Source organism: Antennarius striatus, chromosome 13 (genome assembly GCF_040054535.1).
Source record: "Antennarius striatus isolate MH-2024 chromosome 13, ASM4005453v1, whole genome shotgun sequence".
In the NCBI taxonomy this organism is placed as follows: Eukaryota; Metazoa; Chordata; class Actinopteri; order Lophiiformes; family Antennariidae; genus Antennarius; species Antennarius striatus.
This window is the reverse complement of record NC_090788.1, coordinates 2,728,466-2,946,314: the sequence shown is the minus strand read 5'-3', so window position 1 is coordinate 2,946,314 and position 217,849 is coordinate 2,728,466. Positions and strand designations below refer to the sequence as shown.

Genomic DNA, 217,849 nt, shown 5'->3' with positions numbered 1-217,849 from the left:
TTGAGACTTTACAGACTTTTATGTTCTCTAGTTTTTTGCATCACCAGAGGAAAGTTTGTGGCTGTAAATTTATGTAAATAGCAATTTTTCATTTATCATCATCATTATCATCATCATCATCCCCTTCAAACGTCATTCTGAGTGTCATAGCGACGTAGAAACCTTCACATGACATGCACGACGTTTAACATGAGAATATTTTTAGCAGACATGCTTTTGTCTGTTATCTGATACCACACGTTTCATCGATGGCGGGGGCGACGACACATCAGCAACATCTCGTTGTGTTCCGGAAGAATATTCCGTCGTGCAAGCTGACATTTATGCTCCCATAAATATTACAGCTTTGCAGATTAGATGGGATGAAATTCATACATAAATGATTTCGCCCGATGGTCGGAGCACACGTCTGACTTCGTAGCCAGACAGCAAATAATGCCGAGGTCAGGTGGAACTATCCGCCACGCCGCCTGCAAATGCAGAGCGGGGAGAAATTCCTCCCGACTGAAACGTCTTGGAGATGATTTTTGGAGGATTTTCTGCACAAACGCAGTAAAAACTAAGAAAGAGGCAGGAGCTCATCGCACAGGATGGTGCGTTCTCAGGCCTCACATCAACGCTAAAATGGAAGCCAGCAGGAGAGAGAGAGGTAGAGGGAGGGGAGGGGGGCGCCAAGGGTCAGAGGTGACCATCATCTGAGGGGGGCTGATGGTCTGCAGCAGATCATTCAACATGTTTGACCAATCAGCACCATTACTTTCTAAAGTCTCTATTTCATCTGTTTTTCGTTGAACTGAAGTCTCATCGCTTCCAAAATAAAGTGTATTTTGGTTGCCGTGCCGACACTTGAGATGTTGGCGCCGGATTGAGAAATCAATGAAAGCTCAATTCAATTAGAGGACAGTGTAATTCTTGGTGGTGGTGGTGGTGGGGGCGGGGGGTTGGTCTAAATGAATTTCCTCACAAGCTCAGATGATTTTTTTTTTTCCTTTTAATTATTCATTTGAAAAATTAAATCTCAACACATTTTCTTCCTAAAAAAAAAAAAAAAACCCCCAAAATACGACTGTCATTCAAAATTCTAACTTATGATTTATGTTCATTCCAAACCAACAAGCGGGGGTCTGGGTTCTGACTCCAGCCTGTATTCACACAGTTTTTTACGCCTGTTTTAAAAATGGAAAGTGCAGATTTTTTGAAGAAGGCTTTCAGGGAAATCTCATTTCCTTTAAAAATACAGTGGTGCTCTGGGAATTTTTAGATTCATCCAGGCATGGATCACAGAGTGCTTCATTACCTTTGAGCTGCGTGCCGCGCAGGCTTACCCGGGGATAAAGAAAAAGGCACTCCCTTAATCTGGCAATAATCCACCGTTTTACTAAGGGAAGGGAAGATGAGGGCTAAATTATAAAAAAAAAACAAAAAAAAACCCCGACCATCACTGCACTTTAGAATAATATCTAAGCGTAAGAACATAAGTGACTGTCTGGAGGAAGTTTGGGTCAAAGTTGGAAATCAAAGCTGTGACGTGACTCAGCTGGTGTTGCCCTGGGCGACGTGTCGATGCCCTGTTTATTTTACCTCCTCCTGGACCATAAATACATGCAGTATTTATTATTAACGCATCAATAAATGCACGATTTTACCAAACTGAGATTTATTCACGTCAGCCTTTATAATTATATTTATATGGTTTTTATAGAGGAGACGCCGGAGAGGACAAATTTAGGTTTTGTTGGTTTCATGGAATGAGAGGAAAGTGAAATAAAATGCACAATAACACAAGAATAATAAGTTTGCAAGCGTGCAACGTTCTGTATCAATAAAGATTTGATTGTTGAATTGATGAAAAAAGGAGGATAAATCGGTGTAAAGGGACATTTCAGGTTAACATGTATGTAGCTCTGCCAACCAGAACCCCCCCTTCCCCCCCATTGTCTCCATCCTGTGTCGGCATGGAGGAGGTGTATGTATGTGTGTGTGTGTGTGTGTGTGTGTGTGTGTTGGGGGGTATCGGCCCCACACAGTGGATCTTTGTGAAACACTGCCCATGCAGCCACACTGAATGGACTCTTTTTACAGTTGTGTAAACCTGGGGGGCGTCTCCGGCACAGAGACCACACCCCTCTGACCCCCGACCCTCACCTCTAACCTTTGCTGGATTGGGTCGGGAGGTGTGTTTTTTTTCTCTCTCTCTCTCTCTCTTCGCCATGTGCTCCAAAAATTCTCCTTTTAATCATCAACCTCTTAAATTACAAGTGATGTTTGAAAAAGTTTGACTGGAAACTGATAAAAATAATTTAAAAAAACAAGGCAGGGGGTAGTTTTGAAGATAAAAAAGGTAAAAACTAATCTGACCCTTGAATGACCAATCTCTCACTGTTTACCAAGTTACGGGTTTGCCCACTTCCAGCCTGACTGTGTGACCTCACGGAATGGACAAACCTGCTCAGGTTAATGGCTGGAATGGCTTTGTTGACCTAGGTGTTTTATTTATGGGCCACCTGTTTACTTCTCCATTCCAAGCCTTGAGCTGCACCCTCAGAGGACAAACTACAACCGCTTAAAACAATCCTCGGGATCAATATTACTCTTGTCTTCGGCGGTCAAAGAATGGCATCCCAGCAAACCGGGCCTGTGTGGTCAGTTTCAGGTGAGGCATACCTGACCCCGGGCTCTGCAAATCATTTCTTAATGAAGCGATGACAGATAGACGGGTTGAAAGGATGGAATTAACAACATGAAGAAGGGTTGGAAATGCTTTTCTCTTGAGAGCTTTGACAGTTATATTTATGTTTAATACACCGACTGATCGATTTCTGATCCGATCCTCTGATGTAAAGATTTTAGATTTTAGGTAAAGATATAGAAAACATTCATTCTCAAATTAGTCTATAAAAAGGTTAGAAGAGAGGACTTCTTTACAGTTGTTTATTCAGATTAAATGATGTCTTAAGGGGCAATTAAGATGATTGATGTTCAAAGTTTACGCATGTACATAACTTATATACGTATGTTAATATAAGTCAATGCTGATTTGTGCTTCCCACAAGCCCCGCCCTCTACCGTTCTTCCTGTTTACGTGAACTTTCACACTCTTAAGGTCAAAAATGGACCAGATTTTCTTGTTCTTTTTTTTTTTTGAGCAGGCAAATTAATAAAAAAATACAGTAATCCCTCTCTTGTTCGAGCTTCAAGATGCACGGCTTCACTACATCGCGGATTTTTAAGCAGGTAGTCATGTGATACCGTACACGCATGCTATTGGATGACAGCATAAGAGTGTGGGAAAAAATAATGCAGATATACGGTGGTTTAACATCAATATGGGGAGGGTTCATAAACGTTTAAATTACCGTAGATAATAAAAAAATAGTTTTTTGCGAAATCGCGGAAATTCGTTTTTTTCCTGGAACGCATTAACCGCGATTAACGAAGTATTACTGTAATATCTTTACTCCTTTAACCCGCATAAAGGAAATATGACTGACTCTTACGAGTAGCTACGCCGCTAATAAACAGCTGTTGAGTAATTTGTGTGAGACAAACTTTCGAGGAAGTCGATTTTAACCGGATGATTCATCTGAAGCGTTCGGTTTGTGTTTTTACTGCTCAGAGGAGGTTATCCAGAAGAGAACAAGAACAACAGAACAAGAATAAAAGCTTAATAAGAGACGACGCCGGCAGGAGGCCGCAGAAAATATCCTTTGTGGAGAGGATCTGTGTAAATCCATGAATATGCAAGCACACAGCCTGTTCATCTCTTTTCAATCGATTTGTCTCATTCGCTGAATTAACACTGACAGGAGTAATTGTTTCCAAAAATGGAGCTACGGTTTAATGACTGCTTCAACATCATCTCTCATTTCCTATTTAATTGTCAGGTCTGTAATAGAAGGTAGGGTGGGGTGGGGGTGGGGGGGGTCTGGCTCAAACCCACCCAGACAAACACAAAACCCCGCATGGACTTTGGCGGGGTAATTTTCTCATCAATTATTAACACGTTTAAACCCATTTACACTCTTCACCGGGTGTGAGCCCATCTCCTTGGATGAAGGAATCACGACAGTGGAGTGGCGATCTGACACCCCCCCCCGCCCCCCAACCAGGTTACCATCTGACAGGAGATCAACCCCCGACCCTCTAGCGCCTCAGGTTGCCCTCATCCATTGTACAGTGAGGTTGGATGTAGAAGCATTGACCAAATGGATCTGACTGTCCAGCGAGGGTCTCCTCGGGGGGGGAATCTTGTTCTGCAGCGTTCACATTCCTCCAGGCGCGTGGGAAATATGTGGACTTTTTAACGACGCGGCGCGGAAAAGACTTAAATTAACTTTATTTAAACATTTACATTCACCGACTGACCCTTTACCATTCCATTTCGGACTAGCAGAAAAAAAATAAAACGAAAGAAAAACAACCCCTTGTTGTTGTTGTTGTTGTTGTTGTTGTTGTTAATAATTTGATTGATTAAAAAGTAGCTTTAATGAATGTAATAACGTAATAACGTGGTGATTGTAGATGCATTACGGCCATATTCTTTGGAGAGATCAACCAAACGCATCCCTTTTTCAGGCTTTTCTATCATCTCTTGATTTGTTTGTACGGACAAAAAAACTATTTTCTTCTTTTCCTTTCCTCTTTTCTTCGTAACTTTCTCGGGGTCCATAGTGAATACTCTAAAAGTTAATATATTTACGTAAAACTATCAGACGACCTCAGGGGTCGAGTGCCGAATGCTGAAGACACTCGATAAACACCGTTCTAGCTCCACACAGAGGTGGAGTGGCATCCCTCTTAGCCAATGGGATGCCAGGATGCTAGGTAGTAGCCAATGGCAGAGCAGCTATGAGAATGTTGCGTTCAGGAACCTGTGGGAGATTCGACTATCAGCCGATACTGTGTTTTTACATTACGTAAATCGAAATTTCTTTTGTAAGTAGAGGCAATATTTTCCTGCTGAGAAATTTCGTAAGTAGAAAATTTCGTAAGTAGAGACATTCGTAAGTATATCACTGTACGCTTAAGCTGTCCCCACCCCCCATTGCGTCATAAATCCCGTTGCGTGACGTTGTTCGCACACACCGAACGAAACAGGTACACGGGAGAAAAGGTTCAATAACATTATGTTCTAGCTCGAACGTGCTGATTATCTGCAACAAGCAGGCCTGATATTTTAGATAACTATTAAAAAAATGATTCATGTCAACATTTTTCCAGCCAAACCAGCCGAGAGCCTCGCGCTTTTAGCAGCAGATCTAACAAACCGGTTCCTTCAGGGTTGGTTGCAGCAATGCTGCTGCGTTGGCTTCTTCATACACCTTGTGTCGTATTCTGACAGGTATTTCTATGTCAGGAATGTGCCTAAGCTGTACGGATTTCATTTTCGCCTGGCTGTGAGGCACAAGCTGATCTGTTCACATTCCATAAGCGACGTGTCTTTAGTTTAAATTACTTTAAACCTTCAATAACAGCTTTCCTTATCACAGAATAGACCTAAATATAGAGATACTACACCGTTATGCGTCCTATTGAGCTGTAGCACCTGCAAATGTTGAATCAAGAACATTTCATAATTCAAACCACAGTGTCAACTTTGCATTCACATTAGTCTTCATTTGGAAATTAATCTCCCAGCTATTCAGGAGTAATTATAGTATATCAATGTTTTCATATCAATTACACTTGTTTGAGTAAGGCAAACGTTACCAGTCCCCGGTGTGGCATCCAGCTGGAATATCGTCCTGTTTTTTCCCCTTTAAATCAGCAGACTAACTGGTTTAAACAGCACGTACACTTATTTGTTGTTCTCTAATGAAGCTTGAGAAAAAGTTAGACGAGTCAATATTTGTCGCATCCATTGAGTCTACAGTCGCTCTCCGTCCAGGACATTTGTTGAATACCAGAGAGAAGTAAAAGGGCGTATTTAAAGGAAAACTATTTCACACGCAACCTCTTCAATTTCTTCCCCGTGTCATGGTGTGAATTTGTTTGTCTACCTGTGTTCAATTGCCCTCAGTTTGATTCTCTCCATCCTGTCTTGAAGGGCTGCTTAATAGCCTCTTTCCTTTCAGAGGAGATTGCATGGACATCTTGGAAGGGCCAAAAAGCCCAGAGATAGACTAGTTTAGTAGGAAGTGTGCGCACTTAAATTAATCTCACATCACTGTAATGAGTATAGGAAGAACTCAATGGTGAAATGGTGGGTGAAGAAGTAAATGTGGAAAGACAGGCAGTAAAAAGAAAAACAGGGGGTAGGAGAAAAGACTGAAGATTCAAATGAGGATCAAGTGGTTGGGGAAATGTTGGTAGCACCACCAAACATTCAGAAAAACATACAGGTACCCAACTCGCAGAAACTTCCAACTTAAGTAGGGGGCGCTGATGAGGCAGTCGGTTAGATTGTTGTTTAAGTCGTTGGGATGCTGCTTTAAGATTGTCATTTGGTGATCAATCCTCTTTTAAATTTCCATTAAATTGATTTAAAAAATTGATACTGATGATTTCAACGAGATTCGTGAAATTTGGCTAAAATTGTTTTTCCTGCAAGAAAAACAAAAAGGAAATGAATGTCTTCGTTTCACCTTCTGAAACATAATCAATGCTACATTTACACTAACAAAAATATAAAAACAACAACATATTTTTGTCTCGAAATAGGTACAAACAATTATTTTAGCCATTTAGCTCTGTTGGCTCCCATACGTTTAGGCCTGAGATGAGAGCGCCCTCTAGGTGAACTGCAGCCAAGCGATAACATCCAATTAGAGCTGTGGAGACACAAACAAGAAAAAGAGACCAAAGAGAATTGAAAAGAATTTTATGAAAAGAAAATAATGAAGACCTTAACAAACCAACATGATGTTTGGACCAGTGTGCGCTCCTTCCTTCTCCTGCTGCCCACTCATTCCCACTCAAGGCCACTTTCAAACCCTGTGGCAAAAGAGACTGGAAGCCTTTCCTTCCTCTTGGACGCTGCATAGCGAGGTGACCCAGTTAACACAGACACTGAAATCCTTTTAAATCTGGGAAATCCACAGCTCCCTTTCAGGTTGTATTAAAGGAAAAAAAAAAAAAAAGAGTCACAATCATGTGGTCAGTGTTACAATAATGGATTTGCTTGCTGGTGTCCCTTTTTTTTTTTTTAATGAATAAAACGTGGTATCATCGGCGCGCTTAGCGATAGTTGAAAGTGTGTTTTTGAATATCTAAATGCATTTTAATATCAATCAATACTCAAGTTTTCCACCAGATCAACATGGAGGACAAAAGCAGCTTCATGCCCCCCCCCCCCCCTCCCCCAGTCTGGGTTTCATTCTGTAAGGTAACAGTTGATTAATTTAGATGACTAAAAAAAAAACTCCCCAGGACTTTCCTCATCCGACTCATTTTTTAGTTTGGCTTGTTTTTGCATTTACATTCCTCAACTTCATATTATTATTATCATTATTATTATTATTTCTTTTGTGAATTCCAAATGAAAGACATGCAAACAAAAAAAATTCTAAATCTCATTCCCTTTGTGCAGAGCTGAGGCGACTGTGCTCTGGTGTCCATAGTGCTGAACCACTGGACCGATGGCAAACGACACAGTAATCACCTAACAGTGTTCCCGGTGTTCCTGGGAAATAGAAGCCCTGCTCACCACAGGGAAGCTCCTCACAGCTAATCCTGTAGCACATCTCTCTACCCTCCATCTTCTCTCCTCCACCTTGGTTTGCTAAATCTGCGCAGGAATCATTTAGACCAACCCTCATTAATTTATCTTCTAACTCAATTTGACTAGAAACCACTTCTTTGAAGTCCAATTACCCTCCTCCTATATATTATTTAAGAATCACAGACAGTCTGTGAATGGGATTAAAGTCTCAACAACTCGTCAACTATTTGTGGCTGGTTTTTCACTAGTTGGTCACTGTCATTGCTAATTATTGTTTGCACCAATTAGGAGTCTTCTGTAGGAACAAACACGAGTAATCAAATTATCTGTCGGGTTGTGAATGCATCACGAGGTCAGATGGGTCAGATTCTTTTCCCGACATCAACATATTCTTAAAAAACTACTTGTTTGTTATTTGAAGCATGAAGACGGGTGAACAGGATTATTATTAGAAGATATGTGGTAATTAAGTCTGTCAGGAAGTCGATGGTGTTTAGACTCTTCAGGGAGATTGTGATCCAAACACTGGTGGCGGCGACGGCGGCTGATGACGCTGTTGAGACTATTGAGGCGCATGACGCTCAAGTGGAAGGCGTTTGAATAAAAAGATGAAATGTTTCAAGAAGAATCATATCAACAAAGACGTGGTGATAATGGATAGTTTCAATCAGCGGATGACCTTCTGCCTATTCATCCTCTTTAGCATCATCGTAACTTATATAACAGACACACCACAGAATTAGCTAACAGTCTAGCGCTGGATCAGAAGCTGTGACCTCTGGTTTGGAAACAAACCCACCTGATTGGGTCAGTTTACTTTTCACGATTGAACCTTTACTGCTTCATCCCACGTGATTTAACTCCGTCAGGCGGTTTTCCATCTTTTTCTTTCCTGATCGCAGCTCGTGAACGATTTTCTAACGTTAACTCTCTTCTCTCCTCCTGCACACACTGGGACGTGATTCGAGAACAAAAAGTTTTGTTTTTTTTACGCGTTACTAACCATGACACACCGTTAAATCACAACCAGGATGAATCTAGTTGGGGTTTTGTTTTTTTTTTGTTCGGATCAGATCAGTTTTGTTTGACTCATTTCACCCCCCATCCCCCCCCATCATTAAGACTCCACTTTGTTCAACGCCGATAAAATAAAGTCAACGGCGAGGGTGTAAACGTGAATCTGGCTTTCCTATATCGCTCGATGTTAGAGGTGTACATGGGCTATAAAATAGAGCAGCAACAACACGACAGAGATATGAGGAGTCTGTTTATTTGCTTCTCCTCAAGGCTGCGTCTTACACAAGCATAAAGAGTCCATCTCAGACCTGAAGGTAGCAACAGGGCTTGACCCCCCCTCACCCCCCCCATTGAAAGAGCTGACATGTCCTTAAAGAAAAGAAAGAGATGAAAGGAGGATGGAGGTCAGAAGAGCAGTTGCACAATGAAGTGGAGGAAGAGGATGATGATGATGATGATGTTGATGATGGAATGGACCTCCAGCATCTAAGTCGGCGACAGTGGAGATAAAAAAAAAATGAGATGGTTGGCAACGGCAACAGAGCGAGTCACCGACCAACTCTTATTTTTCTTGTGAAAATAACTAGAGAAATGCTCCAGGTGACAGTTTAGCAGTTACATCCCAGACAGTGACCGCAACCAGAGTGTCTTCTGGGTAATTGTTAAGGAGCTACAGTTTTCTTTAACACATGAGGTCCAGTCTGATAACCGTAAAGGACAGCGACAAATATGAATGGGTCAAGAACATTTTCAATGAATTCAGTTAATTTATACATTAAATAGAAAACCAATTTGAACAGCAAACAGTTCTGCTGACAATTAATCACTAAACTTTCCTTTTTTGAAATTTTTTTTGGGAAGAAAGAAAAAACTAACAGGACAATGCATCAAGACCATTTGTTGTCTTGTTTTTTTGTCTGTTTTTTGTTTTTCCTTTCTATCCACACTTGTCTCGATGATCCATCTCCCCCCCCCCGTGGAGCTATTTGGATATTTTGTAGATTCATTAAAGCAAAAAAAAAAAAAAGCAAAAAAAAAGAAAATCATCGTCTTTGTTTAATCCTTTTTCATCCTGATGCTGGGAGGAGGAGGAGGAGGAGAGTCATCTAAGGATAAAATAAAGAAGCAGATAAACCGACTCACACCTTGTCAAGCCGGACGCCGATGCGCAGAAGGAGGGAGGACAATAATTGCAGTCGTTTCATGTGTTGGGTACCTGTTGTGTCAAGTGCTCTTCATCACCCCTCATCAGTTGTGAGTCGGAGCAGCGGAGTGGGCAACAATAGGCTTCTGCCAGCTGCAGCCACAAGCTGTGAGAGAAAGCCATTCACGTTGGGGGCAGTTTTTTGTTCCGCTTAAGAACTAAAGTGGGAAGTTATTTCTTTGAAGAAACCCCCTTCTGAAGAGCCGCTGATCAAAAAACCAAAGGTTCTGTAATTTGCTGGAGCTGCTGGAGGATTCTTCTCTGAAAGCTCCGGCGAACTGAGAGAATGGCCGGACAGGACAGGAAGTAGTTTCTGTTTTCTTGTGGGTAAATACACTAAATCACGACATATTTACACGCATGATGTTTACATGATCTGGGGTAGAAGCTTATCTGACAGCTATTTAAATAATAAGAGGTAAATGGAGAAGGCCGGACACGCCCACTCGATCATTGGCTTCTCTTGATTTTCTTTAAATCTGTAAATCTTTGGTTGAATGGATGTTTTTGTGACACATCAAATTTAACAAAATAAACCATTTTTAAATACATTTGTTATTTTAAAAATCAAATTATATTATTATTAATTTTAATAATAATATGTGATATGATAATTTTCAAAATTGATATTCAACATTAAAATTTCAAAAAAGTCAATATATACAATCAAGAGCTCAATAAGGGGGGGAACTAAGGGGGTTTGGGATCAGCAGTGAACCTCTGAAGCAGCGTCGTTATAAACAGACCTTTTAAACAACTGTAACCATCCATCATGTCAAAAAAAAGGCCAAACTGGATAAAAACAGACTTAAGACCGTCGTTAGTTTGAGACGGGAAGGTCAGAAAGATATCAAGAATTGTGAATTTATCTTCAGGCGCAGTCGTAAAAATCAGAAAAGGCCATGATGAAACCGACTGTCATGAGGACCGTCGAATGAGAGAAAGACAAGCAACCACTGATTTATCAGCTATATTTGTTTAAGAAGGAGAAAAGACAGACTTTTAATATCAATAAGATACTGATGGATCCATTCTCTTCATGTCTTGAGGCCTCCTTGTGATCTAAATGACAAAAAAAGACAAACTCACAAATGAAGAGAAACAAGAGATTTAAATGCTCTGTTTGCTGGAACCAATCCACAAATAATAATAAAATATGAAAATAATCAAAAGCTTCGTCCGTCATGTGCCTGAAACATCTGAGCGAACACTGAATGAAACGTTCGGGTCAGAGCAGTTTCTTCTGGAGACAGATCAGATCAAAACCACCGTGACTCCGTGCAGCTGAACGTTTCCACGAGGAAGCCAGAGAAAGAAACTCGTGTGAAGAAAACATTTTTTGGCATGTTTGCCACAACAGGAAGTATGAATGTGTGCATGTGTGTGTGTGTGTGTGTGTGTGTGTGTGTGCTATGATGTAACACTGATGTGATTTAAAGGTTGGCAAGCAGCGATGAAGCACAGTGTTCTGGATAGGAATGCACGGCTGGCCGGTTCTTTGCTGAGGCGAAAGCAGGAGAGGAGCTGCCTGGAAATTAAAAAAAATGTAAAAAAAATGCTGAAACGTGGCTCTGGTGAAATATATTTTTAAAAAAAAAAAACAACAACAACAAAAGAAAGCCAAATATTCCTCAGCAAAAAAGAACAGAAAGAGAATGTGCTGCGTAAAGCATGCAAACATCAGTTTTTGTACATGTCAATACAATCTGCTATCTAATCTCTACCAGGCTGACCTCCGTTAGAAACACTCATTCAGTTTTCATGAATGCGTCCAACTGTTTGCACCAGAATAGAATACTGCACATATTTAACATTCTGATTTGGCATCTGACTTGCTTCTTTTGTCAAATCTCCTATTTTTCTTGAACATTCTGCAAAACCAAAGTTATAATAACACAATTGAATGTGTTTTTAAACTTTTCCAAACCACCTCGAATGCCAGGATCTGGATTTTTATTTTTTTGGTCTTTATTTAGTTCCCTTCCACACCAGTGGTTCCATTAAATTTTAGCTGACATTAGGGAATTTAAAAAAAATCATATACTTGTGAAGTGTTACCTTTAAAACCTTTGCAAGAAATGACTCCTATAGTTACTGGCACCCTGTGCCGGGACAGGAATGCATTCAAGACGAGGCTGGAAACGTCAGGAAGTCTCTGACTTTATCAAGTCAGAAAGGAAATGTTGTGAAACAGAAGCGACTCATGACACCCCCCGAGCCCCAAAGGATCTCTAAGTCTTAATGCACTGAGAGATATCATCCTGTTAAGTTCTCTCTTTCTCTTTGCTTCCCTGTTGGACTTCATTTCAGCAACGTCACCGTGACTTTAATCTAATTACCAGAAAGAAAGGTCAAACGATCCGATCGGTTTAAAAATAGGCCGAAGGCGCAAAAAAAGAAAAATCTTCCATAATAACGCAATAAACTAAAATGTGGAATAAAAAAAAAGCATCAAAATGACTCTGAATTATCACAACAGCAACTTTTAGAATGATAAAAATGTTCCTGATCGGAGCGGCTTATGGATTAAGTCATGATCACACACCTTCTCGTGTCTGACTGCTGAGGCGTTCGTCCTACACGAGGCTGTGTGTGTGTGTGTGTGTGTGTGTGTGTGTGTGTGTGTGTGTGTGTGTGTCTGCAGAAGTAAATGTGTTTCCAGACAAGTCGTAGCTACAAGGTTAGGCTTTTCTGCTCCAGCTATCTGTGTATAGGATCAATTCCAGACCACAGTGGGTCACACTGGACCATTGTTACGGTGTGGGGGGAGGGCTGTCCTCCCCCCCACACCCTCCTTGAAAAGGACCCTAATCTTGTGTGTGCAAACTTTAGTGGTGCAGTAGATGAGGTCTGAATAGGGTGTGTGATCATTTCCATTCGGTTCAGGAGTTCTGGGCTCGTTTTGACGCACATAAATGTTTCAGTGGAGGTCTGAGAACTTCAGTGTGTTCAGAAAGTATATATAACTAAAGACTTTCTGGCTGAAAAGCAAATTAATATCAGTGGAAGTGATTCGGCGCTGTGGAATTATTCATTTGAGAATGCTGAATTATTGATGCGCAAACAGATGATTGTGCAATTTGCTTCTTATGAATAACATCACACGGCGTTTTATGAGCCGCTGTGCTTCATGTGTGAAAGTCACAAACTAAAACTAGTATGTGTGATAGAGTGTGTGTGTGTGTGTGTGTTAGTGTGTGTGTGTGTGTGTGTTTAGTTCCCCTTTCCTGATAGCAACATTTCTGTTCAAGTCTGCCACCTTTTGGAGAAAAGGGATCATGATTCTGGATCAATAAAGACTTTTCTGTTCAGCTCCAGTTGAGTTCAAGAACTGGTTTTTCCAGACTCAATCTGTGAGGAATCCATAAATTATTTACTTAATACTTAAATATTACATTCTTGTAGATACTCTGATGAGCCTCTAGTCATTTAAAGTATGCTTAAATATTACATGTAGATGTCAGAAATAAAAATGACAGGTTTAAGCCTCTCTAAATTAAGAATATGCCTCCCTCTAGTGGTCAAAGATAAAAACTGCACGACAATTTAAAATCACGTCACCCAACAGTCAACCCCTTTTACTACCATAATAATAGATGGGTTATAAAAACGCCTGGCCTTTGTTATCTTTTTTTTTTTGTCAGTAATTGTGTCAAAAAATGCTATAGGTGTAAATTAAGTATTTACTATTCCTATGTATTTAAGTTCGGTGCAGAAAATTAAATACATTGTATTAAATAAACTGAAGAGATATTTTTTTGCAGAGTGAAAATGCAATATAAAAGTTTAGCTTCAGCATCATTTTTGCTATTCTTAACCCAAGGCTGAAGGAGGAAAGCTGCATAATAAAGCCAAAGGAAGTTTTATAGCATCCCTATAGATCCAGGAAAGAACCAGTCAGTCATATTTGACAGGAATAGCTGCGTTCTTCTTCTGTGCCATAATTCAGCGTGATCTGTTTTGTACTGTTGTCTTAGCGTCATCTAAATCTGCAGAGCACACACAGAGCCTCTGTTTGAACTGTTGGATACACAGACATTCTGGGCACAAAATTGACTTTTTAAAGTAAATACTTACCTTCCTGTTTGCTCTCAGAGTGTATGAGCGTGAAATTCTGAACGGCAAAACTGCTTCATACGTTATATTTGTATTTGTTCAACTAATTATTAATAAATGAAGAAAATATTTAATGTTTGTTTTTTATTATACAGCTTTTTTTTGGTATTATTTTACCTGAATTCTAATGAATAAAATTTTGAAAATGACAATTAAAGTTTTTTTTTTTTAAATTTAAGGAAAAACTAACTTTTCCAGGTTATTTTTTTTTATTTATTGAGCACAAGAATTCCTGTTTTCCTTTGCTGGTATTTACATGATGATTTACGACCAGCTGAAGGAGAAGCAGCTTCTGACTGAATGTAAAGGAATCAGTGGAGTTTTAGTCTGCTGTGAGATACTGTATATTTTTTTTAACTCTGGAAAAAAAGAATCATGTTTTTGCCTGCTTGAAAAATCATAAAATCTACTCTGTCTTTTATCTCGCCATCAGTCTCGCACCTTTGAGACATCTGAATGAAGGGGAGTCGAACACCAATGGAGCAGGCGGAATGAGTAGAAATAATTTTCTAGTAAAGTTGCTTTAAACGTTGGACAAAAAAAGCTCACATGCTTGCGTTTGTGTATTTTCACACTGTATTTCAGCAGAAACAGTACAATTTGCCTTCTCCCCACCTTTTTTTTTTTTTTTTACATTACATTTCAGAGCTGTGTAAAGCACAAAGAGCTTTCACAATGAAGCCAAAAGAAAAAAAAAAAAAAGGTTGAGAAACAGGACAAGTTACAAAACACTTGAAAAAAAAAATCAATACAATACACAAAGCAATTTTTTTTTTCCAGATCAAATGCTGTGATATCTTCTCTTTCTAATAGATTTTACATTTCTTCCCCAACACTTGACAAGTTTTAGCTGTTTTAAGAGAATTTGGAACCTGAGCAAAGTTTCATTGCGTCTTTTCCGATGTGAAAATCTGTTCCATCCCAGCGTCAATGCAGTTCTCATGTAAAAGGTTCATTCTGATTTATTACAGCTCGGCTCTTGTTCAGCTAACGCTGTGCTAACCAAGTTAAATGGCGGGAGAGACTCTTATCTGAACAACAACGGACTCCCAGGGGTTCCTTTTTTTTTAGTGTTTGGGGTTAAAGTTTTGGCAAGATCTAAAATAAACCAGAAGTAGCCTCGAACACGTACGGCGTAAGAAACCAATGAGAATGTATGTGACACAACTCGAGCAAAATATTACAAACATGAGATCTTTCAGATGAATGTGATAAGTTCAGCAGAAGGGGTGGGGGTGGGGGGCGGAACACATGTTATCATTTTCCTGGTCCAAGGCACTGTGACTGTCCAGTTCGCAGCCATCTTCTGCAAGTTGGGAATTCTGTTGCTACATCTGCTCACAAGCTATTTGCTCAATTCTATTACAAAGAACACAACGGATTCACACATTCACAGTGTACTAGCTTGCAGTCTAAATAAGAAGGGACACTGTACAAATAGGGGACGTAAGACTTTCCAAGGGGAATTATGGCTTGAGAAAACACATTAAAGAAACCCTTGAATAACAGACAAACTTCCTTCACGGTTTGCTGGAATGCGGCCACATCCCATCCTCGTTCAGTTTTTTGCTGAAAAAAAAAAAAACCCCGGACAACTGAAAGGCTTGACTTGAGTGTGTACATTCATTAAAGGACAGACATGTTGAGATCTAATAAAATCTAGCTGGCACTGGTTTCAACAGGAAGTCGTCCGGTTGGGGTTTCCTGTTCGCTTTAAAGGGCTGGACACTTTTTTTTTTGGTAGTTTAACTCGTTGGTTATATTACCAAAAACAAACTGATATTTGGTACCAGTCATCTCCAGCTCTGTAACCATAACCCATTGGCATCATCTTCACCAAGAGTGTAAAGATTGGGGCAACCCAACTGGGGCAATCCAACAGTTTTGCCAAGATAGTGAAAGTTTGATTTTAGATCTCCGATTTTGGTACCAAATCTTAGCTAATGCTAAAACTTTCTATGACAGGACAGCGGCTGGTTAGAAAGGAAGCTGGAATTGATGACTTGCCTACAGCTATTGGTAAGATCTTGGCAGTGGTTTTGTGGTTTGCAAATTGATTCACACCCATAACGACAATTCTTTTCCAGCAAAGGCTTAAGGTTATATTTTTTGTCACATTTTCTTCTCTTTAAAAAGCCCAGACAGATCAGATTCCGGGTAAACCAATGGGTCAAACTGTCCAGGAGGAGTAAATAGCATAGTCCTTTAAAGTCTAATTACCGAAGTTAATCTTATCCAGATATAATTTCCAGACTTTTTCCAGGAAACCTTCAACAAAGTGAAACTTCAGCAAAGAACTTTGTGATATAGTGGAAAAACAGTAACTGAAGATTGGCTGAGACAAGTTCTGGTAGATTTGAGTCAGACTTAAAACCAAACCTAAGCTAACAAACTCATCTGAAATGCTTTAAAGCAACATAAAAAAAAAGGTGTGTGTTGGTGAAAGAGAAAAGTGCCGCCTCCTTCAAGGCGTGACTCTTTTTATTATTGGCCTAGCTTCCATTATTCATGTCCAGTAGCATCTGATCCAGCTCATATATTCACTGTTCACCACAGAAAGACTGAAAACAGTGTTTACCATCGGCAGGTAATATTCATAGAATTAAGAAACAAAAAACATGTGTGACATTCCAAAAACAATAAGGCAGCATTTTACTTCTGGAATGGAAAATATTGAAAACTGGATTTTAATCTTAAGTGTGACCTTTTTTTCTTTTAGTACTCAAATCCAACCCTGTCTCCTTACAATACACAATTCATTATAAAGAAAGAAACTTAAAGATATCAAATAATATGTTTATAAGAAAAGGTGGACATTTTTAATGAAGGCGTTTGCAGAGAAACCAAAGTTTCATTATTTTATCGCTCTGTTTATATAACTTTAGCGGATTCATCGTTAGAAACTGAAGTAGAAAGAGTATGAATGAAGTGTGGATGTAAATGAGTGTGTATCCTGACTGCTAAACCAATGAAACATACTTTAAGGTACAAAAATATACTGAAACAGAACAAAAACACACCATTTACTAAAATATGTGTAGGTTATTCTAGGGAGACAGGGTTGAATCCTACTGAGCTTTCATTGTATTCTCTGGTGTCTTCATTTCATAGCGTAGTCTAAATGATTTCTGGACCAGAAACTTCATGGAGACAAAATTTACTCCATTAAAAAACAAAACAAAAAGAAAACAAAATTTATCTAAAGAGAAACAAATGACAGCAAAATGTACAGAAATACAGTAACTTTGCAAAACAGGCATGCTAATGTTCTAACCTCTAACCCTGGAAACATTACAAAAAGCTAAATAGGCATAACTTCTGCACATTATTTAAACACAACAAAATATCAACAAAAGGAAAAGACCCACAATCCATCACCTCATTGACCACCGTACTGCGTAAAGAATAGTAGCATTGGTAATTGTCCCAGTCTGGTGCGTGTGGCCAGTAAAGCTACAGTCCAACTGCGGTTACCTAGGGAACAATGGTATAGATTCTGTCTTGTTTTTGCCTGTAGATTTATTTTCATATTAAACACAAGAGACGGCGGACTAAAAGTATGAGTTTGTCTTCTTCTGCGTGATGAATTCCCAACACAATCTGACGTAAAAAGAACTAAGGCATGGTGTGTGTGTGTGTGTTTTTTTGTGTGTTTTTTTTTTTTATTTTCCAGGTAAATGGGGTGGTGTGTGACAATTCTTTGAGGTTTCAGTGACTGTGACCCCCATCCCCCTACCCCTGCCATCCCATTTGAACCTTTAAAAACCCCTCACCCTGGGCTATACCTCCCCACCCAACCCCCTTTTTCTCTCCCATCACTTTCGGGGGGCGGGGCGAGGAAATTACGCTTTACTTTCGTTGCCATTCATCTGGGGAGCCTCGTTGGGGACCGTCTTCACCTCATCCGTGGCGTTTTTCACCTCCGTCTCGCCTTTGGTGTTATCATCCGTCAGCGTCTTACCGCTTTGAGGAGCAGAAGAGAAACCAGGAGAGAGAGAAGAAGACAAGGAGTCAGTTTACAGGAAAACACCGAGTCTTTTTCTCATATAGCTAAACTGTCTGATCCAAATGGGCCTTTTTTTTGTGTCATTATCCAAAGAAAGGAGGAACAAAAAAACAAAAAAAAAGAGGAAAAAAACATGAAAGATGCTTAGAGGGAATTTGTTTTCGGTGGTGGAACTGAATGCGTTTCACACATAATGGGATCAAGCTCGCTATCCTGGGCAGACATCAAATAGGAGTGCACGGATGTCACAGCTATTTTCCAGGAACAATGAATGCTGATGCGGAATGAGACAGGGAAGGTACAGTAGACACAATGCATGATGGGATGGAAAGACTGAGGCATAACCCTGCAACACAACCTACGATACACAAGCGGATTACATGCTGTCTGGACTGAAACAAGACAAGGGGAAGAGACTTTAAAGCCGCGTTTTGCTCCACTCCAACATTTTTTGGCGTTTGCACCTTTTTTTGGGGGGGGGGTATTATTTCCAGGGATGTGTTTTTTTAAAAAATGTGCTGCTTCAGAGAGGTGTCAGGTAGTCATCTCTCCTCTTTACCCCGGAGAACAAATCCAATCAATACACTTCTTTCTCTCTCTGGATGACAAATATATGTAGTCGCCGGCGAAGAAATAAGAGATGCCTCACGTCGAAAATCTATAACCAGGCCAAGATCGTCCAGAAAACTGAAGCACATGGTTCTATAGTAGATATAAAAATGCTGGTTCCTAACCTGCATTAGGAAGGTAGGGGCAAAAGCTTCTAGAATAAATGTTAAACTCAAGGCCCGGGGGCCAAATGTGGCCCACCACGTCTTTTAATGTGGCCCCTGAGTTACATTTCAGAGCAAGACACAAACGTATTTTTTTTCTGTGCAACTTTATTGAAAAAGTAATAAATTCAGACTTACTTAACATTAATCACTAGTTAGATTTATTTTACATTGTATTGAGTTACATTTACTTACATTTATTAGTTACATCTGGCCTTTTGAGGACAGACATTTAGAAAAAAATGACACAAGCTACTATTCCTTTACATTTATGTTAGTTTTTTTTTTTAATCAACATCATGTAAACAAATATGAGTGTGAGAGATCTGTGCGGGGTGTAGATGTATTTGTAGCAGGGACAAATGTACATCTCTACTCAAGAAAAATGAGTTCAGAGGGCGAACACGCCACTCAGAAATCCAATAAAGCCGACACATTTAGCATCGGCAGCTGGAGAAGAATCACTACATAGATCAGACGGAGAGCTGCTCTCTGTTCCTGTCACGGAGTTATGAAGAAAAATCCATCCCATGACAAGTTTCGTTCTATCAAGGTGATGTTGAGCTGACATGAGCTCCCCGCTTCCCAACTAGCGATCACTCTCCATACTTCATCGCTGACACCGTCTTCCTGCCATCGGAAGGAGCAAAAGCAGGAGATAAAAGAGGAGGAGGAGGACTGATTGTCAGCGAGCCTCTATAATTCGTCTTCTGCCGGAGCTTCCTCATCATCACCATCATCATCATCTGAGCTGGAACATCTGCAAACTCCAAGGGCCAAAAACCTCCAAATAACCCCCCCTTCAAAAGCGCGACTGAAATAACATCCGACGGGAATTAAAAAGGAAACACAACAGCTTCCTCCAGCTTCTGAGAAACTTTTCGCTGGCCTTCCACACCCGTAATCTGTTATCAAAATGATGCGGAGGACAAAAAATAAAATAAAATGATGAAGCGGTGCAACGGGAGGTCATTTGGTGACAACTTTTTAATTTACTCAAACAAGCTCGTTCACTCCTGCACCACTGTGTGTGTGTGTGGGGGGGGGGGACGGAGACGGAGAGTTCTTCCCCATAAAATGATAGATCTCTAGTCTTTCACAGCAAATGAGAATCTTTGAAGCTTATTTTTTCCTCACCGCTAAGACAAACTTCCTCTTCTTACATTCATGTGGTTGTTTTTATTTTTTATTTTTTACTATATTAAGGGTGTAATAAGCAATTCTGGAGAAAGATAGTTCCTCATCGAGTCTCATTCCCAGGCTGTCAAACTCGGATGTTTTTGAATTTGTGACTCGACTGAATATCTGGAAATGAGACACAACAATTTTTTCTCCCAAGCGACTGTTGATGGAAGATATTACGCTCATTTAAATTATCAGTCAGCGCAGACTGTGAGCACATTGTGTGTGTGTGTGTGTGTGTGTGTGTGTGTGTGTGGGGAATTGCTAGTAATATGTGAATTGGCGTGTGATGTCATAACCTTGAGGGTGATTTGAATAGTTTTTTTTATCATTTCTATCAGTTACAAAAACAATGTACTTGTAAAAGTCATTTTGGGAACGCCGCAGCCGGAACGATAGGGCAAAAAAAAAAAAAGCAAAAAAAAAAAGCAAAAATAAAAAGCAATGACATATTTTTTAAGCGCCAAGAAAAAAAATAAAAAAATAAAAATACTGCCATCCAAATGTTCTACCTACCTTCAATTTCATTTTTGCTTTCATGTTTGTTGACTGATTTGAGCGATTATGTTAATCACCAAAATTTGACATGCTGCAAATCCTTATTTCTGGAACATGTAAGTATACAGAATTTATGGAAATGGTTGTCACGACTACGGAAATTCATTCTAACAATGTTCAACGCATACTTTATCTATGTTAGAGCTCTTATTATGAAGTCCAATCCCAGTTCTTCTTGTGAAAACTGCCCCTTTACAACTGAACACCAAGGGGTAGGGGTGGAATCTTTATCTTATGTCATCATTGGGTAATTAAAGTAGTAATAGTTTTATACCCTGGATCAAATGCCTAGTCCAAGGGGAGGATTGTGATTGGGTAAAAAAAGGAAAGTGCTACTCAGACTACTCATGTAAGTATTTACTGATGGATCTAGAATGTGAAAAAGGCTAAAAAGGGGTGTTAGAAACAAACAAAAAAAAGCTTCATAACAATGAGGTAACTGAATTGCAAAGAAGCTGCATGACTGGAGGAAAGGCGGTTGCATCGAGTGGACAAAACAGGTGGAGGATGGAGGTGGCGGCGGTGGCGGATGGATGAACACAACCCTGCACTGGTGGCATCCCACAAGATTACATTACCGTGTCTTTTTTTTAATCCATACAGCCAATATTTGTCATCCTTAGAGAAAAAAATTCCACCCTTAAAAGTTCTTACGCTAAAACATCCGACTCGTTTTTGAAGAACATTTCAGGGAGGTATTTCCCAGAATGCACTTGTTTCCACAGTTCTTTTCTTTGACATTTTTTTTTCCCCCACCAGGAATTTGTCAGATACTTCCGATAAAAGGGCGGCTGCTTGTGAAAAATAAAAGGTGAGTTATTCGGCCTTTGAAAACTGGGGCACGTCTGCAATCACAGCTGCGCACCCCTCTCTTCAAAACTGGAACATGGTCTCTGGCTGCATTCCATTTAGGGATAATGAGGCTATTGTTAGGGGAGACATTCATATCTCTGCTTCTGAATTTCTCCAACAATAAAGTTATATATTGAACGCCGCTGCCAAAAGCCAGAGCCAACGCTTTTTTTTAGAAGATACATCATCAAAAAAATCAACTGAGAAGCAGCTGCGCTACGAAGCGCCGATGAAAGCCAGACTGACTGATACACGTCGCTGATATTTTTACCCTTAGCTCTTCTTGCAATGTAATGAAGTCGAGAAACTTTTCTGATCTCTGCGTGACTGAAACGGAAACAAAAATGTCTGCTTTTTAGGTTTTTTTTGGGGGGTCTACAAGATGTAGACAAGAACATCAGGGGAGGAGATTTCCTTTTAAAACGGCACATTTAAAGGATGCTACCAGAGCAGAAGTTGGGTTTTTTTCGAGGAATGGCTGATGGGGGTGGGTTGGGGGGGGTGTTCATACTCATTTTGGGTCGGTGCGGTCGAGTCTGTGCTCATGGCATTGGGGGCGTCCGTGGCCGGGCCGTCTACTTGTAAGTCCTTACTCTGGGCGGTGTCACAATGACTCTGTGGCCCATCGGGTTTACCGGAGGGTGGGCCAACTGGATCTGAGGGTGTTGGGTCGGACGAGGGGGGGAGGCTCAGGTCAACCAGGGGCCCAACATCCGGTTTGGTGTTAGTTTTAAGGGAACCAGGCTGAGGAGTGGGGTTGTTTTGGGGGGAGGACTGGTCAGGGGTGGCGGCGCCGGTGGTTAGCATGGTGTTGTCGCTAGCAGGACTGCTCTGTGCCGTGCTAAAGCTCTCAGCGATTGAGTTAGTGGCGGTGGAGGGGAACAGGTTTACCACCGGGGGGGTGGCGTCTGTAGCAGCAGGCCTGTTCAGTAAGGGAGGGGGGGGGGGGGGGAGACAGAGCCAAAAAGGTGAGGAAAAGAAAGGAAAAACGATGAGTGGAGTATAGAGGGAGGGGGCAGGTCAGGGCATAAAGGAGGCAGAGTGAGCGCTGCTGGGAGGAAAGTAAAATCTGTGCATCCACATGTTTGGAACAGAATATCTCTGAAGGGGTTAGCAAAAAATAACCTGACAACAGAATACACAAATGATGTCGGGACTGAAATACTGACGCTTTAATTGTGACTTTGTGTTTGCAGCACATCTTACCTCGGACTACCAGGGGTGTCAAACTCATTTTCACCACATCAGCATAACGGCTGTCCTCAAAGGGCCAGATGTGACTAATAAACGTAACTCAATGTAACGTAAAATAGATGTAATTAATCCTTAATGTTAAATACATCTGAATTTATGACTTATTCAAGTTACAAAAATTAGTTGCAGAGAAAAACAGTTTGCTGGTTTCTCTGTTATATAATTTCTTTTAATTTTTCAGGTTATTAAACCCACAGAACTCCATCAATCAAACCATCAATGAATAAAGAAAAATGACATCAAACACCACTTAGGAAATTAACTTTGTTCAAAATGTTTTTGTTGATATTATTATGGGCTTAATTACAGTATTTTCCACACTATAAGGCGTACATTAAAAACCTTTAATTTTCTCAAAAACTGTCGGTGCACCTTATCATCCAGTGCACCTTATATATGAAAGGTTTTAAAATAGGCCACTTATTGAATGTGCGCCTTATAGTGCAGAAAATACTGTACTGCATTGTGGGAAATGTAGTTTTGGTCAAAGCACACTTTTGACCTATTTATTTTGAGACACTCTGACCTTTTATTCTCTCGCGGGCCACATTAAATGATGTGGAGGGCCACATGTGGCCCCCGGGCCTTGAGTTTGACGCATGTGTACTAGACAATGCTTAGAACTGTTTTAGTCCTATACTCACTCAGGTTCTGTCAAAGGCGTGGTCTCATTGGGCTCAATGGGGCCCCCTCCCTGGTTTGGGGTGTTTTCTTCTTCTGTTCTCACCTCAACAATGGGCTCCTTAGACTCATCCTTCCTGTGGTCAGAGGAGCCAGAGACGTTTATGAAGCTTACTATCCATTAATATTGTAAAAAGATTACGGCTCAGGATGCGTGAGACGATCCCTGTAACGTCTAACAGGAAAGTCCCTCTAAAGGAACGTTCTGGTGATTGGCAGCCGTGTGAAATATGGCGGGTAATTAGCTAAAAACATGTAAAACAGCGGTGCAGTCCTTTGAGCCGTGGAACACAGTCAATTCTTTAATTCCAACATTTGATCGTCCTCCGCCGGCATCCATCTGCAGGCTCTGATAGCAGGTTTCCCCCTGGGGGGGGGGGGGAAGCATCACACTGCTCTCTCATTACGCCGAGCTTTAAAGATTTCACTTTGCTGGGGAGTGACAACGTTCCTGCCAAATAACTCTGAACGCATCGCCATTCATTTTCAATAAGTCCGTTTCATGTCAGCAGTTTAGTTGAAATATTTACTGGTTGGGCTTTTGTGGTGAAATTCTTTGACGAGAGACGGTTCGACATATTGAACAAAAGTTTTGATCAGAGGCTAACAAGCGATAACTGAATCTCAACATGAGTCAGTGTTTGATACTGTTGACAGAACAAAGCCAAACTCTCACAATTTCAGCCAGCGAATTTGTAACACGTCGGTAATTACGACAGATTTATAACCAGAACTTCAGGTAAAAGTTTTTCGTTTTAAAGCAGCTGCTATCAAAGGTTTTGGGAAACTTTATTTTCTCCAAATTCCTGATAAGTTTCCACAAGTAAATGTTGGTATTATGCATTTCTGCAAACCTCAGATGTGCTAGTTTAAAAAAAAAAAACGGGAAACGAGCATGAAACCGGTTTCTGAGGCCACTTCCACCAACATACTGGATCATTTTAGGGATGGGACATTTTGAGACTGTTTTGAAAAAGCAGATATTCACACCAGGAGATTTTCTGGGCATGTTTGTGGCATCGAAACAAGAGATTTTAAGGCAAAATGTCAACTTAATACTCAGTTTAGTCGTTTTTTTCGAAAACCACTTCCAAAACAATGAGCTTAAAGGTGCTAAAACGGATGATGAAGAGCGGATATTTCATATTAAAGTAATCAGTTCCTGTTTTTAATGGTAAAATATTGATTATAAAGCTCTTGGCTTACGTGAACGCTGCGTTGCCCTCCTCCATGTCCTTACTCTTGGCTCCAGGCCCGGCCTTCCCACAGAAGTTCACCGCGATGCACATCAGGAGTCCACACTTGTTGAGGAAGAAGCAGGTGACGTCCACGGCCACCAAGAGCAGGAAGAACACTACAACCAGGATGCCAACGATGGCTCCGGTGCTCAGGCCCGAGTCACCTGTAAGGCAAGGAGAGGGGATACGCAAGCACAACAGGCGAGAAAAGACAGAAGGAGAAGAGGAGTTAGGAGAGAGGAAAGGGTTCAAGATGAAGGAAAGGGGGCAGAAGGAAAGTTAGAAAAGAGAGAGGGAGAGAAATGTTGAGGAATGCAGTCAAGCTTTTATTAATACACCGACTCAAGTTCATCAAGTTCAGCCTCGTGACCTTAAAGGTGTGGAAGCTTTCAGAGGCAACCGGAGGTGAGAAAAGCTGGACGTTACGTCCTGAAACACCAACCCTTAGTTGTGTTTTCACAACAGCAGCGTTCCATTTAGTGTTGAGGATCGCGTTTGACTCGCTGGTGGTGTAACAGGTAAATCCCACCAACCTGATCTCCAGAAGTTCAGAGGTTCCATGTTCATTTATTTTATAGGAGGTGGTGAAAGGTGTAGTCTATACCAACCTAAATATAGTAGAGCAGGCTAATAGTCTGCAATAACAACCATTAAGATTGTCACAAGTCTGTCAGCAGTCGACCAAAGTTGAACGTTAGGAGTATAATGTCCTGGATGATTAGATAGTTTGATGATTAAACCATTTTTTTGACTTGTTTGTTCGAAAGATTGATAATAATATTAAAGATATTTAACATTTTTAATGGTCGGAATATCTTCAGACTTCCAACTTGATCATCACACAAAACGTTTTTTAATTCTAAAGAACTCTAGTCTTGACGATTTCGGTCCAGTGGGACACCAAAATTAAGTTGGTAAATGTCAAGTATAAAAAAAAAAAAGTGTGAGCTGATAAAACAGGTTATTTTCTCCCACGTTATTCCCCCACAAACAAGTTTTGTCATTTTACAGGCAGGACGGAATAAACAGGATTTAGTCCGGGGCGGGTCCGGGTATCCAGTCTTACATTTCCAGAACGGATTCCTCAGCTCTCATGATTCATTATGGTACCTGATGACATTTCTACTCCGTCTAAACTAAATAAACAGAGGCCAGGTTTCCTCCTGTGTATGCACACAAATGTATTAACATAATCTATAAGATCTCAATGACCTCATTTATTTAATCTACAGTTTATAGGAGGTTGTTGTTTTTTTAATTAACAAACTGCCAAAGGTTGAAAACGAGCTAAAACTGAAAAATCTGCATTCATTCAATGACTATTTACTTATGATTACTTTGGGTTCCAATGCTAAATGCATTCCCTCTGTTGATTGGTTATCACATCGTGTGCATTGGAGCATATTTGCATAAAGATGCCACTAGTTTAATTAAACCCACGCTGCGCTAATTAGCAACGGGTAGCATGTGGTTTAGTGTCGTATCCACCTTAAAAACATCCCTTTGTGTTTCACTATTTGTGTACAGCCTCTACTTCGCCCTGTATGATCATTACCCAACATGAATTGACTGAATTAATTAAAGATATAGACTCAAAACAGTCTTTTTTTTAATGAGTGTTTATTGTCAGAACACCAGGCTACGCTCTGAACCCAACGGAGCAAAAATATGAATTTAAATTAAAGTGTCTTACAGTTTGGCGAGGCTCTGCTTGAAGGCAGGGAAGATGGGAGCGACCTTATCCTCGGGCTTATCCCGAGGACAGAGAGCGGTTTGGATTTGGAGCGCCAGCTACCGGTTTATGGATACTGATAATATCCACATCCCTGAGGACCGGTGACAAGGAGCATGAAATACACACAGCCCATAATGCCTTTTACAACTTTGTACCACTGGAACCTACAGAATGAAGCCATATGCGTTATGGCCTCGCTGTAGCTCAGAGGACATTGTAAAAGCCGAGTAAAAATGAATTAAAAAGACATCAGGAATAGTAATTTACCCCCTGAATGCCGTTCACACTTTGTTGTTAGGAGCAAAAGACAAAATGCAGACGATGTACTGTCTCATTAATGTATCTCCTGTAGCGATAACAGACTTTGCTCTAAACCGTCCGACCATAAACATCAGGATTTACTGTTAGTTCTTCCAAATTTACGTGCCGGGGAGTCCGGGGCGACCATTCTGCACAGCCCACCGACTAAAACAAGACAAATTGGGAGCCAGATTGCAATGTGGGGTTTTTATACCACCGCTTGGTGGCAATTTACATCGCAAAGATAACCAGCAGTAGAATAATCTACCAAAAAACACCCCTAACCTATATCTTCTTTGTTAAACATTGTATTTTATTTATTTTAATTATTTTTATTTACTCATCCTGCATCAACAACGATCCAGTTAACTATGGCTGACAGACCCAACCAATCAAATCTAAATGACATTTAGACTTTTAGCATTTCTCTGGTTTACAGTAAGAATAAACACACCTCATAATTTCTCTCATGATGTTTTATTATGAGGACTAAAATATCTTTTGCATTATTTATATTATGCAAATACTTTCCACCCAGTTTGGATGTTAGTTTTACCACTTCTGTTTACCATCTCTAAATGTTACAGACAACCGCTGCCCTGAACACAACACTGGAAAAAAATAAATAAAATAAATACATACACACACACACACACATATATATATATATATATATATATATATATATAATGAAATAAATTGATGCGATTTGCACGAGCCCTGTCCCGTTCACAGATGTAGACTTTGAGTACACTTAAAAATAGACATCTTTAAGGATCCTGCAGACGTTCAGGCCTTCAGTGAAACACCATATGCAGACAGCTGGCGTGGCGTGATTGATAACGCTTTTTAAAATGATTTTTTTTCACGCCTCTCAAACATGTTACGTTTGTATTTACTGCAGTCGCATCCCCCCTCGTAAATTTTCAAGCGGGAGCGTGGCCCGTGGTCAGTCTAGACATTTCATTTATTTCCACTGTCTCCTTGGCCTCGGAATACAGAATCCTATTTTATATATATATATTTTTTCCTCCTATGGCTGCCATCAAAAAGCAGCCGGAGCGCTCCGCCGCTCTGTGTACTTACAGGTGAATACAGTGATCCAGACAACACCTGTTTTTCCTCTACCCGTTGCTTCATTTGCATTTTAACAGGCACAATAAATCACGCGGCGTGTATTCACTGCTGCGGGGAGTTTTTGTCGCCGGGCGCTCTCTACTGAGGGAGAAAGCAGAAATCTACATGTCAGGGTGGACTACACAAACATTTCTCTTTTCAGGCTTGTCAGGTACAGTAGTGAGCCGGTTCCCCCCAGAAGACTGCTGATAACAGACTGCGAGCGATAAGCCTCAATTCCACTGGAAACCACACATTTTTTGGAGAAAATGAATAATTGGTCACTGTCCAGCATGAACAATCTGCCAGATTGATGTCCCAGCACACGGATGAGAAACCCACACATTGCCAGTTAATTTACATGTTATTATAGGACTGGGAGGTGCATTCAAAAGCTGTCTCCTCATTTAAACAGAATGCAAACAGAATTTTCTATCTCACCTCTCAAACTGCACCTCTGTATGCTTTTACTGCTTGTCAACAAGAAGTGTGGTTATGTTTAAATGCATTTGTTTATTAGACTGCAGAAGTACGACATTACAGAGAGCGAGAAATCAAATTGAATGGCGCGGAATATTGTGGAGGACAAAACGTAGCGTTGGGTTCATTTTCTCGACAGAGATGGGTTCGACTGAGCTGTAAAACCGGCCAATTATGCTCAACTTGAGCGGTCGTGATGGCAACGCCGCCAAGCCTCTGCAATAACATCTGCATTTTCTCCAGCACATCTAGCTGCAGCGTTTAGCGGGTCGGGACATCGCCCAGTTCACCGCCAACTGGGCGCTTTTGATCACAAGTGCAGAGATTACACAAGCACGACTAATAGCTATGTCATTGGGTCTTTGAGGATTCAGGAACTCTGCACTATCTGCACTAAGGACAGACTATAATAATGCTGCAATCTGTTAATCTGCACATTGTGTCTCCAATTGATGTGTTCCACACTATAAGGCGCGCCTACAGGCAAAACTCGGTTTCCGACCACAATTCGTTCTGGAAGGCTGTTCGAATAGCAATGTGTTTGAATTCCAAACACATTTTTCCCATTACAAATACCGGTAATGTAAGTGGTTTTAATCCGTTCCAAGACGCTAGAAAACTACCTTTTTTCAACATAATATGTTATTTCATAATGTCATTTATACATAAAATTGTATAGTAATGAAACATATCAAAGAAATGTAAAAGAAAAAAGCAAACATGAGAAAAGAAAAAAGATAAAAACATCAACGTAATCATGTTAGCCTAAGGTACGAGTTACCGTCGTCTTTTGGACACAGGTTTACGGCACCGTAACTTGTACTGTAGGCTATGGAACGCAAATTAAGTGAAAAATTATTGAATACAGTAAACTAAAATAAAAAGCACATTACCGTCAAGTTTTCTCTCGACTTTTCTCGGCGTTTGTTTTATGTTCGACTTCCAAATTTTGTTCGACTTCTAACACAAAAAAAAATCTGAATTTTTTGGTCGAATTCTGATTTTTTCGATGTCTAAAGCGTTCGAAAACCAAGGCTTGCTTGTATTTTTTATATATAAGGCGCACTGGATTATAAGGCGCCCTGTCGTTTTTTGAGACAAATGCTTTAAGGTGCGTCTTATAGTGCGAAAAACCACAAAGCCAGGAAACATTTCGTACCATGCATCATAACTGATTTACTGATTTGGTTAGACTTCAACGTCAAGAGAAACCATCTTCTTTTCTACTTTAACTTGTGGATTTAACTTGATGACCAGACTTTGAGATTATCACTTCACTTTAGAGAGAGATGTGGAACACTTTACAGCATCTGGGAAAACACCTGTTTGAAAGAGAGTGATAAACATGAATTGTAAATAGACTCCTAAATGTCCGGTTACATTTTTCTCCGTGTTAATCCGTATTTCTACTTTCCTAACTTTGCCATAATGAGCAATCATTCTTTTTGTATCCAGCTTCCATCTGCCACCGGTCTCTCTCTGGGAGATGCTTTGTTGGTTTTTGGCTTCATAAAGTTCCTCCAGTGACTTCTATGTTTGCTTCCTCCATCTGAGCTCTGCCACAGTGTGGCACTGCACCACCGTTCAAAACACCAAGTCCACAATCTGCTTTCCTATTTCCCGGAATGAGGAGGAAGAACGATGCAGGAGAACTCCCACCGACTGATGAGGACATCCGGACACTCTTCATGCAGGAAGGTGTGAGTAAGGATGAGATCGGAATTGCTCCCAACCCAGATTGGTGTTCCCGGAGAGGCGACAGGCAGGGAGAACTGACGCGTAATGTTGTCTTGTTTATGTGAGGTAAGGTTGGGAGGAGGAAGAAAACCTGACAAATGTCGCGTCGTGTGAATCCCTTCAGTCACAGATTGATTTTATCGAACGTAACGCGACATATTTTGTAAACCGAGGAAGGATTCGTGGATAAAAGACGAGTTTGGTTGAACATTAGATCTTGAATGGAACTTATTTCCTCCAGGGAAAGCAAAAAAAAAAAAAATCTGTGTACATGCATTGTATGTAATTCTCGGACTCAAATGAGGATTCTGACGAGCCAAAAAATGAAAATCGCTCAGCACCAATTGGCGCTAACTGTTTACTCGCTCAGCGTTGATGAACAGCAGAAGGGACCCCCCAAAAAAGTGATGAAGAACACCTCAAGGGTGCTGTGGGCGCCTGTTACCCTCGTGACAGGCTTTAGGGTGAGATTAAACGCCAGAGCCAGCGAAGGAATGCAAGTCTTCTTTTAAGATCGGAGCCCAGATGCTTGATTTTTTTGGAAGGAAAACTACCGATCATGCATTTTTTTTAGCCAATCGGCCTTCGGCTTATCCATCCATCTTCATGCAGAAGCATCACCCCATGAAATTCTTTTTAAAAATTTTTTTTTTTTAGGTTTACAAAGTCAACGCAAGGGCGTTTGATGTTTGCACCTCCATCCAAAGCGACGACAGACGAGCTTCTTGAGCTGAATTCGCCCTCGCCCCTCGAAGCCCCTCCACAGGTGAAAAAAAGAAAAAGCCATTGGGCGCTGAAGTGCTCTTTGCTTCAGATTGACACGGCTTCAGAAAGAACCTCGTCAGCTTCTGTTTTTTTCCAAATGGGAAGTCAAGTATGTCGAGTGCATATGCTTTGTTCCAACACTTACAACCCACGAGAACGGCTCTGACGGGCGGCTGACAGCAAAAAGCACTTTCCCCCCATTTTTTAAAAAACGCTCAATGATTTTTCTACTTCCTGTAGCTCCAACGCCGAGAAAAATCTCCAGCTTAGGATGGGAACTCAGAGAAAACAATCACCATTCATGTGTCTGATTATTGAAAATGTATCAATGCTTTATTGTCACACATCGAATTGTTGATCATGGCCGGAGGTGATTCTGGACTGTTCTTTTTAAACGCAAACACCTTTTTTCCCCTCTCATGATGGGTTTAGTGTGGAACACCCGTTTGAACAAATGGAAACCGTACAGAGGCCTCAGTTTGATCAAATGTCTGAAAATGTTGAGTTCATCCTGGAAAATAGGAATTATGACTGTCAGTCGATAAAAAAGGCGGAACCATCACGTCGATGAACGCCTAACTGTCAAATTGGTACGTTGGTTTATTCGGGTATTGATCAAGCAGGGGATTTTAACATAGATGAGCTGCTTCACGTGTTCCAATCCCACAATCCAGTTCTTCAAACCTATTTCTATATTATATTTGGTGGAAAAAATTAAGGCTTAAGTTATGAGCGGTAGTTGTAGCTTTAAAAGACGGTAACAGAATAAAATGAACGTAAGTGACGCGCTAATATCATCTGGCTAACAAACACGAAAACGTATTTGTTAACCTTCAAAGCGCCCACTTTTCATAGAGTTCAAAAATATCTGTAGATGATTTTTTAGTTATAAAATAACATTATCGTACTTTTAATAAAAAGCTGTCGACATTTTAGATTTGAAATGAGGAATACGGAAATAAGAAATCCTACGTGCAAAAAAAAAAAATGTAAAAAAAAAACAAAAAACAGCGAGGTAGCTCGAAATTAGATTCTAGTTTATTGTTTCACAAAAAAAACAATGATGTTAATCTTATTTCTATTAGAGCCTGTATACTGTTTGCCATTTGTTCATTTTGTGTTCACAATGCATATTGTATTGTCCCCAATCGGACTGAAACCGGGCTAATCCATCTACATCTGGGTTTAACAGTCTCCTGCGCTGTAGCGCAGCAGCGGATGTAGAATACAGACGTTTTGTTAAAGCTCCAGAGGGAAAAAGGGCTGAAACAGATTCACAATCCAGGCCCAGAATAGTCGGCACCCCGTCACACATCTTAATACGTTTAGTCGTAAAAGCTTAACAAAGCTTTTACTTCCATGGAAGAAAAAAACAAACAAACAAACAATTTATTTCAACCCTACAATGGTTACATGGAAATACACGGATATGTACTTACAAAAAAAAAAAATCTCTTAGAATAGAATAATTTCACATTATTGAAAATGAAATTTTTAGTGTTTAACATCTTGCATTTATGTATTTTAGACATTTCTCAGCTTTCAGATAAAAAGAGAACATGAACTGAAACCCAAACCCCAAAAAAAAAAAAAAAAAAAAGAAAGAAAAAACATCTGATTTCTTGAGGGTCAGTTTGAAAAGATTATGTACATGTCATCACAAAACATTAATATTTTTTTTCTGCACAACCAAACGTCCATTCCTGACAAGGCGGTTACATAATGATGCAGTTGATAGTGAGCATATGTCGAACAGGTGTCTTAAAAAAAATAAAGATAAAAAAAAAAAAAAGCAATAACCATCTGACCAAAAACCAGTTCTGCCAATGTCTTCTTTCCCTGTTTTTACTATGGCAGGACATTTCAAGCTTTCGTCCGATAAACAGAAAGTAGGCACAGCATGTGACTCTTCGGTTAACACATTCATAATGCTCGATTGGGGGGGAGGTTGAAAGCACATTCATCAATACCGGATCAGCTTTCGTGCAGTGTTCATGCTTTTTTTGCGACGTTTTGCGGTTGAGCGTTGTCGTCGTTAAATTTCAAGATAAAAGCTGTCGAAAATTGTTTGTTTCCGGTTATGCAACTTTTAGACGCCGTCGGTTTTTAGATCGCACCTCTAGAGATCGCATGTGAAGGCATTATGAATGTGTTTTGTCTGCACCCCCTCCTCCAAAAAACCCTTCTTAAAATTGCGCTCTTTCTTCATCTGTTCATACACAACATTAAAAAACGGATGAAAACAAAAAAAAGATCGAAATCCTCAACTTTTTTTTTTGTGTTTTTTTTTTGAGAATGACACAAGCAATGTGCACCCTGTAATAATGTCATGAAACCAAAATGTCTTGACTCTTCATCATCATCTTTTTTTTTTTTTTTTTTTTTTTAAATCTTGTATGGGACTGCACAAGGGTCAAAAAGGCATAGAAAGCAAAAGGAGAATCTGGGCCCCCAAAAAAAGAAAAAAGAAAAAAAAAAAGATTTTTCCGACTCAGACCGTCCTCTTTCCCCGTTGAACAAAATCAGTTTATGAGAGCCAGACCATGGCCAGCACGGACAGCAGGAGAGCCGCCAGACTGTACGTCACACATTGGCAACCGAGGGTGGCTGAGGTTATTGACCAGCCACAAGATGACAAATAAATATTTTTTAAAATTTTTTTGAGAAGATAATCACACGCAGTAAAAAGTATGGCAAGAAAAAAAAAATCATAATAAAAGCAAAAAAAACAGAGAAAGAAAGTTGTGTGCATGGTATGTCATGGTAGGTCCATAGGTGCCCAAGGAGAGATCACACACATGGAGAAGAGGAAGAGGACACGGACAAAAGGGAGCAAGGAGAGGAAGAGGGAAGAGAGGGAGAGACAGAAAAATAAGGTCAGAAATACAGAAATACGTGTCTGGAAGGTTATTAGACTGAACTGAGGGGTAAAAAAAAAAAAAAAAAAAAAGGAAACCTAAGCTAGAGGGTTAGCGCGTTAGTCGCACGGCAAGTGACTCATGGATCGATGGCAGGCAAAGGGTGGAGGAGGGTTGATGGAGGGATGGCAACAGAAAAGGGGAGACGTTGACGAGGGCAATGCAGGTTCTGGTGCAGATTAGTGTTGCAGGTTGGGACACGTGGGGGCAACACGGGTGCCAGAACACAATCAGGCTATTTGCGTTTAGCTTTCTGCTGACGCGTAAACGTGGTCTGAGAGCGTCGTTAATTCACCCATTAGGTTGTTAATGGAGCAACGTTGGACAGAAACGCCGCCTCTAGATTTGGTTACGTGTTTCTTTGGAGGCCGTGTTTGGATCGGCAAAAAATAAAGTCGATATCCAATCAGCAGCTGATGCGAGGTAACGCCGTGCACGAGAAGCATCGCCGCATTTAATAATATCAAAAACGACATAATAAAATAATTAATTTAAAATTCTACCAGGGAATATAGTAATCCCTTGTTACTCTCGGTTATTGCGTTCCAGGACCTCCCGTGAAAAACAAAATTCCACGATAGAGCGAGAAACTATTTATTTGATTATTAACGGTCATTTAAACGTTTATGAACCACCTTCTATCTGTGTTACCTTTTCCCACACTCTTATAGCGTGTTTAAAGCACTTTTGTATTAAAAAGAAAAATGTTTTATTTAATACACGGACGTGCGCTGGGTTTCCCCGAGTCTCGGAACGCAGCGGCACACTTCTGGTTGCTGTCAGCCAATAGCAAGCACATACGGTGTCACGTGACTACCTCCTTAAAAAGCTGTGATTTAGTGAAGCCGTGCATCTTGAAGCGCATATAAGCGAGGGATTACTGTATTCACCTTTTGGCATCATTGGTGTCTTAAATTAGGAGTATTTCCTGTTTTCAACTTCACGGATGCACCGATTTCTTTATGATTCTGATCAAACTGGGATCGGGGCGGCATTGGATTTATTTCAGAAATAATATGCTAATCCTAACTGAACTTTTTTTTTTTTCCCCCAGATGTACGTATTGCAGGGTCGACAAAAATCATTGGACATACTGTATATGGTGATTTCTTTCTGTTTAAGTAAAATTCAAGCTTCTACGTTGATCGACTTGTCTTATTCTCTGCTAACGGGGCGATGATTTGTTTTGGTGTGAACGTGGAGGCGAGAGCCGGGCAGCATTCATACCTCTCCAGCTACCTTCACACCAATGGTAATGGCGGGTGGTGGTGGTGGGGGATGGCCCGTACAAAAGACCACATTCAAAACCAGAAGATGTGACACGGTTGGATGAGGCAGGGCAGGGGGGGGTCGAAGTTATCATCTCAATGCTATCAGAACTGCAAACGTTAATAGGTTTTGGTGTGAGCTTTAGTCGGTAGTTTCTGCTCCATTCTTTTTATTATTAGCTGGGGGAGATTTGGATGGATCAGGCGTCGCTTTTTTCTGTTTGTATTCAAACTTCATTCTGACCCGCGATTTAAAAAAAAAAGTTTTTGGCTTGAGAATTATTTGGATTAATTTGACGGCGCCGCACCTCCCCTCCTTCAGCTGGGCAGCATTTTGCCTCCTGTGAACTCTCGGCATGTTAATGTTACCCAGCTGCACATGCAGAGAGAGAGAACAGAAACTCCCCCCAGCCAAATTCTACACGGGTTTCTAAAGCAACATGTGCAACAAATCCTTTTTTCGGATTCCTCTCATTCCGTCCATGCGTTCCAATCACCTTGATAAATGTTTGCATTTTTATGATTGACTGCTTTCTGAGCATATGTTTAAAAAAAAATAAAAAAAAAGTAAAACAAATGTAAAGTGGATCGAACCTGCCCTTCATAATTTGCCAATTTCGCTGTATTTAAGAAGCAGCTGCTTTATGCTGACGTTACAAAAATGGAATTATAAGCAGATGTGGCTGCTAAAAATAAACCTCCAGAAATTCCCCACATACCTCGGAGCGAAGCAGGAAAAAAAAACAGCAGCTTGGAAGAAGCACCAAGCATCACAAACAACTGGAAATTAAAAGGTGGGGTGTGTGTGGGAGGGGGGACTGACTTGGATGAAGCCCCATGCAAACTTCTGCTCTGGCAGCGTTACTAGTGATCCAAACCTTCCACTGCTATATGGCTGGTGCCCAGAAAGAACATAAAGTAGTAAAATTGCCGGTTTTCTTTATGGGCCATGCATCGGTAGCTGTTTGGAGGGACTCCGGGTAAAAAGATCGGAACAAAATTAATCCAGTTGGAAGTGGCACCATGCAAAGACAGTAAAAAAGGGCTGCATCCCCACATATTCAGGACAAAACACTTCCTGTTTCAGATCGATCGCGAACCCCCTGAGCCGAGGACGTCGATAAAAAAGGATAAAAGAATGAAAATTAAAAAAAACAACAACGAAAAGTAGGAAGAAGATGAGAAATATTTCAAGTTTGAGTTTGTTTTTCTCTGCAGGAATAAAATAGAAAAAAATAAAAAAATCTTTACCACCACCTGCGTGTTCACTGATGAGGAGGTGGCGAAGGATAATGTCCCTCTAATTGGTCTGTCTACATCGGCAGAAGGGGGATAATTATTTAGTTAGTCTGAAGGGTAGAGCTGCTGTCATTCGACATTTTTCTTTTTGTCAGCAGATCCAAACCCAAATTGTCTCTACAGACAAAATTTTCTACTTGCGAAACGCCTCAACAGGAAAATATTGCCTCTACTTGCGAAAGAAATTTCGACTTATGAAAGGTAAAAATACAGTATGCTCCCACAGGTTCCTGAACGCAACATTCTTATAGCTACTCTGCCATTGGCTATTACCGAGCATCCTGGCATCCCATTGGCTAAGAGGGGCCTCTGTGTGTAGCTAGATAGGTGTCTTGGAACGGATTAGGGTATTTGCATGGAAAACGCGTCTCTACTTACGTAATTTTCTACTTACGTAATTTCTTCTAGAACCAATTAATTTCGTAAGTAGAGGTACCGCTGTACAACAGTTTCTCACTGGAGTATTAATGCATAGAAGGATTACGAGTAATTCCACCATTTCCATTAATGTGTTTCCTGATACTGAAGCCTCATCATTGATTCATAACACTCTTGGCAGGAATATATTGCATCTACACCACAGCTAAAGGCCGTAATATTCCTCTGAAGGCGTGAGATAGTGGTTTAGCATTGTGAATTCCATTCATCAAAAACGCTCGTTGCTTCTATGAGGTCTCATCTCCCGATAAAATCCGACGTGCGAAGACGCTCATTCATCTGCTTCTAATCAAGTTTGCGTTTGTCGAAGGAGATGCTCTGATGCTCGGTCGACGCTTCCAATGAAAAACATTTGAAGCAATAAGGCTGTGGGTTTTTTTTTTTTTGAGGGAAATGAAGAGGAGAAACAAACCAAAAAAAAAAGTGGGGCTGGAAAACAGTAAAAATATATTTAAAAAAAAAAAAAAAAGAGGAAGAAGCTCGACTTGTTTTATGGCTCAGGTATGATTTTGATGGGGGAGGCAGCCCAAGTTTTAAAAACAGCAGCACACACGTGAAACAACAGCAGGACAAAAGGCCGACCGTGACCACAAGGGGTGGGAAAAAAAACCCCAAACACTTTCTGTGGGTCTGACTAATACCTGGATCGACTTTAGAGCTCACTGAGCAGTTTGCTGGAGCTTGTTGAGACCAGAGAGTTGTAAACGTAGGAGTGGAAAAAACCCCCAAAAAACTCATGAGGATCCAAAGGCGGCGCTGACCTGACAAAAACCTCGATGACGTGAAGTGAGAGCGACGTTTTTTTTTTTAAATGCAAAATAAGGTGGTGGGATACACAACAGATAAAACATCTCCAAAAAAAGAAGGGATTAGTCGGAGGAGATGGAAACCAGAAACAGAACGGTGGACAGTAAGAGAATGAAAGTTAAACCTTTTATCTGTTATTAACACCTCGTCTGCATTCCAGGTCGACGCTCACTTCACTTCCTGTCGGCTTTTGGAACTAAAACAATCCATCCCATGGTTTAAACAGGAAGTCAGACCACACTGCAGGTTAGAGTCTTTCTGGTCACGGCGGGGGCCTTTGTTCACTGCTGTTGTGTCTGTGTGGGTGCTGGGTGTGGAGGGGGGGTGGGATGGTGGCAGCGGTACCTGGGACGGTGGTGGGTTCCGTGGCCGTTCTGACGGAGAGGGTGCCGGGCTCCGACTTGCCCTGCTGGTTCTCGGCCACCACGTGAACCTCGTACTCCGTGTTCCAGTCCAGGCCGTTCAGGACCACGTACTCGCTGGAACTGGGGAGGCGGATCTCTGGTTTCCAGTCAGATACACCCCTCTGAGAAAAGAATGCAATGTGGGGGGTGGGGGGGGTAGAGAGTCAAAGTCGTTCAGCTCTGAAGGGAAAGGTTATTTCGGATTCCCTGAAAACTGTCCAACCCTTCAGGTGGTCGCTGAGCAGAGGAGGGGGGGGGGGGTTTCTAGCACAGATAAAAGGTCCAGGAAGTTATTTCTCTTCACGCCTTTTTGAAACATAATAAAAGAACATCTGACTTTTTTTTTTTTGGTTTTTATTGTTCATAACTGTAGCTGTTATCATGTTTCTGAGATGAGAGTTTTTAGGAACTTCCAGAACCCTTAACAAAACATTGATGGACAGATAACACGAGCCAACGAGTTAACGTCATTAGCTGAATTAGCTCAGTTATCTTAAAAAAGAAGAAAAAAAAAAAAAAAGGGTTCTATATGTTCATATTAACTATGTCCTGGTTACCTTCAAGAGACTGTTTATCTAATCATTATCTTCATTTATTTATCACAGGGGTGTTAAACTCATTTTCACTGAGGGCCACATCAGCATCACAGCTGACCTCAAAGGGTCAGATGTAACTAATAAATGTAACTCAATGTAACTCAATGTAATGTAAAAAAACAAAAAACTAAAATAAAAGTAACTACTCCTTAATGTTAAATAACTCTGATTGTATTAATAATCCAAATTGCAAACATTACAGTTACACAGAAAAAGTATATTTGCTTGTTTCTCTGTTCTAACATAAATCCTTTTAATTTGTCAGCTTATTAAACCCACAGAAGTCCATCAATCAAGGATCAAACTATCCAAGAGAATAACGAAAAATAACATCACACACAAGTTAGAACATTACTTTTATTCAAACGGTTTTTTTCAGAGTTAAAATGGGCTGAATTACTGCATTGTGGGAAATGTAGTTTTTACTGCTCTCAGGGGCCACATTAAATGATGTGGAGGGCCACATCTGGCCTTGAGTTTGACACATGTAATTTATAATTTTCAGCCACTTACCAGCAATACGGGTGTGTGTGTGTGTGTGTGTGTGTGTGTGTGTGTGTGTGTGTGTGGGGGGGGGGTTATGGTGGCGCCAATCCCAGCTGGCTACCGAAGAGAGGCGGGGTGTACCCTGGACAAGTCGCCAGCTCGATTACAAAGCTATGCTAACATTCGCTTCTACGGTCAAGTTACATTGACCAATTCACCTATTCTTGGTTGATTTGATTGATTGATTGATTGATTGGATTGATTGATTGCCCCTGGGAGGTTGTTAGGGCACAATGTTTTTATTTTCTAGCTAACTCTTTAAAACCAAGTTGTACCAAAGTATCCATCATACTCACAGCCTTGTATCTGATCAGGTAGTGTATAATGGGGGAACCGCCGTCATCCTGCTTGATCCAGTTGACCTTAATGGTATTGCCCACATGGGGGCCCTTCACCTCAACCTTGGGGGCGCTGGGTTCCCCTGCACGGGACAAATCATCCAGTCAATGAAGGTCATGTGAAGTCAATGTGAACAAAAGGAAAACAGCTAATATTTCAGGATGTGTGTGTGTGTGTGTGTGTGTGTGTAGGGTGCTAACATGTGCATTAAAATAAGTGTGTGCTGAGTGTGACTGGTGGGACAGAGCGTTAACAGGACGAGTGACAGAGCCGCCTCAGGATGCTCTTTAGCGTCGTCGTTATTCGCTGTTTGCTGGCAGCCGTCCGCCGGACGCGTCGCTCTACTGCCTTTAATAACATATACATCGTCATATGGGAGGGTGTGTGTGTGTGTGTGTGTGTGTGTGTGGGGTGGGGGTGTGATCTTTTCTCTAAATGCTAAGAGCCACGAGGAGGATGAGCCTCGCATCCCAAAACTGATTATCCACCTGGATCGGCTACTTCCTGGATAGCAACAGATTTAGCAGGTACAGATGTCAGCATTCATGGTGCCAGAGCCAACTTTGATCGCTTCACACAACCACTGTCAGCGGTTAATTAAATGAAAATGCATTTTAAAGGCACTTTGTTCCTTGATCCTATGCAGATCTAGCAGCGTTCCACTAGATCGGAGAGAGAGAGAGAGAAAGCATGCCGGACGCTGGAAGTAAATCAGACAGTGTCGGTTAGAAACACGGTGGAAGGGTCAGCGTCGGTGCATTCAGGGTTATTCATGAACGTCAGTCAGTTAGCAAACTGGTTTTCTGAGGAATAGAACAGAGGAAGAAACAGAACCAGAAATCTGTCCATGCAGGGCGAGAAATGTCGGACACCGCGACACTTAGGCAGCAGGAGGAGCTGGATCAGTTACTGAGAGCATGCTGGTGGAGAAAAGAAGCTGCGGTGTCATTGTGTGCGTTTGTTCTTGCACTAGACAATTTTTAAAAAAATATCTGACATTGAAAGATGAATATTAAGTGAGGGAATAAACTTTTTCACCTCAGGTTATGAGTCAATCTGGCCCTAAACATGCAAAAGAGAAAGTTCCCAGCTTTGTTTTTGAAATTCTAACTTTGTTGCGCAAAATGCAATAATTTATATCACTTCTTTATATAATTAAATAGGAAATAAATGTAAAAAGACACGGACACATGCAGACAGGACTGACATTTTTTGGTTCAGAAACAGCAGAACAGGAAGGATCGGGGCGTCACCAGGAAATAAACTTGCATGCTGCAGTAATGCAGTGGGTTGCTGCGAATCAGGGAACCGGTGTCAGCTAAACGACATAATTTATCAAGAAGATGCAGGTGTGTATGAGGAGTAAAATTAATCAGCACATACGTGTGATTATCTAATTAAATTCGATCAGTCGCGTTTGGCGTGTTCTATCAGCAGACGCAGGTAAATGAATAAATGCTCAGGTTAATGCTCTATAGGAGAAAATGGGTTCAGTGATGGGTTAAAAAACATGTTGATGATGTCAGTCAGAGTTGAACTACATGTAAAAGAACACAGCTTGGAATTTCTAATTAATTTACGTATAATTTCCAGCTGATAATATGTGATCTTTACCTGGGATTAATCCGGATACGAACAAATGCAGTAAATGCGATGTTTGTTGTTTTCTATTAACTCACTATAAAATTAATCTAAATGTCTGAAGTCTGAAGATGAATGAAATGGAGAGGTCATGCACTTGTGTTAAATGTTTTCTACACTTCTTTTCACGTCTACGCTAAAGTGAAAATGCTCTAATCTCCTACCTAATCTAATCTAATCTAAGATTCCGTCTAAATGAGCTCGTCTGATCGCAAACTAAACAGAAAAAAAAAAATTACCTTCTGTTGGCCAGCGGAGACGACATCATCAGCACCATGCAAGAGCCACATGACAAAGTCACATGATGTGCACGCACATGATTTGTCGATAGGAAAACATAAGGGGAGGAAGGATGGGTTTGGGGGGGTGGGGGGTGGGAGAGGTTGGAGGGGGGGGGGCACATGGGAAACATACAAAACATTTGAAATGATGAAAAACAGAATAAACCAATGAACAGGAATGATGCATACAAAATAACACGAGGATAACAAAAAGAAGGCACACAAACAACCAGGAGAAACACGTAAATAGACAAACCCAGTTAAACCCACCCCCCCCCCCATGAATTATGAAGCAGACAGTTTTGTTGTTTTTGAAAGCACGTCGAGTCAGTATCAATAAATAAACTTGATATTGAATTTAAGATCATGATTTAAGGCTAAATGTCTGTCATGAATCTCCTCAGGCATCCAAATTGCTTTATTTTTTACATTTAATATGGAGACATTAATTAGTTTTCAAACCCTGTCTGCATTGACTGCTGTTAAATTAATAAGAGGAAAACAGGAAACAATGCCAGCTTAATACGAGAGACAACACAGCAGAAGTGTTAAAGGATGAAACACTGGGAGAAATAAATACTGCATCTGGTAAAAAAACAGGTTTATTTGAATGATGCAAAGGCAGGAAAAGTCGAGTCGTCGCATAAATATTAAGCAGTTCATCAGAGGTGAATCTAAAGTAACGTCCAGGCTGTCGTCTCACAAAGGCGTTAAAAGGCGAATTCAGAGGGAGAAATTTGGTTAGAAACATTTCTCATACAGTACATCAGGACCTTAATTAAAACGAAGCATCGAAAGACATTCAGCGATTACTCCATTGACCGCCGAGCAAACCCACGCGGCTTGTTTGTTTGCGCGCCGCAACGTCGGTCCCTCAAATGTCGCTTTAAAATTTATGTAAAAAACTCAAATGAGAGCAAAGAGCTTTGGAATCAAGTCGCACAAAGGTGCAATCACTTTGCACAAAAATAATGATGCAGTAGCGACGGGGGTTGGCAAGCGTTGCTAATTAGCATCAGGCGGTAGCCTCATCTGTTACCTGAGAGGAAGAGTTCTGCAGAGAATCTCTAAACAGGCCCAGTAGGCACGACTCAGTCTATTTCCTGCACAGACAGAAATCTCCTAAAGTATGTGGAATGCTCTGTCATGCGTGACAGATGAGTCGATACTGTCTGAGCTGATTGGACGCGACGATGAGGAACACCGAACAACTGTCAAGACCAATCAGATTGGCCGGTGACTGAATGGTTTCCATAAGAACTACAGCAGAAGTACAACCGAGAAGCAAAGTTAGGTTCTGTAGGGAGAAGCAACGATGCCCACCGATCATTTAGTGAAAAAATAGAGGAAAAAATAGCATCGTGCAGAGAGCAGTAGCAAACTTGCACATTATACATATTTAAATGGAGAGTTTAGCTCTGCTTTGTTGGGCGAAGGAAGTATTCGGACTCATAATCGAGTTCTGGATCTACCGGGATCTGCTTTCACACGTTAAAGGTCAAAGCAAACTTTCACAACTTCCTTGTTTGGGACCAGACTTTCCAACTTTTCAGTTTGATCTTTCCAGTTTGAGTGGCGGGTGTGAAACCTCTGAACAAAAACACGGTTTCAATCAAAAACTTGGGTCTCTCAAGGTGCCCCGGATCAAAAACGGAAGCACGATTTGGGTTGTTTCCTGCACTTTTTTCTTCTTGGGGGATGATTAAAACTTTCAGACCAATCACGGGACGTAAGAAAAGGGTCAGTTCCTCAGGTGGATTTGAACCCAGGACCAAAAACAACATTGTAGTCCACTGGTTAAAACGCTAACCATCGTTGTTAGTAGAAATGTCAGTTCAAGACTGTTAGCACCACTAGTTAGCCAAACTCATTCAGCTGGTTTGCTCTTCCCTACAGTGGGGAAGGGTTTATTAGCTCCCACACCAATCTGAAGTCAGGCAGGCACCGACATACTCACTAGAGGTCACACTGGTAGCGGCGATAGTGGGCGGGATAGTGGTTGGGACCTCTGATGAAACTGAAAGATGGTGAAAACACGGTGAGAGCAGCTGGTCCTCTCAACAGGAGACTGTCGTCGGGGTCAGTTTTGTTTTTGGTACCGCACCGAGAGATTCCTCCGGAACGTTCTAACGCAACAGTGACTCATTTTTGTTTCTCAGTATCTGTTATCGCCTCCATGGCGCCGTCCAAAAACAACGGACATCTCATTGGTTTGAGGTAGCGGGACACGTGTATTTCTCAACAGACGTCCTGAAGAGTCGAGTTCTCAGGAGGTCAAAACGTGCAAAACGAGCATTGATTTTGAAGATGAGGAGAAAATGACCGCAAGAGCAAAACACAAGCTAAGTTGTTAGCTAGCATTAGATGTATGGGCCAATCCTGATGTCGGTCAGATGTCACATGATCACAAATCCTGCACCGATAATAGTCACGGACTCAAACTATGTAGAATTAGACACTTGTTTAGTATCATATTAAACCCATGATTAATAGCTGCCTGGTTTAGCTGATTTTTTCCGTTTGGTACAATCAGCAGAAAAATATCAATGCTCTTATTTTTTCAGGCTTGACTATTATTATGCATTTTAAAGGATTATCAGTCAGCGACACCTTCCCCAACTGCATGCTGGGACACCAAGCACATTACCCCCCTCGCTCTGGCCAACTTACAACATCTACCTGTTTTATTCCGTATTGATTTTAAAATTTCTACTCATCATTTTTACAGCTTTAAATGGCCTTGGCCCAAATTATATTAAAGATTTATCGGGGCCTTGTGTCCCTGGGATTTCTCCCAAGATCTGTGGCTGCAAATCTGCTGGTTATTTCAAGATCCCAGCTTGTGAATAAAAGCTTTCTGCAGTCCGAGTCCTCGGAGTGTGAAACGATGTTTAATGAAATCATTCGGGCTGCAATTTTTAAAAGACGCTAACAGAAAACTTTCTTTAATAGGAAAGCATTAATGAAGTATCTGTTATAAATTAATTGGTTGCTACCATTCTGGTATTAACATTTAACATTTTACAGTCAAGATGTTTTGTCATTTTCTGTGAAGCGCTTCGTAACCAAGGTTTATAAAAAGAATTCTCATAAATGACTCTTGTTACCTTCAGCTGGAGATTACAAAAGCTGACACGAGTGTACAGGTTTTTATTCGCTGATGACAGCCTACAGTGAGTGAGTTTCTTTATTTTGTGATTCAGAAAACAAACCAATCACTGGAAAAACATTTTCTGAGCAGCTGTAAATGTATCATTTACTCAAATAAAAGCTGCACCTCAACAGAAACCAGCAGCGTTTTTAGAACGACCTCCGAGTCAATGGCCGATGAAAACTTCAAAATGAAAGCATGTGCTTTTTTTTGGGGGGTGGGGGGGAAATGACGGCCTGAATACTCATTTTTTTCACGTGAGCCTCCTTGATTTTTACATCATATTAGTATTCATTTCAGTAATATGATATGACATTTCTTCAGCTATTGATTCATTAGAATAGGGCAAAAAACTTGATACCACAGAGTCTATGATGTAAAGAAGTGAAGAGGAAGGGATACTAAAGAAGAAGAGCTGTAAAAAGTACAATAATGTATAGATAGAGAACTTTTCTTTCAACGGAGGACATGCGTTGAAGAAGCCCTTGAAAACAAGTTCATTCCTTTCATGGACCTTATCCATCTCAAATAGAACCTATTTATTCTTGACGTGATTTTTTTTTTTTTTTTTTTAAATAGCAATATTCTGAGAGAGCGGTGGAAATAAAGCAAAAGAATGCAGTGGAGATGGAAACAGTACAAAGGAAAATAAGGCAGAAGAGAGAGAGATAGAGAGAAATAAGACTTACTTGTGGAAGAATACCCTGAGAAGTCCGATGGAATACAGAACAGATGGAAAACCAGGATGAGAAAGCATTGAAACAAAGAAAGAGGTTGAAATGAAAAAAAATTTGAACAATGAAAGAGGGCAGCTCTGTAACGGTAACCCGCCGCCACAGTCTGCTGCGTCTTACGTCTTTCTTCCTTCGCTTTGTTCCGTAGATATATTTCACTTTTAAATTCAAATTCTCAAATAGAACACTGGGTTTTTCTGGATGACACTTTCCCACGAAAGACTAAATGAGCTCGCGTTTTTTTTTTTTTTTTTTTTAATCTGACTCCTTTATGTTACGTGTTTGTTTGTTTTTTGTCGAGTTAAAATCTAAAATACACTTCAGACGTCGGCAGAAACACCAAAAGACGAAGCAGGTGGGAGATTCTCTGAAGTTTCAGGGGGAAAATGTGGATGGAGGAAGTGGAGGCGTGGTCTTAGAAGGATTAGGGGGAGGAGCCACAGGTGGAGGCGGGACATGAGGGGCGTGGCTCTAACTAAAACAAACAAAAGGTGAACAGAAAAACCATCAGTCTGGGATGGATGGACAGAAAAGATGGTTACCGATTATATTGATAATAGACTTTTATTGTGTGAACAACTTGGTTAAAGCCTTTTTTTTTGCATCTACATTGATCTCATGAAAAAAAGTAATTCAGAACCAGGTTGATACTTTTATCCGTCAAACATAACGAAACATTGATGGGATGATGGGATGTCTCAATTGTTTCCGGGAAAGCCAGATTTGGAATGTGTAATTATTTTCTGTTATATAATTGAATAAATGCTAATCAGTTCTCTAATGATGCGTAAATAGACAACAACAAAAAGAGACACAACTGACGACAAGTTGTTACACTCTGATTGGCTGTGACAGGTGTTATGCACCTGCTCATTACCGTAGTACGGTTTGCAGACGCCGCCGGATGTTTTTTTGATGCAGCTGTGATTTGACGGTTTGAGCGTTTTTTTTGTTTTTGTCTTGTTTTTTCGAGAAAAGGAAATGTGCGAGAACACCGCCGGTGACAGAAACATCCAGCAAATTGCCGCCAATGTCAAATGGGACGCCGTCGAATCTTCCCTCATCGGACCGACAGACGGGCCATCTCTCCTCTCTTTCCCTCTCTCCATTCGCTAAACAAACCGTCTTCGTCGGGCCTCGACCTCTGCCTGCAGTTTTAAAAATGTGCGCCATCACGAACTATAAATACGGCGTCGACGCGCTGCATCGAAGAATAAATCAGCCTTGAGAAAGCAGGAGTATTTCTCAGAACGCTCTCGCTAAATCACCTGAATAGCGAGCTAAAAGGACAGTTCTGCGAGGAATCGGAAGAGGAGGACGCGCGATCCGCAAACATTCATGAGGAGAAGGAGCGCCTTAGCGACGAAGGACACACAGGTTACACTCAGAGTTAATTGAGTCGGATTGTAAAGCTGCAGAATTGTGGGATGTTCCACCCCTGGCTGGAAAAAGACTGTTATGGGAATAAAGGAGCTCTCCTTTATTATGAGGGGGAAGAATCTGGGCTCAGCTCTACAGGCGTTAGAGGGATCAGGTTCTAAGCAGCGAGGTCAGAGAAAAACGCTGACAACCAAGGACACAAACAGGAAGGGGCGGGACTTACGGACTGGCTCGGTCTTGAAGGTTTTGACCGAGGTGCTCTCGCTTTCGCCTTTGCCGTTGATGGCGGACATCTTGACCTCGTAGTTGGTCTCCGGTTTCAGGCCGACGATGGTGATCTTTTCCAAGGCTGCGGAAGGAGAGCGTGTCTTAGAAATGTGCTTTTTAGTTTTGTTTTGTTTTTAAATTGTGTAAAAATTGTGAATTTATATCATCTTGGAAAATAGATTGAATCGTCAATCAATTATAAAAGACACGTGAACGTCTCCGATCGTTTTCTCTGGATGAGCACGCGATTGAAACGCTCCACACGACTCGGCTGTTCTGACCGATCCCTCGTTTTCCTCCCGATTCAGATAACAGCATAAATCATTTGCTATCACAAGATAATCATTAAAAAAAAAAAGCAAACTTAGCAATTTCGGGCTTCTGTATTTAAGCAAACTGCTGACGCAGCATTTGTTTTCCATGGAGGGCTCCATCTCCAGCCGACTGAAGTCACTGAAACAGAAAGGGACGGCCCTCGTGACGGACATAATCCTGCTGTGGCGTCGGATCGCCGGCGCTTTTTTGGCTCAATTTCTCTTTATTTCATTTAAACTGCTAAAATTAAATCCACTCCTTTTTCGGACTATCCGTGCATCCAAAAGTAAGAAAAATTGGATTAAGCAAAAGTGTTGCAGAAGGTGTGACATTTGGTACAGAAATAAAGTTATTATGGAAGTCTGGAGCTTTTAATCTCTTAATATAATTACTTATTTCTTGCTTTTAAGCACTGACAAAACATTTAAACTTTTTTCTCCACTTCTTAGAAAAATGTACTTTTTTTTTTCTCCCTAGACAATTATATTTGCATATTAGCAAGGCACCAATCAAGATTCGCCCACAAATGCACACACGTGTTTCAGCCGTTGACATAAAATCATATCTCACTGCGTAATACAAAGAACAGTAATTTCATGGTTCAGAACAAATGTAGAGCCCCGTGCAAAACAGCTCAGAAATGTATTTCGATTACAGACTTTCAGAGAAATTTCCAAAGTGTTTCCCATTAATGTCTTGATGAGAAAGACTCGGAATGAACCGTGCAGAAGTGGCTGCTCGGGGGCAACTGTGCCACTGCAGCTATAAGCGAGCATAAGGCCAAATTAATTCACGACTGGGGTTTTTTTTAAGCGGGAAAATCAGTAAAAACCGATGTCATCGGCGAAACCAATCATGTTCAGATGAGCCCGGAGTAATTTAGCCCTGATTACCGCACGGGCTTCCTGAAAAGGTTATCCCCTACAAATCACAACAATGACTTCAAACTCAACTGTTTTTAGTGGGTGTTAATCACCGCGGCTACAGTCAGGTGTTCACCGCGGCGTCGAGGGGGCCGCCGACGTTTAGCAAATTGATCGCAGGAGGTATTAAAGCCCCCCCCCCCCCAAAAAAAAGATTACGGTTACAGATTTCTTCCCAATCAAACACAACACCAGCAGCTGAAATTGTATTTATGATCTCATCCAACTAAATAAGGTGCACAATCCACACTAATGGCACTAATTATAATTTTAACCATCATAAACAAAGTTGGCTTTATTTACCGTACGGTTCAGGCTATGGGGTCACAACCTATTCGCTATTCTAGCTAGACTAATTTTGTTTAGTGCAAATTGTTTTAATCATTTTAATGTATTGTGTTTTCGAGCTCCTTGCCTGTTTATTATGAATCATGAATTAATGTTATCCTTCTTATTTACTTACTATTTTTTCACAGAGTTAAAAACAACTCTATGCACAACTTCCTGCTGAAATAGTCCCCAACAAGGCCTCTGCTAGTCGTTTCTGCCTTGTTTGCATCTTTGCTGAAAGCTACAATCCCAGTTTACTATTTTAAAAAGTATTTTGAGACATAAAGAGAGAAAAGTATTCATTTTTGACCCATTTTTGAATGGGTGAGAATGAATGGGAAGGTTTTCATTGCCAGTCGTGGTACGGAAGTGCTTTTCATGGGATGCGTTGACAATAACGGCAAATACAAATTCACGCTGGGGACCAAACACAAAAGGAACGCAGCCATTACCCCCGCACCTATGGAAAGATGGGGTCTTCGTCACATATTCACGCTACACTCAACAGAAAATCCTTAATGGTTTCCATGCAGCCGTGCTTTGACTTCTTGCATCCCCAGACGGATGCTGTTTACACGCAGAACCCACATCGATGATGGGTGTGGTGTGCTAGCAGTACTGCTACCAAACATATGATGGCAGAGCTGGTTCACAACACCGGCAGAGACGCCTGAAACTGTTTCCACATATTTCATCCTCCCCCATCAGTAACAATGCACCTCCTTCCTCCTTGACATTCTGGTTTTTTTTGTTATTTAAAAAAAAAAACGGATTAATAAATCAAACGGAACAAAATGAATCTTTTTGTTACGGCTTTACGTCACCGGGGTGTGGATGACGTGCTTGATTGAGATATTTTTAACGTTTCCCCCGTTGATGTGTGGGGGCGTAGGCCTTTCTGACAGGTGGCTCCCCAGTTGCCTTCAGAGGTATCGATGATGTGTCCCGTGTGGCAGACGGGACAAAAACTGGGTGATGTGGGGGGATATTATCTCAGGCCTGTCAGCGTTTGAGCGGTGCTCCACCTCTCCTCCTGGCATCAGGCATCAACTGGCACGTCTGGATTAACCATTAATGCTGACTGAAGTGTTTGCAGCAGAGTCGCTCCGTATCTGCTTTTTGTGTAGCGACGATGTCAACGAAGAGATCGTAAACTAACACAAGCTGCACGCTTTTAAGTGTCTTTTAACTGATTTAGTGATTTTTTTTTTCATGGATTATTAACCACACTGTATTTGCTATGTAAGTGTTTTATCACAATGATACAGATTCCCTTGATACTTACAAGTTTATGGGTAAGAAACACTTACATTTAGGTGACAATTAAATCTGCACAAGCGACACTGAAGTGTAGCTGATGCAGGCGATTCATTTTAAATTGCCAGAAGACAGAGCTTGAGGAGAGATTCTAAAAATACCCCAAAACACCCACTTCCATGGGATTCATGCGGGCAAGAGCAGACAAAAACAATTCAACGGAAATGGAATTCTGAGATGCCGACGTTGTTCTGGAGAGACGTGTGACTCACCGTCTTCGGCTTTGTACTCCACGGACCTCCAGTTCCTCTCGGGCAAACGCCATTCCACTTTATATCTGATGACGGGCGCTCCTCCCGTGGACTCGGGTTCTCTGAAGTGAACCTCTGCTGTGCTGGAGAAAGGCAACACCAGCCACATCTGTGGAGATTCAGGCACATCTGCAACAGACAGAGACACAGGGATGGACGTGGTCTTCCTCAAACCTTCGCCAAACAGCAAGCATGGATGGAAAAGTATGGAGGATGCTACGTCCGACGGTCTATTCTCACACAATGAGCACATATCTCACTTTTATCTGCACCATCTCTAATTTGTCTCTTTCTAAAAGTCTTACCACGACGCCGTTTGATCCACGATCGTAGATCCCGATCTTTGCTCACCCAATGGGGGAGTGGGGTGGGGAAAGGAGACTGAGGTCGGCGGCTTCCTCTACGCAAATTTACAACACTATCAAAAAGGCCTCCAAAAAGGAACTTCATGAATAAATAAAATTAATTTACTTAACTTACATCTTGTCCCCATGTAAGCTCAACATGATCGAATTGATGCACCATATGGAATCCTCCTGTTAATGCTTTACGGTTTCTTTATATATGGATCTCATCTCGTGTCCTCGCCTCACCCAGCTCAAACTTCCTCGCCTACATATGGAAGTAAATCTCCGGGTTGCTTTTATTGCGCCCAAAAAACCTGAAATACAGCCTCCGGAGCCTCCTGCATAAGAAAAGACGAGTAATTTACAGTCTCTACGACGCAGGCTAGAAAGACTATATGTGTGATTAAGCACATTGTCTGCGTGCTTTGGCAGGGAGATAATTACATTAAAAGCATTAGAGGGGCTGATGTTGTTGGCTCGTATTGATCCGGTCCCTGGAGCACTGATTGATAACCCTCTGGTCCAGATCAGACCCTTTCATATCCGCGGCAACGAGTGACTGAAGATCTGCAGAGACGGTTTCCCCATCTGTTCGAGTGGACTTTGATTCACAAAGACAGGCTGGCTAGAGCTAGAGTCACCCTGGATAATTTAGCGCTCTTCTATCAGCACCATATGCTATTTCTTTTTTATCTTTCGCAAGGAGGAGGACGGCTTAAACGGCGGCGGTCAATTTGTCTGGTCTGTAGGGTTCATCCACCATACGGTACGCTCACGGTCTCTGCAGGGCGTTCAATCGACCTTCACCTCACGTCGCATCCATTGTGCTGAAACTTTAATTTGCAGTCGTGACATTTACAAAGCAACACCGGACACCGATCCGATTTATGCAAGTCTGCAAAAAGAGAAGCGGGCGGAAAAATGAAGACTATATCGACTCTAGGTGCCCTCAATGGCGTGTAATGCAGGTGTTTTATACTGGAGGCCAAGTTATGCCATTGATATAGTAATGTGAAAAATATTACATATATAGATATTTCAAGGGTTCTTTTTTGCAAGTGTGGCAGACAATATTGAACACGATGGCAGCGGTGTGCAAGGCTTTCCTTAGACGGGGTGCTGAGCTGCTTTCTCCACGACTATTAAAGCTAATCTGAAACAGGTGGTACTTAAAGGCAACATCACTTCCTTTATGCGAGCAGTTAAGACACGTCTTTTGTCAGATAGAAGCGGCTTCCTGATGCGCTTTTAGGAAAAAATCCTAAGTGACGTCTCATATCTTTCATTGTAAGTAGCAACAGAACACAGAAGTGGTTATAATAGGGCGATCTATGTTCGTGAAACCTTGCCGTGATCACCGTGCCCCCCCCCCCCCCCCCAACAAACCTGCTTCGATGAGGAGGAACTCTCTGGACTCTTTGCCCATCATGTTGGCTGCTGTACAATTGTAGCTGCCAAAGTCAGTCTGGGAATCGGGAGTCACCTGGGAAACGATGAGAAACAACACACTCATGTGATGAAAACAGGAAGTAGAAATACACCACAGAAGGACCTAATTATATACATTGTTAGTTATTTAATCAGAGCTAATCACAATTCATTTAGAGAGGGGTCGTTATGCAGATGCACAGATATCTACTTCAGGAACTAATCACTACACACTACTTCATTAACATACCCAGCTCTCAGTACTCAGTAATTTGTCTACTATTATCATCCCTGATGTAGGATTTGCTATGAAAAGTACTTGTTGGATACTCATTATTCAGGACACTCACTGGAAATGGAAATTATTTCTTTTGTTTCTGATTTCATTTTAAAATTACCATCCTGTTTTTCATTTCGAGCAATTAAACCCGCAAATGGAAACGAATACACGAGGAATCAACTAAAACATTAAGAGAACCCAGGTATGAACAACAGGCAGACCTCCAGGTAGCTGATGGTTCCCGTGTTGTAGATCTTGATGTTGGTGGAGTTGGCGGAGGGCAGCTCCAGTCCGTCCCTGAACCACACCACCGACGCCCCGGGGTGAGCTTGAACCTCACAGGTGATGTTGGTGGGGTTCCCCTCCCATGTGTACCAAACCACTGCACCTCGCACCTTTGGAGCATCTACAGCAACCAAAGGAGAGAAAATATTGTTAAAATCCCAACAGAGTCTGTTCAGAATACAAAAAAAAAACCAGCATGGGAGGCAGAAAACGGCAATAAATAAAAGTTTTCATGTTCATTGCTCGATTACAAATTACAACTAGTATTAATATTATTATAGTCAAACCCTGAACATCCCTGTCTGAACTCATCTACAGCGCTGAAGCAGCCACACTGGGTTTTGTGCTGCAGGAGAAAAATCATTGGTGAGATTTCTCTCCCTTTCCTGAAGCTCTTTTTCTCCGTAAATCTTATCACCACTGCCAGTAAGATACTTCATTTAGACATCCTTGTACCCCGAAAAAAAAAAAATGGAATTCAGAACATTGCTGAAGGCAGCCAGAGTGATGGCAATGCTGACTGTACCTGGAATCCAAACAGGAAGATATAAGTGTGTTATAATAGCAGTGTTTTGTTGCTCCTATACATTCAGGGTGTTCTATGATAGCAATTTAAATTCTTAAGTCTACCCCACGCCGTCTTTATGGGGCATCAAACTGCCACTTTTTTGCCCCAGTGACTTGTAAGAAGAGGAACTGTGTTTTATTTTGCGACGCACCGGCACAGAAATTACAAAAGCTTTAATGTCCCACATGGCTGAGCAGCATTATCGCACCGAGAGTCTTACAGGTGTTCCGTCGTGAGTTAGCAAGAACACTGAGCAAACTTCTGTCTGGCTGTGCTGTGGAGTCGGGGTGTGTAACAGGAGATGAGTCTTCCTTTCATTACATCCAGCTCACGTCCCTCAGCACTGCTCCAGCGGAGTGGGCTTCCTCAGTGCTGAGAAATGTTGCGACCCCCCCCTCTCCACGACCCCAGCCAAGGTTTTTACTTCTGACCCCCAGGATCCTTGAGCGCTTCGCCACCCCCCACCCCCACCCCCCTGGAATTGATGTGCGAGGATGAGTCGATAGATGCTTCATCGCCCGCAGCTCTGATTGGTTTTGCTCTTTCTTTCAAGTACGACTTTTTTTTTTATCCTTTGCTGGCTCACGGCGGCGTCCCTGAACTACTCGTTTGATTCCAGGAGGGGTCTTCCAGCCCTGTGGGGGGCGATGTTATCAATACCTTTGATGACATTCGAATTAAAATGGCATGGTTGTAATTGCCTAGATCATTAAAGATAAGTACAGACACAGGAGAGGGAAGGACGGATGGTTTTCTTAGAATAAAAATATCATTAAATAAAAATACAACGGGGTTTAAAGATAGCAGGACTTAGAAATAGATGCTAGCATGTCTAACTGCAGAGCCAGCAGGACGGATGAGACTACATCTGTCCAGGAAACGACCCTCTTGGAGCTCAAGCGCCGTTTTCTTTCAGACGTTTGCATTAAACACACCTCAGGCTGCTGACACAAACGGAGCCCCAACAGAAAAATATTTTTACACGTTTTCCGTCGGTCCTGCAGCGGCAAACAGAGACACACTCAGTCCGGCTAATGGGATCACGCTGTGCAGCAGATAGGAAGTTCCATGCCTAGATAACGTCGTCATTGTTGGGGGTGGGCGGACGGCGATAGAGAGGACACAGAGTGAAAGCTGTGTTCAAGACAAAGCACCTTCTCTTATCGATAATTGCTTGGTAACAGCGAATCAGCAACCTGATTACTCACTGATTAGTCTGGCTAACTGCGAGCGCTAACACAACTCTATCAACGCCGTGTTGTGATTATATCTGGAGCAAATTGCTGGTGCATCGAGAGCGTGGAATATTAATCCAATTAAGACCGACTTTATTTACAGTATGTGGGAACAGATTTTAAAGATGTTGAAATGAGATAAAGGACAATTTGGCATCCGTTATTCACACACGCGTCTTTTTTTTTTAAAAGCGGGTGTTGGGATACTGATGGAGAAACGCATGGCGAAACACAGCTGAGCTGGCTTAAGGTTCTCTTTTGAAGTTTCTTTTTTTTGTCTCTGCGCTCCATCACATCAAAGTAGAAGGAAAAATGTGACGATGGAGTGGAGGAACTGAACTTCAGCTTGAATTTGAGGGGGTGTGTGGATACTATGTTGGAATTGTAGCTCTTACTAGCCTGATAATGTTGACCCTCTAGACGTGAATATAACCTGGTAACCGTGGCTTTTTCCTACAGATTGTAGACTAGATGAGCGTTGTTCAAATCCAACTATAATCTAAAAAAAAAATTAGCATCTCTTTCTCTCTCTGTCTCTCTTACTTTAGCCTTAAGATGCTTTGTAATTAGGCAGTTGCACAAGACAAAGTAACATCAAGACTCGGCAGCCACTGAACCTCAAGGCTGTGTCAGAACCGAGACCTCTGTTTCCATGGTAACAAATCGAAATGGTGCCACTGACCCAGCAAACTCTGCTCTCTCTCTCTCTCTCTCTCTCTCTCTCTCTCTCTCTCTCTCTCAACCTTATATTGGCAGCAACACAATGACTGCTGGGAAACAGTTCGGACAATTTCTTTACGGCATTGGGTTCTTATTGGATTTAGGAATTTAGCATTTTGAACAGTTTGGTTCAATAATAGAGTTCAATAATAGTACAGTTAAGGGTGATTATTTCACAAATGAGTTTCACTGTAGAGACCATCGTTTGCGTCGCATTCCAGGGGAAAGTATCTTCGGGACTAATTTCAGAAGAGCTGGAGGAAAATATAAATTGATATTTTCACCTGTGACAGCTGGCAATTCAATGCACCTGAGAGTGGAAACGCTGCTGTTGTCACTTTGCAACTTGCAATATAGAACTGCAATCAGTAGGTGTTAACTTCATCAGCAAGTTTTCCCCTACGACTCTAATGAGAAATTAGTGATAAGGGAATGCTTATAGGGCAAAAGCTTTCATGTATTTAGGATTTCTTGAGAATTTTGAGGATTTTCTGCACACGTTGCTGTCAATCAATCAATCAATCAATCAGTCAAAAATCAGTATCGCCAATTTGCAATCATGAGGAGCAATCTCTCTCTGAGTAAAGGGCAAGTTCTGATCTTTCCTTGACTGGAACGACGTGATCTCTTACACTTATTATCGCATTGCAAGTGCTATTGATTTTCCTGCCTGCAGGTAAAAAGCATCAGCAAATGAACAAACCCTTGAAAAGTTCTCAGGGTGCTGAGAAAAACTAATCGGACGAAACCATTACCTTAACGGCGACGGGCCCGTTGAACTATCGTCTAGGGAAGAAAAGCTTTTGCACTTTTTACATTTGGAACAAAATACTTGTGGAATGTTGTGGACATCATAGATTGACGATTTGTCATGGTCCCTAGGGTGTCATTTTACAATCCACAATTGATCACTAACATTTTGACTCAAGATTAGTAGCTGTGAGACATTTCGTTTGACGGCGGAGGAGTTGATAGGAGTGGCTGGAGCAGCTGTTCCACATCAGGACAACACAACACGACACAAGACAGATGTATTTTATGCGTCTTACAAAAGTCTCTTTGAAAAGGAATCATTTCAGGGTTTAGACCCTGGAACTAAACTCCTTCCTTCAGCCGAGCATCAATTCATTTGTTTGACAGTAATTCTTTGACATATGGTGGTCCATAATATGTCTATTAGTGACACTGTTGAAATATGTTCATATGAAAAGTATTAGTTAACATCTGGCAGTGATATCTAAAAGCTGTGAGAAAGGAATAGAGTCAAACTGGGTTTACACAATGCTAACAATGGAGCTTGAAGGCAAAGCTATCGAGTTACTGCATTCCAACCGTCGCCGATGGTCAAGATCTCCTGGCAGAGACTGAAACCCAACGGACGGAACTAGTTTCCATCGTAGGGTAACAGAAAGGATGACAATGTCGGACATCTAGAGGGAGATCGGTCAGACTCATTGACCCACGGACTCAGTCAAGGTATTATATTACCAGTGGACAGCGAACAAGAGTCACATCATGTCATGAACAGCATGAGTGATTTCCAGTCTACGCTAGGCTACATTTTTACAAGGAGATACTCGGCTCAGCTGTAAAAGCTGAGCTCCACTGACATCATTGCAGATATTCTTTTACAGATAAAGCAATGAAAGACAAATTTCATTTCATCTTTGCGATGTGAAAGCAGCACAAGGCATTCCACCTGCAGGGACTTGCCCAAGGCAAGAGTTAAAGTTAATTGACTTTATAAATCAGTACTTCTCTGATGGTTCTAGGTGGACAGAAAACATCCTGATGGTCTATGGACCAGGCTATCACTTCTGATCTGTTCCCAACAGAAGTCTTCTATCTCCATAAGTAATGGATGAGGTAAATCAAACCAGTAAAAACACAACGATGGAGGTTTAAATTAGAAAAAAAATATCTCTTTAATGATATTCTGCCAACACAGGACATTCGATGGGCTGCAAGTCGACCTGCAGGTGACGTTAGCTCAGCTTTTTTCCTAGATAACTACAAATCTTTATGTTTCCTGTTCAGTAAAATGATTCACTTTAAAATGACTTGAAACAGAAAGTAGAAAAAAGAAGAGTACTTACAGCGGACCTCCAGGAATATGAACTGGTTGTCCTGACCGATGGAGTTGGTGGCGGTGCAGAGATACTGGCCGGCGTAGGTGAACTGGACATTTTTCAGGGTTAGAGACGAAACCCGGGCGTGGCTGCGCACCACGATATTTCTATCCATGTTCTAAAACGAAGAAGAGAAAGCGATAATTCTCACACAAAATCATCATTTCTTAAAATGAATGCACTGTTGCAATGAATGCGCTATTCCGTCCAGATTGCATGTTTAGTAGGAGTTGTGAATTCACACTGAGAGCGTCTAGAGAAAAGTAAGGAAAGCAGAGGTGTTGGGGGTCGTGTATCTAGTTTGTTTGTAATAAAACAAGAAAAAATAGAACATGAACTTGGAGCTGAACTCAAATTCCACTAACATTGATTGACAGCTAACCTACAGTACATAAATCCTAGGGCAGGGAAAAAGACTAGAAGACGGTGTCTTTAATTTTTCATGATAAAGCGAAATCTAAGGTGTAATTCCACATTTCCTTAAGTGGCAGAGACAGGCTGGGGGGAAGATGGCGATTGATGAAAAGAACACATTTGGAATTTGTTTACAAGCCTTATCCTCAACAGCGTGGAAGTAACTAAGATTAAAGTTCCAGGTCAGGACAAATGTGATTGCATCTGCAGTGAAATTCAGGTCGCCAAAGTACACAGAGCAATCTTAAAATCATTAAAACGTCAATGTGAAATAAGCTTTATATCTCTCACATATGCAGCGTAACAGCAAGTCTAACCCTGCACCAGCCTGGAAGCCGGCGCCCGCAATAAACTGCAGACTCCTACAGAATGTCGATTAATGCCCCCGCATTTAGCAGTCTAGTTGCAAGTTTACAGTCTGCCTAATTGTAGGCGGAGCGGTGTAATTGCAGTTGAGACAAATAGCTTGTTAAACCTCTTTATTTCCCTTCGCAGATTGCCTTTATTGGCCCTGCCTGCTTAGCCCAACCCGCAACGTCGACACCGAGGGGTCGCCGCGGACACCTGGAAACAGGTGTGAGCCCGTCAGCGTCGTGACCTCGCTTGCATTTTTAACGATGCGCCGCAACCTGTTTGTGTGCATGCAAGCAAACACAAAGACGAGGGCAGAGGACACGGCGCTCCGTGTTCTGCTGCTGTTCTTTGTTCACCCTTAGATTTATATTCGCATCCTGGACCCCTCCCGATTTGCATATGTAGTACTTTCCCCAGCTAGGAAATAAAATCTTCCCACAGAGATATATGCTTTAAAATATGCTACAGAAGGTAGCGGTATAAAAAAATAAAAACCCAAGACATCAATAATGAAGTGGGAGCTACGCGGGACACCCTGTAAAGCCTCTGAATGTTAAAAACACAGCAACAGCTCCTCCTGCTCCAGGCGCCGAACGGTGGGAAACCAACGGGGGGATGTACGTCTTCCTTCAAGCTGTCATGAGTTTCTATTAATATTTCAGAAACTTTAGGTGCTTCTGCGTTTAAGGTTTATAAATGATTTAATAACATCTGTTGTATTAACATGATGACACGTCTGTGGCAGGAACAAATCGTTTATTGAAGGTTTGCAGGAGCGTCCTGTGATATATGGAAAGGGCAGCGTCAGTCTTCTCCTCTGGGAGGTGGGAGAGGGGGGGGAAACAGGAAGTAGTCACCATTGACATGCGGATAGGAACACATGAAGAGCTAAATTTACATTTCTGCTGTTGAAAGAAAGGGACGTCCTTCAGATATTCATTTAATTTCGCAAATGTTGGCGGACCAAGATCGACCTCGACAAAAAAACCGTCCTGTCATATGCGAAACGACCTTCCCTCAACTACATTAGTACATTTTCCTTTTGCATCAGATATAAAATTTATTCTATATTTTCAGAAATTAAAAATAAAAACCGAAGGTATTTTCTCTGTGTAATCATTTTAGCCATTCTTTTTAAAGATTACAGGAGAGCGCCCTCTAGGTGAACTGCAGGAACAACGGTTCTCTAAACAAAGTTGGCACACAATTTGTTTTAATTAATTTGGAATGTTCATTTCACAAATAATTTGTTGAATTAATTTTCCGAGTCGTTTTTACATTCTTCATCCTCTCTTTTGATTCGGTTACGGGGGATGGGGTGGGGGTGGGGAGGGGTCTGATGCTGCGTTACGTAACCCCGTCAAACGCCTGTGTTTCTGCTGTTGTAAAGAGACCTTGGCTGCTCAGGCTTCGACTATCACTGACGCACTGGAACAAAGCCTCTTCACTCCAGATGAGCTGCCTCTACATTTCAGCCTCCGCAGCCCCACCGACTCTATTAAAAGATAAAGACGCGCTAATGTCAGACTGGATTTCTGTAAATACAGAAATGTGACTGGGAGCTCCGCTTTATGGCGGCATCACAAATACTTCTATCACCATGTTTTGCTTTTAAGCTTGGAGGCCTGCATCGCTGCGGCGTTTCCAATAACGCTGAAACATCCCGAAGCTCGTTAGTCTTTTTTTTTTGGTTCGGAGTAGGAAGTTCATTAAAAAATAATCAACGGTGGGAACAACTGTTGTTTTCTTTTTTTTTTTATTGTGCTGCTTGGTTTATATGATGAGAGGAAGCGTGCGTGGGTTGGACAACACCTGATGGAGCCGACAACATCCGCCGATTTCATGTTAATTGTGAGATTGGTCTCCAAGTGAGAGTTTTTCATCCTTATTTTTTTTTTTTTAGCATTTTTCTGTAGCTAAAAACTTCTGGTACACCTTTTTCTTTTTCTACCTGAAGACTCTGTTCGCCTGACGACTATAAACGAGCATTCATTCGTGCAACACGCCGTCTTCATCGCTCTTCCGTCGCCCTGATTGATACGTACGCCGAAGTAAAACTTGTCCGCCGCTCTTGTGATGCGACACCACGTCCGCCTGACCAATCAAGGCTGACAGCATCACCAGGGGTTTTTTTCCTCACATTCAATCAGCAAATTCTGTGAGAACAAAACTCACGCTTACGTGATGAAAGCACATCGTAAATGCATTTACCGACGGAGCGACGTCTTTAAATAGACAACGCTAGTTGGGATAAAGCCGCTCGACGTTCCACTCATCTCTAATCCCCCCCCCCCCCCCGGATGCTGTCTTCAGCTGTTAGCCTGTTTGTCATCCGTCTAGTTCGTCACACGTTTACCTTAATGCACGTTTGTCGTGACCTTTCCTCACTTCATCAGCTCGACACGATTGCTTTGATTGCCTTTTTCAACACCGCTAACAACAAGGTCTCTAAGCAACGGTTAACGGTGCTGATGGTGTCAGTTTCCCTTCTCAAGTGCGTTTTTATTGACTTAAAGACAATATACTTAACAGCGGCTTGTGATTCATGTATTCACGCTGTCTTTTTTCTTAGCAGCCTGTGATTTTTTTGCCCATCACGGAATCGGCCGCCGTTGATTAGAATCGGTTCCGGTGTAGGGCGAGACGTACTCAGAAGACAGGTTAGTTGGCCGTCGTCTCCAGTCAGATAATGATATCAGGATGAAAATACCGGCTTTAACACGTCTCACCTTGTCACAACTTTGGAGAGCTAAAAGGTTATTCATGATGCATCAAACGTGTCCCTCAAGTGGAAGAAGATAGAAGGAAGGGAAACCTACAGGACGATCCGCCATCAGTATCTGGGTTCCCTACATGTAGCGCCGCACATGGTGTAAAAATAGCTATAATGGGATAATTCATCAAATGTGTCAGTGAAAAAAAATAAAAAAAGACTCAATGCACATAAAGACCATAATGTGATAACAACTATGCTGCAGCTGCAGCCTTAAATCACACAGCCTGAAACCAGGTGAGCGTTCAGAGATGGAATTCAACACTGGTCACAAGCTGGGAAGTCAAACACACGCCAAATATATTCTGCAGATTTAAAATCTTAAATTGTTGCACGCAGTCCGGAATTCTGGATTATCGTGTGTGTGTGTGTGTGTTTTCCTAATTCAATGCTAAAACCTTTTTTATTTGGAGTTCATTGTGTGTTTTTCCAACGCAAATGTAGACTAAAATACAATTTTTTGTGGTAGAGAATAATGTTTTCTACTTCTTTTGTCAGTTCAATCTCAGACAGGAGTTGGTGGCGGTTTGGAGATTTGAACCAAACGCTACAGAAGGGGAAACTCATGAGATGCCATGAAGTCGATGTCTGACTGAAGCTAAAGTAATGCGTTGTATTAAAAAAAAACAAAAAAAACATGCAGGTTTTAATATTTTAATATATCCTGGTTTAATATTCAAGGCTGCAACAATTCAAACCACTCTCTTAAGAATTAGTGATGGTGAGTTAGCGCCGTGGCTAGCACTCAAGCCAAAGCAGGAAGTTGTTTCATCACCTGCCAGGCGGTACAGTAGGAGAAAACAGCATGCACAAAGAACCGAACACCCACTTTCAGATTCTGTGACTGCGTCTAAGACGCCACATGGAACTCGTCGACAGAAATACACGAGTAAATAAGGCAGGGCTAAATGCATACTGGAACTAAATGGTTTAAATGTACTGTACTACGCGTCTAATCGTCTACATATTTAGTGCAGGTCTAAATGTAGTGAGTGTTAAATGGAGGCACTTGTTTGGTGATAAAAAAATAAAAAAGGGGGTGGTCTACTCCGCAGGTTGTGGGTGAGGGATGGGGGGTGGTATCACCTCTAGAGTTAGGCTATCAGATTTTTAGTAGCAATACCTCATATTTGTCTGGTCGCGTCCAAGAAGCCTAGAAAGGACAGAAGGAGGCAAAGACAAACAACACAAGTGGCGCAAAGTGAGATTTCAAAAAAACACATATTTTCATGCCTGAGGGGCCACAGCAGGGATTTTTTTTCTCCTCATTGGGTCACAAAACGTGAACATTTTCACAAGATGTACCAGAAGGCGTTACTCCAATTTTCCAAGGGAGTTTGTGATTTAGATCAACTTGTATTGATCAGGAAATCGACTCGTTAATAAGGTGGACACTTGAGATACTGGAGAGCTGGGTAATCCATCATAACTAACACTGCCTCTGCTTTGGATTCACACTGGTTGTGTTAAAATGAGTCCACCGTGCAACGGTGATGTAACGCTGACGCAAACAAGTGTTGACGACGCTCGACGCAAACCGTGATCGATTACGCCGCCTCGCTTTTCATACCTTTAATATGTGAACTAACGCTCGTCCAAAAGGGAGGAACGTTTCAACACCAGCAGAGTTCTGCAGGAATGAATGCATGACTTAAAGATCGGGGAGGCTTACAGATGTATTAACACTTGTTTTGCTCTCAGTGAGAGAAATATATGTGTGCATAAGAAAAGCAACCAGAGATGGGATTTATTATTTATTGTCTCGCTGGAGAAGGTCAATTGAGTTTTCTAGCAAGTGGTGTTTGGTAATTAAACACAGAGCGCAGAGCGATATCAGAATCTGTAAGTTCAAGCTCCTTAACGCCGATAACAGGACGCCACAAGGCGGCTAGGATCTCAGGTTTGGTAGCTCATCTGTTGTTTTTTTCTTAAAAATTGGTCAAAATGCCAAATTATAACATATTTTTCTGAAGCACGGCAGCTTCTCGCTTGGGTTTCTTCATTAACGTGTTGTAATAAGGGAGAATACGTTTGCACACTGAGGAAAACGGGCCACTGAAACTAATTATGAGGAAGCTATAAGCAGCATCCGGGGACCTTTTTCTAATCAGAGGCTTTCCCATCACGGCCGTCTGTGTTTTGATTAAAGATTTCGTTTGCAGGACACGACCCCGGCCGGCACGCACCACTTATCGTCTGTTAATGTACAAACACATATTTTCTAATTTCACGGTTTGAAAAATATGCTCAATGTATTAGAGATTGAAAACCTTTTTTTTTTTTTTTGCCGGATGATACCAGACGGTCATTTTTGCATCATTTTGGAAAATAAAAAATATGTCAAGGAGGACAGACGGTGACGAACAGGAAAATCGACCGACGATGGAGGGAAATTAGAGACAGCTACAAACAAATGGTCGGCTGGGATTTCCTGATTAAAGCGGCGTTAAATCGACATTGATCTGACGGTGATAGATCGGGACAAGTGGGACGATGACAGGGCCGTGACCGGGCGGGAAGACAAGCGTTGACGACTACTGGGAGAGGAAACAGGCGAGTCTCGTCTTGCAGGTGGATGATAAGATTCACAAATGCGCCGTGAGCACGCCGCCGCTGATTGGCAGCCGCAAATGGCACAGCTAATGGGGAAAAAGCTACGAGTCACAACTGATAATCCTCCAGAGTAATTGGGGAGGGAAGAGTCAGTCAGACGATGATGATGATGATGATGGGTGGAGGATGGCCGGAGGGCGGTGATGTGAGAGACATCATGACGTTGTTCAAATCAGAGTGTGAATCCATTATTTATAATTCTGGGAAATGTAGTTTTTGGAAATGTTTTTTTTTCTTCCTGGCATTGGAGTGAAATCGAGACGCTCCAAAGGTAGAATTAGTTGTTTTGTTGCTACAGCAGAGTCTTGTGAAAATTCTTCTAAATTTCTTTCACTGAAATTCAACTGATTATCTTATTTCCCGGTGTTGTTTTTCAGCTTTCTCTGCATCACATGCACAATTTAAAACCAAGAATCTATATTATTAATTTAATATATTAAATTAATATTATTAATTATTGGTAATACTTAATAATAATAATAATAATAATAATATTATTATTATTATTATTATTATTATTATTATTATTAATAATAATAATAATAATAATAATAATAATAAATTTCCCTTCAGGGATCAAACCAGTATATAAAATTAAAAAAAAAAAAAAATTACGGTGAAAAGCAGCCAAACTCGGTTTCCATCATCCCATCAGAAAAGTTTTCAAAGTGCAGTTTTTGGCTTAACTGCATCGAAGACAGACTCAAAAACAAGAAAATCAGTCACGCTCCTAGAAAAGAATGTGGTTTGGGTTCATCGAGTCTCTCGTCAGCCCTAATAAGACAAACAAACGCTTCCCTTTCAGAGAAACGTCTTTAAATCAGCGTAATTGGTTGTTGGCAGCTCTCCTAAAAAAGGAATCTAGAAGCAAAGGGAGGTCAGCTTCAAAGATGGTGATATTATCAGACGTTGACAGGAGTAGGAGTTGAAATCACTTAAATGATGTTTATCCCAACCGCTCGGTGTCTCAGAGCCACGACATCTGCGGGGAATCTCTCATTAGCTCCCAGGCTCCATTAAACATGGTCGTTTACCTGATATATGAGATACTGTAAGTTTTATTGGACATTAGGGAGAACGCATTGCCTCGGTGATCCGAGATCATTAACGGTGATTGGCCACTCGTTCTGGTCTAACATTTGGATTCCTAGGAGAAATCCTGGTGTCGCAAAAAAGCAAAAAGCTAGAATTCGTGCAATGCAGGGTTTGGTTTTGGTGAAAGTTTCCAGTCCGGTTTATGCAGAGATGACGAAAATATAATTGTTAGGTTAGATTACATTTACTTTAATGATCCCAAACTGGGAAATTCACAAATAATAGGCTGAAAATAAAAGAAGGGGTAATAAATTCAAGGATTTCATAAAAATCCACATATCCTATTTTCAAATAATCATAATGATCATTTAAATTCATTTAAAAAAAGCAAACCCCAAACTGAGTCAATTAAGGCAAACAAAAAGAACAAGAAGAATCTGATCGAACATTTGGAAATAATAAAAAAAAAAAAAATTTCCTGCCTCAGGATGATGCAACAACAAAGGTTGTTTAACCCTAATATATATTTATCATCTCACTTATGCAAATATCACCAGAAATATTAAAAATTAGGAGTATTCCTGTTTAAAAAACCGCAGCATCCTGCTCATCTAATGCTTTTTTATTTTATTTTTTTGGGAGGGGGGGAGGGGGGGTTTGGTTCTTTGCTGACGATAATAAAAATATAGGAAAACACCAGCTTTATTCATTTTAACAACGTCCCTGGAGACGCTCCAGAGTGCCTTAACCTTGTTGTGTTTAGTTTGAAGCCGACGTTTCAAAGCAGCAGACTTGATTTTTTTTTGTGGTTAAAAAACGCTCTGCCTGACAGCTTCGAGACAGAATTCATCTGGCGAGCTGAACGCAGCTGGACGGACCGGCGTAGACAAGCAGGCCAACAAACCCCCCCCCCCCCCCCAAAAAAAATGATATAATCCAGCATATCTGCGTCCTTCGGGACAGAAAAGACAGTTGCTTTCACTGCACTGACAAGAATAGTGCACCTTACATGTATACATCACCTGTATTACCCACACAGAGAGCTTATGTTAACCGTGGAGTTGGTGGTGGGGGTGCTTTTGTTCTGTCGATTGTACCTTGAGAGACCTTTTGTCCACAATAATGGCTGCATTATTGTAAACGGTTACATTAGAGTTGGATGAAATCAGAAAGAACACAAAGACCTCTCAGCAACACTCAGGTGCTCGAGATGCATGGAGGTATTATGTCCTGCTGAACGCTAAAAAAGGTGACCTCGTGTAGCAACCTGCTTCAATTAGAAGTCCCTATGCGGCGCATAATAAGTGATTCAAAATGCAACGCAGAGAGAGACCTATTCAATGGCCCATAATGTCCCGTTATTACTGCTTCAACTATTCATTTTTGTTTTTCCACCAATTCAGTTTCTGCCTGCAGTTACGTAGTCAGATGTAGTGAAACGACACATTAACATGAACCCTAATATCGCACTGACAGGTGGAGGATTATGATTTCTTTTCTTTAATGTGAAGATATTTTTGTTACGCGTGAACCCCAGGTAGAATAGTCTAACGCTAAAGGGGACTGCTGTAGCAATAAAGCTAATGTTATAATAATTTTAATGCATTGGGAATATAGTCTAGTGTGTTATGTAGTCTGTTCTGAAGGACAGAAACTATTTTTAAAAAATGCAGACTGAATTTTCCCAAAAATCGGTAAATAAAAAACCCCAAGTAATTGGGCGAGTTTAATATGCCGTCATTGGAATTTGCAGACGAAACCCATCAGGATTGGAGAGTTAATCAACTATGGGGGGGGGGGATTAGGTTTCGGTATTTAAAATCGGCAGGACTCTCCATTAAATTCCAAAGTTCCATTCTTATCTAGAAGTGTGTATTCTGTCATGTTTGTGAGCTGAAGCACACGAAACACACACACACACACACACACACACACGAGGTGTTCTTCCTGAATCCCGCTTAATACTGACTCTTAATACTGTTTACTGCATTCACAGCAGAAAATCACGCCTCTGAAGCGAATAATCCGTGTGCCGGTCACGTGTCGTCAGAATAGAGCGCTAAAATGTTTGTTTTTAAAAAAAAATCATACCTTTTAAATGAGCTGATAAGAGCGTAACAATAGACTCGGGATGAGATCCCCCCTCTTTAAGCTCGATGCTACCAACGCGCTGTGACCACTGTCATGGAGGAAATGCACAAGAGCTCACATATCTTTAAGAAGTCTTTTAGCGTGTGCTACAGCCGAGCTCTAATCCACCGTTACCTCCGTCGCTCCAGAAGGACGCGGAAAAGAAGAAAAACCGCGGGGATAGACGGCCAAGCGTGACGGAGATGACGGAGGTCTAACGCGCAAAAAGAAAAGAAAAAACACGGCCCACTCCTTTTTGACGTGGAGCCAGAGCGACATAAGCTCGGCGTAGATACGACGATATTTTTTTTTTGGGAGGGGGCTCCTGGCTTCTGGCTTCCAACGCAGCGATAAGTAATTAATTTAACCAGAATCATGACTTCACTTTCTGCGAATTTCCAATGAGAGATTTTCATGTTAATTTCACAAAGTTATTTCTTTTTAAAAGCCGGTGATTAATAAGTGATGTGAGATATGAGTAGAGCGTTTCACACTCTGGGTATTTTAATGTCGTGACATTAGAATGGCCTGGAAAACTGGTTTTTATGGCATTTCTGTGCTGCTCCACCAATGAATGATGGAGACCATCATTAGTCCAATCCCAGTCATGCTGGAGAACGATTCCAGAAAGGTTTTAGAGATGACAGAATCCCAAAAAACCATCACAATTAAGAAAAAAAGCACAAAAAAAAAAAACCCCGAACGGAAATAAAGGATTTTGAAAGCAATAATTAACTGAAATTGCTAATAGAGATGTAAGCAAAGGGATAACATGAGTCATCAGGAGGAATTCACGTCAGTGGGTTGGTGAATATATGAATATTAGTGGACGTTTTTAAGTCTAGAAAATTCCTCAGGAGTCTGTATGGATAAAAAAACAAACGGTTGACAGGATCTGCTGCAAAGTCAGAAGCAGTGCAGGTCATAATTGGCAGCTGGCGCACATCGTATTCCAGCGTGTGTGTGTGTGTGTGTGTGGGCTGATCCAAGTCTTTGACTGTGTTAACCTCTCGGGGTTGTATTCAATATGACTGTGTCCCACTGCAATCTGAGTATGTAGATAAACGCTTCATTCAACACCAACGACGACTCCTCTGGATCTTTAAAAACCCCCGTCGTGCTGAGATGAGTTGCCTGTTTGAATGCATCTTGTTCAAAAAAAGCAAAAGAATTAAACAAGTACCTGCTCTCCTTCGGAGAATGGTGTGTTTTCAAAACTCCAAGAGATGGTGGGTGTGGGGTCGCCCGACGCCTCGCAGGTCAGGGTGACTTGTTCGGCGAACTCGGAGGCCGTCTGGTTGTTCATGTAGGTGATTCTGGGTTGCACTAGAAATAAGAAACAAACAGTGTTGTTTCCTGCTTTGCTGAGGGTCTACCTTCCTCCTGTCTAAACAAAATGTACTCATTCATCTTTTAAACTCTTTCTTTGTTTTTTTTTTTTAAAAAACGACCCCTGAGGTGAATTACAAATCTTCAGCTGCTTGATGATTGAATATCTAGTCGGTAAAAACTCGCCGCCGCCCGCCGCTCCTGTACGTTAAGTTGATGATGGTCTAAAACGCGTCGGTGCTGCAGCAGAGCGGTTTTGCTAATTCGCTGCGGCATTCTCTCGCGTCATAGTCGTTTTATTCACTGTTAAAGTATTTATTAGTGCTGCTTTAAGTAGCAGTTACATATTCTGAGCACTATTGTAGTAAAGCATACAGACAGGCTTCATTAAAGATATGGTTTCATACCCCATTGACCTATAATAGAGCTGCAAGCACATGATTACACAAGACCGGCGCAAGTTTCCTCATGTAGACAAACTCCCCAGTGATATCCGGCGCTATCCTGAGGGGAACTTAATTACATTTCTATAGGACATGCTTTTCTGGAAGCTTCAAAATATGCAGCCTCGCAGCCGGCCAATGAAAAGGTTGGAGACACCAAATGTCAATAAGTACAAAGTTAAAAAACCCGGACAGAGAAAGGGCCGCGGCGTTCTTTCTGCTACCGTTATTCTCTTACCAAACACGTTCAGGCTGACTTCCTCGGCTTTTTCTCCCGCCTTGTTCCTGGCGATGCAAGTGTAATCTCCTTCATCCACCTTCTTGACATCTTTTATTAGCAATTCCGAGCCATCCTCGTTCAAGACGTACTTATCGCCCATTTCAAGGACGACGTTGTTACTGTAGCGGAGGGAGAAAAGAAGGAAAAAGTCACGTCGGAAGTTCACGCACACGTGTTTTTTTTGTTTTTTTTGCTGTTGCGACTGCAAGCGGAACTCGCTGACAATTATCTGTATGGTATTTTATCTTGGTGAGAGAGCAGCTGGGACAGAACAGAGGCCGGGAAAAAGCTGTCCTGTTCTATATGCCTCTGAGAGCTTCTCAAACATTTCCAGCGCTTTTGTTTGCCTCAGCTCTCCGTTCGCGCTTACATCTGTGTTTTTAAGAAGGCCACGCACCGATGTGATGACAACGTGTGTTTGGTTCACTTTTGCACAAACTCTCTTTCACTATTGAGAAGCAAGAAATCTTCGCTTGGAGGTTGAAGAGGAGAATCAAACAAATTTGGAGTGGCATTTTGCAGGCCAGCAACCAATGACAAATCACAAACAAAAGTTTACCCTTCCTGTTATTTCACCGCCTCAACTATTTATCCTCCCACCAGTCTCCTCTGGTCAAGACCTCAAAAACACTCACAGCCCAAGCATTGCTGCTTGAAAGACAGCTGCGAGGTTCATTAGTCTTGTTCACTCCCATTTCTGGAAAAACAGGCCAATTCAAAATAAAAAGAAGAAGAAGAAGAAGCGATTCTGGTGAGTGACACCTGTAAATGATGCACCATAAATCTAAAAGTACATTAAAGAAACAGTTGTGTGAAGTAAAATGAATGATGCTTATTTATACCTGTCAAAAACACGCGGCAATCAAGCATGACAAAGTCAAGCTGAATAAAGTTGAGGTATTTTGAAATGCGCCTCACGGAACCGTGACCAGATTTACGTCGGTTGTTGCTGGTTGGTGCTAATTCCATGTCAATCAAGTGAGAGAATCTGTATCAGATGCTAATAATATCTTTGAATCTGAAACCACTTCTTCCGATCCGCATCCTTTGACTTTAGCATCTATCTGTCGTGTGAATTATGATTGTCGTTTCTACGGGGACAAAAATGAAAGTTGCGTGATATATCCCAAAGCTCAGAAGTGGGGGGCCAGCATGGGTGGACAGATCAATGGCAGTAGGCGCCAGAGCGGCCGCTTTTAAACAAAAGGACTCCTCAGATTTGGTGTCGTTACAGTGACTCATGTACCTCTGTTCTGCAAGAAAGACGAAAAAAATTTGAGAGCTCAGCAGCAGCAGCTAATCATTAGTAGAGAAGATCAGCCGTCGTGTTACAGGGACGGGAAATCTTTCTTCATGTCGTGTTAATCCATTCTGTACAAAGTGCGGGTCTACGATCAGGCGCTGGTGTGTGAAGCGTCACGCTTCCTTTGCTCTGGGAAGGGCTGACACTTTACGTTACGCCACCCCAACGCAATTGGTGTTGTTTGGTTGTATTTGCAAATTAAGAGATTAATTGGAGGATTGCAAACTTAAAATGGCATTCTGTAGAGAGTAAACTTCCACTAAGGGGAAGGATCTTAGGTAATTCTGGCTCGACTCCCCCACATCGACTCCAGATCTATTTAGTGGTTTCTAATTAAGGAAAAATGTCGAAGGGTAACATATTTAGCGTTATTAAAGTAAGCTGAGAAAGAATTTCTTTCCCGATCTGTCCTCCATGCTTCATGGAAATCAGTGTTTTTTTAATTTATTTTATTTTTTTAATGCGATTCCAATTTTTGAATTTCTTGTGAGAAAATCATCCCAAACTGATTTACAAGACATTTTGTCACGTCTAAATGCTGTGATTGGTGGAGCTGATTACGGAATTCAGCGTCTATAAAAATCCATTCGAACCAGTAATTCAAATGTGCAAATCACATCTTAAGCAACACAAGCATTTAATTAGAAAAACTGTCATCACTGTAAACATGGATGCCGTCGCCACGTCAGCAGCGTGAGTTCATCAGAGCCCGGGTTGAATGAACCACCAAGGGGGTTTTGCACATGTGTGCGCTCGACGTGCAACCGCATCGAAAACATGAGAGTAGTGTAATTTAAATCATGTGCAGAGGGTGGAAACCTGTCTAATGAAATCCATCAAATATTTCTTTGCAGCTTGTTATGGTGGCACAAATGAGATATATGTAAATCTAATCATTCATCCAACACGACTATTTGCAGGCGAGGCCAGGTGACAGAAAACTTTGCAACTGCAATGTATGCACAGCACAACTTTGGCGTGTACCATCCTTTTAAACGTTTGCACGAATGAAACGAACAGAGTTGGGCCTGTGAGAAATAAGCACTGAAAAACCAGCGAGGGGGTGATTTCTCTTCTTTATCTCAGACATGATCAAAAGACTCAATTTATAAAGGGCACAAAAGCTACCGGGCCCCAGCGGATTGCGGCTCAACCTGAAACACGCTACTTCCAGTTAGTGTTGAAGTTTTAAAGGGTTGGTGCTGAATTTAGAAGTTTTTTTTTTTTAAACACAAGCATGTTCTTCGTTCTTAGAACCAAATAAAATATTTAAAAAAGTGGACACTTGTGATTAAATGTGTCGCAATTTAATACCGAATACAGAAATGCTAGATAATACTGTCAGCTACATGCTCCCTTTTTCAGTTATGCTCTTGAGAATCTCATGTTTCTCACCGACTGTTCAATAATGTATAATTTAAAGCTGAACAAGGACTATAATAGAAGCCTTGCTTGACTGAGCATCTTTGCACATTGGTTTCTGGTCACTACATACAGTGTTATAACCTCGGGGTGCCTGCAAATTGCCATTGTCATTATGTCCACCAGCTGCAGACAGAGATAGCCTGGAAACATCCCTGAAAAACTGTCTACCAGATTGCTACACAGCCCTTCTTATCGAGGCGCGATACGGTCGATAGAGTGCATCCTGCTACTGAAGGGCACGGGCTCACCCTTATATAAGTGTCATTGATAAAATCTCATTGATATAAACCTCTTCCTGAAAGGCTAATCCAGGGGTCTTATTTGATTAGGAAAGTTCATAACTATCTGAACCGACGGCGATCTATTGGCAGCCGCTACAATAGATGGAATTATTTAAGCACCAAGGGAAGAAGCTCAAGAGGACATTTCTTCATGTAAGGACCAAGTACAGTACTTGTGTACTTTTTGTGTTACTTTCTTCTACAACATCTTGATACAGCTTTATTGTTCTCGGCTGTTTTTTCTTTATTTACCTTTTTGGTAAATTACCTCAGACAACAATGTCTTGTTTGCCTTGAAATGTGCTGGCAGTTTTTGGGCTAGCTTGACTTTCAAGGATTTGGTGAAGCAGCAAAAGAAAAAAAAAAGTTCATTAGAGAAATTAAACTCCAAAGGTTTTAGTTTTATGACAGCTTGGCTCTTTCCCCAGATTGCATCTAGATTAGCCAATGACAGCAGGTAACGTACTGTGCCCAGGTGACAACGGGTTCGGGGAAGCCGTCTGCATCACAGGCCAGCAATGCAGAGTTTCCGACATCTGCTGTGGCGTTGACATCTGATTGCCTGGCACGGATTGTGGGAAGAACTGGAAAGGACAAGGCAAGGATTGACGCAAGGTCACTAATAAGCATGTGAAGGCTCCATCTAGATTTATACACTTAATCATTTGTTACCTTCATAAGTCAATCAATACCTGCCGTTGACTGACAATAGGACACTGTGGTTGTATCTAGTGAAGACTCCATCATGCATACTAGATCTTTGTATTTCGTATCCACAAGTACAACTTTAAAGTTTTGTTATTACTAAAGGAAATTTCAGGAGATTTGAATATCTTTCAACAAATTTCAACAATCTGTGTGGTCGATGTTCAAGACATCTCGGTCTGGATCAGGGTTCAGGGCAAAGTCAAGTCTACATGAACTCTACTGAGGACTTTAAAGAAGAGCATGCTGCTTTTTACACACAGCAGAAGGTAAAAAAGTTGCAGAACTTACCATTAACAATGACCTTGATAGTCCTCAAGTCGATCTCTCCCCTGGCCATGACGCGAGCCTCGCAGGTATACGTGCCCTCGTCCGTCTTCTTGATGCCCCGGACCTGGAGGTAGCCGTTCTCCATCCTGAATCGCACTAAAACGAGCATTCAACATCAGAAATTATTTTAAGTTATTGAAATCAGAGTTATTGAAATCTCTCAGGGACTCAGAATACAGGAAAAGGCAGTAATTCCCCAACTGATGTTTGACATTAAGCGCCATTGTTCCACGCAAACTTGAAAATTACGTGAATATGTACATGAAATTAACTGAGAGAAGCCTTAAAGAACTGAATTTCTCTACTTAGATGCCAAGTCAGGAAGTTGGAGTTAGATTAGAAAGTCCCAATTATTTTTGTTCACCGCGAAAGTGGTTGGAGGGGCTCTGCATGAAACCCAAGCTACACCAGACGTCGTTGAGCGGTGTTTTACAGCAGTCAGAGCCTGACAAACAGCCCAATTAAAGCAGTCACAAACACCCACTAACAGACTAAAGCTGTCTTAACCAAAACCAGCTGTTTCTCACATTTCTGGGAAAAGCATGCATCATATTACTAATATCTAGCACTCTTATCAGATTTAAGAGTTATTAAATAAGGAGCGGGGTCGTTGTTTTTTGACATGACTCTACTTACTCTAAATTCATGACTAATCAAAAGTACTTTAAACCCATTGGAAGATAAAAATTGCGCTCATTTCAAACGTAGCTGTAAGGAGTGGCTTTCAGAGAGCATTTGATTCCTTCTTTGGAGATGAGAGCTCCTCCACAGGAGTCCTGACCTGCAAGTCCGAGTTCTGGGCTAAAGAGCGGCTACAGGATCTCACTTTGTCCATCTTATTAACAGAAACGTCTGTTCGAACCAAAGAAAGGCAACATCCTGAAAAACACCCGAAGCATACAGGAATGGATATCCATAGCTGTTAAAGTCAATCTATTGGACATTAAGAACATTTGTTGAAGATGTTTCTGGTCTTGTCCCATCTTATTAACCCTGTGAGGTGCGGTCAGTGCTAGTCAAACACACCTCATAGGGTTAATGAATTGGGACAAGAAGAAGCCTCCTGGATGAGGGGTGAAACGTCTTCAAGAAACTTTCATAAAGTCCAGTGGATTGATTTAAACGGCTCTGGATAAGCCTGACCTGGATAACTAAGAACCTACACAGACATACAGTAACGGACTGAGATGAGTCAGGGATGTTTAGCATGACCGCCGCAACAATCCCATCTTATCGATTCCTGCAAGTCATGGAGGAAACCTATCTGGTGCATCTACATGATGCAGAAATGGACCTACAGTTACCGCTACCCGTAAATCTATCATCTGATGCTTCTTTGATGGAGGTCTTTTATAGCGTTTAGAAATGTATCCTCTACATTAACTGTTATGTAACGCAGCTGAACACAGCAGCTACTAATGGTATTAACTAAATCACAATGCTTGTTGTAATAATGGCCTCTGAACCTCAGAGATGGAGCTACTGCTATTAATTGGACTATCTCTGTTTGAATCACGATGACTCACAATGCTCCGTGAACTCTTGAATAAAAGCCGCTAATACATTCAGCGCGGGATCTTCATCTCACAGCAGACACTGAACGCTAATGGTTACTTTGCATTTCAAGATAACATTTAATTGGGATTCAACATGTTTGCTTTCTTTGAGAATAAATATACTGTTAAAGCGGTTCAGACTAATCCCTGGAGTATTCGCCATAATGAGAGAAGCTATAGTTATCATTTAGCTGCCAATACGTCTGGATTTGCATTTTATTGTAGTTCTTCCTTCCTTGCTACAATAATGACGAGGATTTTACTTCCTGTCTGCATGTACTGGTAGATATAAATCATGCTACACGGACACGTATGAGAAAAAAAAACAATGCTGAGGTTTAAAAGATGCAAACATGCAGCATTGGGTTTGATCAACAACTTCTCTGGGAAAAAAAAAAAAAAAATCACACAAGCAAGTTTTCACATTTCAACGTTGGTTACAATTAGTGGCTTTTCCAGTAAAAACACATTCCAAAAATAGAGGCGGGCTTAGCACAACACTGCGGTGACTCCGGGCTCTTTAGCGGTCACCGAAGGAGGGGTGACTGAGAGGTTAAAAAATAGACACGGTCCAAGTGTGAAACAAACAAAAAAAACTCCTCGTTGCCCCTGGCATCCGTTCTGGCGAAGCCATCCTTACGCAGCAGATGTTCCCTCACAGAGTCCATAGAAACTTTTCGATCTACTCCTCCAGCGTTTGTCCAGTATGTTTCTCAAAAATATCCTAATCATGTCTCGCATCTCATGCTGCAAAAACCCTGTTTACTGCTCCACCAACCATTTGTGATGAGCAGCAGAGACGATGCTTGAAAAGTTTTCTCTACTATGAAGCTTTTTTTTTTTTTTTTTGGTGATGTTTTTTGTATTATTCCGTTATATTTATTCTCAGCTGTGACGCCAACTCGTCACAAAGTGTTCTAAAAAATCGAAGATGATTACAGCTGCCGTCGCCTGTCGGGGAGCAGGCTACAAACTTTTCAAAAACCTCCTTTCATGTCTGAAGGCAGGGAGCATGTGATAACCTCAAACGACAGATTTTCACATCACTCAGCTTGAAACTACAAAAACATTTATGCAACATATGTGCTCTTACAACCCCTTAGCCTATTTCTGGTGTGGCGTCAAGAGAAATTAGGTGGGAATACATAACGAGAAAATAAAAATTGAAAACTGATGAACTTGCTAACTTGGATGGCATGATATTGCTGGATTATATTTTTTTATCTTAGTATTCAGGACTGCAGAAGCATAAATTTTAACTTCTATTACTCCGTCATTTAGTTTCAGGTTTTTTTTGACCTTCTGTTTGGGGAATTGAACGTCCAATTCCCTCTCTAGTGACTATAAGCACTTGATGCAGAGCTGGAAAATACAATTTCCGTGACCAGGCATCATCGTCTATGAGGTCTGAAGCTCTCCCCGATGAAAAAGCTTGGTTTTGTTCGTAGATGATTGGCAGGAGGAAAAAGGAAATGAGTGAGAGTGTGACAAATTGATTGGGAGGCATGAATTGGCAGGCAGCATTGGCAGGGAGGTTAAGGTGACTGCGCAGCGAGTGGAGGGGGGAATGAGGCGAAAAGGCAGCTGAGAAAGTAGCTGAGGTGTTGGTTTTCCTTTGGACTGACTCACCGTCTTTGTGGGCTTGGATCTTGGAGCCCTTGTGCTTCCAAATGATGACGGGAGGGGGTGAACTGACCACCTCGCAGATGATGTTAGCGTCGTCGCCTTCGTTGAACTCCTGCGGGCTCGGGGCGTTCTTGAAGGTGATCTTTTCTGCAGGGAGATATCACAACCGGTGTTATATTTTCACTTGTTATGTATGGGGCACCATTGTTCTAATTTCTTTTTCATTGGTTTTAGTTTTTTGCACAATGATTTTGGGAAAATCACTGAGCCAAACTGGTCCTGTCCGTCAAACCGCTCCGCCGACACATCGGCTTCAGGGAAAATGTGCAGCATGGTCGGGCAGAGAAGTTTCACTTGGCTTGAGTTAGCTGTTATATATTGAGCTGGACAATCAAAAGCATGCAGGCCTACATTCCTGGTAGGTTATTATGTGACACCAAACTTGTATTTATACTGTTTACATAGTCAGGGTTGCACAGTCCTTCACAACAACACAAAAAAGACTTTCTGGATCACATCTCCTGCTTTAACTAAAACAACACAACCCTGCAAATGCAGCCTGTATTTTTTATTTTATTTTATTTTTTGTAAATGCAGGGTTGATTTGAGAGCTTCTGCTTCCCAAAGTATAGTCGAGCTGAACATATACAAGGACAACTTGACAAATACTTGTTTTTCCAGACGAGAGAGAGTCTTTGAGAAAAAAAAAAAAAGACTTACGGAAGAGAGTCACTTGGACGGTGGCCTGGGCCTCCTTGTTCCCGTTCTTTGCCAGACACTTGTAGATGCCGGCGCTGTCCACGGTAGCGTGATATATGGTGAGGACCGACGTGCTTTCATCGTTACGGCTGACAAAAATGTCCGGCCTGTTGGGAAGGATTTTCTCCCCACTGGGGTCGTACCAGTCTATGTCTTTAGCATCTCCCACCACTGGAACCAGAAGATGAAGAACGAGGTGAAGAAGCAAGAAGGTCACATTAGAAAAACGATCAGGACAATAAAAAAAAAGAGCTAATTATCGCATCTATTTTGGACACCCACGAATATTTGAATACAGTTTGTGATTTCATTTACATGTGGGTAACGCATGCAGAATCAGTAACTGTACTTTGCTAATGCGTCACACATGCAGTGCTAGTTTAAGTTTAAATAAGATTTACTTGACATTTGTAGAGTTGAGAGAAAAAACAACATCTACACCCAAATAAGTTGTTAAAACAAATAAATATGCAACACGAGGGATACTTTTTCAATAAAACAGTGCAATTCATTGAGAAGCCAAACATCTTTTCCACATACATTAGTTCAAAGTAACGTTTCTTGGTTTTTCTAAAATATATTAAGGGTATCTCATCCTGAAGGAAGTAAATGAGACCTAAAGTGAATGCTGACATGCTTTTCAAGAGAGTTTAGTTCAAAGGTAAGTTCTCAAAAGTGTCCAAGAAGGATTCATCAGATGAAAATGAAGCTGTTTTTTCTTTTTTTTGTACTATTGATGTTTTTGGGTAGTTTTGCTTCAGATGGAGTATCTTACCTTCGCAGAGGAAGAATTTTGAGTCTCCTACGCTGATCTCTCCAAACGGTGGAGTGATTTGCACCTGGATGGCAGCTGGTGAAAGGAAACAAAATATACATTAGCCTGTGGTTCCAGCGAGACCGATGGTGTTACAGGGGGCGACGATTAAAAAAAAAGCAGGGCTCAAAATCAAAATTGTTTTGCCTGCTCAAAAGAACGACCATTTGTCAGCCATACCCTCCATGAATGAAACTCTGGGATGGAATTTCCATGCTCAATTGAGCGCAGCATCTCCATGTGCAAATGGGTTACGAGTCTAGACTGACTGCTCGGCTCTCTTACTGGGAATAAATGGCGTGTTTGGGGGCTTGGGTGCAAAAAAACTGGGCAAAAGGTAGATGGAATATTGGTGTTATATTTTAATATCGACAGGTTTGTTTATCTCTGCTAGGCTTTCATTATATTCTCCATTCCTGGCTACCTTGTTAGTCAAAAAATTCAATTTTTCATATATTCACTCTTTCTTAAAGGAATTACTAAAACATGTGCAAATATAATTCATCAAACGCTGGATTCCCCATCCTACTAACCTCTGCAGCTCAATGCGAAGCTCCATCACCATTGGGTTCACAATGCAGCACAATTGCTATTCATAAAACTACAGCAGCACACATTATGTCACCATAACTATTTCACATTCATTTTTACACGCACTGTTTCCATAATCTTCCTGAGTCGTTTTAAGGCCGCTCCAGCTCTCCTGAGTCTCCCGGCAGATGATTAAGAAGACATAATGTCCCAAATCAATGAATATTCTCTCGTGGAGACTCTAATGCACCTCGTCTCTCAGCATTGGCTGAAAACTGTAGCGACATAGATGAGATTTAGAGCATAGAGAAAACACCTGGTGTTCAGTCCTGCCTGGGAGCAAACAAATTAAAAAATCCCTGCATATCCGATGAAAAGTATGAGAATGCGTAATGACTCTCAAAAGCTTAATCAGGCAAAATTCACCAGCGTGACAGGAGAAGTGATTTTTAAATGCGACATGCTCCAATCAAAGACTCCTATCTGCAGCCATGTGTGACATTGGTAGTGAAGAGGCGAAGCAGGGAACGCCGCTGAATGGTGATCCGGAGCTCGACTGAGGGATCCCGCTGAGCCTCGCCACTTCACACAAATGAGTGAGTCAGACTCTTCCCGAATCTCACCAGGAGACTGGTGGGAATTATTTGAAAGGAGTCCGCATTCAAAGACAGGTAGTCGGCTATCATGGGAGCGCAAGGGGACAGTCGTGTCCCGGAATCCAACGATCTCAATGCTAGAGAAAAAACACTGTTGACTAAGAAAGCAGACAGTCGAGGCGCCTTTGTGATTTCAGCCATTGTTCTTTCCTTTCACCTACACACTGGATAATGTGAAAAGCCATCATCATTAAGCCGTGAAGCAGAACTATCTCCACTGAGAGGATATACAGTATTTAGAGCCACATGGATGTGCACAATAAGCTTTGTGTTTGGAACGTTCAGCGTGTTTTTTGATGCTGAGATGCGGTTATGTTGGACAAATTGGAAAAGCTCGCTGCCAACAGGGATAAATTTGCCTTCCCCACATGGGCTCAAATTTTTTAGTTTCTTTCACACAAAAATGCACAGGTACGAAAAACCATCACATTGTTCAAAGGCGATGAATGTGGATGTTCTGCGGTGGCGGATAACAGCACGACACGACTTCCAGATCGGATCCCGAGAAAAGACTAGACAACAACATCGAAAGAAAGAAAGTCAATCAATAGATTTCATGAAATATTTAATGTTTTCTCAATAAGGGCTTGAAAGAAGCAAGACTTGCATAAATACCGAAGCTCAATGGAGGTCTACCAACAACAACCACCTTAACAGCAACCAAGTTTCTCATCCAAATGGTGGAAGACCTAATAATGAGGGACATTCGTGCAGAATGGTGTGAAATCCAAGCCTCACTTGAAGTCAACAGAAGTCTAGATGTGGGAAACAGTTCTGTTTGCTCTGTGTGGAACGCCTAAATGCAATGCACGCTTGACTGGCTTCTTCAAAGATGCTTCTGCTGCATGATCGACACCATAGTATGAGTCTGCAGCTGCTCCACATGCTATGGGGCTCCGAGCTGTTACTGCATTAAGGGACTCCATGGACTTCCTTTAAAGCTTTTTGGCAGAGCTGCCTTTCTTCATTCCAATAAATCCCATCAAGTTGAATTTCATTTGAATAAAAACACGTAGAATAAACACTAAGCAGTTTGTACGTCTCTTAAGACAACCACATCAAAAGAAGCAGAGGTAAAGAGAATGTTTTTAGTCGAGTATCCCTTCTTTTCATAAAAACCAAGTTCAATGCAGTCAACTTAAAACGCCTATAAGAAGCACTGATTTGCATTTAAAGTGCCTGTACCACTTGAATGACCTGACCTTTGTTCTAGAATAGCATGCAAGTTGGAGAGATGTGGAAAACCACTAGCCGCAGTGTGTTTGCTTTTACAGGATGGAGGTAGATACAAAGAAAACAGAATATCCATTTCCTTCCCTGCTCCGGTGTGATCACAGATACCACGCTGTAAAGCCCAGGCCATGCCTCCGAAGACTAAGACAACTGGCCAACACTCAACTGATCATATCTGCAACACTTAAGACAACAGAAAGGAGTTCAGGTGGTGTGGGAAAGACAGTTGTTCCCAGAGCCTTTTTTCTCAGTGTGAGTTTCTAAATGGCCACTTGTGGAGTGTCTCCGGGCGGAAGTTGCTTTCGAGTCTCTTGCTCCAAGCAAAAAAAAAATAGAAATTGATGTCTCTGCCTGGAACAGGGAGGTAGAAAACAAGTCTCCAGGTGAACAAATCCAACAACATCGTGTTCATCAAGAATTCTTCCTAATAAGACAACCTTGGAAAGATACAACCTTCTGCTCATGTCAGAAAAGAACATTTATATTTAGATAAGATTATTTATAGGGTACATTCTTTTCCATGTGCACTTTTTTTTTAAAAACTAATAAGGATAATTACACAGCAAAGAAGAAGTAGAAGCTGAAGAAACAGGAGACACAATGTTGGCCAATATTTGAACCTGAGTATTGAGGAAGCATGGTAAACAGAAAAACCTGCTTTAGACCAAAATAAAAGAAACCTCAATTATTTATTCGCTTCGCATACCATGAACCCAAAAAAACAAAAAAACAAAAACAAAAAACAAAAACAGAACCTAAAGTCTTGTTTCTGGTTTGTGCAACACCCCACTGTGAAGACGATGAAAAACATAGACCTGCTGCGTGCTGTATTGAGTTCCCTGATTGACAGAAAGGCACAAACACTGTTTATTGAAAATTGCTTCTATTTTTTTTTTTTAATTTAAAGAGTTTGTGATTTCGCCCTTTCATAAAGTCATACGTTAACAAAAAAATATAAAAAAACTTCTTCACAATGTCATCTGCATAATAATCTTGACAAAAATAGATGACGGGAGACATCAGATTTGTCCATAACTGACAAATAATACTAAATATTTCAGTGATGCATCTCCATCTGCCGCGATATGAAAGTTAAAAACATAAAAGTTACACAACTTACTAGTTTCCTTCAAAGATTTACAAGCTGAAAAAGGCCTGACCTACATTAAAATAAGTTAAAAAAAGTCAACCAAGAATCCTAGAAGTAAAAGATTTGAGGAAGAAGGAGTGGATTAACAGGACAGACAGAAAGAAGAGAGCTCGGATAAAGGATGAGGCAATCTGTGCCCTGGCGCATCTACTCATGACACCAATCTAATATCTATCGCTGAGCCTGTCCGTCACTTTCAGTCCTCTCCAAAGGATAATAAATCTGTCTTTTTAGTTCCAAGAGTCCATCTTTAGTCTCTAACCCACTGCAGGGACAACTCCCATCACTCGCAGATCAGCATCTACCATCATTTCTTGGCATGTGGAGGAAGACAAATTTGTAAATCTACACCATCATCATCATCATCATCTCGTGGCTCTTTCTGTCGCTGCTGAATATTTCTCTTCCTTACATCCTTCAGTGTCACATGCATGGCCAAAAAGCTCCACTGATCTCTTCCAAACATATTCCCCAGTGGCCTGAGGTTTCATATGTTTTGTCGTCTGTGTTCAGATTGGTCATAGATGTTAAAATAAAAGACAAGTTGTTCCCTGAAACCATCTGCAATGAGGCTCCCAATACAGCAAGTCATTTCAGAGGATGGTATCCCACCGTGTTTCTAACAGTAACTCATGTTTGTGAATGATAATATGATATCTGTTGATACAAAGACTAATAATTGCCTCTAAAAAACCCACATAAATCATTTGCATGAATGAAAGCATTTTCAAAAAGTACCTCAGTTGTTGTTTTTTTCCCAATCAATGCTGCAGCCAGGCCCGAAAACCCTCCAGGCAACAACTTCATGCAGCTTCAAATCTATATTATATCTCCTTTATGATAAAATCATTATTAACTTTTTAATCAAAAGAAGAGATCAGCAACAGGTTAATTTATTTCTAACTATGTCAGCATGCATTGAACTCAGTCTTCAGCTTCCAGGAGAGCAGAGGATATATACGACACCGGTCGTCTGGGACATAAAATGGTTATAGAATAATGACACTCAAAAAGGTCTTACAATATCTTTGAATTATTTTTTTTATCACCAGTGTGAAGTGTCACGACTTTTTCCAGGTAAATGTACAAAAGATCATCAACTGCAGCCAAACTGGACTCAATAAGAGCCCATTCAGGGCTACTCATGGTCAACTCAGACGCAGCGTTAGCAGCTTTACATTAATTCATCGAGAGAAGGACGAGACTTTACAGCCCACCACTATAAAAAAAGCTTTTTAGAAAATCTCCATTAAATCACCGCAGCGATTTAATTAACCAAAGAAATCCGTAACAAATCACGTGGATGTTATTGCGGAGAAGGGAACAAACAAGGTGGACTTTGCTGTGGGTGGGGGTGGCGGGTGGGGGTAGAGAAGTTTCGAGGCAGCTTCTCTTCCGTCTTGGATCAGGAGGTTTGCATGCCTAATTGGAGCCTGGCAGCCGGTGGTGACTAGCTCCATTACAAGGAGGTTTTAAACAGTCGGCTCCTGGTGCTTAACATGCAAGTCGTGTCGAGTCGGGCGCACACTATGCAAGGGGGGGGCAGGCAGCGCCGTGTAAGGCTACACCGGGATGCATGGATCACCGGCATTTATACAAAGAGGGCAACGGTGTGAGGGTGTAACACTGTGCAGAGGGAAGCAGAACAGATGCACTATCTGGTATCTGAGCTTCACCTTTCTCTGTCACGTACGGTATTTGAATTTAAATCATTCAGAGGTAATTCTTGTAAATCCCCGCAGCCTTAAAAAAAAAAAAAAAAAAAGGTCAAGACGTTCGTGATGAGGCCTGAAATCTGAGTCGACATCAATCACTCGTAAATTTGCCCTCTCTTGTAATTGTTTTTTTCCCCAATATGGTCTCATTTCGCCTCATAAAAATATAGCTTCCTCCAATTCAAAGCGGGTGGTTATGTAACTTATTAAACAGAGTCATAATATATTCTGAAACAACAGCTTGCCATGTCAGAGATTTTTCACAGTGATCCTCTTGACACACTAGAGAGATTATGTTTGCTACCCTTTAAATAAATCTTTCGCACAAACACAGTCGTATTTTCTTGTCGGTGTACGATCTGCAAGCTCGCAAATATCGTGCAAACGCAGACACGAGTGTATGCATGAATAAATAACATGATTTAAGTTTGTTTATAGAGCTCTCCCTCCGATAACAGAGGGTTTAGTTTCGGCGGCTCTGAGGTTGGTGTTTTTTTGTTATTTTTGTTTTTTTAAAAGCCAATTTAAGCGGTGAGAGAAATTCATCTCTGAGACCAGGTGAAGTCAGAGCTATTCTTGGACACCAGTGGGATTTTAAAATGCAAGTAATAACCTCATGTGCCCTGGTTTGGAATTAAATGTATTCCGATTTCAAGGCGTCGAGGTCTTTCCTTGGAGTTCCTGCAGAAACTTTTGCATCCAGCGGTCTGTGTTTTGTTACCTGTGAAGGTGCAAACAAACAGAAGTCGGCCTTGGATTAAGCCGTACTGTCATGAAGCGGCTAGATGTGATTCGCGGGACCTCACGTGAACACGCAGCGCACCTCTGCAAAGCATTCGGCTTCACCGTCTCAAAGTCGTGTCATGTCAAGTCCAACTGTATTACCTGGTATCACCGTCTCCACGGACCTCTCGAACCTCCACTTCTTTCTTACCTGACTCCAACTTCTGAAGACACGAATAAAACGGATTCCTGCCAGGCATTTCCAAAAAAACTTCTAGTGCATCCTTTACAGCGCTGCAAACACTAACACATCTCTCCCGTCATGCCTTCTTGGTACCGACTCCCTATACACACTGCAGCTTCTTTGTAAACCCTGACCATGTAGTTAATCCACAGAAACACTTCACACTGCTCTGAGCAATTCGTTACCCCTAGAACCTCAGCGCGCAACTACAAAATTTGTATCCAAGGACATAAATACCCCCACTACTGGTAGAACTCTGTGCTGATGCGGATAGGTCAGAACCAGAACAGAAATGAAAGTGAATATGTGTTGAAATCAATTTGCAGTCTCTTGAAATGATTGACAGTATGGATTTTTCTATGATCCCTGAACCCAACACCAACCTCTGTCAAACTCTTCAGCCGCTGCCTCTGTTTGTATTTGAGGACCTCCTTTTTCTAACCGACAATAAAAACCAAGGAAGCAAATCAAGAATACGTATATGCCATTGTGATTTAATCCTGTGGATTAATTTGGAGGACTTGCGGAACAAATATATCCCTAAAAGCCTGTTACATGCAGACGATCATCCAGACAAAGTTTACCCTTTATACCAACTGAAGCAAGGGCAAAAAAAATAGTCATACTTTCCAATTAGTACGAACTTCTGTATTGATTTGTTTTAGTCATTCACCTTCTGTCAAGCACAATTACCGGAGTAAAGATGTGCTGACTGTGACATCCTTTAAATACAGTGTGCTTCACATAATTTTCAAACTCATTGAACCGTTTGTCAAGCTGTTACACCACCAGAACGAGGACATTATCCGCCTGGAATAGAGTCACACCAATTAGGACAGAACGCTTCCTTTCAAGAGAAACAATTGGGCAAAGATCATGCTAACGTCGCCCCCTAAAGGCTAAAAGATGCACATTAATTCTATATGTGAATAACCAGCTAGGGTCTGAGGTTAACAACATGAACCTGTCTTACAGCCTCACACGCTAGAGACCTCTATTTCATCACGTAAAGCCCAGTTCTGGACGCCTCTAAATGAACATGCGTTATACATACTGTTACATTATTATTACATTATAGTCATTTTGATTTTATTAATATAACATGAATAGAAATGATGAAAGAAATCAATAAGGTGAGTCAAGAAGTCGTCAGTGTATTTCTTGCACCATCCTGTCATTCACACCTCTGTCATTTCATCATTCTCAGCAGAGTCATCGGCCGCCGCCACCACCAAATCACCTATGGTCACAATCTCCCCAAAGAAACCAAGAACTACCTATTGAATCTGAACAGAGACCATAGAGTAACCTGAAAATGTCAGTAAACTGACAAGTGTACGAAAAAAAAACCCCTCCTCATGCCAGATTTAGTTGTGCTAAAGCACCCGCTAACACTACGGCATTTATCACTGCAGATTTGTGAACACGCTGTTGCCGACAACACAGAGCTTAAGCCTGACTGGTCCTTGTGCATCTTCGTCTTTCTGTTCTGCCTTTATGTATAAACAGCACAATCTGCAGCGTGAGATTTAGGGAATTATCAACCGGCCTGAGTCTTACGATGGCGCATAACTGATATGTGTCATTTGTATTTGTCGCGTTTTTTTTTTTTTTTTCTCTCGTTGCGAAAGGCCAGTATTCCGGTGTCCTCCTAAAACACCAATAAGCCACCGCTGATGCTGACATTTTATCAAAAGTAATGCTGTAAATGCCAAAAGCGTTCTGGGAGAATGCTGTGAACCGTGGATTTAATGTGGCGTTAACGTCCCGAGCAAAAAGCGAAGGGTAAGGAAATAAGATTAAAAAAAAAAAGGAAAGACGGAAAGGACGGATGTATGGATCTACGAATGGATAGATACTTCAATTGTAGCTTTACATACGTAAAAACATCCAAGGTGCTATGTATTGTCCTCTCATGACTGCGCAGCATATTGTGTAGCATACTGCTACGTTGCATGTAGAGAGTCTGCTATCATCTGCATAAAGCTGGATATGACAGCTGCTACATACACTGACTCACTAGCATTATATAGCAGCTGTCATATCCAGCCTCCTATAACAGCGCTAACTTTAGCAATACGACTCCAATTTGTGTTTTCTGGAGCCAGATGAATTAGCCTTTCACAAACTGTCTCCACCACTTATCATTAACCTGCTGCACTTTGAGAGACTGCGCTAAAGCACAAAGTCGCTGTTTCCATGTGCAGAGTGTGGGAGTGAGGCCTTAATCAAATCGACGTAGACATGTCAGCTCCTAAGCCCCCGTCTCTTCACACCTTTCAGTCATTCAGCGACACGGCTTTGTCAGGATTACAGTTCCCCCCACCCCCACCCCCCCTCAACCTGCCACCACTTCAGTTGTCACCCAAGTGTGTTAGAACCCGAGGAGGTAGAACGCAAAAATGTGTTGCAGAAATCAACAAATTAAAGTTTTTTTTTTCCCCCCTCCTACTTCCTCGGGGTGTCGGATATTTGGTACGCACAGACTCCTATATATACGCCTGCCTCTGCTCGTCAGAAATGAGCTGCCTCACCTTGTCATATCCAAATAAAGAACTCCCTGATACATTTCCAATAGCTGCCTTCCCTGTCATTATCAATGTTTGGATATTAAACAGACTCTAGATGAGTTGTGAGCCTCCTCTTCCTGACAGCATCCAATTACTAAACCTGAAAAGAATGCCACACAAAAAGGCTAAAAAAGGGCTGCAAAAGGGCAACAGAAGGGAAAATAAACAGCCACAGCAAGAAACTTGGCTTTGAATAAACTTAATGTGCTATGACTAAATATTACAAAACACAAGGCGAAGGTCTAAAGCTCCGATAGCTGCCCACAGGAACGACAGCTGAAAGAAAAAAGCCTGGAGGGAAATACCAGGGATCTCAGCCAAGAAGATTAGGAGATGTGTGCTGGCTTTAGGGTTGCCAAAATTAGTATCCAGACAATGTTCAGCTGAAATATGACTTCTTGCACTGTAACAGCGTAGGAGATGGACATATCTTGTAGCATTAGCATTAAGAAACAGTTTCCAGGAGCTGGAGGTGCTAAACTTATGTTTCTTATTGACAGGTACTCTATTGGGATGATTCAGGCTGTGATATACAGACTGACACCATTAAAAAATATTATTTCTACAAGATTTTAATTTAGTGTCCCATCTTTTACAATCCTACCACTAGCACTTCTCAGCTATAGCCGGTCAGGAAAAGTGTTGCCAAGTAATTTGAACCAAGTTTGACCTGAATATGCTTCAGCTCCCACCAATTAACTTCCTCTCTGGTAGAAGGCCAAATCCCCCCGGTAAATCATAATTAACAGAAATGTAAGAGAGGATGAACTTTACATTGGAAAACGAGAACATTTTAAATGAAGAGTACATGAAGTATTTGCACAACACATTGTCACAAGCAGAGTAATCACATTATAAGGGAATTCAGACTGTGCTAATTTGCTTTTATTCACTGATAAATGTTGTTTATTTTTGAAACTTTTTTAAATGTGTCAAAAAAATATGCACAAGGAGGAAGTCAGTTGCACGAGTAAAGATCCTCGCCTGATCTCTACTGACTGATAAAACAAAACTAAAATGTACAAATGCAATCGTTACGTCTGCTTTTTCAGCTCAAAAGGAAGTCTTTCTTCCATAAAAAGTAAAAGGCATGAGGCAAAATGCCTTTTTTCTGCTTTCACCACTTCCATCACTGCATGACGTACGACTAATGGCTTTTTAGTGACGCTTAGATGGAGTAGCAAGCTAAATGCAGTTTTCCACAACTTTCAAGAAGGTGATATGTTTATGGAAAGAAACAGGCAGGGAAAGAAAATGCACTAAGAACAGAAAAATCAAGCTTCTAAAGAACAAACTGAACAAGAAACTAGTCACCCAATCAGAACAATCAAACTGTTGGAGCTTAAGCGTTGCTGAAGTCAAGTTTAAACAGTTCACTAAGAAATCTGAAGGATGTGAAAGGAATCTTATAGCTGGATGTTTATTGAAAAGACCTGAGCACCACTCTTTTGTGAAGCTTCTGCAAACCAGATAACAAAAAAAGATAAGAGGGTTTTGCAGAATTTGCTGATGCTAACAGAGACAAACAGGGCCGCGATGTAAATCCTGAATGAAAGGTGGTGTCTGAACAGCAGGTTGGTAGTAGCTTTTGTCCTCTGGGTGAATCATTTCCTTGAACCAGTAACAACCAAAGCATAAAAGTAATTTAAGCATGGAAATACTTTCTCTTTATTTATTTTTTTCTAAACTAGAGAATCACCTTGACTTTTTGTCTTAGCAAAAGTCAGCTAAAACTTTGAAAACGTACTTAGGAAATTCTCCAGTTTCCATTCCCAATCTTAGCTTAGTTCCGGTTCCAGTGTCATCTTGGTAACCTGCATGTATTCTCTCTACATGACACCATGAGTGAAGTAGACAGTCCGCACCCTAATTAACTAATGAGGCCAAAAAGGCTAAACCGCCGGCCTCCATCCTTTTTCTTAGTTTGACCTTGAAGTGGCCTTGCATCCCACCAGGCTGTTAATCACTGCAGAGCTGCAGAGCAACGTCTGGCATACTAATGGCAAGTATATTAATAAACCGAGCACAGCGGTAGTAACTTCAGATAATCCACACTATATACACGTATATATATTTGGATTGTACATATAGATATTCTACAAATAAGAGAGATTACAATCAGTCAGAGCATCTATTTGTCTGTCTTCCAGCGATAGTAGAAATTGGACGGTATCCCGTATCAAACCAGGTCATAGGCCTGCATCTGTCATTCTGAAAGCTGAAATAAATAATGGAAAGATAAATAATGAGGTGTTGTCTGTGTCGTCCATCTTTTATTTACAACTTCCAGAAATCGGACATTGGCGGGAATTAAAATCATCGCAATAATAAACCTGATTCTTTATTTACTCTTTCTATTTGGCAACCTTACTGTAGTAATAATCTATTCCTGGTCATAACCCGAAGACTGATCAATTTTTTGGATCAAGACCTTCTGTCTATGTTGCATTTTGATGTGGATTTCTTCAAGCTAGATTCATTGATTCCTTTACTATGGGGGAGTTTCATAAACCGCTATCTACACAACAAACAGACTTCCACCTTGATTTCTGTCCACATGACTTCAGACATTCAATATTTGCTCTTCTTGAAGGTCAACACAGATAAAAGAACAGAGCAGAGGATTCCTTTTGCATGAAGTTTAGATATAATGTGCATTAGTGGATGATGGATGACGATCCCAAACAGATTTGGTTTTGCAAACCCCTTCCTTACTGGCTCACACCAAGGTTTTGGGTAAATCTTTCCGAGCCCACTGAGCATCTGAGGACCAGACATTCTGTTGCCCTTCATGGGCCAGCAGCCTCATCTGAATTGTTGACAGTGGTTAAATGACCCAAGAGGCATTTTTTTGGCAGCAAGTGGCGGAGATAAACTTGCTAAAATGGAGTCAGTCAGTCAGAGCTCTCACTCCAGGCACCCTCGGAGAGACGCCCGCTTCCAGGGCTGAATGGTTATCGCATCATCTGGTCAAAAAAAAAAAAGTCGTTTCCAGACACATAACACACTTGCATGTTTGCTCGAGAAGTGGGCAGATAATTTGCGCTGCAAACGCGGGTTCAACTCGAAAAATAATCGGGCTGTAAGAGAACTTTTTACCCAAGAACGTTCTTCACCACAAGTTATTCTAACTCAGGATTTTACTTTAAATATTTGATTGACTCGTCCTGATCAACTGATCTAATGATTCCTAATGGCCAAATGACTGAAACAGTTCTATCCCACTGCAAATAAATATAAGTTCCAGGGCCAGAGAGGAGGGGTGGGACAGATTGAAACAGCTTGCGCCACCATTTCTCTGAGGGGGGTTTGGACGTCACCTCTATTAGTGATTTTAACATTAGTGGTTCATGAGGTGGATGGCTTGTTATTAGAGGCCCTTTTGGGTCGATTATTCCCTTCTCACTATTGTAAGTTTGCAGTTGCATAATGGGCCATGCAGGGAAAGAAACCTTTAAGCGGGGGTAATGATTAAGTCAGCTTTAATGGTGGTCCTGGGTCTTAATGGGAAGAAAAGCAGGGACATAAGGGAAACAAATTGTAAAGTTTTCTATGTGCTTCCATTGCTAACAACTAGACGTAACCAACTAAACAAAAAAAGCAAAAAACAAACTAGGTTTGCTGCCTTTGATTGTTTCATCAATTTTAAAAAGATGTTGCATTGTAAAAGCTGCCTGCTGCACAAATAAAAACAGGGAACTCATTTTGTGTGGCTCTACAGACTGATTGGAATGCATAAGGCTAAAGCAAGGTGACACGTTCCATTCCATATTTGGAACATCGGTTCCCCCTCGTGAAATCGTAACAGCAGAAGGGATTCATTTAAATGAACAGTGAGGCAGCGATTCTTATAAAGTTCCACTGGGGAAGTCGGTGGTACAGGGTGTGCGATCTGCAGTAAAACTGGAGAAGACGAGTAGAAACAATCCTGATGATCGTAGAAAGGATGAGATGGTCCAATAATAGGATGGTTCTATTTCTCAAAAGGTCTCATAACCAATCGGACCATGACTCATGATGTCCACTAATGAGAAGCAAGAAGGCTTTACTTTGGGGACACCTTTGCTTCTTTGCTAACTAACCTTAATATATAACTTCCTAGCTCTCAAAAGAGGCGTTCACTTGCCAACCAAGTTCAAACCAAGGTTAGCTTTTCTTTCATCACATGCTGTATGTTGACTTTGTCTCTCTATAATTGATGATCGATTACCCAGAGGGCCATCAAGGCCGTAAAAAGATTTTTTTTTTTTTTTTTTAATTGAAAACTTCTCTTTGTCGACACCGCGTCTCCTGATGGTTTGGCACACCTTTATAAACTGCTGCTTGAGTTTCTTTACCTTTGGGTGCCATTGTTCTGTCACACTCTTATCTCTCTCTCAACCTTGCAGAAAATAAATGAAAAGTTCCAGTGTTTGTTTGGTTTTTTTGCAATTTGACATTTCTTTCATCAGATCATACACCTATTTAATAACTCATCTTTTCTCGTCTCCCTTTGAGGGCTCGGCTCATTTTTGAATTTCTTCTTACTTCGTTCGCCGTTATTCTTATTCTTCGTGTATTTATGACGATAGCCTGCTGCAACTTCCTGTAATAGATCTGAAAACCTGAACCAATCCAAAAAAAGAAAAGAAAAAAAAAGTGCTTTCATACTTTAAACAAACTAAACCAGAGTTCAGATTGATCCAAACTGAGACTGCTTTACATTTTCGCAGCCATCGTCCTCTTTTAAAAGCCACTAATCAGTGAACCATCCTGCCCGCTGACGTGAGGAGCTGCAGCCTTATCAGCAGAAGTAGTTAGAAACATCTGTGAAAAGCTCTTCAACGCCACTCTCTCTGATTCTATTCCAGCTTTAGGTCACGTGGGCTCGCTTTGACTTGATAAGCATATACCCATGATGCAGCATTGTGTGTAGTTTGTATTGTCTGACTTTGGATGCAGCTTTGTGGTGTGCTGTGATCTTTGGTGGCATTCTGATAAAATACTCAGCCTCAGTCTGCAAAGTTTTTGCAAATTAGCTTGAGGCCATAGTCTGGCACATTGCTTTAAAAGGAAAAAAACAAACTTATTTTAGAAGTGTAAGCTCTCACTTTTATTAAATAGGTATTAAAATAAGTTTTCACACTTTAAATTTTTAATTGCGGGTGAAAGAACCCTCATGTAGCAGCAGACAGGCTGTTTTAGTGTTAATTTAACTGTTAAACGAATAAAAACAGATATTTCCACCATAAATTGATGCAGAAAAAGACAGAAATACTAGTTTTCGGATAGGCCATTTCAGCCGCAATCCGTCTTAATCTCTAAAAACACATGCAGACCGGAGGACTCAACAGCCGGAGGAGCTCAACAGGAAGCAGTGTTTACTTAGTCGCGCAAAGCAATCTGGTTCACAGTAAGTGATCTTAAATGAAAGAAAAGCAAGCGTCACTGACGCCCGTTGCACGACAAATACAGCTATATTCTCATATGTTATGCATAATTATTCACAAGGTATTGCAATTAATTTGACAGTGATATATGAGTGTTCAAATGAGCACTTTTAAATCTCTACGTGCATGGAGTACTTTAACCTGTGATGGAGGAGGTAGAGAGATGTGGCGTGTGTCCAAGACACATGGCACCTTCACCTGCAGTGCAATGAATGAAACTGAGCCTGCAGTTACGATTGGCTACGGTAGGATCCGTGAACAAAAGGCTAACCTTAAATCCAATTGAATCTTTTGCAATCACTTTACAGCCTCTGGGCAACTGTGTGCTTATTTCTCCCGTCATCCCACATGGGACCAAAGACACTTTCCTCCTCTCTGTAAGCAAATTTAGTATCGTCTCCACACAGACGTAAATAGATACCGAATAAAGTCTCATTCATATACCAGCGGATAATATAATAAGGAGTCAGATTAGGCATTAAGAAAGAGGGACCATAACCACTGGGATGTGCTTTTGGATTTATAATTGATGGGGATTTCCACGCTGGCAGCTTGAGATAAAATAAACGTCTTTACATAATTGAGAGTGGCTTGTTAATTCGTTTCTCTGGAGTTTTCGACCAGGCATCTCTTGTGATGGAAGCGTCAGATGACAGCTCTTTGACGAAGTAAAGGAAATTTTGATTTTGATTTTTATGTATTCAAACTCATCACTAAGGTGAATCTGAAAGTTGCAAAACTCACCTTTACTCTTTGCTGTCCTTTACAGGTCAGATGGATGTTTCCGCTGAGACATTATCACTAACACGAAGCTACAACTTGGATATCCTTCAACTGTAATTGGGGGGTGGGGGTGGGGTGGTTTAATCCAGCTCTCAACTTCAGTTGCATTCCCACAGTGCATTTGTAATCCAAATCAAAGACAACAGCAAACCACCATGTGAGACAGCAGAGTATCTGCTCCTCAATGCTTCAGCAACAAGCCAGGAGCCAAGCGCTAAGAATACAAATGAGATTAAAAACTAATAAAGCATGTGTCTGGGTTCATTTTGCAGTGGAAAACGTTTTTTTTTAAAAAATTGCCACCTGTTTTTGGATACCACTTTGTCACGTAGCCTTCATGTCTCATCCAGACGAACAAAGTACCCTTTACATCTGTGTGCACGGAGCAGAACTTCGGCTAAGTTAAGCACTAAACCACATGGTTAGCCGCGGCAGCTCATCAGTCAATGCTCTGCATGTCGAACATCCTCCTCCATGATGCTACGTGTTTATTATGACTAGAAAACAATTGCATTAGCCGACGTTAGCGTAGCGCTGTTTATGGAGGGAAAAGCAGTGGAGGGAAAATGAAATAAAAGCCAAACAAAAGTACAATCAAATGAATGTATCATACTTTCATAATTTGATATATTTCATTTGCAAAGTTTTGCACTACTTATTACCCATTTAACCTCAGTTAACCTGCTAATTTAATTCATTTGCTGTAGCTTTTAGAACAGACCCGCTCTTCTTGGAAAGAGCTTTGATACTTTTGCTTTTGTAGTGATTTGTATAAATAAAATTTATTGCATTCGCTACTGAACACCTCCACATGAGCGTCAAAACCCCTATATTGTATAACAGGGTTTAATCTCTCATTGTTTCCACAGAAACACACATTTCTGCAAACGCTTAAACAGCTGCTGAATACGTAAGAAAATGCAAATGCAATTTGAGCTACTGGAATCAATTCCTCATGGTTGACACCAGACAACGACAGGAATGCAGCGCATCTGTTCTAGAAGCACAGCATGTATTGTTTTTATCGTGCAGCTTGAGAGGAGTGTGTATTTAAGTCATCCACTTATTGCAGAGAAAATAACGCACGCTTTCTGAAAGCATATCATCAAGAAGTCTTTTCCTAACAGCTCGATATTATATCGTATGATCGTTACGTCTCCCTCTAATGCCCATAACCACGACGCGCTGCACCCAAAAAACGCTGTTTCAACAAATGTCATTGAAGCAGCTCAGATGTTTGTTTGTTTTTTGTATTGTCCTTTTGAATGCAGGCTAATGAACTTAAGCTTGTTACGGCATTTTCCCGCCGAACTGAATGGAGCTGTAGCAGCAGCATTTGCATCACGTCAACTTCATTAGCCACAGAGCTGTACTTAACTTTTGTGCACCCAATGCAGCCACCGCATTTTGTTCCCATCACTATTATCCAAAGACATTCTCCCAGAAAGCCTCTGCCAAAAAATAAACTCACATTGACTACACAGGGGGGGGGCAGAATATCTATTCACCATGAAATATATGCTAACTAATTTATGACAGTGCTTAAAACGCATTAGTCGCATATATCTTAGTCCTAAATCCACCCCGAATCATTCCACCCACGCTGTCACCCAATAAATTTGTCTGGTTTAAACATGATTATGAACACTGGGTATGCAGAACTCCTATGTGTGGAATTTGTGTTTGAACTTTAGAAGACGGCTGTTGGCCATTAGACTCAGCTTTTAAAGAAGGTGGAAGGGAGTGGGGGCAGAGAATGGAGGGTTTGTCTGGGTGTTGGGTGAGGAAAATGCATGGTCTGCAAGTTATTGGGAAGGTTTTTAGATATGGAGGAAAGGGGACTCCGACCGCCCACCCCCCATCACCACCACCACCACCACCACCCTGCAGACACACATTGATTTCAAGGCATTTTGTTCCTGACAGATTCTATTTTAATTGGATTCCTCCGTCCAATTCTTTCTGGCATAAATCTTGCTCAAAAGGACACCTGATCTGACGTTTGTCACCATCAACAAAGGCCAGAGACCCATAGATTAAATACCTGATAGCTCTCGCCTTTGCTAAAAATGCAGTTTCCTGAGGCCTGGTTGTTATGCAGAGGGCAATTTTTTTTTCCCTTTTGCCCTTTTCATTCAAATGATGACACAAAGTTGAAATGAGTTCTTGACAATAATTGAAGTTGCTTCATGAGTCACCAGAAATAGTTTGAGTGCATGTAAGGATGTCGCCTACTGACTAAACCAATATTATTTACATGGTTGATGTGCAATCCACTAAAGAGGGATTAGGATGGGAGCGACACCTTACTTAGCAGTTTGATGTATAAATGCTACTCATGAGCTGTTAATGTGGATCAAAACATGATTTCAGAAGTTTTTTGAGGTGAAGCAGTAGCGCCCTCTACGATAAATTAGCACACTCCATCCCATCAAGTTGAGCGATTGGGCACTTGTTGGTCTTTTTTCGCTTGTTGAACAACTCCTCATACTTAGCTGTGTGATCATTTTGCTAGAGTTAAAAAAAATTGGTGAAATAACCTGTCGTGGTGCCATTCTAAAGGTTTGTTTGCTGAAGCCAAAATGTCCCAGAATGACTGAGGCGTGGGGTTTTTGGTACGAGCTTGTCCGGTTGAGACCTCGAGTATTGTGTTCACTGGACAGGGTGGAGACACATGACTGGAAATGATGTGTTCAGGGGCAGTTGATGTGTGCATATGTTGGGGGAAAAGCATTAAAATCCTGAGATTACGCCAATTTAAAGGTTATAAAGTTGATTTTTAGTTATTTTCGGTTCAAAACCTGGCCTCGACTTAATTAATTTGCTGTTTTCATTCCATAATCAATGACCACAGCAGCAGCAGATCCTGGGAAGAATAACAGCAATTAGAATTCAAGCATCCCAGCATATATTCAGATCGTTTGATAATCCGGATCAATGCTTCAAGTCTTCCAACTTGCGAGACACCAAGACGGGTTGCAGGCAGACGTTCAGACCTCGGTTCAAATACGCTGACAGTCTCATTTTCCAGACAAACATGCGATTCTGAACCAAACTCAAGACCCTGATCTCTGAAATGCTTCAATATCGCGTCACATACATGACCGTGACAGATGCCTTTTGGATTGCATACTATCGTGGCAGCAGAGACTGGACCAAGGATGACCTCGTGATGAAAAATGAATGCTGAACACAAGGCTCTCAGGAGCATCGGGAGATTTTAAAAAATATTTAGTGTCCTTGTTAATCCCCTGCAAGGAGCTGAGATAACGTCCTTGTGAACCTGGATAACAGGGGGCGGTGTTGAGACTATCAAAGATCATCGCATCAGAGTGAGACGAAGCAGACAGGCGTAACATCCTCCATATTGACGCTCAAGATCGAAACTGATTGTTTGAAAGAATAAATAAAAATGAAAAGCATTCAATAAAAGCCTACAGAAAGGATGCGAGCTCAGTGGTGTGAGCCGTGGACCAAACTGGCACAAAGTCGAGGGGTGGGGTGGGGGGGCTTTTATAGGCATCAAATTAAATCAAGTTCTTTCAACCCGGCCTCGTTTTCACCGTGAACATCCAAGGATGAAATTCATGACACAATCTGTCAGTGCATGGTGTCAGCCATATGACACACTTCGCATGCAGATGACTCCCATCTGCACCCCCCTCTTCAACCAACAGAGTGGATGTGCCAACACATACATTATTTAACCTTATGAACGGGGCTGGAGGAGATTGGTAAAAATAACATGTCTATGGTCCAGCCGGATGGCGGGACAGACTATTATAGGATTTTCACTCCTTGGAATGCTGAATAATGTATGCATATAAAGGTAGAAGGATGGAGCCGGTGCCAATAAAGAGAGTCATGGAAGGTGTTAGGTAGGAATAGACACAGGAAGACAGAATAAGACGATAAAGAAGAAGAGGTTTGAGTGGTGACTGCAGCCCACTGGTGCTGGTGTGATGAAAAAATAAGTTGCCCTTGAAAAATCAGGACAAGCAGGCAGAACTAGGCTGACTCCAGCTCTCAAGTGGATAAGAACATATGGCGGTCAAAAATTTAGGGCCGGATCGTCGTGTGCTTTAGTCATACTGAGAAGACCACCAGTTCTTGCTATCGAGGAGGGTCTTCATCAGTAAATATGATGAGTGTTTAATTCTCTTTTTATTGCCCCTGGAGATATGCAGCCATCTAAGCCTATCGAATAAAGCTAGAAAGTCAGTAAAAATGTAAGATTTACTGCCTGTTATTAAAGTCATTCTAAAAAAAAAAAAATTGAACAGGAGTGCATTGCCGACAGTATTCTCCAATCTAACCGATGCCTAGCATCCCAGGAATAATGCTTACTGTGGACAATTCTTCTGATCAGTGCCAGCGATAATTACCTTTGCAGAAAGAAGTGTGTACTCTGTTTAATGACGGTTTAGAAGTTGTGTTTTTGAGCATGAATCATTCTGAATCGTAACAAGTGTATTTTATTTAGTTGATGACAGATTATCTTCTAGGACCACTAAATTCCTGTAACTTTAACGTGGAGAATTGAGTTCTGCTAAAATGCTGCATTTAAAGGCAAGAAATAAATGCAAAACATTGCTTTCAGTTATTTTCAACTCTATCTCCCAATGGAAATGAACATTAAAAGATTTTCAGACATAGATTTATGCTTAAACCAAACACCGGAACAAAGCTACCAGATTGCATGAAACAACATTTAATCGTGTAGATACTCTCTTTATTCTACAATCCCTGTAAATGGATACTGCAGCATGGTTTGTGTTAAGAAAGGATTCAGATTGTAGTGAAATATTCATGGGGAAAAAAAAAATACTGGTTAGCCAATTAGTGTTTAAGCAGATTAAACAATAAGTGGGAGCAAGAGAGACCAAAAGAAAGTTAACAATTAACAATTCAGAAGCAGTTATGATTTCACTTACGAGTAATGAAACTTAAATGAGCTGCTGATTAAAAACAGCATTACGTAAGGGACAGAGTTAGGATGAACCAACAAAAACACGGATGACCACCACAAAGTGGTTTTACAACGGATGATAGTTATAATATTAAAAAAAACTTGTTCCTTCTGGGCTACACTGAAAGCGAGAATGCTAATGGTAACCGACTAGTGATCATAGAATCAACACTAAGTGTATTTTCTATTGTGGACATAATTAGGTTGGTAATAAAGGATTAAGTCCTCCAAAATAAAGGACAAATAAACTGTACTGTCCCTGTGTGTCCTCTATGGGGCACACTGGAGCAACTTCTTGTTCAAACTGCAGGACGACCATCTGTCTTTGCCTTCCTTATGTGGCAAAACTCTAAATAACATTTGTGTAGACTTCGGGTTGAAACGTTTCTCTCAAATATCTTGGGGATATTGTGGTTAGGATTAAAATCACTTCCTCAATCAGGTCCAGAGAGCTTCCTTCCCCGAGTGCCAATAATAAGCATACTGCTTTGGTTAGGAAACAATTAAGGCCAGATTAGAAAAAAAAAAGACTTGGAAACAACAATTATTGGTTTCATGGTATTAGAGCATCTTCCTGCTTCCACTTTCTCTAGGTGTCTTGACTAAAAGCTTCCTTTTGGCTTTTTCCCCATTAGGGTTTGCCACAGCTTGTCATCCTGTCTCTATTTTAGATGAATGCTCATATTTGTTTGGCAAAGTTTTTTTATGCTGGATGCCCTTCCCGTTGCAACTGTAGGCATCATTACTACTTTACTACATTCTGTCACTTCGAAAGCAAAACATCTTCAAAAGAGTCATCTTCAATCCGGAAACACTAGCGGATCACAGATCTTAAGACGTAACACTAAAGAGACAGCACACCAGAGAGACTGGGACACCAGCTTTTTGGTGTATAAAGGAATAAATGCATTTGGAATTACAAGCGTTGACACAGTCCATGACCAATATCTTAGAATGCAACGAGCAAAGCCCGGAGGCGACTTTTTAAATAGGAATGCCATCTTTGCCTGGAGGACGACTGTTCTGCTTCTGCTTCCTCATCTCCTCAATCTGTTGTTTGCAGCCGACAGAGGCAAGTCTGGCTGTCTCTCCTGACCAGTGTTATCAACAAAGCAGCTAGCTACACTCTATCTGGCTGCTCATCCCTGTGTGGAGATAACGGTAACAGTTAGTATGCAGCACGCCTCCAGGGGGTAGATAGACCTTTAGAGATTCATTTGTCTATTTTTAATTTCCATTTTCTCAAGTATTCCTACCAAAGTGGACACTCTTACGAGTAAGATGTGGTAGAGAGGAGAAAATATGCATTTTACCTTTATATATACAGAAATAAAAGGGTTTGGCTTCGACTCCAGCTGGCCTGAAAATCACCATCTATTCAGCTCTGGTCTTATCCTATTAAGTCACGCCTCATGAAACGAATGCACATGAACACCCCGCGTCGGTCAACATGTCAACTAAGGGTTTATTTTAATGCCCCTTCCAAGTAAGCTGCATTAGATGAACTCAACAAGTCTGTAATTTCACGATAATGCTGTAAACAGCTTGAGAGGCCAAAGATCTGTACGAGCTACAAAATGATGGATAATACAGGCTTTAATGTTCAGAACAGCTTAGCAAGGTTCAAAGCAAAGAATTTCAAAAAACATATGTAATGGGTCTTCTAACACCGGCTGAAACCAGGTCTGGTTATGTCACAGATGAATCCGACAATGATTTGAAGTGTGATAGACGATGTGCTAATTATATTAGAAATTACCATCACCTATAATCTTTTAATCTAATATTACAAGTAATTTTCTTTAAAAGTGATCCCTGGTATCTGGGGAAATAAGTCATCATTATATGAAGTGTCACATCCTGAATGTCACTGATTTGATGGGCAATCATAGAAAAAACAGTAGGACAGTATTGAATTTACCCATTTTTGCTTTCTCGCGGTATTCTTATGGATGAAATGTGAGATTCTAGTGAAAGATAGTATTAGAATTAATAGAAAATCAAGGATAAAAGGCAAGTTGGCACTTAGGTGCAAACAAGTGAGGGTAAAAGAGATGACAATGAGGAGTGAGGTGAGGGAGACGGCACCGTGGACCACATGGGATGCGACTCCAGGGAGCTTCATTTGTGCTGTAAGAGGATTTTAATAGTGAAAGATCACTTCAGGTTTTCACAGTTTGCCAATGACTTTCTAAAAAAAAATGTGAAAGAGGAGCAGAGAGAAACAAAGGAAAGAGTGTTTGGAGCTCCACCATATGTGTCCAATCCCATCCTGCGCTGCATATCTGTGGTTGTCTGTGGGTGGCTTCTTGCGGCGTGGGGTGTGTATTTCTGTATCTTCATTGGGTTTTTTGCTTGTGTGCATGTTCGTGCACACGTGTTTGTACACATTACATGTTGTGTGTGTGTGACTGATTTGGATGTTGGAGAGCTGCTCCGTCTGCGGCGGTGGCGACCCTTGCTTGCCCTCGTTTTTGTCAAAGCAGACGGGTACCTTTAGCAATGTCCTTACCCAGAGCATCCAAAGGCTACCAGGGGTCTGGATTTACAAAATAAAAGCAGGCAATGTTTGGGAGATGGAAGAGGGTCGAAATCAACACAACCTGGAGCTCCATTTAGATTGAGAACATTTAATTTACTTGCATCCTGTTTCCTTAGACAACAGGACAGTGAAACCAATCTTCCTACATCGGTGTACAGTTATACAGAACACAGGTCATGATGTGAGGTGCCTGTAAGACGGGACTTTATTCAAAAACGATGTTTCTTTTGGTGTTTCGCTTCTGTCAGGGCAGAAGCAATTTTGGCAAGCATTTAAACGACAAGACACCAACGTTTTGCGGTTAGACTTTTACGTATGGATTCGGGTGGGTTCACAGGTCCGACAGGCTGATCGAAAAATACTGTTTCAGTGAGCATCAATACACTGGTATTTAAATCTCACCAAAGGAGACCAGATACAAAATAGGTATGTGCCTTCACATATAAACTGGACAAATGGACTCACTCCTACTTTAGTTTAGAGTTTAGAAGAAAATCGGTGTCATATCAAACTTTTAATTAAAACCGTGACAAAAACTCTACATGGACCCAGAAGTACGACGTTCTCCAGTGTCAGAAATCAATTATTTTGAGACTAAATTCAACAGTTCTTCTCAGGATTTTACTGGAGGTTTGCAACCAGCTTTGAGGATCATTACCTCCACCTACTGGACTGGAGGTTAAAAGGGCAGAGAAACGCCTCTTAGACTTTATCTCCTATACTTGTTGCTTTTAAGTACTTAGTTTGGTTGGTCAAACGACCAGATTAACTTGATACCTGGTGTGACATTCCCTGGTCACCGGATTACTAGAATGACTGCTGCGACCTCTGTCATAGATTCTCAAGTCACCTTTAGTCCAGAATATATTTGCCATACAAACTTTGCAATCAAATGGGAAAAAAAAAGTCTGCTTGAGTATTCCTCCCTCCATCCATCCATCCATCAGGGAGCAGAGACGTCTGATCTCCTTCAGTGGTAATGACATTTTCCGAAGTGAAACTGAAGCCTCATCTTTATGGATATGGATTAATCTGGATGTATCACTCCAGACACGTGCACGAGTCACTAAGAAACTGCTTTTTCCTTACTTTTTTTTTCTTTCCTCCAATTTAGCTTGAGTTTCTTGCAGCTCCTCTTCTGAGGGCAGCTAAATTTACCCCAGCTCTGTACTTATGTGGAGTGTGCCCCAACTCCCAAAGCCATTTATTTTGACCGCAACCCCTGTCAGGAATTAATCTGGGTTATAGCGGTTTCTATGGGAACCCCCCGACAGCAATTACACATGTATAGATGTAAAAAAAAAAAAAGAAGAGAAATTAATTTTTATGTTTTTAAAATGGCTACTCCCTCCAGACATAAACATAGCCTACCATACACACTCCCCGTTTGACAGGGTTTACATTTCAAAAGACGATGATAGGAAACTTAAAACCACCAAAACACATTTTGATAGACTTAAGTAGTCTGGTTTGTTATTTAGAAGATTGACTTGATTTTCTTTGGTCTTATCCCCAAAAAACCCCCTGATGCCTGAGCCAAAGTTTCCTCTTTGGTTAGCATTTAAAAAAGAAAAAGCATGACTTCTGTTTATTTGCTTTAAGCTATTCTGGCTTGTGATAGATGGAAGAGAAATATCATGAGGATGGATGCAGAATGCATAATCTGTTGTCACTCTGACTTGTGGCATTTCCTATAATAAAGCTAATCCTTTTAAAAGGTTGTAAATTCTCATATGCTCAAAAGGAAGAGTTGGTGCTCATATATGGAGATTGCAAAAGCAGCTCTTGTGTATTGACTTTTTTCTTTCCACAGTTCTTCCAAAAGGAAGGACTTTCCAAGTGGGAGGGAAGACACACAAACACCAGCGACACCCAAGTTATTTCAGGCAACAGTACAGACCTCAAAAAAAATACTGAGATCATTGTTATCCATTTCAGATCAAATCACCAGGAAATGAATTTCATTAAAATATGGGGTTAGAGAAAAAGACAAGTATGTCGCATCCCCAGCAGGGGTGGTCCGTTTGATTGAATAGGAGATCAACGGATACAGACAGAGCTAGAAAATACAAGCATTAAGATTATCTGGTTGTAAACAAACCGCGAAAGATAAAATGAAGGTGAGAAATAAAACAGTGTGTGTGCAGTTTTTTCCCCCTGTGCATTATAACAACCACTTTCAGATGCACTCAGTTGAAGTTTTAGCCGTAAATTACAAGCGTTAGATACACTGGATACGTCGATGGCATCGTATGACTTGTTAGCAGAATATCTATGCTGTGTTTCCATCATAAAAGTGTGTTGGCACAAGGGTCAATGAGTAGAAAGAAGGGTGCAGCATTGGTGCAATGTGGTGATGAGCTAAAAATGCATTTATTGATTCTAAATCAGCATTATTTCTGTGAAATCAAACCGGTTAAGGACACACTGCTTCTCTTTTTAAAATGATGGTACACAGAGTGTAAATGTCAGTATGAGAGACCAAAGATAGTGATAGTAGTCCCAGAAAATTATTGGGGTTCTTCCACACAAAGCAAACAATGGGATATGAGTTTAAAACTCAGACTTTTGTTCCAGCATCCTTGTGCAAAAAAATTAACAAATAACTCGTGTGACTGACGTGAGCGATTTTAACCTCTGGGGTAACTGGGGTTGTATGGAGTGACCAGTTAGATGGTGTCGATGTGGAGCGAGGCAATCTTAGAGTGAATCACCAGATACAGAATTACAGTGCCGTTTTGTAAGCTAACCATGCGACCCAGGAGCAGGCTCGCCATGAGCAAAGCGGTGATGACGGCAATCATGGAGTATTATCCCATATAGAGCAGGCAATCAAGGAGAAGACAACAAAAATCATTGCCCACCACCAACGTTCCCTCTTCTATGACCCTCAAGATGCTGTGAATCAGAAGACTGAACCATCTGCAGCCATCATTCGTCCCCAATAGCCATCCAGGAGCTAATGTAAAACGTTTGTTCACTGGAACAATGGGCAATAATGAGGGGAATGGGTTTCAGAAGCAGTTTTTTGGGTGATTATTTGTCAAGTTGTTAGATTACGATAAAAGTACCGATGTCTGCATTGGTGTTTTGGGGAATATTTCGTAAAAATCACTGAGTCTTTCCAACATACACACCAAAAACATCCTTTTACATGATATGTAGTTAATAAAACCCTTTTCTAGTCTTGACCACTGTTTATATTCATCCAGATAAAACACTCCAACCTAAAAAAAAGTCTGTCATCCATTCTTCCACAAGTTACTTTCTCAATTCAAACAACGCAGCCCCCTCTGGACTGTATTTAATAAATATATCTTTTATCTGGTCTAACAATCCACCTACACCTCCCAATTAGTGAGTCTTCTGAGGACGGTTGTTTATACCATATGTTATGCTTGATTGTTCCATAAGCTTGTTATCTAGACAAATTAAACACGCACCCAGAGAGCACAAAGGAACATGAAAACGTACTTAGCATGGGTTAGGACATGACACGCTGTTGTACCTCCGTTCTGATGGGGAGAGACTCCACTACATACAGTAGGTTTGTTCAACATGGCAAAAAGAATTTCTATAATTAAATCCACCTGCCACAGCACACGGCTGAGACACTGATCATATATTCACAACATACTCGGGAAATTCAACCGAGCAGACTAAGACAAGACACATTTGTTGCGAGCTTCTGAAACGCACCACTGCACACAGAGAGCCAGCGACGACACCGGGGCTCAGACCTTGACTGGTTAATTTGATGGCATAAAAAATGTTTTGTTTTTTTTTACATTGGAAAAACAAAATTTACTCAATTCACGCAGACAGAAAATGAATTACCCTAATGGTAACATTTCTATGTTGACTCTCATGTTCAACTAAACTGATGGGAAGCAGGCTTTTAGCAATCATCTGTTACGTGATGCTTATTATTTATTCTGCAAGACTTACTTTACACTTACAAGATCTTCTTCTGCAGGATGCTCTCACCTTAATACGTGCACATAGTTGGGGTACTTCACGGTGATATGGTGCATTCCATTGGCCTGGAAATTTAGTAGGTGGAAATGGGATTGACGTTTCAACCGTATCTCAAAAACAAGACGGATGATGTTTGTCGACCTTTCAGTTGAAAATTCCAAGTACAAATGAAATTATCATTATATATTACCATTATACATGATTTTTTTCCGATTAGCGTTGGGGTGAAACACACAAACAGCCTGATTACTGCCACCCTCTGGCAGGAATACTGCATTACTACTCGTTACAAGTTAAAAAAAAAAAAAAAGCCTGAAAATTACCCCACTCCCACCCCCCACCCCCGCCCCATCCAGCATTAGATCAGCATCATGAGAAAAAGTCACCAAAGGCTGCCGGAGGTTTCTTCTCATGTCACCTCCACCTCCTACTGCGTTAAAGAAACATGAAGGGATCAATGATTTTATATCAGTTCATGCCGTTTTAAGTGGTGCTCCAGATTCGGAGTCCCCAGGGGTTACACACTTTACTCAGACTCTCACTGCTACTATAATTATCCGTAATCACTATTCATGTCTGTATCATTTCATTCACTTGCATGTATTAGGCATGCTGTGAAACCAGCAACTGAGGCCATGTAGATGAGCCTCCCAGCTCGCCCAGTATACACACACATGAAAGTACAGGAGGCGAACACCGATGCTGACATCAGACGGCGGATACCAACGTGGGTGGAATTTTCCTTTTGGTTAATTCTCCACCCACTCGAATGAGTTGAAAGCTGCCCAGAGGATACCTGACAAATAGGTGCCTCGATAAGCAGCTCTGGGTCTTCAGACTCTCCTTTTCAAGGATCAATCCATCCAATTAACCCCACTCACTTTTTTTTTCAAAGCGGCCTCTTCTCTCATTCAAGCCTACATGGAAAACCCCAAAAACACGCCATTTGAACACTCGGTTCTGCATCTCTCTGATTGATTTAGGCATGTCCCATCGGAGCCTTGACACGAGGCCGCCGTTGATTTCGGCGTTACGTCGACGACAGAAATAAAACAACTGAAACGGCGACAGGGAATTACTAAAAATGGCTCTTTGACCTTGCTGTTGGAAGAGCCTCAGACTTTTTACGGAGTTGCTTTGAACGCGTCTCCTGAGAGCTAATGCACACAACTCTTGCGCGCAAGGCAACTGCTGTCACTTTCAATTCAAACGTGTATTCAGAAAAAAGCGTTATGAATGCATAACACCAGTTCAAAACTACCCTTATCGTCATTTACTATCTTGCCCACCCCCCCCACCCCAATATCTCTGCCTCGTTTTAAATCATTCCAACTGTAAATCCACCGGTGGGGGAGCCGATAACATCAAGAATTCACCTCATTCATCTCACCGGGGATTTTTTTGGGTAAAAGTCACTCATATCAGCTTCCAAAGACATTTCACACATATCGCACTTCATTCTTTGGTGAAGCCTGACCTAAATAGACAGAAAAAAATCTGTATAATTATAGAGCATTTTGTCAGTTTTTTGTTTTGTTAGTTCCAAACTGAGACTTTATGGACAAATCTAGTTAACAAGCTCATTTTTTTGGGGGGTGGATTATTTATTTATATTTTTTTTTGGCAGCTACGTCTATTTTTGGAGTCCTTTTGGAGTTATTTTAAGCAGATGTTGCAAAAGGACGATCCAAGACAGTTTGATCGACGATGACATTACAGGAGGGAATAAAAAATATGCACACTATGGATGATTCCGCTGGGAAAAGAAATATGTCTTGAGCTGTAAAGGAATTTGCCTATAAAGCGAAAAAAAAAAAAACAACCCAAAAAATAAACCCAAAAAACAAAGAACCCTTCAATCCATCCATCTGTTTTCTGTACTTGTTTGTTGATGTGTCACAGGAGGCTGAGGGGAACATGATCGGTGTCTGGTACATTTCATAAAGGTGAACGGTCTCATAAAAATGCCTTCCAGAAATGCATCACCTGTTATCTCATGTGTCATACATGTGATGTATGTCTGAATTGGAATTGGACAACCTTCTTCATTCCTTCTTCTTCGACGTCTGTCATTATTGATGCTACGGTCGCAAAGAAGAAAACACTTTCAATATTCCTAGGAGATTCTAGCGTTGTGGGATTAAAGGTGTGAGTTTATCCATTTATGGATGCTGGAGAAGAGATAACAATGGTGTCAACCTGACTGGATTACCAGTCAGCCCACATTCTCCTGGGAGAGTTCAAACCCAGCGGCAGATTACATTGGAAAGGAAAAAAAACAAACAACCTCATGCACACTATTTAACTTGCAGAATTACGATATTTCTGTGCAAGAATTCTGATGCCGTCATCACCCTATCTACAACACGCCGCGCTATCGAAATAGTAATTATACAATACGGCAAGGAAAAAGTTGTCTTCTTCCAGGCCGAGCAATTAAACGCACGAGGTCAAGGTTGAGGCTACAGTTAAAGACAGAAAAATGAGGCGATGGTAGAAGAATCGCTGTCTTCCCACGCTTTACTCTCTCTCTTTCTACTAATCCATCTCCTCAACTTTCTCTCACCCCGGCCGGCGGAAGCAGAAGGCCGCCCACCTCGGATCTGCTCCAGGTGTCGTCCAATTAAAAGGTAGCGTGTCCTCACCAATCACAGGTGATTGTTGGAATAAAGAGTCGTCTAAACCTTCTTTTTTCTGTGAGATATAAACAGACTGTAATTAATACACCCTGCTTCTAGCTTTGCGTCCCAACACTGTACATTCCCATTGAAGGAACCTTAAAGAACACAGATAACAAGGACTTAAAATGATGCTCCTGTCTCCATTATAACCGTACCAGCTGTAGTCTCGGATAAACCTTGCGTGATGATGTCATCCTCTGCTAATCCCTGCATGACTCCTCACCGTTTTCAGGAAGGGTGTTGTCTCCAGATACACACCTCTTTCCACACACAGCCTGTTTCCTGGGATGATTAGTGCCAAACATTCTTTGGAATAATCCTGGTAAGTACTAATGTCATTACCGACCGCGTCACCGAGCGCAGCAACAGATACCAGCAATAAGGTGACAGACTGCATGCAACAATGACGTATGTGTCTTTAAAGCTTAGCTTTGGACACACACTTCCATACAGTTAACTTCTTTTTGTGTGTGCATGTGTGTGTGTGTATGTGTGTGTGTGTGAGAGAGAGAGAGCTGCAGACTATTAATCTATTTTCTCAGTAAAAATGGACAAAAACTATCAAGTGTTTTTTTTTTTTGTCTTTCCATGATTCTACTGTCTTAACACCCACACATGCACTCTCTCTAACTCACACACACACACACACACACACACACACACACACACACACACACACACACACACACACACACACACACACACACACACACACACACACACACACACACACACACACACACTCTCACATACTCTACAACCAGTTGCTATGGAAACACCTGCCTGCATCTCTGGTAATCCTATGAATAGGACACAATGAGTAGGGCTTCAGGACAGAAAACAGCTTAACATGGTGGCAGCTGGAGACGCTAACTGAAGCACGTCACTCTAAAAGGACACTTGACTCCGGTTCCCTTTGACCCCATCATCCTTGACGTTAGATTTCATCCTTCTTTATCATAGGAGTCCATCTTTGATTTTTTTTAAAATTTGCATTAAAACTCTTTGGAAAAGCAGCATTTATATGTGCTGGAAAATAAAATAATCTTTAGTATCATTACTGATGTTATCATTATTATTCTCCACCTAAAAGTTATATTATGTCCAAAATATGTTGCTTTGCCTTCATCAGCCCCGACTCACCTGACCCCAGGTCGACTAAAGCGTTCTGTAATTTGGATTAATCCTAGTCTCTTTTAACCCAGATGATCTGATCCAGTCTTACACCTCCAGAGCTTCTAGCCGCTACTGTTACTTTTCAACCGTATTTGATTTTTTAAAGTGGATGAACACGGATAACTGCATCACAACTTCCTGAGTGGGCTCACATTAGCAGTTTCGAAGGAGCTTGTTGCCCTGTAGCGTGTCCATGTTTGAAGTTAAAGAGGATCATTCGAGGTTATTCTCTCAGCGGGTGATGAAACGTGATTCCATCAGCCAGACCTTCAGGCTCGTTCATGGTCAGATTAAAAGACGTATACCTGTTTGGACAGAAACATCTGCAGCTGCAGTCAGCACCCTGTCGGTGGACGACACGTTTACTTAGGTAAGCATTGTATAGTTTTCTAATCTGCCTCCAGCTTTAGCCTCTGACATGTTTGCCAAGTGCACAATTTGTGAGGGTCTCTTTACCTACCAAACAGACACACCGGACGGTGCACCGTCAAGGTTACTGATGTCTAAATTTAATCATGGCTGACAAGGTAAGGCAATTGGAAATGTAGAATTAAAGTTAAATTGGCATCAGTCAAGTTAGGTGCCTCAACATATCACTATCAAATGTGACGAACGATGGAGCAGCTGTAGAATAATGACACCATCTGCGTTTAGATTGGTTCCCTAGAAGGTTTGCTTTCGCTGTATAATTTTGACTGGCATAAGGCATGAAATCTCCTCAAAAAAATGTAGGCAGACTGGCAGCCAGACTGTATTTATTCCCACTGTCAGGTCTGCATTCTAGACTAAATGTATTAATATCTCACTCTTAAGTCCCGTGTTGTTGGTATTTGCTCCTCAGGAGAAAACTCCAAGTGTTGTGAATGTCTCAGCAAAACCAACTGGAAACGCGTGTGGGTGGAAGCTACGTATTTCCACTTTAAATAACATTCAGATGCATGATTCTTTATATTTATCACTTCCAAGGAAGTATTTGGGTTACACGTTTCTAAAGACGGATCTGAAGAAATACTGCACTGAAGGGAAAAATGCATTCACCGACGAAGCCAAAGAAGCAATCGCTGAACTCTCCGATCGACGCCATCGGGCCTGAAAGTTTGCAAAAGCAGCAGTGTTTGAAGGTTTGCGCGACTCTCTTTTCTCTCACCTCTAAAACCGTTGACATGACATATAGAAAATGACACCAGCAAAACAGATCGGAACACAAAATACACAGAGATGCATCCAATGGAGAACAGACTTGCGAATTAAAAGCGCTCCGCTATAATTCACCACCTTCATTTGGCTTCCATCTGCCGTCTGAACAGGTCAATGGGTTCGTCAAAGAAATGAGAAGTGGCAGCAGTTAATGCGCCACTGCAGCTGTACTGTATCCCTGCCTGTCTCACCCTTTGCCTCGGAGTGTTATCCCAAGTGTTACGGCCACTGCAGAATGTCCTGGTCCCCCCCCTCCCCTTCTTCCTGTCCCTTCATCAGTGTGAACCGCTATCAAACAATGCAACAACATTAAGAGTTCCTCCCTGTTCCAGGAAGAGAAGAACCGCAGTGGAGGTGTGAAAGTGAATTTTGGTGAGAGTTGGAAAGAAGAGGTTTCTGACAGAGGAGCGCTAGTGGGGAAAACAGCAGATAGAGGAAGGAGAGGGAAGATTGGAAACCTGATAGAAAAGGAGAGTATCAAGGAGACGGGGGTAAAGATGGATGAGACGGGATGGTGAAGTTGAGGAAAGAACAGCGTGAGGACGATAACTGAGAGACACTCTTGATTAGTCTACCCGGGAGACTGGTCAGGCGTCACCGTTGACGACACCCATCTTTTTGAGACTGAACTGCGGACGTCATATTGTTTACTATTAGCAATTCCCATAATGCTCTGCACTCACTGCTCATCACCAATCAGACAAGGAGAAACGGCTCCGGGAGAAACACGGGAAAACGAAGGCCTATTTATGGAAATGGGTCTATGTCACCCTGAACTAGTTCACAATGACCAATTCAGGCGGATACATCTAGTTCTACCAGAACGCTGTGTCATAGCGGCTTCAATTTATCCACCTTGAAGGTGAAATGAAGGATTTGGGCCATTTTCCATCAGACGGTGTCGGTATTTTTCCTACTTTGACCAGCAGCATGAGTCAACCTGTCATTTGGTGTCAAGTGCTGGGACTCAGAGATAAGGCCAGGCGGGACAGGTCAGCATTAGCCGTCACCGAGACGTAACCGGCTGGAAACCGCGACAAAAAAAATGCAATGTTCAAATTGCCATTAATTTCAAGATGATCTTGTGGTGTCATTTAAATATTCACTGGGAGTGGTCATAAAGGAAAATACAAGCGTCAAGTCACGGTCTGACCAACATTACTGCATCATAAAAATGCAGCCTTTGCCCCTTGTTATATTTGAGACCACGAAATGCTACTCGTGAAGAAAAAGGCTGTATCATAAAAATGCAGGGTCGCCTGGCATGGAAAAATGGAAAGACTATGGCACCGCCTCTGCAGCTACGTGACACACACGTATACCTGGAAACCCGCGAGGACGCGGTGGGTTTTGATGTTTCAGCTGACGCAGCTGAAGAAACGGTCGATAAAAAAAAAAAAAAACAGCTCGGGATCGATAAATCTAGCCCGCCAGTTCTAACTTTTTGACATTGCAGCGCAACACAATGAAGCAGTCTGGCAGTTTTAATCAATTTCCGAGGAATCATTCGGTCCATTTCTGATGCCTCATGGTGGCTGCAGAGCTGCTGGGTTAAGGAGATTCATTTCGCCACAGTTTCTTTTCTTGAATTCGTTTCTTTTCTCAATAAGTAGTCCCTGTGCTCCACGTTTCTGGGCTGGAGTTTGATCTAGAGTTCAGCAGAGATGTGAAAAAACACCTTTTGACTGCGGGGCTGCTACCTTCACTGATATCATGGCAGCGTGACTTAAAAAAAAAGCTGCAATGAATGACATTTTTATGATTGTGCAAAGGAAGAATGAGTACCCAGCACCAGCTGGTAATAGCTACCACATTTCTGGCCTTTCAAATCCAAAGAGACCTTTGTTAGAAAGGGGGCTCTTGGATATTTAGCTGGACCGGCTTCAAACAGCTGAAGGTGTTTTTGTGTACATTTTCCTGAATTAAAGATAAACTGTTCAACAAATGAAGAATCATGGACACGAGGGAAAGCAATGCCAAGGAAAAAAACAAAAAGAAGATTAGCCCCTGAATTGTAAGAGCAGGCTTGTGGGAGATATAGCACAAAGAACTGCCGTATTCTTTTTTTATACTTGAATCCACCTAATTGAATGTGCGTCGTCTCGTATAACGCTTGATCCAACAGGAGAGGAAATGCACTTTGAATGGGAATGAACTCTTGTGTGGTAACTTTGTTGTGAATCCAAGTGTTTGCTGGGGAGTCGAGGGAAGACTGTTGTGCTTGGCAGAGGTAGCGCTTCGCTTATTTTGTTTATGACTTCCTGTCGCCCTCCGTCATGCTGTAGACGTGGGAGGTCGGCGAGGAGGATGAAGCGTCTTATCTGACTGACTTTACAATTCACACATGTTGCTTCCACTTCAGCATTTCGGCTTTTACAAATTCCCACTTCGTTTCACACCCAATCCCATTTATAGTCAGAAACAAAGGGAATAATTCTTGTTTTGCTCCACGGTTTGTGTTGGAGCGACATGGAACGCCAAAAAGGAAAAAATCAGCAGAGTGACTATGGTAGCAAACAGATTGAGTTTCCTGCCTTCCTGCTTTAGGTAATCAATAATAATTTTCACTGAGTCTGATGGTGCTGATACTGTAACATAGTTTGTGACTCTTTTAATGGAACTGCGTCATTATCTTCAGAAAAGAGCCGACATCAAAAGACGGAGATGAATAAAATTCTCGCAATATGTGTTTAATTCCATCCAAAGAATAAGAGTAATTAATTAATGTCTGCAAAAAATAATAAATAAAGAACAACACCAGCAGAAGAGTAGCTTTGATTGTTTTCAAAGGCAGCAAGGCCGATGGCGGATTCCTAATGGCTGCAGAGGAGCTTGTGGCTGAAAGAAATTAACTTCAAGCCTTCCCTGCATTCATTTAAGACTTTTTCACTCCTTAATAAGAAGGCTACTTCAAAAATAAGTGCTGCTACAGCCCTGTCCTGGGGTCTCACGTACATACAAGTAGCCCTTCATCTGCAAATAGACGCATTTCCGGGATTATTGCCCGGAAGTCTCAGCTTTTGTCTGGGGATGGTTCTTTTGCTTTTCAGGAAAGGTTCATTTAGCCCCATCTCATTTGATTTAACTCATATTTACATTACTTAAATGTCTTAAGTGAATTAGATGTACCTGTAAATGAACATATACTGTTAAACTTCATTGTAGACAAACTTAAGTCCAAAGAAGACAAGACTCTTACCTTTAAGGAGGCAGCAGAGACGAAGAAGCAAGCATGGGGAAAGAGCAAAAAGAAGACAAAGAGAGAGAGAAACTGTAAATTTTTCATAGAAAATAAATATTTGATCTTTTCAGTCAATGCCGTTTGGTGTGTCTGCAATTGTTTACGAAGACGAATGGGTGTGATTTGAGGCACAGTCACAAAAAAGCCGGCACTCCAATTTATGAGACAGCAGTAGCAACACTCAAATTGTTTCCATCGAGTGAAAACATTTTCACAAAGTCACAGAGCAGCAAAGTTCCGATCATGAAGCGCCCCGGCTTTATTTAATGGAAACAAAGAAAACTTTCTCATCGGGGAGAAAGGAGGTGAAGACTTAATGCATAATTCAGATATTTTGTCACTAGAAATTAGGCTTCCTCAAACCTTTAAGTGAGGTAGATCTAAAAAAACCAAAAAAGAAGGTTGGAAGACAAATGGCCTGGGCGATGTCTTGACTGACAAGTACTGACAGACATCGTGGAGTTTAAAGAATGGCCAGCAAAGGTACGCAATGAGAATTCATGGATGTCAAGGTGGAAAAAGGACTTCTTCTTTTTTGTTGAATGTAATTGAAAAAAAAAGGATTAAATTTCAAAAGTGAGGATTGTTCACAGGTTCATGCACTAGTCAGGTAACCCTGTCTCGTTCTGACATCACATCCTGTCTCAGTCGGGATCTTAAAAGTTGGGCGTTTGAGTATTTTCCATTCGACTGGGTTTTAATTTAACGCAAAGAGGAGCAACGAGGAATATTACTGAGTTTAGACTGAGTCGTCTTTTAGCATGATCGCCGAACAGACAGCATTATCCGACCCATGCACAACAAAGCCGTCACAAGCAAGTCGTCTGACGAGACCGGAGACGAATAGTCGGACAGACGTCTGCCGTCGCTCCACCAACAGGAAACCAGACGGGGGAGGGGGGATAACAGAAGAAAACATGGAAGGAAAGCTTGTGCAAATAACTAGAGCGAAAGGTTACCTCAGTGTGTGCACCTCTGAGGAATATCACACCTTCAAATCTGCTCCAGAATATGTTATGAACCCTTGGGCGACTTCGAGTGTTTCTTTAAACGCAGCTATTACTTGCTCTGATAAAACCATCGTGGGCTTAAGATATTGCTCGGGCCCTCGCTTCTCTTTCCAGATGAGAAGTGTATTTTGATAGGCAGATCTGGCGAGGGGAGAAATGACATACTGAGTATTAAACTACGAGAGCAAACACACTCAGCGGTGGAAGAAAAACCACAGGAAATTCAGAACAAAGGAAGCTTGTGTCTTTCACAAAAAGCCTGTATGTGGGAGAAAACTGCTGGTTTGAATCCCGGGAAGTGCCTGAAACATTCTTCTCCGGATTTTTTTTGTAACACTGTATTCGACATAATAGCTCGGAGCAGGGAAGATGGATAATCTTCCTGTTTTCTAAATGTTCTCGACTTAGCCAAATTATGCACCACGGTCCCGGCGTATTTTGAGAAAAGCTATGTTTAGAAATGCAGCCTCCGTAGCGGAGCATCCAAATGCCACAATTCAAAAAATGCTTCATGAGGAACATAAATATTTAGTCCAGCTTCACTCTTCCATTCCTCTCAGGCCTGGCTTTATTTAAACATACAGGAATGTTTATCTATAGACTTCACAGCATGAAAGAAAAAAAAAAAAGAAATCCCCATGACCGTTTTCTGATCTGCAACCACTGGCTTGAATAAAGGCTCCTGCACAACAACAGTGGTGAAGGTTGGAGAACGATTATAGCTGTGGGTAAAGAAGACACTCTCCACTCTCAGTAGGAAACTGAATACAAATGCCCGTCTCTGGTGTCATAGTTTATTGACCCGTCCATCTACTCCAGAAACCTCCTCCAGACATGGTGACAAGGTCGCCTGACATCACCTGCTGCTCGCAGATAAGTAGTTGGGGAAAATGTCACCACCGGTAGATTGAAGCGCCATAGAAAAAAAAATAAAAATGAAATAATTATCCATCCGACTCTGAAAAGGTGCAGGGAAATTCATTTATAAGAGGTTGTTAGCTGAAAAGTGTGGCGATCCCATGCCTTTGTCTGGGAAAATAAAAGGTTTAATTAAAAAAGAAAAACAGACTGGTTACCATCGGTGAACTAGATAAGGAGCCACATCAGCTGTGCATGACTGGAGTAGAAAATAAAAAAAACCCTCAAAGAATGGGGAAATATTTTGTGGATGTGCAGAGAGTGAATGGTAAAATGAGGACAAGAGCTTGGAAAGAAAAGGGAAACGCTGAAACATAGACTGTAGGCAATCTTTCTCTCTAATACAGCAAATTAGCACTGATGAGTTAGCCATTGTCAGCAGCTCTTCAGAATGCTACAGGCAACAGTTAAAATTAATATAAAAATTTTAATATTACTTCAGCAGCATACTGAGAGATTATATTCATTGGCATTGCAGGCCAACGCCTCGAGTCTGTTATGCAAGTTGTGGTTCAAAGTCACCTTCACTCAAATAATGAGAAAGAAAAATGAGTCAAAGTGGATTTGAGTCTCCAGAGCTAATCGTTTTAACCCATACTGTATCTATGGTCAGCTAGCATCTGGTTCTGACTTCTGATGGGACAATGACGGACAGGACTAATAAGCTTTGCTAAGCTCTGGTAGTGCTCTCTACCGGGTCAGGTCCTAACTCCGAGACCAGGACAACATCATCTAAATTAGATATGTAAGCAGGTCATCACGACCTTTGGAGTCCCACAAGGATCAATACTTGTCCTCTGTTTATTTAATCTATACATGTTTCTGTATGGCCAGCCCTTTCAAAACATCCATCATCCGTCCATTATCTTGGGCGGGGAGCAAGGTATACCTTCAGAGAGCTTGCCAAGCAATTGGATTGTGGTAGGAACCAGAGTTCCTGGCACAGGAAGGAAGAGGGTAATTTCAGCCGACCAGCATGAGTCAAAAACAGATATGGAAGTTTGTAAAGAAATAAAAAATGAAGAAAGGTGAATGACTTCAGTCCCTCTATGGATTCATAGCTTATAACGCCGGAATCATGTCCAAACATGATCTCTCAGTGATCTCAATTATGAGTGCAGTGAATTAAATAGTAAACGTTAATGCCGCTTTTACCTAAGTCTTACATTTAATCATGGAACTTTTGAATACTTTGAACTGCTAGTGTGTTTTGAAATATGCTTCAAGTATATTTCCATGACTTTTTGGATTCATGTGTTAATGAAATCATGCATTCTGGCTAATTACGTTTTTTTTAAAGTCTATAGGAACTGATTTTAGGCTTTTATATGCTACAAAAAGACACGACTGTTCCAGGTTACTTAGAAACTTAGAGTACGGCGTGCTGACACATTTCTTAAAAGATGACGAACTGGTCAAACGCTTTTAAAAAAGATCGCATTTCATAAAATCTCATGACATTAGAAAAAAAAAAGAGTTCATTTATCTGTCTGCTGTCGGCTGTGCACATTTAGTGGCAATCACACAACTAAAGCTGAACAGTTTCCGGCCTTTGGAAAATGTGTTTCGGTCCAAAGTGTCACAGTGAATCCATCAACTCTGGACCACACTGTGAAAAAAAAAAAAAAAAAACGGAACGAGAGGAGCCAGATAGAACACTGTGGTCAGTTTGCTGAAACTGACCTACATGTTCGAGAGGGGGAGGACAATAAAAGCCTCACAAAGAAGAGCATTCTGAGGCAAAAGCAGTCAGAAAGGACACGAAAACTCCAAGAAAATTGATTTGTTGAGTTACTGTCTGGCAGGCTATATTTCCAGATTTATTACATCGTAATATCTAATGATAGCAACATTATTTTACCCATTGCCATATGTTCTCCTACACACACACACACACACACATGTTTCACAGGAAATGATTAATAAACTTAACGTGTGATTCGTCCGGTAATGCGCCAGCACTGCTTCTGCATTTCAACACCGTAATAAATGCGCAAAACACACTGATGACAACTTCACACATGTCTTTACACACACACACACACACACACACACACAAACACAGTCGCAGATGGAAGCGCCGCGACCTTGGAAACAAGCGGGCGATCCATTTGGAAAAGTGGGAGGGTACTTTATCATTGGCTGCGCTCTGGACGTGACAAACTCGGCTCCTGCCAGTGGACGGAAGAGGGCAAATTGATTTTTCAAGAGAGTAAACAAAATCTGACAATTGGATTTTATTTTTTTTTCTTTAACAGAAATGGGAACCCAAAACTTACTCCCACATTACAAATCAATACGTGGAACCGGGCCAAACATGTTGAATAATCAAAAACTAAACACGCAAAAAAAAAATAAGTCTGGAATCAACATTCTAATCATCACATCGACTGTTTCCTCCTGAGCTGACATGTTGGCTATTCCAGCCATGAGATATTACTACATTACAGCTACAGCTTGGTTTCGAGATGATGGGCCAGAGGCAGTTTGTGTAATATTTAGCTGCAATCGGTGTTTGTTGGAAGCAAATGAGGCCAATGCTACAACACTCGGGCAACTAATTGTTGCTTTGGTAATGAGCTGCAATAAGGCTGTGAGAGCAAACTGCAGAATCAACACCTCATGAACTCACTGGACGATAGAGAAACAGGTTTCATGTCAATTTAAAGCACCCCCCCCCCTCTATTTTCGAAGTACGATTTGCGTCCTCTGCACCTCAGTTTGCAGGTTTGCATGGTAACAGCACATCCGATATGACGCGCAATTATCCGCAAATTACCCACCACTAGTGATTTTTCATCACTACTGGTGCACCAATTAGTGTTTATCTCCAAATGGAACAAGCATTGCTTTTTAAATTTTAATTCTGGGCTGAGTCTTAACAAAACATCGAACAAAATGTTTCAAAAATGGAGTTAAATGGCTGTTTTTGCGGCGAGAGTTTGTTTATCACTTGGGGGGAATTTAGGTGAAATAAAAATTAGAATGACAAATTTAGTGTGGTGTTTGAGTCGATGTAATATAAGCCAGTAAAACAGACACTTTCTATTCTCCAGAACATTTGCATGCAGATCAAATATCTTCACTGGAAGGACGACAAAAACAGGAAAAATAGGAAGAAACCGCCTTGTTTAAAGCCTCAGAAACAACTTTTGACACTATGGGGATGTTCTAGATTCATTCAAATGATACCCGTTACATTTCAAGCCTACATAGTGTTTTTTGTGATGCACAAAGTACAGCACAGCCCTCCAGCAGCACAAGAGTGGTGAAAGCCTTGCTGAAGGGTTGGTCAGGAGGCGAAGAGAGGACTAATCATTGACTTTTCCTCCACTCAGTGTGCTGACTGACATCTTTGACCTTCTGGCAACAATTTCATCTCTCCAGCGTCTGTGTTTATTCAGCTATCCTGTGTACATTTTCACCACATAGCTGCTTGAGAGCATTTCAAATTCACCCTAATATTACCCAATGTCGGGAATGGCCAGTCCCTTCCTGAGCCGGCTGTGATGACAATCACCACCATATTTTCAAGTGATTATGGGCACCGCACTAGATGTCTCTCCTTCAATTATCTCGACTGCTTAACGGCAGACTGCACTCCCCGCGCCGCCTCATCACCCACAAAAGCCAACCTCCGAGTCACGGGGGCTCGACGAGTCATTTTGTTCTCGCACTGGCAACGGAATACAGGAAGTGAACTGGCGCCGAGCCAAAAACACTAGAAATAATCCCCCATTTTTTAGTAGGTGAAGTGTAAAGGGGACAGCCAGACTACAGATGCAAACTGGCACTTTTTTCTGAAGCGCTATTAATCCAGGTGTTGAATGAATCATAATGTCCCTCCGTTCTGTATGCAGCTCGTAGTTCTTTTAAGTCATAATATCCTGAATTATTCACAATTCCCTTCTGAAGAGTAATTTCTATCTGAATTATTGAATTCCACAGTTCTACAGTTTGGCTCCCGGTCGGCCGGTTAATACCGCCGCTGTGTCATCCGGAGTCACACGTTCTAAGATATCGAGAATTCTTACTGCTGCCAGCAACCGATGACCTGGAGGGAAAAGGTCTAACACGACCATTTTTTTTATTTTTTATTCTGAATGTTTGTTTCTAAGTAAAATAACTCAAAGTTGGGAGCAGATGTCAGCTGAAACAAACATCGTCTGGATGTTGATCAAGGATGAAGAGGCAGTAACCACGACAACCTGCAATACAGTACAAAGGTTGTGCCGCGGAGATCAGATCGGTTTCGCAATGCACTTTTTTATGATTAAATATAAAACAAGAGTCAAAAGTCAAATCTTCCTGCAGACTGTTTCCTCTCCAGCTCCAAACCGTTCCACAGTCTCTTGAAGGCGTTTCTAGTTGGGTCTGTAATGACACTCGTTCCAGACGTCCAACTGCTGCTACTCTGGTCATTACAGGAGACCCCGTGGTTTTTTTTTTGGAGTGTAGTTACTCTCGCTTACTGACCTTCACCCTGCACAACTTTTTGAACTTTTTGAACCAAACAATGCATGAGAATGTATCCTGAATCCCACTGGCTGCTAATGTTAACAGTGACACCATGGAGTATTTCTAAAGACACCATCCAAAGTAATCTTCATATCCGCCCTCCTCTGGGGATGACCTCTATCCCTTATGGACACTTTCCCCCCCAAAAAAGTGAATTTAAAGGTTTGCACAACGTAAAAGAATATTCCTTTTAAATTAACTAAGCGCATTCAATCTCTACGGAGATGAGACCGACTCCCATCTGTCTCCTATACATGCAAGACAACCTCATTACTGGCACAGTTCTAAGAACAGCGGACTCCTCGGTGAATAGTTCGTTCCATCAAACGCTTCTGGTACTGTCGGCTGTAACGATCACTGCCTTCCACGGAGATGGGGGTGGGGGTGGGGGTGAGCTAACAGGGCTTCTGGCTTTTAGTCTTGTGCATTAAAACATATCTGGCATCAAAGTGCAAAAGTCTAAATCTGAAACTAACCTCAGCAAATCGCTCTCAACGGTCTGTGGGCTCAAATCTAATACTTTCTCCGATACGCCGTGCGAAATAACCTTGATTAGCACTCACATAATTTGTTTACATATGTTTGTTGTGCAAAACTCATTATACCTCATTTTTCAAGTGCTACACCGCCCACAGAGGCCTGGATGGCGTTCTGCACCACCTGTCTCTCAGCTTCATATCTGGATGTGCAAACATCTTATTGTGATGGATGGAATGAATGTTCAGATTATTTGAAATATTTATTATGTAGAGCATACTATGAGGTCGAAACATCTCTAAGTTGGTTGTAGTCAAATAAAAGATAGCAACGGTGTCAGAGAATAAAACTAAGACAGCGCTAGAGTCTTGATGATGCCTTTCTCAACGCGGTCGATGATTTATTTTCACGACTTTCAACCTGGAATATCAGTTGGGGAGGGGGGAAGAAAAAAAAAAGGACACTTGACATGCAGAGCTGAAAATGCCTTGCAGTTGTTTCACAGGCTCCTAGAAGCTCGCCAACATGGTCTCTCATGAATATGAATGACGCTTAACCCCTGGGAGGAAAGCTGTCATGTCAAACACAGCTGCAGCATCGGCACATTTTTCCAGAGGGATCCCACAACCGGCCTCGACAACGGGGGTGTCCCACACTGGTGACTCGGGCCTTGTGTGCCTTTTCTTTTCTTTTTACTCCCCACAAATCAACCGTCTTCTAATTTTGTCAGTCTTGAGAGACATTGACAATATTCTAAATGACAGTGACTTATCGAAGTGGTAAAAATTAGTGATGTATTACAGAGGGATCAATCTAAAGTCATGACCGACAATGTAACACAGATTGCAAAAGCGCTCTTGTGATGGAATTTATGTGCCTAACATGCATCACTGTCAACTTTTCAGCCAAATCACATCTGCTTCTTTGGCCCAACATCCTTGATTTGAAGAAATGCCAGATTCATAGATATGAGTAACTGCTGTGTCACTGTTTCAGCTGCCTTTCCAAGAACAATTAAGCTGTGAAAATAAAGTTTAAAATGTTTCCGTCCTCGATTTTCCAAAATATTTGTGAAATAACTTAAATTCTTTGGGGTTGGCTGTACTTGCTCCACGATATTCATGGGTTTCATTCAAGAGGACTTGGTTAAAAAAAAGCCAAATTGATGTGAAAAGCAATTTCCTGTCCTGTTTCAAGGAATCATTCTCTTGTAGATTATTTTGCAGGTTGGAGGTAAGACAAGAAAACTCACTCAGATGCAACTGAGAGCTCTTAAGAACCTGGAAAATGGTTCTCCCATCTCGAGCTTTCCTCAACACAAACTGCACTTTAAGCAAAGTCTGTCAGAGAGACCTTACTGCGAAGAACAGAGAAAATCGACCAGCGCTGGTCCAGGTATAAGCACACCACAGATTCACAAAAAAGATTCACCTGCCACAGCGCCGATGCCCATAGGGGTATCTGGGACAGATTACAATGACAAGTCCAAAACAGTGTGTTCCCTCAGCATCTTTGCCGTCTGGCATAGATGGAGCTTGTCTCAGGCAGGTACCGGGAAACAGAGCGTTGACAGATTCTGAGGCCTCGGAGGCAACAATGAGACGCTCCTTCAGATGGCAGAGTGTTAAGCTGCTGTAGAAAAATGTGTTGACTGATAAAACGCAAATTCTCCACGTCTTATGACCCCAGATGCCAGGAGGTGAATCCATTTGGAAAAAAAACTACATTTACATCCTGTGCATTTTTGATTCTCAGTATAAATAGGGTGTTGCATGGAGTGTACATCACTATGAATCCACATCAAGGACAAAATTTACATCTTCACATACCTTTGTGGACTCAATAATAATGATAATGGATAATTAAATACTTACTAAAGGGTATCGGGTTCTTGTAGGGCAATTTCACAATGAAACAAATGACCCATCAACTGTTTTAGTTGTATATTATCCCAGCATGCAGTGTGGTGGTGTGTGAAACTGTTTTAGATTGGTTCTGGATTTCTTTCCTTTGGGGACCACTCCCAAGGACGACACTATCATAAATGAGGCGTCCCACAGGGCTCCCCTCTGGGGCCATTCCTGTTCAGTCCTGCCATCTATCATCATCCATCAGCCTCTTTGACAAAACCGGTTCAAGGTATTGGTGAGAGCAACCCATGAATTTCACATGAGTACTCCCAGTTGGAGAAAGACAAAGGAGAGGCTTTACTTAACGGTGGAATAAGATTAAAAGCAATGAATCCTCAACAGTATCAGACCTCAGTGATGATATTTAAACATCTTGTTGGTGGTGGATTTAACAGCATGTTATATGCAAAAAACAATGTTGTGTTTTATTGGTTCCGATTCCTAAAACCATTCAGAGCACGATGTCAAAGTGGTTAACAGGTCAAACTTGTAACTCCAGCCAGATGACAAAGTACACCAGTGTTTGACTTTCGCTGCGATGTATCAATATACAAATAACAAGCTTTGTTCTGACATTTCCCGTCTCGCGGGTTTCCTAATCCTAACATATGTCGTGGCATTCCCTCAACATTGGCAGGAAGCAGCTTAGGATCACTTGTTTCTCTATACGCAGAAGGCAGGTAGAATTTGCCGAGGGATGGAGGGATTTGAAGTGGTGGTGGTGATGGTGGTGGGGGGGGGTGTTTGTGCAGTAGAGGGATAAACGGGGCTGGGTACGTGACAAGAAATGGGAACAATGGGAGGAAAGCAAGAGATTGGGAGCAAGAAAATCCCAGAACCTAAGACGAGACAGATGCTTCACAGCCAGCAAGTGCTCCACCTCCAACACAAACATTGGCAACGGATGATGGTAAAGTAGGGGTGGCGGGGGTAGCTTTGGGGAGGGGAGGCTTTGCAGCTGAGACAGAGACAGTGTGTACAGTCTGAAAACTGCCCTGACTGAGTTGCTGTCATCCATTATCAGAAGAAGCTCTGGCTCTTTTCGGCGGCCCATTCTCTCCCAAAGTGAACTGCCTATTTTAGGCCATTATAACAGCAACAAAAATAACACCAATTATCTGCGCGAACGACTTCTTTAGCGGTGAGCTTGCAGAGTGGCAGGGAGATAAAGTAGGCTATTAAAGTCCCATGATGATTTAACGAACACAGTCTTTTTGATTTGGGCTTTGGATAAGTAAAGACGCCTTTATTTCGAAATGTCCCAAAGCACCAAAATATAACTGTCGGGCTCATTCGCGTGTATCGATGTGATTTAGTTCGTGTCTGTCAGAGCGATTTCAGACAGCTCTGAAACGCAACTTTAAGGATCGGTTTTTGAATTTCACTTACAAGGTGGGATAATATTTTAGGCTTGCTTTACAGATAACATCACCCCAAATCCAGCAGTCCTACCGTAAATTCCCTTGGCAGTCTGAGTTACATATAGACTGCCCAGTAGAGAACGTGTTCTAAATAATGAATTAATAATGATGCTTTTAATTAACAAATTCTTAAATTTCTTTTAAAAAAAAAAAGCTCTTAATTGGAAATTCTGGTGAAATTCTTCATGCATCATAAATTCCATAAAAAAAAACTTCATACACCATCTAGTACCAGAAAATACCAAAACACCTACACCTGAAAATAGCCAGCACCAAATACACCATTTGGATGGAGACGTGGCAAATGGTAAATGGACTACACTTATATCTTATGTAGCGCCTCTCTACTCTGATGACCACTCAAAGCACTTTACAGCACACGTCAGAATTCGTCCATGCACACACACACACACACACCCACAGGTACATTGTCGACAGAGGCGCTACCTGCTCATCACGAACGATGACCATTCGCACAATCACTAGTGCAGAAATGGAACAGCCATTGGGAGAAAATTGTGTTTGCTATCTTTTTTTAAAGACACCTAAAAAATTGGGCGGACCTGCCGAGACACGAGCCAAGTTTTTAGGCTAGCGTGTCAACGTTTGAGTTTATAACAGGGTTGGCGATCAGGGAATCACTTGTGTATATTGTGATCCCTATGCGGTTACATTTGCTCGCTCCATGCTAAAGTTACACACTGTTAAACCTCCTGAATGGAGGCCAGAGTCAAACTCAAGAGGCTACAAGTGATGATGGTCACCCAGAATGCTTTGCTTGCCCTTGTTGTAAACTAGAGTATCAGAGTCACAACCTAAGCTTTTGCTCTACTGCGTAGGAATGAATGTGTATTTTTTTATTTTTTGCTTTCTGTTGGCAACTAGCATACGACTCCACAAATAGCCCCATCATTAAGGCTCTGTGAAGTCTGAGAGATTCTCCCACATAAAAAAAATAAAAATGCTCCAGCGCTCTGGAAGGAACCGAGAGTCTTTTGTTTGAGGTGAACTCCACAAGAAACCCCCCCCCCCCAAAAAAAGAATCATTTAGCATGAACAATAATAACCACCACGGCTGAGCAGTCGGAGAAACACAAAAAGGCGAAGCGAAAAAGCAAAAACCTTCGCTCTGAGGTGCTTAGCAACAACAAGTCTCCAGGACAAGCAGAAGAGCTCAAGCATAATTGGTGCTGAGTAAAGCTGATGTTTCATGCAAACGCTTTCTGTTCTCTTTTTTGTTTTTAAAAAAAGGAAAAGTCTCGAGAAATCTTTTTGCAAGAAGAAGAAGAAGAAACACTCTTCGTCATCGCTCCTTTTTTTTTTTTGCCGTCAAACAAATGGCTCCATCTTAAGGGGTGGAAAAAGAGCAAAAAGATGACAAATGGCCTCACGCCACATGACTGAGTGTCATTTGTATGACGAAGAAGACTTCCCAGTGGAGCGTGTGGAGCGTGTAGCATGTAGCGGCGTGTCTACGTTGACAGAAGGCAGACAGCCATGACGGACAGACATGGCTGGTTTAATGTGGACACTCCTTGGAAACACGACATCGCCTGTAACGACACGGCGACACGTAATTGAGGTAATTTGTTTGACAAATTGCAATCTGCGTGTAAAATATAACGGGGCGTTCAAACCAATGAAGGCAACGGCGAGTCTCACGCTACCGGTCACAGATGATGACTTATTGATAAAGTCGTTATCTCGTCCTTTCCATTAGGCAGGCCAAGCGTGTTTATGATAAATGACGTGATGCCAAATTTGGGGGCGGTCTGTCTCTGGCTTGAATGATGAATGGCAGCTTCCACCCCCCCCCCCCGTCCAACGCGTCTTATTATCCGTTGGATCGATCGGTTGACGTTGCCAGGTGGAGTTCATAATTTTGGCATCCCGTCACTTAATTTTTCTGATGCACGGATTCATTCCAAAAAGCTTTTTCAAAGGCAGATCTGAAGTTGTGCATAAATGGATTTCTATACATGGGCGTGACCGGTACACCATCTTTAAGATAAAAATGCTTTATAATTTGTGTATGAAAGCAGGAAAAGATGAAGTGATTGTGCCTGGAAAGCTCTGAAACTGGCTTTAGCCCAACATTCATGGATCCAAACGCTGGATCCTGAGAGATGTACTCCTGCGTAGGAGAAGCCCCCTCTTGTCTTCTTCATTTCATTTTTCTTTCCTGCTGAGCTCCAAGCGATGTCAAAGCCCCCAGCAGAGACTGACAGGAGCACTTAAGACTCGCACTCGATGTACTGCGAGATATGAGGGCGCCATACTGGATTTGTTTTTATATTCGCTTTTTTCTTCTTCTTTTTTTATGTTCATGAGAAAAAAGGTGCAAGAGAACGTAAATAATTCGCATCTATAATGAAATAAATACGGAATTATAGTCAGATCTGCTCATGCTTGAATGATGAGGTTATGATTTTACGAGTTTATTAATTTAAACACTCAGACAGTCAGCTTTTCTTTTTTTTCTTTTTTTTTTTATTATTATTGGCAGCTGTCCTTCTTACATTTGGCAGCTGCAGCTGTGTTGCTTTTAGCCAAGATTATGTTTAACCTCCTCATATAGCGGCATCTGATATTCCAGCCGGCGCTGCTGTAGGTAGCCCCCTGCTTCTTCTTTTTTTTTTTTTTAATGATTGAACACATGTTGTCACCTCTAATCTTACTTGACAAGTTTGAAAAAAACACACACAACAGATTTAAAGTGATCACCAAGTGAGTTTCTGGTTGAAAACGACTCGTTTTTCCTTGTCTGGGGTCTCTCAGATAAAGACGTGAAACATGAAGGTGTGTATTTTACAGCACATAATGGAAGCACTATTCCCATTAGGCCTTGCATGCCGTCGTACAGTACACACTTTGACCAATTATGCCTTTTATTTCACATAAATAGTTGAAAATGGATAAAAGACTGGTTTTACATGCTTTACATCACACTTTTCAAAGTAATTTTCTTCACTGAAGTGAAGAAATTGTGAAATCAGTGGTTAAAAAAAAAAGAAAAAAAAGAACCTTCATTCCAAACTGTATCTTTAATGCGGCACTGCCCACGTTCTTGGACAGTAAATCAGTCTTCCAGAACATGCAGTCATTTTTGATATAGTATGCCGAAAAGCCCTCTGAGTCTTGTTAAAGTGGGATATATTGGCATTCTAATAAAGAAAATATTTCTGTGAGTGTGAAATACGACGTGGGGGCACGCTGCCTAATAGTGCTTTACTCCTCCTGGAGGTGGGTTGGTTTTTTTTTTGGTTTTTTTTCCGGAGACGTGGGGACTGTTCTGTTTGGAGAAGATCTACGTTCTTTGGGTTTCATTTATTTTAACAGGACAAGCTGCAAATTATGTTAATGATATTTTTTGGGTTTTGTTCCAGGTTTTTCCCTTTCAATTCAGACGAAACTATAACAAGAATCCGGAGCGGGCTTACGTTTTACCCACGCCCTGATGTGCAGGTGAGGGTTAATGAGGACCAGAAATTAAACGCAGCACCTGTCACAAACGTTATTTACTGCAAATATGCAACGTGTTGACTTCTTTAACCAGAAATATGATGCAATCCATAAATGCTGACTGGCTACGGAGAGGATCTCAACATAATATAGTCTGGTGGGATAATTGGAGAGTTGATTTATGACTTCCTGGAGGTGTGATGTATGCAGCCAACGGTGTAAACTGTACCGACACCCTCCTCAAACTATTTATAACACGTGAGCAAACGTCTGCATTGCACCAGGGCGATGACAGGAGTTTAATTCTCACCCTGATATACATTTCCAAACAGCAGCAGCACCATAGCGCCGGCTAGCACGCGTGGCTTTCATGACTCCCCCTTCCCACCCCAACCGATGAAGCTAGAAACCCCAGCAGGGATTCGCCGGGAGATGAGGCAGGGATTGTGTTACCGCCAGACGCCCCTCAGTCCTGTGTGAACAGCAGAGCTACACACACACTGCATCAATCAATACACCGATAGGAGTGTGTTACCGAGGCTCCTTTCCACCCCCTTTCCCCCACTCCAGAGGGACACTGGAGTTGATGTAATTGGACACCGACCGTACAAGAAGAATTGGTCTTGATGTATTTCCCTGATAATTCTATTTATAACCGAGCGCCTCCTCAAAAAAAGAGATTTTTCAAGATACGTTTATGCAAATGCGTGAGGAGTCATTTGCTTGATTTGGTTTGTCGCGAATAAATGTTTTATTACAGCAAGAGTCATCCGTCATGCTAAGATTTACTGCAGGGTTTTTTTTTTCCCTCCCTCCCCGGATGCAAAATCCAAGCGTATTTCCAACCTATGGTGGTGGTGACCTTATGATTATCAGTCTAGGAGAGGAAAAACACTTGTAAGCGGAATAGAATGAAGAGGAACCGAACTCCTCCTGACTTGGCCAGCACGCCATCATGGTGGTAATTGGCAGAAAGCCACTAAACCCACAATATTGCGCAATACATAGAGAGGGAAGGGGGTTACAAATATTTTTTTGACACGACTAGATGGACACTGAAAAGTGAACAATCCATTATCACAGTATGCAACAGGCTGGAAGTGTCACTTTAGCGCCGACGTTCTCTTCAGTTTCCTTTCAGCGTTTGAAAGATGTTTGGACTTTTTTTTTTTTTTTTGTTCCATCACATATTTCCACGGCAACAGCATCAGCTTAAGTTTAAATAACATCATATTCAAACATACATATGACCAGAGTCCTTTCATAAGAAATCTCACGTCTCAGAGGGGTATCGGGGTGTCAACACAAGGCGCCGACATTTTCCATCCGCGGCAAGATTAATTTTATTTCTTCTCACATTTGCAGACGACAGGTAGGTTAGACCCCCCCCCCCCACTCCACCCCCACCCCCAGTCGTCAGGTCATTAAACGTCACAACATCTTTAGCGCCTTGATGAGAAACTGATGAGAACACAGGTGTGACATCTGAATGGAATGTGGATGAAAACATACACGACACTGTTGTTTGGGAAAGATTACCCCCACACCCCCCAGGGAAGAACCGGTCAGTCTGTAAAAGGGAGGGCGTGACGTGTGTGTGTGTGTGTGTGTGTGGGGGTTTCAAAGTCTGCATTCCTAAGGCGGACACAAGCATTACTCGGGGTGAATCTACAGTAATAACTGTCGCTGTTCACTGGGCCTCTACCCCCCACCCATAAAAATGAGATGAATGCCTTCATGACAGATTGGGGGACGGGGGTGGGTTGGGGGCAGAAGTGGCTTCCTGTCATGACGAGGACGTGTTATTCACCCTTGGAGGCTGTCAAACCACAACCAACTTTACGGCTTCCTCTGAGGGTTCCTCTTGGGCCGTCAGTCACACAAATAAACTCTAAAGCAAGTCATCAATAACATCGGTTACACAAGGACTGGGGGGGGGGGGTATTGGGCGTTAACATGCTACCATGTGGTTAATAAAGATCTTTCCTTCTCATAACGGCCGTAATAATGATGATAAATAGTTATCTTTTCTTAGGCTGTGAAACTCGGTACCGCGGTGACACATTAAAGTGCGAGGATTCTGAGAGAGGACGAGCAATTTAAGGGAATAAACTCATTAGCAGACGGAATAATAACAATGTGTGATCACTTCTCTCCCGGCTCGGCCAAAGGCACGCGTGTTTGAGTAATTATCACCAGAAAAGCCCAGACGCTTGGGGGGGAAAACCTTGAATACGAGTCGTATCGAGAGGCTCCATTCATCAAAAAAACCTCATTCTCACGGAGCCGCGGAGGTCAGATAAAGGAAAAAATGATGATTGCTGTTTTGGGTGACACAGAAATGACTAATTATTCAAGATTTTTTTTCCTCTTTTTCAATATAAAACCCAAAAAAAAAATAAAAAATCCTGGATCGTGAATATGCTCTTCGTCCCGTCCAGTTCTCTCGTTTCGGAGGGTGTTGTGAATCATCTGGTCGCAAATTCGTAATGTGACAAAAGATTTAATTCGGATTGGAGATCTGATGACTGGGAATCGCTCCCCTGGTAACCGATCCAAACACACACATACACACACACACACACACACACACACACACACACACACACACACACACACACACAGTGTGATTCCAGCACCAGTGTTGTTCCTGGATGCATCTCCCAGTGGTTTATTTGGAAGGTGTTTCATGACATCAGCCCAACAAACAAGAAAACAAATAGAGAAATGAGCAAATATTGATTGGCTACTAAAAAAAAAAATCCCAACACATATGATGAAGCTGTATTAATATTTTGCCTTTTTATACTGAAGAGGACTGGATATGAAGAATTTTTGGTGCTCCTCCCTTCTGCCATTGTTTTACTGAAACTATCATTTAATACACTTCATATGGTAAATATTCATCACCAATACTTCCCCATATTTTTTATTATGAAAAGCCATTTCATCATGCCAGGTCTGAAGGGATTGCTCACCTCAGCTAACATCTTTCTTGCAAAGCAATGCTAAACGGATGAGCTATCGCTAAGGGGTAAAACGTATGGTTGATGGCGAGCAAAAGCGACAGGTGAACAACAAATAAATTACAGTTTAAGGAAGGGTGCTGCCATCAAGGACAAAGTGAGGCCAGGGGTAAAACACTCAGTCAATGGCTGGGTAATATATCTCCAGTATGATGTTGTCAGGGGATTTAAACACAGAAATATTAGCGAGCAACACCGGGATCTGAGGAATGATGGACTGTGCAAATCTCTGCAAATGTAAGCTTTTCTGTTCGGACAAGGAAAACTGGGCCCGTCTGCAGTAAATCAAGGATACAGCTGATATTGATCAGGATATGTTGAGGGTTGGAGGGCGATTAATAATTTGGAATAATTGGGAAATTCTACGCAACATTAGAGGGAATTTTACATTTGCACATATTGTTGTTTAAAAAGCATCATGTATATATTTTCCAGGATAATAAACACACTCTTATGGGAAGTTGAAATAACAGCCTGAGCATCCACAAATGCAACACGATGCATTCAAATAGATGGGAGGAAGGGTTGATTAAATAACATTCAGTCATATTAATTAACATTGATATACACACACACACACACACACACACACACACCACCACACACACACACACACACACTGTTACAGACCTGTTTCTTTAAATATCCGTCTGATAAAACTCCAAGCTTCGGTACCTGCTTAAATCTGTTTTCTCCATCATTAATAATTCATCGTATATGTTGCTTATACAAACGGATGACCTTAACGGAAATGTATTATGAATAAAACACCACGTTATTTAATAATGTATTATAATAGCATCATCTGTTATCGGCACACATCATGCAGGCATCATAGAGGGTCGCTACGTTTATCGCCTGAAGCTCCAACATCAACGTCTAAATGGCACATTGTGCAAAATGAATGACACGGAATGGCATTCACAGTGGAGCCGCAAGACTCTCTGACCATCTGCAACAGGCAGACAATTGAACACATGTTTTTACAACATTAAAAGTGATAAACAGTCAAGCTAGCTTGGAATTGATGTAACTAAATTTATTCAAAGTGAAATACTTGCCCATGGTTGACTGGGTGTCTTTAATTTAACTCCATTCACAACCCTACTTTCGCTTGTCAACCACCACCTTAATAAACTTACCTTTGCAAATTAAAAGCCTCAAACACCCGTGTAATCAGCCAAACAAAGCAAGGGAAGGGTAAAGAGACAAAACCCAAGCAGTCATTTGAGTCGCTTTCGATTCCTTTTAGCTCATTTGCTAATAATTTCCGTATTTTCTTGAACCCAACGCCTTCTACATCATGCATTTATAATTTAGTGCTGCAAAAAGTGCACGTGAACTTTCTTGCATGGTTTGGAGTTAAAATCCATATCTTCTTTACGTCAGTGTCAAAAAACGCCGCCGATGCACAAAATGCGTAGCGGTTAGCAGGTGTTTTGCAACACATTAGGTTGTTGCATATTCATTACACAAGACTTGGGGGCTCATAATTCAGATTCAGATGAGCTCCTGAGAAATTTTTTTTTCCTCAAAAAGTGGCCATGTTTTTAAGACTGGCATTCCTTTTAGCAGACAGGTGGTGAGGAAGAGTCCATCAGAGATGAAAGAGCATTTTTGATCTCCTGAGGGATTTTTATGCAGCAGCTGCGAAGAGCAATGTGATTATGTGAGGGGAAAAAGAAGAAAAAAAAACAGAACGAATGAAAAAGATTTCTGCCTAAATTACTGGAGGGGGGATGCAAAACGGCAAAAAGAATCTAAAATTATCTTCATCTTTATCCTCCTGAGGAGAATTAGAACAATATGCATATGCATGGGAAAGATGAGTGCAAATTCTCAGGCTGTTTCATGATGTTTGAGATTTAGCAATATAGCATATTTCCTCTTTGTTATCAAAGTCTTTCGTGGTTGAAAAAGAGCTACATCAGCTTGTCTGTAATGGCACCAAATTTGTTTTTACCCAATCTTAAAATGAGCTTTTGTCAAAAACGCCTCAACGTTCTCCAGACCTGGGATGCTGCAGTCAACCAGGAAGCTCCTGCAAAAGATTATTCAGACCATTCCTCATACAGGGTTAGCTTATGCAAATTAGCATAGTCGAAGGATGAGAGCACCGGCATTGGTTAAAACATTTGACCGCTTGTGGTTACCACGTGGATGGCTCAGATTTCCAGAGCACTCATTTTTCCTCTGTGACTGGAAAAGTAAACACAGCATAATGGAGAAAAAGGGGGGAAATTCTAAGTGAGGATGTATTCCAGATGTAATATCCCCTCTACTTCTTCGATGGCTTCACACAATATTGGTTATCTTTGCCTGAGAGGCCGAATGCAAGTTTTTTCGCCTCTCCTTGCAAGAGCTGCTCAGTCAGACTTAAAATTCTGTAAACGCAAATATGAATAAGCCAGTCAAAATCACAGCGCTTACAAGCAGCAAAGCTCTTCAAAGTATCCCCAGATTGCCTTAGGTAGAAGCACAAGGACAAGAAAATACAGCAGTTCTTTGCCTGTGTTTCTAATTTCCTGAGAATTAAGCGCTAACTCAAGACTGACAATATTATGACTGGAACCTGAGGCGTTACTCGGAGGACTGTGAGAGTTATCTTTTTTTTTTTTTTTTTTGCAGCAGGACAGCGATCTTGGAAGATGTGAAAAGAAAATCAATGAAGGGAGAGAATGAAGGTACATTGGTTATCATCAATGGTACTACATGAAAAATAAAAGCAGACTTCACTCACACGGCTTCATGGTCATGATGCTTAGAGTGAGAGAAAAAGGAGACTGGATGTGAATGAACTTAATATTTTACCTTTCCTATCGGAAAATAGAAGATTTGTCCTTTATTTAGCTGCTTTAGCAAAATAATTTGGGCAAGTCAAAAATTTGGTCAAAGTTTGTGGGGCTTTAGAGTCTCTAATATTGAGAGTATAGTTTTTCTGACTCATCTTCCACCACCTTTGTGGGGGACTAACAAACTCCTACTTCCATCCATCCATCCATCCATCTATCTATCCATCGATCCTTCAAGTGGATTCATTCCAGATGTCCCCCTAGTGGGCAATGTTGATCACTTCCTCCTGGGAAATCCTGAGATGTAGCAAGGCCACATGAGACTTCCTGACAGACAGACGGCAGTTCGTGAGGCTGGGGAAGCATGTCTCCGACACCCGGGCTATCAGCACTGGCTCCCCTCAAGGCTGCGTTCTTTCCCCTCTGCTCTTCTCCCTGTACACTAACTGCTGCACATCTGATCACCAGTCTGTCAAACTCCTGAAGTTTGCTGACGACACCACCCTCATCGGCCTCATCTCTGATGGGGATGAGTCACACCGCGTCAAGTTCCTCGACAGTAATTTTTACTGTACTTGGCAATAAAACCTTTTCTGATTCTGATAAACCAACACAGGGAGGGGAGCTCTAGGCAAACTCATCAGATCCCAGACATTCTTCAATTTCTATTAAATGACAAATAAAATCAGTACTTCTGAATTACAAGAGCTGGAAAGAGCCACGTATTTAACATTTTTGCTATCTGCTAATGGCTGTAGGAGTCTGCCAGTTCTTAACCAAATAGTCTCAGTGATCTGAATTGAGGTGCACCATGGAAACATCGAATTAGAAAAGTTTTTAAAAAAATGCATGACATAATTTGCTCTTTCCTCGTGAGGATTTGTTCGGTCATAGATGTGTTTTATAGGTCTGATTTACCAAGAGCCTCCAGCTGAGTGTGGAATATTTGAGTCAGCACAGTGGCTTCTCCACCAATAATTAATTGAATCTTTTTCGTGAACACGGCGCTTCCTAATGAGCAGTGACTGAGCACTCTGTGAAAAAGAGACCTGGACCGTGGCAGTCTAAGCCTCAGTATTTGCTCTTGGCATTTGCTGCCACATGAATCATAGACTACCTATGAGCTTGCAGGATTTCTGGCTGTCCGAGTCAACATGTTTCTGCTGTGTCTCATTGCCATGTGGGCCCACAAGCTTAACAAATATGGCAAACGAAGCCGACTGTTTCCGTGCTGGAGTCATATTAGAAAAACAGCCATGGAACTGGTCATGTGAGAACTATGTCATATTTCACCTCTGCCAAATATCTGTTGAAAAAGCTTCTCCATATTCACTCAATCCAGCGATGTGGTTTTTTCCTGATACTTTCCCAATGAGTCAATATCTATTCATTTCTAGTGAAAAAAGGGATTTTTCACCTGGGATCTTCCTCTGTATTGGGAGTAACTCCAGCAGCTTTTGATTTCCCTTTGCCCAGCCCTTTGGAGTGTGTCTGGAATCCCTTCCATATAAATACTGTGGTCAGTTCAGGAGTTTATGAGCAACTGATGTCGCCTGCTTCCAGTAATTCCTCCCCCTCATGCTCAGACTACACATTAATGCCACACCAACACAACAACCTGTTATCACAAGACTATTGGGAACGCATTTTGACTTCTAGAAAGTTCTCAAACTGTTATTTCATCAGCATTTTGATGACTCAATTCCACTTCCATGTTTACGTGCTCCACTACAATCACTTTTCTGCCAGATTTAACCTCAGGACTTTGTTGACTCCTGCTGTTTCCAAGCACATGTGGCTGTGTTTTACCGTAACACAGGGGGGGGGGAAATACTTTCTGATAGTGAACTTGCTGTGATAAAGCACAGAACCAAGACTAACAGTGAGCAAGGCAAAGAGAGACCTTGGAATCTTGATGGGCATCATACATATATATAAATTTATATAAAGAAGAACACCTCACATGAGCTAAAATGTGTTCTTAACGGCAGGGAACAAAGACTACCCAACCCATTTTGAAAAATAAATGGTGCTGGGAAACGTTAGAGATACACACCCAGGTATCTATCCAAACAGGAAATGCTATTCCCGACGGCTCAACCTTAAGAGCTCCGCCCCTACATTTCAAAAGCTGTTGTTTTCTAATAAAGAGGATCTGTTTATTGATAGACATTGAGGGAACAGACATCTGCAGTACAAAAGAACCTGTCAGAGCTCCAATTTTAACAGATGGGTGTATCAATTTGCTATTTTCATCTGATGGACCAGTGGTTGTTTAAAGTAGGGCCGAGGGATCTATGGCGGTCTTTGAGGTGGTTCCAATCAGTCCCCGGTAAAAATTAGAACTAATTTAAATATCTAAAGACTTCCTTTAAAGCCACCATCTGTAGATTCCTCTGTGATTGAGTAAACCTGTCCATTCATTCTGACGGAATCCCTTTCCGTCAGCTGAAAAAGCAAGACGCCACCAGAGGCGACCGCACTTTCTTGAGCCGAATGGCATCTGTGAGCTCCCCGCCTTATTTCCACTGAGGACAGCTCATCAAGCCAACACTAGAGGCTGATTTTACCCATTGTCAGCAAATGCCAGGGTGCATTTTGCATCAACGCGCTCCCTTTGAAATGACACCCATTCTTAATCGCCATCGTCGTGCGTCGGTATCCAGGGGCTGAGAAATGAAACGCTTCCTTGAGAAGTGTTCCAAAGACCCAGGCTACCCGTGTTTGAATATCACCAATAAAACCACTTTACAGGTCTTATATATATTGACAATGTTTAGAGACATCTTATAGAGAGATCTGATCCATTAGGGATGCCTTACACACAATGATTGCAATGACATTTCCACTGAAATACCAGATTTTTATGTCACAAAGAAAGGAGCTCTGGCAAAATGGCATCATTAGACTTTCATTTATATTATTAATACAGTATACATTTATATACTTTGATGATAACAAAATATATAAATATGGATATATAGATATGGATATTCAGATATCCATATCTGAATATATATTTTTCAGCATCCAGCCACAGGCCAGTCGTTCATAGCCAAAAAAACTTATGATTTCCCGAGTTTGACAATGAAACAGGTGTTCTCAGGTGAATAGTGGAAATACAGTCCACCTGGAAATAACTGGTGAACCCTCTTGGATCAGTTCTGACGCGTCTACAAGCCCCAAATGTAAATCTGGCTCCCTTTGACTTGGTACTTCAGATATATCTTTATAGGCACTTCAAAAGGTGATTATAAAGAAGAAGCCTTTTATGTAAAAGCAAAAGCTGGATTCTGTTTGGAGACCGTTGGTGAATAAGAAACAGGTAAAAAAAAAAAAAAACATGAGCTGTTGGAAAATTTTTGACAGATTAAATCAGAGTAACGTTCATCCTAAAAGATTTTGTGAATATTAGCATCTCAAGCAGAGGACTTTCAACTTTAGCATCCGTTCTGGGTGGTGGTGGTGGAGGGCTCATCTTAATGCAAAAAAAAGAAAAAAAAAGAATCTGGCATCCCAGCAGCTTGAACATGCAGCTGTTTGCTTATGGACCGCGTTGCTAACAGACAGCAGTCACATTAATCCAATTATGCAAAGAATTCCTCACATTAATTGACACTTTTTAAGTGTTGAATATCAATGAATATTTTTTTTTCCCCTGAGAGCTTGTAAGCAACTGTCAATCATCAAACAATTAATATCCCATTATTCACACAAAGATAATAATAATATGCATGAGCTGGAAACAAATCTGCAGTCTTAACTTACTTATTGTTTTCCTTAAACTGAAATTAAACAGTTATGTATTCATTGTTTCAGTGGGTGAAAGAATGCGGGTGAACGCAACATTAGGGATATAATGAACATAATGGAAAATGTAGATAAGTGTCTCTTTAAGGCTGATTAATTTCATTGAAAACACAAAATAACGTGGAAATATTGCTTGTCATAAATAGATTAGAACTAAACAATCAAACATCAGTTGTGCATTGTGGGTTGTTGTTTTTTTTTTGGAAGTGAACATTTATTTATTTGAAGATGTGATGGATTCTACTGCAGCTGGCGTTTTACACAACAGCCGGAAAAAAAACCACACAAGTGACCCGACTCGCCCAACGCCTGTCAGTAAAGCCCGGCAGAAACACGCCGGACGTGGGCCCTGCGCCCTGAGCTGATAACATCCGTGACAAAGGTTTTGGCCACATTTTCCTAATCCCCATGGGACGGGATTAAAGGACTGTTGTCCTGTCGGCTTCTTCTGCTGCTGAGCAAAGCTGATAAAACACCTAATAACTAACATTCAATATGAAGCCCTCAGAGCCGCCTGTAGATACAGCTGTCAAGTTTTCTTCCTGTCTAAAAAGGAAAGAAACAATATCTTTATGACTGGAGATAAATCAACGGAAAACTTGGCTTCGAACTTATGTTTCTGGTCGCCTCAAGACTGAAAAAGAAACTTGTGGAAATCATGATAGATGGCGTCTATATAACTGGAAAGTTTTTAATAGTCTGCTATTAATAGGGCTAAAAAAAAAAAAAATCCCCTTAAATCGAGAGCTGGAGAACCAATCTCTCCTGACTCACAAAGAAAAGAAAAAAATTATAAAATCCTCTGAAGGACAAACAAAACCCAAAACAGAGACTGTTGTCTTCCATTCCCAAAACTCACTTAGCCGCTTAAGTACTGTGTCCTCCCCCTTTGTGAGGCGATGTGCGTCACTTTCTATCCTCAAAAAGCTCCCTCCCTGCCTTCATCTCTCCCTCCCTCCAGCGGTGTATCACATTACTAATCAGATTATCTCCCCTCTTCAAGAAACTCCCAAAACTCCCCATTCAGATGGGATAACACGACGCGTCTTTCTCCTCTTTTGTCCTAATGACAACTACCACATTATTAGAAGCTGCATGATGGACAGCAGAGGATGAATATCCTGTATTTCTATCATGTATTTAATATCCAGGGGCTAATTTGTTGGGGGTTTTTTTTTGCATAATAATGCATAAAAGTGCTTAATGAATTACATAAATGCAAAATATAATTTGAATCTGTCAGTTTGAGTCAATATTTTTGCAGATTTTTTTCAATATTAGCATGAAGGGATGGAGAGAGTGGGACTACACCATGCAAGAAAAATGAATAATCTCTCCACCATTGGGGTTGGGAGGTGGGTGGGTGATGGTGGGGTGTCGACAGTCTATCATAAGGCTGACGCATCAAGCCAAACAACCATTCACACATCCGAGTGGTGGGAAAAGCACAGTTACCTAGGGTATGAAATGAATTTGAAAAATGCGAGAATGAGGAAATTGAATAGAGCTTTTCTGCAGAAAAGGTCAAAAGCATCTCAAGACAAGCGACGAAGAGAAACCAGGTCAGCGAGGTTTTATTCGATAACAGAACAGGTGTCATGGAGACCCCAGTATGGGTGGGTGGGTGGGGGGACACAGCGACTTTGTCAAATGTAATCTGGAGGAGTCATTAAATAAAATAAAATCATAGAACTATGGGAAGCCGGTGAGAACAGATCAAGAACCGTCTTGATCTCCCGACATACGCACCGCCAAGCCGTCTACAGACAAGCACAAATATTTTGACGCAGGAAAAAAACAAAAAAACATTGATTTAGTTATGAGAATGAAAGGTGAGAGACAACAGACTTTAATCGTGTATTTGGGCGTGAAAATGTTTGCCAACCTCTCCGGTTTCTGGTCCTCGGTTCTCGACATAAAACCATAGAAACAATCTTGAACTCCCATCAAAAGGTACTCCAGTGAAAAACGCTTTGTGTCAGCTCTTGACAAAATGTTTACACGCATTCAGTCAAGAAACCACATCATCCAAAGGAACGGAGTGGAGGATGAAATCTACTGTTTATTATCTTTCCTGCAGCTCAACTTCATCACAGCCAGAGCGGCGGAGTCGATTCCGTCGCACGGATATACAAATTAAAGCTCATTAGGCAAATGAAGATTTTGTAACATATATATATAAGTAGCACTTAAGAACAAAGATTCCGGTCTTTGTTTTATGAAGTTAATACCCGTAATTAAATAAACGCTCTTGACAGACAAGGGAAAAGCCACTAGTTTCCTTTTGGGACCAGCTTCTTCACTTTGGACTAAAATAACACCGTTGTAGACGTTCAAATACAAATATTTGATTTGGTGTTCATTCATTCATTCATTCATTCATCTTCCAACCCGCTTAATCCGCTAACGCAGGTCGCGGGGTAGCCAGTGCCTATCCTGGCAGTCTCAGGGCGTGAGGTGGGGGACACTCCGGGCACGACGCCAGTGTACCGCGGAGCCACATAGAAACAAACAACCACTCACACACACACTCACTCCTATGGTCAATTTGGGACCGGCCAATCAACCTGAAGCGCATGCTTTTGGAGGTGGGAGGAAGCCAGAGAACCCGGAGAGAACCCAAGCAGACACGGGGAGAGCATGCGAACTCCACACAGAGCGGGACTCAAACCCGGGTCCGCCGTGTTGTGAGGCGGCAGCGCTAACCACTGCGCCACCGTGCCGCCCTTGATTTGGTGTTATGCTCAAATTTACTTTTTTCTCCTGCCTGGGCATTTATCTTCTTTTAATATCGCGCTTCCCCCCAAGGTAATGTGGGATCATAATAAAATAAAAGTCCCTCGAATAAGTCCGACTCTGTTCCCTCCTGTGTCACAAGTGTTAAAACGGCTTTCAATAAAGGCAGTATTTCTGTCAGTCACGTCACCACCCCCCCACAGCTTTCAAAGTTTTGGTCCTGGGGGGTTGCATTAAACCCAACATCTTGTAATTAACTAAGTGGCTGGAGCCACTTCCCATTGTTTTGAAGCTCGGCCATCTGTGACCATGAAGCCATCCAATCTCCAAGCTGTTGCTAATGGAAAAATATTGATCCTGACTGCTCCATATTCAAAGAGTGGTTAAAAAAAGTGTTTGAGTGTGTATGAATGTGTGTGTAGGTGTGTGTGTGTGTGTGTGTGTGTGTGTGTGTGTGTGTGTGTGTGTGTGTGTGTGTGTGTGTGTGTGTGTGTGTGTGTGTGTGTGTGTGTGGTGTAGAACAGTCAATACTATTCGCGTTTGCAGTCTGCTTTTGTTTGCTTTGACAGACGGAGTTAATAATCTGAAGTAAAGTATTAGTCCATAGAAGATCATCTCCTAAATCAAGATTTGAAGCAAAAAAACCCCCAAGAAAATCAAATTCATTTGGACCTTAACAGTCACACTGTGTAGACAGACATTTAAAATCACTGAACCCCTCGACTATTCGGGTAAATTTACCAGCAAATGCCCCCTTAAGACCTTGGGGGCACATCTCTAAGCTCTCTCCGGGGCTTCCATTGTTGTTTTAAGCATCACTTTGCCTCCATTAAAGTGGAACCTTTTCAAAGGGCACCCGATGAAGAAGAAAGAGAAGAGCGAGCGCTGATCGCGCAGCAGCCGAACCGTCGGTAAATGTACCGTTTATCAGCAACATGGGCAAATGTAGTCGCCGTTAAATAGTCCAACGCACAGATGGTCTGGAGAAACGGCTTCGACGACACACCCTTTTTCCTCGTCTGATGACAACTTGTAGAGTAAATAATGAGGTGTGTTTGCTTGAGCTGTAAACTGGTGGTGATGATGCTTTAAAATGCTAATTATCCGCATCATTCTGTCAGGAGAGCTGCAGCTGAAGGTGTTTAATATCGTTTTCTGGTTGGAAATGAAAAGTGTACGCGTTGAGGAGGCGGAGGTGTCACCGAAACTCAATCCCAATCCTAATCCCTTCTTTTTTTTTGGACCACCTGCTCACAACTGACCTATAAATGGTGTCTGTATTTATACTGATCAACACTTCCCATGACCTGGAAATATTTAGCCTGTAAAGGAAATAGAATTAGCGCTATTCCGAGATGCAGACGACTGTGACTATGCGAGGGCTAATTATGGAAGCTATTGTTTTACAGGGCTTTTCTGACTGCAGCACTTGGGTACAATTTTTCACCGGAGTACAACTTGCATTGACGGGGACAATCCTGTCCTTAAGTGTACATATCCTCTTCTTATCAGATGTATTTCCACGGATGAATGATTTGAGAATATTGGATTCCAAGTCCTTCTTTCCAATGTTTTAGATTCATATCCAATCGGAATTGGTTCACTGGGACCAGGTAAGGACATCTTTGAGTGCTAAAAGAAGTACGAGTTGAGGTGAAAGAAGCTTAAACATACAGAGTAACATACAGAAACAGAATGCAGCACATACTGCGGCATGAGGTTTCTCTCCGTGTGCAAACGTCCCTCCGAATAAACCTCTAGATCCGGTCGTTAATGGATTATTTAGCATCCGCATTGCTGCAAGGCTTCTCAAGATGTTAGCCTAATGGGAAAATGGGAGTTGCTACACAAGTCCTGTAGGTCTCAGAATGTTTGCTAATGAGGAAGACTTCACGTCCATGCGAGCTTTTGTCAATTCAGTATTGCAGAGAACGAGATTACGAGCCTTACATTACAGCCCGCGTTTACAAGTTGGAACATTTCCTATCGCTTTAAAATCAGTAATTCAAGCTTTTACATCCATAATAGACAATTTGTCACAGGCCCGTGAACACAGCACCACAATTATGGACAATCAGAGAACGATCGTTATCTAATGATTTGTTTTACTGAAGACATTTTGGAGCTACAGTCGCTCCTCTTGACATGATTTCTGTTGCCAAGTGGACTCTGTCCAAATGTCTGGAGCTGATGGGTGCCTGCGACCCATTTGGTGTCCTGGTCTATTCTGGTTTGTGCTGGTCTATTCTGGTCTATTCTGGTCAGTTCTGGTCAGTCCTGGTTTGTCTGTCCTGGTCTGTCCTGGTCAGTCCTGGTCTGTACTGGTCTGTACTGGTCTGTCCTGGTCTATCCTGGTCTATCCTGGTCTGTTCTGGTCTATTCTGGTTTGTGCTGGTCTATTCTGGTGTATTCTGGTCAGTTCTGGTCAGTTCTGGTTTGTCTGTCCTGGTCTGTCCTGGTCAGTCCTGGTCTGTACTGGTCTGTACTGGTCTGTCTGTCCTGGTCTGTCCTGGTCTATCCTGGTCTGTTCTGGTCTGTTGTGGTCTGGCGCTGCACTACCAGAGGTTACAGACAGTCTGAGGAGAACTGGCTTTGCTCCGACTGATCCACCAGAGAACAAATCAGGACATCAACTTCACACTGTGGAAATAGATTTTCTAGAGTTCTTCTAATCCCATGCACATAATGCTGCGCTTCTTTGGCAGTTCTGTCTGCTTATGAATTATTTAGCTGTGCTTTGAAATGAATTAACAGATGCATAACGTACAGTAATGGAATTATGATGTTTGCCATCATCTATCAGATCCAAGTGGGATGAATGTACTCCTATTTGAACAAGGGTCTGTTCTGACTCACTCACACTCAATGTAGATGAAGGAAAAATAAATAAATCCTGACAATAAAGGTACTTTTTATTGATTTGATTCTGTCAGACAAGCAGAAACATTAAGAAAATCCTTTGTGCGGAGAATATTTTTACATATAAAATACATTATAGGCAGTTTTTTAAGATTATGAACAAATGTGGTTTGTGTTCCAATGGCAGTTCTGAGAGAAAAGAGTCTGCATCGAGGAAAAAGTAGATAACTTGTGATCAACGGAGCTCTTCTATGGTTAAAAAACATTCACACCAAATCAGGCAAAGAAGGGAAAAATGAATCTGCCAGCAAAGCAAGCTGCCTGGTGTCAAACCTCATTTGAAGAACTTCATCAAAGCATTAAAGGCGAATGTATTGAGGAAATCCGAGAAACTGCATTTCTTGTAAATAGCTCTCCATACAAAAAGCGACGCTGGATTTCCATGTATCATTTCCACACCTGGCATTTGTCAGATTAGGAAAGGTTATCAAATTTCAGACTTTTTACCGGTTCGTACTGAAGATCAGACACTAGTGGGTAAAAACGCAGACGGTTCAAAGCCCAGAAAGCAGGTTTCCATATGCGCTGGCCACCTCCCAACCAGCCAGACGTTAAGACATTTCCAGCAGACTGATTTTTAACTTTTTTATATCCTGTCTCATTTGATTTTTTTTATTTTTTTATTTTTTAGGTCGCTCCTTTTATCTGGAGCTTTATGTTCAAACAATGAGGAATGTTCTGAATCATTGGACATCTGGATCTGCAGTTATCAGTGAAACAAGTCGAGGCTATGTTAGCAGCAGCTCCGCTATTTAATGTTTTTTACGACTTTCATTTCCTGGACAATTCATTTTTACGAGGAGGAAACGTTTGTAGATAATCTTGCCGTGTTACAAACGATTATCTTAATCCAAACAAAGGCTGTAGTGAGAAAATCTGGATGTCTTGTTAAATTATTTCATGTTTCTTGTTTGCTGTCCAATGAAAATTCAAGTGTCTTCGTTTAGCTGCGACTACTGGACTGTTGACCAACCCTCATCTTCTCACCAGGTTGGATAAAGGGAGAATAATCTTATAGCAGTCATGTTTTTGTCCTGCCGTTCCCCGGATGATTGATCGCCACTGAGACCATGCAGGTTCCAAATACCGGAGCATCTTTTCTTGGTACAGTCGAACCCGCTGCTTTTGCACCATCTGCTCTCCTGCAGTTCGGGAAAATGAAATGATGGAGGTGGTGTGGGCATTTTCTGTCTGAATGGAGCGTGATTAGTGCAGTTTGGCTATCAAATCAGCAGCTATTGATTCATCACAGGGTATAAAAAAATTAAGCTATCCATTCAGGAGACATGGTGTGTGTAAAAGCAAGCCTACAAAGCGTTTCACAGCACCTCCAAGCTACAGTGATCCACTAATGGGCTTGCGCCACCTTGTTCCTGATTGATCCAGGCATTGAAGGGTTCGCAGGCGGCTTACAAAAACCTCGATTTGCTGCCCAGACACCCGCATTCCTGCTACTCTATTACACCCCCCAACGCCCCGATATGACCCCACGTGGGCTCGTCTCAATTATTTGTTCATCAAGGCACCTGTTCCACTTTTTACGTCATTTGCCTTTTTAATCGCCCAGGCCCATCGCAAAGCCTCCCGGCAACTCTCATGCAATTACGGAAACAATACAGCGTAAGGTTCAATCTGTCGCCGTTATTAATCAGATGACAATATTAAATCAAGCCAGACCAGATGTCCTCCTGGTGAACGGAGCAACATACTGTATTAAATCCGCGTTGTCTGCCAACACAAGCCTGTGAGCGATGAAGCTGAGGTTGATTTGAAACGTGGAAGGTCACGAGAGCAACAGCGAGCCTGAATTTTACAATCGACGTGATCTACACACCTGCTCCTCGCCTGACAAGGGTAGATGTCACATCCATCTACCGGTACAAGGCAGGGGTACGTTTCTTTGACGAGGACCTCTAGTGGCCATGTGGAGTATAGCTTTGGTTTGTTTAAAACAAGGGCAAAGTACAGCGGTACCTCTGCTAACGACTGTCTCTACATGTGAAATTTTCAACTTACGGAAAATATTGCCTCTACTTTCGAAAGAAATTTCAGGTTACGTAAGGTAAAATATAGTATGGGCTGATACTCGCAGCTCCCACAGGTTCCAGGTTCCTGAATGCAACATTCTTATAGCTGCTCTGCCATTGGCTATTACCTAGCATCCTGGCATCTCATTGGCTAAGAGGGACCTCTGTGTGTAGCTAGATAGGTGTCTATGCAGCGTCCTCGTCATTCGGCCCTCGACCCATGAAGTGTTCTGATAGTTTTACGTAAATATATTAACTTTTAGAGTATTCACTATGGACCCCAAGAAAGTGACGGAGAAAAGAGGAAAAGAAAAGAGTTTTTTTTGTCCATACAAACAAAGCAAGAGATGATAGAAAAGCGTGACAAAGGGACGCGTTTGGTTGATCTCACCAAAGAATATGGCCGTAATGCATCTACAATCACCACGTTATTAAAACTAAAGGAAGTTTAAGGAGTTTTTAGGGCATCGTGTGGGTGGTGGGAGAAGTTCAGAAGGAGGACTGGAATTCACTCTGTAGTTCATGGTGGGGCAAGAGGGCATGAACCAAAGAGGGCAAAAAACAATGAGGACAGCAGTTAAAAGGTAAATGACCATCATTTTTATTCTTTATTCTATTCTTTGTTTTTTACGTTATGCACAATTCTCATTTATTATGTAATAATCTAATTGTAACATGTATTTGTTACATGTTTTGATGCATTTTTATGCTTTATAAAACATTTATGTCTGAATTTTGGGAGGTTTGGAACGGATTAGGGCATTTGCATGGAAAACGCATCTCTACTTATGGAATTTCTTCCAGAACCAATTAATTTCGTAAGTAGAGGTACCACTGTACCCCAAAATTTAAATCTGACTTGAGAATATTCATCCAAATCTATTGGAGGAAATAAAGGCGGGTCAACCTCCTGTCGTCTGCAGAGGCGGAACTTTGCACGACACAATCCTCGAACTACGCGAAACTAAACATGGCATTTTCGTCTGGATTAAAAACGAGAACACGGTGACTGATTTCACACACGTAGTCTTCTTTTTTGTTCCATATTTACCTTCACATCAGTATAAAAATTGGTCTCGCATTAAAACTTAGCCTTGCATGATAATAAGCAGCAGAAAGTACCTCTAATCCAATCCACATTTCTCCTTTATGCAAGAGCAGATAAACGCTCATGCATTATCATACATTAGGTGTACACATGCACACAAACACACACACAGGCTTTGATATGCATTGTGTTCCACCATCTTACACACAGCAGACCGGTATTAAAGACACAATCCATTAACCAAACCACGCAAAGCGCAGAAACACATTAATAAATCTGTCTTGTGATATGTAAACTAAAGCACCGCTGACACCGCCGAGTTTTCTACACACAATGTCAACATGATCTTAGAATTTACTTTGCCGGTAGCTTTTTTTTTTTTTCTCTCCATAAATCTAATAAATTCAGCAACGCGAGAAGAATAGAACTAATAACTTATTTTCACTTACGCCTCCATTGGCTGCTGAAATAATCTGCTTTGACACATTATTTCGCGACTGCATCCATTTGGGAACGTCTGCGGGACGAAATGTGATTACAAATTATCAACTATGATTACAAAGAATTATTTGTGGCATTTTATAAGAATCACATCGATGCTCCTGTTTTGTTTGGAAGCAGATCTGAGTTTCGCTTTACCTCAAATTAGTTCGTTTCTTACATTGTGTTCTCCCACAAACCTGAATTATTTTGATTAAAATTATCAAGCTGCTCCGCTGTCAGTGATAGAATGAAAAGCTTCTCCTTCACCGTTTCTTCTCTAAACCCCTCCCTCAGTCAGGACCACACAATTTCAAGGCTGGGGGAGCAGTAAATGGAACTGCTTTTGTTCTTATAGTTTCGAGGAGAGAACGGTCGTCTGCGTCACCCCCGCCAGTCTTAAAATCGGCAACTTGTCACAAGGGGGAGGCAGGTGAGGAATGACCTGCAGTAGATCGTCACCGCCGTTGTTTGACACGGGGGAGTGATGCTCACGATTCCTCAACAACCTTATCAAATAAAGGAAATCAGGCGTGTATGGATCCCGATCTGGAGCGACTCTTTTGTTGTGGCCCTCGGTGAAAATGAGTTTAACAACCCTAAACTAGACTTTAAATGTCCCACTTTGGGATAAATAAAGTATACATCTTATCTTATCGTATCTTAGACCAACAAGCCAACGCTCCAATCACAATCGAGCAGGAATCGCTCAGCAGAGTAACGTCTGACTGGACGACATTAGCAGATGATTAGGATGTCACGAAGGAAGAAAAAAAATCCTGCATGTTCCGCATCGAGATGTTGACGCGCATCAACTTGACGGCAGTGTTTCCGCCCTTACACGCCGATCTGATTCTCTGGGATGAGTTAGCTGGGAGGGAAATACTTTTCCCTGAAAGCTGGAGATGTGTTGTGAATGCAAAGTCACACAAAACAACAGCGACGCAACCAGAACCGCAGGTGGGACGGGCACAAAGAGCTTTTTCACGTCTTGTTCCTGTTTACATCTGGAGCCGCCGCTCTGCCTTCCTGTTCCGGCGTCGCTCACGTGCTTTTTTTTTTTTTTTTTTTTTTACTTGTTCCTGCCGTCGCCATTAATTGGCTGATGTTTTCCTCGCTTGCAAATATCATGTCGGTATCATGTCAGACACCTTCGCCTGAGTAGAGTTGCCACTTTGGCGGAATATATTAAAATTCAACATTTGAAAGTTGCGTTTTGATGTTTTTTGTGTGTTTGGTGTAACAAGTATGTAAATCTGACAGTGGAAGAATGTGTGATGTTAGAATGTCTGATCAGAATGCCTGATCAGTGGAGACAGGATGAATATATTGGCATGTGATTATCAGTGGTTGTTATTCCTCCCTGCCTGACGGTGGTGCTGTCAAACTTTTTTGCTCTTTCACTCAACAACTACGAGTGAAAACGTGGCTTTATAGAATGAAATCGATGCGTAAATCTTTGTCGTTAAGTGATGAGATTCATAGATGCTAACTTCCCGTTCTTTTTTTCTCTCTCTGTTTTTGAGCTAACATCCCATAATTACGGACACATTTGGTCGGCTCGGCGTCATTCTTCTCATGTTCCCGTCCTGCTTAGCGGGTCGCTGCTAATTGGCTCAGACACAAACAAATTAAAACTTCTGCACAACCAACCTGTTAGAAAAGGTTGTTTTTTCTGTCTCGTTTTTTAGATAAGGGGCTCACTTAAAGAGTATGAACCATGCAAAAACAATCTTGAAATGCAAATTTATGCAAGACGCCAGACCCACCCCCCCCTCCCCACCCGCTCCACTGTTGTACTTTTTAGGGATTCAGTTTTCACATCGCAGACACATTTCTGCTTCGGGCAGAAGTCAACTGGCTTCCATTCTGCTTCCTGCGACAACTTCCTTTTTTTTTTTAAGAATACATGCTCCCAATCGGGTTGGCGTGATTTGAATGCGGTGACAAGCATAAAGACGTGAAAAGAAGATATTGCATTGTTGTGATTCAGTGTGTCATCATTGGATGATGCACACCCCCCCCCCCCCCCCCCCCGAGGTCGACGCCGTTCGACAATTAGACATCAGATTCACCTTTCTCTCACACTCACAGATTGGTCTCAAGAAATGTCAGCAACAACAGACCGACCCCGTTTCTATGGTGACGCATTCAGCAGGCGAGATCACTTTGTGAATAACAATACGGCCCCGGTCCGGAGAGTGACCGGCACCAGAAGGCTTTGCCTCACTGTTGATCATTTTAAGTAATGACCGTGGGATATTGACCCCCCACTTTCACAGGGTGTTCCACTTTTTGGGGTTCAGGGAGGACAAACTCTAGTTAGAACTTCCTGATGCGATCTTATTTTTTTAAACTGAATATATACGCAAAAATCTCCACCAATGTTCGTCAAACAAACCCACATTTATTTACTTACAGCTGCTTTAATTCGTTGAACACTCACAACATGTAATATCTAAGTAGATTTTATTCAGGATTAAACCGCCGTGAAAATATTTTGCTTAAAAGATTTATATTTCCAAGGTTTCATGAGTTTGATCTAATGGATTTTATTCACATGTGAATGGAGTGAAAACTTCAGCAGGTTCATGAGGAACCACCAAATCCTGAGTCTTAAATAAAGCGATAACTTGAGTAAAGACTGAAGCCCTGACAGGATACCAATCTGAACAAACTTGTGACTTGTGTTGACCGTTGAAAGTCTTTTTCTGTGTTTGTTTTATAATTTTGGCGTCCCAATTCCTGGCATTTTGGCTTTTTCAATATGAACTCAACTGGTTATCATGTGCAAATATATAGGGCCATAATTGTGGTCGTGCAAAAGTTCAATTCACTGTGTCTGAAAGTTGGAGCATCTGAACTCCTTCTAGATGTTCTCACATATTCGCAACTTAAGAATGGCAGCATCTTTTCAGGTAGAAGCCGATTGGTTACCTGCCTAAAAACGAGGGACATGCTATTTTCTACACCAAATTCCAATTTCACGTCTGTATCTCCGTCATTAGGATCACACGAGCGAGAGACGGTCAATTTAAAACTTCACAAAAAAAAACAAAAACATCCACGGGGGCTATAATAGTAGGGGTGCACCCGCTAAAATGCAACCTCTGATGATGACGGAGGAGGTTTCGGCAGAAGATATGAACTCTTTTCCCGTCACAGCAGAACGAGGCAAGGCAAACTAGCAGAGAAAAAAAAAAGAAAAAAGAAAAAGTTCTTCTGCAAGCTCCCGCAGCGCTTCCAACCATCCTTTTTATTAACATGAAGTATTGTCACAGTCTGGCACCAAAATGCCTCTCTGATCCAAAACTCCCCCGGAGAGAGGAAACGAGGGACAGGCAAACGAACTGGGAGAGAGGAGGAGGAGAAAAAAAAAAAAAAAAAACCCAGCAGAAGAAAAGAACTGAACAAAGTCTGAGTTAAAGTATAGAGGGAGAACGTCTGAATAAAGAGACAGACGGGGGAAGTGAGCGATAGGAAGGCAAAGGGGGGGGAAGGCAATGCAAAGCGAGGCAATATACTGTATGAGTGAAGAGAATGATGATAAAAGAGGAGGAAAAAGGAGGCACCGGCGCTCAGATGTAACTTTCCCAAAAGAAGGAGGATTTCACAGCAACCAAAATGTCTTTTTTATTTCTACTTCCTACTTGTCATGGGTAACTGGGGGTACGCCGCTGAGGCCCCGGCAATAAACCTCAACACATGCACAATTTACACATCCTATTCATTTCCAAAATGAAGTCCTTCAAAGAGAGGAGGGGGCATGACTGCAAATAACAGCGTGTCAGGATGCAGGATGGAAGACGACAAATGTTTTCGGATGCCGATCCTAACCGGAAACACCCCCCCCCTCACTCCCCCCAAGGCTGAGAGGTGCCCGTTTGAGGCAAAGTGCTGTCTGTAAAAAAAATAAAATAAAAATACTGCAGGGGAAATAAGAGCACTTTCAGATTTATATGCAGCAGTTACAATAAAAGTAGATGATTTCAGTGCAAAATATATGATTCGGCTGTACAAATGGATCTAGACAGGAAGCAACTGGTCGTTGATCGGCAAGACTTCAACGTGTTGGCCCATATACATACATAACTTCCTCTTCTTGTAGCTCTGCTCAGGTGTTCCTCAGGGAAGGTTTCAAAAAGTTCAGAAATGGGGAGTTAATTGCAACTATATTCATAATTCAGCTGTCATTTCCCCCTCTAACAAAACCACAGTTTGGTTCTTTTTTGATGGCGTTATTTCTACCGTTACACTTAAGTGATGGGGAAAAAGAATGAATCATTTTGTTGTTTTATGATAAAAAGTCACATTCAAGAAATAAATAAGTGTAAAAAAAATGAAGAGGAACTTCCAATTATGTTTTTTAGAGGAAGTGTTTTGGTCTATTTTCAGTAACTGACAAGGAGATTCAACACTAAGACACGGCAATAAATCTGCATGCAGGAAAACAGAAGATTTTTAATCCAGTGGGTTTTTTTGGTGTTTTTTTTCCTTGTAACATCCAAGGTTGAAGCAAATTCCTCGGAAGCGCCTTGTCACGGTCAGACGTCCAACCCAGGAATGATGAGCTCATGCATATTGCTTTTCCCAGACAATCCATCAGTATTGCTTCAGGAAAATGTCAGAGGTGCTTACTTGGGACAGGTGAAGGGGGGGGAGGGGTATTTGTGCACACCGCTGTCAAACAACATCAGAGCACCAGGTGACCTTTGAATAACTCAAGGAGGATTCTTTTTTTTTTTAAATCTGCATGAAAAATTAAACCTCGGAATAATTTTTTTTTTTTTTTAAATAAAGCCTTAAAAGGAGATGGAGATATAAACAAAAGTGGCGATCAATTTTTGCTATTACTATGTTGTGTTTATGAAAAGAGAAGGCACAACCGCTGGGAGCAATTACTTACGATAGCTCACACGGGAAGCAGTGATAAACACGATATTGCCTTTCCACCTACATCCTGTAAATCAGATACACAGACTAAACAAGGTTCCCTGTACAGCTTATTTATTCCTTGACCAAAAATCATTTACCGCAAATGTTATAATTTCATTTATACAAGGCATTGATCCCCGTGTACAGACGCATGATCAATTTTCCAAGGACACAAATCTGCCTTAACTGCAAAATCTACAACTATCCTGTTAGCCAACAATTGTTCTCATTTATCATCGGTTTCATGAATCTCTTTGCTCATATTTTATGACTAAACCCTCTAAAAACAGTTTAAACTGAGCCGCGACTGGAAGAAACATTTCACTGTATTTTCACAGAAAGCGAAGCCTAATTCTATCCCATCTTGTTTATTTTTCATTTTTATTTTATTTTTAGAGCCAGAAGTGACCATATTTGGTCAAGAGGGTGGAGCCGGGGTGGAACGAGGGGCGTGTCTGACTGAGAACCTAAGGATATGCCTCGGTTGACTTGACACTTGTGAATCAAAAGGCAGCCACGCCCTAAAGCGTGCCCTGCTTTATCATCTCTTTAACTCTATAATTTACTAAATGAACATCACGCCGCACTGAAGAAGACTTGAGTGATTTAGACCATAAACTCATTAGGGGGCTGTTAAGTGAGGTAATAAATCAAGCGAGAAGTGGGGCCATTTTCCCATTAGCCTAACCATATTATACTTCTATTTTAAGCAATCGAGGCTCCCCCTGTTGGCCAAGAGGAGGAACGAAGGTCCCTCATTAGGTTTAACTTTTTCAGAGCTAGAGGCCGGAGGTGTGTTGGTTTTCAACGCCGACGGTAATTCCACAAACTAACGTGGATCGACAAACAAAGACCGCCGAAGCCTCCTAGCAAACATGAGTACTGGATTCATTTTTATCTTCTTAGTGGAGTTTGTCTTTGGAGAACTTTTTGTTTTTTGTTGTTTTGCAGACAGCAATAATTGCTCAAACCAATTCCTTCAATGTACCCCTGGGCTCAGACGCTTTTATGAAGAACTTTGCTCAAGAAAAAGTCGAAAACTGTGAGCAAAATATCCCCAAACCAGTTAGCAGTATGTGGCTACCGGAGAATAAGGAATCCTAAAATCACTTCTAATCTAAATGACCTTCTCAATGTTGTGATAAATTGAAATCAAGCGATTTGGTCCGCTGGATTTTAACCTGGAGATCTCAAATCGGACAATCAAACAGCGTCTGAGAATGGACAAAAATATGGTCGCCGTTCAATCCTGTTTGATTTCAAGCCCAGACACACGACGACGGTTCGAATCAATGCACTGGACTCAATGAACGCTGAACGACTGCTTACGCTCAAGTACAGCATGTCCTGACTGATTCACGTGACCCTGTGACGCAAACGTGGCTGATAGCTCAATCTAGTTGGACACCAGTTGTGCTCTACAGCCACCCCAACCGCAAAAAAACCCCAACGCTCCATTCCTCAACAGGACCTACTGAACTAGCAGGACGGGTCAAGTCTATAAAGGTATCATTGAAGGCTTTCTGCAAAAAACTAGAAGTATCAACCAGTGATTTTGAGACCAAGTCATAAAAAAAAGTGGAAAGTAAAAGGGGGAAATGGGCGTAAACATGGAATTTTAAGTCCGTTTCAGCCTCACCTGCTTGATCATTTCACCTCACATCCATTACTAGCATCTGTGTTATTCTTCTCATGACTTCAGCTCCAGATCTTCCCTGTGTTTGTCAACCCAACGAACGCCCAGGTAAACAGATACCCCCCTTTGGACATCGCCCAGTGCCCGAGTAGAGGGTGAGCTCTGACCTTTACATGATGTGAAATCCTATTGACTGGTGATTCGATCCTGCATCGACCCTGTTAACCCCGGTATCCAGTCGGGGGCCGGCTCTGAAGCCCCCGCTGCTCTTACCTCCTGCTCAGAATAATGAAACGATTGGATTGGCAGACGGGGGTGTCACAGGAAGGGAGACCTCCTCATTAGAAAGTCTTCCCTTCTTTCTTATTGCATTAAGCTGCACAACATCTTTACTTTACTCCCCCATTTCGAATCCATTTCCTCCCTGGTTAGAGGCATCGGTGCTGAGGGAGCCGCCATCATTAGATTGTGCTATAGACTATTTGTTACTGCGTGAATTATTTAAACCGTAAGAACCGTTGTAAATCTGATGTCACGCAACTCAACATCATTGAACAGAACATAGATTTCAATTAGTTTCCTTCTCTCATTCTGAAAATAATGACATCCAGCAGAAATGGAAGAGTTAAATGAGACTTAGAGGACATTAAATATATATTCTGATGAATGATGTAAGAAGAATTTTTTTTTATGCTTAAATTTCTTCATGCAAACCAGTTTAAACTGGTTTGATTTAATGCAAACTGAGTGAAATGACATTTGTGAGGTGTGTGCAGAAAAGCCAACAGCGTGAGACTAATTAACAGGAGGCCTGGGATAGCTGGTTAACTCCGTAGGGTGGGGCCTCCCTGTGTGTTCTTCTGATGGACTGCACACTGCTGTGCACGCTATTCCTCTGGCTGAACAGCATCGCGGTCGTGCAGCAGGTCGGGGTAAATTAAAGTCCAAGTGTCTACTCCTTTTTTTAAAAACGGGGGGGGAGAAAAGCTCACGTTGGATGAAAGCTAGCGAATTAAACTCCCATCAACGTGAAACAATTCCCTCATTACCCTCCAGGAAGAGGTTTGGAACGTTCCACCAGCATCACCCATGATGCATTGAGGCATAAAGGCGTGATTCAAATTCATTGATGTTTCGTATGGACAAGCAGAGATCGCAGTAAAAGCTGGCCTGAAGCATGAATATCCGTTGTAATAAGAATGTACAAACACGAGCGTCAGAGCATTTACAATAAAAAGTTCAGGATAGTCTCATCTTTAATTTATAGTATGTAATTTATAATGCCTGTCTAGAAGTTCACAGCACTTTGTCTTATTTATTTCTCATTTGCTGAACTGAGAGAAAAAAAATAAAGCCCCCAAAAACATTTGTCATAAACGCATTTTTGTGTTGTTAATGTTTCCTCCATAATGACCTGGAGGGCTCTTTTCATTTACATGCTAATTTCCACCACTAAAGATCCTCTAAAGGGAGTAAATAAGGAACAAACAAATCTCCTGAGGGTGGAGACCCGACGGACCGGGTGGAACGAGTTTATGAGTTCACCCAGAAATACACCAAACCAGCCCAAAAGTGCTTCACGTGTCCTAAAAACCACCAGACTCTTCATTCATTACCATAAATGCTAAAGATGCAGTCCAAGAAGGAACCAGTTAATGACTTCTTTTTTTTTTTTTGGACTGAAAAAATGTAATGCCGCGTCAGGTTTACAGTTTAAAGCATCTATCTGACACCTGGATGAATCATGAATCGCTGGGTACCGAGGGTGTGGTAGGGGGGGGCAATGATGAATACCAGCTGTGAGACGCTTGAATACTTCCAAGTGATCGGCGTGAAATGTCATCCTGTCCCACTCCTCCCTCCCTCCGTGACACGACTCTGGCATTAATTGAACCCGACTCCTTCTCTGATTACCAGATCTATCGCAACTCGTCTTCTTGGAAACTGACTTTTTTCCGGCTCGTCATCTTGCGCCTCTGCGCCCTCAGAACCGTTTGTCACCAAAGGCACAAACACAGACTATTAATATTTGCAGTTCCCTTTAGCCCTCTTGGACAGCTGCAAAATATATTCCAAACAGGGGTGGGGGGGGGTTGGAGTTACTGTGCATCCATGTCAAACAGAATCCAGCCCATTGTTTCTCCTGGGGGGTGGGGGGGTGGGGGGGGGCAAGGAGACAGGAGAAGATATATATGTATTCGCCGTGTCCTCTAACCTGCTCTCTCTATCCTCACATTCTCCCTCCCCCCCACCACCGGAGATACGACCCCGTAAGTCACCATCAAGGCTCTGGGGAACATCACAGCAAACATCGCCCAGGAATATGAGGATTGTGAAGAGTATATATATATATATATATATATATATATATATATATATATATATATATATATATTATATGCCTACAGGGGGGGTTCATGAAAGCAGTGCTGCCATCATTAGGGTGGAACACTGTGCATTGCAGAATAAAGGCAGGAAGAGAAAGGTGGGGTTCATGCGGATATGCTAAAGCAATATGTCCCGTCTCCACCGCCAGGCTTTGTTCCCAGATTATTAAAGCCTGAACCACGAGCTGTTACAACGGAGACAACGACTCCTCACTTGCCTTCAGCTGAAAAGCAAAGCCAACCTGAATTCCAATCTAACCTTTTGAGAATTGGGAAGAAGGAGGACAAACAAGTAGGTCATGCAATTCTATATGTGCACCCACACACCTGCGCCGAATGCAGCATTTGGACACCAGCGAACCGGAAGATGAATGCTAACACCCTGAAAGTAGGCTCTCGATGATAATCTTGATGCGGATGTCCATTTTTTATTATAACCTGAACGCAGGAATTCAAATAACAAAGAATACAAAAATGAATCTAGGAGAGGAAAGGTCATTTTAGGACGACAGGGTTCTAATCTCAAATTTTTTTGGAGTCTTTCTAAGCAGGTTTGTGTCCTAAATGAAACTCCTATATGCCAAACGCTCACACGTGTTCTCCAACATGTTTAAATTGAAATAACCAGTCTCATTCATTCTGAAATAAGTCTGAATGAGTCACCAGAGGGGAAGGTAAGTGTTTTCTCCTGACCGTTTGGCCCAGTAGCAACGTCGAAACATGTAATCACAGTTTATAGCAAAGACAGAGGGGGTAGGAAAATTAAACGTAATTTCTTTTGTATTTCCACCAGTAAAATTATCAGTTACATTTCTATAATGGGATCTAATAATTATTATAGTATTCACTGGAACTAGAGAGTCGATAATGAGATTGAGGGTTTGGTGATGGGGCAATAAGCGAGAGTGGTGTTTTCTGGAAGGGATCAAATAAGCTCCAAAGACAGGGGTTTTATACGACTGACTTTAAAAAAACAAGAACAATTTAGCTTACTTTCCACAGATATACATCAGGCAAACAAAATCCTGAGACATCTCTTGTGACCCGGCAGCTTTAAAGTAATGACATGCGTTCAAGGGTAAAGTCACACTACTGCCGCCGCCGGGTAAATAGGCTTGTTATGCACGAGCTTTCCACCGTCAATTTTGAGAAACAACAAGAGTTCCATGGAGGGGAAAACAGTCTCGACTCATTCTGAGAGAGACTTCTCCTACAGGAAAGTACATGAAGGAATAAAGATGGAGAATGAGTTTTTAAATGATGGAGAAAAAGCTCACTGATGACTTTATCATCCATTGGAGACGGACATGCGGAGCGAAGCGGAACCCGGCAAACGAAACCCGGTATGAGTCGGTTTAGAGGTAGATTTTCGACCAGAGGAATGTAAACTTGAGCTGAATCGACAGCTGCATGTACGGACAGCAGAGCTCGTGTGGTTTCAAGGATGCTTTTTAAGAAAGGAATGCTGGGTGGGGGGTGTTACCCCCGTGGGTTGTACCTTAAATCACTCATGAATTCATAATACAAGAACTTAGGAACAAAAAAAAAAAAAGAGATTTTCTTACCTTTAATGATGAAACATTGATCACCACATAGAAGAAAGGGAGAAAAAAGAAGAGGAAAGAGAACATTAGATTACAACCTTCACACACCCATAAAGTAGAGTTATTTGGGTTAAGTTCAGGCCATTGGCGTCCTATAACCTTTGCACTTACGTCGTGTGAAACAATAAAACAACACCTCTCCCTTGGGTCAAACACAAAATTTCGAGGTGTTTCTACACGTCAGGCGTGCATGTTGGGTATTAGGAGTCGCACATACTCATATAGAGCAGAAATTGCACAAGATTAACACGAGTGAGGCGCGAGGCGGCGACTCGATGGGGAGCCTTGGGCCTCGTGAACTGCAGCGCTGCTCTGTTGTGTTTACTGACTACTGATTTCCTTTAGCCTTTGGTTGCCACAGTGGCCAGAATCATTCATCACTATCAGGCGAGGCGTGACACAATCCCAGAGCTCACGGAAAAGGGGCGCACACTCATACAGTTAGGTTCCTACAGGTCCTTCATGATTTAAGAGGCGACGGTGATTTTTAAACGACGCGAAACAAGACCGTCCTGATCGTTTTTCAGAGTTTAGCCTGTTAGCTTTAAGTGTTTAGTATCATTGTTGGTCATTTACACCAAAAGCACATCTTTTGGCTTCATTTTCTTTTCTTTCAGTTTATTTCAGATGCAAAATTCAATGTGCTGTGACTTACGCTTAATTGTATTTATTGTTCCGAGGTACAAAAACCACCAGAGGAAGAGTCTGTAAAATGGTCTCGCCTCGCTGCAGCTTTACCTCATGATGAATGCGTTCAAAACCAGTCTAGAAGCTGCGTTGCATTGTTCAACAGCAATGCGATCCCTGAGTGAACAAAGAAACCTCATTCATAATCTCACCATGGTTTAATTTGCCTTCATTTGTTCTCCCTGTTTAGATTGCGGACATTTAAAAAAAAAAAACACATATCGGAGTTTGTTGTGGTGTTTGAAATGTTTGCAAAGCTATCAAAGCTTCAGTTTACCGTTTAACAAAGAGATGAAACAATAAATTATTTACTACGGGCAGATTCGGTATCTAAAACCAATATAAAGCATAAAAAAAACAATGGCTACCAAGGGAAATTAAAATATGCAACATGGACGCAAAGAATGAAATACTAAAGATCCAATCATTTTCTTTAAAAGCTGATTTTTAAATTCAGACACACTTCCTTTTACTAAAATTGAAAATGGTGGACGCCTGGCAATGCATTCAAAGCTTGACATTGTAAAGCAGCGGTTCATCAATAAATCTTCAAAGCAATTTGCATCTGTCAGCCCTGCCTCTATCTCTGACAGCTGTGCTTTTTACAGCGCAATCATAAATCAGAGCGCTCTGGTTACTGAAAAGGAGGGACATACTATGCAAATGAGTCATTTAGACCTTACATAGCACAATGGTGAAAAGAGGGTACTTAAAGGTTCTCTTTCCCTCAATGGTTGTAGATGCACACATGGACACGGGAGGAGGGAGGTCAGCACAGGACAGTAAAGGCTAGACCATTTACATGTACAGACTTTATTGCCCCACTGGTCAAATGTAACACACGGGGGTGTAACAATGTGTTTTCTGTCTTGATCCTGTGATCATTCCATGTTTTATGGTAAAAAAGTGCTCTTTTGTGTGACAACATGTTTAAAGTAACGTGACATCAAGTTAGCTTTCAGATAACGAATGTGGATAAAAACATTTTAGAAATAATCCACCTCAATCAATGAACAAAGATATTTATGTAGAAAAGAAGGTGTTTTTGCTAACATTGTTTTGTATGACTGTTGACCGCTGAATGTTACAAAAACAAGACAAATTTTCCTCAAACGTGGTTGGAAATCTGGGAATATATCTGGATCCAGATTAAGGGGCAAATCCAGGCTTTTTTATTGTCATCGTACTTAAATTGAAAGACAATTTTCAACAATTACATCTTTTTCATGTAAACCAAGTGCTTGATTTTTACAAAAACTGGGTAGACTCATTGGTTGGTTGGTTAACAACTTTTTTTTTCTCTAGTGGATACTAGATTGGAAAATTAGACTTTTTTGTCCAATTTTTCCTAAATGGAGGCCATAAAAGAAATGAACATAATTTTGGAGGTAAACCCTGATCCTAATATTGCTTTTCTTGCATAACTATAAAACTAATAACACTTGTGTGAATCTAAATGTCAGAGGTAGATTTTCCCAGTAATGGTAAATTATGAGGGTCAAACTCTCAATGGAATTGCTTCTCGCAGGAATGACATCGTGGGGGAAAGCGTGCCGCCTTGCAAATTAGTAACAGTGAGAAAGTTGCTGGACTGTTTGTGAGACAGCAAAGGGGAATTTAGAAACTATTTACTGGGATTATTGTTACCTAAATTAATCTCTCTAAAATTATAATATAAATAAGAGACAATTACACAAGGTGTTCATTATCCCAAATTAATGGAAGGTTTCATCCCTAAAGTTCATTCATTCCTGACTATGGACATCTCCAAGGGTGTTAGCCCACTTACTAGCAAGGTCGTCTACAGACAGTGTAGCCTGTCTGTTGGTGAAAATGAAGAAATACGCCAACTGTTGATAGTTGCTTCGTTCATTCATTCATTCGCCAAATTGGCTATGGGTGAGAGGTGGGGTACACTCCGCATAAGACGCCGGCTCGTCGATGTTGCCTTTAGTTTTGATATAATTTATTTTTAGTGCTGAGGGCCCTGCATCCACTGTGTCCTGGTAGAATGGGGAAATGACTGTCTCAGTGGAATTAGCACACATCCATTATGACGACTTAATGGAAACCCTGCTGCCAATCAGCTTTAAGCACTCACTCCAGCGTCGGTATAATGAGCTTTATCGTCTTTTCAACACTTAACTGACCACAAGTATTATTAAGTCTGTAATCAACCTTACTAATTCTCATTAAGACTGCAAACCAATTAGTTTTCACAATGAAGGCAGAGAAAGTTTTGTAGACACAACATGTGGAACAAAACGCAGGAAGTGTTTAACAAGACTAAAGGTCTAAACACTTAGCTGGCAGCTCAGGCAGTAGGTAATGTTTGTATTCATAATGGAACCCAACAGATCTATAAAATTATTACAAGGAAAAGAAAATCTATTATCTGCAGGTACATCAGACTCTAACATGGTGCTTGAAGTGGAAAAATTCAACATATTTCATGACTGAATATGATAACTATATCTTCTTATCCTGAGGATCGCACGGGTCGAAAGTCTTGCATGGATATATTAATTCTCGTGTAGACTTTGTGATTGAGACCAGATGAGTGGAATGAATGAAAGCCAGTTGAAGAATAAAGTAATAAAATCCAATCCATTCAAAACATTTAAAATTCAGATTTTTTTTTTTTTTAATCTTCAAATTCTGATGAAACATCTCGACTATTAACAAATGCAAACGGGTCACCAAAGTCAGGAAGACAACTACACGTCTCTATCAAAGTAAAAGTGCTTTTTTTATGTGTCTTTTATGAAAGACAAACTGGGCAAAGCTGTACATGGGCAAAAAAATATTTCCATATGAAAGGACCTAAATACAAATGAATAGATTTAAAGTTTCCCATGAAAAAGCGAGAGGCATTCTTTGTGAACTTGAAAAACAAAAGATTAGCCGACCAAAAACAACTGCTTCTGTATTTTCAAAGAAGGAGTTTGTGGTGTCGGCCAAAGCTCCCATGCAAAGCTGAGCTGTCTTTATTCAGGTTATCTGCTTCATCTGTTGTTTTTGATCTGTGGAATGCTCGGACCGAAAGCTTCTAATATCCTCCCAATGTCCTGAGCATTGCAAATATTATGGTAAATGATGGTTACTTTGAAGTTGGCTATTGATTTTGTGTAATATCTCCCCTGAATGTCAGGAGGTTTATGAGGATTGTGGTGTGTGTGAAGAGTTCAGCAGTGTGTGTGCACGGACACACATACACAAACACACACACACACACACACACACACACGTTAGTTAGCCTTGCTTGCTAGCTCTGCCCTGTGTGGTCGGTTTTGGAGGGAAACGCTCCGGCTGTGGGTTTTTGGAATTAGATTAGGAATGTGGTGCGAAGTAGCAGAGTTCAAGGGTTCAATTGCTGCTTTTTAACATCAAAGTGATCCCTGGTGTTCACGTTTAGATACTTAATTCGGAAACCTGGAAACGCTGGTCGGGCATGAAACAGATGTGAACGCCATTTGGTCGTAAAATGTACAAAAACAATGTTCAAGATGCTGCGACGTACTCTAAGCCTTTATGGCGGCATTACAGGCTTTACATAAATTCCTCTGGTTAATTATTAGCAATACATAAGTAGTAGAGAGCAAATGTATTATAACATAGGGAACAAAAAAGCAGTATCAATACAGATGTTATTCTTTAATTTATGGTATATAAATAAGGATTGTTCGATTGGTGATTGATCGTTTGTAGAAATAAGATGTAAAGAGAGTAATGGATGACCATATTGATTTTCACAGTCAATATCCATAAATTAGCTTCTAAAATTCATAATTAATGCCTGAACTGGTTTCAGAAGCTTGTAAACGCTTCCCCCCCCCCCATCCTGTCTTGTTGATCACAGGTAGCACCACATGGGCAGAAATGCTTCTGCAGAAACAGAAACATCCTTTCCAACTGTAGTTGGCAGTTCAGCCATGGAGCCTCATCATTCATACGGTCTCCTGTGCCAACTTAATCACCCATTAACCAGGGAGAAGTGAACTGTGGAGAGACAGCATCACTTCCACAGAGTGGGCGAAATGAGTCTCAACAACATGACTTCACCATCCAGGACTGCCTCGACGGAGTGGATGGATCATGTGGATCTCTAGCACGGGTCCACGCGTTGAAGGCTGCTGATAGGCTGTTGATAAGGATCTTTTTTTTCCCCACACAGCACATTTGTAAACTTTGAAGGAGAAATAATCGATGCCAGGCAGATGGTGATGGAACGCACAAACAAGAGTCTCATGATTGTCGGAGTCTAGGTATGCCTCTCCTGTAAATGTTATCTGTTAGCTTTGGTTCTCATTGTTAACCAGAGCTGCTGCCTGCACTGAAATGTCATTGATCAACTCATGTTTGCACAGATTAAGCTGGTATGCATCTGTTCTCTCTGCTCACTGTGGAAAAGTAAGGGAAAATTGAAGGCTGGAGCAATTTGACTTAACTAGGCTATCAGACTTATCTAGACTATGTCTTGAACAGAAGTCTCCTTCTTTTCCTTTCAGCTTTTCCCATCAGGGGTCGCCACAGCGAATCAATTGCCTCCTTCTAACCCTGTCTTCTACATTCTCTTCCCTCACACCAACTACCTTCATGCCCTCTCCCACTACATCCATAAACCTCCTCTTTATGTCTTGAAAAGAAGTAAAGACGACTAATCTAAGCCAATGCATGACGCAAAAACAAGGACTGTATCACCAGGACTTTTTCCTGTAAAGATCAGCAACACAGTTCCCCTTCCATATAACCTATATCGAAGCAACTATACGGTGTGTAGCTAGTGGATCCTGCTGTATGCTGGTCTATTATACGTGAGCACAGGCCAGTTTTATTTGTCTGTATGCCCCCGCTTCCACACAAACCCTTGATGGAAAGGTCACTATACGCTCAATTAGTGCTGAAGTTTAAAAATTACGACACGCTGATGACAAGACTTCCACTGGGCCAGGGGATCTCTTACTCCACTTGGCATGAAGATTGAGGAATAGGTCATCCATCAGGGGAATAAAGCCTTCAATTCGCAAAGGGGGGTGTCTCAAGAACGGGCACGCCTTTAAATTATATATATGTGATTTACGGTGCACGCTCGACATCCTAAAGGCAAACATGGCAGATAAAGCGCGACAGAGTTTATTTACCTCTGGAGTGCAACACAATAAGGAGGGACAAAAACAACAAGATGTGATTGCCATGTTAAATGTGGCTGTGAAAAATTTGGTATACTCTCCGCCATATTCTCATTCCCACCTGCTCAAGCGAGATAAATTTTGGGGCCAATGAATAGCGACTTGGGTTTGCAATGCTTCAAATGATGAAAGCAATGATGTATTAGTTCTAAGAGGCAGAGAATAAAACTCCCAACACAGTTTGCCCCAGAAGAGATGAATTTGAGGCCCACTGACAAAACAAAGGTAGGTAGGGTTTTTCTCTAAAGAAAAATTATTTCCTTGGAATTCTAGTCTCATATTGAGAAAATAAAAACAACCTATGCCCTGGATGTGGTGGATATTAAATGATGAGCATAATCCCATTTTTCTGCATGCCCAGTGCCCAAACCTCTAAAGTTCATCTCTGTTTAAGGGTTCCTGAAGCGAACCGTGTTAACAACCCAGTTGCGCCGATCTCCAAACTGTGAGCAATGAGAAATAACAGTGTTATGCCTCTTCATTCATCCTGCACAGTCACTCAGGCAGACAAGCCCTTACTGAGAGAAGCACTGACCAACACAAATGAATTCACTCCAGCTTAAACTGTCAGAAAAAATTAACCTCTCCAGTTTTCTGACAAGTTTGCCAGAGCACGTGGTAATCCAACCGCAGGAATTTCCTCCTACAGGTACAGTGTGCTTTCCAATTTTCTGTTCCAGCAAATAGACTGCTCCCCTACAGCTTCGGTTACAAGGTGTAAGTTACGCAAACCTATGCCCCTAAAGTAACCCCTCAACGACTGAAACCATCAGTGGAAAAGCAGGACATACATTCCCATAGCAAACACATGGTCACCCAGTAACAAATTCATCAACCGCCCTTCCCCCAGTGACAGGGATTTGGCGCTAAATTCTGCCCAAACATACTGTGTGGGCTATGGATGCTCAGTGATGTGACGAGCAATGTGATGTGAAGCGCCGTACATGAGCTCCACTGACGGTTAATGAGGCCGATGATTTGGGTGCCACTCGTGGATCGTGGCCTCATTCTTGCGGCGGTATACATGAAGTTCATTGTTAAACATTCCATACCCTATTTTACTACAGATCAGAGAATAAATAGCGTCATTATTTAGCCTAGCGTAGTCCAAATACGTGTTTCATTTATGAATTAATGACTGAGACAGTCTTTAAAGGAAGTATACTTGTGAATCATCTCACGAATGATCAGATTTATCTTTGGATTCCTTGGCTGTGACTTAGAGGTTGGAAATAAATGGTTCCAAGAATGGGGCTTGTTTCCAGGAAAGCCATAATGCATTTTTCTTGTAAAGAAATGGAATTAGAGACTAAGAATAGCATTAAAAGACTAGATAACATCCACAATTTGTCATATTAAATCTGTAGAAACTTTTAACACCAGTTTTTTGTTTTTGCCTCGAGGCCAGAGTGAACCTGTCCAACCACGGGGGTGCTAGGTTTAACAAATCACTCACAAAGTGCAGGTTGGCGTCTCGTGTCGTGTGCTGGCACCAACTCAGAGTACACAAAAACAAATTTGTGAAATCTTGTGAAATGTGTCCGTGGTGCCAGAATGGATTGACTCTACACCAACTTAAACAAGGCAGTGCATTTGACTCTACAGCTAAAGACATTACCAACATGATTCACTTGTGGGTCTAAACGGTCGGTGCTAAATGAAGCCTAGGTCAAAGGTGAGAAGACAATATGTCCATTGTCTCGCCTTAGATGACCAAGGCTTCCATTATACCACTTTCCCAGAGATTTTTGGCGCCCTTCGGCTCCACAGGTTCCCACATTGACCTCCAAACAACCTCCGATCACAGGAAAGCTCACAGGGAGCTCTGACATCGCTGCCTTTTAATTCTATAAAATGAACTGGAGAAGTTTCAGAGCATGGGAAGCTTTCACGAGCTGTTTGACAACGCTCTTTTAGGAAAATTAGTCAGGACAACGAGGTTAAGTGTGACAAGTGCTATCGGCCATGAGAACTTTGTTCACTTCTCGGGTGTCGTGAGTTGTTATTGTTTCATAAAGCCTTCAAGAAGGGGAAGACTTTGAAAGCAGGCCTCGGGGAGTCTGCTAACAGAACACTCTCTCCTCAGATGTCGACATGGAGATTATGGTAACATTGCTGCGACTTGGACTTAAAATCTATTTCTTAACTAAACAGTTTAAGATAACACACAGTGTAAGGCACCGATTTTCAACATGAATAATTCAGGAGAGACTCCCTTGTGTACGGAGGCTAAAAATATTACACTTTCCTCAAAGATTTCCAGATGGAAACCAATGATCCAGCTCATCAGGAATGAGTCACTGCAAAAGCTTTTTTTTTTTCACTCAAGTGAACATATCTTTAAATATTCTCTACAGTACATTACAATCCCAATTAAACCCTGTGTGGCTAACACATATATTCCAGATGACACTGTGGAATCGTTAACTCCGTCTAGACAGAGGTCAGGAAGTAACCAAGAGCTTTCCAAAAGCTTCCATAGGAGTGAAAACTAACCCTGTCACCCTCTCTTTTTTCCATCCATTATATCTGCAAAAACGTCCAAATTTCTTCGGCTTTCCAGACGTCACAATGCTTACACTAACCTAGCACTTATCTGACCTGCATTTGGGCAAATAGCAGGTTGAAGAAATCCAACGCCACATGAATAGTTTATCAGCCAATGAATCTGTTGCTCCAAACAAATCAAGGAAGGTCAAAAGGGGGCAAGGCCACATATGGTTTGCCTCCACTGATATCTGCTGAATAGACTTCTTTGGACTTTTACTGAAAAGTAAAGCGTAAGCGTTCCACAGATGTTGAAATACCTATTCAGACTTTCTGTTTAAAACCTGACTTCCTCTTTCAACTTCGACCTACCTTTTTACACTTGAAGGCCTTGACTGGAAACAGATTTGGACTCACGCCTTGATTCAGATTTGGTTCATAATCAGATTACAAAACATCATAATGAACCGTTTTCAAAATATTCGATTTTCTGGGAACTTTTTGAGATATCCGGCAGGTCAATTAGCAAACAAACTTGTATGAATGGAAGCAATCACGTTCCAAGAAGGTGAATTAAATATAAAAGTAAAACTCATGCTGTTAAACTCGTGATCAGTACAAGGACTATAAACTCGATTCGAGGGGGTGTTACATTCGTGTGGTAGAGTCCGCCTGGCTGAACAATAGACAGACGGGGATGAATGTCACGCATGACTGACCAAATGACAGTCAGCTACACTGCCAAGCACATGGAAACTGGTAGCCAGCATTATGTGTAACACCCCACCCCTCACACTCTCACACACACACACACACATAGTAACCCTAACCCTTAGCTCAAGCTACAGGTCCAGTGGAGCAGACATATATTTCTTTTCTACCGAATCATATGTTAAACTCTTCACGCTGCAGATTCTCACAGGACTTTCATCCCTTATATTCTGTCATGCATGATGAAAAAAAAATGAAAAAAAAAGAAACACGAGATTGAGGTCTATGGAATGACTGACATCTCTCAAGATCCTCTTTAAGTGTACACAGCTGCCCGGCTGCGCGGGAGGGTGAGGAAAATGTAAAAAAGGTCTCGGCAAACAATAGTCTATTCTTGGAATTCCGATGGGAGCCTCTGCATTTTATTCCAAACCACGGCTTTGGAGGACGGCGGGTTCGGCTCGAGCAGACGGTGACTGCAGTACAGAAGTGTGTACATCAAAGCCAGCGGTCCATAATCTTTTCATCAAGGCGAGCTGGGACTGAGAGTGGTCACAGCTGGGCTCCGCATAAGGAGCCGTTGATGACACGATACAGAAGCAGAGCGAAAGCATTTTTAGTCAACCTTCTGCTCCCTCTGTGGAGTTTCTGCATCCCCCGGCCACCACCACCACTCTTTTAATATACATGGAAATCATCACAATGGGGAGGAACACGCTCCGTGCAACACCAACAGATTCTTTTGGATGGATATGTAAATACGATGCATCTGTGCATTTGTTTGCGCCAAGACCAGTCAGACATTTCCGAAGGCTTTTTGTGCATTGGGTTGTTATACCACACCACGCACACTTAACCCCGTGGCCCAGAAATAGTCACACCCCATGGTGTTAGTATTATGTCACATGTCAGGGATGCCAAATTTGACAGTGCCTCAGCAGGCCCGAGTGTAATTTTCCACTGGTTGGATGCAAATAGTTGGGTGTTTGGAATCTAATGGATCTACTTTAAAGCCCCTGTGGTAAAAAAGGTTGGAAAACTCTCCAGCATTTCAATCCTTAACAGATGTTGCGCCTCCATTCGGTATATCAGGAGCAGCTAATCTCCATCTATGCGCCAGCACCATGTGAGGACAAGAAAAAGAATCTATACAGCTGGCTGGCAATAACTTTTTTGCTAATGTCGGCCCATGGCCTGCGATATTAAAAACAACTGGAGGGAAGTTTTAATTTTCATTTTCTCGCCACCCACAACAATGAGCACAATGTGTCTGGGATATTAATAAAAGCTCCTCTCCATTGTGCACACGATGTCGATCACTGTAAAACACGGTTTCTATTTAACTGCCGAAAGAGAATGCGGGAGCACAGCAAGGTTCGATGACAATTTCTCGTTTCTTTTATTCAATGTTCGTTCCCTTCATTGTTATGTTGGACAAACAGATGCAGCTGAAAGAGTTATAGAATCCAATAAACATGGTTTGTATTTTCTACAGGTTTAAGTCTCCCAAACAAAACTGTACCCATGAGGGGGGGAAGAGAAAAGGATGACAAGATGAATGATGGAGAAATTGTTTAGATCGGTTTTAGACCTGTCCTTGACCCGCATGAGAGTAATGTGCTCCGTCCTGCAGCCGTGAGTGAGGGAGGTCTTAAATCCACCGGGAGGCGGGATTGAACACCCTGTACGCCCCATGTGTGTCAGGTTCATATGCTCCTTAAGGGACCCACGTGGGGGCATAAATTAGAGGGATGTCTTCGACCGTAAAGCACCCTCTTAAAAGGGAGTGTGGCTGATGCAGCTGGCCCTCTTTGTAACAAACAGGCATATTTATCCATATATGGAGCCCGGTTCCTTGGGCAAACATCATAATGAATGTTACTGAGCCCGGAGGCTGCATTTCCCTTTAGACAAGCAGTGAAAACCGCGTTTACAGTAGCAGATGAATCAACGCAAAAAATACATTTAAAGGCATTGTGACAATTCAACCTGAACCAGTGTTATATACATTATATACCTTCAAAAAGACAGGGAGTATTTTAGGGTATTATATAACCCCGATAAGGCAATTGCTCAAAATGGTCCTTTAATTCAGTTATGGCGGGAGCTGAGATAGATTTCCCCCCTCCTCTCTTCCTTGGTGGGATCAATTACTAGCGGCGTGAGCAAATGTGTCTAGCAGCTGGTAGCATATGAGGTCTCTCTCCTTCACGCTTGCATGGGATAAGAGCACAAAGACGCCAGCAGTGTTCAGCTGTCTAGACAAAGGAGGGCAGGAGTTGGAGGGAAAAAAGTCAAAGGAGTCCATGAAGACTGACTGAAGACACCGGGGCAGGAGAATAGATAGGGGGGTCCAAATGGGCGATGTTGACGCCAACAACACTCGGTTTGAGATTGTTATGGCGGCGTCATCCTATATCAAAGTTGGTAAGCTCGAAAGAGTACAGGGTAGTCTATGTAGAGGTAACTTTACTCCTTAACATCTCTCTTGTCTTCCTACTTCCAGACCAAGGGGGGGTTTCGAGGGGTCGGATGTGCAGCTAGCCTATGTGAACAACAACACTGCACATGAAAGGGAATGGCAAAAAAACACAGGAGCAGCTACCAGCATGTAACCTAAAAACAGTGAGCCGGACCCATCGAACAGCATGTTCTCTGTTGAGAGAAACAATAAGAAGAGAGGGATAAAGGTGCAGAAGCTAAATGTGAGGGCAGAGCATGTTCACTGCAGGCCCGCAGTACAAATTTAAAAGGTTATAATTGAGATTTTTAACGATCTCTGTCCGCAGTGTCGGCCAGAGCCAGTGATCAATATCTAATGAGATTACTGGCTTTCAAACCTCAGTTGCAGGCCTGCGAGTACAAACTGATTCTGTGCTTAAACTCAATTATCCCGGGCTCTTGCCCACATACAGTCTGCACCACCATTTTTGATCCTATTAGTTATGGACTTTGAGTGCCTTTCATTTTGTTCCTCGCAAAAAGGAAGCGGGAAATGCGAGCGGCACGCGCGATCAATGGATGATGCCGATAAAGACGAAAAATAAGCAGCGATTTTATTTACTCATTAGCTGCACGCAACATTAGGGGAGTCGATCCAGGCGGCTCAGGCAGTCCAGAGACTGTAGTGGATAGATGATGCATCTGGTGTGTTTATCTCATTAGCAGAGGAATGTTCAGGACAGCAAAACATTCACCTGTTTCTGAACCATTAGAATAACACCCCAGAAGGAGGACTATGTCGAGGTCCCGTGTATCCTCTCATTGGGTTTAATTACTTATTTTTACACATCTGAGAGAAAACTATTACCGAAATCATAATTTAAATTTGAGCTCATTTAAACCGGTATTGTCAGCTCATTTTGTTGTAGCCCATCCTCCGGGCTCTGGAGTCATTTTCGGTGTTTATCATGTGCCCTGTCAGCCCCCAGTCTTGCTGCTACACAGCAGGAGCCAGCTAGCTAGGCTTTTTTTTTTTGTGCTTTGTTCTCAGAGCCAAGAGGCGGAATGGAAAGACTCAAATCATCTGCTCGTCTTCGTTAGTGTGGGAGAGGAGCGATCTTATTTCTCTTTTCAAGTGTGATAGAATTAATGCAATCGCACTGACGTGTAGCGCAGATGACCGTCGAACATAAACCACAGGAACTTCAAAAAGGAGCCTGAGTGTTTGTAGAACAGAGCGGAATCAAATAATCCAGCAGCGCTTTGATGCATGGTGGATGATTGAGGACTGGATTGCCAGTTAAATTAAGGAATTCTGTTTAAGCAAAGGTCATTTTCAATATTCCTTGGTGATGGATGGATAGTAATGTTGTTGGCAGGGCTGCAAGGCCGGCTTGTTGATTTATGAGACGATCTTTCACACTCCAGTATCTGAGAGGACTATTCTAAAAAAAAAAAAAAAAACCCTCCCATTTCAACCCAACCCACCCCAGAGATGAAGATGTTATCGCCTTTGCCTCCCAGACCTCTGTTAAAAATCTGTCGGGGTCAATCATGCACAGTAATCCGCTCACTGTGAAGAATGCATTTCTGAATACACTGGCTTATTATTTTCTCCCTTTGTAGATTTGAAAATTTTTTTTTTTTTTTTTTGTGGGGGGGGGGACCCGTGATTCACATTAAGGAGAACAAACTCAATGGTCAGCAAGAAAAAACTTGAAATGTTCCACATGGAGGGGTAATTTTCACTTCACTCCAATCCCCACAGCCCCACACTGGGCCACACGTGAACATGTACAAACAGTCCCTCAGCTCGCAGTTTCACACACTTACTGTTGGAAAAAAACGAATCCAGGAGTGTAAAAAAAACAAAAAAACCCCAGATATTTTCAGCCTTGCTAATTAAACGACTCTTTCAGCAACATAAATTCAGTCTTCAAAGAGCGGTATGTCTAAATCTGCCGTTGGAAAGACCTTTGGCGCTGAGCGAAAAGCCGATGGAGACACCGTGAATCCCATCAGAGTTTATATTTATATCTGTAAAATGATCAGTTCTCCAGCCACACGCTGCAGCGCAAAGACAAAATAATCAACATGCAGACCTTATCAGAAATGCAGATTTCAATGGATTCCAAATATTTTTGTAAAAAGCAGAAGAGCTGTGTCTCGTTTTGGGGAGTTGAATGTCAAACACAAGAGTGTGTTTGATTTGCATCTCCCGTGCACTTCCGCTTAACGGTTTGTTTTTAACTGTGGATTTGTTCTGCTGCCCTTCTGCTATTTTCAAAACCGGAGTGAGAAAATTCATTTTCTTTGTGACGGAGAAGCTTCAAGAGTCGAGTCTGGTAACGTCCTCATCTGAGGGTGAAGTGCTACGACTCAGGCCAACACAGTCCATTCACTTCAAGGTCAATTCAATGGGGAAAATTGGAAATTGTATTGTAACAATACTCATTATGTGTGTAGATTTCTTACTCCTTATGATGAGGAGTGACAACAGGAAACTCAAACATACAGTATGTGGTGTACAAATTGTTGAGAGAGCTCCAGTATTCCCAAAATCTGCATCTAAAATCAGTATTATTCCCAATTCGTTGATGTCTTAATCTCCTTTTACTACAATAACACATTTACAATGACTCTGTAACATCAGTGCAGGTCTACAGTAGTGCTTTATGTAACTGTTATCACTTTTCAAACCATTATCATGCCAACTGTGCAATTGTCTCTTGACTCATTAGAGATACCAGAGAATACCCAAACTGGTCATCATCATTAGTTTCCACATCCTCAGCACCATTTCCCTGAAATTTACCCTCAGTCTGAGCACTGTGCCAATTTTTAGTTCCCGTAGCGACATATTCCAGGACGGATTTTGTATCTTTAAGCAGTTTTCAGGCTTCAATTAACCTTTTTACACCAACACCTGCACAGAAGTTCAGGTGCAGACCATGTCTGACACGAGCTGCCCCGGGGATCTTCTGTCACTGCTGGCGCTTCATATTTTCTCCTGAACTGTCAAGATCAATAACTGTTAAAAAAAAAAAACTCTTGAAAGTACGAGCCTGAGACACCGATGGACTTCCCTGACTTGTTTGTATCGTACAAACCGCATACGAGCAGTATCCCGGTTAAATCTAGTGTGTCCACATGGATAAAATAATAAAGTCAAGCCTTGAAAAAAGATTGAGAAACTGATGGATGGATGGTTTGAATAAAAATGCTGTGAATCATGTGCTATTGATTGAAAAAAATCATCAGACATACCGAGTTGACCGAACCATATGGTCTTTTTTACTTATGTTTTCATTCTGAACCACGTAGCATGGATCACAAATGGAAATTACGCAGATAAATTTAGCATGTGTGGCTCATAAAAGAAACTTTCAGCTGCTCTGTGAATCAAAGCTTTGGGGAATGAATAAGGCCATCATCCCCGCATAACCCGGACCAGAATGACTCCATTCCAAGGACACCTTGCTCTCGACTTCCTTTGTGCAAACCGCAGCCTCTTGTGAATTTAATAAGTCACAATGCCACTTCTGCAGATTGCACAGGAGGCATCCGGGGAGACGAGTGACCAGTGGAGCAAACAAAAGCAGACAGTTCGTGGTCACCTCAATCTGGATATTCCAATATTTAACAGAGCAGAGATCAAGACACCTGGGAGACAATATCCTGGGAACAAAAATACCAATTCTTGCAGCAAAGAGACAAAAATACTGAAGGCCCATTTTGATGGCAGCCTGTCAAACTGGGCTCTTCTAAGACAATCCCAGTCATTAGAGATACAGTGACAGACAAATTAAATTCCACCATGAGGGCAACTGGTTCATTCTCCCCGTCTGCTGTTGACGAGACTGTTCGAAGCTCCGATAGTCTACCATCTGTTCTTATGGCAGCTTGAATTGAACTCAACATTACAATCATAATTACTTTCAACTGAAGACATGGCATTATCTGTAGTGCGCTGAAATTTCTCGCCATTGGCCTCCTCTTGACAGCTAATTAATAGGCTTACATACTGTATGTGCCTTTGAAACTCAACTCTCGCGGAGAGCCAACGATGGTCTTCAAACTGCCGAACGCTAATGCTGAAACGCCCCGAAGCCAGCTGACAGTCACAAAACGAGACGCATTTTTGTGAATCGAAAAATCAAGTTGGCACTCTTCAGTTATTTAAAAGACCAGCGGCCATGTTCACAAACATTCAGAGAGCACTGGCACAGTTTTTTGGACTGGAAATTCCTCGCAAGTTGGTCCCACTTCAGGAGCAATTCGCGCAGAGTTATCGGTGATAGCTGTAACGCTTCCTTTTAGACACTTGATTGGTTAATTTGCCGCACTCCTCAGTGTAGTCTAGTGGAATCACTTTATTAAAATATACTGTTCAAAAGTCTGGAGATAAAGACGTATCTTTATGTTCACAACTGGTGTGTAAATGTTCAAAAAGGGAAAAAAATGAGAAGCGTTCTTTTTTTTTTCTTCTTTTTTTTGATAGAAATTGGAAAAATAAAAAAGAGCTAAGAGGAAGCTCAACTTTAGATTTTGTTGCAAGACAACAGCAATCCAACGTGCTCATCTCAAGAGGTTTCATCATCCACAGGCAATGCCCGTTTATGGGATAGAAATTGTCAGGTTAGTATAGAGAGGGTGAGTCGGAGAGAAAGAGGGAGGTTGAGAGGGGGAGCGAGGAAGATGCAGAGCTTCCTTAATGGCTAAAAGCCAATAAACACATAAATAAACATTATAGCAGCAGATACTTTTACAGCGCCAGGTGGTGAGAGGCTGGTTAAGTGTCACAGAAAGCTAGTAAAAGGCCTAGAGTTCAGCCTTTAATCAAGTTTTGGTAGGGCTGTCAGCAGAGATCTGATTAGATGCAGACAGCAGGCTCCCTATGATGAATGTGGGTGGGGTGCTGCTTACTTTCCCCACTCAGCCCCCACCTGCCAACTATCCCGCCCCCATCACTCTCCAAGATTCAGGCACAAGATGGCATCTGAGCCGTTTCCCCAAGCACATGGGTTTCCAACCGTTACCTTGGAAGCACCATATGGCAAAGGCTATTAGCATGGCTCCCACAAGCCTTACAGCAAAAAATTATTATTATTATTTTAGTTCCTACAGTCATCACTGTTATTATTTTTTCCAAAGAACAGACAGGAAAAATTCCAGGAACTGAAAGGTCGAGAGATGCTGTCAAATAGCTTAAAGATAGCACAGAAATAGGGAGTTTTATTTAATGACTACAAAGCATACAAGGAGGATTTGATCACTCATCTTCAACAGATTACCCTGACAAGCTGTCTGGCTAAGGAACCTGGATTGTGCAAGAACGGCACAAAACTACATCAGTTTTTTCTTTTAAAAAGTGCTAACATGAGTGCAACAGAGCTCTTTATGCCCAGTTTGTTCTACAGGTTGTCGCTCTAAACCTCTAACTGACAGCATTTGGATATCGGAGTCAAAAGACCACACCAAACAGTGTTTGATAGGCACATGCAAATGAGCACTCTGGGTTTTGTGTGAATGCTTCAAAGAAAGGAAGTGGGAGCCCGCCGATGTCTCGTGGGAGGTGACATGAGTCAGGCCAGAGATAGCGAGACCACAGCAGCAGCGGCGACAACCAGAACCCTGGCAACAAACAGGACGAGGACAACACATCTGCACATGTTTCAGATGGGTATCAGCTTTGGAAGAGGGCAACACTGTCCCACACATGGTATCTCACGTCATACCTTCACTTTGTGTGTTTTTGTGACCAACTGCGGTCTGGACACCAGACAGATCCATCAGGGATTCGTTCTAGTGAAGCAACTTATAATTTGTGACCACCTGCTGCTAATCTGTCATGTAGCATGCTAACCACAACGACTTCAAGATTCTAAATTACTAGTAGGAACAGTGGATGTGACGACTTTGAAAATCGCCTCGTGCAAACCGGGGCAGGAGTTTTGGTTTCCCTTTCAATCTTGAAACTTGTTATCGAGTTGTCGAGTGCAAACTATTTTTACTTCATTCAAGGAAAAACCCTCTCAGGCATTCTAATCAATAATCAATGAAGATGTCAGAGAATCGGAGATCAGATTGAACCCAACAGGGCAAACAATGTCAGATCAAATGAAGGATTATCTTTTGGAAGGTCTATGTTCCTTCCATCTGCAGAAGAACTGGGGGACTTTGACCAATGGGCATTGAGCTGTTCATTGCATTATGACTTTTTTTTTTCTGCATTTTTGCATTTGAAATATTTACTGAACCTAGAAGAAAAGAGAAAGGAGCTAATCTTCAAAACAGCAGCTGGAAGTGGGAGGTTTTCCACGGCTGCTACCTGTAATTTTTGCTGTCTTTATTTAGCGCTTCATGTCACATAACGAGTGTTGTGATATGAGCTGACAAAGACCTGACGCACCCCTACAGGGGCTTCTTCTCACATTAATGCTTGGTGCATATCTGATCAAGTGGCTATCACGCGCTCACCTTTTTTTGTCTGTCAGGCCCCCTGGCAGTGGTTTTTCTCTTGCCTGATATTAGCCTTCATGCAATTAGAGTCTACGCCCACGCTTAGAGGAAGCTGGCATGAGGTGCTCTGAGCTTCTACAACGCAACTCAACAGCCGTACCCTACACTCCCGTCAAGTCAATCATGAGTCAACACGTCTGGGGGAAGATCTCTTGTTGAGTTTCCTTTTTGTGGATCTAGCATTAATAAACATGGTCAAGAAGTGACCCCTATGTAAAAAAAAACAAAAAATCCTGCCGAAACTGCCTTGGTTACAGAGAACGACCAGTACATCAAGCAACTCCAACTTTGATTTCCATCCAATGGTAAACTATAAAGGCAAGAAAAATTGTCTAAATTTGAAAAACGCTAGGATGCTTTGTGTTAAATGGTATTAAATACTGAAAGGATGACCTTGCAGACATTGCTGCATTGAGAGGATCTGCTTTTGTCCGTGGGTGAACACTGTACCTCACTGTTTAGAGCGGACTGCAGTTACGTCAGCCTCAAAAGTCTAGTGATGAAATTAAACTCAGACTATCAATCATTTGGATGTCAAACAGCAGGTCCATTGGGGGTTGGAAATGACTAGAATCATCCTTTTACACACTAGATACAAAGATTTCCACAGAGCCATAATCTATTTACAAGACAGGGACGCAGTTCAGATTTACTGGCCCGAAACATAAATGGCTTTTTCTACGAGTCGTACTGAAAGATCCAAGTAGAGCATGAGTCTGTTCCAGCTTAGATTAGCAGGGGAAATGCATTGGCTCAAGTCATTCAAGCACATAACAAGAGTCATGGGATTATGATGATGGCAAAATAATTAACTCTAAAAGCACATGTAATGAAAACGCTCAGTAAAATCTTCTGTTGATGTTCACAGGCTGGAATTTTAACATGATATCGGTACCATCTGTATCAGTTAAAATAATGATGGCTGAGAATTTTGCAACCTTCAAAGCTTTCATTTAATTAGCAGTCTTGTTGCAATTGAATACTCTTTTGCTGTCGTGTGAATTCATGTGGAATTATTCTGTGCGACTGTTCAGCTTAGGACGACCTGAGAAAACATTGATTCAACTCTTGACTTCATGTGACTCTCCAAGGAAAGAAAAAATAAAAAAATAAAAAACTTCAAGCAAAAATCGTTCTACCTCATGCTGGCAGGTCTCAGCTAGCATCTAACGGTTGTAGTTTTAGCTACTTACAAAAGAATTTTTAAAGCCGCCGGTACATACTCTCTTTTTAGAGTGGAAGTCTAGTCGTCTTTGTAAGACAAGAGTCCGGTTGTTTTTTATGACTGACAGCTGGGGATGGGTGTGTCAGCCCCCCCCCCCCCCTGGGAGTGATTTAAAGATGATCTGGATGTCTTTGGGGTAGTGGGGGTCATTAGCAACCCGTGGTGATGGAGGGGCGTGTCAGTCAACATGGTGAACAGGGGGGGAGGGGGGGCATGGTGTTGGCGTCAGCTTGCTGTTCCAACTGGATCACTACAAGGGCAACAGATGGAGGGGAATGCCATGTGCCACAAGCAGCTGACGCAATCCTTCTCAGCTGTCCAATAGGGCGAGGGTGAGTATGTGGAATGGGGGGAGGGGGCGGGGGGGCAAACATTCTCATCACTCATTCTCCGCTGAGAAGTGCTCAGCACCATGACTTCGGCTGATTCGACAGGCCTCTGAGTGCTTTTTGCACAGGCGGAAGCTGAACCTGCACATACCCCCCCCCCCCCCGCCTGCACACCTCAGGTTTTTCTACCTTGAAAAGACGCCGTCTTTAACCTACTTTTTTAAATTGACACCATTGTGCCACGAGCCAGCCAGCGACTCTTAGCTCTGAGAAATCAAGAAAAACAACTTGTGCAGAGACTGCAGAGGCAAATGCAAGACGTTTGAGTGCATTGGGTGGATACGGCGCAGGGATGATTCAACTCTCAAGGATCTAACAAAACCAAGTATACTTGATTATAAATTGGTTAAAATCCAGACCACATTCAACAGGTGTGAATGTAAACTAATGCTAATAGTTGGTTGCAACTGGCTTAGACCAGATTAAAGGCTTGACTCATTCAAATTACAGGTCTGAGCCACCCAAATACAACAGCAGTGACTGGAATCCCATCCGTTGTCATCAGCGTCATACATGTCATATCAACCACAGATCACACTCTTCAGTTTCCAGGTGTGCATTATTTTTTTTTTTTTTTTACAGAGCTACTTGTTACACATCGATTACCATCAATTCTAAGATGGTTTTTTCTGTTTATTTATTTGTCATCAATGCCAAAAGAGCAATTTCATACGAGATCACATGCGTGAAACCACTTGTGCAAAAACAGTCGTTAACTATCGAAGTGCAGCAATTATAGACCACTTGCAAAATTACCTTTTATTACGTCCTTGAGAGGAATGTCTTCCTACAACTCCTTGCAGCACTGTGACTAAACAATAGCTATGAACAGCTTCAGACTGGTATTACATACAGTATGGAGACTTTTCCTCTTTGCTCCTTATCAAAATAAACTAGTGAATGCTCCAACCCAGTAATGCTAACAACGCAACTGTTGTAGCTGATGATAAAACACTTACAGAGAGGCTGCGACACTTAGTTCTAATAGTTAATACTTCTAAATATGCTGTCATGTGACCAAATAATAGAGATATACTATATTTATTTGATCGCTACGCTGATGACACACAATTGTACCACTCAGTAACATAAAGTCCAGACTCAAACAGCCTTTAGCTGGAATGAACATGCATGAGTCAAAGCTCAATCAATGGAATCCAACTTGTCAAAAAAAAATTTTTTTAAATGCATTAACTTGACTTCTAACAAAAATCAAGAAAATACGCCACGTTGATCTAATTTGAGTGACTTAACATTTGCTTTGCATTGGTTGTTATTAAATTTATACTTTCTACTTTTAAAGCTTTAAACCTGAATTCCTGTCCCATTATCAACCAGTGCACAGCTGAGATCCTCAGCCAGGAACCTGCTAACTCTTCCCAGCTTAATCTTTACGTGTAAAAGGGGAACCGGTGTTTGATGTTTGAGCTCCTTGGCTGTGGAACAACCTGCCTGAGGAATTTCCTTCTTGCTAAATCAGCATCATCTTTTAAATCACTGTTGAAGTCTTATTTATATCAAAAGGCTTTCTTCTAACATTTGTTTTTTTGACCTATTTTCCCCCCCTATTTTTAGCTGGATTCCATTTATATTTCATGCTGCTTGCAATTGCTCTATTTTAATCCGCAAGAATTTTCGCACATTTTATTTTTCATTTCAGTAATTCATGGCTTTAAGTTTGATCCCTTTTACACAATAATCTGTTTATATATGTTTAAAGCATGCAATAAGTTGTTTTATGATAGACTGTTGGAACAAAATACTCCTCACATTTTAAAATTAGTTGCATATATTTGTTCTATTGTCGTCTTTTGCTGTTGCGTGAACCACAAATGAGATTCCAACTCAATTGCACTGGATTGGGACACAAATTTGGTTTTGTAATTTGGTTAATGGATTCTGTATAGGGCTAAAAGTAATGAGATTTCAGTAAAATGTTTCCAAAAAACTACATTTCGGAAATCCTAATGGGAAACTAAGTGTGTAATATCCTTCGTGTGATCCTGTGAGGACTACATGCAATCGAGGCTGTGGGTCGACGATGATGAATTCTGAGCAGGAACCTTGGTGTTATGAGGAGAGCTCCATCACGGATCACCTCATGGGGCAGGAGGTTGACATTAGATACTCCCCATGGAGAGGACTCCAGACCCCGGTACAGTGGGGTTTTCGCGGGCTGATGGGGGCCCTTCTCTTTTGAATAAATGCACAGTGGCGTACGGCCGGCGGCAGACGGGAGCATTTAAGGAGGGATCCGTGTGGCGAAGAGGTTTGGACGGCATCCAGAGGCTCTCACTGAGCAGCTTAATCACAACCAGATTTGGAAATTTAAGATGAAAACAAGACTGGGGGGAGGGGAGCTCGTAAAATTTATGGAGGTCTTTGGAAGGTGAGGCTACGACTGCGCTGGAGGCTGTGTGTGCAAGTCGGTCCTGCAACTACACTTTATTATCAGCAACACAACAAAGTCATTAAAGTCACGTCCTATATCCTACAATAGCCGTCACGTTTGCAACAAACCCGACCATGACAGAAATGTTGACAGTTTAATTTCACCATTATTTATAAGTGTGCACTGATGTGTGGCATAAACTGGCATGAAGCCCACATCCTCAGCCCGGACTACTAGAAAAAACATGTATGCACAACTCATTTGCAATGCCAAGGAGCTTTTATAAAAACATCATAGCCTACAGAAATATTATTTCAAGTGACTTAATTTACATCCTGGTTTGACTAAGGTTGAGGCAAGACAGTAGTTTGTTTTAAACAAGGATTGTGAGCAAATGTAATATAACTAAACACAAACGGATCACGACTTTATTCAAGCAGCAACTGTTGCTTATTAGGGAAAAATATGGAATGAGTTATGATGCGAATAAAAAATAATTTGACTAAGCAACTAAAAACGATGGACATTTTGAGCAGAATATTGCTGGTGTTTGATTTATTCACAGATATACATGCCGTCGCCTCTTTTGAATCACAGAAGACGAAAGATAAAAACACTAGAGACGGAAATTTATATTCAAATCGTTAAAAAAAAACACACAAAAAAAAAACCGGCAAGTACAGGAGCATCTATGTAAATTAGAATATCACGGAAAAGTGATTTTTATTTGCCCCGTGATTGAATTCAAACAGTTAAACCTTCATATATTTTAGATTTATTCCATAAATTTGAAATATTTTAAGCCTATTTTGTTTTCATTTACATAATTATGCCTTACAGCTCATGAAAATCCAACATCTGCTATGTCAAAATATTACAATAGTTTAGAAGATCAGTCAAAAAAAAAAAAAGATTTATAACACAGGAAAAGTCAAACTTTTGAAAAGTATGTTGGTCGGTAAATCAAACACAGTAACACCAGGGTCAGGAAAACAGTTCCAAGTGGTTTTAGCACAATATGTTAAGACACGATTATCAAAATGCATAATTATCTAAATAAACGTCATACCATGAGTTTTGAATGTACAGTTTTCACTTTTCTAAAAATAACTGTTAAAGATGCAGCCATTTCAGGTGGGTTTGTAATGCAGACGTATTTCAATTAATCGGAATGGATGTTGGCACTGGAGGAAGATTGGAGGATTAGTACTCATCTTCTGTGTAGCTTGAATATTAACAGAGACGATAATGTAAATCTGGAGGCACCTTTACGAAGGCATCCGGCCGACAGTAAATGGGCGAATTGGCTGTTAGCAACCCCCCATATAAATAATGTCTTTTATTACATACAGAAGAAAGAGTCACCTTGGACATTTTTTTGCACCCTTTCCCTTCAATGCACCTTTAGATTTAGTTAAAAAAAAGTACTTTTTCATAACTCACCTACTCATGAAGACATAAGGAGAGGCCAGATGATCCAAGGAAGCAAGGAGGAAAGAAAGAGAGAAAATGGAAAATTAATTAAATTGGAGAGAAAAAATGTCAGACAGTGTAATAAAACGCACAAATACACATAATGAACACGAAATGAAAAGCCTTTCAGATGTAAGACGCCTGATAGCGGAAGAGCTTCACGTACTAAACTGGATTGTTCTTGAAAGTAGACCAAAAAAAAAAAAATTGTAATTTCAGCTGATTTAGAATGAACTCGGGTTCAAATCCTTCACCCGTTCTTTCATCGACACCAGGCCGGTCATGGTTTTGCATTACGAAATGATGACGCACCAGTTGGTGCGGCAGATGAATCGATTAAGTTTCACACGCTTCGAACTTTGAAGGATGTTGTGTCAGAATGACGGCGTTCATCCATCTGTGACATCCCTTCAGCGCGATGCGGCCCCCCTTGTTTGCTTGTTTGATTCTAGTTAGCTTAAAGGATTAACACCGTCTCCAGTTACATCGCGACCTTTTCCTTTTGAGGTCAGGCAATAATCGGGGCTTTATACGAGGCATTAAGTACACATATTTGCTGGTTCCTATCTCGGTTGGGGGGGGGGGGGTCGCTTGATCCTCATCTGCCCGCAACGCAAAAGAGATCGAAAGGGTTGGCAAGGAAAACATCTCATGTTGACGCAAATAATTTTTCCTGTTTTCATGTTTCTGCTGATCACTCATGGCAACAAGCAGCTACGGTTTTTGCGATTTTGTCGTGAACAGAACATCTTCGCTTTGGTCAACGCTTTTTATCCGCTTCATGCCATTTCCTCCAGTAAAAAAAAAAAAAATCGGCATGAAAAACTTCCTTATTCACACTCTTGAATACTGAAAGGCTGTGGAACGCTAACGTCAAGGTCAGGTTATTAATCTGCATGAAGAAAAGCTCTGCCGTCTTTTTACTTTCCTGAAGTACTTATCACCCCAGTCCTTCCAGCTTTCAAGAAAAGAGGGCAGGAAACCGGCGAGAGGGGAGGAAAAAATGACTTTGTACATCGGTAGCCTTTCCAGGTTTTTTTTTTGGGTTTTTTTGCTTAAAATTTTCATCACTTCAAAGGGAAACGTCTTAATTTCACGTGCACCCGCAATTTTTGATTGGCTTCTAGAAGAAGCACCTTTCCCCATTAGGGGTCGCCGTAGCAAATCATCCATCTCCATCTCCACCAAGCACCTGCATGTCCTCCCTCACCGCATCCATAAACCTCTTTTGGCCTTCGTCGTTTCCTTTTGACTTGCAGCTCCATCCCCATCCTTAACATCCCCAATCCGACTCAATCTCTCTCCTCTCCAAACCCCTCCTACCTGTGCTAATCATTCTGAATCCCATCTTTCAGATTCCAAGTGCAACCAAAAACACGGCCAATCATCTCATCGGCGTCTCACCACAGTCTTGTAAACTTCAAATTCCACTCTTACCCACACTCTGCCTGCACCCTCCTGTTCACCTCTATAATGCAATCTCACTTCCTTTGAACGGTTAATCCCAAGTATTTAAACACATCCAATTTCAGCACCTTGAACTGTGAAGCTTCCTAAATAACAGTCTTATAATAATCTTATAAGGCTGCCTCAAGAGGTGCCCATACAAAGGCTGATGAGACAATGGCACCAGCTAATTGTGTGACTATTACTGTTATTATCATTGTCATCGTTAATTATTATTCGTGTGATACCAAAGCATTGCCTTATTGGGTTTTATTGCTGAAATTGGAGAAAAGACAGAGAAAGCTGCGACACACATCGGCTGTCAGAAGTTCAATACAACTCAAGAGTTTCGCCACCGTTGACTCCCACATCTAGTCTGATGGCAGACAGTCATGTTCTATTATACAGGCTCAGATCTCAAAGGAGACGGGTCTGTGCCGTTTGAGCGGTCATTAGCTCCACCAGTCTGTGCTTTCACAGCTGCCAAATGAATGTGTGGATTTTTTTTATTTATTTTTTTTTTTTTTTGACAGTGAGATCGAAACTGTTTTGATTGTCCGTCGGCGCAATTAAATAAATGTGTGAATATTTTGGAATACACTGAGCCTTTGTTGGGGAAAGAAAAAAAAATGTTTAGCTTACAAAAGAATCTTCTAAATAACTGTGGTCAGTGTGTGGTCCAAGGACTGCTGGTGCGTATCTAAGAAGTCAAAAAATAAATTGGCAAATGTTCCGAGAGATGCTGCTTAGAAAGTGCTTTTTTATTATTACTGCAAACAAACATGGGGAGTTGTGCCATGTGGAACTTGATAAAAAATGACACTTGTAACCTTGTTTGCTTCAACCAACGCTACAGGCTAATTTATCACATGCAAAGCAATGGGGGAAAGGGCAACTCGTCCGTTAAAAGCATAATAAGAGACTAGCAGGACAGTCTCCGGTGTTTGAGCTTCACTTAGGCTTGTAATTTATGTCTAATTCGTGAATTGCACTTATCACCTTTGTCTAAATGCATGACGTCCTGTATGCTAATGGCTTGTTTCCTGCGACCGCGTCATTGTGTGGGCAGCAAGAGCCCTGTCAGAGAAAGATGTGCTCCAACACTAATAATGGAATCTAAAATACAGAAGTACATCAGGCAATACGACTGAAATACGGGGTCGGATTTGCTCGAAATGTTATGGACTGAAACCAGCGGTTTCAAGGGAGGTCTAGGGATGTTTGGGGGACCTTGAAGGGGTGACAGTTGGGTCCTCAACTAAAAAATAAAGAATGTTTTATCTGGAACATTTTCAACCGTGGGTTTGACGGTTTTTATTGTGCTTCTGTCCATAAGGAACATTGAATGCACTGTTGCGGTAATAGGTTTCAAAACTTCATTGAAAAAGTTTGTAACCATATAGGGAAGCAAACAGAGAAAGTTGATGTGATAAACTGCAGAAGCAAAATTGTATTGACTCCAACTTTGGATTTGATGTTCTTTTTTTTTTGTTTTTGATTCGCTAAACTGATGGAATTTGCGAAGATTAAACATGAAGGGTCCAATCATCTTTCACCGCCTCTGTGTTTGAACAGCTGACAAAAAGAAACTAATGACGCTGGATGTTCTCTCCATTTATTTGCTTTGTTGGTATTATTTTGAAGGGATGAGATGCTGAAGCTACTGGACTGCCAAGTCAAGGCTTGCCTGCTCCTCATAAACACCAGCCAGTGTTTACAGCAACTGGACATGAGTCAGTGCTGCAGACTGCCAGCGAGAAAATCCAAAAAGGTATCGAACTTCTTCAGCTGCTTCTACAACAAAAACCAGCCTCTGGCTGTCTGCTTTGTCATTTCAAGGAGTCGCCGTAATGTTTGTTCCTTGCAGTTCCTCCCAACGCCGCACTGGCATCCAAGCCGACCGCTGACAAGGAGGGTAACCGTGCAGAGAATGTGCTGGTGGCACAGATAACAGGATTTAACACGGGTTGAGAAGAATCAAGACCGCAAACTTTTCAGACCCAACCAACAAAAGCTGCAGATTTAGCATCAAAATGCTCCGGGTCAAGGTCTTACCGGACATGGACTGCTTACCTGACTCCAACTTTACCCTACATGCCACGGGTACTTCTCTCTCTCTCTGTCTGAGCATTTAAAAAATATCCTAACTTTCCATACTCTCAACACAACAGCTGAGTAAGCCGAGTGCTTTTTTTATTTCTTATTCCTATAAGCATGTACAGAGATCTTGATAGTTGTGACTTTGGGCATTGCATCTGCACTTTTAAAGTAGTTTAAAGAGTGTAGATGACGGCGAAGATGGAGTTCTGGATTCAGCTGCACACCTTGGGAATATGTGCAAAGCTTGCAAGTTTACAATTCAAAATGTACTCGCTTGCTTATGAGGATGTTGTACAGAAAAGGCAAGATGAAAACAACAGACAGTGTTCAGCCCGGAAAGGTAGAGGCTTGGAAATCACCCCCTGGCTGAACAACAGTCCGCACAGCGACAAACATTTTAAAAAGCATAAAGGGAGGCGTCTTTGTGTCTGACGCCTCAGTCAATACAACCTGAAAAAAAACATACCCCAATGTCACTAGACACTCAGGAGAACTGTCTAGTGGGGAAGGCCAGAAAGATCTCAAGAACGGAGTGCCGAGACAGTCTTTGAATTTTGATGTGTTTGACTGTTTCCTCTTACTGTGATTCAGTTTGAGATGGAAGCAGACTGTGCAGTAGCCCAGGTTTGGGGTCCAGGGTCCAAACCTAATCACTCCCTGCAGCTTTGTTTGCATAGAGGTAATGGGGAGTGATGAGCAAACTTCATTATCCCTTTAACCGTCGCCTACAGGTGGATGCATGGATGGTGGTCGGGCTGAATGTAGGTGGCATGACCGAATCTTTTTACCCATTCCACCAGGAATAATCGTAATTTATCACTCCGATCACAGACATAGTGACGTATTGACGTGCATACATACAACATCAATGCTTAACATCGTTCAAATCCAGAAACATTGATGTTGTGGATTACGGATGCCGGACATAATTCAGAGATCAACTCTCCAGTGTCCATTTCTGACTTTGATTGGAGTCGACCTTTAAAGCTAACAAACCGGGTACGTGCTTCTTACTGAACAGAGACGATATCTGCCACAACTCCTGATTTTACCATTAAATCTCTTCATGAACCTTGAGCGCTCCTTCAGATTATTGGAACATGTAATTATTTTTTATCAATACGACAGCATAATCAACCTATACCAAGGTAATCCCATTACACTCCAGACAGCCAGATGCCTACTCGGAACCTCTATTATCTGTACTTCTGTACGTCAGCAAATTCAATTTTTAACCTCATTAGTGGCTTTTACAGGGGCAGCGGCCCTCGTGTGTACCGATAAGTGTTCCCATGATGCAACGGGGAGAGTTTATCGTCTACATTAAGGAGCAACATAAAACGTCTGGAAGCGGATTCAGATGGGATGGTCTCCAGACGGTTACTCGTTCAAACTGGTCCAAAAAAAAAAAAGAAAAAAAAGAACAAAAAAAGGACTGAAAGGTCTTTTTATTGAAGTCGATGATGTTTCTAAAACACGGAGAGAGCAGCAATGACAATAGCTCGACAATTCAACTGAAAGTCACTTGAAAAATCACCATCAAACTGAAGTAGTGGAGGAGACACCAAAAAGCGTTCCAGCTTCTATAGCTAGTTTATTTTCCATTACTGTTCCTCTCGGTGAGCGAAATGGTGTTTTTGTGTTGTACCAGTGTGAGAAAAGCTCATGTCCCCCCCTGCAATTGGAAGTGTTAACGACTGAGCATCGCCACTGGGCCATCATTTCTGCTGTATAAGCCTTCCTGTCCTGATGCAACCCAGTCCGGGGGGAGATACAGTTTTTATTGGAAGCGATGACCAGTGGTCCGGTTTCTGCCCAGCAGAGCAAATCTGCTCAGATATTTAGTTCCAGTAGTTAAAGTTTTTATACAAACTGGACAATAATTTCCAATGTTGATTTAGAGGATTAAAATTCACATCGAGACAAGTCAAGCCATTTATGCAGATTTCTACAACACTCTGCTTCTCCTCTGCGAACAAAGATTCTAAAAAATGTTCCAATAATAACAGGAAATAAAAATAAAGGAGAAAACTCAACTATTTTCTGTGTTTATTTCCGACTCTTGCCTCAAAATGAAACCAGTCTCTAAGGGGAGGTAGACATCAAATATTTGTGATTCCCATCTATAAACTGCCAAAACCTCCATCCAATATCATTTCTAATACAACTGTCGCACCTAATCGCATGTCGCTGTGAAGGTACATAGTCCCTGGAACCTGTTACAACTGGTTTCAGTCCGAAAAAAAAACAGTTTTCTACCCATGACACAGCTGAAAATGTGGAAAAAAATAAAATCAAAAGAGCAAAAATGTGACGAGAGATGTTAAAGACGTAATCCAGGCAGTATTTGTTTCTGCATAAGAAGCATCCCTTTACAACTGTTCTCACTTTCTGATCCATTATGCTTGCATGTACATAGTTTGCATAGCGTTATTTATCACACATGATGTCTATTTCATGCCCCAGTTTGATAAATAACTAGTATTTTCCCAGCTTTGCCTGGACTTACGAATCACTCCAGGTATGGAAAAGACGTGCGAGCTCTCGAGCTTCAAACCATTACTGAAAACTGACAGATATGCACTTTGTGCCAACAAGAGAAATTATGATCAAGTTGAATAAAAAAAATAAAAAGCTAAAAAAAAAATACATTTCACAGATCTTTTCTGAGTCAAAATGAAATAGAATTGCCTCCATCTATTGGAAGTCGCCTTATAAGTAAATTTTTCTGGCCTCAGAATCACTTATTGACAGAAAGATTGGCTGCCGTAATCCCTTCATCTTCCGCACCTCCTTAAGCCTCCCGCAATATCTCTATCCATCTGGTACATGAGAACGCATGGGTCCCTTTGCTTATCACGTCTAAACTATGTTTTAGATTTTACCTCATGGGCGGACTAAATCACAACCCTTGCTTTCTTGTTTTCCAGCTGGCCGTTGAGCGGGGCTTCCTGCCAGCCGGCAAAGCCTTGACGGTCGAGACAATCATCTAAAACACTTCCAAAAGTCAGCAAAGATACACTGGCAGCGAAAGGAAGGGGAAAAGAAATCTCTGTCCGTGGTGGAATTTTATCTCGGCAATGTTTTCAAAGTATTATCTCTTCTTTAATGTTGGTTTTTAATCTGATCAAGGAAGTTCAACGTAAAAATACCAACCTAAATAAGCATAACATTTTTAGTGTGTATGATTACAGCCCTCTGTGTATTTATGTATTTTTTGTTCCTTTAATTACTCATCTATTTATTTTCTTCTATTTATTTTGGTTCAAATGCCAAAATGTTATATTTATTTGAAATAATTTATTTGAATGTCAATAAATACAACTTTAAAGAATAGATTTTAAATTTTTACGTTATCATTATTATACTAGTGACATTAGATAAAATGAAAAAGACAATAAATTACACCAAACTTTGATTCATCGCCGTCGGATTCAGGATATTGCAACATTTATAAGTTGTGTGATATATATAGATCCAAACCAAAAAAACCCAAATATACACATGTTTTTTTATCAGTATTGATCGGATCACGGGTAAAATTATTGATAGCAAGCGAAACAGTGCTGAGTTCCACCAATCACAGCATAACGAACGTACGAATTTGAAGTTATATTGCATCCATGGGTGTTCTATAAAAGATGCTGTCTCCATCTTCTGGAAAAACTACTGAATTTATGATGATGGGTGTGAACTCTAACCTCCAACATGGCAAAAATAAATAAAAATAAATAATAGTCGAAGCAGGTGAAGTTAAGTAGGTACAGAATGTCGGACGGATGGCCGAGGGTAGCCTTTTCTTGATTGGCAGGGACTGAACACTGCTAGTTAATTCATTATAGGATGTTGACAGAGTACAGCAAGCCCTTAGGCAACCCAATGCTTCTAAAGCCCCCTCATGAAAATGTATTATTATCTTCTACAGCTTCCGTCCTCTTGGGGGTGCAAAGCCCACTACAACAGCAATTCCCCGTTAATTTGTTCCTGGTCAACAGTCAAACGTATCGCTGCTATCTCTTAGGATACTCCCTGTGGCAAAAAAAAAGTGTGTTCCAGTAGAAAAGCAGTCAAATGTCAGTCGGTCTTGTGATGACATTCTCCTTTTGACTGAATTGCTCACAGATGTTCCTCGCCTCAGACCCCCCCCCCCCAAAAAAAAAAATATATATATATATATAACAGACTGTAAATGAAATAACGGGCTCGGATGTGAACCAATAAATCTGAAACATATTATTGGATCGTAAATAGAGTCTGAAGGGAGGTGAAAAGACAAATCGCGACATTTGTTTGTTAACGTTCAAAAAAATGAGACATCAAAGTCCGTCGTTTCCAAGTGACTCGTATGGGGATCTTGCTGGAGAAAAACAATTAATGATCGGTGATAGATCAACTCCAAATATATTCCATTACATCGACTACATGAAGCGATGAATCAAACCTCACTGTAGCTTTGGGTTTTGCTACAATAATTCAACCGTGGCCTGAGATTACTGCGCTTTCGGTGATAACGTAATACAAAACTGGATCCAGGCATCTTCAGTCCCAGACTCCACTGTGGCATATAGCTTCCAAAATCCTTTAAAAGATGGGGTAATTGCTTGCACTAAAGGTTTACACACAGTCACTGTGGTTTTTTCAGTGCATACTGTAAATCTGCAAAAAAAATGGGAAAAGCGCCAGCCACTGTGGAGCCGGATGTTCCATTGAGACCAGTGATTAAAGGATGCATTTACATTTAAATGCACTCATTTTTTGGCTAAATGTGATGCTAAAAAGATGTTTCATCATCAGCTTTTGGATCAATTTGTTGTAAATTTGTTGGAGAACACTTTCCGTGTATCGAGAGCAGGCCGTCCGATGAACTTTTGCGTGTAAACGTTCGCTCCTAACAGCGACTAATTGATCGCCAGGATCGGCTCTAACAAGAGGATTCTAAGCATCGACTCAACTCTGCAGCGCTGTTCTCTTAACAATGATATAAGTAGGATAGGACTGACAGTTATGGTGTTCTAGCTTCAAGCCCTACTAAAAGAAAACAATCAATTCATTGTTAATGAGCAGAAGGAACTTTTTTTTTAAACACGGGATATCCATAGCAAGTCAGAACACCGACATCTCATTTTGGAATTTAAATGTTTGTTTCTATTGTGTTGATAAGGTTTTTAATCATTAAACACCAAACAAGTCACAATGACCTTTATTCTACTACAAATCCTTGAAATCTTAGTGGTTACGGTTGTCACGCGTTTCCACCGGTTACCTTGATATATGGTTTGTATCGTGTTTTTGGATCATTGAAATACGAGGAAAGAAGCAGCAAAAAAAAAACAACAACACACATTTCCTCCCACTGGAGTCCCACTCCCACTACTTGAGGCCTGTGAACCATTTGCCATCGTAAAGTTCAGCACAAACCAACATGATTCTTTTATTGGCACAAAAATCAAGTCCTGATAAAAACAAGAGGAAATAGTCCAGGAATACTGGAATATCTCCAGAATCTAAACCGTTTGTTTAGACCGTGGAAAAAGCATCACTTTCTCTAACAATAATGATAATTAGAGCATTCATTAAATCTCATTAAAGGCTGAAAGTGCAATTGCTGTTGAAACGGCACCCCCTCCCCCACCGCTCCTATTGGTTAAATTTTCATTGCTCAGCATCTCGGCGACTCGTGAAAGCTCCCCCCCCCATTAAAAGGTTGCTATCTACAATAGATAGCAACCGGATGGATGCGGTGTAGGCCTGTCGAAGCAAGCCGATAGCCGCAAATTGACAAGGGGCCAGCTAAGCCCCCTGGTAGAACCCAGCCCTGATTAATTAGAGCCACGGATGATGGAAAAAAATCTGGAGCTTAGTACTCCTGTAATCCCCGCTCTCCAGAGATCACGCGCTCAGAGGTTGACCAAGCAAAAACCCAGTGAAGATGACTTGGTAGAGAGTCGGATAGTCTCTCCGTCCTTTACAGACTTCTGTCTTTGCTGTTCCCAAACTGTCTTCCTTTTATAAAGTGATTATACATCAAACTTCCAGTCATTTGAGAAGAAACTCCGACTACAGTCTAATCAACGAGCCATAAAAATGAGTCCGCCTGCTAAAGAGTAAGAGAAACCCAAACATGACATGCTGTTCAATAAATAGACATAAACAGATTGTAGGCAATTATGTCAGCGATTTAAAAAGAAAGCTGATCGCGTAATTGAAATACAATTTGGGTCCTATTTGAGCAGTTTTGGTCATTATTTTAAACTGGTAATTATTACCGACATCTGGGAATATGTAGCATCACAAAAATTAACTCTGACAGGGAAATTTAAATATTACTCATTTTCTGTTTGTAACAGCGTGTTTTGTTGTTGTCCTTTTAATCTGTACTTTTAATTTTTGGTGCATCATTAACATGGTTGGCATCCACTGGCAACATTGTTAAAAAATTATTATTATTATTATTATCAGTATTATTAGTAATAGTAAGCTATTAAAGTCTTGTCTTTATTCATGATTTTCCTCCCTCTCTCTCCATCTTTCTCTGTCTCTCTGCCCCTGAACAGTCAAAGCAGAGGAAAACCCACTTTGAGACTATTGAGTGCCAGCACCCATATAAAGATTTGGTGCACATATAAAGATTTGATGCACATATAAGGATTTGATGCATATATAATGATTTGGTGCACATATAAAGATTTGATGCACATATAAGGATTTGATGCATATATAATGATTTGGTGCACATATAAAGATTTGATGCACATATAATGATGTGGTGCAAATATAAGGATTTGATGTAAGTATAAAGATTTGGTGCACACATAAAGACTTGGTGCACATGTAAAGACTTGGTGCACATACAGTGTAAAGTTTTGGTGCACATATAAAGATTTAATGCATATATAAAGATTTGGTGCACATATAGTGATTTTGTGCATACTTTATATTGTGATTTGTTGTTTCTTTTCTACTGGTTTGACAGATTGTCTCTTTTGCTGGTGGACACTCTGTTCAGTCGACATTCAAAAAGTGCTTTAGTGCTGAGAGTTTTCTCTTGCTTTGTCCTTCATTTGCCTTCTGATCTTCAGCAACGGACCCCCCACCCCCACCCACCCCACTGAGGGGACAGTAACATCCATTGACTTAAGTTTCTGTCATCTCAACTGGTTAGAATAGCTCTTCAGATCTGTATGGAGCTCGCTGCTGGTGTCAACCACTTGAAATTGAAAAGCTAACTTTAAAAAAGACTTAAAAAGTTATGCTATGCTGTTGCTGCCGCTAACAGCGACATCAAATGGCTCTTTTTGCCTCACAAAGCCATGCATGGTATAATTTAAGTGCGAATTATGTTCAGCTCAAAGAGGCAGTTTTAGCCCCCATTTTGGTAGTTTAGTACAACAGATATAATGTATCAGAGTAAGTAGCTGCTGTTATATTGTAATGGCCCACACTTACATTGTGCCCTCTCAGGTAACCTCCCTCTTAGAGGTCGATGGGGCATGTGGAGGGGGCACAATGAACATGCAGCGCTCCCTTGGTCATGCAAGTAAAGCGTGCCTCCCGAGGAGATGGTATGTAATCAAGGTTTACAGCTCCGAGCCACATGACCCGCAGCAGAATGCAATCTTGTTTGAACAGATTCTGGAGATTGTACGGCAATACTCACTGCATCTAAATGCGGGTGACAGTTCATCTTTGTGAGTGACGGCAGGGATTGAATGTCATCTCATCTACACTGTGAGTATGCAAGGGAGATGGACACTCTAATCGCTCAGAGTGAAGGATGTAAATAACAGCAGCAAATCCAACGGGGTTTTGAAACCTGCTGTTGCCTCGTTTTCCAACCGGAATGTGAAAAACGTCGGTAAATATTTGTATTAGAGGGTGCGCTTGGAGGTTTTAAGACATTGGAATCTGTCACAAGTTAGTCGACGTCGAGCTCAGGTGAAAGCGCGACGCTCTAAATAGCCTATATTTGAAAAGTACCAGACTCAAGCGGGTCCTCAAAAAGCAGATTTTTTTTTGGCAGTAGCGGAATAAAAGATTCAGGCTGCGTAATTAAAAGCTCACAAAAAACCCACCATTCAAACGTATTAAAAAGCTTTGTATAACGGTAAAAGTATCAGAAACCCACTGCTGGATTAGTATTACTGATGCATTAGTGCATAAACTGCATTTTGATGTTAAGGCTTTGAGGTGAAGCTAATTTGTGATCTTATGTAAAGCCAACAGAGCAGCATAAAGTAGATGTAATTGAAGCAAGTGCAGAGTCTGTTGAATAAATGGACTGGAATGAAGTACATGTCCACTGAAGTATAAATTATACACACATACAATAGAAACACTCAGCAGCATGTATCTTCAGACGGTCCTGCCAAAGTTCTTATTTTGGACCTCTGGATTTGAAGGACACTTTAAAACCGGTCCACGGACACAAATCCCCCAAGCATTCATTATCGAAGTCACATTTCTTTTGGAAAACGAGCGCAAATAAAATATGTTGGCTGTCACTTTGTTTAAATAAAAGCTGTGCAGACTTGGTGTTTACTTGTTAGGTATGCCGTTCCCCGTCTGCACGTCCCTGAGCTCCAACCGCCTCAACCGGCGCGGCGTCCACGCTGTCAGATCCTGACGAGTTTGCTGATATATATAGTATGGATTTTAACTGAGGATACACTGATTTGCAGTGGCACTGATGGAGTTCGAACTCCCTGCCCCCCACCTCCCCCACCCCCGGGAGCGGTCTTTGCCCTCGGCCGCGTGCCATGACACTGCAAGGCCAGGCAGGACATTTCCATCAATCACACTTTAGGGGAATGAAGTGCGGATGAAGGTAGCGACGCCGCAGCGGTCGTGATAACGGCATCGAAAAGTTGGCGTCTGCCAGGCCTCAACCACCTCACTGTATCAGAGATGGAGTTGATCAACCCCCCCCATAAGAGGAGGAATATCCCTGCTGGTGAATAGTGAGGTGGGAATGGGGGGGAGTGAGTCACGGAACATTCCAGTGAGTCAGTGTTTAGGATTGTGGTTCAGACTTATCTTAACTAAACCACAGACTCAAGTTTGAAGATTCATCTCTAGAGACATTAAAAATTTCATGAATCATTACATTTTTATTTATTTTACGCGTCACTAATTTACCACCTCAGCGATGTTTCCGCTCCGCTGAATAAAAAAACATTAATTAAATAATGCTGCTGTAAATACATACAGGCTGAATATTCATATTTTAATGCAGCAACTACATAAAAATTCAAGCGAGAGGATAGTCTTGCCCCGATAACCCAACAAACACACAACGGAAATTAATTCTGATGTCTTTTCAGTATCTCATGTTGCCTCCAGCTTGATTCCAGACCCTCAACTGCTGACATCTCATTAAAACCTGCAGTGGGTTACACACTGTATGTTCACTATGCATCACGAGTCGTTGGAAAAAAACCGCCGCCACAGCTTAGGTGTGGTCTGAAAACGAGGTTTTGGGAGGGAATGGGCACGATCAGATAAACGTCTGACAGGATAATGAAGTGAAACCAAAAAAATGGAAACTTGGTGTTCAGACTACATTACCTCAACCTTGTTCATTAGAAAGAATAACTCTGACTCTTTTCCAATTCCAGTCTTTAACTGATTCCCATTCGGCCCAACATCCACCGAGCCAAGAAGCACCTCCCTCGGTGTCTGATAATTAAAATTGCAAGGGTGGTATCGGTGCCTTTTTTGGCAGAAGAAAGGGGTTTGGCATCATCTTGGGTATGGTTCAGTCTTCCTTAATAGTTTTTGAAGCTGTAATGAAACAGTGCAGCTCACAAGGGTCTCAAAATAGTAGTTTACGGTGCTCTCTGAGTATGGTTAGAGAAATTTGCTCGCAAAGTCCTATTTATAAGGTCTAATTTTGGATAATTTCAGAGAAGGGATGAAATCGGGATAGTGGTTGGGTAGAAAAGCTCTAAGTTTGGTCCCATTAATGAGAAGAGGACCCTCCTATGTCTGTTGAGGTAATGTTTGTGAGCTTTAAAGTCAGTAAGCTCAGACATCCATCTGGTCGGGATCAGTCACATAACTTCAACCCATTTGTTGGAGAATGTCGTCCTAAAACTTTAGGAATACAGGTTTCCGTTGAAGGAACTCAACAAGTCCGTTACTCGAGATATCTGACAAGAAAACGCAAGTCAGAATTAAAACCAGAGCTGACAGGGCGTTCTACGCCAATCAATCAGGCAGCTACCACGTTCTATGAAGAATGAATACCCCTCAAAATAGACGTGTTGAATGTGTTGATGAGAAGGATGTGAAAAACATCTATTCATCACCGAAAGAATTCGCCGCGCTACTTCCCAGCTCTTTATCAGCCGGGAAGGCTGAGGAACAATGACCTTCATTCATCCATCTCATTTTCTGTGTTTACAATAAAGACGGAGTAAGCGGAAAATCTGCTAATTCCTCAATCAATCTCGTAAATTACAGTGGATTTGTACCCTTGAAAACTTCAACGCGTCTCATCAACATCAATATATTCCTGACAAACCGTTAAAGCAAGGAAAACATTTACTGGTGTTTCCACAAAAGAAGCTGCTATAAACTATAATACGGTTTGAAGTGCACCCGCCCTACGCTTCAAACGGAGCGCGGTGACGTCTAACGTAGGCAGCCGAGGCAGTCTGAGCTGATTGGACGATTGTTTGCTTTCCAAAAGAGATGATGAAAGCTTTTTGCACATCTTTCAATTTCCTCATCAGGTGCGACTTCAGACGACAATTAAAGTTAAACATAAGATGGAAAATGCAACGGATGAGGACGTGACTTCAGGCGCCCATTTCTGTTTGTTTTCGCAGGTAGTTTCCAAAGCTATTGCTTACCACGATTGATAAATGGATTTTTTTTTTTTTGTCATTGGAGGCCAGAGTTTCAATTTGTGAATGAAAAATGATCATAGAAGACACAAACTAGGCGGAATCGAACAGGTAATGAGGCAGAGATATGACCGTGTACCCCAGACGAAGCTACCAGGAGGTCCACTGAGCCTAATAGAGATGTTTTTTGTCTTCTACGCTCATTTAATCAAAAAATGTATTGGCTCCAAGGGTGCAAAAAAAAAAAAACATATCCGGCACAGGTGAGTCAAAACGGAACTGACTTGAAGTTCAAAGGTCTGCACAAACAGCTCCAGACCAGAAGGAAACATAATCGGGTCTGGAATCCAACCAGCGTTCAGTCGGACAGAAGATGGCAGCTGCTCAGAGGAAGGTCAATTTATCTGGACCCTCAAGAGGCTGTTTCAGCACAACTTTTATTTCCCAGCCATTCAAACATGCAGTTTGTTCACAACATCTCAACTGTTCACTTAAAGCGTGATCAAATTCTATGGTGGAGCGTGGCGCCCATTGATGAAGGCGGATTAAACAAACACGCCCCTGCTTTGAATCTCGCGTCTCTTGTTGCTCCCTTTACGCATCGCTTTGATTCCCAAACACTCGCTCTAATAAAACCCAGACAATCCGAGTGTGAAACTCAGCGATTGGCGAAAACAAACACCAGTTACGATGGTTTATAAAGCCGACTGCCGCGTATCCCATCACCCTTTGCAGGCCAGCCGTTGGCTGCAGCTCACCACACACTGTTAAGCCTCATGGAAAAACAAGCTGTTTCGAGCTCTGAGACGATGTCCAATGGTTTATATCATGGCCTGACAGCACTTGGAGGTGCACAGAGCTACACGCTTCAGGTTTACTGGCCGGTAGTGTAAATGTATCAACAGTGCATTCCTCAGTGAAACTGAACTCCAGCCTCTACTTTCAAACCCCACCCCCCCCACCCCCAACTGCAATTCCACACACGTTTCCAGAGCAAGCACCTCCATCCCGTCTCCTTGCAACCGCTAACCGAAACTCCTATCTCCTCTTGCGATTCCTTACAGTTCTGCAAACAAAGCAAGAGGATTGCAAAAGAGCGGGTCTCCAATGTGCTTCTGAAGTCCCTCTCAAACACACTCCCCCCACCCCCTGGTGCCTCTCCTGCATCGATGGACTCCAACGGCAACTTTTGGCTTTTGTTCCCAGATTCCCAATGTTTGATTGAAGGCGGTTAGGAACGCAGGACAGGACAGGGTGTTTGAATTAGTGGTCGAGAAAAGTCACTCAGACGTGGTGAAAAAAAATTGTCTAGGTTTATTTGGTAGCTAAGGAGGTGCAAAATTAGCAATTTTCTCAAACGTTAATTCAGGTCTGTGGAAAATTAAAGTAATTTCTTCATCATAAAGACAGTCTCCTGGGTAAATGGTGCCAGCAATTGCATACTTTCACTCCCCTCTTTTGAAAATGAGGGGCACATCTGCTCGTCTATTGTCTAAATTCATTATTAATGGAAAAGGGGTGCGACTGTTATCCCTTTTACGTTCACTGGACTGTGTCACCGGCTCAGACAGGATGTTCACACACTTTGTTTGTGCTCGGGAGAAAAAAAAAAAAAAAAAGAGGGGACGTTAGGAGAACAAGCAATTACTGTAATCTAGTGCGATGGGTTTGTTTCACACAACTACAAAGTACAATTATGTTTTTGATGGAGAGCATAAGAGGTTAAAATATACCCCTACTTAACTACGGATGATGGGAACTACTATGACAGCACACCAGGACACATTCAAAAGAATACAGAGCCATAAAGGGATGCAAAGCAATGACAGTCCAGAGGATCAAAAGCAGCAATTTCATTGTCAGTCCATTTCGAGCACCAAGAGGGTTATGATGAGTTATGATGGGAGAGAAAGAAAGAGTTTGATTGTTAGCTTTCAGAGAGGTGTAGACATCTCCAGGGAGATAACTGCTAATGCTAAAACAAAAAAAGAGAGAGACTTACCCCCCCCCACAATACACAAATGTACAGCCGCCCTGAGAGGCAAGCGCAAACAAAACATCTGGTGATCCATTTTCTGAGTTCCACCTTAATTGCTGTCTCTCCAGTGTTTGACTTAAAACCGTTAAAAAAAAAAAAAAGGTTTCCCAAGATAATGGCTGCTGGTTCCTTATTTGTTTGCTTTTCATTTGTGAAAGTGAGAAAACAAAGTTCTGCTGAAGGAAAGGAAGAAAAACTTTTGCTGAGATTACTTTTATAATTACAAAAAAAAAAAAAATGGCAGTCAATTTTAATTGTACCTGTTTCTGTTGTAATATTCATTTCGGCCACAAGAGGGCTACATGCTCCAGTTACGACAAATGTGTACAAACGCAATAAAGAACAGAAGAAAGTGAAAAATAACGTTAACTATACTGTAGATATTTTGCAATTTCATCCACCACCACCACCACCACCATCCCAATATATGTTGTTTTCTGAATTTCAAACACTTAACTGCCCTCTTGTGGACATGATGATGGAACCTGGTGTGCAAATGTGTTCTATTATTAATATAATCGCCAAAAATTCCATCATTTCACACAAAACGTAATGGTCTTCTCCAAACACCCAGACTTCAGCCGAGCCCTCATGAGGTTACGTTGGCCGTAAATAGATTTCAAGTATTGCGAGAAAACTTTCCAGTGAGTCAGGTTTCCACGTGTCGCTGCAAATGCTGGACAAAACCAATAAATGAAAAGTTCATGTCCGCTGAAATGCCAGAGGGCTTTTCATTTCACATAATCCTTTAAAGATGTCAATAAAAGACATCCCGATTTCCTGCTAAGTCCTCTGTTAGATCAACATTTCTGTATGACCTCTAATTGAAGTCTGTAGAGTTTGAAACAAGCCACTAGCTCCTACACTTTATATAACACTGCCAATACCTGCATTACAGGAACATATGTTGAAATGAAGTGGTTGTGTACGTTCGAGACAGAAAAAAGGCTAATTCTTGATGCTATTTCTTCTTTCCAGTCTTATTGTCTTGATGTGCTGGAAGCACAAGTAAAACAAAAAGGAAGAACAATAACAACAGAGTAAGATGGATGTTACATTGCACATTCACTGGAGGTTAGAAAGAACAGACGAGGCCAGAGATACCACACAAGGACGAGCCAACCTTTCCACAAGCTGCTCGATGACTCAACCTGTTATATATATATATATATATATATATATACAGTATATATATATATATAAAACAAAGATTATCTTCCTCCGGAGCTGTTGATTTGTAGTTTTATATTCCTTGCCATATGCTGAGTGCAGACAATAACCCATAAAATCTATTTTTGGAGGGTAGGGTTCTGTCTGGAGCTTAAAGCAGAGAGGGGAAAAGATTGATGCAAAAGCAGCTTCCTGTTCGGAATCATTGCAACTATATAACAGCAGTCTGTGCATTGCTATTCAAGGGAAACTAAAAGAAATCAGAGGATGCTAATGTCAAACTAATTACATCAACCTGTCTGGAACGCATTCATGCTCCACGTCCATCAAGACCGACGAAAGTCTAACGGAGATAGATGCTTAGCGGTCCCATCACAAACCGGCCGGCGCTCCCATCGCTACCAGCACAGATGGAATTCTCATCCTCACAGCGTCTTCAATGCAGTGTGAAGGTTGAATTCTACAAAACTGTCTAGACTTTCCATCCTTTCCACACCAGCATGTGATCCCCGATAGTGTAAAGCCTATTCTGTGAAAATGCTCAGAACCTCTAATGAAGAAATGAAGCATGGAGGAAGCATGACGGACCACAGCCTAGGGGGGAAACCATACAAAAAATAAATAAAAATGGAGAGAGTCAGAGCGAGGAGATGGGAAGAATAAAATAAAGCAAAGAAAGGAAGTTGCAATCAAAATTTTCACTCGACACTTGTTAACCTGTCCCATCCGAGGTGGCGCTAACCTTGGATTTGTTGAACTTGTTCTGCTAATTCTACAAGTGCTTTCATTTGACTTGCGGTGTAATAAAAAAAAATTTCTTTCATTTGACATACGGCTTAAATAAGAACATCTGAAAGTGGAAAATATTAGACCCCCAAGCAGCCAAATCAGTGCATGATGAATGAACTTCAAACACGGACTTCTAAACCTTTTGACGCTGAATGCATGTTGAAAATTCAAGGGGAAAGTAGATGAAATAGTCAAGATTCCCTACAGCCAAAAAAATAAATAAAAAAATTCCTGTAGTTTCACTGTTTAAAGCCATTGGCTGAATATTCAGTCATCTTCATGAGTTCAGTCTGAACTGTTTTACCCGTTTCTGATGGTTTTCAAACCACCTGCCAGCGTTTTGACCGTACAGAAGCAGGAACAGTGGGTTTTAAACGCTACATCCTTGCATCCATCGGTTTGTTCTGATTCCTTTCGGCGCCATGGCGACAAAACTACAACCTAACACAACCGTGGGCGTGGAAAACTCTTCACACACTCGTGTGTTTGCAGTGTTTTCCGCCCCCCCCCACCACCACCACCACCCCACCCCATGTCTCAGCATCACCTTTAGCCTCCCTCTGGCACAAATCTGCCAGGCTGATTCATCGTCTTAGGTGAAGCCAAGCAGACGTGGCTGCCCCCACCCCTCAGAGCTCCTCCTCCTTCTCCTCCTCATCAGAACACACATGAACAACAACCCACCCCCATCCCCACCCAGCCGCCGCATCCCCACCCTTGGGATTCCCGTTATTCCAACCCTGTCTGCTGAGGGACCTGTGAGATCACATCACATATCAGTCTGGCGCCTCGCCTTCTGCCACCCTTAGCTGCCCTGGTGGCGGGGGGTGGAGATTGGGGGGGGGGGGGTAGCCACACCCTTGGCTCCATTTTCAACACCAGCCATCCACCAGTCCTCCTCAGGCACGACGTTCCCTCCTGGATATTAATGCAACTGAATTATATTATATCCCAGACGCCGCCGTCGCATCGGTGGAGTCCCTGGAGCCTCGGCAGGTCCTACAGGAGACGGCCCCCGCCCAAACTATCAATCCCCCTGCCCCCTACCCTCCCCGACTGTTTTTCCACATCTCTAATTGGGGTTTGTTTACATGTTCCACGATCAGCGGCGACCGTGCGACTGGCGCCTCCCAAATTCTAATGTGGGGGGGGGGTTACTTGTCATTTTATTTGCCATTTGTGCCGTTTGCACTAATCACACCATCTAACAATGTTTTCACTCATATCATGAGCATCTGATGGCAGCGTAATTACACTGTTATACTGATCAGGCATCAGGCGCTTCATCGAGACGACCAATCAGATTTTACTTTTCTTTTTTACAGATGGAATAACTGTCACACACATTTGCTTTATATAATCCAACTTCCCCTTTCCTATTGGACCATTGGTCAACGTTTGACTGCATCCTTTATTCTGTAGCTACGCCCTTAAAATGACTCTGCCTGCAGGGAGAAGACAGGATTGTGAATCAATACAAATCAATCTAAGTTTTGGCATCATCTACATGCAAGTCTTACATATCTGTGGAAGATCTTTAGAGTTTATGTTCCACATTTTATCCTCTATTCAGCATCCCTTCGATCATAACGCCATCATTAGAGACCTCTCTAATAAGCAGGTTCAGCTGCCAATAAGTCCAGCCTGTTATGACATCACAAACCGACCCGGTATTGAATTATAGTCTGTCTTTTCAGGCATTAGTAATAACTAAAAAGTATTTCACATGCACACTAATACCCAAGATTTCTGAATTTGAGTTGTGATTTTATGTTTCTCCTCAAACTGAGTTTCCCGCTGGTTAAAAAAGGAAAGGATGATGGGCACGTCTTCCGGAGTTTGTGTGGATGCTTCCGTCTGGAAGAAAATTCTAGCGGGAATTTTGGTGAGAGAAAGATCTGCTTGAGAAAAGACAGATGGTCTGGATGAAGAAGAAATACAAAACAAATCTCTCCACCCTGAATGTAAGTCTCTGAGCAGGCCAGATTAGGTAATACTGAAACAAAAGAGCAGCATTGGTGAATTCATAAGAGAGGGGGGGGGGGGAAAAGCCAATTCGGAAAGATAAACCCCTTTAGCAAAAAAACATGATGGGGCACAACTTCCATGTAGGTTAATAAAGTCCTAATTGAAACCTTGATGAGAATTCACGCTGTAGCCCAAATGTCAGGTAGCACCGGGTCTTGTTCGGCCATCGTTCCCGGACACCAACTGAGATATGGGCTGCAGCTTCTGAGCGCCACGTCCAATCTCACTCCGAATGCTCCCCAACATAGACAAAGGAGGCCTTCCACCCATGTCGAGGGAAGGGACAGTGATTAATGAGGCCACACCGGTGGAGAGTGGCTCCGTTATACTCCAACTCCAGTCTTGTCTCTGCTTCAGCAGCAAGAGTGTCAACAAGGAACTAATGACTGCCAAAATGTCCTGTTATATACTTCCGAATAACATCGCTCTCCTCATCGTGGTGGAACACGGCTGGAAGCCAACTATATTCAGGAGAATATTGGCATAAATATCTGTCAGAGCTGCAACGGAGACGAACCTGGTCAGATATTTTGGGGTATTCCTGCTGTGTTTGAGATGGCTATGACTTTTTGACCCCCATCCAGCTAAACCCAACTACTTTTTCTGAAATCTTTTGGATCGGACTGCTATTTTTTTGCAAGGATCCCTGTTTGATGCACGTCTCCCTCCTTTCTCAGAAGTCTGGAATGATTTCAGCATCTTATTCAAGGATGCGTCGACATGTGCACTGATTCCAGTAACTCATTAAAAAAAGAAAATTAGAAGGTAGGGGCTATCATCTCTGACTGAGTTTTAAATACAACCATATTCATTCCATTCAATTCAGTCTACCAAAAGTCTAAACTGATGACTTGATGAGTTTTAAATGTTTGCCTTGAAAGTTTCCTTCTTTTACTTCCAAATGCAAAATTACCTAACCAAAGCAAATTTAAATCAGTTTTATTTGTAACTCTGAGGATAAAAAACGTTCAAGTGTAAACTCTAAAACCAAGTGATTTGAATGCACACTAAATACCTTAACTTATTCCTCAAAATTGCCATGGAAACCCTTTCCCATGATGCCAAACAACAGTTTTTTTCCCCCAATTGAGGTCCTACTGTGAACACAACATAAAGGTGTCATCCATTCAGACGTCACTGCCTGATTTTTAGGAAAAAACCAGTCCAGATTCTTGCACGTTTCTTCCCTTCCACTCAACTGGGTAGAGAATCCCTCGAGCCGCTGATCGAACTGCAATCTCGCTGTTCAAACACAGCTGCATCAATGGGATTTTGTCACCGTGCCCCCCCCACCCCCCACCCCCTGGAAACAAAGATATGCACAGCTGCTGCTCCGTTGCCCAGAAACTAAATGTCATTTCAGCAATACCCCCCATTCCACCAATAGGATAGTGTTACAGGAAGCAAGGCAAACAGTCCCGGGCCTCCAAACTTGATTTTCCCATTTCAATCTACTCCAAACTGCTCCCACGCATCCATATTCCGGGGCTCGGCTTTCTAATGAGAGTTCACGTGTCACTGAAATTGTGGAGACAGAAGGAAAAGAGTAAAATAAATGCACCTTACGGAACAGGAGGGCCTCGCTGTTATTGAGTTTACGGTATCATTTTCATATCACCGGAGACCATCCCCTCTGTTCAATCAATATGTGCTGAGTTCTATAATTTAAAATCACATTAATGGATGCATTCATGCATTTTAAGCGTATTACCAAGAATTAGATTATTATAATTTTTTTAAAAATAAATTTAAAACTATAAAGCACACAGAAATTTCATTTGCATGTTTGTTTAAGACAGCAAACAGCTTGGAGGTTCTTTCTAGGTCCTAAAAATAATAATAATAAAAAAAATCTCTTTTACATTTTGACCCAATGTAAACATGACTTTATTAGGGACAAAAAAAATGAAACTCGTGTCTGGCACATTGGCTCAGGAGAAGTAAAAGTTTAGTTTGGGAACGGTTTTAAAAAGGGGAATTCATTAACGTAAACAGCCTTCAATCGCACTGAGACTCATTTATTCAGCCCAGTGCTTTAGCAATAGTCCCTTTGTGCAATTTAGCTCAGTTTTGTAAAGAGCAAATCAAGATGAGACGACAGGAGTAAAAATAAAAGGTATCGTTTTCTACCGTCTTTTGTCGCTACCTAAACATGTTGTCACTCCGAATCGAAACAGGTACAAATGTAAAGAAACGTAAGAGTTTTTTCTTATTCATCCGACAGATATTTTACATTCATTAGAGTTTAAGGCTTTTCTGCAAACCGGGGGAGGGGGGGAGGGGGTGGCATTTAAGGCCCTCCAGAGGCAATAAAGCCAATGGGCTACCAGGAAGAGCCATATCCGTGAATGAACTAATTAAGCCCCTCAATGTCTTCGACAAAATGGTGCCCTGAGATTGTTCTCTCCAATACCAGTAATGAGAAAGAGAGAGACACCAGGGTGAAAACACGGAAGAGAAAAGCCAGTGTGGCGGGGATGGGGGGGGGGGGTGGCTAGACTGCATCCTCAAATGCATGAGGAGAGCATTGCTCAGAAATGAGATTGAGGAAGTAGGCGGCGGAGGAAGGCTTTCCAGCTCTTTCTGCCCCCCCACCCCCCACCCCCACCAAGTCTGGATGGATTTGCCACAATTTTTGAATGCAAGGTTGTTGTTTTTTATCCGTTTTTGTTTCTGCAGCCTGGGTTGCAGCGAGGCTCATTAAAGTCCGTAAACAGTCAGAGATGTGCTCTCTAATGAGGAAGCACTTCTGTTGTAGAAAGAAAAAAAAAAAGAGTTCTGTCCTCGGGAAGCCGGCCATGCCAGCTAAAAGCATCCAAAACCCCCGTCCCCCAACAACCAAGCCATTCTTTGCAAGCTCATTTGCGCACCTCTCGTTCTCATTGTTCTCTCATTTTCTGTCCTCCACTTTGTCCCGGAGGAAACGATTCGGAGTCACTCCTGTCATACTTTACCCTGAAAATGCCGAAAAAGTGATTAATCAAGATTTGAGACTAGTCTAGTCCTTCAAGGTTTGCATCCAAGGTCTCTAGGGTCAACAATATCCCCGGGAAGGGGTCTACAGTCAACAATGCTACCAAGTGCAGTGGAGTTGAATGAAACAGAGAGGAGTAGGGATGAATAAAGTCCTACTCTACTCTTTGTTGACCCTGGAGACCTTGGATGCAACCTTGAAGGACTAGAGTGGTCTCAAATCTTGATTAATCACAGCAGAGTTGGAATAAAAAACAACAACAACAGCGGTCTTTTCACTGTCGGCCCACAACAGTGTTGGCTTTTCTTTTGAGATGGGAGAGAAGCATTTTGAGCGGACACAGAGGAACGCCAATGCGATTTGGCATTTGGAGTTGGCGCTTCACAAAGACAGTGGGTCAGACAGTGATAAGTGATCTACCTATGGCTCACTGCTCACACTGATTCTGAATAATGACGGCAGCAACGGCAAGATAAATCACGATCCCGCGGACGCAACGAAACCTACAAAGGATTCTGGCTCCTGGAGGCACAAGGGGGTGTCGACTTCCGGAGAAGCGTTTGATATTTTAAGAGACAAAAGTAAAGGTTAGATATATAAGTTCGGTGCTCTGATGGGAGCCCCCCTGAGCTTTCAGAGTTCATTAGAACCATATTATCATCAAGTATCTTAGAGCCTCGCTATTAGGGCTGGAGTTGCAGTAATCTTGATGGTGCCACTGGAGGGAAAGCTGCAGGATAATTAATGTCCAAAAACGTTCCCTGTCTTGGACTTATTGAACGCACAAGTAATTTCATGGCAACTTATTAGATATCTTCAGTGCAAAAATAGAAAGAGGCGGTAAAAAAAGCTGCAGATAGCAGACAGTGCAGACCTACCCAGATACGGCAATTTGTGACACTGGTGTATCTTCAAATCTCAGTTGTCATTGAAAGGAAAAACATTACTATCCTTTAAAAAAATAAAAAATGAAATGCTTTCATAAAGGCCAAGAGAAACCAAGACTCAATGGAGGCTAGCTCTTTGTCTGAGCCGAGCAATAACTCAAACGCAATCATCGCATTGCTTGTAAAAAGCGATCAGCCGTGATTGATGGCTACAAGCGGAATGTCCACCAATCCCATTAAGCCTCCACCAAGCAGCCAATCTGGACACACATCCAGTTTATATCAGGATACTTCAAACTTCAGCCCCCCCCCCAAGAGGCAGACGTGATCCATTGGGGTACAATACTGATTTAAAGGAAAATGAACACATGCTAGCAATATTCTAGTTATGTTTCACAGCGGAGTGTTAAAATACAAAAAGGACCTCGACGTCTCTTCCCGCTTTGCCGTTATTGCCGCCGCTGGAGACATTAGTGTCCTATATTTAACACACAAATGTAAGAGTTGCGTGAATCAAAAAGGAAAAAAATATCCAGGTAGGAATTGGGCAGGAAACGGTTAAATCACCTTTATATCAGCCGATCCTGAGAGACGTGACGTTTTCGATCGTTTGAGAAAAAAGAAATTCGAATTGGTCAAATTTCTCTCATTTCACGGAAGGACTGAATGTTCTAATAATATTTTTCCATCATCACACGGTTCAGGTGAGGCTGGTCAGCAAAAAACCCCCGGAGACAGAATCTGAACTGGGTCTCCAGCAATCGAGGCAAGATTGATGACTTCATGTTCACGTCACATCTCGGAACGACTGGGCTCGTCTTTGACGTGACTTTTATTATGTCTTTTTTTTTTTTTAAAGACATATTTGGAGAGCTACATCTGAAACTGAGACTTTCCACACGGTGTGAATCAAAAATGATGTTTTAATATTAGTCATATATTCGCTGCAGACGCTGCAGATGCCTTAGAGCTGCGTCGCTCAGATGAGTACTGCCGAGCCGTGCCAAACGTTATTACAAGTCTTTGAGCTGAAGCCATTGGATGCCGTCTTGGAAGCTTCCGTTGGCTGGCGTAAAAAAGGCCGAGCCCCCCCACCACCACCACCACCACCACCACCCGACCCCTTGTGTCAAAGCGTCTCGGCTCGACCCATCTGGCTCGCCTGCGCCGCGAACCGTTATCAATCATGTGCAGGATGACATGCTCCCTTTGTTCCTGCGGTGCAAACACATTTCATCCCCTCGGTGTTCAGACTGTTTGAAAAGTTTGAAACATTTTTTCCACAATAAGCACATCGAACATTTTAAGCGAGATCTCAAGCCTCCAAAACTCCGATGTAAGTCGATGAGTTTAACCTTCGGGCTTCATTAAGGGAGGCATGAAATCATCAAAAACACCTTTTAAGCATCCTTTTGATCCCGTCTTTCCTACTTTCCTGCCGTGAGGTGAGGGTTCGCTGCTCCAGACGAGCTCCTTTTCCAGGAGGCGAAAAGTCGACGCTGGTGGCATGAAATTAAAAATTTAAACAGACTTCAGAGAGCTTTGTAGAGACTTGATTGATTGGTTGAAGCCTTTCATAGGAAATTTAAAAAAAAAAAAAAAAAAGAGCATCTTATTAGCAAGAAAATGCAAAGATACCATAAGAAAACAAATGTGGGCTCCAGATTTTGCAGCATTTTCGAAGTCACTGATTCATATTCAGGGGATTTGCATTTAAATGTTTGAGAATTTACACCGAGTTGAGCAACTTGAATGGAACAGGCTGCCAAATAATATGGAGGAGAAGCTAAAAAAAAAAAAAAAAACGACAAGTGCCAAGAAGTTCTTATTACATGTCAGCACCCCTATAGCATCAACAGAAGGAATTCTAAACCACAGCAGAGGGTCTTAGAGTATCCATTTTCGGAGTTCTGAACAGTCAATAAAAAGAAGTAATTACGGATCAGAACTTTCTGGTGCTTATTAAAGCAGCATAGCGCCACATTATGCAAAAATAAAATAAAAATAAAAAAAAGCCTCGCTAATAAAACCAGACAGCTGTCAGTCAGGAGAGCGGCTGTTCATTTCAGAGACGTAATCAGGCCAAGATACACAAACAGATTTTTGTTGCTTTTATTTTTAGACTTCGATTTTTGTGGAGGAAAACTGCGCTTCGCTCTCAATGCAAAGACGTCTCCTCTCCTGATTTGTGCCTTTTTATATTTTTTTTTTTTTGCTCAACTCAGTTGCAGAAAGGAGCTGAATCCAACTAATGAAATGAGAAGATCGGCCCAGCGTGGATATAAATGTGATTAGAATAAAGTCATTTTTAAATTAAATCAAGCAAAAACAGAGGGTGGGGGTAGGGGTGGGGGGGGGCACATCTCTTCCTGTCTGACACCATTACAGGTCTGGTGAGATTTATTAGTAGAAAATAAGTCTCCAGCAGCCCAGCAGAAGACAATGGATGGAGAGGTTGAAGTGCCCTGCCAGCCCAGCGGTCCCTCCTTGACGACACTTTGCATGGTGACCCCGCCTCCCTCTCATCCTCCCGCCCCCTCCTCCCCTTACCTTTGTCTCCCCTCTGAGCTCACTTGGGGGGGGGGGGGAGCCACTCCCGGGGGGCTTTTCTTCAGGAGTGGCTCCACGACAATGCTGTTAGCGTGAAAGCCTAATAAATTACAGACCTCTCCTGATCTCATCAAACACAGCAGCCTGGGCCGTAAAAAAAAGCATAATGGAAAGAAAAGAAAAATAAATTCCAAGGGGGTTGGAGCCAGGGGGTGGGGGGTGGTGGGGGGGGGGGTCAGAAAGAGGTGATTGCAACGTTTTCAGGTGAAACTGGAAAGAGGTCACCCTCTTAATTTTAAAATCAAAAGACAGGAGAGATTCGTGTTACAACCATTCTTGTGTCTCTTATTTCAAAAATGTCAGGTTCGTATTTCCAGCGTCGGGGATGTTGCAGAGGTCACCCCCGCTTCGTGTCAGGGGAGAAAACTGGACAGTTATGGGAACATTTTGTGGCAAAGCTTTTGGAATATGAATTCAGCAAAGGAAAAACAAAAAAAAGAAGCGTTTAACCAAGCCGTGGCAGTTGTTTAAAAGTGTACACAGAGCGTTTTGCTTCTATTTGATTGGTATAAACACCAAATTACTCCATCGTCTAACCCCAACCCCTTTTTATTCTGAAGGACAGGGATCTATATAAACAGGCTTATCCTTCCCCTGAGTGCAACTTGGCAGCTTTCTCTCCTCCAAATATTTTCTTCCATATAATCTGTACACATGGATTCCCAGAGTGCATAGCGATTAATATGTGCATACAAATGATTTAATTAATAATGAATCTGTAACGTGTACTTATCCTTTCATTTGGTTTACCCGGTGGCACAAATCTCTTATGTCAGGCCTCCATGAAGAGGTTGTGTGGAATAAACAGAAAAAGTATTATGAAGCTGTTTGAATTACAGTTTGATTCCAGAACATTCAGTGATGTCAGAATTCAGACATTCAGAGCCGTGTCCCGATTCAAGTGGCGTGATGAGCGAGGCCACGTCCCCAATTCAGAGATCCTTTCAATGTCACCCAAAAATGCTGCCTCCTTTTTTCAGACACTGCCACATCTCCTCGATGGGTCCTTCATCTACCATACAAAACCAAATAAAACTACTATTACTCCTCTTATTCAAATCAACTCCACCCTTTTACGTCGCTAGGCAACACGTACAGCTTCTCAAGAAGGCCAAAAACAAACAGATCTGATATGACTCTCCGTGCACCTCGACGGAGGACAAGACGTCGTAGACCGGGTCCTTCGACGGATGCGAGGCCTGAAATGATCATTTAAAATGAAATATATCTTTTCAAACGTTGTTTCCCAATAGCCTCTCATGCTGCTCGGGGCAAAATATGACATTCAACAACAGAGGGCAGTAATAAAATATCACAATTTATCGCTTCCTGTGATTCTTGAGCGATGATGCTGTTGGGTTTGATGGGTGGCCGTACAGGTGCTTAAGCTCACTTAGCTTCTGTTATGGTAACAGCCCCCCCTCAGCACTGAGACAATATTACCCTGGAACCACCTGCTACCAATCCAACAACAACAAAAAAAAAACACCATTTGTTTTGATCAGTCTGACTTCATCATTGTTCGCAAGCGATTTCCTCATGGGGAGCAGCAGCAGGGCTCTCGTCATACGCAGCTCACAGATTAGATTGTGGGCAGGATTATCGCCGTTTAATTGGATGATATCTGACACTCCGGTTTTGATCAAATGGTCCACGGTCTGCGCCGCATCCGCTTTCAAATCCCAGCTACATGGATGTGTCGGTTTCCTGTTTCCTGTAGCATTACCTCGTACACCTCGTACCTCGGACAAAGACACTCGTAGACAATGAGGTAACTGTACGTTTGCCTCGACAAACAAGTGCATCATCAGCATAGAAGAGATATCGGTTTTTCTTTTTCCCTTCAAACAAATATATCACCTATGTTGTATGTTTTTTAGTGGTTTGAGAAAGCTAAGAAACCCAGAGAGAACCCATCTAAATGGGGAGAACACCCAAACTACACACAGAAACATCCCAGTACCAAGTTGTTCTTTTGTTTTACTGTAAAAGCCAGAAAAATGAAAGTTACTCAATGTGCTAAATTTCACCAGATGGTCTTAAGGCTCCCATCTTGACAGACCCAACAAAGGCGCGACAAGGAGATCCTCTAATCTTATGACAACATAAAGCTTGTACCGGTCACATTTCCATGACAACTACCTACAAACCTGCAGACGTGATAATAAATGTTTTTGCCACCTGAGTGGAACAGTATGCAGCGGAGTAAGTCATCTTGGACTTTCTGCTGGCACCGCCTGAACACTACTCGGAGCCACACAAGATGCTGGCCCCAAGAATGCGCTCAAAGACAACTGTGCCAATTTAAGGAGTAAACAAGTCCACAGAATACTGCGAATGCTGCACATCTCGACTTGTTACCGTCTCCCAGAGGACCCACTTTTTTTTTTCCGCACAAAGGCTGAGGTGGCTTTGCACCTGAGGAAGCCAGGCAATAACAGAGGCCCTGGGAGGAGATAACTGCCGTTGCTAGGCATTACATCATGGTGGTGAGTCACACCCTGGGATTAAGAGACAGTATAACACAAGCCCAGATACACTCTGGCCTTGCCTCCCCGTAGGAGCTCAGCCAAGGTTAGGTAAGATGAAAAATTTGATTGGAAAAGAAGGCTGGTCTCTTTCTGTTCTCATAATGTGCCTCAAAAAAAAAAAAAAAAAAAAGGAAAAATTAAGGCGCTGATGCAAGAATAATCCTCAGGTTGGTGGAAAACACACTGCAGTAAATGACACTCAAAGATGTGCGAGCGTCGACTGCATATTTAACAAAAATACCCATGATTCCCAAGGCTACCTAATGATTCAAGGTATGATGCCTCAGTCTTCGTTTTTTTAATCTACACTATGAAACTAGATTCACTTTAAATACGGAGGAGATGCAAATAAATAAATCACACATCATTTAGCAGCAAGAAACTCTTTGAAAGGTTTGGGATGAGTGCATCATTCCTCATTTATGAGACGCTCCTGAATGCACCGTGGAGACGGCTGTTAGACACCTGAAGCAGATGGATGTTTACTTTCCGGCAGAGTCCAGTTCGAGGTGATCATTTTTTTTGCAGGTTTTATGACTTTTGGGAACAGGATGATAAAATAAATGCCGGTCAGTTGGATGTTTTTGGTTTTGTTTTTTTCCCCCCAAAAGCAAGCAAGGAAGAGAAGACGCTACGATGAGTTGGTGGCGGAACGGAGATCGGTCTCAATTTTAGACGAAGTTAAACCCCTAATGAACAAACTCAACACTTTAAATAAGCTAACTTACTTATCATTTAGCATGTTTGCATAATCATTGCGTTACATAATTATACTAATTGCATAGGATGGGACAAATGCAAAATGAGACGCTGTTGCATCCTCCCCCCCTCCCCGTCTTAATGAGCATTGTCACAGCTTTGCCTATTTTGGCTGCGGTCCATTTGGCAAATTTGTCATCGCGGCGAGGGCAGAAAGAAAGAGATGCCAGAGCCCATCCGGTTTGCCGGTTGACACCATTCCATCACGGATATTCAGAATACTATCGGCGTGGTCGTGACGCTAACCGGTCAGACCACATGCTAACATGTTCAAGAACTTGATGTTCCTCAAGACGGAGCATCTGTTAGGATGCAGCGACGCTAAAGTACATCCACACACGACACAGTGGATCTTCATATCTATTGGTTACACATGTGTTCCAGTTGGTCCTGATAAGGAGCGTGAATAGAAATGTTTGTGCATCTAACATGGACCAGCACTGCAGCGGTAGGGGGGGGGTTTGGAGAACACTCATTAATCCATTGCTTATTTTTATCCCGTGACCGAATAAAGCAAGCAGACAGAAAACAAAGGGATTAATGAGTGATTACCTGGGTAGCCAATCAGAAGCCTAAATGACCAGGGGAGACCATATTTGCCTCCCTGGTGGCACAGCGTGCCACTACTGCGCCGTGACTTCAACCTAATAAGGACATTGAGATGTGTTTTGTTTTTTTTGTTTTTTTAAAGAGGAAAGAAACGACTAATGAAAATGATGGAGCGATACGTCAAGCCCAATGGAAGAGTAATAACATTATCATACGAAGCGAAAAAAAACAAGAACAGTGAGGAGCGAAGACGATTTAATGACATTTGTGATTGGTTTTTGTGAGGGAATAAAAATCACCGCTTTTTAAAAAGGGAGCGATAACTACCCCTGTAGACAACAGATGTACAAGGAAATGAGATGTCTCTCCAAGTAGTCCGAAAGGCAGATTTTAGATCAGAAAATCTCTCTCAAAATTGAGGATACAACCAGCAGGTGTTCAATCAATGGAGGAGCGGAAAAAAACCTCCAACGAGACACTTTTACTTTCAATGAGTCTCAAAAGATACGGTGACATTGAAGCAGCAAAAAGAAAAGAAAGACTCGTTCCAGAAACAGGTTTGGTGTTGGGGTTGGGGGTTGGGGTTGGGGGGTGGGGGGGACAATGGTTTTAAGGGTGTCAGCGCGTGGATCCAACAGACGTAAGGGTTTATTTAAAGAACGGTCGTGAAAGCATGAACACTCGCTACGGGATCTGTAACGTAACCTGAGGAAACACCTGGTGCACCAGAAAATGTGCACCACATTGGTGTGTTGCGTATAAAGCCCCCACCCCCCAAAAAAAGTCACGTCCCAGGCGGCAGCTGCGGCTAATGTCCTGAGCTTGAAACTATACAAACTGGATATTTACTAGGTGAGAAAGGTTGTTGTGACATCACTATTAAAGAAAAACAACAAACAAGAGTTTATTTCTCTCTGAATAAGGCAGAGAAGATATTGAAATTGCATGTTGCTGCCATCTAGTGATTCTATAAGTGATCGTTTACATTTTCTATAGATTTTTTCCAATATAGATTCTTCTTTCAAAGCTGGTATCTCTGGTACCAGATTCCTGGTTCCACACCATGTGGAACCTGGACTTTCTATCAGCATCCGCGTCGACGGCGGCGTTGGGACGAAGCGTCGGCGTAAACAAAGGCAAGTAGACGACGAGATAATGAAGGTCCAATTAATTGGTAGTATTTATTCCGTAGTTCACGGGGAGTAAAATGAAATTTTCCACGCTATCCTACTGAATAATAAATACATTCATAACTAAATGTCACCGGGGAAGCGGCATCATTAGCACATGTCACATGACTACTACTTGTGTGTGAACCAAAGGGTAGGCAGTGACCGGGACTTCGGTAACCGCGATGATTCGCGTGTCTAATTGGATGGAATTAAATGCGTTACGGGTGGTTGGGGGTATGGGGGCGCTACAGGTGTGATGCCTGTAGCAGAATATGGAAGTATGGCGCCAAAGATGGGAATGAAAACTTGAATTTTGTGACTCAAGTTCCCGCTAAAACTGGACATTTTTTAATATTAAGATGAGTCTTTTCATGCAAATCTAATTTGTACAGATTTTTTCTGGTGTTACAAAACACAAAAACACCTGATTTTGTTCGTCGGAGTATCAACACGCAACATCACAGAGGTGTCTTTGACTTTTCTCGCCATCTGTTCACGGTTGCCGGTCCGGAGGGGAAGCGACCCAGAATAGCGACTGTCTCTAAACAAGGCCCATGCTCACAATGGAGACAAATGAAACATCAGTACAAGCAGTTCAAGTAGAACCAGGATGTCACGCTGGGATCCTCAAGAGAGACAGCCCATCATCACCCCGGGCATCCTGGCAAACCTGGCTTAAACAGAAGCTCAAGAAGAAGGAAATATATATGCAGGAGGAGGATGGCGCCGGATGCCGAGAGCAGAGCAAAAGGTTATACGCTAAAAAAGGACGGAGGGTTTGGAATGTCACGGCGAAACATCCACCGTCACCTTCCTTATTCCCCACGCGTAGCATCGACGTTAGCCTCCAGCTGCCAGCAGCTTCAAAGGCTCCTCAGGAGGAGATCTTCACATCAAACCTGGCTTATCTGAGCCCATCAGAGGCTGAGGACACGTCACACGGCAGGGAGAGCAAAGGGTTGATTGAACCCAGCAATTATTTAGCAAAAAAGATCCAGTGGAATAATAACGGGGGGGGGGCGACGCCCTCTGTGAAACCACGGGTTCTCAGATCCTTACAGGTCAACTAAAAGAGAGATCGTCTCTTTCGGTTAAAAAAGATCTTTCCTTAAGAAAATATGATCTCTGATAACATTGTTACTCTCAGATAGCTACTACTAGCTACTAGCTCGGTATTTGTCATGTGAAAATGACCATTTTATAACCCATAAATTGCCCAACTTTGCTAATAACTATGTCTCTACAGGCTGAGGGAGCTACAATTGAACTCCAAGGTAAGACGAGCATCTGGGCGAGAACGCGTTCCCGTCCCTGCTTGCAAAATCGAAGGAAAATTTCAGTTTTGATTGACCTTCATGCTCAGAAATCATGAAGGAGTGTCGGTTTATTACTTTTGCCGTGAGTTTTTTTTTTTTTTTTTTGCGATGTAGGGATGTTGGGGGGAAAAAAAATAAAAACCTTGCATTCATGGATTGGTGGTGGGGGAGGGGGAGAGGGCTCAGCCTCATTCTGCATAACAACCCTACTCCCCCCTTTTCCTCCCCTCCACATTCTCTATTGGGCGCCTTCATCACTCACAATGCAAATCACTCACGGCCTCCATTCATGCGCTGATTAATATGCAAAGACCGGCCATCTTCATCCAACAGCCAGCTGAGTCATCGTGATCTATGTGTACTTTGTGATTCTCTATGAAGAACAACTGACGACATGAATTTATGTATCGGTCATGAAAGTCTTGCTGCACCCCCCCGCCCAGAGCTTTCCTTCCTCGTGTCTGAACCTCATGTTGGACCCATGGATCTGAAAAACAGCCACCAACTAAGCGCTTCTCTCGACTTTAATGAGCTTCTAACCGTAAAATTTACACATTTCAGCCAAAATACCTTGAATTTGTTTAATTTCCAACAATTTTGGGCCTTTTTTTTTTTTTTTAGTTCTGCTCAAATTTTCCTGACAAATTTTAGCAGGTCGTTCTGTTTTGGCTTTTAAGGTGAACCAGAGTGTTGAAAATTCCAAGTTTAAGACGAAACAGAAGGGAAAAACACATGGAAGGAGTGAAAAATGCACACGCTGGCTTAAGACTGGATGTAGATTTCTGCAGCTAACATCTGGTAAACTAACTCAACTCGCCGTCGTGACTCAATGGGATCATTTTCTAATACATTCTTGCTTTTAATCGTACAGCAGCCAGCTCTGTTTGCTGAATATAAGCCCATTTGTATCCCAGCAGCTCCGGCGCTGATGAGAATTTGCTCAACCTGGGCTGTAGAACAATTGGTACAAGCTGCGTGCATGTCACTTTGAATGCAGGATCCCGTTGATCTGCAGAGGAAAAAAAAAGTTCAGAAGTTCCAGAATCTCGTTTTATTCACAAGCACACCAAGAACACCTTATAATTTTCCCTTGTTTTGGCTGCTTTTTCCAGTTCCCCTCTACGTAAAAATAGCCTGTATTATTTTCATAGCGGCTTTTGAACTCACCACAGCAGTTTAAGTCCCATATGTTAGTCATTTAGGGAATTGTGCATTTTCTCTCTCCCCCGTCTGAAAAGCTAAGTTAAACTTTTTTTTTTTCCGTTCTTTTTTTAGAGGGTAGCCTCACGCTTGACTCACAGAAACATTGTTGGTAGAACTTCCAATCCGTCTCGGAATTTGAAAAAGACGCAACAGGGGGTCTGTTTTGCTTCAGAAGTCAGCGTGTCCGGTTTGATTTTTTTAAAAAAAGCCGAATTAATGGAAAGGCAGGTGCAACTGGAAATTCAAACCCAAACCGTCGGTATTTTTGTTACCTTGTTGTTTCAGGTAATGACAGAATGAAGAAATGACAGCGAAGAGGGAGTGAAGTTTGAATGATGAATGCAGAAGTTCGAAACGCCGCTCTGCTAAGTTATTCAAATGACAATTACTTTACCTCCCGTCCTCCAAAGCATTAGCCTTGGATGTGTTATAAACTAATCTACAAAGAATGCCGACTTCCTCTCTTTTCTGATTGGCCGACAGTTACAGAAAGACTCTCATTAAAAGTTGAGCTGCAGTTCAGCTTTTTTTTTTTTTGTTGGCAACGTCGGTTTCATCGTCGCCGGAGCATCATCATCAGCATCATCTATTGCTAAGCAACAGCAAACCTCTAGCAGCGTGGGGGGGGGGGTCAAAACCATAAAACCCACGGGGTCAGAATCGTAATTTTGCACCAGCAATCGCCGCTTCTAATGATGCAATCTCAATTTTTCGTTAATCTGAAAACATTAGAAATATCTCCTTACGCTCTTTAAAGGTTTTGCAGGATAACGACCCAGCATGTGATATTTCCATCCAATAGTGTCAGGAGAAGCTAGACTCAATCCATCCGGCTGCAGGCGGACCACTGTCTGGGTCAGCTTCTGAAACCATATTCCATTTAATCCGGCGATATTCAATCATTTCTTGGAAGGTGGCGGTGCGGATCTTCCCTTTCCTTAATGTTTGTTACTAAGCTGAGAATTAGATTATCACTGAACCGGAACAGGAACTGGAAATCAATAAATGTAATTAAATTGCACAGCCTTCAAACTGTGTGATACTGTCATTACCCTTTTAATACACCCCAGGCCTATCAAATAATGTGATCAATTTCCTTGAATTTCTGGCCCTATTCCGACAGTGGGCAGAGCCGAGGCACATCTATCCAATTACGTCCCTTCGCCTCTTCTCCTATATGTGAGGTGAAGAGAGTTGCAGGGGGGTGGGGGTGGGGGGGGTCGGAATATTCAGACGGAATCGTGACTCTTGAGAAAAAAAAATGATGACAGGCAGTTTAGCCCTAAGCAGCAACAAGTGTCGGGAAATGCCTTTGGAATATTTAGTTGTCTGCAAGTATTGCTAAATTGACGTTTTATGCTCCCATTGGGTGCTGAGGCCGATCAATACTCACCCGAATTTAGCTTCTCATATTTAATAAATGAAACTCTGGCAAAATGTTCAGTCATGATGACTCTCTTTACAAAATCGTAGCCTTGTTCTGATTTCTCGTAGCATCCCGCCCTTCACGTCTCAATTCCACGCCGTCGGCGTCACTCGAGATATCAGCCGTTAGCGATATCTGTCGTATAGCGCAGAGATACACCCACTCTGTGGCTGCCAAGCTTGAAAAACATTTAATCATTTCATCATTTTTCCATCACAGCAGGTTCATCGGCCGCCACCGCCACCACCACCACCAACAATGTCCGGACTCCACGGAGGGAGGAGGGACGCGGAGGTTTTAATCTCCTTGTCGCCGAGTTCAGGTTTCCGTCAATTACAACTCCAAACAATCTGAGCACCAGAGACTTCCTGACAGACTTAATTATCAAATCATCAGCTGTAATAAACAATTATCTTTACTCCACTCACTCCTCGCTCTGATTGATATAATTCTTCCACCAAAAAGAGTGTCAGCAGGTTTAATTTTTTTGTTTTTTTTGGTAATTAAAATGTCAAGCTGAGTGCATTTCCTAATATCTTAATGTGATAATAATAAAATGAAAGGTGCCTCCGGTTTCAGCAAAGTCGGAACAAAACAAAAACACCGATAATTTGATAATGATTTGACAAACGCTTGATAGGCAGTGATTAGAATTTATTTGTTTTTAGGTCTCCGGTGTTGGTTGATTGTTGCGAATTTTGTGAAATATTCAGATCATCCGTTTAGAACCTTCAACAGGTAAAAGGAACAGGTAATCTGGGGTTGTAAAGATGTGGAAGCAGAAACAAATGTTTTGGGTTCTGCAGAGGAAATTTTAGCCATAATCACGTGACTGCTTTTTTTTTTTTTTTTTTTTTTTTTTTTTTAACCTACAGGCCAGTCGTGTGTGGAGAGGACGCAGAACGGCAGCTGCCGTGACAATCATCCCTGCGTGACAGAACTGGAAAACCTTCTACTGTATTCATCTACTAGAATAAATATTCGCCCTCTCTCAGAGGACCCCTGGGGGCCGCAAACTCCTCTTGCTCCACACAGTTGCCATCTCCGGAGACAGGGGGCAGGCAGACGCAGGGAGGGTTGTGCAAAGCAGAGGAGGAGGAGGAGGAGTGGGTTTAGGAGAAAAATGGGTCTCCCCCCCCTCCCGCCCTATATAACTATGGGGGGGCTCAGGGATTGGATCCTATTGTATACACTGAATTGACTATTCAGTCTCTCTCAATGGATGACGAGTCTCTCCCCCCACTCCCACCAAAAAACTACGATCAAAGCAGCCCCTGCCTGTTGGTCAGCATCATTTTTGCGCCTAAAAACGCACCGCGCAGTGAAGTTGTAAACTCCAGTGTCCAATTTATTCTATTTGGAACGTCAGAAAGACACACCCTGATTATTTTTACTTCAATACCAACACCATTAGAATTGATTTTCAACTTTAAAATCCCACGTCCGCGCACAAAATAGCGCCAAGGTGCCGATTTCGATGATAACGCGAAGCGGCGGACTGGTGGAATCGATTCAAGCGCGGGGGGAGGGGGGGGGGGTTGTTAATGAGAAATAACAATCTAAAGTCATCTCATTAAATCGTCCTCAAGCCCGTTCTCTGCGGAACGAAACAAAAGCATCTCCGCGCAGGGCGAGAGGCGCTCCTCTCACTCCATCCGTGCGTCACGGCTGACCCAGAATAGCGAGCGCGCAGAGCCGGACTTGTGCGCATAAACGTGCGTTTTTAAATTCGGGCTTCTTTGAGTGAAAATGCGACTAAGAAACAGTCAAGGGGTGCAGGTTTAAGACAATGGGGGGGGGGGGGGGGGTTCTCCTTGCGTGACGGGACGACTCAAGCGTCCCCGCATCTCTGGTTCTCGTCTCCTCCGGGCATCCCCGAGCAAATCGTGATTTGTCGAGACGAACGCGCATGGGGGGGGGGGACGCAGCAAGAGTGGGTTAAAAAAAATGAAATAACACAAATATAATATGAATTTCGTTAAGGACAGTAAACCAGACCCACAGGAGATGCCACACTCCTCTGCAATGCGCGGAGATACTCAAAAAAAAAAAAACACCCAGAAAGCTCCCGACGCGAATTCGGTTTGAAAGGATGCTTCAGAACTGACTGAAACGGACTCCTGTTCGGGTTTAATTTGATTGTAACGCAGGTAAAACTCCGGATTCTCTGTGAAACTTTTGCTTCTAGGTTCGGTGGATCTCAGGGCAGCTGCTCCAACCTAACGTCACAAACACCGTCCTGAGTCCGGTGGGCAGAGGATGCCGCCGGCGACACCGGAGGAGGATGCGGGCTCCCACAGCTCCGGCCCTCGTTCCACACTTTGACCGCATCATTTTAGAATAATCTCCAAGAAATAAATAAATCTTGCTTCTTACCTGCGCAACCAATCAGTAGCAATCCCCAGATGAGGCTCCTTATGTGCGGCATTGTAATGTGTCACAGATATTCTCCTTGAAGAACAGACGCACTTTGCACAAGCGAGGTGTCTCTGCGCTGATGGAGGGGAGGGGGTTAAAAACGGATCTCAGCTTCTTCCTATTTTTTTTTTCCCCCAGGGACAACAACAATAACAACAACAACTGCTATTGCGATTTTTTTGTTTGGGGGTTGTTGTTTTTTTTGGTCCTTGTCGCTACCCGTGTTCGCGGTACAATGAGTGACAAGCAGCAGCCGTAGAACGCACAGGCGCGCACACATGCACTCAGCGGATACCAGCGCGAATTACTCCGCCCGGTAGAGCTGCACGAGCAGACACACACACACTCTCACACACACACGTCCACACACACACACGTCCACACACACACACACACACACACACGCCGAGGGGGCGGGCTGAGGTGAATGCAGTAACAAAGTAGTGCGCGTAGCCTCTGGTGTAGACAGCAGATGGTCACCAGGGGCTCTAATTCGGGATTACGGAGTTTCCAAACTGGGTTAGACACACGATCAGAGCGCGAAACTTATTAGAAACTGGGGGCTAATTAAAAGAGCAATTTTCGGAAGAGAGACAGTAATAATGATGAGTTGCATAAATTAAAAAAAATCTTTATTGTGGTTTTAGGCTATTTCGGAAAAGATTAGACGCACTGCTGTTTTATTTTTTATTTTTTTATTTTTTTTTTGCTGAGATTAAATAATTGTTCAGACACACATTTTGTGGAGATCGACAAACACATCAAGTCCATTATTTGCTTGTAATTTAATTAAAGATAAAGAAGTTTTATTTGGTTAGTATGGCCACCTAGAGGTGGTTTATTTCTATCTAAATTTGCGTCCACATCCACGCTCCATTTTATCCTCCACCCACTGTGGAGGGAACATCCGACTCCTCCAAATGCCCACTTCACCAGTCCTTGACCTTATTTCTGCAGCCTGTTCAAGGCAGGGATGTTGCACTTATATTGTAGCTGACTGCTTTGTATAAACCTCATAAATGATGGTTATTTTTCCAGCCAGAGATCAACACCATCCTGGCCTGCGGTTCGAGTCCAGGATATTCCAAAGAAAG

At 41.8% G+C, this 217,849-nt stretch overlaps 1 protein-coding gene across 4 annotated transcripts; it reads right to left on the bottom strand.

The window, feature by feature from the left end:
• Positions 1–14,509: 14,509 nt before the first annotated feature.
• Positions 14,510–216,999, bottom strand: ncam1a (neural cell adhesion molecule 1a). Of its 4 annotated transcripts, XM_068330418.1 has the most exons (19): positions 216,714–216,999; positions 77,003–77,077; positions 76,189–76,398; positions 75,472–75,615; positions 72,248–72,382; positions 71,718–71,835; positions 68,201–68,361; positions 67,374–67,516; positions 61,536–61,565; positions 56,839–56,989; positions 52,156–52,340; positions 51,613–51,709; positions 49,841–50,008; positions 46,700–46,825; positions 39,247–39,371; positions 37,750–37,930; positions 24,510–24,705; positions 23,267–23,380; positions 14,510–17,960 (listed from the first exon to the last, which is right to left on the bottom strand). In XM_068330418.1, the coding sequence occupies exons 1-19, from the start codon at positions 216,763–216,765 to the stop codon at positions 17,840–17,842; spliced, it is 2,532 nt and encodes an 843-aa protein (XP_068186519.1). In that variant the 5' UTR covers positions 216,766–216,999; the 3' UTR covers positions 14,510–17,839. The 4 variants fall into 4 exon arrangements, with proteins under 4 accessions (XP_068186519.1, XP_068186522.1, XP_068186523.1 ...); XM_068330421.1 differs by lacking the exon at positions 61,536–61,565 and having other exon boundaries at positions 14,511–17,960; XM_068330422.1 differs by lacking the exons at positions 14,510–17,960; positions 23,267–23,380; positions 24,510–24,705 and adding an exon at positions 30,981–33,281.
• Between the last annotated feature and the right edge of the window lie 850 nt (positions 217,000–217,849).

Bases quoted from the DNA above. Each gene is read 5' to 3' on its own strand.
- ncam1a (XM_068330418.1), bottom strand. From the start codon at position 216,765: ATGCCGCACATAAGGAGCCTCATCTGGGGATTGCTACTGATTGGTTGC. The intron at 76,399-77,002 runs GTAAGATACTCC...TTCTGGTTCCAG, and splicing joins AAAATTCTTCCTCTGCGAAG to TGGTGGGAGATGCTAAAGAC. The intron at 68,362-71,717 runs GTACGTTACCTG...CCTCCGCTACAG, and splicing joins CCCGTTGTCACCTGGGCACA to TAACAACGTCGTCCTTGAAA.